Source organism: Thalassophryne amazonica, chromosome 9, assembly GCF_902500255.1.
Source record: "Thalassophryne amazonica chromosome 9, fThaAma1.1, whole genome shotgun sequence".
NCBI classification, from domain to species: domain Eukaryota; kingdom Metazoa; phylum Chordata; class Actinopteri; order Batrachoidiformes; family Batrachoididae; genus Thalassophryne; species Thalassophryne amazonica.
Genome location: NC_047111.1, coordinates 25,086,543 through 25,302,518, shown reverse-complemented (window position 1 = coordinate 25,302,518; position 215,976 = coordinate 25,086,543). Strand labels below are relative to the sequence as shown.

The window sequence follows — 215,976 nt, the reverse complement described above, 5'->3', positions numbered from 1 at the left end:
TTTGACAGGAGGAGTGTACAAGAAAGTGACTAGTGAGGGAAGCCACCAAGACACATCTGACATCTCTGATGGAGTTGCTTTTGTGGCAGAAATTGTGCACAGTATAAATGGTAAATGGACTGCATTTATATAGCGCTTTTCCATCTGTATCAGACGCTCAAAGCACTTTACAATAATGCCTCACATTCACCCCAATGTGAGGGTGCTGCCATACAAGGCGCCACTACACACTGGGACTAATAGATGATTTTCCAGTCAGGCTGGGATGTGAACTGAGGATCTTCTGGTCTCAAGCCCAACGCCTTAACCATCACCTCCCCTAGTATGTACAAATTTTGTCTGTTGCTTCACCTATCGTGGTGGTGACACATACGTACATGTGTGCTCATCTTAGTCCCTCTCAAAAAAGTATTTGGCACAGCAGCCTATTAGATTTTAAGTGAATTAAACAGTCACCTAATTGTTTACTTTAATGGTTCTCAAAACAATCAGATACCCAATCAGAGTGTGCTATTGTGTGTAATCTGTGGTAATAGGAGCACTGAATATCGTAATGGCCAATCAGGAAAATTTTGAAAATAAAGAAAAAATAAATTGCGATGTGACACATCACAACAAAAGTGAATATTCGGCTGTAATTTGTGAAGATTGATTGATTTGATTTGATTTATTTAGTACCGTTCACTGCACATATTTAGTACATACATTAAAAATACATGGATAACACAATGAAGTGGAAAAACACTTTTCATTATATTATGCTCCATACATGAAACACAAACTAAAAATGATCCAACACCAGAAACAGATACAAGATAAATGAACAACTATAACAACACAAGCTAGTATAAAAAGATAAAATTTGGTCTATAACACCAGAAAAGTTAATGATGCAGATAACAACAAATTACTGTCATCATCATAACTATTATCATCATCATTAGGGCCCGGGTAGGCAACGTCCTACGAGGACCCTATTGTAATTGCGCTGTTCATTATTATTATTATTATTATTATTATTTTATTATTATTATTATTCTCACTCTTGAAATTGAAATTTCGGCCTCTTCCCATGCTCAAAAACTCACCAAACTTTCCAAAGTCGTCTGGCCGGATCCGAAATTCAATATTTTGGGGGCGTCGCACATGGTCGCAGAAAAATCGTGAAATAGCGCCCCCTAGAAATAAAAAAAAAAAACCCTCCGCATTGGGCTTTTTTCGTTGTAACCTCACGAAATTCGGTACACGTATTTACCATGCCAGGACGCACGAAAAAGTCTCTTACTGTCATGGTGAAATATCGACAGGAAGTCGGACATTTTGATTTTAAGTTTCGATTTTGAGCAAATTTTTGCCATTTTTGGCCATTTCCACTACTTACATTTGAACGAACTCGTCCTAGGGATTTTATCCGATCGTCTTCAAATTTGGTCAAAATCATCACAACACAATGGTGATCAAAAGTTATCAAAAGATTCTAATTAAGTCCAAAGGCGTGGCTGCTAGGGGTCGTCAAACTTTGGCGAGCTTTTCGGAGCACGCCATTTCACTTCGAACGGCTGTCACGCCCACATACTTCATCGTAGTTCCTTCAAACTTGCTGGACATGATGAGGGCTCCGCCCTGAACGTCTACATATCTTAAGTTCCCACCTGCGCCATAGCGCCCCCTGGTGGTGGCGGGAAATGTCCTGTTTATACTTTGAGGTCCTGATGTCACATACTTAACCCAATCAACTTCATTCCACTTCTAAAACATGCAGAACAAATTGGTGAACATAGGCGGTGAACGCCGTGAAGTTACGAGTAACGGCGTCCGTGTGGCGGCGTGCCAAATATTGCCCATTCGCCATGAAATTACGTTCTTCATTTTGACGGCTTTAATTTTGTCACATCATCATGAAAATTGATACACAGGTCGAGCATGACAACCTCTTACAATTCATAGGGGCATCGCCCATGGGCGGGGCAAAATGCCTCAATAGCGCCCCCTTGAAACTTTCAAAAACCCCTCCACATAGGGGTTTTTTTGGAGTAGGGAGATGAAAATTGGTACACGTGTGACTTTCATAGACGTACAAAAAAGTCTCTTGCACCATGAGTCTACTTCAAACAGGAAGTCAGCCATTTTGAATTTTCTTCTCATTTTGGCGTGATTTCCACATGTTGTATTTGAATGAACTCCTCCCAGGGATTTTGTCCAATGCACTTCAAATTTCTTTGACAGCATCCAAAGATGATACTGAACAAAAGTTATCGAAAGCTTTTCTCTATGTTGAAGGGTGTGGCCGCTATGGTGCCGCCATTTTGACCCTTTGCCATAGAACATCAAGTCATGATAACTCTTTCATGCTTTGCCTGATTGACTTGAAACTTCACATGTATGATGACGGTTGGCCCCTGAACACACCCAGCCACTCTGTTTGTACACTGAGTGCCCCCTAGTGGATGAACAATCAACATGTCATAACTCCTTGATGCATTGTGTGATTTGTTTAAAATTTTAACTGTGTGATGAGTGGTTACCCCTGCATGCACATGCCCACATGTGGTCACAAGGGCACCCACTGGCCTGGGTAGGCGGTCGCGCGTAACGAGGGCCTGTATATGACTGCTTGCAGTCCTAGTTATTATTATAACTAGATATGTTACAAAACCAGAAAATAATAAATGAAATGAACATAAAAAGAACTTGAGTAACAGTGAAGACGGTTAATTAAATACTATGAATAAATAAAAGGTTTCATTGAGTGTTGATAAAAATTATCAAATAAAAAAGACTTTGCTTTGCCTTTAAAAACAGACTTATATTTAGTTAATTTTATATAATATAATTATATTTAGTTAATTTTATATCACTTGGTAACTCGTTCCACACAGTGACTGCAGTGTACCAGAATGAGGAGCGCCCAAAGGACTTGACAGAGGGGACACTAAGGGTAATATGGTGGGAATTCTGAGTACTAATGGGCATAGTTGGGCACCTAGGTTCATTACCGTAGAGCACGTCATGCATGTAATTAAGTTTGAGTTGTTTAACGTGGGTTTCCAAGAGCAGCACATTAATGATTTTAAATTCATTGAATTCTATGGGTTTTTTGGGGGGGGGGAGGCACACAAAATCATATGAATGATCTTATTTTGAGTGGTTTGTATGTGTAGACTAACACTCTGGTGTAAATAAACCCTCAAATATGCAAACCATCATCCTTCAAGGTTTTCAAAATGGCAACAAACAGCATCGTTAAATTTGTAACGTGTACTGAGATCAGTACTTAACGCAACTAGAAAGGCTTCAAACATACGGTGACATTATTTCTTACGGTAAATTATTATTATAACTTATTGCAAATGGAATCATTTCATAAAAATTAAAATTCAGTGTTTTAACCCTGAAAAAGTTGTTCCATTCAAGTATTGCAAATGTTGCATGACTGCATGTAGACGGTGCTTTTCCATCTGATTGCAGATGAAGTGCTTGACAGGTGATTTACAATGATGCCTCACCTGCGCACACACACACACACACACACACACACACACACACACACACACACACACACACACACACACACACACACACACAGTAATGTCAGGGTGCTCAACTGCACACAGCAACATGGTGATGAAGGACTTTGCTTAAGGGCACCTTAGTTATTTTTATATTTTATCAGGGAACTGAACCTATGACTCTCTGGTCTTCTGCAAACAAACACAAGCTCACGTCTGTTAATCAAATATAAATGACCTGATCCAGCACAGTGAATGTTGCCTTATTAAATTGTCAAGGATCCTGGATTTGGTTCTGCTGTCTGTGTAAATCTTATTCCATTGGTGCCATTTGAATTTTAAATGATCTTTCACATCATACACCCGGGATGCTGCCACCTTGATATCACCCACACAGACTTCTCACTTTTTTCCAGTGCAGTCAGGTCATTGTTTGTGTTTCCGCTCGGGGAGATGTCTCCCACTGTGCCGCAGCGTTTCCTCCTCGCTCATGTCAAAGTGTTGTTGAAACAATAGATGTTTGGTGATTCAACGCAACACTTTGTATGCTTTACTGAAAGTCAGACAAATTCTCTTCACCTTCAGATTATGAAAAAAATATATCAAAACTAGCATCCAGGACTGCTACCGTTCTGGCCAATCACAGCCCTGTATATAAAAGGGTATTGAACGCTGCCCTGCTGTTCTGTGTGTCCACATGCTCATCGTTGCCCAAATAAATATCTTGCGTTACATTTTATTTTATGTAAATTATGTATTTGAGAGGAACTCTGTGTAATTCACAGAAAATACTGACAAGATGACACGTGTATACTGCGTCACACTTTATATTAAGGGTTTATTTAACTGACCTCTAACCCAATAGATTAACGACATATCAGGGCGACAAGCAGTTGGCGTTTGTCACTTAACAGGAGTTTCTGGGGCTTGCCAATCTCATGGTTACATGGTAAGTTTGATTGGTTACACCCCTGTTCTACGGGGCAGCATTCTACTGCGATCGCCCACAAGCCATTCGGAAAGAAAGGAATTGCGTCCTCAGCCAGACATTATCGAGCTGTTCAACTTTGAACAAAATCCACAAGAATCACTGCTTTGGCTTCAAATTTTTTACCCCAATAAAGCATGATCAAACAAGTTTCATGTCGTAGTCACTACAAAGACATTCAAATGTGGCTGAAGCCAGTAAGATGATAAATACCCAGACATTACCTCAGCGATTTTGAGATTCTGGATGAAATTTGTGAACAGTTAAAAACTGGATCCCGATTTGACATCTGGTGCCAATGACGGCTGAAACTGCTAAGTATACCAACTTTGTTCAAGACTGACAAAGATGGATAAAGAAGTTACTATGATGCTTCAAAACGTGCCCCTATTTGCTATTTGGGATTGAACGGCAAGGAACAGCACTCTGTGGAATAGCCCCATTATAAGGACGGGGAAACCTGACAGCGTCACTTTGAGCTTTTTTCCACGCTTGACTGCTTGATCGAACCAAAGTTCATCTGATTTGCTTCAGTGAGATGTGTGTCACATGAAGCTCCTGTATCAATAGTTAGAATGTTAACATCTGGGTAGCTGTAAGATGTCTTGCAGTTTCCCTCAAAGGTATTGTCTGGTTTCAAAAACAGAATTTTTAGATTTAAATGTTTGTCTTGATAACTTTTACAAAATATGAAAGAAAATAATGCCAGGTTTATTAAGTACATGCAGAAAGACATGTACATGTTGGAGTTTGTTCAAGCAACCAACCAGCGTGTATAAGACTGCTGTCACGCTACCTTCACTCGGATTGGCAGTCACCGTCCCACACCGCTCAGCATTTAAATAAAATAAACTCATCTATTTTGGCCCCATCTAGCTGGCGGTGTGGCAACGACTTGCGTCTTGACGCCCACTTGGTTGACAGAGAATGACTGCTGGTTGCCTTGCAGCTGTCTCTTGTAGCTAATCCGACTGCAGGGTCGGACACCTGAGGGACCTTTAATCTGCTGACTGGTCAATGATGAATTTTGTGTAAATGAACAGTGTGAGATGTGCACCATCTCAACAGCCACCTGTCCAATTTTACTTTTGATCCTTTAAAAACATGTTTGATTCATATTGCTGACATCTTCACGAGATTCTACATGAAATCATTTGCATTCAGCTCCTCCGCTCTGTGAGAGTACAAGAAGCAGCGTTTACCTGCATTTCATTTTATTCACTTATTTTTAGGAAATGTCTAATTTTTGTTTTGTTTTTTTTAAAGGCCTGGAGTAATCCAGACTTTACTGGTTTGACAGTTGACTTCTGCAACTAAACATTTGTTCTTTAATTACTATGCATGTCATACTTGGGGAAACAGACGCCACGCCGAATAGCTAACACAGTTGTTGTCTTCATCCCCACTTCATTAGGTGAGAAGCCATTCGAGTGCAAGCTGTGCCACCAGCGATCCAGGGACTACTCGGCCATGATCAAGCACCTGCGCACCCACAATGGCGCCTCGCCCTACCAATGCACCATCTGCCTGGAGTACTGCCCCAGCCTGTCAGCCATGCAGAAGCACATGAAAGGCCACAAGCCTGAGGATATTCCCCCAGACTGGCGCATCGAGAAGACCTACCTGTACCTCTGCTATGTCTGAGAGCAGGAGAGCGGAAAAGGGAAGGGGTATGGGGGGAGGGACCAGGATGTAGGGGGAACGTGATCGACCGGAGAGGAAGCTTTGCTGAAGCGTCGGTGAGGCGAGAACAACGGGGGAATGTGAGCGATGGGAGTCAGAACGTTTGTTTTCTCTTTTTCTTTGGAGGCGGCAGTGACAGATGGGGTGAGAAGGCGATGATAGCGGGACAAACGTGCTGAGAAGAGGAAGACTTGGAATCGGAGAAGTGATCTCCGCCTTGTTCGGATTCACCAGGTCATTCACTACATGTGCACCTGTGTTAGTGTTTCAGGTCATTTCATGCAGTGCCATAACGCCACTTTTATGATGCTGCCGTCTCAGGTGGTGAGGAAGCAGATTCTCAGGGGCTATCGCGACACGCACAGCCACGACATCCCTCTTCTCGCTTTCCTTCCCAAAATGGAAGACCTTTGTTCCCCTGCTTTGGTTGGTTTGGTTTTCATGAAGAAAACAAAAATGTGAATGTGAGCATCTGACATCTACATGAAATCTTCATGAAATGCTTTAAGTTTGTTGAACTCTTGGCTGTCCGGAGCCGGTACCTCCCCTCACGTCAACACAAACCTTCATGCTTCAGTCATGTTGGGCGTTGTGATGAACCACCACAGAGACCAGCATTTCTGCTGTGACTGAGTGATTAATGTTGTCATTCAGTCAAAAGAACCAAACTGAAGAATGAACCCTCTTGATTCAGGATTCTTAACTGGTTCACTTGCTGTTAGTGCATCGCACAATCCGGACCCAAGTCAAACCCAAGAGGTGGGATGAGGTAGCCCCTGAGAATCAGCGCCAGCCAGAGCTGGGTAAAAATACTTTAAAAGGTAATCAGTTACTGAAAACAAATTACAATGCAATCGGAATACTTTTGAATTACTGTAGCTTCCAGAGTATAAGTTGCACCTTTTTTCTGTATTATCAGCTCAATAATTTGGGATTTTTGTGCATTTTTGTCATGTGCTTCTTATTATTGCCATTTATTCTTTTGATATTGGAGTCTATTTTGTTTAGTATTTGCTATAATAATTATTATTATAAATAACAAATGCGTGATTTTTCTGTATATATGTTGCACCTCCCAAAGGAGCAAAAAAAGAAACAAAAAACGCGACTCAAAATGATGCACTTCATACCAAAAATGGACACAACTTCAAGCATTTGTTTATTTTTATCTGAAAAACTAGAATTTATATTACAAATTAAAAATGTCACCCTGAACTGGAATAAGCAAGTTTGTAAAATGGGTAGGTGGATGTATTTCAGTTGTGATTTATAGTTTGTAAGATAAAATGTCTGAAGGACATTAAATTTAAAAGTAATCCGCGTGTTGTAATCAGTGTTGCCATAGTTACTTTGAAAGATTACTTTAAAAGTTACTTTTTTGTTATTTTATACAGTTACTTCGTTAGCAACTTGTAACTAATAAGTAATGTAACTAATAAGGTAACTGGTAATCTAACTTGGTTATTTTTAAGATTGAGTACTCAGCTTTGAGTACACTGATTATAATTTGTATTCAGTGACTGATTACATTTCAAAGTCATCTTACTCAAACCTGGTAACAGCACTGACACCACGTGGCGTATGCAGCAGACCAAACAGTTGAACTGGATGAAGGGGAGCGCTGAGTACTGAAAACCAGGTGCCAGTTTGTGACGGGATGGGGGCGATGCTAGTGCTGCTTTATTGTTTTTGTTTTAGTTTTTTTGGAAGCCTCCTAAGTTTTTAAGTTTTGTCAGTAGTCTTCCCTGGCATTTCTGTGGGTTCAGGGCTGGAGAAGGCCGAGTCACCACTGTCCACCCATCTAACATTTGCCACTTTTCACCTTTTTTTTAAAAAAAAAAAGCTCTGCATCTTTAGTATATCATGGCTTGATTACACAGGTACAACATATTACGACAGCAGTCTCTGATGATTGCAGTATTCATTTTTCAGAGGGCTGAATTGCAGCCACTCTGCATCATATCACCATAACCCGCTACTGCAGTAGACCAAGTTACATTCAGTCTATCCAGCTCTTTTCAGCAATACGTAACCGGACTGCTATTATCATCATGTACATTTAACCAGATGACCATCATGATGTCACACTAAAGACCTACACAGACTGAAACATAACCATTATCTTTTTACTTCTTATCCGCAAACGCTGTCGTGATCTGTGTTGTTGGCCACTGCAATGGGAACAGAACGGAAAGCCTGCTCGCGTTAATGTCCGATAAAGGTTGACCAGCAGGTGATGCCTGGCAGGTTGTAAAGTCTTTGATGATGTGAATGTGAAAGACGAAGTTCCTACTCAGCTGGAAAATGATCACACGTTAGCACTCAGCTAACATAATGCTAAATTTACCCTATGCAAAAATGCCAAAACAGGTAGCTACTTAGCAATGCGCAGTAGCAACTGTAAATTTAAACTGGACCACATCAGGCCTCGAGGTTCAGGCAGGATTTAAAGTCAAACCTGAGGGCACTTTAAGGGCTGTTTTTATTTCAAAGAGTGTCACGTAGCATGAACGGTGTTTTCTGCGTGTCTTTGTCCTCGCCTGTGGTTCATTTCCACTTGTAAAAGCACCAGTATGCTTCAAAAGAATCACAGCTTTTTTGGGGTGGAAAATGTGTGTGGCAGCGTTTACTTTTGTCCCAGTCGTGAATGATCATTTCATTCACGGGCAGGAGAAACAAGGTGCTAGCACTATCAAAACAAACACATTTCAGAGCAAAGCTAACTGGATTAGCAACAGATGTCAGCAGAATGAAGCACTGTCACTTTTTTCTGACATTATTTCTTTACAAAAAAAAAAATCAGAGGTGCTTCTTTCCACCAACAAAGCTTTCCTCCGACTGTCATGACTAGTGTTTGTTGATTTTTGCAAAAAAAAAAAAAAAAATTGTTGGGGCTTCATGTGAAACATCCTCAAAGTTCCTCAAGCTTCCGTGGCTGTGTCTCAATACAGGGGTCGCATCCTTCTTAGGCTGCATTCATTGACTGTGTACAACACAGTGGCTAACTAGGCTGTCTCAATTTGAAAGCTCCTTGGAATATGGCTGATGACTGTACGCTTCTTATCCCTGAAAACGAAGAATGCAATAGGTATATACTTTGTGGCCCAAACAATCCCAAGAGTCATTGCATCAAGAGTCATTGGTTGACTCCAGATGTACCATTATAACTAAGTAATGTTTATAATTATTAATAAGCAAATGATGATTAGCTATGTCTGTGTCGCAGTTCAGGGTTTGCACCCTTTTAAGGTCTTTGTCCCATGAAACTCTTCAGGGTTCAGCCCTTCAGACCCGGCGGAGGCCCGAACAAACCGTTCTGAAATAAGACGGTCTAGCCCATGCAGAGTTTTACTGTTGCATCATTACGTTTGCCCGCCAATACCTTCTATCGCCTGGCAACCTTGACAGCTGTACGCACCAAGCTAGTGTAGTTTAACAATCATTTTTCAGTTCATATTGATGTTTAACTTACAAATAGTACTCAATAGCAATTGTACACACTGAGCGTTAGTGTTTTTGTTTAACCAATCATTCTCTCTTGGAAAAAAAAATATCCCAATGAATCATGGGATTGTTTGGATCATGAAAGATTCACCTGATAATCCTTTAATTTTGGGGCGGGGGAGGGGGGGGGGGGGAGGCTGCGAACGTCAGCCGCTTTACAAGCAACCTTTGAAATAGGACCGCCTGGTCGCGCTACTTATGACATAAATTACCGATGGATGATGACGGTCTTCGAAGCGTGCATTTGCTGAATTAGGACACAGCCTATGGATTATGCGCACTACACTAGCTTGTCGTGTGGATTTGTGTAGGTTGCCAGGCAACAAAGGGATAGGGGTGGGAGAAGCTACTGATGCAATCACAAAATATTCATGAGTCACTCCTTTCAGGATGGTTGGTTCGGCCTCCGCTATATTGGAAATCTAGATCTTGGTAGGATGCAGCCTTAGAGGTGTGCAGCCCATGAATTGGGACACAGCCTACGTTTTGAGTGTTGACATTAGTCTGAAACAGCTCATGTGAGATGGTGGGTGCTTTTATGACCCTTATAATTAAGGCACCACAGGCCACTATGTGCCCCCTATTGGTAGGGAGTGGTATCAACAGAACTCTGTTTGTGGACTAAACTGTGTGCGATTTTGACGGATGTGTCGATGACCCTGTTCATTATCTGCCTTCCCCACGTTTTGAAGTGTACTGGTGATTTTGTTACAGGTTTACCTCTTTTTTCCTGAAAAGCTGAAATATGTTCCTTTTAGTTTTTCTTTTGCACATCATTAATTATTAGCGTTCAATTGTTTCACAATAATCCAGCTACTGGAACGCTGCCAAAGTCTCATGGGAGCTTTTAGTTGTTCAGATTGTATCAGAAGTCAGTTGTGGACGTTAATTACCACGTTTTAGCGTTTCACAAAGACAGATGAAAGATTTAATGATTAAGGTACAGTGAGTTAGACATGCTAATGAGCAAAAGGGCAGGAAGTTCAGATGTTTCTCGTGTAATAATGAAAAAATAGCCGCAAGGTTCAACCGTGAAAGAAGGATCATTTTGCTGAGTAGGAAGTGGGATTTAGGTTTTCTGATGGTCTCTAAAATGCAGCATTCAACCTGTTGGACGTACGTGTTACAGCCGAACCTGAGGCGTTCTGAATGTCACTGTGTCTCAGCGGTACTGGAGCACTCACGCTTACTGGATGAGATGCATGCCACCAGCAGGGGGCAACCGTGTTAACAACAACTTAAAGGAAAACGTTCTCACTTTCCTGGATGTGCATCCTGGAAGGAACCGGTCTACAAACGGGCATGTTAAGGCTACAGCTTGATGTAACATGCCAGGTGAGGTCACGGTGTGATGACGTGACGTGCCGGTCCTAGTCCACGCGCAAAAACCGCCGCGTAAATGTAGACGCTGCAACTTTAGCACAACCGTGGCGCTTCAAGAAAACGACCTGGCAATGATTCAGTCAGAGCTGAAAGAAGGCGGCGTATCTTCGTTCACCAACTCAGCTTTCCGGGTTGCACGTGCATGAACTTGGGAACGGTGTGTAAATCAGCTCTTTCTCTGTGCCCCTCCCCAACCGCCGTGGTTTGTCTCTCGTGTTTCCTTTTGTTGCTATTGATCTTGAGTTTGATCTCAACATGTACTTGAATTATCTCATTTATGTGACCTCATGTTGCTTTGTGTTTTTTAATTTTCCCTTTTCTTTCATTTGTATGATTTTTGTGTGGGTGTGTATGTGTACGCGTGCGTGTGTGTTCACACGCGCCAGAAAGATGCATTGCACAGGATGATAAAGCAACGTGTACGCAGAAATTAAGTGCCACGGTGAAGCGATATTTTTGTTTGTTTGTTTCTTTTGTGTATTACTTGTTACCAAACTTGGTATTATTAACCCGCTTGTTAAAGAGCTGGACGGTTTGGTCATGTGTTACGAAAGCTACCTCTTTTTTTGTTTGTTTTTTTGTTTTCTTTGCAAAAGCACATTATTTTGTGTCGATGTGTTGCATGATGTCATCATTGCTACTTTTCATCTCATGCTTTTTATTTCTTCAAAAGTTGATTTATGATTGTGTTTTTAAGCGAAACATGTACAGTCGTCGAGGGTGTTCGGATGACTCGTTGAAGTGTTGTATTTGTTGCTTTTCGTCTCCCCCCTGCACCTCCAACCACAGAAGAGCAGGAAAGAAAAAAAGAAGCAATTTTGAAGCCTTAAACGAAGCGCTGGAAGATCGGTCGGACAGTAGGGCAGACTATTGCTTTTTTTTTCCCACGAGTTTAAAGGAAGAATTTAAACTTGAAAATATGTGAATAGAGTTGTAGTTTTGTAATGTGAAAAAAAAAGAAGGTTCATCAAAACACTGACCCGCACAGGACAGTTCAGCGAGGCAGAGTGCGTTGGGCAATTGGAACTACAAGTAGTAATAAAAACAAAAAAGAGGGGAAAAAACAAAACAGCAGGCGGTTAAAAATGGAGATTCTCTCGTCTGACAAGCTCTCTTACTGAGAAATAAGTGTATTCCTGAACAAGAGCCAACAGAGGCAATTTGATATATAAAAATTGTGATATTTTTGTATTCGGTGTCAGTCTTTTTTCCATTTGTGGAGGGTTCCAGCAGGGCACAAATATTTGTATTTCTTTTTTAACCGAGTTTGTTATTTTCTCCTTTGGTGTGAATCATTTTTGCCTTGCTCCTCTTTGATATTGTTGGACAAAAAAAAAAAAGAAAAAAACAACACAAAAAAAAAGAAATTCGTATGTGAACATGTTGTAATAAGTGTTGCTTTCTGGATGTCAGTTGCATTGTCGGTGGGCAAAATCTATCTGTCACAGATTTTACAAATGGGTGTATGTGGCAAAGATTTAAAAAAAAATGGGGGAAAAAAAGAAAAAGGTGGGATGGCAGGGGGTGCCGCAAACCCACTGAATAGTAGTTGTCATTCACAACTTTTCAATCAAACTCGAGTGTCGGCATTTTTTGTTTTTGTACTTGAAAAAAGAAGGGATGGCATGTCCCGTGGTGTCTTGCCATTTTATTCTCAAACACTGTGAGCTGAGGGACCCACCACCACCCCACCCCTTGTAATATCCACCCACACTAATAGAACCCCATCACGGCTCAGTCCGATCCACCACAATGCAAGATCCGATCAGTCACATTGTTCCTGTCATTGTCCTCTGAATGTTTTCTACTTTTTGTGCGGGTGAAAGAGTGTGTCACTGTGGGTATGTGTGTGTGTGTATGTGTGTGTATTTGTGGAAAAATGCACTAATCAGATACAAGATAGTGATATTCTATGCCACTTTTTTCTCTATGTTGGAAAAAAAAATCTATCTATATATAAGTATATATATACACACACAACGGCATTGATATAATTCTTCCCTCAGTGTTCCTCCGATGTTTCTGTACTATCTTTGTGCCTAAAAATGGAAATTGTTCAACAAAAATATCCATCTATATTTGCTTAGTTTCTGTATTTTCAGAATAAAATAAAAAATGGTGTCTCCAGCACCCTAGGGATGTCATGACACTCCAAAGTTGTCAGATTTTTTTTTTTTTTATATATAGAAATATAATTATTATTGTTATTCAATCCTGACTCGAGCAGGACTGCAGTAAGCTTGTAATGCTGTTGAGATTGTAACTGGGATTCAGTCTTTTCTCGGGCTTTAGAATCATGCATGTGAAAACCTGACTACAGGGACGTGCACGAGAAATCTGCTCAGAATAGATCTGCTCGTGGGTAACTCTACGGTAACGGAATTACAAATCAAACGTTTAAACGGTAAGCTAAACTATAGCCAGATGTCGCCGTCATTGTACTTCCATTCTATAGAATGCGACCGGTTTTCTCCGCAGATCATCTCTTTTCGTTTGTTGTCAGCAACAGGTTTGCTGATGACGGCTTAATATTTCTGAGAAAAAGAAAGAAAGAAACCCTCACTTTGTGTTGGTTACACCACGAGGGCGTCACATTTCTGTGTAGCTGTCTTCCCCCCTACGTTGAGAGTACTTTTTCTTTGACGAAATGCATTTAAGAAGGGGATGTTGAATTCGTCGCAGAGGAATCATGGCATCCCTGGAGCTGCACTCTGTGTTTTGGTGTGGTGTTTCTAGAACAAAGTAGCCATTTCATGCAGTGTTGCAATGCATGTGCCATCGAAGTCTAGACGAAAAACCGTTTGAGTAACAAAGCACCAAGACATTGTATTTTTTATATTAGCACTGAGGACCAATTGCCCTGTCGGACCAAGCGTAACAAAGCTTTTTATGTGATGAAGCTTTTCTCTCTCTCTGTGTCTTTCCTCGGCTTGTCTGTGCTCCTTTTCTCCTCCATTGTTGTGACAGCACAAGTGCCAGTCAAGTTGCTCTGTATTAAGAAAATAGTGTTTTTATTATGATTTAAATTCTAGTTTTTGTCTACCTCAGCACCTAATCTTAGCCTAATCTTAGAAGGTGCCCAATTATAATTTTTGTTTTCTTTTTTTTTTTGTTTGTTTTGTTTTTGTTTTTTGTTGGTTTTTTTGTTTTGTTTTGTTTTGTTTTGGGGGGGGGGTTATTGTTGTCAGTTCTGTGACTTTAAATTTGCATTAGAGCTTTGCAAAGGTCCTTTGTCTTTTCCAGCGACAACGTGCTATTTTTCTTTTTTTTCTTTCCTGTGGCAGTACCTTTCCAGGTAAGCTGTGCCACCAATCTATAGCCACCGTCTGTTGATATAGAAGTTGTTCTCTTTTTTTTTCTTTTCATGTAGACTCAGACACATCTCTTTGTAACATTTCAGTGTTCTCTGATGGCGTGTGGAAAAAAATAAAAAGGAAAAATAAAAGATTCAATGCTGCAGGCTCTCTTCTCCATGTTGTCACTAAAGTCAATGTTGTGCCTTTGATAGTGAAAAAATAAAGAATATTTCCCTTTTTTACATCCTACTAACACTAGATTGTCTTTTATAGTGGAGTTTTTTTTTTTTTTTTGTATTTTTATTTGAGTCTCATAATAAAAATAAAATAACGATGTTCAGTTGTATACTTTAAATCTGCAGTTAGAAAAAATAATAAAAAAAACTAACAAAATGGATTTCATGTTGTCTGTCTTAGCGCTCTGTCTGGCTCACAGTCTCACCCCCCCCCCCCACAGTATTGGTCATAAACTAGAATACAGGTGAGTGGAAATGTGACTGAGTCCACACACACACACATACATACACATACATACACAGAGGAAAAATTCAAGGCCACCAGAAGAGTTCCAAAATCATCTTGACTTTGACCCCATCAGTCTCTGGATCTACACTGAAGAGATGGAACACGATTCCTCCAGACACTGGAGTTTTGTCGTCACTGTGTGATTCTTTACATTTCTTAAAGATTGAAGTAACTGAACTCCAAAATATCTCCTTTTTGTAACTAATCACATCTCAACCTTTTATTTCTTTTGATGAATTAATGAAGGAATAAAAGCCATCAGAGGGCTGATGTGTGCGATGTTTAGCTTTTGACTACATGACATCAAATGTCTTCAAAGTGACATCAGTCATACCACTAACAAATAATTTGCTCATCTGCTGCATCTGGAAAATATTCAGAGCTTCACCTTTCCACATTTTATGTTACAGCCTTATTTCAAAATGGATGAAATTCATTTTTTTCCCTCAAAATCTACACATAATACCCCATAATGACGATGTGAAAAAGGTTTGAGATTTTTGTCAGCCTTTGCCATGAAGTTCAACATTGAGCTCAGGTGCATTCTGTTTACACTGATCATCCTTGAGATGTTTCTACAGCTTGATTGGAGTCCACCCGGGAAAAATTCAGTTGATTGGACATGATTTGGAAAGACACACACCTGTCTATATATAAGGTCCCACAGTTGACAGTGTCAGAGCATAAACCAAGCATGAAATCAAAGGAATTGTCTGTAGACCTCTGGGACAGGATTGTCTCAATGCATGAATCTGGGGAAGGGTACAGAAACATTTCTGCTGCTTTGAAGAGCCCAATGAGCACAGTGGCCTCCATCCTGTAAATGGAAGAAGTTCAGATCCACTAGGACTCTTCCTAGAGCTGGCTGCCCATCTAAACAGCGATCAGGGGAGAAGGGCCTCAGTCAGGGAGGTGACCAAGAACCTGATGGTCATTCTGTCAGAGCTCCAGCATTCCTCTGTGGAGAGAGGAGAACCTTCCAGAAGAACAACCATCTCTGCAGCAATCCACCATTCAGACCTGTATGGTAGATTGGCCAGACGGAAGCCATGCTTAGTAAAAGGCTTGTGGCGGCCTTCCTGGAGTTTGACAAAAGGCTCCTCAAGGATGCTCAGACCATGAGAAACAAAATTCTGTGGTCTGATGAGACAAAGATTGAGCTCTTTGGTGTGAATGCCAGGCGTCATGTTTGGAGGAAACCAGGCACCATCCCTACAATGAAGCATGGTGGTGGCAGCATCATGCTGTGGGGATGTTTTTCAGTGGCAGGAACTGGGAGACGAGTCAGGATTGAGGGAAAGATGAATGCAGCAATGTACAGAGACATCCTGGATGAAAACCTGCTCCAGAGCGCTCTGGACCTCAGACTGGGGCGGCAGTTCATCTTTTAGCAGGACAATGACCCTAAGCGCACAGTCAAGATATCAAAAGAGTGGCTTCAGGACAACTCTGTGAATGTCCTTGAGTGGCCCAGCCAGAGCCCAGACCTGAATCTGATTGAACATCTCTGGAAAGATCTGAAAATGGCTGTGCACCGACACTCCACATCCAACCTGATGGAGATTGAGAGGTGCTACCTAGATGAACGGGGAAAAAAAACTGCCCAAACAGGTTCACCAAGCTTGTGGCATCATATTCTAGAAGACTTGAGGCTGTAATTGCTGCCAAAGGTGCATCAACAAAGTTTCTGTCATCAGAAATTCTCAAAACTGATTGTTCAATCTCCATAACATCTCAGCACTTGGGCACGTCATAAAATCAATTTCTCACTGTAATGAACCAACTGAATGCTTCAGCACATACATGCAATTACTTGTGTAGAACTGTCTACTGTTTCTTTTCAGTTAATGTCATGATGGTAAAAATGCACTATACCGGTTTCATGCTGAGTAAAACAAACAGTCCATATTTCATTGCTTGAATCTGTCAAGCAAATTTAATCAATTTCTTTCTTTTTTTTCTCCACAAAACGTATCGGTTGGTATTCAATGAACCTCAAGTTTCACTTAAGAGGAGGCATGTGTGAAGCATTAGATCAACCAATGGTCGACTGGTTCTCCACAAGATCTCAGAGCTGAATCCTATCATCCTTCAGTTGGTAAGCATATATGAACCCTTTCTATGTGTACAGCATTGTAGCACAGAAATGTTACAGGGGAGGATATGGGGAGGAAGAGGAAGCAGAGGCCAAGCATCTAGGCCTGTTTCTCATGATGTCAGGGCTACAGTTGTAGACCATGGTGTCATTCATGGTCTGACAATGCCTGAGGCTGGTTGAAGAAGATATATTCAGAGAACTATTATGTCCTTAATTATACAAGCATTTTGTCAGGAGAACAGGTCTGTAATTCAATGTATAGTATTCTGCACCTTGCAGTATATGCAGTACAGTAACTGTATACCGTAATGTCTTGTAAAGCAAGAATGTCAAGATTTTACATTTAATCATTTACTGCAGTGGACTGTACTGTAGTGTATTTACAATACAAATGTACTATTTACGTGTTGTCATGCCAATCCCTCGTGGCAAGGAAGATCATGCCTTAATAGAGACGCCTGTGCGTGGGTTTGTTTAATGTCGTTGCACACTGATAAACACATGGCCCTTGACAGATCCTTCGCCCAGTCCAATGGCTGATAAATCCCAGACGATCAGGGTCTGAGGACCTGCCGCAACCATCATCTGGTTTCACAGCTGTTGGGTTACAAGCCATCACCTCCTCTGCCTGAGCCGCCATTGAGTACTTCATATTTCACCAGAGCCCCGTTAGGTGGCTCATGTTCAAGACTCCTATTGGGTCGTCATGGTTACCATAGCAACCACAGGGCACACAAGATGCTTTTTAGATTTCACCCCAACAGGCAAGCCCAACTTGGTCCATTACCCAGTAGTACAGTAAGTATAAGTACAGTAAGTAGAGTATGTGGTATAATTACTGTATTCACTGTAATTTTAATACCGTACCACATAGGACTGCAAGACTACCTCATGGTGGTGGAAGAGGACCTCATTTTACTGCTCAAGCAGAGGACGCCATTTGCACCACAGTGATAGAAAATAATGCCACTTGGGAGATTCAGAGGACCATCGTACAGGACAGACACCCTCTCTACTTTTAAGATTAGGCTTAAAACTTTCCTTTTTGCTAAAGCTTATAGTTAGGGCTGGATCAGGTGACCCTGAACCATCCCTTAGTTATGCTGCTATAGACGTAGACTGCTGGGGGGTTCCCATGATGCACTGTTTCTTTCTCTTTTTGCTCTGTATGCACCACTCTGCATTTAATCATTAGTGATTGATCTCTGCTCCCCTCCACAGCATGTCTTTTTCCTGGTTCTCTCCCTCAGCCCCAACCAGTCCCAGCAGAAGACTGCCCCTCCCTGAGCCTGGTTCTGCTGGAGGTTTCTTCCTGTTAAAAGGGAGTTTTTCCTTCCCACTGTAGCCAAGTGCTTGCTCACAGGGGGTCGTTTTGACCGTTGGGGTTTTACATAATTATTGTATGGCCTTGCCTTACAATATAAGGCGACTTGGGGCAACTGTTTGTTGTGATTTGGCGCTATATAAAAAAAAAATTGATTGATTGATTGACAACAATGTATTAAAGAACATTCCATCTGTTAGCATCTGCAACATTGACCGGGGAGTGAAGGAAAGCAAAGTGCGCATGAAACAACTGTACAACATGCCCTTTGAAAGAAATGACCATGATGGAGCTCTGTTTCCAGAATGTACAGGTAAAGTACAGTAAACAGTAATTTGTGTGGCGTTGTATACAGTAACACTCTTCTTTCTTCATTCTACGTGTAATGGAACTGGAAGCCAGTGAGCCTTTGCACAACTTCATTTACCGTGATGAATCAGGATTCAGTGTAGCAAAAGGAAGAAGGCATCAGTCATACAGCTACCATCCATCGATGTTCTATGCCAACGGGGATGAAATATAACAAAGTGTGTGGCAATCTCTGAAAACGGCGTCGTTGCCCATATTTCCATCGTTGGCCCATACAGCACTTGGCATCTGTTTATAGACGCCCTTTACAGGGAGGTCATCCCAGAGAGGTTCCTAGAATACCTCCCATCCTATTCCTCAAGTCTACATCTGATTGAGGAGGTTTATCTGCCTGGAGGTGGAGGGTACATGATCACCGTCTACATACACAAATAACCCTTCTTTATGCCATGAATGCATCATGTGGTGATGTCACAGCATAGTCACGCAGACGGTGGATTCGCCACTCTAAGAGAGATTTTCCTCGCTGTAAGGGAGGATGTTCAGTAGGGGTGCCGGAAAAAATCGATTTACATCCGAGTCGTGATTCTTATTTATTACGATTCTGAATCGATCCAAAATGTCCAAGAATCGATTTCTAAAAAGCATTTTTTTTTTTAAAACATTTGCTTGCTTACTCTCTGCGTGTACTGTTTGTCAGGCAACGGCTTCCGTACTACAGCGTCCCCGCGAGGGGAGGGTCCGGCGTGCTTCAAGCATTTGTGAGCTGCAGCTTAGCATGGCAGACGAAGAGCTAATTCAGCCAGCACCGTCTTTGCTGAAGGCAAATGTTTGGGCACGTTTTGGATTTTATTATTTGCTGTATAAGGAGCAGCTTGACATGACTTATGCAGTGTGCAAAATCTGAAAAATGAAAGTCAAGTACTTTGGAAACACTTCAGATCTGCAAGCCCCCATGCTTCACCATCACCTGGAGCTAAAAGAGGGGAGCAGCGGTATCTGCTGACTACTGACCAGCACTTCGTGAACTGCCAGCCAACTCTGAACGAGCAAAGCAGATAAGTAAATTTACATCTAAAATCACTTGATTAATCTTGTAAAGCTGCATTTTCTTAAACATAAACATTTTTAAGTAATATAACTATTTCTCAGAGCTCTTTGAATCGAAAATCGATTCTGAATCGAATCGTCACCCCAAGAATCGGAATCGAATTGAATCGTGAGTTGTTGTATGATTCACATCCCTAATGTTCAGTCTGCTCTGTGTGTAAGCTTGATCCCTTCAGATCTCAGGGGCTGTGTGTGTTTCTCCAGGATAAACTGGAGTTGCGTCAGGAGGGGCATCCGGCGTAAAACTTGTGCCAAATACCAATGCGGATCTGGCTGTGTCTGATGTGGCGATCCCGACCAAAACGGGAGCAGTCAAAAGGACAACAACAACATTGCATCAGAGGACATCTGTTGTGATGTTGATGAGAACGTGTGGCTGTATAGAGGAAAGGTTTACACCTGTACAGTCCAATAATTTGGTTTACAGTGGTGCCCGAGGAGTGTTTCTTTTGTTTTACTGCCAATTTGTTATTTTTTTCCTTTGCACAATGCTGTAAACGCCTTTATTTTGTTACACTGTACCAATGTCTGTGAACAAATTGCAATTGCAAAGAGTAAAAAATGTGAAACATACAGTATCTAGTGCTTTCAAATCAATCACTCAACAAAATAGTGTGTAAGGGTATTGTTTTCAAATAGCCACATAGTTACACTCAGGCACCCCGAGTGTAACTATGTGGCTATTTGAAAACAATACAGTTAACAAAGTAAAGGCTTTTACAGCACTCTCTTGTGCCTTTTCAGACAGTGTGAACAACATCTTGGTCTCCATTCGTCCCAGAAATCACCCTCTCTTCTTTGCACTCTACATGTTCAGCAGTTCTGGACTCTGTTGCCCCTTTTCGCTGCAAATCCACTAAATCAAGATCTGACCGCTGGTTAAATGACTCGACTCGTGCCCTCAGGCAACCCTACAGAGAGGCGAAAAGAAGGTGGAAAAAGGACAAACTACAAGTGTCTCTGGGTATTCTGAAATCTCAATCTCTGTCTGGTATTATTTCCAACAGTTGTCATCCTCCCAGAGTGTTATTTCAACCATAAACTCAGTTGTAAACTTGCGTACCTCTGTTGTAATGGATGCTACAACCACGACCTGTCAGCAGTTTCTTCAGTTTTTCACTGACAAAGTCTCATCAGTCAGACGGAATGCTGATCAGAAATGTAATGCTGAACTGTCTGTTACCTGTGCACATTCTGCTGTGCTCCAGCAGTTTGAGCCCGTTTCTCTTTCATCCCACCCCTAAGGTGCTGTTAACCCCCAAAATGTGAATCAGCTGTAACTCATGAATTATCCACAAACTGTTAACTGCAAAACGTGAATACTGAAAACATATCTCCCAAAATGTGAACGCAGGTATCACAAAACGTGAATGCGGGTTAACAGTGCTGAAAGATGTTTTTAATTCTGTCTGGTCGGGTCTCCTAACTTTTATCAACTCTTGTCTTAGTTCAGGGTCTGTTCAAGCTGCTTTTAAACATGCTGTGGTTTGCCTCCTTCCTACAAAGCTTCACCTCGACTCATCAGTTTTATCCAATTTTAGACTTGTGTCTCATCTGCCATTTCTTTCCAAGGTTTTAGAAAAGGTTGGTTTTATACAGTTCATCATTTTTAGAAGACAATCACATCCTTGAAAAATTCCAACCTAGATTTAGATCATGACAGCACTGAGTTGGCACTTTTAAAGTACATAACGACATCACTCTATGTGTGGATGCAGGGAATCTTGCTGTGTTGGTTCCGTTGAATCTCACACAAGCCTTTGACACTGTGTATCACACAGTACTCGTTTCTTAGTTAGAATGTCTTCTTGGCATTCAAGATATACTGTATTTAAGTAGTTTAAATCATATTTGGCTGAGAGGAGTTTTTCCATTATGACTGGTGACCTCTCCTCATCAATTGCTCCTATTTGTTGTGGTGTACCACAGGGTTCTGTTCTTGGCCCTATTCTATTTTCATTGTACATGGTGCTGTTGGAGTCAGTTATAGCCAAGCACAACCTGTCCTTTCATTGCTATGCAGATGATCTGCAAATCTATCTGCCGATGAGGACTAATGGAAGCAATGCCCCTGCAAAGACATTAGCATTGTCAATTACTTCCATCTAATGCCCTCATGAACTAATTCATAATTAATTAATTGTTTGCGAAGTGCCAACAGCATTGTTTGCAAATGCAAGGTTTGTAAATTTTTCCTCGCTGACAAACACATCTATGTCACTGGATAGCAAAAACACTTGGTCCATGCAAGCACTGAACACATCCCTGAGAAATACCAGTGCTTGCAGTAAAAAAGGGCAAAGGTTCTGCCGCTCCACAGACTCACAGTCATGGTTGATATGGCCGATCTAATTAAACTTTACGTACCTGCCCATGCTCTGCATTTTCAGAAGGCAGGATTACTGTGAGTTCTAAAGGTTAAAAAGAAGTCAGCAGGCCACAGAGCTTTATCTTATTGTGCACCTGTTCCACGGAATAGTCTGTCTGCTTAGATAAAACAGTCTGATTCTCTGGAGTCATTGGAATCCAGATTAAAGACCCATCTGTTCTCTCTTTTCTATGAATAAGATATGAGTGCTGTACTGAACTATTTTTTTCCTCTTCATTTTAATTTTGACCGCATTAGCATCCTGTCATCACTTGGTATCCTCAATGCCAAAAACGTGTTTTCAGTGTCGTGAGAAGGAATTGCAAAATTACAAAGTGGTAAATATAGTTTAGTGTCCAAGAATTTATCATAACCAATGAAATGAAGGTGACCAAACAAAACATGAAATATCTTCATAATGTCTGCAATGAAACAGAAATCAAAGTACACCACACATCGTATTCTAGATGTAAAGCCACACAAAGTTAATTCAGTATTGGCTGATCTACTCCGTATGTGGATTTTCATCTTGCACTGAAACGAAGCGAGCATCAGAAGCTGCTGGGAGGGATGAGTTCCTTTAGAAAATGTTTGAAAGTCACACACAAGAGTTTTCACATTGCATCAGACGGCGTAAGAAATCTTCATTGTCAGGACAGATCGCTGTAATTTGTTTCCTAATAAAGCTCGACAAGACAAGCCCGTCTGTGTGTCCAACAAATAAACATGACATCACAAAGCGTCTCCGCTGTGCCCCATTATTGGCGCTATAGCACTCATTTCCTCTGGCTGGCATGCAGGATCAGATCTTGCTTTCTGTGGATTGGAAATTAATGAGGCAGCTCTCTCCTTTGCTTGTTCACTTATTCACCACGTTCTTCATGTTGCATCCAAAATGGTTAGTTTGTGACCTTTGTAAATTTGGCGAGAAAACAGAATCAGGAAATTAGAGGAAAGCTGATTGTGAATATTTTTGCTGCTTTGATCTTATTTGGGGACATTATGAAGAGACAGAAGCTAGTAGATGGTTTATCAGGACTGTGATGAGACCAGTAACAAGGCTCCCCATTTCACCACTGATGTTCAGCCGTACGTCGTATACTGAACATCGCCAGTTAACCACGCTAACAAACTGCTACGGGTCCTGATTGGCAGCAATTCAGGCCTGCAACTGGTCCATCCCATACTCCTCCTGACATAACCACCTCTCTGTCACAGCCAGGTGATCTGTGGGTGTCCCCTGAAGACTGGGGCACGTGCCTGCTGGATCATGTTCAAGGGAACACGCCACATGGCCAAAGTGACACAGCTAGCGTTCCCTTACTACGGAAGAGCCGCACTTCATCAGAGTACCTGTTTGTTTGACACAAAGTTATTCCAGCAGAATCCAGGAATCCTCTGAAGAGACCCAGCACCAAAGAGCGTCCAAGTCTAGCAACCATGCAGTAAGACAGGAAGCACCAGGACCTGAAACAAGAGGACTCTGGTTCTCCCACAAAGACGTCGGCATCGCCAAACACCTCTGTTCAGAGACCTCATGTCCCTTAAGCTTTTCCCAGTTGTCTTTCAGAGGACCCAGAGACAAAAATGTAACTGCCGAGACAAAGACTCTATACAAGTGTGACACTTTCACAATGGAAGTCACTGCGTTAGTCATTGGATCTTAGACTGGATCCAGGACAAACTCCTCACTCAGCTTCAAGTGCAGCAATTGTTGATTTGGCAAAAATACCAACATTAGTGGAAGTGATGAGTTTGATTTTTGGCCAGAATTGTTCACTTGGCAATACACGCATCAGATTTGGCATGAATGTTCTTCATAAATCAGTGTTTGAGAAAAAAGTGCGGGCCACTTGAAAATCCAATATGGCGGCCAGGTAGGGGTCAGTGAAGAATTACACAGGGGTCAAAATTTTAAAATGCTCCAATCATATTGAAATCTATACCACGTTATGTGTCTGATCACAAAGATACCAAAAATGTATAGTTTGGACTATCTATGACTGAATGTTATGGAGTTATGGGATAAAAACAGCAAGAATGGTGACAAAGGTCAATTTCAGTTTGTACAGGGGTCAAAAGTTAAAGTTGCTCCAATCTTTGTAAAATGTGATGCAAATTATTGGTTGAGTTAATAGGGTTTTAAAAAGGAATAGTTTGCACCATGTGTCATGTTCAGTTGTCATATTACAGGGTAACATATGTCACATGCCATAGAATCCAATGGACGGTGACATTGTTTGACATGTACTTTGCAAACCAATCATTCAACACAGTCAAAACTATTCCATTGATTAATCCTATTAGCTCAACCAATAATTTGCACCACCTTTTACCAAAATTGGAGCAAGTTTAACTTTTGACTCCTGTATAAACTGAAATTGACCTTTGTCATCATTCTTGCTGTTTTTACCCCATAACTCCATAACGTTCAGTCATAGATAGTTCAAACTATACCTTTTTGGAATCTTTTTGATCAGACACATAATGTGGTATAGATTTCAATATGATTGGAGCATTTTTTTAATTTTGATCCCTGTGTAATTCTTCATTGACCCCTATCTGGCCGCCGTATTGGATTTTCAAGTGACCTGCACTTTTTTCCCTCAAACACTGATTTATGAAGAACATTCATGCCAAATCTGACGCTTGTATCACCAAGTGAAGGATTGTTTCAGTTATCTGCTGCACTAGATTGTTTGCAAAGTCAAAGTCAGAAAATGTTTCCTGAGCACCAAAGCTTTACCCACCACCCAGCCCACGCAAGTGTCACCTGGGGCTGTGTCTGTCTCGCACTGGATGCTGGGAGTTCAGGTTGAAATCTAAGGTCCATACAGTCTGCTGCTTGCACGTCTTTTGTTGTCAGGGAGTGAGATTTACTTACTGCAACAGAAACCAGCGGAAGTCACCAAATATGTCTTGGACTTCATGTAAATCATGAATTAAACCCAATAAAAACACTAACAGCATTATACATGATCTATGCAAAGCAAATATAAATATGAATATTATCCCCTGCAGGCCCTGAGGCCCATTGGTGCCGGTGCTGACCCTTGGAGACTGGATGGGACACCAGTCCACCATAAAACCTACACAGCCATAGCACAATGTAGGTTTGAACAAAATTCTGAGTAGACGGTCCAGACACCAGCTGCTTCATATTACAAATGATTCAAAGCTTTGCTATGCACATATGAAACCTATTATTTTGTGTTTTCAACTTTTAAATAAATTTGGATCACAGTCATCATCACTTGGTGATCAAAGAGCATCGTTCTGTATGTTATTACATAAAAGAAAGCAGATTACTCCTTAAAAAAAAGTCATCAAAACAAACATAAAACCAAAGTACCGGATCATTATGTGGTTTACTGTCTGCAGCCTGGGAAGAGTTACTGTTTTAACAGCCAAATCAAGATGACGTGACGTCACAGTTTGGGCAGTGCGCAGTTTTCATGCACATGAACCTCATAGAGTTTTTTTGTTTGTTTGTTTTGTTTTACTGACTAACAACAAGTTCTTTCTGATTCAATTTGATAAAACACTTAAAATTCAAAATAAATATGATGTTTATCCTTCACATTGCCTGAGATGACGTCAAAATGATTGAAACTCCGTCAGGCAGCATGTCGAATCCCGCATGTGGTTGTACATGGCGCCATCGTGTGGCCACAGTCAAGAACTGCATTAGAGTGGATAAGAAGTGATCAATGGCTCATGTTTCCTTCATCAGTTTTATTTTCCTGCATTCCAACCTCTCACTCCAAACTCAGACTCAGATACTGAACATTTTTAAGTGGTCCAAAAACACTGTACAGTCAAAATTCTTTATAAGAATGAAATGTTTAATTTATAGAAATATGATTATTATATAGGATGGTCTCATTTCTCTGAAAGTCCACACAAAAACAGTCAGTGTACCCACATATATTACAGCCCAAATGTGTTCACTGTACACATGAATGTCATACAAACATCAAAAGACTTTATATCAACTGACACTCAATATGATTTTACTGTTATGAAGCAATGTGACACAATATTCTATTGTTTTATTTACAAGATTTTTTTTTTCACAGCACAAAAAAATTTAACAAGTAGGTGTACAATAGTGTGTGTGTGTGTGTGTGTGTGTGTGTGTGTGTGTGTGTGTGTGTGTGTGTGTGTGTGTGTGTGTGTGTGTGTGAGAGAGAGAGAGAGAGAGAGAGAGAGAATCAAAGATGGCTGGACGGATTTCCTTTTGAACTTCACTGGTATATTACTTTGATAGATAAGAGGTGATTGGATTTTGGAGTAGTTTGATCAAAGATCAAAGTCGAGGAAAACATGCTCAGAAAAACACCTATTTTTCTTTTTTGTATTTCTCAACAACCAAGAGACCATGATGGATCATTTGATTTTGGTTTGGTCAAACATCAAGGTCAAGTAAGACATGGTCCAAAAACACTGAAAGATCTAAAGCTTATATTGATCAGCAAAATATGTGATTGATCTGCATAAATGACTTCATAATGATATCACCCTGAAGCCATACGATGAAGTCCTGCACTGCCAAAAACACCATTACAGACAGATGTATATTTACTTGTATGTTTATATCGTGTGCGTCAGGTCGGCCCACTGATGTTTTTCCTTTAACATGCACAATAACCATAACATAAACTAAAGGTCGGGGTCAGGCCTCGTCAAGTTGTCCTGGTGGCCGCCGCTATAACCTCGTTTTCTTGTTGGTTTTATCTTTGCTGCTTTACACTGTGAAACTCAAAGCTGACGTCATGGTAAAGTGAACAGGGCAACACCGCCGTCACCTTTCCACAGAACATATACAGGTGGTAACTGCAGGAAGCCTCTGCTGCTGCCGCTGCTGTACCTATGGAGCTCCACAGGGAACACATCCACTCACTGTGGCATTCTTCATGCTCTGCTTCGGTGCTGGAGCTCTCAGGCCCCCTGCCACACAGACCACAACGTGCCCAGCGTGATGCTGTAGGCCACCATGGCCACTAAATAAACTCGGAACAGCAACACATCCAGCACGTATCCAACCTGCAGCCACTCCTTGGCAACTTCACGGCACCTGTCCCTCTTTTCCAGGAAGTGGCGTATGGCTGTCACTTCCTGCAGGATGTTGTCCATGACAGGAGGTGTGGAGTCCCTGGAGGGGGGCAGGCCCAGCCCGAGAAGCCTGCCTTCCCTCTCATGCTGGCTGAGCCGTTGGCCGATCTCACAGGTATGGTGGAGGGTGCACTGGGCTGCAGGTCGAAGAACTTTGTTAGCTTGCAGTTTTGTAAATTTAGAGTTTAAAAATGAGGCTAAACGTCTGTTGGTAGACTTACAAGTAGATTTGTCAAAAAAAAATTACGATTTTTTTTTTCTTTTTTTTTCACTACGCTTGTTGAAAAGCAGTTGACTGGAATGAATATCATTAAGTAGTGCAACAAATTCAGACAAAGGAATAAAGCCAGAACATAAAAAGAAATCTGAGTTCAGGACTTTATTACTATCATTTTTATGAAAATTAGTAAAAAGGTTGAATCTGTCTTGGAATAGAAATAGCACATAAAAAATGGAGCTGATAAGTATTAGTATATTTATGGACAATAGCCAGCGTCCTGCAGGAGTGACTGGATGTCTTTGGTACGCAGTATCTCCTGAGAGCCCTTGGCTACCGTAGGCAGGACCTTTGTGTCCAATAAGTAGTTATTCATGAAAACCCACGAGGCATACTGCTTTGTCATGAAGTAGTATGCTTCATTAGTGATGGCACCAGTATCTGGACAAGGCAACATGGACAGCAATGTAACACCTGGCTATGGCAGACCATTGGTTACTTGTTGGAGATGGCGATGGTCCGTCCGTTTAAGTGACTGCACGGCAGCCAGAGACCACAGCTCCATGAGGTGGTGATTCAGCAACTTGTCACACCAATGTCTGCGTTTCCATATTCCAACCTTTCTACCGTATCTACGATTTTTACCTCCACAGTCAAGGTATGTGGCGACCAGATGCATGGGTCAAAACAGAACCCAATGAATTTTGGTGCATGTCAATAGCCACAGGTGAATCCAGTGTTCTCATTTATCAAAACGTGCATAGAAAAGATTGTAAATGCTGTCGTATAAACAAAATTTAGTATGTAGTGTAAGTGCAAAAAAGCTGTATTTATCACACAAGCACATGCCGGTCGTATGCACATCTATAAGGGTGGTATCTCACTAGGGTGCAACCATCGGTGACAAATTGTAATCAGCATTTTCAGCGTTTCTAAACATTTGAGGGGGTTCTCAATTTCCTCCTGTGAGTCGCAGGACATTGCTTTTGTGTTGATGGAATTTTGAACGTGTTCAAAAAATTTGCACCACAACTTTTCCCTCAAAGTAGTCACAGAGTCATCACAGGTGTCTCAAACCCATCTTGAACCATTTCCAGTTAAGTTTGCATGACTCAGAAAAGTACACAAAATGTGAGTCAACTTTGGTGTCCTATGAAACTAAATTCTGATTGATTGGAGACAAAAATTACAATCTGATATTCTGGGGGTGAGACAGACATGAACTGCACGCGACAAAAGCGTGACAAAATTGTGACTACAAGCCAGTGTGATTCCAAGTGAAAATTGTCACTAATTTGCATATTTTCCTGCAAAATTGTGTCTCCAGCTAGTCGCCAACAGTTGCAGCCCAGTGAGATGCTCCCCTAAGTATAATCTGTTGATAAATCCTGCATGTTCTAAACGACATGCTCGTGCATGTTCAGTCATTTCCATCAGAAATGCCCTCAATTAACTACATATGGTCACAGAACATCAGTTTGAAAACTATTCATTGTTTGTGTTCCTCACCTGAATAATGGCAAAAAGAGTGAAGAAACATTTAGGAAACACAGGTTGAGGAGTTTGAGTGGTCACAGAAGTGGGATGACAAAAATGAATACCACACTTTGTAGCAACAGTCAGTTTGGAACCCAACCATTCACTCATATCTCCACCAGTTTTCATGAAAACCAGTCCCTGTCCTGTTCCATCCAGCTCAAGTGTCATTCCTGATTCCCACCCAATGCCCCTGTGGTTTTCTGGTGTTCTTCACCTGCACTCCAGTGGGTGTGTTTTTTTAAATGTGGTGTGGCGAGGTGAATGTACTTGTGATCCTGGTATGGTGCAAACGTCCCCTGGCCTTGGTGAAAGTAATAAGTGTTGACTTTTTCTAACTTCTTACAACACGGATTGGTTGAGGGACAGTTGGGTCTCTTGCAGGTCCTTGAACACCAAGTGGAACTACCCTGAGACTGTGGGCTACTTAGTGGAATGACAAACATGACACTCTCCGTGGTGAGCTGGTTGTCTTCAAGGCTAGTTTTATCATGGGCTCTGAATGGATTATTTATCCTGAATAAATGAAAACAACAGCAGAAGGCTGCTGTAATTTAGTGCCGCTTACACAACATCCAATCACAATCTACTCACCAGTCCCATAGGTATTGTCCTTGTAGTGCTCCAGGTCAGATGACTGAGAGGACAGTGTGGAGCAGAGCCGGTGTTTTTTGTGGATGCAGAAGAGGGTGGTTGCTCTTTCAAGCACCAGGTACTTCACCCATTGTGGCACAGGACGCTGCAGGTCCTGCTTATGGACCAGACGCACAATCAGAACCGTTTCTGTCAGGCTGATCACCAGCAGGGCCATGCACACCACAAAGTAAACACCTGCACCAACAAGAGCAGCACGATTACTCCGTCTGGAATGCATTGAATAGCAGCAGTCGTTTAAGTGGGTGGAATACGACTCATTTAATAAGGAGGAGATCTTCTACATTTTGTCAGTAATTTCCTCAACAAGCTCAATTTTCATCAGAAACAATGCCTTCATTCAACACCATATTAAAAGTTATTGGAAAAGTGGACAACACGGTGCGTGGCTGCACACTTTGTAGATACCTAAAAATACAAATAACAATGTCAAGACCATTCGTCCTTGTATTGATTACAGAGGACTGGATGACATAATGATCGAACCCATTACCCTTGTTGGTCATATTAAGAACGTTTTACAATGGCTTTTGGATAACTTATTTCTCAAGGCTGAGAAGTGTGAATTTCAACGGTTAACTGTGTCCTTTCTAGGCTTTGGTATCTTCCACAGCAAGGTGGGCATGGATCAGTCAAAGGTGAGCACAGTAGTGAACTGGCCTGCTCGAGAGTTGCATAAGATCTCCAGTGACTCCTCTGGCTTTCCAGCTTCTGTCATCGATTCCTTCATAACAATAGCTGTATTGTCACATCTTTTCATTGATTAACCCTCTGGGGTTCGAGGGCATTTTATTAATTTTACCATTCTTTCAATAATTCCCTCTTTAAGGTACTTTCTTTTCGTATGATACCCATGTGCTGCACATCAGGACGTCAGCTTTCTGTATGCATGTGAAAATATGAAGTATTTTTAGAAATGTTTCAAATCATTAGTGAATATACATTTTTATTCATGTAGATGAGCTGGTGTTGGTGATGGTGATATAAACGGGTTCACCAAAGTCTTTGACTCACAAAAGTAGTGGAACATATGTCCAGTGCAGCAGTGCCACCTGCTGGGAACTACACAACAGAGATCCGGAACTTCAAAATCAGTTTATTTGTAACATATCTGGTGTATGCTTCTGTTGTCATATAACTGCTGCCTTAAATTATTGCACCATTCCAGAAGAAAATAATTAAAAAGAAAAAAAATCATTTTTAGGACTAAATAAAAATAAGTGTTTTGAGGTCAACAGGACCATTGTTTTAGAATTTATTTAGAATTTATTTATTTAGGCGCTACAGTCAGAACAGGCAGAGACAGGAGATGGAACAAGTAAACTTCTCCAGCTTCCAAGATTGGCTGAGTCAAAGATTGCCTAGCTGAGAAATCTATTTTACAAATGAGAATTTGCTGTTTCAGAAAAGTGGTTGAATTAAGTCTCTAAGATATTCTGTCACTGATCTATTAAGAGAAACATGATGAAAACTACACATCAGCGGATCAATAAACCTCAAAAGATTAAAATCTAACATCAGATTCCTCTGGACTCCTGTTGAGTGAAATGTCTTTTGAGGTCGATGCCCCTGGTGTGGGACTGGGGACGGCCCTGTCACAGCTTTCCACTGGGGACAAAAAGATGCACTACTGTGCATTTTTCTCACAGAAGTTGCCACAGCAGAACGCAGTTATGACTTGGGGAACGGAAGCTCCCAGCAGTCATGCTAGTGGTAGAAGAATGGAGTTATTGGCTGGCAGGGCCAGTCAACCATTTCTAGTTTGGAATGATTGTATGAATTTGCAGTGTACACTCACAATTTCCTCTCTTTGTTATCCACTGGTTTATTTCCATTTTGCTGTGGGTTTGGTTACCAATCTAATCTTTTCCATGTGAAAGAAAAAGGTTCCCTCAGTCTCAGTCTGTGCGTGTCATTGCTACATCACCTGGCGGAGGGTCTGGGTGGCATTATTGTATTCACTTGTATGCCAGTGTGAGACCAACAAGCATTACTCCTAATAGTAAAGGACTACTCCTTTGCTATTAGGTCACTTTCGATGCGGGACCTGCTTCTGCGGGCCCCATGCCAAAGACCAGTGCTGTAGTGTGGTGTTGTCTGTTGTCTGTCCCTTTCCCGTTTGTAAGGTTCTCAGTCCTACTTCTGTACCGCTGTCTTTGTCTCACTCTCGCCATGTGCAAAAATTGAAAAGTAAAATTGAAAGTAAATAATACTTGGTAGGAGTAAATGCGTTTTTTTTTTTTCCCAAAAAATGAATTCCGATTTATGTCTTTATTTTCTTGGCGTTTCAGCTGTGGTTAGTTGATATGTGATTGAAGTGGATACTTTTGTAGAGGTGACTTCGCTTGACATTTTGATGTACAGTAGTGTTCAGAATAACAGTAGTGCTATGTGACTAAAAAGATTAATCCAGGTTTTGAGTATATTTCTTATTATTACATGGGAAACAAGGTACCAGTAGTTTCAGTAGATTATCACAAATCCAACAAGACCAAGCATTCATGATATGCACACTCTTAAGGCTATGAAACTGGGCTATTACGTAGTAAAAAAAAAAAAGTCAAAAAGGGGGTGTTCACAATAATAGTAGCATCTGCTGTTGACGCTACAAACTCAAAACTGTTATGTTCAAACTGCTTTTTTAGCAATCCTGTGAATCACTAAACTAGTATTTAGTTGTATAGCCACAGTTTTTTTTGTGATTTCTTCACATCTGCGAGGCATTAATTTTGTTGGTTTGGAACCAAGATTTTGCTTGTTTACTAGTGTGCTTGGGGTCATTGTCTTGTTGAAACACCCATTTCAAGGGCATGTCCTCTTCAGCATAAGGCAACATGACCTCTTCAAGTATTTTGACATATCCAAACTGATCCATGATACCTGGTATGCAATATATAGGCCCAACACCATAGTAGGAGAAACATGCCCATATCATGATGCTTGCACCACCATGCTTCACTGTCTTCACTGTGAACTGTGGCTTGAATTCAGAGTTTGGGGGTCGTCTCACAAACTGTCTGCAGCTGTTGTACCCAAAAACAACAATTTTACTCTCATCAGTCCACAAAATATTCCTCCATTTCTCTTTAGGCCAGTTGATGTGTTCTTTGGCAAATTGTAACCTCTTCTGCAAATGTCTTTTATTTAACAGAGGGACTTTGCAGGGGATTCTTGCAAATAAATTAGCTTCACACAGGCATCTTCTAACTGCACTTACACAGCACTTACAGGTAACTCCAGACTGTCTTTGATCATCCTGGAGCTGATCAATGGGTGAGCCTTTGCCATTCTGGTTATTCTTCTATCCATTTTGATGGTTGTTTTCCGTTTTCTTCCACGCGTCTGTTTTTTTTGTCCATTTTAAAGCATTGGAGATCATTGTAGATGAACAGCCTATCATTTTTTGCACCTGCGTATAAGTTTTCCCCTCTCCAATCAACTTTTTAATCAAACTACACTGTTCTTCTGAACAATGTCTTGAATGTCCCATTTTCCTCAGGCTTTCAAAGAGAAAAGCGTGTTCAACAGGCACTGGCTTCATCCTTAAATAGGGGACACCTGATTCACACCTGTTTGTTCCACAAAATTGACAAACTCACTGATTGAATGCCACACTACTATTATTGTGAACACCCCCTTTTCTACTTTTTTTACTAATAGCCCAATTTCATAGCCTTACGAGTGTGCATATCATGAATGCTTGGTCTTGTTGGATTTGTGAGACTCTACTGAATCTACTGGTATCTTGTTTCCCATGTAACAATAAGAAATATACTCAAAACCTGGATTAATCTTTTTAGTCACATAGCACTACTATTATTCTGAACACTACTGTATAATAAGTGTATGTTGGTGTCAGCATTGGTTAGTTATGAGTGTTCAAATGTTCCAAAGCAGGGCAAGTCCCCAAATGTGGGGACTCTAGGGTTTAAGAGGTTAAATGATGTTTATGTTAAAAACCTCAGAGTGTCTCATATCCAGCTGTTCTTTAACCAAAAACCAGTTGATGTCTACTTTTACGACATTTACTTTTATTTCAAATAATCAATCTACATCTTTCACCTCGGGTGTAAAGTATAAACTAAGTATATGTCTTTTCACTAAAACTGCTTGTATTGTGTTGAGGTAATAAAGCCGCTACTTTTTCCGCAATACCTGGAACTTGCTCTAAATTGGAGTTTGTGTGTGAGGAATACAAACGGTTAGCGAACAGCTTAGAAGTCGAAAGAAAATCTTGCTGTGGGCTGAAAACATGCATATTGTTTACAGTTGCCTTCATTCACAGGCTCTTAATTTGCATTTGGAAATTTTGTCCATGTTGTTTGCACATACTGTGAAGGTGCGATGTTCCGGTATTGGGCTCGGGTCCTAACAGAAGACTGTCTCTTTACAAGACTTCTCAAAGGGTACAAAGCTGTTCCATCAATCTGAAGTGTTATTCAAATTGTTAAACTTTTTATGCATGTCAGGGAAATTAACCCTGAACCCTAACTCATGTATGAGATCAGTTAAAATCAGTTTAAAGTCTTGCTCCAAATCTACAAGTGCACAGTGCCCTTCCACAAATTGCAGCCAGTTTTGGAAGCATAAAATGTTCTAGATCAGGAGTATTCGACTCATTCCAGAAAGAGCCGAGAGGGTGCAGGTTTTCTTTGCAGCCACCCACTCCAGCAGGTGATTTCACTGATTGCCCCATTTGGTGACAACAACAAGAGAACTCGGCCCCTGGGAGGGTAGGGGTTAAGCGTAGGGTTAGCACCGTGCTCAGTTCACACCTGGGGCCAAGTTCACATAGGGTTAACCCTCTCCTGTATCCTTGGTGACAACTGGTCAAATGCAAAAAAATTAAATCTTCAATGAATTTAATCCTGACATAAAATTGATTCTGGCAATAAACTGCTGATAATCAGTAACAGACGTAATCTCCTCAGTCACCTATCAGCGGGGTCCCGATGGCGGTGGCAGGCAAAGTGTCAGATACGATGATGAGGAAAACAGAGTAACCCAGCAGCAAGGTGATCTTGAAGGAAACCCTCTCACCACTGTCTGGTGGCAGATAAAAACCCACAACATCCATCACCATCAGGAATATACTGGGCAGCAGCAGGTTGACAGTGTAGAACAGCGGCCGCCGCCGGATCACCACCTGGAACATAGTGTCATCACACCATGTTTTTCAGGGTATTTCTCATTTTAATGAACACCCAAAGATGCTACAACAGCATTTTTCACTGATAGCACTGCAAAAACTGATATCTAAGAAAATAAAAAAGACTTTTTTCAAGAAAATTTGACTTAATTTTTGTCTAAATAGAAAAATAATCTTGTCAAGCATTTTTTACATAAGAAAAATGTAAATTTTTCTTATGTTTTTCTTATTCTTATTTTGAGAAAATGTATCTCACTTTTTCTTAACCAGTTTTTTCCAGCTAATATCAAGCTGTATTTAACCAGTAACAAGGAAAGGCAATGGATTTCAAATCATCCAAGCAAAGGAACAAAATTGTTTTCCTTATTTTAAGACAGAGGCTAATCTTAAAGTAAAGTTCTGTCTAGTTTTAAGGCACATTTTAATTATTCAGTGCCTCGATATTTTGCTAGTTTTGAGCATTCTAACCAAGTCATTTTTTTCTTACCCCATTGGCAGGTTTTTGTTGCTTAATACAAGACAACCTGGCTCGATTTCAGATTGTTTGGCTTATTTTGAGAGGGACAGTTTGTGCAGTGAATCCTGTGTCTAATTCATCTATTCTGAAATATTCAAGCCCTGATTGATTGCATGCATATGTCATGATGATTGAGATTTATAAAAGAGGGCATCGGGTACACACGACTTTGTAACTCTGGTCACAAGAATGCATACGTATATTTTTGTCTATGCACAGATTTAGTCGTGAACCTACACAGAGTTTAATGCCTGTGGCCCCAGGTGCATGCATGCGTGCAATTAAATGCATTGGCAGGATTTGGTAAAAGCTGGACTTTGGCATTTTTGGATAGTCAATGGTACAACTAACAGATAAGAGAGAAAAAGAAAGCAAATGAAAAACTACATACAGTACACAACAGAAAGATGCCACACAAGTCATGTTTGGAATTTGAAAACTATCATCATATACTCACATGGAACTTCATTTCAGCATAATAGTCGTCATTGTCTAAGCTGAAGGACTTGTATTGGGATAATATGTGGAGTAGCTCCCATTCTCCTTGGTTCATGAAGACACTCTTGTCCTCCCGGAGCTCCTCAGGGCTTCTCATCAGGGTGATGTTGATGTCATTAACTACAGATCGAAGACAGTGTTGAGAGCTGTGTGAGACAGCCATGGCAACAGCTTAGTCTTTATCTGCCTCTGTGCTCTCAGCGCATGTGTCAGCACGGCTCACTTCATGACCTTAATGATACATGATTGTTCAACTCAACTCACAACGAGAAAAGCTGAAGAGAAAGTCTCATAGGATGCTCACTGTCAGTATCAGTCACTGGATATTTTGGCAGCGAGTATTAAATGTGATTCAACACCGTTTTGAATACACTACTTATTTAACTTAATTTTTTAACAATTTTTTTGTGGAGATTGTACATTATAAAATTGTTCCATATCACCAGGAATTTCAGGACACGTAAAAACGTCTTAATTGTAAAACTCGTACAGGTCTTTGTGAGGAAGGTGACAAATATTCTTTTTGTTCTGCATTTAACATGCTCAGGGGCTTCCACGCTGCAGCTCCTCTAATGGTAAGATAAAAACCGTTCACTTTGACTCAGACACAGCTCGGGTGCATTCTGTGTGCTGTACCCTGGTGCAGACATGGATTGAGTGAGCTTTCTTTTACTGTCAAGATTGGAGTTAGTATTGTAATGTGCTTTGTGTTTGTTGATGTGCATCTTAATGATGTACAGCAGTTTCCATATTTTATTTCAAATCATGTTTAAAATTCTGACCCCATGTGAAAACTGACTTTCCTCCTGTTCATCCACAGACAGCCTGAGCTTCAGTCAGTCCTAGGTAGCTGGAAAAGTAACATAAAATTATGGTGCACATCAGAGTCAATAAACTTTTGTATTTTTCCATTAATTTGTACCTTTGTTTCCTTCAATTTTGCTTTCAGTACAGTTGCGCTGGTGCATTAATGTACATGTCTGTGTATGCAAGTAGCAAATGTGTATCATGAACCACTACACTATGATGAAATATGAATGTGCATTACAAAAACAAGAGGAATATTGCAAGATTGGAACTTCAAGCACTGCACCTAGTGGCTGGATTGTGTCTAAGTATAATCAGGATGGGTTAAATGCAGAGCACAAATTTCGTTGTGTATGTACACTGACAATAGAGGCTATTCTATTCTAAAAACTAGAAGCACTCAGAGAGTGCAAACCTCCGCCAAGGCCATAGGGTCACTGACCCTAAAGAGATTCCCTCCTTGGCACAGTGATCTATTCAACAATTCAGTGTTACAACAAAACTATGATACATACACTTTTCTTTCCTGTATATTTGACATCCTTGACCATGAAAACATACCACTAGAACTTGGAATCACTTTTATGTCTTTATTAGTTGAAAAATTATTGTATAAAAACGATTTTTCGGTAATGGCGGTTTTCTTCTGGATCTAGCTCCATAACATTTGAAGCTACAGCAAATCTGATGACACCTTACTGAATTAGTACAGATTCAGCTACAATTTGGTGTTAGTTGTGCATCTCTAGCTTCATTTGTCACCTCACACTGACACATTTTCTATTTTCCCTATATTTTTGCATATTCTGGATCACCAGATCCGGAATCCGGATCCGATCATCACCAGACTTTGTTGTTTGATAGAACATTTGACTATGTTACACCTTAATTTTTTTCAAGCCTTTCTCTAGAATGTCAAAATTCCCCCTATCCCGCAATGGTGAAGAATCCTTTAAAAAATTCCTGGATCCAGATCGTGATCCGGATCACCACTAAAATTTAATCACTTGTTCCTCTTGTCATTTCCAAGCACTCCACAAAATTTCATCAAAATCCGTTCAAAACCTTTTGAGTTATCCTGCTGAGAGACAGACAAACAAACAAACATGAACGAAAACATAACCTCCTTGGCAGAGGTAAAAAGTTGTATCATGGTGTGGATGGGAGGAGAAGTTATGTTAAGATCATTTTAAAGAAAGGGTATGTTAAGAAGGTGTTGGAGGTTAAGGTTAAGCGTGTCTGACAGGGTGATGAGTGTGAAGTTGGAAACTGAAGGGGTGATGATGAATATCATCAGCACGTATGTCCCACACAGCTAGGTTGCAAGATGAAGGAGAAAGAAGATTTCTGAAGTGAGTTTGATGAGGTGATGGAGAGTACACCTAAGAATGAAAGAGTGGTGATAGAAGCAGACTTCAATAGGCATTTTGGTGAAGGGAACAGAGGGGATGAGGAAGTTATGGGTAGATATGGTATCAAAGACAGGAATGTGGAAGGGCAGGTGATAGCAGATTTAGCAAAAAGGATGGAAATGGCTGTAGCAAATAACTACTTTAAGAACAGGGAGTAGCACGGGGTGACATAAGTGTGGAGAAAGGTGCACACAGGTGGACTACATTCTGTGCAGGAGACGCAAACTAAAACAAATAGGAAACAGTAAGGTGGTGGCAGGACAGAGTGAAGCTCAACAAAGGATCAGATGGGGGAAGCTGAAGGAGGAAGACTGTTGTGCCAAAGGAGAGGAGCTGAAAAAAAGACTTGTTTAAAGAAAATTTAACTTAATTTTGAGGCCGCGGTGCTGTGGCCTCAACTTTACCTAAATTCTGCATCTTTTAGTGAAGTTTAGGACTAGTGGCCGGCGATCACCTTAGTATTTCTCTGTTTTTTGTATTTCTCTGCACCAATAGCATTTCTTGTATATTCGTCCGTGAATTGTTCTGTAATTTATGTTTGTAGCATGGCCCAAGCAGAGGGTCACCCCTTTGAGTCTGGTCTGCTTGAGGTTTCTTCCTCAGAGGGAGTTTTTCCTTACCACTGTTGCTCTGGGGGTTGGTAAGGTTAGACCTTACCTGTGTGAAGTGCTTTGAGGCAACTCTGTTGTGATTTGGCGCTATATAAATAAAAATAAATCCATCCATTTTCTTCTGCTTTATCCGGAGTCGGGTCGCGGGGGCAGCAGCTCAAGCAAAGCCGCCCAGACCTCCCGATCCACACACACCTCCCCCAGCTCCTCCGGGGGAACCCCAAGGCGTTCCCAAGCCAGCCGAGAGATGTAATCCTTCCAGCATGTCCTGGGTCTTCCCCGGGGCCTCCTCCCAATGGGACGTGCCTGGAACACCTCTCCAGCGAGGCGTCCAGGGGGCATCCGGAAAAGATGCCCGAGCCACCTCAACTGACTCCTTTCGACGTGGAGGAGCAGCGGCTCGACTCCGAGCTCCTCCCGAGTGACCGAGCTCATCACCCTATCTCTAAGGGAGCGCCCAGCCTCCCTGCGGAGGAAGCTTATCTCGGCCGCTTGTACCCGCGATCTCGTTCTTTCGGTCATGAGCCAAATCTCATGACCATAGGTGAGGATCGGAACATAGATCGATCGGTAAATCGACAGCTTTGCCCCCCTACTCAGCGCTCTCTTCACCACGACAGTCCGATACAGCGACCGCATCACTGCAGATGCTGCACCGATCCATCTATCGATCTCACGCTCCATCCGTCCCTCACTCGTGAATAAGATCCCGAGATACTTAAACTCCTCCACTTGAGGCAAGGACACTCCACCAACCTGAAGAGGGCAAAGCACCTTTTTCCGGTCGAGAACCATGGCCTCGGATTTGGAGGTGCTGATTTTCATCCTGGACACCTCACACTCGGCTGCAAACCGCCCCAGTGCACGCTGAAGGTCCTGATTTGACGAAGCCAACAGAACCAACAAACCAGACCCCCTCTACACCCTGGCTGCACCTAGAAATTCTGTCCATAAAAATAATGAACAGAACCGGTGACAAAGGGCAGCCCTGGCGGAGGCCAACGTGCACTGGAAACAGGTTTGACTTACTACCGGCAATGCGAACCAAGCTCCTGCTGCGGTCGTACAGGGACCGGATAGCCCTTAGCAAAGGACCCCGGACCCCGTACTCCCGGAGCACTCCCCACAGGGTGCTCCGAGGGACACGGTTGAATGCCTTCTCCAGATCCACAAAACACATGTGGACTGGTTGGACGAACTCCCATGAACCCTCGAGCACCCGATGGAGCGTGTAGAGCTGGTCCAGTGTGCTGCGACCAGGACGAAAACCACACTGCTCCTCCTGAATCCGAGGTTCGACCATCGGCCGAATTCTCCTCTCCAGTACTCTGGAATAGACCTTACCGGGGAGGCTGAGGAGTGTGATTGAAAGAAGAAATTGGAGAAATTGAAATTGAGGTGAGAGAGGAAGTGGATGGACGAGAAGAAATTTTGGACTGGAAAAGTACTGCAGTTGTGGTGAGGGAGACAGCTAGGAAGGTACTAGGTGTGACATCTGGACAGTGGGAGTGAATCATGAGGTCACTGGACAGAGGTGTCTTGTGATGCAGGTACCCATGCAGGAGAACGAAGGTCAGAGTCTTTCTGGTCCTGCTGCTTCCTGTCTTACTGTATGGTTGAGACACTATTGACCTAATGGGATGACTGAATGTCTTTGGTACTTGGTGTCTTCAGAGAATCTTTGGATACCACTGGAATGATTTTGTGTCAAGCAAGTGATTGCTTAAGAACACTCTGGTGAGGTGTATCACTTGCATAGTGTGGGAACATCAGGTACCACATTTTGGCTATGTGCCACAATTCTTTGATCAGGAACCAGTACACAGGTGCCTCTGTGTTGAAGACCTGATCAACAGAAAAAGGCCAAGGAGATGCCCAGGTTGGTGTGGAAAAGAAAAGACGTGGCTACTTTTGAGACATGGGGATGCTTCAGTTGTCTGCCTGTGTGATTGCCACTGAGGACCTGGGGCGGTTCTGTAGTGTTGTGGATGTGTGGCGGTGTGCATGCCATCTGTGCTTGATCCCATACCTGACCTGTGCATTAGAAATGTCAAATTCTATTGACTACTTAAAAGCTAACCTTAAAACATATGCTTACAATTAGCACATAGGTTTAATTTATTTCAATACAACTTTGTATTTGGTGTTGTGTATTTGGAAATGGACTTCTAGTGTGTTTTCATATGCTATTTTTATTTTATGTCCTTTTTATGTCCTTTTTATGTTTTTATGAAAGGATTTTGTTTTGTTGCTGTTCATTAACTTTGTACATTTTGTTAAATATTCTGATTATATAAAACTGGTTCATTTGCAAATATTTTAAATTCTGTAAAAGTCAAGAGTGCCAATATTTCTGAGCAAACTGAGTAACGTCTTACTGGTGTGAAGCCAGCTCTGGAAGGTGAGACTACATTTCTGGACATCAAAAGGGAAGTTGTAGATGTTGAGTGTGCAGGCGGTGACCACCTGGATAGGTTTGTAGTTCCGCACCAGTCCATCATGGGTCACGTAGACATACGGAATGTTTGGAGACTTCCCCACATCGACGCTGCATGGGCGGAGACAGAAACGACATCACTACCCATGTGCCAGTGTGATTCTACCCAAGCAGATACTTGGCCATTAGGAAATACTTTGGATCAAGGAAGATGGTCAGGAATGACATTAAGACTGTAGGTGCTATCTTGAGGTTCTCAAGTACATGGTCTAAAATGCATCGCACAAATCTATCTGGGGCAACTCCTAGTGCACACTGGTGTCTAGATGGTCCATATTCTGAGCACAAATCTGGGAGCAAAGAGCCGGGATTATTGGTGCACATTATTCAATTGTGTGCTGTGGGTCTTCTGTAGGCATCATAACATCAACCAATCAAAGTGTTACCTGCAATCCCCTTTAAACAAGGATCAAGTGGAAAACCTGATGGAAACAAGCAATGACAAACTGATTGCATCATATTCTGTCTTGTGCTGGAGACAATATTTTCTGAGTCGGGTTTAGGTGATACCTGCTGTTATAATATTAGACTAAGCAGACATAAATGTGTGAACGGTTCTTACAACTCATTGATGAGGATATCAGGGACCCATACGTTGGCTGTAGGCACAGAAATTTGTTTGACTTCATCAAAGTCTTCTGGGTTCCAGACCAGAAATTCATCTGTCCATGACTACAAGGCAGAATAAGTGAACAAAGTTAATATTTTTTTAGCAATAGACACTGTGGTCACAAACACAACCATTAATGCCATTAGTGAAATGTACCTGCCTGTTTCCTGTGTTACATGTATCACACCATAGTGGCTATCAATGTTCCACCCTCTGGTTGTCCACCAGATGGCGACAGTCATATAAGCTAGCCACGCCACAAATTCTATAAAGATTCTGTCCTACTGGTGTGTTATCGATTCTCAGAACAGACTGATTTAGATTCTTATTACCATGCTCAAAGTATCAGTGAATAGTGTCATGATATACATAAAAACATCTTAAGTACAAGAACCTCTACAGCGCTTTGTGAAATTTTGGGCCTTGTTTCTGCAGATATTAAGAAGCTATAATAAATGAACAAACCAAAAAAATGCACTGTAGCGCTGTCTGAAACATGCTTAAATTAACAGCATTTTTTTATTGACGCCTTTACGGTGTCAAATTTTGCACATAATCACGTTGTCGCTGGGGAGGCCGAGATTTCATTGTCAGTGTAAACAAGCATTTGCGGTAGACTGTTTGCAACATTACGTCGTTATGGAGGTGAGTTCAACTGAAATATGTATTTAGGTGTTTAACTAAGATAATTGTGAGTCTTTAATGTGAGTTTTTTTTTTTTAAAAAAGCGTGTACTGTTGGGGTTGTGTGTCGGGAACCGGTTCTTTTCGGGTATCCTTAAGAAATGATTCGATCCATCGACATCAATAGCCTTTTTGCTTAATGATTCCCTTATCGGGCCTTCAGAGTGGCCATTGTTTTTGGGGTGTTTGCCAGGAAAAATGATCATTTCTCTACACTGATTACAGACCCTGCAGCGGGTCTGTAATAAGGAGTTTCTGCAGCGCGGCTTTGCTTTGAACCTTGAACCAATGAAGCAGTGCTTCGATCTTCGATCTGCTGCTTCATTGGTTCCTTTTTAAAATTTCGCTTTATCTTAATTTTTCCCCACTAAAACCCTAAAGAGCATACCTGTATGTCTGTGAGTAATATTTACATTTTTTTATCTTAAACTGACCTGTTATGGTCTTCTGAAACAGTTGATAGATGTATTTTATAACTTAAAAACAGGACCGATGCTAACGCGTTAGCATGTCTATGGCATTTTCATTGTTAAAGTTAGCATTAAGCTGAGCAATTATCAAGCTCCCCCAGCGCACAAAGGATTCTGGGATACTCTAAAACCGTCAATGGAGAAATAATCTAATAGTGTAATAATGTAAATCACTCATGACATGAAAATAAATTATGTAACTTTTAAGAAAACAGTTACTATCTGGTTAACAGCTATTGATTATTAATTGCTTGATCCGTTGGCTCTCATTGCTAGCTCAGATACTGTCATTAGCATTTAGCTGGAAATAGTGTATGAATGTGTCATGCTGCATCCCAATAAGTGAATTTATTAAATATATTAACCTGAAAGTTGTAGAGTTTATTACCATTTATTACTATTTTGCTCCATCAGGAAGTCTCTCATTTATACAGACTAAACAAGTCAAATTTACATTGTTGATTACTGATGTTATCACAAAATTATTCAAATACTAAAAGAACTGAAGGAATGATCTTGAAAATGACAAATAAGATGGATTCAGGTGGACATTCATCAAGTCAGGTAAAATTAAGTATTCCGTAGAAGACTACCGTAATAATACAGCTCAAGCTGTCATTTATAGAGTTCGGCTCCATCTGACATAAATTTTAACATTTCTCTTTGTCTTACCTGTCTGTACCACACATAGGTTGTAAGAACCTGGTTCTTCTCATCCTGTACAGGCATAAAAAGGAGGATAAAATATTGAGTTATTCTAATAAAATGTTATCCTTTACTGATTTTACAATCTTACTAAAATAAAAACCAGCTTAAGGGCCCCTTCACACATAGTGCAAACTTTGGACGAAGTGCACACTTAGTGCGCATGACGCAGGAATTGTGTGCAAACCATGTAATGTCATCCCTGCCTCTAATGCCTCGTACACCTGTTGCTACAACGATTTGTGCACACAAGCGCCTGAAAGACAAAGTGTGCGCTGTGCGAACCCATCGCAGCCTCTCGCGGCAGATGTCTGTCAAATTCCAGGTGACACGCACGAACATCTAACACCGCTCGCATGGCACTTAGAAAATGTGTGGCCAGTCACACTCTTCACACAACAGCAGAAAGCAGGCGACCACTGTCGTACTGGCAGAGAAATTTGTCTACGTTCCACACGAGTGTGGCTTTGGTGTGTGCACTGAGAACTGACAAGAGGCATGGCTATGACAGAAGCAGCTGTGGTGATCTGTCATTCTGGACATTCCAGCTACACAACACCTACTGTGTTTGGACAAACATGGACTTCCAACTGTCCACTGTGAGGCACATTTATCTGGTTGCTCTATTTACGTGGACATAAATAAAAACATATATTGTGGTGGCGACAAGCTGCAGCAAGCAAGCAGCACAGAGTGGACACTGACAGCCCCCAGATTGAAATGGACTGTCAGATAAGAACAAACAGCGTCTGACCATTACGTCACTCACGTGAGTTCTGTTCTACATGACGCGGTGTCTGTGCTGTGGAGCCGTCCACAAGACACGCATGTCGGACAGAACGTGCGCGGCCGACTGGATACACCAGGCCAGTAGTTGTGAACATCAGAGCACACTGCTTCTCATTCATGTCATTTAATGACTGTATGTCAGTGACCATGGGACATCTGCAGATGAACAGATGGATCATATTTGTATTGCTCGCTTGATAAATGTGGTGTTTTAATATGGTGTGGGATTTTAATTTTTTTTTTGTAATACTTCCATGTCCTTCCTGATATGAGGCAGCTTCCTGCAACTTTCAAAGAATAGCTCTGTAGCTCGGTGGTAAAGTCACTGACTGGCAATCGGAGCTTTCGAAAGGTGCGAGTTTGCGTCCCGGGTGGTGCGTTTTTTTTCTTTTCTTTTTTTTTATTCCACATAAGCAGCGCGATGTGGTTCCACACGTACCAGCACAATGTGCTGCACCTGGCACTGTTCCTGTTCGAAAGACACCGGTGCATACATGAACTCTCGCACCGGGTTTGTGCACACCTGCCCATCGGCGCAATGTATCATGGTGCGGTAATTTCAAACTGTTTTGCGCTGTTTTGCCTTAATCGACCAGACGTGGACCATCTTTGCACTTCGTGTGAAGGGGCCCTTAAAAAGGGTCAGTGGGCGAGAGGCCGGGTTTACTGTGGACAGCCTGCCAATCTGTCGCAGGGCCGACACGTACGGACAGACAAATGCATACACACTCCTTCTCACACACCTATGGCAAATTTAACTTTAAACTGCACCTGGAGGGTGCTTCCTGTGTGGAGTTTGCCTGTTCTCCCCATGTGCGAACATGGGGAGAACATGCAAACTCCACATAGGAAACACCGGGTCACAAGAAAACCTTGAACCTTCTGTCTGAGCAGCAACAGTGCGAGCCAGTCAGCCACCGTCCCACCTCCTATGATAAACATTGTCTTTAAATTGACTGACTCTGCCCAGTTTTTCAGATGAACCTCAGAATTTAATGGTTTGTATTCTAGTCTAGGGAAGCACGGTGGCTTAGTAGTTAGGACTGTTACCTCACAGCGAGAAGGTCATGGGTTCAATTCCCGCTTGTGGCCTTTCTGTGTGGAGTTTGCATGTTCTCCCCATGTTTGCGTGGGTTTCTTCCGGGTGCTCCAGCTTCCTCCCACATCCAAAGACATGCAGGTTAGGTGGGTGCAATCTTTAAATTATCCATAGTTGTGCAAGTGGGTGTGAATGCGTTTGTTTGTCTATATGTGGCCTTGTGACGGACTGGCGTCCTGTTCTGAGTGTACCCCGCCTCGCGCTCTATGGCTACTGGGATAGGCTCCAGCCCCCCGCGACCCTTAATTGGACTAAGCGGTTGGAGTGTGTGTGTGTGTGTGTGTGTGTGTGTGTGTGTGTGTGTGTGTGTGTGTGTGTGTGTGTGTGTGTGTGTGTGTGTGTGTGTGTGTGTGTGTGTGTGTGTGTGTGTGTTTTCTAGTCTAGACCCATCATTGCTTTCAACATGTCTTGGAATTAATGGTCCATTATTTTTGGAGTAATCCTGCAAACTTGATGAAGATAATAATGAGGCAGATATGTGTAAAATATCACTACAATTGTGTGTTTTATGGCAAAAGAGCCAAACAACCAAGACACTGTTTGATGGATAATTAAAAATAAATAAATAAATATCATGCCATGCTCACTATTACCCCCTGTGGATAATAAATGACAAAATCCAAGAAATTTGCCATGCCATTCCAGAAAATGGTCTGTCTTTATGTAATACAGATGCAATGCCGCACCATTTTCTGTTTTCTTACGTGCTGAATCCATTCCAACCACAATTACGTTGTTATTTAAACTAAAAAAGAGCTTACCATGCCTAAATTTTTTAAATTAGGCATTTTACCATAAAATCCATGATTTATTGACATATCATATCCTGACACTTCTTAGGTGACTGTGAGTACAGCTGTACCTAATATAGTGGCCAGGGAGAGCCATGGCTGGTTTGTGAAACACTATGGGCTGTTTTTGTGCAGTGGTCTCACCACGTTGAGGATGGAGTAAACCATGAGGTCTATGGCCACGATCGTAGATGTCCTCCAGTCTCTCACTGGTCTCACGCCCTTCTTGTAGCCTGCACTAAGAAACTCAGAGAGGCGCACTAAGGTAGCGTTGGCGAACCTTCCCGTGCTGCTGTTTATTTTTTTCACTACAGGGTGCAAAACACTCATTAGAACTTCACCCATCGTTAACAATGAAGGCCTCACACTCTGCTGTTACCCTCTGATTATTACAATTTATACAACCCCAATTCCTATGAAGTTGGGACGTTGTGTGAAATGTAAATAAAAACAGAATACAATGATTTGGAAATCCTTTTCAACCTATATTCAACTGAATACATCACAAAGACAAGATATTTAATGTTCAAACTGATAAACCTTGTTGTTTTGTGCAAATATTTGCTCATTTTGAAATGGATGCCTGCAACATGTTTCAAAAAAGCTGGGACAGGGACAACAAAAGACTCAAAGAACGCTCAAAGAACACCTATTTGGAACATTCCACAGGTGAACAGATAATTGGAAACAGGTGAGTGTCATGATTGGGTATAAAAGGAGCATCCCCAAAAGACTCAGCCATTCACAAGCAAAGATGGGGCGAGGATCACCACTTTGTGAACAACTGCGTGAAAAAAATAGGCCCACAGTTTAAGAACAATGTTTCTTAATGTTCATTTGCAAGGAACTTAGGGATTCCATCATCTACAGTCCATAATATAATCAGAAGATTCAGAGAATCTGGAGAACTTTGTACACATAAGTGGCAAGGCCAAAAACCAACATTGAATGCCCGTGACCTTCAATCCCTCAGGCGGCACTGCATTAAAAACCAACATCATTGTGTAAAGGATCTTACTGCGTGGGCTCAGGAACACTTCAGAAAACCATTGTCAGTTAACACAGTTCGTCCCTACATCTACAAGTGCAAGTTAAAACTCTACCATGCAAAGCAAAAGCCATACATCAACAACATCCAGAAATCCAGCTTTGTTGAAACGTCTTGCAGGCATCCATTTCAAAATGAGCAAATATTTGCACATAAACAATAAAGTCTATCAGTTGGAACATTAAATATCTTGTCTTTGTGGTGTATTCAATTGAATATAGGTTGAAGAGGATTTGCAAATCATTGTATTCTGTTTTTATTTACAAATTACACTTGGCGTGTAATGTGAAATTTCTTTAAATATATTGAGTTTTGTTACTTTGAGTAAGTACATTCTGTACAAAACCAAAGGAACAATTCTAAATCTGCAAAACCTTCAGAGTTTTTAATAATCCACCAAAATTAATGATATCAGTACTTTATGTCCCTGATAAAACAGAGTGTAGATTGAATTATTATAGCTGCTTGCAGCAGTGGTTTGATTGGTGGACATATTTCAGTTTTGCTGCCATTCTAAATTATTTTTAGCACTGTTGATGATGAAACAGGTGAATGCTGACCTATGACGCTGTTCCATTATTTATGAATCACTGTCTTAAAAGGGCTTTCTGTAATGTTGTTGAAGATCTGCACAGTAATTTTTGCAGTGTTAAATGATTACTGCAGTGAGTGAGTGTTTCATGAGCTCCATCATTGGCCTTAACTCATCTCGATCGGAGTGTAAATCAACTCAACTGGTATTGATCAAATTGATTTAACACAATAACAGAATTGATTTAGCACAGATGATCCCTGGTGGCACGAGCGCTTAGGGCACTTGTTTCCCAAAGAGAATATCCCTTGTTTAAGACCACCGTGTATATCTGGAGGTATGTCGGGATTGGAATCCGGTTTAAATCCTGTGCCAATTCAAACTGCGGCTCCATAATGGACATCCTGACTCCCAGCAAAACGGGAGCACAGCGGCAGGTAGGCTAGTGCCAGGGCAATCCTCAGTCTGATTCTTTGACAGTCAACTCACGAATGTGAGCGCTTGTATAAATGGGTGAATGTGAGTTATCATTGTAAAGCACTTTGAGTGTCAGCATCAGATGGAAAAATGCAATAGAAATGTTACAGAAAAGTCCATTTTCTATGATAGAGTTGATTGAACATTCGACTGTTTTCAAGGTCTTAAGTTATAAACAATAATTCCCATTAAAATATTTATAGATGAACAATTTCTATGACAAACAATTTATGTGTTATTGTGGTTTTCTGTACATTAAGATAACATTTAATTAATCCAAAAGGAAAAGTGGAGCGTCCCGGCTGTAACACAAAGTACCCAAAGGAGTAAGCAAATTAATACAATAAAGGAATAATAATTAGTGTGTGTATGTGTGTGTGTGTGTGTGTGCATGCATGAGTGTGTGCGTGTTATAAACTCCAGCTGTTGTACCTGCGTGAACTCTTGAGGCCCGTTGAATAAGAAGAAAACCCAGCACTGTCCACGTGAATGATAGTTTCATGGTTCTGCCGATGGAAGGCCTCCACTCGCCTCAGCTATCCTCTGTCCACTGTATCCATCCCTCTACTCACATCCACAATCCAAACCCAGCATCACTCAGCCCACTGGGGTGTGGCCATCCATTGATGCCACGCCTCTTTGTTCCAAAAAGAATCCCTGTGATTAATGCTGCTGAAAGGCTATAGGTCCCTGTGGGGTGGATCAAATGTCACTGCTGATCATCTAATTAAGCAATAAGTCAACTGTTAAAGCCATAGACTGGGTTCAAGGCGGTGCAGCTGCCATACCAGAATGAGAGGCTGCTGGTCAGGATCTTGTCTGTAGCACCTCTGTAGAAGAGCGTGAGGATGGGGGTTTGTTCTCCTCATCCGTCATAGGAAGTGAAGATACTAGTGTGTTCTCATGCCAAGGGAGGTGGTGTTTGAACTCCACGTCAGATCATTTGTGATGTGCACCACCAGATACTTGATGTTTTGCACGGACTCTACAGCATTGCTATGGATGATGAGTGATGTATGTTCCATGTGCTTCTGAAGTCAACAATGATCTCCTTCGACTTGTTGACATTCAGTGACAGGTTGTTATTGTTGTTGTCACACCAGATGACAAGTTGGTTCACCTCCTTTCTGTAGACATCTTCGTTGATGAGGCACATCACTGTTGTTTCATCTGCAACTTGTTGATGTGGTTCTAGCTATATTTGGTACTGCAGTCATGGTCCATCAGGGTGAACAATAGAGGGCTCAGAACACATCCTTGGGGGACCCCAGTAACACCCAAATGGGGTGTTGCTGCCTAGTGGGCCAAGTTTCATGATCAAGTGCTGGAGGAAGGGGAGCTGAAGTCAGTGAAGTCCATCCAGACTGGGAGAGTCTTCATTAATATGTATATGTCACAGACATGAATAAGCTAAGCTCTTCAGCATCTCACCATGTCATTTAGGTCCTTCAGACTTATTTGGAGCAAATGCTTCAGGGAAGCATTAGCATGGCTAAAACATTTCAGACCCCCTAATTACAGCCCTCTTAACCCCCTGCCACTTTAAGCATTTTTTTTATGTAGATGGAAATTAATATTCAAACTTTTCAGCGAGTTGACAGTAGGACTGTACAATATGGTCAAATGATCATATCTCAACATTGTCATATCAATATCATATACGATATAACTATGATTTCACACAAAGTGCAGCAACAGTGAAAATTAAACATTCTTAAACAAGTAATAATACCACACTCATAAGGTTCAGATACTGTGTATTGCAACACTTGGTATTTCACACATTAAATTTGTTCATGCCATTTTAAATACAAGAAATACAAAAAAAATATAAAAAAAATAAAAATTTCTAAAATGATCTTCCTCAAACTCAAAAAGAAAGCAAATCTCTAAAACTTGATAATACCTGTAAATAATAGGAGTGAAGCACCGCTCAACAACACGAGGCTTGCTCATGGTACAAAGATGAGGAAGGGCCAAATTCTGAGTCCACGGTGAAACCACTGATCTGTATATATTACTGGACAGCTCAATGGCCCACACACTCCGTACAATCTGCTGAAGTGAAGTGGCGGTCATCTTACCACTCTGAACTTATGCGCACCGCACATAGACAGCTTATTGCAGCTCGTCTGCTCTGTGTCAGCCTGATCCCGTCAGATCTCAGAAGCTAAGCAGTGCGGCATCTGGTTAATAACTGGATGGGAGACCTCTTTGGAACACCGGCGCCTGTGTGTGTTTCTCCAGGTAACACTGGAGTTGCATCACGAAGGGCATACAGTGTAAAACTATTGCCAAGTACCAGTGTGGATCTATCCACCATGGTGACCCCAAACAAAAATGGGCGCAGCTGAATGGACAACAACAGCAACAACATAGACAGTTTATTAGAACGTCAACAGTTTCAAGTAATAACTGAGCTGATTCTCTCATTCACTTATTTTTGTTCTTTGAATAATGTAAGATTGATCCCTCCTAATCTATACCTGCCATGATTAGCTACTTGATTTATTTTCTTTCTTTCTTTTATTACTTTGACACTTTCTTCCCTTCTATTCTCAGCTACTCATATCTCACTGGGACAAATACTCAGTTCTAAAAATTATCATTCTTTCATCAAAGTTTACACAAGTTTTGTGGAATCATCAGCAAGCATATATATATAGAGAGAGAGAGAGAGAGAGAGAGAGAGAGAGAGAGAGAGAGAGAGAGAGAGAGAGAGAGAGAGAGATATGTGTGTGTGTGTGTGTGTGTGTGTGTGTGTGTAGTGATACCATATCATGAACAAAAGTCGATGGATAACAAAAGTCGTGATGGATAATACAAAAATAGCGGATTTTTTTTAAATAGTTGCACTAAAAGAATAAAACGCCACTTAACTAGCTACAAGAGAGTGAGTTTTCCCTGCAATGACAACATTTATTACACACAGCTCTATGAACTTCAGCCTATTAGTAATAAAGCTTGTAGGAACAACGCCTAAAGCTCCAAAACTATGCACAAGTAGACCTAATAAATGTCTTAAAATAGTTTGTCCAACACAAAACACAACATGTGGCTACACATGTTGTGTTAATAAGCCACTTATTACTATTATTATTATTATTATTATTATTATTATTATTATCTTTGCCTATATGCTGGAATAAGGGAGAGAACTCTTCAAATTATTGTTCATTACTTCCCATTTCAATCATACTCATAGGTGAAATGTTCATCCACAGCCTTTGATAAATGGTAAATGGACTGCATTTATATAGCGCTTTTCCATCTGTATCAGACGCTCAAAGCGCTTTACAATAATGCCTCACATTCACCCCGATGTCAGGGTGCTGCCATACAAGGCGCTCACTACACACCGGGAGCAATAGGGGATTAAAGGCCTTGCCCAAGGGCCCTTAGTAATTTTCCAGTCAGGCGGGGATTTGAACCCATGATCTTTTGGACTCAAGCCCAACACCTTAACCACTAGAACACCCTCCCCCTTTGATCTGCCAATTTGCACAGTTTATCGCTGCACATGAAGGTATTTTTTAACAAAATTACAAAAAATACAGTCGTGTGCACCTCATTAAACATCAATAGAAAAGAGCATTCAGGAATGGTGGGAGTGGTAATATGGCAACCAGTTTGCTTCAAGAATATTGACCAATGAGCTATTCAGTGTTATATAGAGATCAGTGGGTGAAGCGGGAAATGTCAAACACTTCCTGGATCAACACCTCCTGGATTGTCAGACAAGATCCCATGGAATCTCATGGGAACTCAGTGGCAAGTTCACACTGAAACAGGAAGTGCCCAATTTTGAGTCCACAGTGAAACAGGAAATGTCAAATGTTGAACACTTCCTGGCATTTGTGGAGCTAGAGCGGAGGCCAGGGTTCTACTGGACTCCCTGAAATCTGATTGGACACAGATGATTGACATGTCACGGCACCGCATGTCTGGTTGAAAGAGCTGCATTTTGAAATCAGTGAGTCACATTGACTGCTAAGTTCCTCCTGTCCAGTAGTTGGTGATGTGTACCACAAAAAGTTCTAATCCACCTGAGTAGAAGAAGTAAAATGTTTGCCTCAGATTTGAACTGAACACGTCGTTTGAACCATGAAGTAATAATGACACTAAAGTTACATTCCCGTGGGATTTCCATAGGATGGGAGTCACATTTACTCTTTATCACGTAATTGGGACAGTACAGAATAAAAAGTTAACGGGAGCAGATGGGCGCGGGAACCAACTAATGGGGGGGACAAAGGACGGGTGCCGCCATTCTGTAGTTTTCTTTCAGTAAGCCAACACTGTTAACACAAGTCAAAAGAACTACTCGGCCCAGAAGCCAAGTGTTTCCGGCCCCTGCTTTCCACTGAAATTCAAAGAAGAAGCAGAAGGCAGGAAACACCAGTGGAGAATCCAGTGGGTTAAAAAGTGATTTGCAACGCAAAGTCAGAAATAACGACTCATCTATTAAGCTCTCAGAATTGGCAGGGAAATATTACTGAACTTCAGGAGAGTTTAGTGTGACGATGTTAACATGCTGTATGCTGCTTATAAAACATGAGGAGAGGAGCGCCACCCTCAGTCCAGGAAATGTAGATGCACTTTTTATTCCTACCAACATTTAAGGTAAGAAAGTGTTGTGATGTTAGTTGAACGTGATGATTCTGATAGTTAGCCCTAATTAGTTTCTGGGCATGTGTTTTCTTGCAAATAGACAAATATTCAAATGTGCTGAAGAGTGAGAAAGTAGACTGATATGGCCGTTGTCATTTTTATTTAATATTTCCTTCATATGCACTTTTTTCTTTTTCCAAAACAGGTACAGTATGTGAATTGTGAAGGTAATGATGCCTTTATGCACTTTTGTTCATTGAGGACAGTTCTCTTGCTTGGCACAATTTGTTGTTGTTGTTTTAGCAGTTTAAAACATAAGTAATGCCACTGTTTTAAGGGAAACAATTGCTCAGTAAATTAGTAAAATGCAACTTTATATGTTATGTTTGGGTTTATTCAACAAAGGTGGGCATGGTGTGACCCGTGCTTTCTTTTTTATTATTATTATTTTTTGCTGTAACTGACCTCCAAAAGAGCTAGAAACAGGGACTTTGCAGCTGGTCCTCCATTGAAAAACTATAAGACCAGAGGCTGTGCATTATTTATGTTTTGTGTCTTGTGAAGATTTTTTTTATTATTTGGATTAAGGCAATAAGTGTCTCCCTATATTACTACAGATGAGCTGTTCCTATTGCCATATCTTTTGAAATAAAACTGCACAACACACAAAGTAACCTAAAAAAGAATGGGGAGAAGATCAAATCAAATTCGGTGTACTGCCTAAAAACTAAAAGAAGGGGAAAATGGGAGCGGTACAGAGGGATGGGACAGGATTTTTTTTTTTTTTTTTACTCTGGCCCGGGATTGGGATGGGACAGGATTTTTTCTGTGGGAGTGGGATGGGACAGGAGTGAAAATCTACTCCCGTGTCATCCTCTAATATGCATGTGTTTCCAGTGATTTTTAAATGAGCAGGCAGCTGTTGATTAAATAACCTCTTAATGTTGCTGTCTGAAGGACTTAAATAACCTCTTAATTTTGCTCTCTGAGTGACACCAGGATGATGGATGTATTTCACTTAGGGAATAACCCTGTTGTGTGTGATGATTTGCAGACGTTAATGCTGGATTTTACAGTCGCAAACAGTAATAAGGAGTTTTACAGACAACATGTTAGCGGAGCCGGTAAAACGGCTATTTACGACCATAATCCAGCATTAACATCTGCAAATCATCAGACACAAGGGGGTTGTTCTCATTCTAATCCAATACCAATGTTTGCATGGATCCATGTCCACCACTGAAGGTTACATCTTAATCGGAGGATTGCTCCACCATGCCGCTCATGGCGCGGGACAAAACCACCTCCGTGTTGGTCTCACAGGACGGCTTTCAGATGGCTCAGACGGCTTCCGGTTGCTTTTCAGTCGTGTGAGTATCCGAGAAATTGTGCATGAGCTGGATATGCCCCAACATGTCCTGTGAGGCTTCATCACGGTGTTGCTTTGCGCCATGCGGCTCCGCCGCGACGTGCAGAGTTCCTCCGCTCCTCTTTCCATGACAAAAACTCCTGTAACAGTGGAATGTGCTGTTCATTTCCACACTGGACGCTGTCCTGATCCGGTATGTCGTCTGACTAGCACAGGAATTGCGGAAGACGTGGACATCAGCACTTTTTCGGCACATTGAGACAGACGTGCAGAGGAACTCCGCGCATCGGGACGGAGCCGCATGGCGCAAAGCACCGCCGTGATGAAGCCTCACAGGACATGTTGGGCCAAGCAGTCAATCTTTTTTTTTTCTTTTCCCCCTGTCTGCATATATAGTAATAGTAAATACCACACTGGCAGAACCATTTATGTACATTAATACACATATATGCAATTTATTCTTGCAATCGATCTTTGTCACTGATTTCAAAATGCAGCTCTTTTCAACCAGACATGTCGTGCTGTGACATGTCAGTCATCTGTCCAGTCAGATTTCAGGGGAGACCAGTGCAACCCTGGCCTCTGCTCTAGCTCCACCGATGCCAGGAAGTGTTCAATATTTGACATTTCCTGTTTCACTGTGAACTCAAAATTTTACACTTTTGTTTCAGTGTGAACTTGCCATTGTATTCCCGCGAGATTCCATGAGATCTCCTCTGTCAATCCAGGAAGTGTTTAACATTTTACATTTCCTGTTTCACCGTGGACTCAAAATTTGGCACTTCCTGTTTCAGTGTGAACTTGCCACTGTATTAACGTGAGATTCCATGAGATCTTGTCTGTCAATTCAGGAAGTGTTTGACATTTCCTGTTTCACTGTGGACTTATATTATTCCCTCCCTCGTATTATTTTATTGTTCTTTCCTTAAACCAGATGAAATCAGTGTTAAGTGATTTGAAGAAGTCATTGTCATAGCAAAGTGGCAGCCGATCTGCTCTGTGTAAGCCTGATCCCGTCAGAACTCAGAAGCTAAGCAGTGCGGGACCTGGTTAGTACTTGGATGGGAGACCTCTTTGGAACACCAGCAGCTGTGTGTGTTTCTCCTGGTAAAACTGGAGTTGTGTCAGGAAGGGCATCCTGCGTAAAACTTGTGCCAACTACCAATGCGGATCTGGCTGTATCCGCTGTGGTGACCCCGACCGCAAAACGGGAGCAGCTGAACGGACAACAACAATTGTCATAACAAGGTGATGGATCGTCCTGAATTCAAAAGGGTAGATGAGGTGACTTGGGCTGTGTCTGAATCCTCCTTGTGCTCAGAAAGGTTCCTGAATGAAATGTCCCAGAATTAGCTAAGTAGCAGCCATGACCTCTTAATTTTGTGCTTCAGTGCTTTTGTTGAAGCCCCACAATTCCTTGCAGCAGCAGCACTTAAGGTACCATTCCCAAACTCAATCCAGTGAATTTTTCCATCACGTTTTCCTACTAAACAGTCAGCCCATTAGCACTGTATTGTGTGCCACCCATTTAGCATGACATTATGTGATGCTAGCAAGTTTTCATACTGTTGTTAGCCTGTTAGTGTTGCGTTATGTGCTGCCTGTTAGCATTAAATTATATGATACAAGTTTTCATGCTCTCGTTATCCCGGGTTTAACTGCTGTTTGTTGTTTTTTCTTCTTTGTGCAACATCTGAACATGTTTGCAGCGAAGCTCAGAGTAAGTCTTTTATTGATGTCCCTTCACAATGAAATGCTTTAAGGCACCTTTAGGGAGGGGAGGTGATGGTCTAGTGGTTAAGGTGTTGGGCTTGAGACCAGAAGATCCTCGGTTCAAATCCCCACCTGACTAGAAAATCACTAAGGGCCCATGGGCAAGGTCCTTAATCCCCTATTGCTCCCGGTGTGTAGCGAGCGCCTTGTATGGCAGCACCCTGACATTGGGGTGAATGTGAGGCATTATTGTTAAGCGCTTTGAGCATCTGATGCAGATGGAAAAGTGCTATATAAATGCAGTCCACCTTATTTTTCACTGCCAGTAATGATTCATATCCATTATTTATTTAACAAAAATAAATAAATCACGTGATAGTTGACCTTGTTAACTTTGATGGATAACCTCTAAAAAGTCAGTTCAGGTATGTGCATGCTGACAAAACTGTTGTACCAGAATTAACTGAATCGAAAGGTTAAAGTGTTTTTTAACTTCTCCTTCTGTTATTTATGGTTCTAAAACAATGGTTGTCAGCAGTGACACTTTCTATAACTTGAAATTAAAAACATTAAAATAATTTGGTGGTGATGCGGGGTCCCTTTAAAATATGTCTCAAACAAAAGAAGCAGAGACTCATAGTTTGACTGTGAGGGCTTTATTTTAATTTTTGCTGCACATTTTCTTCACAAAGCCCCATTACACATCTTAAAGTATTTATACATATCGTACTTTGACAGTCGAATTAATATACAGTAATTGTCAGAGTTCACAGCTGAGTGAGAACATTGTTGAGTTCATCCTGCAGTAATGCTGCATTAACAATACTGACTGCAGAAAAACCATCACATCGCTTGTCACAGCACAGTCACTCACATCCACAACAGCAGGATGGAGATAATGGAGATAAAATACTGTTGCATTTTTTTCCAATTAGGCCATTATTATTAACACTGCAGAATTATCACATCTCACATCATCATCTACCGTCTGAAGACCACATGGGTTCTACCGTAACGATATATCAGTTCTCCTACCATTAACGTGTGCATGCAGCAGAAGAAAGCAATGCCGGTTCCATAACATCATGTAATCAGATCTACTGGAAACAAGGCTTCACAGATACTGAGAAAATCACATTAATATAGATCTTTCCACAGTCAAGGTCTTGATGACAGACTTTTGATGGTCTTATTGAGACTATTAAGAAACCACAAGGGAACACAGACGCAGCAGTTGAGCTCTGATTGGAAGGTATTGATCTATTTTGTGGCAGAAGGATGGAGATGAAAGTATGAATACAGCGTCATAATATGACACCGCTGTAGTGGATTTCTCCTGAGAGCCGTTTTATCTTTGAGCAAATCTCGACTGTTGGGAAAATGGGATGAGCAACTTGCTGCTGTAACGTCTCGGCTGAACAGTCAGGCTGCTGGTATTCAGAGTGATGGAAATGATTTCAGACACTATGATATATGTGAAACACACATGCAAGTGGAGCACACAGATGAATTTATTTGATGATACTAGCCGCAAACAAGAACTGGAGGTTGCAGGGAGTATATCCAAATCAACATGTCCATCTGTGTCTCTGCATACCTGTCTGTCAACTCCTCCCAAACCATTTGGTCAGTTTCAGTGAAACACCACATGAACATTTACATGGAGGAAAAAATAATTCCAGTCTGACATCTTCAAAGTGAGATAATTGCAGTTATGTGTGTGAACTGATCGTCTAAATAACGAGGTTCTTACGAGGTCAGTCAGAAGAACAAGACTTCTTCATCTACTTTTCCACATTTGAATGAGACTTCACACAGTGGCACTACACCATCTGACCATGTGCTTGGAGGAAACGGTTCTGGTCCAACGTATCAAAGTGGAGATAATTGGACTTTGTTGTGTTTAATACATTATATTTGTTAGTCACATGTACAGAGGTCGACCAGTTTATTAATTCGGGTTTTTCAAATGAAATTTCAAACTAGATTTTTTTTGTTTTGTTTTTTTTTGTACTATCAGTTTGTTCTGAGCAAAATAGATGTTTTAATGTTTCTGCTTAGGTGTTCCAACCTCAAATAAGTCTTCCCAAACCAGATAGAACCAAATAAATCACTGGTTTAATAATGTTCCACATAAGGCTGTGTGACATAACAATTCGTATGTTTATTGTCTATTGATACAAGCTATAGTTTAATTGCTAATGCTGTAGTTAAGAAGCTACGTAGGCTATGCTGTAGAACATTGTTTAGCTTAACTGGGCTAGCTAAATATTTCCAACATTATTAGTCTGTCCTCAAAGACTAATCGAGTTGAATGGTTGAAGAACAACATTTATAAGGTATATAGCAAAATATTTACGGTGTTTTTGCAGAGTATGAGTCTCATGCTAGTATAAGACATACCTGTTTCTTGAAGAGGGGAAAAGTATATAGAAGTTGTTACCAGAGTAATATGTCCGACGACTTTTTTGTGTACATGGACCTCACTTTTAATACAACTTTCCCTGAGGATGAGTTGAACAATGTACAAGAACTCCAGTGTAGCATGTGCACACCACAGCCTGTGCTGTTACATAACATTAAAGAATTTTAAATTACAAAAATAAACAAGATGGACAAATAAACATACATTGGACAATGTATTGGGTGTTATTTGATTTCTTCTTCTTCTTCTCATTATTATTCATAATGTTGTTGTTATAGGGTCAAGAAAAAAATAAAAGAAAAACCAGTGAGCTCCTTAAAAACATATTTACTGTTGTATTTTCTTAGAGGCACTTTGGGTTCATCCTCCAAAGGACCAACAATAGAAGAAGCTCCACAGCTTTGGGTTTACACCTGTGACTTTGTCCCTCATCTGAAGACGTGATCAGCTTCCTGGTTAGATGGAACACAAACTCTTAAATATTGCGGGCCCACAGCAGTAGGTGAGGAGTAAAAATTTGAAAATTATTTCTGAAATTGAGATGCAGCCAAAAGAAAGCAACTAGTAATTAATGATTTTATTTAAAAGCCTCTGAAAGTTTTGGACAAGTTGGACTTACGTAAGTAGGCCAGAGGTATACACCACAGATAGGAAGTGCTTTGACATGCATTCATTATGACCTCTTTATCAGAGTCAGGCTGTGCTCCACCTCACCCAGAGCAGCAGCAGGGTGCTGGCATACAATCCCAGAACAAACAGATAGACCCGAAAAAGAAATGCAGTCAACCTTAGAGCAGAGGTCCAGCCATGTGTCTGGGACAACGACCCACTGTCATCTGGGACAAGGTGAGGCGGAGTGAAACCAGCTCCTGGAGAAGCCAATGTAGCACGAGGGAACCTCATGGGCTTCATTTAACAACAGCAAATCCTCCTCCAGTGATGGCTCCAGCTCATAATCTATAATACAAAAACGAAAATGTCCAATTTACTGTTCAAGGTACAAAGAGCTTCACAATAAATCAAACTGAGTGAACACAAGGTGAAGTGTCCAAACCATCTCACCAAGTGAATGGATGCCAACAGGTGTCTTAAAAAGAAATATTAAAGTGTACAGTTGGAGACATACGTAGGTTTACATACGCCTCAGCTAAAAGTTTTCATCTTCTACTGTATTTTATTTTATCAAACAACATGTATGTTAACCGAGATAGAATGTCTACTTTGTTCCCATAAAAAAACATATTTTAAGAGCAATAGCTACAAGATTGATTTATACACTTTGCCCAATTTACTTTGAGTCAGTTCACAAAAAATTTAATATCAAATCACAAAGCAAGGTGCCTGGATCCAGGTTTCAGTACAGGGGCTCCTGGGTGAGTTAGGTAAGGGGCTTGTAAAATCCTGTGCAGGTACCTGCTGTTCCATTGCCTGCCAACAGGTCTTTTTCAAACTTCGGTCCTTGAGTTTGTGGCTTACCTCCAGACTGGTTGCTGCTGTCCAGAGTCTTAATGGCAGTGATGGTGCTCTCAGTGAGGCTGTGGTCGCCCGAGCCGTACTTATCGAGCAGGCACGCGGTCAGTGACATTTCCCTGACCTCCTTCTCACTGTGTGCAGCAGCTTCACCACCAGGATGGACTTGATCAGGCTAAGCATCAGCAGGGCCATGCACACAGCAAAGAACACACCTAACGAGACACAATGACACTGAGTGGCACAAAGGTTTTCTGAGACCATTTGAGATGCCAGAAGCATTGATTGTCATCTCACAAGCAATCATTCATGTAAAAAAGGTACATATCTCAGTACAGGCTGTTGGATGCATGGTTTTACTGTCCAAAAAGTTTTCCAAATGATGGGATGCTGTGCATATGGATGCAAAGCTCAAACTGAAACTTGTAAAATGTTTAGATTTCCTGTTGCTGCAGAAAGGAGGGAAAATATGGGGGGAAAGTCAAGAGAATTGATAGAAAGCTACACCCAGCTGCATGTCTCTGTCAGACAAGTTCATGTTCAAGCACATGCATATTGTGTAGGACCTACTCATCAGGCTTTTATAACTAGCAGAAATGCCCATTGTTCAGAAGTGCTAAATGCAAAAGATAAAAAATATAAATATAAATGCAATTGTTCAGTCTAATGACTAATACAACTCACGATGAGTTGTTATTAGTCGGTCCTCACCCTGACTAATAGTATCTAAATTCTGGGTCTGTTAATGAAGCACAGGAAACTGTTGCACTGTTGCCTCTTGCACTGTTGCCTGAGGCAACAGTGCACGTTCAACAATTTCATTTCATTTATAATGCACCTTTCATTAATAAAAATCTCAAAGTGCTACAGGGAAAAAAAACAAGGATAAACAAGAGAATAAAAACAAAAAATCTTAAGACAAAAAACAGTCATCATAATATAATAAAACCAAAATAAAATAATAAAATAGAAATAAAAAGACTAGATGCAACAGATTCAAATTATTGAGACCTGTGATCTGTCTAAACAGGTATGTCTTAGGCTTTTTTAAAAGCTTCCACAGTCTGTGGAGCCCTCAGATGGTCAGAGAGGGAGTTGAACGGAGGGAACGGGAGGATGTGTGGGGAGTGAGGAGGTCTTTGAGGTATGTGGGGGCATTGCCATGGATGCATTGGTGGTATGAAAGCAATCTTAAAATGGATTCTACGGTGACGGAGAGCCAGTGAAGGTTATGGAGTATAGGTGAAATACGTACTCTCATCAAAATTCTAGCTGCACCGTTTTGAATGTATTGAAGCCTTTGAAGGTTTTTTCCAGAGATCCCAAAGAGCAGGGAGTTACAGTCATCAAGCCGAGAGGAGACAAACACATGGACGAGTTTTTCAGCATCAATGATGACGTTGTACTGCAGTGAGTGTAGTTTCAAATTGGTGAAATGGTTCAGTTTTTGCTGCCCAAATATCCATGAGTGGAATTGGAAAGAAATGAAGTCTGTGTCACCTAAAGAACTACCTGAGGAACAATAGTAAGCACAGACAAACCAGTGACCCGTGTCACTCCTGGCAATTAACCCTCAGAGATCACGGCCCCTGGACGGGAATCAAAATCATTGATTCTTTTGCTCATAACCACAACAGGTCATTGTCCCTGTTATGAAGACATCAATTGTAGGTGAAAAATGTTCTTTCTGCCTGCCTGGGCATTTTCTCCTGAGCTATAGGCTACATGTGTAGATCTATGAATATTGTACTGAACAGTAGCCTAGGTTTGTGTGTGTGATTTTGTTTATTCTGTATGTCCATTAGTGACTGTCACAGATGAGAATGTGGTTGTGTGCGTATGCCTATGAATCTGGCAGAGGTGTAGCAGAGAGCCTCGCAACACCAAGCCCATTCCACCCTCCATAAAAATGGCAAGCTCCCCCATAGCACCTGCAGAAAAAGCTGCCACTGGTTACCTCACATATGTTGCTAGTGAGCACTTCTCCTTTGCCAAAATAATCCAGCCCACCTCACCACCTGGTGTGCAGACCTGGTGTGCAGTAACTACAGGGGCATTAAGGTAAGGGAAAGAGTAGTAGACATTAAGCTTAGAAAACAGGTGAAGATCTGTGAGCAGCAATATGGTTTCATGCAAAGACCACCACGATGCAAAGTTTGCTGTGAGAGTACTGATGGAGAAGAATAGAGAAGCCAGTAGAGTTACGGTGGTGTGTTTTGTGGACTTAGAGAAAGCGTATGACAGGGTGCCAAGAGAAGAGTTGAGGGTATTGTATGAGAAAGTCTGGAAGGGCAAGAGAAGTATGTTAGGGTAGTGGCAGAACATGTACAAGAATAGTGTGACAGCAGTGAGATGTGCAGTTGGAATGACAGACTCATTTAAGGTGGAGGTGGGATTACACCAAGGATCACCTCTGAGTCCTTTCTTGTTTGAAATGGTTATGGACAGGTTGACAGAGATCAAAACAGGAGTCTCCGTGGACTATGATGTTTGCAGATGACATTGTGATCTGTAGTGACAGTAGAGAGCAAGTTTCTAGTCTGGAGATGTGGAGATATGCTCTGGAGAGAAGGGGAATGAAAGTCAGTAGGAGCAAGACTGAGTACATGTGTGTGATTGAGAGTGAGCCAGGTGGAATACTGCAGTTACAAGGAAAAGAGATGGTGAAAGTAGATGAGCTTAAATACTTGGGAGTAATGGAGAGTGTGGTAGAGAGGTGAAGAATAGAGTGCAGGTAGGGTGGTGTGGGTGGACAAAGGTGGCAGGAGTGATTTGTGACCGAAGAATATCAGCAAGAGTGATGGTGAAAGTTTACAAGACATTAGTGAGACCAGCTATGTTGTACGGCTTAGAGATGGTGGCATTAACAAAAAGACAGGAGGCAGAGCAGGAGGTGGCAGAGCTGAAGATGTTGAGATTCTCTTTGGGAGTGACAAGGATGGACAGGATTTGGAATGAACATATCAGAGGGACAGCTCAGGTGGGACAGTTTGGAGACAAAGTCAGACAGGTGAGATTGAGATAGTTTGAACATGTGCAGAGGAGGGACCCAGGGTATATAGGGAGAAGGATGCTGAGGAGCCACCAGGAAGGAAGAGAAGAGGGAGACCAAAGAGGAGGTTTATGGATGTGCTGAGGGAGTACATGCAGGTGGTTGGTGTAACAGAGGAAGACACAGAGGACAGGGTGAGATGGAAACAACTGATCTGTTGTGGTGCCCCCTAACGGGAACAGCTGAATGAAGAAGGAGAAGTTAACACAGTGCGTGCATTATATTTGTAGTCTTTAAGGCTTTAAGGAAAACTTGCCATGCAGACCTAGTTCAGTTGACACACATGGACCCCAAAGTCCAGTGGTATGGACTCCAGGACTGACCCCACATTTTCACAGAGTTTTCAAAAATCTGTTTTTATCTTTCAACAATAACAAATACTTTGTAAGTATGTAAGCTTTACCACTTTAAACAGATCTGATCTAATACATTATTCAATGAGATCTATCCCAGGTAATGTTGAACTTTTTCAACACATTTCTGAGAAAATCACTTATGTTAACGTACACTATCTTGTGCCTTTTAATAATGCATATTCTTTTCTGACTAGTTTTTTGAAATAATGAATAAAAATATACGTGGTACCTATGAGTGGGGTTGTCACTTGCCGGTGCTGGGCAGTTCGTCCGTCAGGGTTGACTCTAAACACAGTGTAGCCCAGCAGGATGCTGATCTTAAGGTGATACGGGTGCCGCTGTTCAGGGGCATATAGAAGCTGATCACGTCTAACCAACATGAGGAAGATACTGGGGATGAGGAGACCAACCACATACAGCAGGGGGCGCCGTCGGATCAGCACCTGAATGAAAAGGCAACTAAGATATGAACATCACAATACATCCGTTGCTCTTTGTCTGTCTTGTTGAGGGTCCGTGGTTGCAGATGCGAGGTGAGACAGAGCTGTATTGCAAACACACTTGTCGCCATCATGTGACCTCAAGTACTTCTTTGCAGTACAAAGTCAGTTTAATCATGCTCCAAAGTTTGATACGGATTTATGTTTATATATTTTGCGATAATTGTTGTTGTTGTTGAAAATTAAAGGGTGCTGTCTCAAATTTTTTTAAACCTTTTTTTAAATGGTTATAAATGGTCATAAATTAAGAGTCAGAAATGTTTAAAATGATCCCAATCAAACATCATTTTTACTCGTCTTCTATTTCCATTTGTCTAACAGTGTCCTAAATTTACTCACAAGGCTGTGTTGGATCAGCATTTTAAATTGTGTCATCATTGTAAAATGTGTGGTAGATGAGTGTATCATGTACACCTGAACCATCCACCGTGGAGCAGTTCAACAATATCTCAGTTGTCATAAAACGGTCCACAAGTACAAACGCTCCATTCTGTGAGCCGCGTACAGAGCCGCTGTCCCTGCTCCCCACCTGCAGTCGCCTATGAGACCATTTTATTCACCACTAACAAGAGGTCCATTGATAAGGGAGCCACTGAGACTGTCTCATTACGCTCACTCACTCTCTGCTGTCTGTCTCACTGTTTCTTTACTTTCACACACTGACTCTCAATCATCTTTTGCCATTAACTCCCAAAGGCTCCAGACAACTGCTTACAGTTCTAAGGCCCAGTGTGACGGGGGCTTAGTTTGTGAAGGACAACAGTTTTAAGCCCAACACCCAGCAGCTGTCTCGGCTGCACTTTCTCACTGACTCGAAATGAATCAGCTGTACATGAATACAGACACTGACTCTCCTGGATTCTTCCAGACTTTTGTTGTGAAACACTTCCCTGATTACTGTTCCTCTTCCTCCCAGCTACTTGCACTTATCAATCATGGCCAATACCAATCCTGCCTCAGTCAGTTGACTGTACAACTGGCATCGATTCCCTAAGCACCCTTTGTATGTATATCAGTAAACACTCCTACCCTGCCTGATTCTATGATACATTCTTCCTTTGATTTCCAACGTTGTCTTGCTGTCTATCTGCCAATAACTTTCCATGGCAGAAATTAACCTTTATTACATGTATTTAGAGTGTTTCAACTGTTTTGGATTGCTTTAATTAAGCCCATAAACAGTCAAGTCTGGGAGCATGTTCCGGTGCCACATCAATCACATCCATGACACCATGGAACCTAACTGCCTTGCGTCCTAGATGGAAACCATCAAGGCAGACAACCGGTCAAACCGTCTTTGTCCTTCTCCAGGCCCTGGGGTCCTCAACAAACATTATGCGTGATCATGCACAGAGAAATGTGAAAAAAACACACACGACTTAGCAAAAATGCGGGCTCATTTCCAATGGCAAGGGGGCCCAAGACGATTGAGAGTCCCCATTTGCTGCAGCCCCTCAGCCGCCTTCACAGCCGGTAGGGTTGCTGCCCATCTACTGCTGTTCTACCATTGGGGACTTTAAGTCAAACTGCAGCCGGGTTGACTTGCATAAGTGCTGAAAGGGGTGTAGCCAGCCGTATCCCAGGCCAAGGGAGGGCAAAGGGTGTACTAACACTTACCTAAGGTGTACACCCAGGCAAGTGGATGGAAGGAGGTGCCTTACTTCTCAATTATAAATCAGCTCCAAGCAAAGTCTAGCCACTGCCCTAACAGAAAAAATGTACCATATGGCCATAATGTCAAAGGTGATACTCCTCATCTTAGTCTCCCTAAGGTACCACTAATTTGACACAAAATTATTCCAGTCCTACACAAGGATCCTCTGAAGAAATCTAGTTCCAAAGGCATCCAGACATCAACTTGGGTCACTGGTTAGCATCCAAGTCTCACATCCACACATTTAGACAGGTAACACCAGGACCATAAAGACTTGAGCCTTCGTTCTCCTGTAAAGATATCAGCATCATGACTCCATAAGCTCCCAGTCATCTCTCAATCTCAAAGGTCAAGGCCCTAGAAACATGAATGTCACTGCTGATGATAAGTGAATGCAATTCTGATAGCTGATTCCAGGAAGTCATTAAAAGCCTGGATCATAGTCTTTGTCCAGGACAGTTGGAAACCCAGACATTGTGATTCCTCACTAAGCTTCTCAAGTTCTGCAATCAGGGGATTCACTGATTCCGCAAAGATCACAGCATCATCTACAAAGTCAAAGTCAGTTAAATTGTCCTCACCAACAAAAGCACCTAAGTCACTGTCAGTGTTGGGTGGAACATGTTACTCTAATCACATTACATCTGTCTGTAACACAGTAATGCAGGGGTGCCCAAGTTCGGTCCTCGAGATCTATCTTCCTGACACCCTTAGTTGTCTCCCTGCTCCAACACACCTGAATCCAGTGAAAAGCTCAATAAAGCCTGCAAATGAGTCTTTCATTGGATTCAGGTGTTGCTGGAGCAGGGAGACAACTAAGAGTGTCAGGAAGGTAGCTCTCGAGGACTGAAATTGGGCACCCCTGTAGTAATGTAACGTGTTACTGTTGTATGTTTCAGTAATCGCACGACACTTCCAAAGGATTACTGGATTCCCCTGAACACAGCATGAACTGGAGCCTGTAACTTTGCTTACTCTCATAACAATGCTGTCCAGAATAGGTGAAGGAAGGACAGAACAATCAATGTCCATTCCGATGGAGTACTGAGGGGGGAGTTGAGGCAAAATGTGTGGACTAAACAGCTTTGTTTATTTTCATGTGAATCTGTTTACTATAGTTGATAAATGTGTGTGATCGGAAGTCGTGAGTGCACGTACGTTGAACTGGATGTGGGCATAGTCGGTGTCTCCTTGGTGAGATTGCCAGTAGTGGGAGGGAATGGACAGCAGCTCCCATTCTCCATCATTCATGAACTCTCTCTTCTCATTAGCAATGGCCTCTGCACTCCGCCCCAGAGCCAAATCGATTTCCTTCACTGCACAAGAACACAGCAGATATGATGAGAAGGCATCACAAAGAAGCCCCAAAACAAACGTACATTTCTGCTTTGTTTGTGTGTGAGCACTATGTTCTGAGAGCATGTGTTACAGATGTCCTTACATTTTTCTTCCAGTGTTCAAAATCATGAAAGTAACAGACTGAAAGTAGATTTTTACTTCGACTGTGTCTGCATGAACCTACCAATATTAGTAAAGCAACTGACTGTTGACCTTGATGAGAACTATTCAAAGATGCAACCATGAAACTGAGCAAGAACATTTTATTGAGGTATTTTTCAAGATGTTGTTGAGCCAAACTAAAATCACACTTTCATTTTTTTTTCAAAATAATCAACATGTAACTAGTCTGCTAAAATGATTGTATTTTATATTGGAGACAAGTCTGACCATCGCTGAATCCTCTTTCTGTCTACCACAGGAAGAGTTCTTGTAGTAATTGCCAACAACTGTCTGAGACCAAGAGTAGAAAACATCCTTCTTTAAACCCAGAGTGCCTTCCGACCATGAGAGAGGCAGCAGACATGATCTTCACTGTCTGCCAATTGGCAGCATGGTTGCTGAGTGGCTACAGTGTTAGCCACTAAGCAAGAAGGTTGTGGGATCACTTCCCACTGTGTTTTTTCTTTGTGGAATTTGTATGTTCTCGTCGTGTTTATGTGGGCTCCCTCCGGGTACTTCGGTTTCCTCCCACTTACCAAGACATGCAGGTTAGGTGAACTGGAAACTTTAAATTGACAGTAAGAGTATGCGTGGGTGTGAATGACTTTATCTGTCTATATTTGACGCTGTGATAGCTGGCATCCTGTCCGGGGTGTATCGTACCTCTCGCCCTATGATTACTGGGATAGGCTCCAGCTCCCCCATGACCCTTATTGGAATAAGCAGGTATGGAAAATGAATGAATGATTGTCTGCCAATTGCAAGAAAAGTGTTGAGAGCAACACAGCCATTGTACCCTGCCGTGATTAACTTTATTAACACGCCACTTCCTTGGAAGATCCTGAGCGAAACAGGCTGTCCAAAGAAATTTATCAAGATCCTGAGGTTTATCCGCTACATTTCTGGTAAATGACACAAAAACTGAAGCCTTCAATGTGCAATCGGGAGTAAAGCAATCATCTTTGTGGCAACAATCCTCCACCTGATCAAGGACAAGGTGCCACCATAAATTGATATTGTGCACAGAACAGGTAGAAAGCTCTTCAACCAGAACCAAGATGAAAATCACGACCATGCTCCTGGACTTCCAGCATGCAGATGACAGCAGCGTGTTATCCTTTATAAAAGAAGGTCTTCAGAAAATCCTTGAACCCTTCAATGAAACCTACAAAAGCTTGGTCTTCAAGCTGAAGAAATATCAGGTCCTGCATCAGCCTCCGCACAACATCAAGCACTTCCTGCTGTGAAACTGCATGGACAGGTCCTGGAGAACGTAACCCCACTTTCCCTACCTGGGCAGCCATGTGTCATCAAACACCAACATCAATGATGAGATACAACACTGATTCAAGTGTGCAGGAGCTGCCTTTGACCAGCTTTTCAAATGAGGCCTTCAGCACAAGATGAAAATCGTTGTCCACAAAGCTGTTGTCTTGCCAACCCTGCTGGATGGATCTGAGACCTAAACCATGCGAAGACCCTTAAGCAATTCCATCAGTTCTGCCTGAGGATATCCTCTGCATCAGGGAAGAAGACTACCATACCAACATAAGCATCCTGGCTGAAGCCAAGCTCCAGAGCGTAGAGCTTGTCATCATCATGAACTAGCTTCTGTAGGTGGGTCACATCATGAGGATGGCTGACAGCCAACTTTCCCAAGCAAATCTTATTCCCAGCTCAATAAAAGAAAACGATTCAGAGGAGGGCAGAAATAATACGGCAAAGACCTCCTGATGCACAACCTCAAGAGCTGCTCCACTGACAGGAAGACCTGGGATGAACATGCAAGGAACTGAGCCAGCAGGTGAGCAATGATCCGCGCGGTGGAGGAACTCTTCAAAAAATGAGGACAAACAACATAAAGGAGAAGAGGAGGTCCACATCAATTGTCCTGGGTAGAATATCATCAACCTGATGGGTTGAAAACATTTTGTCAAGCTATAGTTCCTCTTAAACAAAGAAACAAAACATACTAAAAGATCTGAATGTCACTTTTTAAAAGTGGGCTTCATGTGGGCGTAATGTGGTACATTTGATAATCATCTTATAAGGCACATATAAAGAGCAACATGCCCAAACTCACGTCACCAAGAAAACTGTGTTGACCAGGATCTGAATTTACTGCCTGTTGAATCTGTGACATTTTGACAGTAAGCAGACCTGAGTGAAGCCAGCTGCGAAAGGTGAGGCTGCAGTTCTGCTTGTCAAATGGAAAGGCGTACAATTCCAAACTGCAGGCCAACACCACCTGCATGGGCGGTGGTTCTTCACCGAGCCGGAAGAGTTGATGTACACGTAGGGAATGGGAGGTGATTTCCCCTCATCCACACTGGAAGCAGACAGAAGACAATAGGGCAGAATATGATGAGATTCACTAAGAAGACAATCAGAAGATTTTGAAAGATTATGCATTCACACAAATACACTCACTGGCCACTTTATTAGGTACACCTTACACAAATAGCTAATCAGCCAATCACATGGCAGCAACTCAATGCATTTAGGCATCTTGACGTGGTGAAGATGACTTGCTGAAGTTCAAACCTGGCATCAGAATGGGGAAGAAAGGAAATTTAAGTGACTTTAAACGTGGCATGGTTGTTGGTGCCAGACAGGCTGGTCTGAGTATTTCACAAACTGCTGATCTACTGGGATTTTTACACACAACCGTCTCTAGGGTTTACAGAGAATGGTCCAGAAAAGAGAAGATGTCCAGTGAGCTACAGTTGTGTACATGAAAATGCCTTGTTGATGTCAGAGGAGATTGGGCAGACCGGGTGTGATATTATGATGTCAATATAGTTTCTCCACTGTGAGATCAGTAAAGTCTTATCTTATCTTATCTTATCTCGTCTTGTCTTGTCTTGTCTTGTCTTGTCTTAATATGGACCAACATCTCTGAGGAATGTTTCCAACACGTTGTTGAATCTATGCCCCGAAGAATTAAGGCAGTTCTGAAGGCAAATTTGGGGGTCCAACCTGGTAGTAACAAGGTGCACCTAATAAAGTGGCTGATGAGTGTAGATGAGCACTTATTAGATTATATACCTGGGCAAAGGTCATGTTGTAAACCTGTAAATCTGCCCCATGTGCAGTTTCTCACTTTAAATATCAGCACTTTATCCAGCTGCACAATTTCTAGTCCTTATTCTGGACCAAAATCATGATGATAAAATGACCCTTTGACTTTAGTGACCAAGCATCAAAAGCTCCACTGTGCAAGCCCCATCTTTATGTTACTCACATTACATCCTATGAGTTTGGAACTGCCGCACTGACCATCAATCACTCTCCTTCCTAAATATCTGACCCAGATGACCTTTGTACATCCCCAAATCAGAAAAAAATTGGAACGGTATGGAAAATGCTGAATTAATTCTGACTTTTTTTTTTTTTTTACTTCTACTTAATTGCAGACAGTGTGAATCCAACATACATGTAATTCATGTTTTTTTTTTTTTCCTCTTTCCAACTTCATTTCAATTGTTGATTTGCATCCATTAAAGACCTGCAACACATTCCAAAAAAGCTGGAATGCTGAGCCCACTTTGTAATGTTGCCATTCCATCTCACCATCATATTTAAAAGACGTTTTGACATTGAGGACAAAAGCAATGAAGCCTTTCAGGTGTCATTTTGTCCAGTTCTTCCTGCACAGATGGCAAAAGGTGTGAAACCACATGGGGTATTTGTTGGTGCAGTTTTTGATTCAACATTCTCAACAGTAAAGTTCAGTTCTGCAAGCAGGCCAGTCCAGTGCCCATTTCTTCTTCTTCTGTAGCCATGTCTTTGTAAAGTGGATGTCTTGTTAAAAATGAATGAACATCCCTGGAAAAGACTTCTTGAAGGCAGCAAATATTGTTCCAAATTCCCATTATACTTTTCTGTAGTAATGCTGCCATCACAGGAATGTAAATTGCCTTTGCCCAGGGCACTGAATCAACCCCATACCGTGACAGACCCTGGCTTTTGGACTTGTTACTGATCACGGTCTGGATGGTCCTGTCTTTGGTCCTGAGCACACTGTGTCCATTTCTAATAAAAAAATTTCAAAAAGATCTGGAATACTGACTCATCTGACTACAATACACATTTCCATTGTGTGATGGTCCAAAACCAAACCTGGATGCTCTGAGCCTAAAGAAGTCAATGCCACTTTTGGAGAAGTTCAACATAAGGCTTCTATTTTTGCACAGTAAAGTTTTAAGTGGCATTTGTGAATGTAATACATTATACATCATACATGGATGTAAAATTGAGCAGGTGGATTCATATAAATATCTGGGGTTTACATCAATAACAACTTGACAGGATTTTCTGTATATTAGCAATATAATTATCAAATATTAATGTCTTTACTTTGATTGTTAATGCCTTTACTTTGATGTACTGTCTTTGATCTCATCTTTGATTCTGTTCTCTATTTTCATATATACATATATATGTATGTGTGAGAGTTCATGTACCATTATTCTTTTAATTAATCACTCATTGTCAAAGCAACCATATACACTGAACTGTTCAAGTAATCATTAAAACTGCTCACGCGAGAGGGTGAACAGATGAACTTTGGCTTAGTGAATGTGCAGACTGTTTAGCTAAAGCTATGTTTTGCTGAGCGCAGATGTGCGTCTTTAATTAATGGTTCAGCCTTGAGGGAAGAGCGGTGTGACCGGCACACTGGTTCAGGGCTGGATATTGTTATGGGAAGACTAGGAGACTGAAGGCTTAAAGCCATAACAGTTTTCATATCAATGTGAGACCAGACTCTGTGTCTTTTCCTTGTTTGTGATATTGCCGCTCCTATATGCTTGTTTGTAACTTTTTGTCAATAAATAGGAGAAGCAAATGGGCGGGGCCCTTCAGAGCAGATGACGGTTTTTGACGAAGGTTCTTGCTCATTTGTTCTCTACTGATCAGGAAATGAAATTCAGTCTCTTGCGTGATCATTCTTTGTGTAGCTAACTGAGTTGCTCTTTTACAGATTTCAACTCTGACACAACTTAAGCTGGCACACGCAAGTGTCAAGCATTTGTGCCCGAATCCACCAGCGCATGCTCTTTCTTCGTCGACTCCGACTGTTTGGTGTATGTAGGAATATTATGTTGATTTTCTACAGAGCAACGATTGAGTCTGTGATACAGTATGGTATTACTAGCTGGTTTTGTAATTTAATGGTTAAATCAAAAACTCAAATATTAAATCTGATTAAAATAGCTGGCAAAATCATGGGTATGGTGGTACCTGAACCTCCCCAAGAGTTGTTTGAACAGGCAGTTCTCAGATGTGCAGACAATATTTTATCAGATGCGTCTCATGTACTACACTCTGAATACATTTTACTTAACTCAGGAAGGAGGTACAGGGTTCCTCTTTGTAAATATAATCGATATAAACATTAATTTATTCCATTGTCAGTGTGACCTTTTGGTCACACATGTCACTGTGAAATTGTCTTGTGTATCAGTTTTTTGTTATTGTTGAGTTTGTGTGCCAAATAAATTCATTCATTCATTCATTCATTCAATCAGCAGATAGCTCAGGGAAGATAGCATAAGGTTATGTATTGCGGAACTTGCACAAAGATGTTAATAATGTTGTGTATTTATATTTTAACTTTAATTTAATATGTTGTTGTTTTTATGTATGGGTGGTATGTACCAGATGTGTTGTTGTGTAGTACACCCCTCTGTCCAAGGCAAATTTCTCCTTAGGGAGACAAATAAAGACACTTTGACTTTTGACTTTGTAACTCCATACCAAATCATGATTACAATCACCTGATTGAAATAACTTTTTTATTTACTGCAGTTCTTTCTTTCTTTTTTGCATTTTCCATATTGTCCCAACTTTTTGTGATTTGGGGTTGGACAAGGCTGAGTATATCGGACAATAAAGGTCTGCTGAGGTAGTTCTTATTGCAATACTGTCCATGCGGGCAAAATAACATTGATCAACATTGATCTGTGTTGATGTCTGATCTTGAATCAACAGAGAAAATATGTTGGATTTGAAAATTGGATCAACATCAAAATCTTGACAGTAGGTCAACACTGATATTCACTGTAGATATTCAATATAATATTCAAGTTATTTTAATAAATGTTAAAAATCACCAAGTGACACATCTGCTGTTTTGTGTAAATACTTGAATACACTTCTTATGAGTTTGTGAAAGAAATTATAACTAGATCAAAATACACGAGGAACCTAACCACATTTTGAAGTGGTATCAGTGTCACATTCAGACGTTGTTGCGTCAGGAGATTGCCGATGGAGAGGCAGTGATGTCGCGTTAATTGACGTCAAAATGTAATATAACCAAAAAACAATGTTGATTCAACATCGCCGTGGCCACTAGGGTACTTTTTGACATTGAACAGGTTAACATGATTTAATCATACAAGACACTTTCAACAAACACTGACTTTTGTTATCCTGTAAAATTACAGCACACTGTACAGCAGACTAAAACATTAATGGTAGATTAATGAGATATTTTCTTACAATTCGCAAACTATTATATCAGGAATCCACATGGCGTCAGATGACAGTGAGATCTCAGTGATACCATCAAACTCGTCTGGGTCCCAAACCAGGAACTCATCTGTCCACATCTGAAAACATGAAATACTACATTGTGTGGTAAAATATCATGAAATATTTGTAATTAACAGCTTGAGTAGATAAATCACATGCTTGATAATATGACATTCGTATTTAGGGAGATTTATTTGATGGTTTAATCAAATTTGCCGCATGCTTTGTATATTTTAAATCCACTTTAATGCATTCATTTATCCTGAGGTGGTGGAGCTTCAGACGTGGCAGCCACATGTGGAGCTTGTGGTTATGGAGCTAAAAGCTGCACGGGTCAAACAGGAAGCTACTGACCTGTCGATACCAAAAACTCATGGTAATGCTCTGGGTCTTTCCATCCTGAGAAAAAGAAAATATTCTGTTTGATTCTTTCACAAATCACTGGCTCATTTAAAAATGCCTTCAGAATTCTGACACCTCACTGCTTACAGTAGTGTTCAGAATAATAGTAGTGCTATGTGACTAAAAAGATTAATCCAGGTTTTGAGTATATTTCTTATTGTTACATGGGAAACAAGGTACCAGTAGATTCAGCAGATTCTCGCAAATCCAACAAGACCAAGCATTCATGATATGCACACTCTTAAGGCTATGAAATTGGGCTATTATTAAAAAAAAGTAGAAAAGGGGGTGTTCACAATAATAGTAGTGTGGCATTCAGTCAGTGAGTTTGTCAATTTTGTGGAACAAACAGGTGTGAATCAGGTGTTTAAGGATGAATCCAGCACCTGTTGAACATGCTTTTCTCTTTGAAAGCCTAAGGAAAATGGGATGTTCAAGACATTGTTCAGAAGAACAGCGTAGTTTGATTAAAAAATTGATTGGAGAGGAGAAAACTTATACGCAGGTGCAAAAAATTATAGGCTGTTCATCTACAATGATCTCCAATGCTTTAAAATGGACAAAAAAAAAACAACAAAAAAAAAACAGACGCATGGAAGAAAACGGAAAACAACCATCAAAATGGAGAGAAGAATAACCAGAATGGCAAAGGCTCACCCATTGATCAGCTCCAGGATGATCAAAGACAGTCTGGAGTTACCTGTAAGTGCTGTGACAGTTAGAAGACACCTGTGTGAAGCTAATTTATTTGCAAGAATCCCCCGCAAAGTCCCTCTGTTAAATAAAAGACATGTGCAGAAGAGGTTACAATTTGCCAAAGAACACATCAACTGGCCTAAAGAGAAATGGAGGAATATTTTGTGGACTGATGAGAGTAAAATTGTTCTTTTTGGGTCCAAGGGCCGCAGACAGTTTGTGAGATGACCCCCAAACTCTGAATTCAAGCCACAGTTCACAGTGAAGACAGTGAAGCATGGTGGTGCAAGCATCATGATATGGGCATGTTTCTCCTACTATGGTGTTGGGCCTATATATCGCATACCAGGTATCATGGATCAGTTTGGATATGTCAAAATACTTGAAGAGGTCATGTTGCCTTATGCTGAAGAGGACATGCCCTTAAAATGGGTGTTTCAACAAGACAATGACACCAAGCACACTAGTAAATTAGCAAAATCTTTGTTCCAAACCAACAAAATTAATGCCTCACAGATGTGAAGAAATCATGAAAAACTGTGGTTATACAACTAAATACTAGTTTAGTGATTGCTAAAAAAGCAGTTTGAACATAATAGTTTTGAGTTTGTAGCGTCAACAGCAGATGCTACTATTATTGTGAACACCCCCTTTTCTACTTTTTTTACTAATAGCCCAATTTCATAGCCTTAAGAGTGTGCATATCATGAATGCTTGGTCTTGTTGGATTTGTGAGAATCTACTGGTACCTTGTTTCCCATGTAACAATAAGAAATATACTCAAAACCTGGATTAATCTTTTTAGTCACATAGCATTACTATTATTCTGAACACTACTGTATATTGGTTCATACATGTCTCAAATGTTAAGCATTACTTTCACTTTATTTCTGTATGAATTTATACGTATGATTAAAATACATAAATAAACAAAAACTAGCGTGTTGCCGTGGGGATCCATGGACTCTAGATTGGGTAGTGTTTATAAAATAGGTAGCTTTTTCAGCGGTGGTAATAAAATATACCAAGTCACTATAATGATTTGGACTGTCGCGTGAGTCCAGAATGTAACTATCAACATCCATTTTTCACTATTGTTAGCTAATATCCGTAGTTTCTCCTAAAATATTAGTCCTATCAACGTTCCATTTTGGCGGTGTTTATCCTTGACCCAGAATACATAAGCACTAGTGTTTTGCCCTTGGGGATCCACAGGCTCTCGATTGAGTAGTGTTTATAAATAGGTAGCTGACATTTTTGTGGTCAGGGTGTTAATAAATTAAACAAAGGCTGTATACTGAGTTGAATAGCGTGTGAGTCCCGAATGTTCTTAGAATGTTAGACCTCAACTATTTTTAGAAGAAGAACTCAGCCCTTTTACTTCCTGTTAATTATGCAATTTTTTTAATGTTAATTTACTGTCAATGTATTTATAAATTGTTTAGGTTCTTGCTATCATATACACACACACTATTTATTTCTACTTTTATTTTGTCATTTGATATCTAATTGGACCACAGTACAAATAAGTGTTTTCACTTTCTTGTGCCATCCATGCATTTTTAACATATTTAGAATTATATTGTGTACTTACATTGAACTTAAAATCACGTTTTTTATATAAAGATGACTTACCGCCCCCTGCTGGAATGTGTGAATCCAGAAAGTAGTTAGCAACATGCATGCACAGCTGCAGTAAGCAGGTGATTTTAACTTGACAAACAAAAACAGTGGCTGAAACATTTCACTCATGGTACCAACATTAAACTTAAGTCACTCCTGGTAGTAGCAAACTGAGACTTATCTAAACTGACTAAACCAATTTAGCTACAAAAACACAATAAATCAGTAACACAAACAACGCTGTTAAACTAACATAAACCATAATAACAACATTTAAAACCCCAAAACCCCAAACTCCCATGGTGCATTGCAGCATAGCACCCATTGTTTATTGGTTAACTAAAATTGCTAATTTCTCCAAAAAATACTTTTACGATCAACTTTCTGTTTTTGCTGCCTTCATCCTTGACCCAAAATACATAAGCATGCCCAACGGCAAATGTCAGCTCTCTCCAGTTTTTGTGTGATCAAAGCATGCACACACACGCACACACGTGTCTGGGTCAAGTGGACTTAACAGTGAAATTCAGTTTTCACAGGGTCCAGACTTCATACACGCAGAGGCCACTTGGCTGGTATAATATACGAGGTCTGTTAGAAAAGTATCTGACCTTTTTATTTTTTTCAAAAACCTGATGGATTTGAATCACGTGTGCTTGCATGAGCCAACCTTGAACCTTCATGCGCATGTGTGAGTTTTTTCACGCCTGTCGGTTGCGTCCTTTGCTTGTAAGCAGCCTTTGTGTGAGGATGGGTGGAGTCTCTCGTTGTTTTTTCTTTGCAAGGAAATGGCGGAACGACACACATTTTATAATTTAGTTAATGCAGCAGCTGTGGAAAGTTTTGTTTTATTTTTTGTTGTTGCTATTTTGTTTTGGGGGTTTTTTTCTGATATTTGTCATTGTCAATAAAAGATGTTAGATTTGTTTAAGATTTGGAGTAAAATTCAGCAGAGTGTCTGCATCATTTACATACCACATCCAGCACAGACTGCAGGATCAGATCTATATGGACCGTGGTTGGACTGGTCCAGTTGTGAACGGGTCGAACGCCACAGTCATACTTCCTTAGAAGGGACCTTGTCAACTGGTTCAGAATGGACCTCTTTGGCTTCTCTGGCACACATTCTGTCATTTGGCCTAAAAATTAGGAATGGATTTAAAAAATAATAATTTCTACAATGGTGACACAAAGGAAATACTGTGTTATGTATAATTTATTGCAACAACAAAGTAAAAAAAAAAAAAACTCAATGCCTGGTTTCTAGTTTTATTTATATTTATAATAAGAATTTAATATTACATGTAACTGATGAAGAAACTTTTAGTCAAACAGATTAGATATTTAATGTGGCATAGTAACTGATGTAATATTACAAATAAATACTTGAGAAATGCAGTTTTATATACTTTATATTTTATGTGTAATGAAAGGTTCCTGTAGTCTTAACCTAAGAAATTTAATATCATTCCAACAAATGTCACAATTCTTTGGCTTCTTGTACATGTCAATACATCAGACTTTAAGGTTTTGCTGCAAACAAATAAAATATTGAAGCGCTACTACTTTCCTTTTCCCTTCATTCACAAAATGTAAGTTTACTTTGAGTAAGGTGAAGACCATTTACTTTCTTTCTTTTTGATTAATTAATTAATTAATTTATTTATTTATTTATTTATTTATTTATTTTTTTGCAGTTGTCTTTGAGTGCTCTCGGTCTCATTAAGGGAGCCCTTTCATTTGCAACTTTGTGACTGATGACTGCCCTACAGGTGACACTTTATTGGTCATTGGTGATTCCAATGCGACCACTGGCACTGGCAAGGCTGGCTACAAGGCTTCCATTGGTGCACATGGATCTGGTAGCCATTGTGACAATGGGTCAGTCCTTGAATTTACAAAAAGTAGGTGGCTACAAGTTGCTGGATCCTGGTTTCAATGACCAAATGTACACTGGTGGACATTCTAATACCTACGGTGTTGCCAAGGAGATTGATCCTGTGGGAAAACAAAAGGGAATTTTGCAGAACCGTAGTCTGTAAACAGACCACAGACTTGTTGTGGCTTCCCTGAGGATTCAGTTTAAGTCTCACAGGCTACTGCCAATTTAATACCAAAGAATCTGTCCTGACTTCAAGATCAGACTGTTTCTCAGGAATTTTCATGCCATATGAATATGGAACTTACTATGGAACTTACAGCAATGGACACAACTGGTGACCTGAATGGATTGTGAAACTTCTGCAGCCAGATCCTGAAAGTTGCTGAGGATTGTATTGGACTTGCCAGTGTCCATAGGAGGAGGTGTTTTTTTATCTGAGGGCACTTGAAATACCACCCAGAGGAGCCATAGTGCACAGCTTGACGGGAATTCTAGGCTTTACTGTAAGCTTGGAATGCGGGATGTGGCGGCCCTGCGAGCATACAAGGAGGCATTTGTTAGAGGAATCTGTGATCAGGTGACACACCATCTGTGGACTAGTGACCCTTGACCTGCTTACAGAGGAATCAAAACACTTTGTTCCTCCAAACCTACACCACTTCCCACAGCAGTTATGGCAGAAGATGGCTGAGTCCTGACAGATGCCTCTACTATCTGTAAAGCAGCTGAGGACACGGAAAACTCCAGGGATGTGTGGTGCTAGAGATGAGCTCCTCCAGGTGGGTGGAGATGATGATCACCTGGCTTTGCAAGCAATTTATGTTTTGATCTGGGAGACAAATCAAATATCATCCCTACAGACTGGAAGAAATGACTTGTTGTCCCAGTCAGAAAAGGATTGATGATCATATGGATTGAAACAGCTATAGGGCAATCACACTGGTCTCTGTACAATCAAATATTTTCGGTTACTGGTAGTGTGACTTTTTAATCACTTTTCTTTTGAGATCAAGTTTGCAGAACTTAAAATTAATAACTTCAGAAACACACTTTCTTATGTTAAATCATCTCAATATTTGTTAGATTCAGTTATAAACAAGTCACTTCTTTTGGCTTCCCCTGTTTTCACTCGTGGTCACCACAGCAGATCCAATATGGGTGCATGTGTGCATGCGTGTGTGTTCCAAATATTTAAATACCAATAACATACAATCATTTGATCAGTTAAAACAGCGGCATCCTACCTGAAAGCAGCAGCATCAGATAAATGAGTAACATCGTTGTTCAGAAGATTAAAATCAGGTCCGTCTGCAGGTACGGTTCCTTTACTCCAAAACTACCCACAGTTCCATCGAACAAGCTGAAGAGCAGAGCTTCAGAACAGTGACTCCAGCAATGCACACATGTTGGATGTGATGATTTTGGTTTCCACTGTTAAAGCAACATGATACAGATAATGATGAAGCGTGCTGGAGAGCTCTCCCTACGGGCTGGATTAGTGCCGCTATGTTAGAGCTTCATGGCAGACGACTGAGAATGATGACGGGTTGTTCACAGTGAAATAAGTCAGAAACATCACAACGTCCATCATGTCCACCTTTTGATGGAAAAGCAATATCAAGCTCCCTAAAAATTTTTCAAAAGAGTAATCACACTGTGCTGTGTGGAAAAAAAAAGTTGCACTTGGGTTTTTGGAAAAGATGTTTTATCTCTTAAAAAAAACATGCCAGCAAATTTATGGTGAAAAAGGTTGACATTAAATGAAAACTTTAAACTGTACTTAGTTGCTTGCTTTTGACTTCCTGAGCTCAAAGATGATGATGAAGCATTTAATGGGCTGTATCTTGACGGTGGGAGTATAACGTAAGGGATGTGTCTAAATTTGGATTGTCAGTTACAGTAAGGCAAATAAGTGTTTGATCCACTGTTGATTTTGCAAGTTTTTCGAGAGATCTGTAAGTTTTAGCTACTTCAACTGTGAGAGACAGAATCTAAAAAAACACACACACAGAAAATCACATTGTACGATTTTAAAAAATTTATTTGCATTTTATCACATGAAATAAGTATTTGATACAATAGGAAAAAAACTTAATATTGGTACAGAAACCTTTGATTGCAATTACAGAGGTCAGACGTGTAGTTCTTGACCAGTCTGCACACTGCAGCAGGGATTTTGGTCCACTCCTCCATACAGATCTTCTCCAGATCTTTAAGGTTTCAAGTTTCAGCTCCCTCCAAAGATTTCTCTTGAGTTCAGGTCTGGAGACTTGCCAGGCCACTTCAGGACCTTGAAATGCTTCTTACAGAGCCCCTCCTTAGTTGCCCTGGTTGTGGGTTTGGAGTCATTGTCATGCTGGAAGACCCAGCCATGACCCATCTTCAATGCTCTTACTGAGGGAAGGAGGTTGTTTGCCAAAATCTCGCAATAGATGAACCCATCCATCCTCCCTTCAGTACGGTGGAGTCGTCCTGTCCCCTTTGCAGAAAAGCACCCCCAAAATTGATGTTTCCACCCCATGCTTCACGGTTGGGACGGTGTTCTTGGGGTTGTTCTCATCCTCCAAACACGGCAAGTGGAGTTGACACCAAAAGCTCTATTTAGGTTGTCTGACCACATGACCTTCTCCCATGCCTCCTCTGAATCATCCAGATGGTCAGTGGTGAACTTCAAATGGGGCGGACATGTGCTGGCATGAGCAGGGGGACCTTGCTGCCCGCAGGATTTTAAACCATGACAGCATCATGTGTTACTAATGTAATCTTTGTGGGTGTGGTCCCAGCTTTTTTTAGGTCATTGACCAGGTCCCCCGTGTAGTTCTGGGCTTTCTCAGAATCATCCTTACCCCACGAGGTGAAATCTTGCATGGAGCCCCAGACTGAGAAAGGTTGACAGTCATCTTGTCTTTCTTCATTTTCTAATAATTACTCAACAGTTGTTTCTCACCAAGCTATTTGCCTGTTGTCCTGAGTCCATCCCAGCCCTGTGCACGTCTACAATTTTGTCCCTGGTGTCTTAGACAGCTCTTTGGTCTTGCCATGGTGGACAGGTTGGAGTGTGATTGATTGAGTGTGTGAACAGGTGTCTTTTATACAGACAACAAGTTCAAACAGGTGCAATTAATACAGGTAAAGAGTACAGAATACGGAGGACATCTTAAAGAAAACTAACAGGTCTGTGAGAATTCTTGGTGGGTAGGTGAGAAAATACTTACTTCATGCAATAAAATGCAAATTAATTATTTAAAAATCATACAATGTGATTTTCTGGATTTTTTTTAGGTTCTGTCTCTCACAGTTGAAGTGTACCTACGATAAAAATTACAGACCTCAATTCTTTGTAGGTGGGAATGTATAAAGCTGCACAGCACACATAAAGTGAAGCCAAAGGTCAGCGCTGGGTGCAAAGTGATTGGATTTATTCTGATCATTAGTCATGGGCGTGTTGTGGCCCTAACATAATCTCTCCCAATCAGAGTGTCACTTGACCTTCCTTTTAAGATGGACTGCACCAGGTGCACAGCACTGTGGTAGTCAGTGGGTGCAAGTGAGAGATTTTCTGGTGAGAAAACAGATCAGCATGAACACAGTGCAGGTGGAATCAGATAATGAAAGAGACATAACACTCAAAGTTGCTGTCAGTAACTCCTGTTACATCCAATATATGTGAGAGGTGTTCACTGACTACCATGCATGGCTGTGCACTGAAGGTGCTCCCTCAGCCTTGAGATGGACCTCACACAAATTCTTGAATAAATGAATGGAAAAACCAAGACTAGTCAATTGCAGCACTTAAAAAATGTAAGGTAAGAACTGTTTGGTATGTCTTTAGGTGGATATTTGCTGTTATGCCCCGCACGGCACTTGCGCCGCGAGGCGGGGCATATAGCATCTGGATTGTTTGTCCGTCCGTCCTTCCATCAGTTCGTCTGTCCATCCGTCCGTCTGTCCGGCCGCAATTAGTTTGCCGCAACATAGCTCGGCACCTATTGCAGGCAAAAACTTCATATTTGATGGGTACATGCCTTGGAGGAGTACTTCGCATGGGTTTGAAGGCTGGTGACCTTGACATGCTTTTCAAGGTCACTAGTGGTCACAACTGTCAAATCTTTTGCCACAAAGTAGCCCGGCACCTATTGCTGGCAGAAACTTCATATTTGGTGGGTACATGCCTTGGAGGAGTACTTCGCATGGGTTCAAAGGCCAGTGACCTTGACCTACTTTTCAAGGTCACCAATGGTCACAACTGTCAAATCCTTTACCATAACGTAGCTCGGCACCTTTTGCTCATAGAAACTTCATATTTGGTGCGTACATGCCTTGGAGGAGTACTTCACATGGGTTCGAAGGCCAGTGACCTTGACCTCTGTTTCAAGGTCACCAGTGGTTGTATTTGTTTTGAAGGCTGGCGACTGTGACCGACTTTTTATGGTCACTGTTTGCCACATCCTCTAAATAAATATTATGCCAATCTCCAATTTTTTCCATTGTATATCTACATCAAACACATAAGGCTTCAACCATATACCCACCCCATACAAGTACATATTACTACACTTTGCATGGAAAATAATACTGCGCGAGGGGCATTTAGTGATGAATGCCTCCAGTTTTAATTAAAGTACATGTTGCCTATATTGAAGATGTATCTCTGTGACTGTTTCAAACTGTGTAGGAAGTCTGGACCCTGTGAAAACTGAATTTCGCTGTTAGTCCACTTGACCCAGACACGTGGGAGGAAAGGAAAGGTCATCTATAACTACAGTTTTGAGATTTTTGCAAGTTTATAAAAATTTTTAAAACTAAGAAATCAAATGTAAGTATATAGTCACAGCCTTTGCCATTAAGCTCAAAATTGAGCTCAGGTGCATCCTGTTTCCACTGATCAATATATAAAATCAGTTGACTGGACATATATAAATTCAGTTGACTGGACATGATTTGGAAAGACACACACCTGTCTACATATACAGTGAGGAAAATAAGTATTTGAACACCCTGCGGTTTTGCAAGTTATCCCACTTAGAAATCATGAAGTCAAAGGAATTGTCTGTGGACCTCTAAGATGGAATTGTCTCGAGATCTGGGGAAGGGAGCAGAAACATTTCTGCTGCTCTGAAGGTCCCAGTGAGGACAGTGGTCCCACTGATGATCTCATCCCACCTGCTCAAAGTGATGTTAATCAGTGAAATCACCTGCTGGACTCAGTGGCTGCAAAGAAAATCTGTACCTTCTCAGCTCTTTCTGGAATACTTTGGACACCACTGTTACAGGTTCACCCAAATTTCACTAAACGGACAAAATTTAGTTTCTACTGAAATCCATGCATTATAATTTTGGATTATTTTAGAAATGTCTTGTAAAATTACAGCTCATTTTAATAAAGAGAACATATTTAATAAAGAGAACATAGGGAGGTGGTGGCGTAACAGCTTGCATATTGGACTTGGACACCAGCAACTCGGGTTCACTTCCCGATCGCAGCCACGCTCCCAACTGGCATCTTACATCATACTGGGGAGGAGTGAGAGACATATGCGGGCCCTTCTGGAAATAAGTCCTTCATTGAGACTTTCATTGGTTACCCACGTTAAATAAGAGAACCTCAACCTCGCTTATCTGGGGAGAATTCCACAACAAATAGTTTATTTACCTTTTAACGCTGTCTGCAGGATGATGTGCATGCATGCATCCATGAGCTTTTGAAAAGACCGGAAGTTACTTTTGACTGTGGGTGATGAGGGTACACGTAGTGTGCCCAGTAATATCTGTGAGATGTCTTGTAAATCACTTCAGAGGTGTTACGGGTTACAAAAACAGTGCTTTTAGTTTTACGAGTGTTTATTTTGCTAGCTTTTACGTAATGTATGAGAAACGTAACAGTTTTGGAGCTTTCTCTGTGGTGTCAGATTAGTGCCAAAAGCACTTGCGCGATAAAACATGCATTCAAGTGTATTATATTATTTCACACCATATATTAACTGTGGGCATGCAAACTATCTCTGCAGTGTGTACTCAGAGGAAACCGCTCCCTGAGTGGGATAAGGGTGCTGCGACGAGGAGGAATATGTGACCAGTGCACCAAACAACTCGCAAAAATCGCCCGTCTCTCAAAATGGATTTCTGCTCTCTCGCTCAAAACCTTTGGCACAATGAGAGGGATCCAGGTTTGGTACATGCTTTGCTGTGATTAAGAAGAAGAGCCTTTAGTTTCATTGTACATAAACACAATGAGGTTTGTCCTCTGCATTTAACCCATCCAAATTACAGTTAGACACAATCCAACCACTAGGAGGAGCAGTGAACAGCCACAGTCCGGCAGTTAAGAAACCTCTGCCCAGATGCCGTTGTCTTCTTTCTTTCAGCAGACTTCCATGTCTGATCGTAGGGCTGTCAATCAAATCTCGCTCTTCAGAAGAGACCGATCACAGCAGAGCTACTACCAACCCTAGTTCCCACCCCCATTGTGCCAAACGTTTAAATCCACTTGCCAGAAATCAACTTCGAGAGTGATTTTGAGTGGTTGGTTGGTGCGCTGGTCATATATTCTTCCTCAATAGCACCTTTTTCCTCACTCGGGGAGCAGTTTCCTCTGAGTGTGTGTGTGTGTGGAGATAATTTACATGCTTGCAGTTAATATCTACGCATGTGAAATATATACGCCCGAATGCATGTTTTGTCCTGTGAGTACTTTTGGCATTAATCTAGCACCATACTTTCCCACTATGTTGGATTAGCAGCCTGAGGGGGACCAGCCAGTGACATCACTGCGCCTCTCTACTCTGATTGGCTGTCACTGTTTCCTTCCCAGAATCCCTAGCAAGTCTGGAGAAGCCCCACATGATCTATGATGTCACTGCCACAGACTGCTTTGGTGCTAACTGTCAATAGTTCAAGGCCGTCTGTTCTTTTGACAACCTGGTCTCACAGCAAGTTGTGATTCAGCAGCACGAATATACATTAATCTATTGGTTTTTATATTGTGATGAAAGCGACTCATTTTCGTAATGGCAGCATGAATTCATTCTAATTCATTCCGTGATGGCTGCATGAAATTAAAAGTGAAGGGGGGGGGGGGTTCGGGTGGTTAAGTTTAGTGTTGGGGTAGGAGTAGGGTTAGTAATAGTGAGTTTAAAAAAAAGCCCCGTCAAGAAAATTTGACTCATTTCGTGATGGGAGCACGAAAAAAAAAACCAACAAAAAAAAACAAAACGTGAGACTGGGCTGTCTTTTGAATATTTACCCTTCAGAGGAACTTTTGATTAATTTTTTTTAAGGCAATGCGAATTTTGATTGTATTGGTAATGTCATATCATGATAGTGGTTCCAAAGAAAATTGTTTTTTTGTCTTAAATCTTACATCTTAGTGGCCCTTTTACTTTCGCCCCTGACAACTCGAATTTTGACCATATTAGCAATGTCATATTATGAATCCCTTATTTAAAGACTAATACATAAAATTATAGTGGTGCCACAGAAAATCCCTGTTAGGACTTAATCTTCAAAAACCCAAAGGCCGGACACTTTTAATGTTACTTGTTGCTGAGTATCTGGATTATATCAGAATGACAATAGCTTTGTCATTACACATTGTACAACAAAACTGAGAATAAAGCTGACAGTCTTGTTATGCGTATGAAGTCAGCGCAAAGCTTCTATATGAAATTAAGCTTTGAAATGTGAATTTATGTGTTATTTTATTGTTTGCTGTGCTGATGTGGAGTTCATTCGACAACACTTACAAGATTTAAGAACTACTAAATCCAGTGTATGTAATTCCAAGACAGAAAACTAGATGTGAGATCGTGTTGATTAAAGTTTAAAAACAAAAGGAACTTTGGAAATGCGACGTCGCGCGCACGCGCCTGTCGTGACAGGTGAGCGCGCGCAGCTGACTGCGCGCCGGGTCTCGCGCCTCTCGTGGCGCTGCTTGGAGAGGAAGTTGCGGCTCGATGCGTTTGGGAAGAAAAAAAAGACAAGCGAGATTTATTTGTCTGCAATGACAACTGAACACAGCGACAATGGAGAAAAGTCAGAGACCGCGGTGAGCTCAGGGCGGCGGAGCCGATTTATCATTTTAACACGACGAAAGTGACGTGTGGTGTGTGGAAAACTAACCCTGCGCCTCTCTTAACACCGAACCTCGCTGAAAAAGTCACATTTTTACACAAACTGCTTTATTTATCAACACCAGCTTGAGAACAAAGTCTCTTTCATTATTTTGTAAATCACCTTACAATTCGGCTCAGTCAGCTTTGGCTTTTTCCCTTTTTATTAATGAGTTAATTCATGTTAAACCTGAGACTTTATTCTTTAAAATATGAAGCTGCTTTTAAGTATGGTGAAATTATATTAGAAAATGAACAGAAATTTTATTAAGCAGCATTAAATCCTCAGAGTTTATTCTGCAAAACATGAGGCTGTTTTAAATATGGTTAAATTGTATTAGAAAATGGACAGGCGCTTATAACCTTATTAAAGACTTTATTCTTTAAGCTATGAAGCTGTTTTGAATATAACATGATTTATATTAGAACATGAGTAAAGAATAGCAGAAAGAGTTTGGAAATGGAAAAAAAAAATGTCAAATATGTTCAGGGACACTGAAGTCACAGGTGTCTGCTTTAGATTTGATGATACAAAATCCTTTCCACAGGTTGGCCATGTTATTTCAGTTTTAGAACATGCTTTGATACATTTAGTAAACGGATTTGTTTTCTGATTTAATACATTTCTGTGTGCATGCAGTCTGCCTGCCTGACCCCGCTGACTCCACACCCTCGCCTCCCTTACTTTATTTTTTCCTTCAGGGTTGAATTATAGCCACTTCACCCTCTGGAGAACAGAAGGTCGCAGCGCATAATAAATGCACATGTAACGTGGTATGTGTGAAAATAGCATCAAAAATTTTGAACTGAACTCGCATTATAAAAGGAAAACAGTTTATTTACATATTCCATAGCCTAGCTTTGACCAGGGAAAAATAACTTTTGAAATGCCAAGACATGTTGGTGTTGATGTGCTTTGAACTAACCCAGTGCACATGCACTTGAGCCTGCAAACTGGTATTCATTGAAAAAGTAAAATAATGCTTTGTGCAGGGTCATGTGAAGGTATGACCACGTTATTAGACTTTTAGAATGTAACTACTGTGGAGGAAAAATACAATTTAAATGTTTACATCTCTGATTTAGTACTTTTCTATGCAAAAATAATCACTCTCATTGACAACCACATCAGGTCCTAATTTCCGCCATCCATCCAGCATCCACCAGCAGCAGGGTGCTGGCATACAATCCCAGAACAAACAGATAGACCCGAAAAAGAATGCAGTCAACCTTAGAGCAGAGGTCCAGCCATGTGGTCTGGGACAACGACCCACTGTCATCCTGGGACAAGGTGAGGCGGAGTGAAACCAGCTCCTGGAGAAGCCAATGTAGCACAGAGGGAACCTCATGGGCTTCATTTAACAACAGCAAATCCTCCTCCAGTGATGGCTCCAGCTCATAATCTATAATAACAAAACGAAAATGTCCAATTTACTGTTCAAGGTACAAAGAGCTTCACAATAAATCAAACTGAGTGAACACAGGTGAAGTGTCCAAACCATCTCACCAAGTGAATGGATGCCAACAGGTGTCTTAAAAAGAAATATTAAAGTGTACAGTTGGAGACATACGTAGGTTTACATACGCCTCAGCTAAAAGTTTTCATCTTCTACTGTATTTTATTTTATCAAACAACATGTATGTTAACCGAGATAGAATGTCTACTTTGTTCCCATAAAAAAATATTTAAGAGCAATAGCTACAAGATTGATTTATACACTTTGCCCAATTTACTTTGAGTCAGTTCACAAAAAATTTAATATCAAATCACAAAGCAAGGTGCCTGGATCCAGGTTTCAGTACAGGGGCTCCTGGGTGAGTTAGGTAAGGGGCTTGTAAAATCCTGTGCAGGTACCTGCTGTGTCATTGCTGCCAACAGGTCTTTTTCAAACTTCGGTCTTTGAGTTTGTGGCTTACCTCCAGACTGGTTGCTGCTGTCCAGAGTCTTAATGGCAGTGATGGTGCTCTCAGTGAGGCTGTGGTCGCCCGAGCCGTACTTATCGAGCAGGCACGCGGTCAGTGACATTTCCCTGACCTCCTTCTCACTGTGGTGCAGCAGCTTCACCACCAGGATGGACTTGATCAGGCTAAGCATCAGCAGGGCCATGCACACAGCAAAGAACACACCTAACGAGACACAATGACACTGAGTGGCACAAAGGTTTTCTGAGACCATTTGAGAGCCAGAAGCATTGATTGTCATCTCACAAGCAATCATTCATGTAAAAAAGGTACATATCTCAGTACAGGCTGTTGGATGCATGGTTTTACTGTCCAAAAAGTTTCCAAATGATGGGATGCTGTGCATATGGATGCAAAGCTCAAACTGAAAACTTGTAAAATGTTTAGATTTCCTGTTGCTGCAGAAAGGAGGGAAAATATGGGGGGAAAGTCAAGAGAATTGATAGAAAGCTACACCCAGCTCATGTCTCTGTCAGACAAGTTCATGTTCAAGCACATGCATATTGTGTAGGACCTACTCATCAGGCTTTTATAACTAGCAGAAATGCCCATTGTTCAGAATGCTAAATGCAAAAGATAAAAAATATAAATATAAATGCAATTGTTCAGTCTAATGACTAATACAACTCACGATGAGTTGTATTAGTCAGGTCTCACCCTGACTATAGTATCTAAATTCTGGGTCTGTTAATGAAGCACAGGAAACTGTTGCACTGTTGCCTCTTGCACTGTTGCCTGAGGCAACAGTGCACGTTCAACAATTTCATTTCATTTATAATGCACCTTTCATTAATAAAAATCTCAAAGTGCTACAGGGAAAAAAAACAAGGATAAACAAGAGAATAAAAACAAAAAATCTTAAGACAAAAACAGTCATCAGAATATAATAAAACCAAAATAAAATAATAAAATAGAATAAAAAGACTAAGATGCAACAGATTCAAATTATTGAGACCTGTGATCTGTCTAAACAGGTATGTCTTGAGGCTTTTTTAAAAGCTTCCACAGTCTGTGGAGCCCTCAGATGGTCAGAGAGGGAGTTGAACGGAGGGAACGGGAGGATGTGTGGGGAGTGAGGAGGTCTTTGAGGTATGTGGGGGCATTGCCATGGATGCATTGGTGGGTAATGAAAGCAATCTTAAAATGGATTCTACAGGTGACGGAGAGCCAGTGAAGGTTATGGAGTATAGGTGAAATACGTACTCTCATCAAAATTCTAGCTGCACCGTTTTGAATGTATTGAAGCCTTTGAAGGTTTTTTCCAGAGATCCCAAAGAGCAGGGAGTTACAGTCATCAAGCCGAGAGGACAAACATGGACGAGTTTTTCAGCATCAATGATGACGTTGTACTGCAGTGAGTGTAGTTTCAAATTGGTGAAATGGTTCAGTTTTTGCTGCCCAAATATCCATGAGTGGAATTGGAAAGAAATGAAGTCTGTGTCACCTAAAGAACTACCTGAGGAACAATAGTAGGCACAGACAAACCAGTGACCCGGTGTCACTCCTGGCAATTAACCCTCAGAGATCACGGCCCCTGGACGGGAATCAAATCATTGATGCTTTTGCTCATAACCACAACAGGTGCATTGTCCTGTTATGAAGACATCAATTGTAGGTGAAAAATGTTCTTTCTGCCTGCCATTGGCATTTTTCTCCTGAGGCTATAGGCTACATGTGTAGATCTATGAATATTTGTACTGAACAGTAGCCTAGGTTTGTGTGTGTGATTTTGTTTATTCTGTATGTCATTAGTGACTGTCACAGATGAGAATGTGGTTGTGTGCGTATGCCTATGAATCTGGCAGAGGTGTAGCAGAGAGCCGTCGCAACACACAAGCCCATTCCACCCTCCATAAAAATGGCAAGCTCCCCCATAGCACCTGCAGAAAAAGCTGCCACTGGTTACCTCACATATGTGCTAGTGAGCACTTCTCCTTTGCCAAAATAATCCATCCCACCTCACACACCTGGTGTGCAGACCTGGTGTGCAGTAACTACAGGGGCATTAAGGTAAGGGAAAGAGTAGTAGACATTAAGCTTAGAAAACAGGTGAAGATCTGTGAGCAGCAATATGGTTTCATGCAAAGACCACCACGATGCAAAGTTTGCTGTGAGAGTACTGATGGAGAAGAATAGAGAAGGCCAGTAGGAGTTACGGTGGTGTGTTTGTGGACTTAGAGAAAGCGTATGACAGGGTGCCAAGAGAAGAGTTGAGGTATTGTATGAGAAAGTCTGGAATGGCAAGAGAAGTATGTTAGGGTAGTGCAGAACATGTACAAGAATAGTGTGACAGCAGTGAGATGTGCAGTTGGAATGACAGACTCATTTAAGGTGGAGGTGGGATTACACCAAGGATCACCTCTGAGTCCTTTCTTGTTTGAAATGGTTATGGACAGGTTGACAGAGATCAAACAGGAGTCTCCGTGGACTATGATGTTTGCAGATGACATTGTGATCTGTAGTGACAGTAGAGAGCAAGTTTCTAGTCTGGAGATGTGGAGATATGCTCTGGAGAGAAGGGGAATGAAAGTCAGTAGGAGCAAGACTGAGTACATGTGTGTGATTGAGAGTGAGCCAGGTGGAATACTGCAGTTACAAGGAAAAGAGATGGTGAAAGTAGATGAGCTTAAATACTTGGGAGTAATGGAGAGTGTGGTAGAGAGGTGAAGAATAGAGTGCAGGTAGGGTGGTGTGGGTGGACAAAGGTGGCAGGAGTGATTTGTGACCGAAGAATATCAGCAAGAGTGATGGTGAAAGTTTACAAGACATTAGTGAGACCAGCTATGTTGTACGGCTTAGAGATGGTGGCATTAACAAAAAGACAGGAGGCAGAGCAGGAGGTGGCAGAGCTGAAGATGTTGAGATTCTCTTTGGGAGTGACAAGGATGGACAGGATTTGGAATGAACATATCAGAGGGACAGCTCAGGTGGGACAGTTTGGAGACAAAGTCAGACAGGTGAGATTGAGATAGTTTGAACATGTGCAGAGGAGGGACCCAGGGTATATAGGGAGAAGGATGCTGAGGAGCCACCAGGAAGGAAGAGAAGAGGGAGACCAAAGAGGAGGTTTATGGATGTGCTGAGGGAGTACATGCAGGTGGTTGGTGTAACAGAGGAAGACACAGAGGACAGGGTGAGATGGAAACAACTGATCTGTTGTGGTGCCCCCTAACGGGAACAGCTGAATGAAGAAGGAGAAGTTAACACAGTGCGTGCATTATATTTGTAGTCTTTAAGGCTTTAAGGAAAACTTGCCATGCAGACCTAGTTCAGTTGACACACATGGACCCCAAAGTCCAGTGGTATGGACTCCAGGACTGACCCCACATTTTCACAGAGTTTTCAAAAATCTGTTTTTATCTTTCAACAATAACAAATACTTGTAAGTATGTAAGCTTTACCACTTTAAACAGATCTGATCTAATACATTATTCAATGAGATCTATCCCAGGTAATGTTGAACTTTTTCAACACATTTCTGAGAAAATCACTTATGTTAACGTACACTATCTTGTGCATTTTAATAATGCATATTCTTTTCTGACTAGTGTTTTTGAAATAATAATAAAAATATACGTGGTACCTATGAGTGGGGTTGTCACTGCCGTGCTGGGCAGTTCGTCCGTCAGGTTGACTCTAAACACAGTGTAGCCCAGCAGGATGCTGATCTTAAAGGTGATACGGGTGCCGCTGTTCAGGGGCAGATAGAAGCTGATCACGTCTACCAACATGAGGAAGATACTGGGGATGAGGAGACCAACCACATACAGCAGGGGGCGCCGTCGGATCAGCACCTGAATGAAAAGGCAACTAAGATATGAACATCACAATACATCCGTTGCTCTTTGTCTGTCTTGTTGAGGGTCCGTGGTTGCAGATGCGAGGTGAGACAGAGCTGTATTGCAAACACACTTGTCGCCATCATGTGACCTCAAGTACTTCTTTGCAGTACAAAGTCAGTTTAATCATGCTCCAAAGTTTGATACGGATTTAGTTTATTATTTTGCGATAATTGTTGTTGTTGTTGAAAATTAAAGGGTGCTGTCTCAAATTTTTTTAAACCTTTTTTTAAATGGTTATAAATGGTCATAAATTAAGAGTCAGAAATGTTTAAAATGATCCCAATCAAACATCATTTTTACTCGTCTTCTATTTCCATTTGTCTAACAGTGTCCTAAATTTACTCACAAGGCTGTGTTTGGATCAGCATTTTAAATTGTGTCATCATTGTAAAATGTGTGGTAGATGAGTGTATCATGTACACCTGAACCATCCACCGTGGAGCAGTTCAACAATATCTCAGTTGTCATAAAACGGTCCACAAGTACAAACGCTCCATTCTGTGAGCCGCGTACAGAGCCGCTGTCCCTGCTCCCCACCTGCAGTCGCCTATGAACCATTTTATTCACCACTAACAAGAGGTCCATTGATAAGGGAGCCACTGAGACTGTTCATTACGCTCACTCACTCTCTGCTGTCTGTCTCACTGTTTCTTTACTTTCACACACTGACTCTCAATCATCTTTTGCCATTAACTCCCAAAGGCTCCAGACAACTGCTTACAGTTCTACGGCCCAGTGTGACGGGGGCTTAGTTTGGAAGGACAACAGTTTTAAGCCCAACACCCAGCAGCTGTCTCGGCTGCACTTTCTCACTGACTCGAAATGAATCAGCTGTACATGAATACAGACATGACTCTCCTGGATTCTTCCAGACTTTTGTTGTGAAACACTTCCCTGATTACTGTTCCTCTTCCTCCCAGCTACTTGCACTTATCAATCATGGCCAATACCAATCCTGCCTCAGTCAGTTGACTGTACAACTGGCATCGATTCCCTAAGCACCCTTTGTATGTATATCAGTAAACACTACCCTGCCTGATTCTATGATACATTCTTCTTTGATTTCCAACGTTGTCTTGCTGTCTATCTGCCAATAACTTTCCATGGCAGAAATTAACCTTTTATTACATGTATTTAGAGTGTTTCACTGTTTTGGATTGCTTTAATTAAGCCCAATAAACAGTCAAGTCTGGGAGCATGTTCCGGTGCCACATCATCACATCCATGACACCATGAGAACTACTAACTGCCTTGCGTCCTAGATGGAAACCATCAAGGCAGACAACCGGTCAAACCGGTCTTTGTCCTTCTCCAGGCCCTGGGGTCCTCAACAAACATGTATGTGCGTGATCATGCACAGAGAAATGTGAAAAAAACACACGACTTAGCAAAAATGCGGGCTCATTTCCAATGGCAAGGGGGCCCAAGACGATTGAGAGTCCCCATTTGCTGCAGCCCTCAGCCGCCTTCACAGCCGGTAGGGTTGCTGCCCATCTACTGCTGTTCTACCATTGGGGACTTTAAGTCAGAACTGCAGCCGGGTTGACTTGCATAAGTGCTGAAAGGGGTGTAGCCAGGCCGTATCCCAGGCCAAGGGAGGGCAAGGGTGTACTAACACTTACCTAAGGTGTACACCCAGGCAAGTGGATGGAAGGAGGTGCCTTACTTCTCAATTATAAATCAGCTCCAAGCAAAGTCTAGCCACTGCCCTAACAGAAAAATGTACCATATGGCCATAATGTCAAAGGTGATACTCCTCATCTTAGTCTCCCTAAGGTACCACTAATTTGACACAAAATTATTCCAGTCCTACACAAGGATCCTCTGAAGAAATCTAGTTCCAAAGGCATCCAGTCATCAACTTGGGTCACTGGTTAGCATCCAAGTCTCACATCCACACATTTAGACAGGTAACACCAGGACCATAAAGACTTGAGCCTTCGTTCTCCTGTAAAGATATCAGCATCATGACTCCATAAGCTCCCAGTCATCTCTCAATCTCAAAGGTCAAGGCCCTAGAAACATGAATGTCACTGCTGATGATAAGTGAATGCAATTCTGATAGCTGATTCCAGGAAGTCATTAAAAAGCCTGGATCATAGTCTTTGTCCAGGACAGTTGGAAACCCAGACATTGTGATTCCTCACTAAGCTTCTCAAGTTCTGCAATCAGGGGATTCACTGATTCCGCAAAGATCACAGCATCATCTACAAAGTCAAAGTCAGTTAAATTGTCCTCACCAACAAAAGCACCTAAGTCACTGTCAGTGTTGGGTGGAACATGTTACTCTAATCACATTACATCTGTCTGTAACACAGTAATGCAGGGGTGCCCAAGTTCGGTCCTCGAGATCTATCTTCCTGACACCCTTAGTTGTCTCCCTGCTCCAACACACCTGAATCCAGTGAAAAGCTCAATAAAAGCCTGCAAATGAGTCTTTCATTGGATTCAGGTGTTGCTGGAGCAGGGAGACAACTAAGAGTGTCAGGAAGGTAGCTCTCGAGGACTGAAATTGGGCACCCCTGTAGTAATGTAACGTGTTACTGTTGTATGTTCAGTAATCGCACGACACTTCCAAAGGATTACTGGATTCCCCTGAACACAGCATGAACTGGAGCCTGTAACTTTGCTTACTCTCATAACAATGCTGTCCAGAATAGGTGAAGGAAGGACAGAACAATCAATGTCCATTCCGATGGAGTACTGAGGGGGGAGTTGAGGCAAAATGTGTGGACTAAACAGCTTTGTTTATTTCATGTGAATCTGTTTACTATAGTTGATAAATGTGTGTGATCGGAAGTCGTGAGTGCACGTACGTTGAACTGGATGTGGGCATAGTCGGTGTCTCCTTGGTGAGATTGCCAGTAGTGGGAGGGAATGGACAGCAGCTCCCATTCTCCATCATTCATGAACTCTCTCTTCTCATTAGCAATGGCCTCTGCACTCCGCCCCAGAGCCAAATCGATTTCCTTCACTGCACAAGAACACAGCAGATATGATGAGAAGGCATCACAAAGAAGCCCCAAAACAAACGTACATTTCTGCTTTGTTTGTGTGTGAGCACTATGTTCTGAGAGCATGTGTTACAGATGTCCTTACATTTTTCTTCCAGTGTTCAAAATCATGAAAGTAAACAGACTGAAAGTAGATTTTTACTTCGACTGTGTCTGCATGAACCTACCAATATTAGTAAAGCAACTGACTGTTGACCTTGATGAGAACTATTCAAAGATGCAACCATGAAACTGAGCAAGAACATTTTATTGAGGTATTTTTCAAGATGTTGTTGAGCCAAACTAAAATCACACTTTTCATTTTTTTTTTTCAAAATAAATCAACATGTAACTAGTCTGCTAAAATGATTGTATTTTATATTGGAGACAAGTCTGACCATCGCTGAATCCTCTTTCTGTCTACCACAGGAAGAGTTCTTGTAGTAATTGCCAACAACTGTCTGAGACCAAGAGTAGAAAACATCCTTCTTTAAACCCAGAGTGCCTTCCGACCATGAAGAGAGGCAGCAGACATGATCTTCACTGTCTGCCAATTGGCAGCATGGTGGCTTAGTGGCTAACACTGTAGCCACTCAGCAAGAAGGTTGTGGGATCACTTCCCACTGTGTTTTTTCTTTGTGGAATTTGTATGTTCTCGTCGTGTTTATGTGGGCTCCCTCCGGGTACTTCGGTTTCCTCCCACTTACCAAGACATGCAGGTTAGGTGAACTGGAAACTTTAAATTGACAGTAAGAGTATGCGTGGGTGTGAATGACTTTATCTGTCTATATTTGACGCTGTGATAGGCTGGCATCCTGTCCGGGGTGTATCGTACCTCTCGCCCTATGATTACTGGGATAGGCTCCAGCTCCCCCATGACCCTTATTTGGAATAAGCAGGTATGGAAAATGAATGAATGATTGTCTGCCAATTGCAAGAAAAGTGTTGAGAGCAACACAGCCATTGTACCCTGCCGTGATTAACTTTATTAACACGCCCACTTCCTTGGAAGATCCTGAGCGAAAACAGGCTGTCCAAAGAAATTTATCAAGATCCTGAGGTTTATCCGCTACATTTCTGGTAAATGACACAAAAACTGAAGCCTTCAATGTGCAATCGGGAGTAAAGCAATCATCTTTGTGGCAACAATCCTCCACCTGATCAAGGACAAGGTGCCACCATAAATTGATATTGTGCACAGAACAGGTAGAAAGCTCTTCAACCAGAACCAAGATGAAAATCACGACCATGCTCCTGGACTTCCAGCATGCAGATGACAGCAGCGTGTTATCCTTTAAAAGAAGGTCTTCAGAAAATCCTTGAACCCTTCAATGAAACCTACAAAAGCTTGGTCTTCAAGCTGAAGAAATATCAGGTCCTGCATCAGCCTCCGCACAACATCAAGCACTTCCTGCTGTGAAACTGCATGGACAGGTCCTGGAGAACGTAACCCACTTTCCCTACCTGGGCAGCCATGTGTCATCAAACACCAACATCAATGATGAGATACAACACTGATTCAAGTGTGCAGGAGCTGCCTTTGACCAGCTTTTCAAATGAGGCCTTCAGCACAAGATGAAAATCGTTGTCCACAAAGCTGTTGTCTTGCCAACCCTGCTGGATGGATCTGAGACCTAAACCATGCGAAGACCCTTAAGCAATTCCATCAGTTCTGCCTGAGGATATCCTCTGCATCAGGGAAGAAGACTACCATACCAACATAAGCATCCTGGCTGAAGCCAAGCTCCAGAGCGTAGAGCTTGTCATCATCATGAACTAGCTTCTGTAGGTGGGTCACATCATGAGGATGGCTGACAGCCAACTTTCCCAAGCAAATCTTATTCCCAGCTCAACAAAGAAAACGATTCAGAGGAGGGCAGAAATAATACGGCAAAGACCTCCTGATGCACAACCTCAAGAGCTGCTCCACTGACAGGAAGACCTGGGATGAACATGCAAGGAACTGAGCCAGCAGGTGAGCAATGATCCGCGCGGTGGAGGAACTCTTCAAAAAATGAGGACAAACAACATAAAGGAGAAGAGGAGGTCCACATCAAATTGTCCTGGGTAGAATATCATCAACCTGATGGGTTGAAAACATTTTGTCAAGCTATAGTTCCTCTTAAACAAAGAAACAAAAACATACTAAAAGATCTGAATGTCACTTTTTAAAAGTGGGCTTCATGTGGGCGTAATGTGGTACATTTGATAATCATCTTATAAGGCACATATAAAGAGCAAACATGCCCAAACTCACGTCACCAAGAAAACTGTTGACCAGGATCTGAATTTACTGCCTGTTGAATCTGTGACATTTTGACAGTAAGCAGACCTGAGTGAAGCCAGCTGCGAAAGGTGAGGCTGCAGTTCTGCTTGTCAAATGGAAAGGCGTACAATTCCAAACTGCAGGCCAACACCACCTGCATGGGGCGGTGGTTCTTCACCGAGCCGGAAGAGTTGATGTACACGTAGGGAATGGGAGGTGATTTCCCCTCATCCACACTGGAAGCAGACAGAAGACAATAGGGCAGAATATGATGAGATTCACTAAGAAGACAATCAGAAGATTTTGAAAGATTATGCATTCACACAAATACACTCACTGGCCACTTTATTAGGTACACCTTACACAAATAGCTAATCAGCCAATCACATGGCAGCAACTCAATGCATTTAGGCATCTTGACGTGGTGAAGATGACTTGCTGAAGTTCAAACCTGGCATCAGAATGGGGAAGAAAGGAAATTTAAGTGACTTTAAACGTGGCATGGTTGTTGGTGCCAGACAGGCTGGTCTGAGTATTTCACAAACTGCTGATCTACTGGGATTTTTACACACAACCGTCTCTAGGGTTTACAGAGAATGGTCCAGAAAAGAGAAGATGTCCAGTGAGCTACAGTTGTGTACATGAAAATGCCTTGTTGATGTCAGAGGAGATTGGGCAGACCGGGTGTGATATTATGATGTCAATATAGTTTCTCCACTGTGAGATCAGTAAAGTCTTATCTTATCTTATCTTATCTCGTCTTGTCTTGTCTTGTTGTCTTGTCTTAATATGGACCAACATCTCTGAGGAATGTTTCCAACACGTTGTTGAATCTATGCCCCGAAGAATTAAGGCAGTTCTGAAGGCAAATTTGGGGGTCCAACCTGGTAGTAACAAGGTGCACCTAATAAAGTGGCTGATGAGTGTAGATGAGCACTTATTAGATTATATACCTGGGCAAAGGTCATGTTGTAAACCTGTAAATCTGCCCCATGTGCAGTTTCTCACTTTAAAATATCAGCACTTTATCCAGCTGCACAATTTCTAGTCCTTATTCTGGACCAAAATCATGATGATAAAATGACCCTTTGACTTTAGTGACCAAGCATCAAAAGCTCCACTGTGCAAGCCCCATCTTTATGTTACTCACATTACATCCTATGAGTTTGGAACTGCCGCACTGACCATCAATCACTCTCCTTCCTAAATATCTGACCCAGATGACCTTTGTACATCCCCAAATCAGAAAAAAATTGGAACGGTATGGAAAATGCTGAATTAATTCTGACTTTTTTTTTTTTTTACTTCTACTTAATTGCAGACAGTGTGAATCCAACATACATGTAATTCATGTTTTTTTTTTTCCTCTTTCCAACTTCATTTCAATTGTTGATTTGCATCCATTAAAGACCTGCAACACATTCCAAAAAAGCTGGAATGCTGAGCCCACTTTGTAATGTTGCCATTCCATCTCACCATCATATTTAAAAGACGTTTTGACATTGAGGACAAAAGCAATGAAGCCTTTCAGGTGTCATTTTGTCCAGTTCTTCCTGCACAGATGGCAAAAGGTGTGAAACCACATGGGGTATTTGTTGGTGCAGTTTTTGATTCAACATTCTCAACAGTAAAGTTCAGTTCTGCAAGCAGGCCAGTCCAGTGCCCATTTCTTCTTCTTCTGTAGCCATGTCTTTGTAAAGTGGATGTCTTGTTAAAAAATGAATGAACATCCCTGGAAAAGACTTCTTGAAGGCAGCAAATATTGTTCCAAATTCCCATTATACTTTTCTGTAGTAATGCTGCCATCACAGGAATGTAAATTGCCTTTGCCCAGGGCACTGAATCAACCCCATACCGTGACAGACCCTGGCTTTTGGACTTGTTACTGATCACGGTGGATGGTCCTGTCTTTGGTCCTGAGCACACTGTGTCCATTTCTAATAAAAAAATTTCAAAAAGATCTGGAATACTGACTCATCTGACTACAATACACATTTCCATTGTGTGATGGTCCAAAACCAAACCTGGATGCTCTGAGCCTAAAGAAGTCAATGCCACTTTTGGAGAAGTTCAACATAAGGCTTCTATTTTTGCACAGTAAAGTTTTAAGTGGCATTTGTGAATACATTATACATCATACATGGATGTAAAATTGAGCAGGTGGATTCATAAATATCTGGGGTTTACATCAATAACAACTTGACAGGATTTTCTGTATATTAGCAATATAATCAAATATAATGTCTTTACTTTGATTGTTAATGCCTTTACTTTGATGTACTGTCTTTGATCTCATCTTTGATTCTGTTCTCTATTTTCATATATACATATATGTATGTGTGAGAGTTCATGTACCATTATTCTTTTAATTAATCACTCATTGTCAAAGCAACCATATACACTGAACTGTTCAAGTAATCATTAAAACTGCTCACGCGAGAGGGTGAACAGATGAACTTTGGCTTAGTGAATGTGCAGACTGTTTAGCTAAAGCTATGTTTTGCTGAGCGCAGATGTGCGTCTTTAATTAATGGTTCAGCCTTGAGGGAAGAGCGGTGTGACCGGCACACTGGTTCAGGGCTGGATATTGTTATGGGAAGACTAGGAGACTGAAGGCTTAAAGCCATAACAGTTTTCATATCAATGTGAGACCAGACTCTGTGTCTTTTCCTTGTTTGTGATATTGCCGCTCCTATATGCTTGTTTGTAACTTTTTGTCAATAAATAGGAGAAGCAAATGGGCGGGGCCCTTCAGAGCAGATGACGGTTTTTGACGAAGGTTCTTGCTCATTTGTTCTCTACTGATCAGGAAATGAAATTCAGTCTCTTGCGTGATCATTCTTTGTGTAGCTAACTGAGTTGCTCTTTTACAGATTTCAACTCTGACACAACTTAAGCTGGCACACGCAAGTGTCAAGCATTTGTGCCCGAATCCACCAGCGCATGCTCTTTCTTCGTCGACTCCGACTGTTTGGTGTATGTAGGAATATTATGTTGATTTTCTACAGAGCAACGATTGAGTCTGTGATACAGTATGGTATTACTAGCTGGTTTTGTAATTTAATGGTTAAATCAAAAACTCAAATATTAAATCTGATTAAAATAGCTGGCAAAATCATGGGTATGGTGGTACCTGAACCTCCCCAAGAGTTGTTTGAACAGGCAGTTCTCAGATGTGCAGACAATATTTTATCAGATGCGTCTCATGTACTACACTCTGAATACATTTTACTTAACTCAGGAAGGAGGTACAGGGTTCCTCTTTGTAAATATAATCGATATAAACATTTTATTCCATTGTCAGTGTGACCTTTTGGTCACACATGTCACTGTGAAATTGTCTTGTGTATCAGTTTTTTGTTATTGTTGAGTTTGTGTGCCAAATAAATTCATTCATCATTCATTCATTCAATCAGCAGATAGCTCAGGGAAGATAGCATAAGGTTATGTATTGCGGAACTTGCACAAAGATGTTAATAATGTTGTGTATTTATATTTAACTTTAATTTAATATGTTGTTGTTTTTTATGTATGGGTGGTATGTACCAGATGTGTTGTTGTGTAGTACACCCCTCTGTCCAAGGCAAATTTCTCCTTAGGGAGACAAATAAAGACACTTTGACTTTTGACTTTGTAACTCCATACCAAATCATGATTACAATCACCTGATTGAAATAACTTTTTTATTTACTGCAGTTCTTTCTTTCTTTTTTGCATTTTCCATATTGTCCCAACTTTTGTGATTTGGGGTTGGACAAGGCTGAGTATATCGGACAATAAAGGTCTGCTGAGGTAGTTCTTATTGCAATACTGTCCATGCGGGCAAAATAACATTGATCAACACTTGATCTGTGTTGATGTCTGATCTTGAATCAACAGAGAAATATGTTGGATTTGAAAATTGGATCAACATCAAAATCTTGACAGTAGGTCAACACTGATATTCACTGTAGATATTTCAATATAATATTCAAGTTATTTTAATAAATGTTAAAAATCACCAAGTGACACATCTGCTGTTTTGTGTAAATACTTGAATCACTTCTTATGAGTTTGTGAAAGAAATTATAAACTAGATCAAAATACACGAGGAACCTAACCACATTTTGAAGTGGTAGCAGTGTCACATTCAGACGTTGTTGCGTCAGGAGATTGCCGATGGAGAGGCAGTGGATGTCGCGTTAATTGACGTCAAAATGTAATATAACCAAAAACAATGTTGATTCAACATCGCCGTGGCCACTAGGGTACTTTTTGGACATTGAACAGGTTAACATGATTTAATCATACAAGACACTTTCAACAAACACTGACTTTTGTTATCCTGTAAAATTACAGCACACTGTACAGCAGACTAAAACATTAATGGTAGATTAATGAGATATTTTCTTACAATTCGCAAACTATTATATCAGGAATCCACATGGCGTCAGATGACAGTGAGATCTCAGTGATACCATCAAACTCGTCTGGGTCCCAAACCAGGAACTCATCTGTCCACATCTGAAAACATGAAATACTACATTGTGTGGTAAAATATCATGAAATATTTGTAATTAACAGCTTGAGTAGATAAATCACATGCTTGATAATATTGACATTCGTATTTAGGGAGATTTATTTGATGGTTTAATCAAATTTGCCGCATGCTTTGTATATTTTAAATCCACTTTAATGCATTCATTTATCCTGAGGTGGTGGAGCTTCAGACGTGGCAGCCACATGTGGAGCTTGTGGTTATGGAGCTAAAAGCTGCACGGGTCAAACAGGAAGCTACTGACCTGTCGATACCAAAAACTCATGGTAATGCTCTGGGTCTTTCCATCCTGAGAAAAAGAAAATATTCTGTTTGATTCTTTCACAAATCACTGGCTCATTTAAAAATGCCTTCAGAATTCTGACACCTCACTGCTTACAGTAGTGTTCAGAATAATAGTAGTGCTATGTGACTAAAAAGATTAATCCAGGTTTTGAGTATATTTCTTATTGTTACATGGGAAACAAGGTACCAGTAGATTCAGCAGATTCTCGCAATCCAACAAGACCAAGCATTCATGATATGCACACTCTTAAGGCTATGAAATTGGGCTATTATTAAAAAAAGTAGAAAAGGGGTGTTCACAATAATAGTAGTGTGGCATTCAGTCAGTGAGTTTGTCAATTTTGTGGAACAAACAGGTGTGAATCAGGTGTTTAAGGATGAATCCAGCACCTGTTGAACATGCTTTTCTCTTTGAAAGCCTAAGGAAAATGGGATGTTCAAGACATTGTTCAGAAGAACAGCGTAGTTTGATTAAAAAATTGATTGGAGAGGAGAAAACTTTACGCAGGTGCAAAAAATTATAGGCTGTTCATCTACAATGATCTCCAATGCTTTAAAATGGACAAAAAAAAACAAAAAAAAAAAACAGACGCATGGAAGAAAACGGAAAACAACCATCAAAATGGAGAGAAGAATAACCAGAATGGCAAAGGCTCACCCATTGATCAGCTCCAGGATGATCAAAGACAGTCTGGAGTTACCTGTAAGTGCTGTGACAGTTAGAAGACACCTGTGTGAAGCTAATTTATTTGCAAGAATCCCCCGCAAAGTCCCTCTGTTAAATAAAAGACATGTGCAAGAAGAGGTTACAATTTGCCAAAGAACACATCAACTGGCCTAAAGAGAAATGGAGGAATATTTTGTGGACTGATGAGAGTAAAATTGTTCTTTTTGGGTCCAAGGGCCGCAGACAGTTTGTGAGATGACCCCCAAACTCTGAATTCAAGCCACAGTTCACAGTGAAGACAGTGAAGCATGGTGGTGCAAGCATCATGATATGGGCATGTTTCTCCTACTATGGTGTTGGGCCTATATATCGCATACCAGGTATCATGGATCAGTTTGGATATGTCAAATACTTGAAGAGGTCATGTTGCCTTATGCTGAAGAGGACATGCCTTAAAATGGGTGTTTTCAACAAGACAATGACACCAAGCACACTAGTAAATTAGCAAAATCTTTGTTCCAAACCAACAAAATTAATGCCTCACAGATGTGAAGAAATCATGAAAAAACTGTGGTTATACAACTAAATACTAGTTTAGTGATTGCTAAAAAAGCAGTTTGAACATAATAGTTTTGAGTTTGGTAGCGTCAACAGCAGATGCTACTATTATTGTGAACACCCCCTTTTCTACTTTTTTTACTAATAGCCCAATTTCATAGCCTTAAGAGTGTGCATATCATGAATGCTTGGTCTTGTTGGATTTGTGAGAATCTACTGGTACCTTGTTTCCCATGTAACAATAAGAAATATACTCAAAACCTGGATTAATCTTTTTAGTCACATAGCATTACTATTATTCTGAAACACTACTGTATATTGGTTCATACATGTCTCAATGTTAAGCATTACTTTCACTTTATTTCTGTATGAATTTATACGTATGATTAAAATACATAAATAAACAAAAACTAGCGTGTTGCCGTGGGGATCCATGGACTCTAGATTGGGTAGTGTTTATAAAATAGGTAGCTTTTTCAGCGGTGGTAATAAAATATACCAGTCACTATAATGATTTGGACTGTCGCGTGAGTCCAGAATGTAACTATCAACATCCATTTTTCACTATTGTTAGCTAATATCCGTAGTTTCTCCTAAAATATTAGTCCTATCAACGTTCCATTTTGGCGGTGTTTATCCTTGACCCAGAATACATAAGCACTAGTGTTTTGCCCTTGGGGATCCACAGGCTCTCGATTGAGTAGTGTTTATAAATAGGTAGCTGACATTTTTGTGGTCAGGGTGTTAATAAATTAAACAAAGGCTGTATACTGAGTTGAATAGCGTGTGAGTCCCGAATGTTCTTAGAATGTTAGACCTCAACTATTTTTAGAAGAAGAACTCAGCCCTTTTACTTCCTGTTAATTATGCAATTTTTTTAATGTTAATTTACTGTCAATGTATTTATAAATTGTTTAGGTTCTTGCTATCATATACACACACACTATTTATTTCTACTTTTATTTTGTCATTTGATATCTAATTGGACCACAGTACAAATAAGGTTTTCACTTTCTTGTGCCATCCATGCATTTTTAACATATTTAGAATTATATTGTGTACTTACATTGAACTTAAAATCACGTTTTTTATATAAAGATGACTTACCGCCCCCTGCTGGAATGTGTGAATCCAGAAAGTAGTTAGCAACATGCATGCACAGCTGCAGTAAGCAGGTGATTTTAACTTGACAAACAAAAACAGTGGCTGAAACATTTCACTCATGGTACCAACATTAAACTTAAGTCACTCCTGGTAGTAGCAAACTGAGACTTATCTAAACTGACTAAACCAATTTAGCTACAAAAACACAATAAATCAGTAACACAAACAACGCTGTTAAACTAACATAAACCATAATAACAACATTTAAAACCCCAAAACCCCAAACTCCCATGGTGCATTGCAGCATAGCACCCATTGTTTATTGGTTAACTAAAATTGCTAATTTCCTCCAAAAATACTTTTACGATCAACTTTCTGTTTTGCTGCCTTCATCCTTGACCCAAATACATAAGCATGCCCAACGGCAAATGTCAGCTCTCTCCAGTTTTTGTGTGATCAAAGCATGCACACACACGCACACACGTGTCTGGGTCAAGTGGACTTAACAGTGAAATTCAGTTTTCACAGGGTCCAGACTTCATACACGCAGAGGCCACTTGGCTGGTATAATATACGAGGTCTGTAGAAAAGTATCTGACCTTTTTATTTTTTTCAAAAACCTGATGGATTTGAATCACGTGTGCTTGCATGAGCCAACCTTGAACCTTCATGCGCATGTGTGAGTTTTTTCACGCCTGTCGGTTGCGTCCTTTGCTTGTAAGCAGCCTTGGTGTGAGGATGGGTGGAGTCTCTCGTTGTTTTTTTCTTGCAAGGAAATGGCGGAACGACACACATTGTTATAATTTAGTTAATGCAGCAGCTGTGGAAGTTTTGTTTTATTTTTTGTTGTTGCTATTTTGTTTGGGGGTTTTTTTCTGATATTTGTCATTGTCAATAAAAGATGTTAGATTTGTTTAAGATTTGGAGTAAAATTCAGCAGAGTGTCTGCATCATTTACATACCACATCCAGCACAGACTGCAGGATCAGATCTATATGGACCGTGGTTGGACTGGTCCAGTTGTGAACGGGTCGAACGCCACAGTCATACTTCCTTAGAAGGGACCTTGTCAACTGGTTCAGAATGGACCTCTTGGCTTCTCTGGCACACATTCTGTCATTTGGCCTAAAAATTAGGAATGGATTTAAAAAATAATAATTTCTACAATGGTGACACAAAGGAAATACTGTGTTATGTATAATTTATTGCAACAACAAAGTAAAAAAAAAAAAAACTCAATGCCTGGTTTCTAGTTTTATTTATATTTATAATAAGAATTTAATATTACATGTAACTGATGAAGAAACTTTTAGTCAAACAGATAGATATTTAATGTGGCATAGTAACTGATGTAATATTACAAATAAATACTTGAGAAATGCAGTTTTATATACTTTATATTTTATGTGTAATGAAAGGTTCCTGTAGTCTTAACCTAAGAAATTTAATATCATTCCAACAAATGTCACAATTCTTTGGCTTCTTGTACATGTCAATACATCAGACTTTAAGGTTTTGCTGCAAACAAATAAAATATTGAAGCGCTACTACTTTCCTTTTCCTTCATTCACAAAATGTAAGTTACTTTGAGTAAGGTGAAGACCATTTACTTTCTTTCTTTTTGATTAATTAATTAATTAATTTATTTATTTATTTATTTATTATTTATTTTTTGCAGTTGTCTTTGAGTGCTCTTCGGTCTCATTAAGGGAGCCCTTTCATTTGCAACTTTGTGACTGATGACTGCCCTACAGGTGACACTTTATTGGTCATTGGTGATTCCAATGCGACCACTGGCACTGGCAAGGCTGGCTACAAGGCTTCCATTGGTGCACATGGATCTGGTAGCCATTGTGACAATGGGTCAGTCCTTGAATTTACAAAAAGTAGGTGGCTACAAGTTGCTGGATCCTGGTTTCAATGACCAAATGTACACTGGTGGACATTCTAATACCTACGGTGTTGCCAAGGAGATTGATCCTGTGGGAAAACAAAAGGGAATTTTGCAGAACCGTAGTCTGTAAACAGACCACAGACTTGTTGTGGCTTCCCTGAGGATTCAGTTTAAGTCTCACAGGCTACTGCCAATTTAATACCAAAGAATCTGTCCTGACTTCAAGATCAGACTGTTTCTCAGGAATTTTCATGCCATATGAATATGGAACTTACTATGGAACTTACAGCATGGACACAACTGGTGACCTGAATGGATTGTGAAACTTCTGCAGCCAGATCCTGAAAGTTGCTGAGGATTGTATTGGACTTGCCAGTGTCCATAGGAGGAGGTGTTTTTTTATCTGAGGGCACTTGAAATACCACCCAGAGGAGCCTAGTGCACAGCTTGACGGGAATTCTAGGCTTTACTGTAAGCTTGGAATGCGGGATGTGGCGGCCCTGCGAGCATACAAGGAGGCCTTTGTTAGAGGAATCTGTGATCAAGAGACACACCATCTGTGGTCTAGTGACCCTTGACCTGCATACAGAGGAATCAAAACACTTTGCTCCTCCAAACCTATACCATGTCCCACTGCATTTATGATGGAAGATGGTTCAGTCCTGACAGATGCCTCTACTATCTGTAAAGCAGCTGAGGACACGGAAAACTCCAGGGATGTGTGGTGCTAGAGATGAGCTCCTCCAGGTGGGTGGAGATGATGATCACCTGGCTTTGCAAGCAATTATGTTTTGATCTGGGAGACAAATCAAATATCATCCCTACAGACTGAAGAAATGACTTGTTGTCCCAGTCAGAAAAGGATTGATGATCATATGGATTGAAACAGCTATAGGGCAATCACACTGGTCTCTGTACAATCAAATATTTTCGGTTACTGGTAGTGTGACTTTTTAATCACTTTTCTTTTGAGATCAAGTTTGCAGAACTTAAAATAATAACTTCAGAAACACACTTTCTTATGTTAAATCATCTCAATATTTGTAGATTCAGTTATAAACAAGTCACTTCTTTTGGCTTCCCCTGTTTTCACTCGTGGTCACCACAGCAGATCCAATATGGGTGCATGTGTGCATGCGTGTGTGTTCCAAATATTTAAATACCAATAACATACAATCATTTGATCAGTTAAAACAGCGGCATCCTACCTGAAAGCAGCAGCATCAGATAAATGAGTAACATCGTTGTTCAGAAGATTAAAATCAGGTCCGTCTGCAGGTACGGTTCCTTTACTCCAAAATACCACAGTTCCATCGAACAAGCTGAAGAGCAGAGCTTCAGAAACAGTGACTCCAGCAATGCACACATGTTGGATGTGATGATTTTGGTTTCCACTGTTAAAGCAACATGATACAGATAATGATGAAGCGTGCTGGAGAGCTCTCCCTACGGGCTGGATTAGTGCCGCTATGTTAGAGCTTCATGGCAGACGACTGAGAATGATGACGGGTTGTTCACAGTGAAATAAGTCAGAAACATCACAACGTCCATCATGTCCACCTTTTGATGGAAAAGCAATATCAAGCTCCCTAAAAATTTTTCAAAAGAGTAATCACACTGTGCTGTGTGGAAAAAAAAAGTTGCACTTGGGTTTTTGGAAAAGATGTTTTATCTCTTAAAAAAACATGCCAGCAAATTTATGGTGAAAAAGGTTGACATTAAATGAAAACTTTAAACTGTACTTAGTTGCTTGCTTTTGACTCCTGAGCTCAAGATGATGATGAAGCATTTAATGGGCTGTATCTTGACGGTGGGAGTATAACGTAAGGGATGTGTCTAAATTTGGATTGTCAGTTACAGTAAGGCAAATAAGTGTTTGATCCACTGTTGATTTTGCAAGTTTTTCGAGAGATCTGTAAGTTTTAGCTACTTCAACTGTGAGAGACAGAATCTAAAAAACACACACACAGAAAATCACATTGTACGATTTTAAAAAATTTATTTGCATTTTATCACATGAAATAAGTATTTGATACAATAGGAAAAAAACTTAATATTTGGTACAGAAACCTTTGATTGCAATTACAGAGGTCAGACGTGTAGTTCTTGACCAAGTCTGCACACTGCAGCAGGGATTTTGGTCCACTCCTCCATACAGATCTTCTCCAGATCTTTAAGGTTTCAAGTTTCAGCTCCCTCCAAAGATTTTCTCTTGAGTTCAGGTCTGGAGACTTGCCAGGCCACTTCAGGACCTTGAAATGCTTCTTACAGAGCCCCTCCTTAGTTGCCCTGGTTGTGGGTTTGGAGTCATTGTCATGCTGGAAGACCCAGCCATGACCCATCTTCAATGCTCTTACTGAGGGAAGGAGGTTGTTTGCCAAAATCTCGCAATAGATGAACCCATCCATCCTCCCTTCAGTACGGTGGAGTCGTCCTGTCCCCTTTGCAGAAAAGCACCCCCAAATTGATGTTTCCACCCCATGCTTCACGGTTGGGACGGTGTTCTTGGGGTTGTTCTCATCCTCCAAACACGGCAAGTGGAGTTGACACCAAAAAGCTCTATTTAGGTTGTCTGACCACATGACCTTCTCCCATGCCTCCTCTGAATCATCCAGATGGTCAGTGGTGAACTTCAAATGGGGCTGGACATGTGCTGGCATGAGCAGGGGGACCTTGCTGCCCTGCAGGATTTTAAACCATGACAGCATCATGTGTTACTAATGTAATCTTTGTGGGTGTGGTCCCAGCTTTTTTTAGGTCATTGACCAGGTCCTCCCGTGTAGTTCTGGGCTTTCTCAGAATCATCCTTACCCCACGAGGTGAAATCTTGCATGGAGCCCCAGACTGAGAAAGGTTGACAGTCATCTTGTCTTTCTTTCATTTTCTAATAATTACTCCAACAGTTGTCTTCTCACCAAGCTATTTGCCTGTTGTCCTGTAGTCCATCCCAGCCTTGTGCACGTCTACAATTTTGTCCCTGGTGTCCTTAGACAGCTCTTTGGTCTTGGCCATGGTGGACAGGTTGGAGTGTGATTGATTGAGTGTGTGAACAGGTGTCTTTTATACAGACAACAAGTTCAAACAGGTGCAATTAATACAGGTAAAGAGTACAGAATAGGAGGACATCTTAAAGAAAAACTAACAGGTCTGTGAGAATTCTTGGTGGGTAGGTGAGAAAAATACTTACTTCATGCAATAAAATGCAATTAATTATTTAAAAATCATACAATGTGATTTTCTGGATTTTTTTTTAGGTTCTGTCTCTCACAGTTGAAGTGTACCTACGATAAAAATTACAGACCTCAACATTCTTTGTAGGTGGGAATGTATAAAGCTGCACAAGCACACATAAAGTGAAGCCAAAGGTCAGCGCTGGGTGCAAAGTGATTGGATTTATTCTGATCATTAGTCATGGCGTGTTGTGGCCCTAACATAATCTCTCCCAATCAGAGTGTCACTTGACCTTCTTTTAAGATGGACTGCAACCAGGTGCACAGCACTGTGGTAGTCAGTGGGTGCAAGTGAGAGATTTTCTGGTGAGGAAAACAGATCAGCATGAACACAGGTGCAGGTGGAATCAAGATAATGAAAGAGACATAACACTCAAGTTGCTGTCAGTAACTCCTGTTACATCCAATATATGTGAGAGTGTTCACTGACTACCATGCATGGCTGTGCACTGAAGGTGCTCCCTCAGCATTGAGATGGACCTCACACAAATTCTTGAATAAATGAATGGAAAAACCAAGACTAGTCAATTGCAGCACTTAAAAAATGTAAGGTAAGAACTGTTTGGTATGTCTTTAGGTGGATATTTGCTGTTATGCCCCGCACGGCACTTGCGCCGCGAGGCGGGGCATATAGCATCTGGATTGTTTGTCCGTCCGTCCTTCCATCAGTTCGTCTGTCCATCCGTCCGTCTGTCCGGCCGCAATTAGTTTGCCGCAACAAGCATAGCCGGCACCTATTGCAGGCAAAAACTTCATATTTGATGGGTACATGCTTGGAGGAGTACTTCGCATGGGTTTGAAGGCTGGTGACCTTGACATGCTTTTCAAGGTCACTAGTGGTCACAACTGTCAAATCTTTTGCCACAAAGTAGCCCGGCACCTATTGCTGGCAGAAACTTCATATTTGGTGGGTACATGCCTTGGAGGAGTACTTCGCATGGGTCAAAGGCCAGTGACCTTGACCTACTTTTCAAGGTCACCAATGGTCACAACTGTCAAATCCTTTACCATAACGTAGCTCGGCACCTTTTGCTCATAGAAACTTCATATTTGGTGCGTACATGCCTTGGAGGAGTACTTCACATGGTTCGAAGGCCAGTGACCTTGACCTCTGTTTCAAGGTCACCAGTGGTTGTATTTGTTTTGAAGGCTGGCGACTGTGACCGACTTTTTATGGTCACTGTTTGCCACATCCTCTAAATAAATATTATGCCAATCTCCAATTTTTTCCATTGTATATCTACATCAAACACATAAGGCTTCAACCATATACCCACCCCATACAAGTACATATTACTACACTTTGCATGGAAAATAATACTGCGCGAGGGGCATTTAGTGATGAATGCCTCCAGTTTTAATTAAAGTACATGTTGCCTATATTGAAGATGTATCTCTGTGACTGTTTCAAACTGTGTAGGAAGTCTGGACCCTGTGAAAACTGAATTTCGCTGTTAGTCCACTTGACCCAGACACGTGGGAGGAAAGGAAAGGTCATCTATAACTACAGTTTTGAGATTTTTGCAAGTTTATAAAAATTTTTAAAACTAAGAAATCAAATGTAAGTATATAGTCACAGCCTTTGCCATTAAGCTCAAAATTGAGCTCAGGTGCATCCTGTTTCCACTGATCAATATATAAATCAGTTGACTGGACATATATAAATTCAGTTGACTGGACATGATTTGGAAAGACCAACACCTGTCTACATATACAGTGAGGAAAATAAGTATTTGAACACCCTGCGGTTTTGCAAGTTATCCCACTTAGAAATCATGAAGTCAAAGGAATTGTCTGTGGACCTCTAAGATGGAATTGTCTCGAGATCTGGGGAAGGGAGCAGAAACATTTCTGCTGCTCTGAAGGTCCCAGTGAGGACAGTGGTCCCACTGATGATCTCATCCCACCTGCTCAAAGTGATGTTAATCAGTGAAATCACCTGCTGGACTCAGTGGCTGCAAAAGAAAATCTGTACCTTCTCAGCTCTTTCTGGAATACTTTGGACACCATGTTAAGGTCAACCAAATTTCACTAAACGGACAAAATTTAGTTTCTACTGAAATACATGCATTATAATTTTGGACTTATTTTAGAAATGTCTTGTAAAATTACAGCTCATTTTTAATAAAGAGAACATATTTAATAAAGAGAACATAGGGAGGTGGTGCGCGTAACAGCTGCATATTGGACTTGGACACCAGCAACTCGGGTTCACTTCCCCGATCGCAGCCACGCTCCCAAACTGGCACTCTTACCATCATACTGGGGAGGAGTGGAGACATATGCTGCGGGACCTTCTGGAAATAAGTCTTCATTGAGACTTTCATTGGTTACCCACGTTAAATAAGAGAACCTCAACCTCGCTTATCTGGGGAGGAATTCCACAACAATAGTTTATTTACCTTTTAACGCTGTCTGCAGGATGATGTGCATGCATGCATCCATGAGCTTTTGAAAAGACCGGAAGTTACTTTTGACTGTGGGTGATGAGGGTACACGTAGTGTGCCCAGTAATATCTGTGAGATGTCTTGTAAATCACTTCAGAGGTGTTATCGGGTTACAAAAACAGTGCTTTTAGTTTTACGAGTGTTTATTTCTTGCTAGCTTTTACGTAATGTATGAGAAACGTAACAGTTTTGGAGCTTTCTCTGTGGTGTCAGATTAGTGCCAAAAGCACTTGCGCGATAAAACATGCATTCAAGTGTATTATATTATTTCACACGCATATATATTAACTGTGGGCATGCAAACTATCTCTGCAACGTGGTACTCAGAGGAAACCGCTCCCTGAGTGAGGATAAGGGTGCTGCGACGCGAGGAGGAATATGTGACCAGTGCACCAAACAACTTCGCAAAATCGCCCGTCTCTCAAAATGGATTTCTGCTCTCTCGCTCAAAACCTTTGGCACAATGAGAGAGGGATCCAGGTTTGGTACATGCTTTGCTGTGATTAAGAAGAAGAGCCTTTAGTTTCATTGTACATAAACACAATGAGGTTTGTCCTCTGCATTTAACCCATCCAAATTACAGTTAGACACAATCCAACCACTAGGAGGAGCAGTGAACAGCCACAGTCCGGCAGTTAAGAAACCTCTGCCCAGATGCCGTTGTCTTCTTTCTTTCAGCAGACTTCCATGTCTGATCGTAGGGCTGTCAATCAAATCTCGCTCTTCAGAAGAGACCGATCACAGCAGAGCTACTACCAACCCTAGTTCCCACCCCCATTGTGCCAAACGTTTAAATCCACTTGCCAGAAATCAACTTCGAGAGTGATTTTTGAGTGGTTGGTTGGTGCGCTGGTCATATATTCTTCCTCAATAGCACCTTTTTCCTCACTCGGGGAGCAGTTTCCTCTGAGTGTGTGTGTGTGTGTGGAGATAATTTACATGCTTGCAGTTAATATCTACGCATGTGAAATATAATACGCCCGAATGCATGTTTTGTCCTGTGAGTACTTTTGGCATTAATCTAGCACCATACTTTCCCACTATGTTGGATTAGCAGCCTGAGGGGGACCAGCCAGTGACATCACTGCGCCTCTCTACTCTGATTGGCTGTCACTGTTTCCTTCCCAGAATCCCTAGCAAGTCTGGAGAAGCCCCCACATGATCTATGATGTCACTGCCACAGACTGCTTTGGTGCTAACTGTCAATAGTTCAAGGCCGTCTGTTCTTTTGACAACCTGGTCTCACAGCAAGTTGTGATTCAGCAGCACGAAATATACATTAATCTATTGGTTTGTTATATTGTGATGAAAGCGACTCATTTTCGTAATGGCAGCATGAATTCATTCTAATTCATTCCGTGATGGCTGCATGAAATTAAAAGTGAAGGGGGGGGGGGGGTTCGGGGTGGTTAAGTTTAGTGTTGGGGGTAGGAGTAGGGTTAGTAATAGTGAGTTTAAAAAAAAGCCCCGTCAAGAAAATTTGACTCATTTCGTGATGGGAGCACGAAAAAAAAAAACCAACAAAAAAAAACAAAACGTGAGACTGGGCTGTCTTTTGAATATTTACCCTTCAGAGGAACTTTTGATTAATTTTTTTTAAGGCAATGCGAATTTTGATTGTATTGGTAATGTCATATCATGATAGTGGTTCCAAAGAAAATTGTTTTTTGTCTTAAATCTTACATCTTAGTGGCCCTTTTACTTTCGCCCCTGACAACTCGAATTTTGACCATATTAGCAATGTCATATTATGAATCCCTTATTTAAAGACTAATACATAAAATTATAGTGGTGCCACAGAAAATCCCTGTTAGGACTTAAATCTTCAAAAACCCAAAGGCCGGACACTTTTAATGTTACTTGTTGCTGAGTATCTGGATTATATCAGAATGACAATAGCTTTGTCATTACACATTGTACAACAAAACTGAGAATAAAGCTGACAGTCTTGTTATGCGTATGAAGTCAGCGCAAAGCTTCTATATGAAATAAAACTTTGAAATGTGAATTTATGTGTTATTTTATTGTTTGCTGTGCTGATGTGGAGTTCATTCGACAACACTTACAAGATTTAAGAACTACTAAATCCAGTGTATGTAATTCCAAGACAGAAAACTAGATGTGAGATCGTGTTGATTAAAGTTTAAAAACAAAAGGAACTTTGGAAATGCGACGTCGCGCGCACGCGCCTGTCGTGACAGGTGAGCGCGCGCAGCTGACTGCGCGCCGGGTCTCGCGCCTCTCGTGGCGCTGCTTGGAGAGGAAGTTGCGGCTCGATGCGTTTGGGAAGAAAAAAAAGACAGAAGCGAGATTTATTTGTCTGCAATGACAACTGAACACAGCGACAATGGAGAAAAGTCAGAGACCGCGGTGAGCTCAGGGCGGCGGAGCCGATTTATCATTTTAACACGACGAAAGTGACGTGTGGTGTGTGGAAAACTAACCCTGCGCCTCTCTTAACACCGAACCTCGCTGAAAAAAGTCACATTTTTACACAAACTGCTTTATTTATCAACACCAGCTTGAGAACAAAGTCTCTTTCATTATTTTTGTAAATCACCTTACAATTCGGCTCAGTCAGCTTTGGCTTTTTCCCTTTTTATTAATGAGTTAATTCATGTTAAAACCTGAGACTTTATTCTTTAAAATATGAAGCTGCTTTTAAGTATGGTGAAATTATATTAGAAAATGAACAGAAATTTTATTAAGCAGCATTAAATCCTCAGAGTTTATTCTGCAAAACATGAGGCTGTTTTAAATATGGTTAAATTGTATTAGAAAATGGACAGGCGCTTATAACCTTATTAAAGACTTTATTCTTTAAGCTATGAAGCTGTTTTTGAATATAACATGATTTATATTAGAACATGAGTAAAGAATAGCAGAAAGAGTTTGGAAATGGAAAAAAAAAATGTCAAATATGTTCAGGGACACTGAAGTCACAGGTGTCTGCTTTAGATTTGATGATACAAAATCCTTTCCACAGGTTGGCCATGTTATTTCAGTTTTAGAACATGCTTTGATACATTTAGTAAAACGGATTTGTTTTCTGATTTAATACATTTCTGTGTGCATGCAGTCTGCCTGCCTGACCCCGCTGACTCCACACCCTCGCCTCCCTTACTTTATTTTTTCCTTCAGGGTTGAATTATAGCCACTTCACCCTCTGGAGAACAGAAGGTCGCAGCGCATAAATAAATGCACATGTAACGTGGTATGTGTGAAAATAGCATCAAAAATTTTGAACTGAACTCGCATTATAAAAGGAAAAACAGTTTTATTTACATATTCCATAGCCTAGCTTTGACCAGGGAAAAATAACTTTTGAAATGCCAAGACATGTTGGTGTTGATGTGCTTTGAACTAACCCAGTGCACATGCACTTGAGCCTGCAAACTGGCTTATTCATTGAAAAAGTAAAATAATGCTTTGTGCAGGGTCATGTGAAGGTATGACCACGTTATTAGACTTTTAGAATGTAACTACTGTGGAGGAAAAATACAATTTAAATGTTTACATCTCTGATTTAGTACTTTTCTATGCAAAAATTATATCACTCTCATTGACAACCACATCAGGTCCTAATTTCCGCCATCCATCCAGCATCCACTAACCATGCAATAGGTAGTAGCATTCAGCAGGTGGCCGGCAGGTCTATGGAATATTACATGGTAGGGTTAGGTGATGTCAACTTAACCATAAAATCACAGTCATTGCGTTGGATAGTGTATCAAGCTCGGGGTTATGCACTTTGTAGATACTTTATTCATTCATTCTCTGCCACTTATCCTGGTACAGGCCGCGGTGGCAACACAATAAGCAGCTCATCCCACATTTCCTACCCTCGGCCAAGTCCTGTATATCTTTCCGGAGGATCCCAAAGTGTTCTCAAGCTAGCTGGGAAATATTATGGCTCCTTTTCATGCAAAAAAGCAGCAGCTCTACTCCGAGTCCTTCTCGGATAGCTGAGCTTCTCACCCTGTCCAGGAGTGAAAGCCCAAATACCCAGTGGAAGAATTTCATTTCCACCTCTTGTATCTCATGAGACCAGAGAATTTTGTTTCTCATGGTCTGAGAGTCCTTCAGGTGCCTTTTGGCAAACTGCAGGCAGGTTGCCATTCACCTTAGGAGTGGCTTACGTCTGGCCACTCTACCATACAGGCCTGATTTGTGGATTGCTACAGATATGGTTGTCCTTCTGGAAAGTTCTCCACAGAGCAATGCTGGAGCTCTGACAGAGTGACTGTCGGGCTCATGGTCACCTCCCTGACTAAAGGTCCTTCTCCCCCGATCACTCAGTTTAGACAGGTGGCCAGCTCTAGGAAGAGTCCTAGAGTCCTGGTGGATCTGAACTTCTTTCATTTACAGATGATGGAGGCCACTGTGCTCATTGGGACCTTCAAAGCAGCAGAAATGCTTCTTTACCCTTTCCCAGATTTGTGCCTAGAGATAATCCTGTCTCAGAGGTCTACAGACAATTCCTTTGACTTCATGCTTGGTTTGTGCTCTGATCTGCACTGTCAACTGCATGCATGTAGACAGGTGTTTGCCTTTCCAAATCATGTCCAATCAACTGAATTTACCCCAGCTGGACTCCAATTGTCCAGGATGGACAGTGGAAACAGGATGCACCTGAGCTCAATTTTGAGCTTCATGGCAAAGGCTGTGAATACATACGCACATGTGATTTCTACAGTTGCAAAAATAAATAAATAAACAAATAAATAAAATAAAAATGTTTTTTCACATTGTTTTTATGGGATATTGTGTGTAGAATTTTGAGATACAAAATGAATTTCATCCATTTTGGAAAAAGGCTGTAACATAACAAAATGTGGAAAGAGTGAAGCGCTGTGAATACTTTCTGGATACACAGTATCGTGTTCACATACTAGGAGGATAGACTCCCCTTACGTATTCTTTCGTTGAATTTTCAGGGTCCAGGAAAATTCCTTTAGAAGGTTTTGAGAAATAAAATTACACCTAATTTTGTGGAATTCAGTGACTGGCTGTAATTTTTATATCTTTAAAAAGTAGCCATAACTTATAATACAACAATAAATTCAAAGATGACAAAAAAATCGTTCTTGGTGAAGGTGTTGAGAGAACTCTGGTCATTATTTTAGCATGATTAAATGTTGGCATGATATTCTTTTTCCTCCATGTAATGAGGGAGACAGAATATTTTTAAAATAATCCATTGAATCTGCTGTAGTGGGAACATTTTAATGGGACAAGTGAGTCCTACTTGATGACATTGTACAGTTTAGGTACTGTGTACACTGGATTTATGTGTTATTATTAAAAAAAAACCTTGAATAATTTTACGATGTGCAGTTTGGATCAAGTTGAATCTGACAGTATAAAGTTAAAAGCTGCAGTATAATGTTCTTTTAACGTTAGATTTTGCAGCTGATTCGGCTCTGTGGTTTTTCTGCCATGTTGTTGTCGTTGTGGCTCATTACAAGTAGATATGTTCACTGATGTCTCATTGTTTAGAATACATGCTGCTGGTGTCATTTATTTTTCTGTTCTGTCAGTCTGTTAGACAGAGATGTGCATGGGTGCGTGCATGTGTGAGTCAGAGACTCTGTGCCTTTGTCACTCGGGCTTGGTTGAGTGGAATGATAAACAGAAGCCTGTGCTATCCATGTCAGTGCCTAAAATAGAGGCTCATCAAGAGGGTCTCAGATGGCTCTGGACTCCATATAAGTCTGTTTGGCCTGCTTTTGCTTTTGTGTGTGTGTGTGTCTGTGTGTCTGTGTGTGTGTGTGTGTGTGTGTGTGTGTGTGTGTGTGTGTGTGTGTGTGTGTGTGTGTGTGTGTGTGTGTGCGTGCGTGCGTGTCTGTGTGTGTGTGTGTGTTAGATTCCCTGACTTCCACCTGCTGTCAGGTTCACAGGCTTTATTTAACTTTCCTCGCTCAGCAGACACTGTGTGAACTGTGTTTACAGGTCATCATGTTGATAATGTCAAGAAGGCGCAACATTTTCCTCGAGCTTTTATGCATTATTTCACAAAGTATAAAACTTCAGCATGTAGACGCAGTGGGCGTCTGTCCCTGTAGATCGCTGGGCTCCTAGTAAACCACTAACAGGTCCACGTTGAGACACTTTCTATTTAAAATTAAACAAACTGTCAGGCTTACTATCTATTTTCATCAAAGTTTTTAGTACATTAGTAAATAAAAATACATTAGTTGGTGTATTTTGAAAGCACAGTAACCTAAAATATCAGTATACAAGGGACGATTGAGATGTTTTGAGCCTGACCCAGGAAAAGTAGGTCATAGTTCTCCATCATTTGCATTCTGAAAATCCAACATTTCTCAACATTGCACCCAGTGAGTCAAAATTTCACACAGTCTCAAGAAATGTTGGTTTCTCAGAATGCAAAATATGGTTAGCCACACCATACTTTTTGGGGTCAGGCTCAAAACTTCACAATCACCTCGCATATATTTTACGTTATCAGTGACAATCACTACCATAAATTAGGCTCCAAATATGAACATGTGGTTGTGTGTGTGTGTGTGTGTGTGTGTGTGTGTGTGTGTGTGTGTGTGTGTGTGTGTGTGTGTGTGTGTGTGTGTGTGTGTGTGTGTGTGTGTGTGTGTGTGTTAATGTTTTTGGTGGTGATTGTGCTGATTGTGGTGCTAAAATGTGTAAGCGCCACTTGGCACATGAGTGTAACAGCAACTGATTGATGTTCACCGATAGCTGTCTGTTGTTGTGTTTTTGTGTGTGTGTGTGTGTGTGTGTGTGTGTGTGGTTGAATACAGAGGCGTACTCTCAAGGTTCACTTGAGAATCATTTGCATTGTGAGGGAGAGTCAGTGTCAACATTTTGGCCATGTGTCCTAAGTTCCTCTGTGCACGATGCAGCTTGCAGGTGACTTTGTGATGAGGGCCCCAGTGGCTGGAGAAGGCCAAGGGAACACCATGCTTCACCTGGCAGTGGCAGATAGATGGTTATTTTAAAGATGTGGGGATGGACTGGTTGTGTGCTGGGTGGTTGCTATCCAGGTGGTGGTGTCACAGACACAGCAGTGTATGCTCCCAGGTTTGACTTTCAAGGTTGTGTATTACATTGGTCTACAGAAGTGAGATTCGTTGCCTCCATATCAAGATGAAAGTGAGATGCTGTAGGACAGGGGTGCCCAAGTTCGGTCCTCAAGATCTACCGTCCTGACACTCTTAGTTGTCTCCCTGCTCCAACACACCTGAATCATTAAAAGCCTGCTAACGAGTCTTTCATTAGATTCAGGTGTGTTGGAACAGGGAGATAGCTAAGAGTGTCAGGAAGGTAGATCTCGAGGAGTGAACTTGGGCACCCCTGCTGTAGGACATGCAGAAGAGACCACTCAGAAGTCTTCAAGCTCATTGCTGCTCCATCACCCCAGTGAGGCCAGCAGGACTGCAACACTGCAGCCTCAGTGCCTCCTCAAGGTTGGGAGAAATGTGGACAACAGTCTGCCCAAAATGCCAGTGAAGCTGCCAAGACACAATGCCATTTTAGTCATTCCTCACTCAAGTCTGCGTGGCGAGCATACACAGTGGCTGGGGTCGCAGTGAAACAGGAACTCATCAGGCCTTGCCATTTGAAGAGAAGATGTTACAGACACTGCCCAACCTTGTTTCATCTGAACAGCATGACCTGCAGTCTCTGGTCAGAGACTAGAGAGATGTTTTTGAAGTAAAATCCTTCCCTGATCAGATTGCGAGAAGTCTACATGCCCACCATGGTGAGTAATGTCTCAACAATGTTCAAAGGAGGACCTGTTTCATTTCTGAGGGTATTATCTGGAGTAGTCAAAGTGCACAGGTTGCTGCAAATTACATGGTCTACTGGGGGCTGAGAAAATGGGCTGTGATGGAATCTGTGAAGAGGTGACTCATCAGCTCATCATCCATCACTTTTGGCCTACTTACAAAGGAGTCAAAGCACTTCGTTCCTGAAAACCAACACCTCATCCTGCTACAGTTATGGTGGATGATGTCTAGGTCCTGAAAGATGTCTCTGGTGTATTTTTCCATTGAACCAGTTACTTTGAGTAGCTATGTAAGGCTGATCATCCTCCTGGGATGTCAGACATCTCCAGTGACAGGGTTCCTGCTGGATGATTCACTTGTCATCTTTGAAGCACCAAATGTTGATGAGATTACAAAGGCCATGAACCAGCTGAAAGCAGAGAAAGCTCCAGAGATCTGCAACACTGAGCTAACCTCCCTCAGTTGGGTAAAGATGCTGCGCTCCTGACGTTCCATTCCTTTTTCAAATCTGGGAGAAGGATATCATCCCTTTGTACTGGAAGAAAAGACTTGATCCCCCAGTCTGGAAAAGAAAGCGTTGTCCCCTGGATTTCAGTAACTACAGAGGTATTATAGTGCTCTCTGGACCAGGAAATGAGCTTACAAAAGTATTTATGACAGGAATCAGTTTGAGTTACGTCATTCGGTGACCAGAACAATCAGGTTTCATACCCAAGAAGTCAACCAATGATCAATAGTTGGTGACACCTTTGACTATTATTGGGTTCATCTGGTTCAACCTGTAGATTGGTTACTGGTAAGTACAGTATATTTGCCCCAGAACAGAATTGGTCTGTATTAATGGCTAATGTCAGTGGCAGTTCCACATCATGCTATATGGAAAACATAATGCTCCAACATTGTTTGAATGGCTGATTGGGAAGGTCCCAACAGGAGTACCTCGGAGACCTTGTGTGGTGTATCTAACAAAAACCTGCTGGTGGCCATTCATTACTTTGGGATCTGCACTTACCAACTTATGGGAGGTCTTCCTTGCCATCCGGCAGGGTGGACAATGGCTGAACCTTCCTGGGTTATGTGCTCAGGGTGTACCCAGTGACCCACCCAAAATAGCTGTTGTCTGAGTATGGCCCACCCTCCACCAGCATCAATGAGCTGAGCAGCATCCTTGGTCTGTTATCATACCACCGTTGATTCATAAAGGGCATTGCCACCATCACTAGCACAGTGAATCCTGGGTAAATTCTGTCATTGGGATTTATTGTGTTATTTGTTAATGTTTTGTGTTCTTCTTCTGTGATCATGTTGATAATGTGTGAATAGTTGATTGTGGTGGTAAAGTGCTGTTTAGCACCATAATTGTAAACAGTATCTGACTGAATGATGTTGGACCGTCAGTCTCTGTTGCGTTGTGTGTTTGAATGATAATAATAATGAGTTGGGGTTGTGTAGTCTGAGTCACCAGCAGAAAAAAGCAGTCACTGTATGCTGTCCGTTATTCCATTCTCCACACTGTGTTCAGTGAAAGTTAAATTGAACGAAATGTGTAAATTTTTTGAAAATTCAAAATGGTGGCTGTAAATATTTTTTTCTTCTTTTAAAGAGTAAATAAATATTTACAGTGGATTCCCATAGCGTTATTTTTCTATAAATATATAGGTTTGCTAATCTGCCAAGGTTTTCAGTGAAATTAAACTTTTTTGACTTTGTAGCAAAAAATAAGAGGTCATTGTTTCACCAATGTCGGGGTGCTGTCATGCCAGGAGCTCACTACATACCAGGAGCAACTTGGGGATTTAGGAGCTTGCCCAAGGGCCCTTAGTGATTTTTCCGACCAGAAGGAGGTGTGAACCGATGATCCGCTGGTCTCAAGGCTACTGCTTAACCACAAGACCATCACCTGCACACAAAAAGAGTGTAGGAATCACATACTGTAAACTTCAAGTTCAACTGCTTTGTTGAGTGGCGGACGGTACTAATAAATAGTATGAGTTATTCAGTGGTTCCCAAGGATTTCCTGTCGCATCTTATTTTGGAAGCTGAACTCACAAACCTCACTCCCACAGCTGCTGTTAAATTAGAAATTGTGCTTAATAACATTGAGACACAAGTGTGGTAGAACAAGTTGAGTTTTGTTTACGCAGCATAGAGAAGTACATGTCCTGTGTTTTCTTATGTAAACATTAAGCATGCTTTTCTCTCGGAGTCAAAGTCCCCAAGTCAAGGCCACGTGCTCCATTCTCCAGGTACATCTGATGTTACGTTACATTAGAGCAGTGTGTTGTGAAAGTGTAGTGACACGGACCCACAACAGGGGGCGCAAATGAACGGACAATAGAAGGAGTCAAATTTGAACACTTTACTGTTGTGAATGCCACAACCATACACAGCAGATTATAGAATGATACAAAGTCAATGGATAAAGGTGTCGTGTGGGCAGGCTTGACGATAGGAGACGTCCGTCTAAAGAAGAACCGGAACCACACGATTTTCTCCGCCACCGAACCCGAAGGATACTGGAGCCGCCAGGTCCCGAATCCCCCAGGTGGCCACCGTCTCCGCGTGTCGGATCTGGTACTGCTGGCGAAGAGCAAAGACAGTCAAGTGTGGGTGTGTACACCCAGTAACAACAACGGTGGGAATTCCACCTCCACCTCAAATCACACACTCGTGCAGCTCCTGTTTCAGCACTTATCTGGAAAGAGTGAGAGGCGAAGACGTCGGCACTCTCACAAACCACCAATCAGCGGACAAGGCTCCACAGGAAAGAGGCTGCAAAAAGAGTTCAGACTAAGATACAGTTTAGTTTATGGCTGAGAATATTACCTCCTTAGAAGAACGATATCTCGGCGACATGGTGGAGGTGTCATCCTGCTTTTATCTGGGGTGAAGTGCAGATGATCGGTGACAGCTGTCATAGTTGATGAGTGACAGCTCTCACCTCGGCTGTTCCTGTGAGGCGGCAGCGCCCTCTCGTGCCTGAAGCCCGCACTTCAGGCAGGGCACCCTCTGGTGGTGGGCCAGCAGTACCTCCTCTTCTGGCGGCCCACACAACAGGACCCCCCCCCCTCAACGGGCGCCTCCTGGCGCCCGACCAGGCTTGTCCGGGTGGAGACGGTAAAAATCGGCCAGGAGGGCCGGGTCCAGGATGAAGCTCCTCTTCACCCAGGAGCGTTCTTCGGGTCCATACCCCTCCCAGTCCACCAAATATTGGAAACCCCGGCCCATTCGACGGACGTCCAGGAGCCGGCGCACTGTCCAAGCTGGCTCCCCGTCGATGATACAGGCAGGAGGCGGCGCCGGACCGGGTGCACAGAGGGGTGAGGTGAGACGTGGTTTCAACCTTGAAACGTGGAATACTGGATGAATCCGCAGTGAGGCCGGGAGTTGGAGCCTCGCTGCGGCGGGACTGAGGACCTTGAGGATCTTGAAGGGCCTGATGTACAGGTCCTTCAGTTTGGGGGAATCCACCTGGAGGGGAATGTCCCTTGTGGATAGCCACACCTCCTGCCCGGGCCGATATGCGGGGGCCGGGGACCGTCGACGGTCTGCATGGGTCTTTGCCCTCGTCCGGGCCCTCAACAAGGCCGAACGGGCGGTGCGCCACACCCGACGGCATCTCCGCAGGTGGGCCTGGACCGAGGGTACACCGACCTCTCCCTCCACCACAGGAAACAAAGGGGGCTGGTACCCCAGACACACCTCAAACGGGGAGAGGCCGGTGGCAGAGGACACTTGGCTGTTATTCACATACTCGATCCAGGCCAGGTGTTCACTCCAAGCCATCGGGTGTGTGGATGTGGTACATCGCAGGGCCTGCTCCAGCTCTTGGTTAGCCTGTTCAGCCTGTCCGTTGGTCTGAGGATGATACCCAGACGAGAGGCTCACGGTGGCCCCCAGCTCCCAGCAGAAACTTCTCCAAACCTGCGAGGAAAACTGGGGACCACGATCTGAGACGATGTCTGTTGGTATCCCATGCAGAAGTACGACACGGTGGACCAGGAGATCCGCTGTTTCCTGGGCCGACGGGAGCTTCGGGAGGGCCACGAAGTGGGCCGCCTTGGAGAACCGGTCCACTATTGTGAGGATGGTGGTGTGCCCCCGGGACGGCGGGAGGCCCGTGACGAAATCCAGACCAATGTGGGACCAGGGGCGATGAGGCACAGGAAGCGGCTGAAGGAGTCCCTGTGCCTTTTGGTGGTCCGCCTTGCCCCTGGCGCAGGTGGTGCAGGCCTGGATGTAAGCCCAGACGTCAGCCTCCAGGGACACCCACCAGAAGCGCTGCCAGACCACTGCCACGGTCCTACGCACCCCTGGGTGGCAGGACAGCTTGGACCCGTGACAGAAGTCCAGGACGGCAGCCCTGGCTTCTGCTGGGACGTATAGTCTGTTCTTTGGCCCTGTTCCGGGATCCGGGCTCCGTGCCAGGGCCTCCTGGACGGTCTTCTCCACGTCCCAGGTAAGGGTGGCCACGATAGTGGACTCCGGTACGATGGGTTCCGGTGGATCCGACAGCTCGGTTTTGACTTCATGTTAATGCACCCGGGACAAGGCATCCGACCTCTGGTTCTTGGTCCCGGGGCGGTAGGTGATTCGGAAGTCAAAACGGCCAAAGAACAGTGACCAGCGGGCTTGCCTGGGGTTCAGCCACCTGGCGGTCCTGATATACTCCAGGTTCCGGTGGTCAGTGAAAACCGTGAATGGCACGGACGCTCCCTCCAACAGGTGTCTCCACTCCTCAAGAGCCTCTTTCACCGCTAGGAGTTCTCGATTGCCCACGTCATAGTTCCGTTCTGCTGGGGTCAACCTGCGGGAGAAATAGGCACACGGGTGAAGAACCTTATCGGTCTCTCCGCTCTGGGATAGCACGGCTCCTATCCCTGAGTCAGAGGCGTCCACTTCATCCACAAACTGGCGACTGGGATCGGGCTGCACCAAGACGGGTGCAGTCGAGAAGCGCTGTTTCAACTCCCTGAATGCGGCTTCGCACCGATCCGACCAGGTGAAGGGGACTTTTGGAGAGGTCAGGGCTGTCAGGGGGCTAACTACCTGACTATACCCCTTAATGAACCTCCTGTAAAAATTGGCGAAGCCGAGGAACTGTTGCAGCTTCCTACGGCTCGTAGGTTGGGGCCAGTCTCTCACCGCCGCGACCTTGGCCGGATCCGGGGCGACGGAGTTGGAGGAGGTGATAAACCCCAGGAAGGACAAAGAGGTGCGATGAAACTCACACTTCTCGCCCTTCACAAACAGCCGGTTCTCCAACAACCGCTGCAGGACCTGACGTACATGCCGGACATGGGTCTCAGGATCCGGAGAAAAGATGAGTATATCGTCCAGATATACAAAGACGAATCGGTGCAGGAAGTCCCGCAAGACGTCGTTAACCAAGGCTTGGAACGTCACGGGGGCGTTGGTGAGGCCAAACGGCATGACCAGGTACTCAAAGTGACCTAACGGGGTGTTAAAGGCCGTCTTGCATTCGTCTCCCTTCCGGATCCGAACCAGGTGATACGCATTCCTAAGATCCAGCTTAGTAAAGATTTTGGCTCCATGCAGGGGGTGAACACGGAATCTAACAACGGCAACGGGTATCGGTTGCGAATAGTGATTTCATTCAGCCCCCTGTAATCAATGCATGGACGGAGTCCGCCATCTTTCTTGCCCACAAAAAAGAAACCTGCACCCATCTGGGAGGTGGAATTCCGGATCAGCCCAGCAGCTAATGAGTCCCGGATGTAGGTCTCCATTGATTCGCGCTGAGGTCGTGAGAAGTTGTACAGCCTGCTGGACGGGAACTCAACGCCTGGAATCAGATCAATGGCACAATCGTACGGACGGTGCGGGGGAAGGGCGAGTGCCAGATCCTTGCTGAAGACATCAGCAAGATCGTGGTACTCAACCGGCACCGCCGTCAGATTGGGAGGGACTTTGACCTCCTCCTTAGCATGTAAACCGGGAGGAACCGAGGATCCTAAACACGCCCGATGGCAGGTTTCGCTCCACTGAACCACCACCCCAGACGGCCAATCAGTCCGGGGATTGTGTTTCAACATCCACGGGAAGCCCAAAATCACGCAGGAGGTAGAAGGAGTCACAAAAAACTCGATCTCCGCCCGATGATTCCCAGACACCACCAGAGTTACAGGTTGTGTCTTGTGCATGATTAAAGGGAGAAGGGTGCCATCTAGTGCCCGCACACCTGCAATGGCGAAGGAAGCGCCACCGGAGGGAGCCCTACCTCCCTTGCCCATCTGCTGTCTAGCAGATTCCCTTCGGACCCCGTGTCCACCAGTGCTGGGGCTTGAAGGGTTAAATCCCCACTCAGGATTGTAACTGGGAGTCGTTTGGCAATATGTGTGTGTCCCACGTGAATGTTATGACCCCCCCTTAGCCCAGTCTCTATGGGCAGGTGTTGTCATTTTGGCGTTTGGGGCAGTTTTTCTGTATGTGCTCTTTTGAGCTGCAGAGAAAACACTCCCCGCAGACCAGCCTCCTCATTCTGTCAGCTGTTCTCATTTTGGCTTTGTGCGTTTCCCTAGCAACGTCAGCAGGGGGAGCTGTTGCCCCACGGAGCGCTGCGGCTGTGGAGCGTGGGGAGGGCGGAACCTTTTTGAACCCGGAAGGGAGAGGGACGGCGCGTGCCCGGCCACGTCCTTCGCCTCGCTCCCGACGGCGTTCCTCCAACCGATTGTCTAACCATATAACGAGATTGATAAGCCCATCTAAATCCCGCGGTTCTTCCTTAGCTACCAGGTGCTCCATCAGGACCGACGACAGTCCGTTTATGAAGGCGGCGCGGAGCGCAACGTTATTCCAGCCGGACCTCGCAGCCGCGATGGGGAAGTCGACTGCATATTCGGCTGCGCGTCGGCGCCCCTGTCGCATTGACAGCAGCACTGTTGAAGCGGTCTCTCCTCTGTTAGGGTGATCAAACACTGTTCTGAACTCCCTCACAAACCCAGTATAAGAGGTAAGGAGCCGTGAGTTTTGCTCCCAAAGCGCTGTAGCCCAAGCGCGTGCCTCACCACGAAGCAAGTTAATAACATAAGCCACCTTGCTGGCATCAGACGCGTACATGACAGGACGTTGTGCAAAGACGAGCGAACACTGCATCAGAAAGTCCGCGCACGTCTCCACACAACCTCCGTACGGCTCTGGAGGGCTTATGTATGCTTCAGGGGATGGTGGGAGGGGTTGTTGAACGACCACTGGAACATTCATATCTTGTACAGGGTCGGCAGGAGGAGGAGCCGCAGCAGCGCCCTGAGCACTCGCTGCCACCTGTGCGGAGAGAGCCTCCACCCTGCGGTTCAGGAGGATGTTTTGCTCGGTCATCTGATCCAACCGAGCCGTAAAGGCGGTGAGGATGTGCTGCAACTCACCAATCACGTCTCCTGCAGACGCCTGTGCACCCTGCTCTCCCATTGGCCGTTCAATCGCTGGGTGACGCCCCTCGGAGTCCATGACTGGCCGAGATATCCTGTTGTGAAAGTGTAGTGACACGGACCCACAACAGGGGGCGCAAATGAACGGACAATAGAAGGAGTCAAATTTGAACACTTTACTGTTGTGAATGCCACAACCATACACAGCAGATTATAGAATGATACAAAGTCAATGGATAAAGGTGTCGTGTGCGCAGGCTCGACGATAGGAGACGTCCGTCTAAAGAAGAACCGGAACCACACGATTTCCTCCGCCACCGAACCCGAAGGATACTGGAGCCGCCAGGTCCCGAATCCCCCAGGTGGCCACCGTCTCCGCGTGTCGGATCTGGTACTGCTGGCGAAGAGCAAAGACAGTCAAGTGTGGGTGTGTACACCCAGTAACAACAACGGTGGGAATTCCACCTCCACCTCAAATCACACACTCGTGCAGCTCCTGTTTCAGCACTTATCTGGAAAGAGTGAGAGGCGAAGACGTCGGCACTCTCACAAACCACCAATCAGCGGACAAGGCTCCACAGGAAAGAGGCTGCAAAAAGAGTTCAGACTAAGATACAGTTTAGTTTATGGCTGAGAACATTACCTCCTTAGAAGAACGATATCTCGGCAACGTGGTGGAGGTGTCATCCTGCTTTTATCTGGGGTGAAGTGCAGATGATCGGTGACAGCTGTCATAGTTGATGAGTGAATGCTGTCACCTCGGCTGTTCCTGTGAGGCGGCAGCGCCCTCTCATGCCTGAAGCCTGCACTTCAGGCAGGGCGCCCTCTGGTGGTGGGCCAGCAGTACCTCCTCTTCTGGCGGCCCACACAACACAGTGTTTGCTTCAGCCAAAACTTTGGTCACCACCCATCACGCCACCCATCACACTGATGATTGGTGTTGTTCAGGTGCAGTTAAAAAGAAAACATTTCGTAATTTTGGAAAATCTTTGCATGGTAACTATATAGACTAAAATCAGTGTTATAGCCTTTTGTTTCCATTAAAAAATACCAACGTAATTGTCTGAAAGAATCCATGAATTTTGTTCTCCAGTATAAAACCCTTATGACCTACATATCCAACAACCACAGAGACATTTACATTATGACCTCCACATGCCACTTTGTGTTTTCTGGCAGAAATACTGTAGTTTCCTGCACTATCAAAGAAGAGCACAGTTTACACGCACTGCACATTTTGCATACCAGATATAAAGGCACTCATAAGGATATTGAAACAGCACACTTGAGTGCTCAATGTTTTTTTTTCTCAGCAGGACCAGATGCTGATCAACCAGCTGAAGGAGGTCACTGGCATCCAGGAGCCGCAGCTTCTGTATCAAGCCTTGAATGTAAGTCCATCGAGGCTAACTGGAGACTTTTTTTTATGCTTTGTTTTTTGTTATATTTACATATTTTTTCACAGTGAGCCCAAACTTTTTCATTAAGTGACAAAAACAAGCAGTATCATCTCATCATTGGCGTAGTCAAGTCAAGTCTGTGAGTATGCACTAATGTTGCGTTTCTCCACATTTACCACAACTCTCCACCACAAATCTCCCTAAGTAACTGTCATTTGACACAAATTTATTGCAGTTTTACCCCAGGATCCTCCGACGAGTCTTAGTACTAAAGATCTGGTCTACTGTTTAGGACACTGGTCAGCGTCCCGTCTTACAACCATGCAACAAAACAAGTAGCACCAGGGCCCTAAAGACTTGGACCTCTGTTCTCCTGCAAAGATATCACCATCAGTGTTGCCACAGTTACTTTGAAAAAGTAATCCAATTACTGATTACTGATTACTCCTTGAAAAAGTAACTTAGTTACTGATTACTCAATTGTAAAAGTAACTAAGTTAGCTTACTAGTTACTTTTTAGTTACTTTCCCCAGCTGCCGACAACAACCCTCTGCCACCTCAACGTGACAATGATACTTGTTTTGCCAAAACTCACTTTATAGTCACCCTTTCTTGACTTCAATGAAAATAAATACTTGTTTTATAAAAAGTAAAATAAAGACCTCTTTCTTGACCTCATATTTAACTGTTGACAGCACTGTAACAGTAAAACTTGCAATTTCTAACCTACATTGTTTATAAATGTACCTATTAAATTATTTCTAACATTTTTCTAACATTTAAATTCTCTCTAAACATTTTACTTGTCGAAATTATTATTATTATTATTATTATTATAAGTAGTATTAGTAGTTGTAGTAAAAAAAGGCTTCAAAACTGGACCTTTAATCTAGGGGTGTTGGGGGGCACATCCTAGCCCCGCGCCCCCATTACATCTGGATTCGACCCTGCTTTGGTGTTTGAGCACAAAGAATGGATAACATTTATTTATGCAGAAAACATGACCACATTTACAGGTAAGAAATTTTTTTTGCGTTTTCACATCATGTGGTCCTCAGAAAGTGAGTTTAGGTGCGTTTGAGTGGAAAATAGTGTTAGTTGTTGACGCGTCGTGAAGGATCAGCTGTTTTTAGCGAGCAGATACGGAGCGGCTCAGCTCAGAATTCTAAATAAAGGAGAAAAAAGCATAAAAATGTCTTACTAAAGCTCAGTGCAGGTGTGCTGTTGTCACCGTGCTTTAAGAGGTGAGGACGAGTTGTAGCTGCTGCAGAAAGCCGTGGATGAAAAGCTCACAGCTCGCTTAAAGTGGGCAGTTCAGTCGAACCCCGACCCCCTGCCCATGGACCAATTTTAATGCTGCTATCGACCCACAATGCAAAAATAATAGTAATGCACAGTGACTTGGAGAAGTAACTTTAATCTGATTACTGATTTGGAAAGATTAACGCGTTAGATTACTCATTACTAAAAAAAAGTGGTTAGATTAGAGTAACGCGTTATCGGCATCATTGATCACCATCACTAAACACTTCTGTCCAGCGATATCATGATTTCATACGCTCTTCGCAGGTGTCTCTCTATCTCAAAGACTGAGGACCCAGAGATAAGAATGTCACGACTGAGCAGGTAGCTCAGTGGACAACGAGCTGGCCTACCAATATGTAGACCTGAGCTCAAATCTCTCTCACGCTACCTATCTGTGTCCCTGGCCAAGACACTTATTCTGCATTGTCCCACTTCCTACAGTTGGTTGTGCAGTGTTGTTCTTCCATCTCATGAACTTCATATTCAACATTGTGGGGCTTTCTAAGATTTCACTCATCTGTTTTTATTATTAATAATAATAATAATTATTATATTAATAATAATATTAATAATGATATCTGCCACCACAGAAGAGAGCGGACAGCTTTATGGTTCATAACCCTGACAGCACTGAGCATTTCTTTTACGCTAGTAAAAGTAAAAGTAGCAGACTCTGTGGGTGCTGTGCTGGAGAGGAGGATGAGGACTCTAATGCAGGGCATCCTGTGTAACACCAGACATCCTTTCTATAATAGTCTAGCTGCTCAGAGGAGCAACTGCAGCAACAGGCTCCTTTCCTTGCGCTGCAAAACAGAACATTATAAGAGGTCTTTTGTCCCCTCTGCTATAAGACTTTATAACAGCTTGGTCTGAGCATTTGCATTTTATTTGTTAGTGATTTTTAAGTTAACTATGTATGTATTTTTATGTGTTTTTATGTGTCTATGCGTGGATGTGTTGCTGCCGGACAGCCGAATTTCTCCTTCGGGAATAAAGTATCTATCTATCTATCTATCTATCTATCTATCTGTCTGTCTGTCTGTCTGTCTGTCTGTCTGTCTGTCTGTCTGTCTGTCTGTCTAATGTTATTATTTTATTTATTTATTTTGTCATGACATCAAAATATCTTTGTCAGTGCTTGAGCTATATCTTTAGTACATAGCAGGTTTTGGTGAGTCGACAACACCTTATTTGTTAATATTGAATATTTTATATCTTCTCACACTAACCTTGTTCATGTACAGTGAGGAAAATAAGTAATTGGACACCCTGCGATTTTGCAAGTTCTCCCACTTAGAAATCATGGAGGGGGTCTGAAATTTTCATCTTAGGTGCATGTCCACTGTGAGAGACATAATCTAAAAAAAAAAAAAAATCCAGAAATCGCAATGTATGATTTTTAATCATTTATTTGTATGTTACTGCTGCAAATAAGTATTTCAACACCTGTGAAAATCAGTGTTAATATTTGGTACAGTAGCCTTTGTTTGCAATTACAGAGGTCAAATGTTTCCTGTAGTTTTTCACCAGGTTTGCACACACTGCAGCAGGGATTTTGGTCCATTCCTCCATACAGATCTTCTCCAAATCTTTCAGGTTTGGGGTTTTAGCTCCCTCCAAAGATTTTCTATTGAGTTCAGGTCTGGAGACTGGCCAGGCCACTCTAGGACCTTGAAATGCTTCTTACGGAGCCCCTCCTTAGTTGCCCTGGCTGTGTGTTTGGGGTCATTGTCATGCTGGAAGACCCAGCCATGACCCATCTTCAGTGCTCTTACTGAGGGAAGGAGGTTGCCAGAATCTCGCAATACATGACCCCATCCATCCTCCCTTCAATACGGTGCAGTCGTCCTGTCCCCTTTGCAGAAGAGCACCCCCAGAGTATGATGTTTTCACCCCTATGCTTCACAGTTGGGATGGTTTTCTTGGGGTTGTTCTCATCCTCTAAACATGGTAAGTGGAGTTGATTCCAAAAAGCTCTATTTTGGTCTCATCTGACCACATGACCTTCTCCCATGCCTCCTCTGGATCATCCAGATGGTCACTGGTGAACTTCAAATGGGCCTGGACATGTGGTGGCTTGAGCAGGGGGACCTTGCTGCCCTTCAGGATTTTAAACCATGACAGCATCATGTATTACTAATGTAATCTTTGTGACTGTGGTCCCAGCTCTCTTTAGGTCATTGACCAGGTCCTCCTGTGTAGTTCTGAGCTTTCTCAGAATCATCCTTACCCACCTCACAAAGTGAGATCTTGCATGGAATCCCAGACCGAGGGAGATTGACAGTCATCTTGTGTTTCTTCCACTTTCTAATAAATAATCATAACAGTTGTTGTCTTCTACCAAGCTGCTTGCCTGATGTCCTGTAGTCCATCCCAGCCTTGTGCAGGTCTACAGTTTTGTCCCTGGTGTTCTTAGACAGCTCTTTGGTCTTGGCTATGGTGGACAGGTTGGAGTGTGATTGATTGAGTGTATGAACAGGTGTCTTTTATACAGGTAACAGTTCAAACAGGTGCAATTAATAGAGGTAAAGAGTGCAGAATAAGAGGGCTTCTTAAAGAAAAATTAACAGGTCTGTGTGAGCCAGAATTCTTGCTGGTTGGTAGGTGATTAAATACTTATTTGCAGCAGTAACATACAAATAAATTATTTAAAAAAAATGCAATGCACTTGTTGTATCGTTCCAACAACTTCTGGAAGGCCCCCTGGAAGTCCTCTGGTGTGAACGTGTCCACGACCCTTGTCACAGCCTCTTTCAGCTCCTCAATGGTTTCAAAAAGACTGTCTCTAAGGTTTTCCTTGAGCTTGGGGAACAACCAAAAGTCACAGGGAGCAAGGTCTGGACTGTAGGGAGGGTGAGGAACTGTCTTGATGCCCATCTCGGTCAAATAGTTGGAAACACGGATGGAGTTGTGGACTGGTGTATTGTCCTGAACTTTGCACAAATCTTCTGCATGTTCAGTTCATCGTGAATAATTGTGTGCACAGTTCCCACACTGACTTAAAACTCTACACTTATTGTCTCTATTGACACTCGACGGTCCTCATCCATAAAAGTACGAATTTTCCCCACCAGCTCCGGTGTTCTGACTTCCCTCCCCCTCCCACACCTCTCATCGTCTCTCACAGACTCTCTGCCACCCTTAAACATTTTGTGCCAACGAAACACTGATGCTCTGCCCATGCAATTTAATCCATAAGCAGTCTGAAGTAGTTCATAAGTCTGCGTAGCGTTCTTTCCGAGCTTAACACAAAATTTTATAGCGTATTGCTCTTCCAAAGTGTCCTCCCGTCCTGACTGCATTTTTCAAAAAAAGTCAGCTGTGATGAGCGTGATTTAGTAGGGTCCGCGTATCGTCCCGCTTGATGTCAGCACACCACTATCAAAGTTCAACCAACTCCAGCTTTCACCATTTTACTGCAGCATGCTGTGACGTATCTTTGTGTGGCCAATGAGAGGAAATGAGGCATCCAGCCCAAAACATGAGACAACAAAGTGCAACACGGTTACAGAGCTTCTACAAGTTTACACATGGCAGTTTTTTGTTGTTGTTGTTTGTTTTGTTTTTTTCAAAGAAAAATCCTGACAAATATATGTTTTTTGTTCATTTTTTTTACTTCATGGTTAATTTCTGATTACTTTTCTTTCCATTTTTCCCTTTGAAGTGAATGAATATTGTCGTATCATATGTCCAATATTGTCATTTTGAACATGTTATGTTTCATGTATATATGGGTGATTCTTTAACTACGGGCACTATTGGCCTTGTAAATGTAATTTCCACCACACCATTGCCTTACAATATAAAGCCCCTTGTAGCAACTGTTTGTTGTGATTTGGCGCTATATACATGTGCTCTGATGTCACTGTTTATCTCCATAGAAACTACCCAAACAATCTTTCATACAAAATGTTTAAAGGGACATTACGTTGTTGTGGGGGAAATTACGGCAATAGTGTGGGACAACTACATTTTGTTTAAAAAAATCACAACAGTTGTATGACATTGAATACCCCAATTATGTTTTGATTATTTTACTGATATTTTATTCAGAGATATTTTAAAACATTAGAAAAAACATTTTTTTAACATTCATTTTTATCATTGAAGATCAAAAGTCTGGGTGTGGGACAAGCACAAAACGGCAATATTTGCATATGATGCTGAAAAAAGGTGAAAAAGTCATCATAGACTACTAGAACAAATTTCTTAACACATTTTCATTGTAAAGATAACTATAAAAGTGTGAAATTTCCCCTTTTTTCTGTTTTTCATACAATATGATCAAAGGACATAATAAGTGCCCGTAGTCTAAGAATCACCCATATTTGTTTTGTTCTTATGCTGGATTGCATTGCAAAAATTCTCTATGCACATGAATAATATGCGGAAGAGCCACTCAGATGTTTTCTATCTACACTGTTTTTTTAAGGCCAGTCAGGGCGACATCGGTCTTGCTGTCGGCTTGCTGACAACCCAGCCTGCAGAGGTTCAGGAGCCTGGAGAAACATCAGAGGCAGACAAAAAAGGAGAGACCTGGGAGGGCCAAAAAGGTACACTGTGATAAAAACAGATGTGCACAAGTTTTTATTCAGACTTCTTTATGATCTACATATGTTACCGGGTTCTAACAAAAACTATAAAGATTGCATTTTGCCTATCTCATCAGTTCCCTGTCAGGCCTTAATAACTTGATTGTTTGAGATCGCAGTGTCAACTTGATGTGAGTCCACATCTCCCCCATGGCAGGATGCCAGTCTGACGCAGGTTACTTCCCCCATCCAGCTGGTGCCCATTTACAGCTGAGTGGACTGAGATAATGCAGATTAAGTGTCTTGTCCAAGCACACAGACATGTAGCATGATCAGGGTTTGAACCCAGGTCTGCATATTGGAAGACCGCTCAGCTTCCTGCTCATTAAAATCAATCAGACCAGACATTTCTCAGTTGTGGTAAATGTAATGCATTTCTACAGCAATTTTCCACGTAAACGAGACCCTGCAAGTGCAGTTCAGTTATGCCTCATATTCTCCATTCTCACACACACACACACACACACACATACACCAATATCAGGGTGCTGCAAGGTTTGGTGCCCTATTGCGCACTGGAAGTAGTTTGAAGATTAAGGACCTTGCTGACAGGCACCTTAGTGATTTTTCTGTCTGTCTCCAGTTGTATATCGGCAATAATCAACCCAGAATACATTGCATCATCAGTATCTGGTATATTTTGAGGTCAGCCAAACTTCTGGTTACTTTTTTGCAGTGAACACTCACTTCGCAACAATTTCAATTCAATTTCAATTTATTTTCATTTATATAGCACCAAATCACAACAGAGTTGCCTCAAGGCGCTTCACACAAGTCAGGTCTAACCTTACTAACCCTCAGGGCAACAGTGGTAAGGAAAAACTCCCTCTGAGGAAGAAACCTCAAGCAGACCAGACTCAAAGGGGTGACCCTCTGCTTGGGCCATGCTACAGACATAAATTACAAAACAATTCACAAAACGAATATACAGGAAATGTTGTTGGTGGACAGGACAGGAGGGTCGCCAACACAAATACAACTCCCATCTCGAGATGGAGCTGCACCTTAAACAGAAGAGAAACACAGAATCAGGCATCAGAAAGACAAAAAATACTGTATAATTTGCCAGCATTAAACAACAAGAAAAACAGAAGAAATACTAAGGTGATCGCCGGCCACTAGCCCTAAGCTTCACTAAAAGACCCACAATTTAGGTAAAGTTGAGACCGCGGCACGCTCTGTTTACTAATAAAATGAATTAAAAGAGTAAAAAGCGTAGATTATGCCAATATGCTAGCCATACGAATGGGAAAATAAGTGCGTCTTAAGTCTGGACTTGAAAGTCTCCACAGAATCTGACTGTTTTATTGACGCTGGGAGATCATTCCACAAAACAGGGACACGATAAGAGAAAGCTGTATGACCTGCAGACTTCTTATTCACCCTCGGGACACAAAGTAGTCCTGAATCCTGAGAACGCAAAGCCCGGGCTGGTTTAATTAGGTCAGTTAAGTAGGGAATTTTATAGACTAGTAGCAGAACCTTAAAATCTGATCGCACAGGAACAGGAAGCCAGTGAAGGGATGCCAAAATGGGTGTAATGTGGTAGAACTTTCTGCTTCGTGTCAAAAGTCTGGCTGCAGCATTTTGAACCAATTGGAGACCCCTAATGCTAGACTGCGGTAAACCAGAAAATAGAACATTACAGTAATCCAATCTAGAAGAGATAAACAAATGAATCAGGGTCTCAGCATCAGCCATAGACAGGATGGGACGAATCTTCGCTATATTTCACAGGTGGAAGAAAGCAGTCTTCGTAATATTTCTAATGTGGAGGTCAAAGGACAATGTAGGATCAAAAATTACCCCAAGGTTCCTCACTTTGTCAGTGTGATGTATGACAAATGAGCCTAGGCTGAGCGTTAACTGTTCAAATTGAGGCCAATGTCTCACTGGACCAAGAATCATAATTTCAGTCTTATCAGAGTTTAAAAGTAGGACGTTTCTGCGCCTGGCAGTGCCTGCAACACCTGGCAACTAGACTTTATTTCTACATGCATCTACGAGAAAGCATGTGACTGAAGGCTCGGAAGAAGTGGCGGCAGTTGACTACAGGGGACGCCTCTGTTCGTGTGGACAAAGCTGTGGCGTGGACACAGAACCTCACACAGTTGCCACCGCTTCTTGTTAGCGATTTCTGTGCTTACCTGCTTATTGACTGTTTGATGGTTATTGATGGCTATCTGTTGTTTACTGACCATCATTTCCAAACTCTTATAAAGTGGAAGTATCAAAGGATAAGAAGCCATGCGAAGACCGAAGCGGCGTCAGACATCAGCACAATATTCTACATGGTTGCTGTGTGTCACTGAAAGAGATATAAAATCAGGTTGGTTGTGTTGCAGGGTATGTATTTATTATACAGTTTTGTCCAAATTCTGTCAGCTGAATCTGAAGAACACTGTGTGTACATGTGTTCATGCCCCCTTTTGACCACTGTACAGATTACAACGCAACCAGGGAGGTGATGGTCTAGTGGTTAAGTGTTGGGCTTGAGACCAGAGGATCCTCAGTTCAAACCTCAGCCTGACCGGAAAATCACTAAGGGCCCTTGGGCAAGGTCCTTAATCCCCTAGTTGCTCCCGGTGTGTAGTGAGCGCCTTGCATGGCAGCACTCTGACATCGGTGTGTGAATGTGTTTGTGTGAATGGGTGAATGTGAGGCATGATTGCAAAGTGCTTTGAGCGTCTGGTGCAGATGGAAAAGCGCTATACAAATGCAGTCCATTTATAAGCAGATATGGAAGTACAGCTGACTGCAAATGTCAGCAAAATAAGGCAATGATAATAGGGGTTTGTAGGTTCATATATAAATATATAATTGTATGTCCACATGTTGCGCCTCTGACCTTCTGGTCACAAGTCATCTTCAACATTTTGGCCACCGTGTCCCCGTTAGGTTACATGTGTGTCTGGACACATACCTGATAACAGAATCTTCTCATTCATGGGCAGGGTGAGGTTACATTTTGACTTAAATATGATTGACAGCACTTTTTCTGTAGAGGTTAAAGATGGAATTTGAGATCAGCATATAATTAATTCCTTTTTGGAACACAAAGATGTTTGCAATTTTTTTTAACATTATTGTTGATGGCGTAGACAAAGCAGCAAAGTATATACTTAAAACACGGATCTATTGAAGAAAAGGCTTAATTGCCGTATTGAAGAAGGAATCACTTATCGACTGGAAATGAAGATGAATGTATCCTACAGCTCGGGGTCGACTTCAAACATCAGCACTTCAGTTCCATTTTTCAAAAGCAGCTCTCGTGATTTGATTGTATGACAGTCAAATGTTCATTCAGTAAGGTTCCAACATGTAATATCTAACTGCGATTTTAATTTAATCAGGTATAAAACCTGTCACCAGTGACTGAAAAAGAAAAACAACTCCGAAGTACAAGAGCTGTCTTATGTTTTGTGTAACATGAGATCATTTGACTTACTCTTTGGAATCTTCATATTACTGCCACAATGTGCGTTTTTTTTAGGAGTTTGTAAAGATGAACTGCAGACTGCCATTGAACTCAGCCTCCAGGAATCCCGCAATGCAGAGGAAGAGGAAAGACAGTTTAACAGGTACAGAGATGTGTACTGCAAGTCCTGTTTTTCACTAGTTTGAGAGGTCCTGTGACTTATAGTCCAGTATGACTTATATACAATTTCAATTTATTTTCATTTATATAGCACCAAATCACAACAAAGTTGCCTCAAGGTGCTTCACACAAGTAAGGTCTAACTTTGCTAACCTCCAGAGCAAGCACACAAGTGACAGTGGTGAGGAAAAACTCCTTCTGAGGAAGAAACCTCAAGCAGACCAGACTCAAAGGGGTGACTCTCTGCTTGGGCCATATACAGACACAAATTACAAAACAGTTAACAAAACAAATATACAGGAAATGTTGCCAGTGCACAGGACAGGAGGGTTTCTGGAACTAAAAGACCCAGAATTTAGATAAAGTTGAGGCCGCGGCCTGCTCCATTTACTAATAAAATGAATTTCAAGAGTAAAAAGCATAGTACTATACTATGTCAGTATGCTAGCCATACAAAAGGGAAAATAAGTGTGTCTTAAGTCTGGACTTGAAAGTCTCCACAGAATCTAACTGTTTTTTTTTGATGCTGGGAGATCATTCCACAGAACAGGGGCATGATAAGAGAAAGCTCTGTGACCCACAGACTTCTTATTCACCCTAGGAGCACAAAGTAGTCCTGCACCCTGAGAATGCAAAGCCCGGGCGTAGGGCTTAATTACGTAGGGTTTAATTAGGTCAGCTAAGTAGGGAGTTGTCAGTCCGTGAACAATTTTATAGGCTAGTAGCAGAACCTTAAAATCTAATCTCACATGGACAGGAAGCTTGTGAAGAGATGCCAAAATGGGTGTAATGTGGTCAAACATTCTCTTTTGTGTCAGAAGTCTGGGAGCAGCATTTTGAACCAATTGGAGACCCCTAAAGCTGGACTGTGGTAAACCAGAAAATAGAACATTGCAGTAGTCCAATCTAGAAGAAACAAATGCATGAATCAGGGTCTCAGCATCAGCCATAGACAGGATGGGATGAATCTTTGCTATATTTCGCAAGTGGAAGAAAGTAGTCCTTGTAGTATTTCTAATGTGGAGGTTAAAGGACAACATAGGATCAAAATTACCCCAAGGTTCCTCACTTTGTCAGTGTGATGTATGACACAGGAGCCTAGGCTAAGCATTAACTGGTCAAATTGATGCCAGTGTCTCACTGGACCAAGAATGGGAAAAAAAAATCACGATTCACAACCATGAATTTTCTTTACACTTGAAATGAGAAACACACCAATAAACTGCCTTTTCTTTTTAACAAATAAGAGAGGAAAAACTTCCTAACAGGGTTTGATTACTTTCAGCACGTGGTTAAAACTGAGTTGGGTCACAGTTAAAGCGTTCTTTGAAAGAGCAATCGTCAGGGCGTTACTATTTTGACCTTTTCCTCATGTCAGCTCCAGTTAAACTACAATTAGCAGTCATACTCACTTCAAGCAAATATATATGAATAAATGTCTTCATCAAATAGCAAAGAGTGTCTTATGACCAGTGGTGGGCACAGTTCCAATAATCCCTTAACTATCGAAGATAATGTTTTCATTATCAGATTATCTTTTTAGATAACTTTAAAAACCATTATCGGACTAATTATCTTGCAATAAATGTTTGTCTGATCATTTTTAGACCAATAAATAAAATCAGTTGAGCACCTACCTGTTAAATGTTTCGTAGGTGATGTGTAGTTCTACCCTCTGCAGAACAGAGAAGAGCTGCTTCAAGAAGAAAACCACTCTATCCTCTGCAGGCAAAGGCAAACTGATCCCCCCAAAAAACCCTCATTTCTTTTAACCCCACACTAATACAAGGGCAATATCACCCAAGTCATCCAGAGGCATACATTTTTAACTTATGGTTCAACTTTTAACCAAACTAATTTCCGATGAGTTATTTAAATTAATGTCATGTCTGAAGTTTTATAAAGTGAAAATATCAGATATATGTTTTAGTTTTAAAGTAATGCACTAATTTTTAAGGTTTTAGTGTGGCTATCTTGTCAGACTGCAGGCTTACTTGTAGTTTCTAGGGTTTGTAAGAGTAGAATGGGAGGCAGAGCCTTCAGCTTTCAGGCTCCTCTCCTGTGGAACCAGCTCCCAATTCGGATCAGGGAGACAGACACCCTCTCTACTTTTAAGATTAGGCTTAAAACTTTCCTTTTTGCTAAAGCTTATAGTTAGGGCTGGATCAGGTGACCCTGAACCATCCCTTAGTTATGCTGCTATAGACTTAGACTGCTGGGGGGTTCCCATGATGCACTGAGTGTTTCTTTCTCTTTTTGCTCTGTATGCACCACTCTGCATTTAATCATTAGTGATTGATCTCTGCTCCCCTCCACAGCATGTCTTTTTCCTGGTTCTCTCCTTCAGCCCCAACCAGTCCCAGCAGAAGACTGCCCCTCCCTGAGCCTGGTTCTGCTGGAGGTTTCTTCCTGTTAAAGGGGAGTTTTTCCTTCCCACTGTCGCCAAGTGCTTGCTCACAGGGGGTCGTTTTGACCGTTGGGGTTTTTCCGTAATTATTGTATGGCTTTGCCTTACAATATAAAGCGCCTTGGGGCAACTGTTTGTTGTGATTTGGCGCTATATAAATAAAATTGATTTGATTTGATTTGATATGTTGTGTTCAGTGCATTATGGGTGATAGGGTAATCTCAGTACGTTCATGACATGAGAAATGCATTTGAAACACTCTGATCAGGCTCTACGGACAACAGTATTAAACTCTAATCATCTATCTAATCAATCTAATCACTCTAGTGCCTAAAACTCTCGGAAATATATTCTCTGGGTTTATAGATGTTGTTATTGTGTCTGCTTTTATTAAATTCCATGCATCTTAAATGTAACAGACATGGATTATCTGGAATTTTGTTTTGGCAAGTTTTCAAGGTCTCTGCTGCCATCTACTGGCGAGTAGTGTTCATGGCAGTATTGGCCCTGAAGCTGGACTGATATATTTTCAATCACTGTACTCGGTTTCACCTCAAACTGTACCACAGAACCGCACGGTGTAAAAGTTCAGAGCGCACAATTTATGTTCTCACACACATTGTACGTTCAAAAACCACACATCGGACTTGTGTTTCTAGAAGCAAAACGTAAACAGAAGCTTTTTTCAAACTTAATTTACAAATCTGTGGTGTTTGCACAGGCACAGTGTTAGAGGTTGGATGCTTGGAGCACTTCAGCAGCGGGATACCCTCACAACAGCTGACCAGAATATCAAATAGGTTTGATTTTCATCTGACCATACGATCACCGATCAGGAGGTGGTCATGAGATGATAAACCTAGCTTGTTACTCCATGTATACTAAACGATGCAGGACACGCGATTAACCTGAAACTCTGTGTGATCCAAAAAATTCTCACACAAATGAAAAATCAGCTGCAAAAAGGGCCAAAACTCGCACAGTGTAAACCCAGCTTAAGTACTGAACGTCTGGCACCAGTAGATCATGGCAGTGTTGTATTTATTTTTGACACCGGTTATATCAGACGGTTATCTAATTACAACTTGGCTTTTTTTTTAAATGCCTGTTTTTACAAATAAAAAAATGGAATATTTTACAAAAGCACATTTATCTGTAAACACCAACACACGACACACGTCACATTAACGTGTTGGTTTACATAATGAATGACTCAACCAATCAGTGTTTAGCGGAGGCACATTTTACCCAGAATCCTTTACGATCTGTCTGTGTTTGTTACAAAACTTCAGAATTAGTGCTTTATTCAACATTAAAAGATATATGTTATATTTTAACTTTGTACAAATGACAGAATTGATATTAATGGAGTTATTCTATCAATATTCATTTTATTGATACACCAAACCATAACTCAGCATTGCTTTATTTTCCAAGAGCTCCGCTTAACGGGAGCATTGCGATTGAGTAGAGAGTTGAGCGTCATGGCTCCTCTCAGCTTGCTTTTGTGCTGGAAGCCATGTAGTAAACAAGAGCTTCTAGCAGGGGGCAAGATGTTCATAGACAGAAGTGCGGGCTCATTGTTTGGATCTGTTGTCGCTTTTGATGCTACCAGAAGCAATCGTGGTGTTAAAACTCAAATTCAGCTTGTTAAGTAGCTGCAAATGTACCAGAGACAATACTGGAATTTATCGCTTATCTGTAACTTCCGATACATTTTTGGGTGGTTTTTCGTTTTATCTTTAACAAAGATAACTTTTCAGTTATCTGATTATCTGTTATCAAAGTTAATTTTTTGGTTATCTGTGCCCACCACTGCTAATGACACTAAGAACTGCAGCATAAATATGCACAGGAACAGGCATTTGTGTGTTGGGGGGGTGCGCTGAAGGAGATGTTCATGTCTGTGTGTGTGCGTTGTTACAGCACGAATGAAATTCGTGTTCATGTCCACAGTAAGGTGAACACTAAATGGCTAAATACTTTTGTGAGTTGATTTCAAACTGAACTTACCATAAGTTTGCGTTGGACCGCTCTGACACTTTGAGAAGCGTTCCACGTTCCAGAACCATCTTACTTTGCCAGCTTTACTTCCAAGCCCCGTCCTTTTCTATTGATTCTGTGCAAAGTGTAATTGTCTGTCTTCAAAGCACACTCAATCTTTTAAATACATTGTAATACTACTGGTTCATTACTTCAAATGTACTCTAACAATACAATTTTTGAAAATCTTTCCAACATTCCTACTTTATCTTAATCAGAACCTGGCAGTAGTCCTTTGGTTGCTGGTCCAAAGGACTAAGGATTAATGTTTGCAGTACACATCCAAGGATGTTCTGGAAAAACTGTCCAATGAATGCTGTTTCATTCTGTTGTGAAATTTCATGCAGCATTGCTATATGCAGGCCTTGGAGATGCCATCTTCCCTCCAACTTGCCAGTATTACAACCAAAAATATTACAAACAAGATGATGAACTGTGGCACCTGCCTACAGCTGATTTTGAATGCCCTGTAGCGCTACTTCATAATGAATATTACAGTTTATGAGTGATTTATTTATAAAAGACTGATTGTACAACCACATTACTTGTGTAACCGCATGAATGGAATTTAAATTTTGTTACTCAGTGTAACACTTGAGTGCTATGAGCTGGTTAATTTCATGTACTGCAGGGCTCTGGAGGCTAGTGCAAAGGAGAACACATCCAGAATGAAGAGAAAGAGATGTGAGGCTCAGAGTGAAATGTGTAGTCCTACAGACTGGATTCGTCAGGAAGACTGGCCTGTGGGCATCCGCAACGTAGGAAACACCTGCTGGTTTAGTGCTGTCATCCAGGTGAGAATGAGACGTGTCAAGTGACCGTCACCTGCCCGAGGGAATCAGATTGTCTCCTGTGGGATTTGACTAATTCAAGCATTCTTTCTCTGTAGCCTTTCATTTGAGGTTGCCTTTGTCTGGTGTACCTGTAGTGCACTTTTTCTTTCTAAAAAATAAATAAATAAAAAATAGTGGCACTTATTATCTTTGTGTGAGTTCAGTGAAGGGAAGGGTCATGGAGTCCAGCCTTTGTCTTCCACTGATCCTTCCTGTAGTCACACGTATGAGGATCAAAAACCTTTACGGGCCTTTCACAACAGATGCACAAAGTGGCACACATTCCTCTAAAACCCATGCACAGGTATAATGCCAGGCAGTTTAATTTACTCTGGACCCCCTGAGTAACTTAAACAGCTCCAATTCATACCGATGGAACAGAGATTTCTTTTAATGTGCCGTTTTTTTTCAGGCTCCACATCATGCTAACAATTATCTAGGAAGCCAAAAGGGATAACTGTTTGCATTTTCCTTTTGCCAGACATTTCCCTGAGATATAATTGTATTAAAAGTCCATTTCAGACTGCCATATCAGGTGGTTGAAGGGAAACTGGAGACCTTATTGAGGAGCTACAGGCTGCGTGGGTAATTAAATAGTGAGTTGAGAGAGTCAGGCGATGGACTGTGCCTGCATTTCTGTAGATGGGTGATTCTTAGACTACAGGCACTTATTATGTCCTTTGATCATATTGTATGAAAAACAGAAAAAAGGGGAAATTTCACACTTTTATAGTTATCTTTACAATGAAAGTGTGTTAAGAAATTTGTTCTAGTAGTCTATGATGACTTTTTCACCTTTTTTCAGCATCATTATATGCAAATATTGCCGTTTTGTGCTTGTCCCACACCCAGACTTTTGATCTTCAATGATAAAAATGAATGGTAAAAAAACATTTTTTCTAATGTTTTAAAATATCTCTGAATAAAATATCAGTAAAATAATCAAAACATAATTGGGGTATTCAATGTCATACAACTGTTTTGATTTGTTTAAACAAAATGTAGTTGTCCCACACTATTGCCGTAATTTCCACCACAACACTGTAATGTCCCTTTAAACAATTTGTATGAAAGATTGTTTGGGTAGTTTCTATGGAGATAAACAGTGACATCAGAGCACCTGTATATAGCGCCAAATCACAACAAACAGTTGCCCCAAGGCGCTTTATATTGTAAGGCAATGGTGTGGTGGAAATTACATTTACAAGGCCAATAGTGCCCGTAGTTAAAGAATCACCCAGACGTAGTCGGGGGGGGAGCGTGTATATCACTTTTAATATCTCATTCTTCCGTGATTGAAAAATGTATTAAACTTTTGCAATATATAATTTAACATCTGAGAATATAAATGGGATAATGAGGCAGTGTTCTTTGAATATAAATGGCATTTAAACGATACCTGTTTGCTTGTTTGTTTTGCTGTCATTATTGTTTTAGTAATGTAGTTTCAACAGATCCTGAAAAGTAATCATTCTATCAGATTGAGACTGAGTGAGTACAGGATTTATTTGTCAGCTCAGGTTCCCCGTGTTATCTTTTGTCCCATAAATTACGGTCAAAAGGAGATAAGCAGTAATTGAGTTTTCTGGAAAGTTAATATGTCAAAATATCCTATAAATGCATAGATGGTCCTCTATGACTCACCACAGATGACATACAATACTAACTACATAAATGCATTGATGGCCATGACTGGCACAAGATAATGTATTCTTACAGAGAGCTGTTACTTAAAACACAATGGCCCCGTTTACATGCACATAAAAATCCGGTTGCTATCTGATTGTTGACTGTTATCTGTTTATTAAGTGGTCATGTAAACTGCAAAATCCGATATGTTTTATCCAATAATTACCGTTATCTGATTGTCCGAAATCTGATTAACACACCTGGATTTCCTCCTAATACTCTGATGTCTTTGGTACATGTATAACATCAATGAGATTTATTTCATTGTTTTTTCATCTGCGCATGTGTTAAAGCAGTTGTCACTCATATTTCCAGATGTACAGCGGGACGCACTGTTACCTCGTCGGACCTCATAATATCTTTCATCAGATCACAAAGTTCAGAGAGTTCATTGTGTGTCAAAAACAATTTGACAGGAATGGTCCTCGAATGGTCCTGTGTTTCTAAAGAAATTTCTTGGTGATCTCTGTGGTTTATTGACAGATATATTAAAGTTGAGCGGAGTTTCTTAAACCATGATGTCATATTTTGGGAGCGAGGACACCAACTCTGCGAACCTCCTCGCTGAGAGAGAGAGAGAGAGAGAGAGATGGAGAGATAGAGAGAGAGAGGGAGAGACAGAGAGAGAGGGAGAGAGACAAACAGACGGAGAGACAGAGAGAGAGAGAGAGAGAGAGAGAGACAAACAGAAGGAGAGACAGAGAGAGAGAGATGGAGAGACAAACAGACGGAGAGAGAGAGAGATGCAGAGACAGAGAGAGAGACAGAGAGAGAGAGAGCGATGGAGAGACAGACAGAGAGAGGGAGAGACAAATGGAGAGAGAGAGAGAGAGAGATGGAGAGACAGACAGAGAGAGAGAGAGAGAGAGAGAGAGACAGACGGTGAGAGAGAGAGACAAACAGATGGAGAGAGAGAGAGAGAGAGATGGAGAGACAGACAGAGAGAGAGACACAAACATATGGAGAGAGAGAGGGAGAACACTCTTTTTTCAGTCTATGTTTTTTTCTTCAGGAGCTGCCCTTTCTTCTTTTTCCACTTCCAAAGAAATCCAACTAATGAACTGTAATAATGTAAACCCGATTTTCTAATTATGGGATTACTGAAGTGCAGATAAATGCGAGCGATCAGATTATTACAGTTATCTGATTGCTAACAGTTATCAGTTATCTGATTATTATGATCATGTAAACGGGGCCAGTAATTGCTGAAGTAAAATTTCCATTGGTCCTAAAACCTCCTCAAAAATGTAACGAATAAGGTCACATATATGGATTGCACAAGCATGGCAAATAACACTGAACAAACAAATTTGTTTTTGAAAATGTCAAGGTGAACATAAGGGTAATGTGAAATTTTGTGTATCCTGTATGACTAGCAGCCTCTATTGATTTTCAAAATGTGTTTGATTCAGTTTACTTGGATGCTCTCTCAGACTTCCATAAAATTATAAGAACCCCCAATGCTGCTGGACATCATAGCCGGCGTTTACACAGGTACTCCGAGTGGTGTGCAGAGCAGAGCGTCCCAGTTTGTCAGGGAAGTGTTCTGCCTGCTGTTCTGTACGGTGCTTGCATGGAATGGGTGTGGGTTGAGTTTGTTGTTTAGGAAGGGTTTCTAACCTTGACTTTTTGGAGATGCTGTAATCTTTGCACACCTTAATTGCAGCACTTGAGAAGCTGAGAGAGGAGCCAAAAGTGTCTGGGTTTGTGATTGCCCTGGATCAAGACTCAGATCCAGAGTGGAATTGACTTCCTGGATTCGGCCTTCAGAATTGTATCTGTATCCAGTGAAAGGGTTGGATTTGTAGTGAGTTTAACTTATCTTTTCAGAGATGTTGGTGTCTCTGGGTCCTTGACCTTTAAGATCAAGATATGTCTTGGAAGAACTTCTGGAGTAGTGATGGGGCACCTGCACAGGAGGTGTTTGACGATGTTGGTACTTTTAGGGTCTTTAGGGTCCTGGTGTTTCCTGTTTGACCACTCTGTGTGGTTGTGAAATTTGAGCACTAACCAGCAACCTAAGGTGACGACTGGATGTCTTTGGTACTTGGTCTCCAGAAGATACTTAGGCATTCTTTGAGACAGGTAGGTGGCTGTTATCGGGAGTTTGGGGATGGACTGGTTGTCTGCTTGGGTATGTGTTTTCCATGACCAAAGGCTGTTCCGTAGTGTGGTGGATGCAGTGCCACATGGCACCAGGACATGCTGCCAGACCCGACCTGTTGATTTGTAACTTTAGATATTTTATTTAATATTTTCTTACTCAAAAAATATGTTCATTTGCATTTATTTCTTCTGAACAGATTTTAAAATTTGTTCATTAAAAAATGAAGATGCCAGAATTGTGGCCAGGCCTTCTACATTTTAGAATCAAATAGAAGTTGTCCTTCTATATCTAGCTTGAAAATGCCATGTGCTGCCTTACTACTGTAAATAATATGCATTATTTGAGGACATTGCTGTATAGGGGATATACAGTATATGGATCACAAAATCCTTTTGCCACATTTTTCATGGGCAACCTGCTGGTATTGTCACACATTTTGAGTTTAAATGACATAGAGAACTAATTATCTTTTTGGTCATTGTTGCAGTCCCTGTTTCATCTTCCTGTGTTCAGGAGACTGGTCCTCAACTACCATCTCTCTGAAAAAGTTCTGGAGAAGTGCAAGAGCCATGCAGTAAGTACAATACTGCATCGGTATGGTCATTCCTTGAATTGATGACAACAATCAGCCAGCTGGATGGACAGCAACTGTCATGGTTATTAGTGCCATATGATTGGAGGGAGTAGCATGTTTTGTGTGTGTGTGTGTGTGTGTGTGTGTGTGTGTGTGTGTGTGTGTGTGTGTGTGTGTGTGTGTGTGTGTGTGTGTGTGTGTGTGTGTGTGTGTGTGTGTGGTTTTTTTGGCTGTATTATTGACATTTGGTAACATTAATGTAATGTCATTAAATGTCACGGAACACTTTGAAAACATCATAGAAAAAGATTGTATTTGTTTTTGTGTGGACAAGGCAAGAAGTGTCAAATCAAAGAGCACAAATTGGTATCTTAAAGCACACACCTGTAATAGAACTCCGGCTGTATATTGGAATTAATACCCCCGTCACACATAGCCAGAATCACGCAGAGTGGCATCGGACCTTTGAATCGACACACTTCCGAAAGGTGTCAGATTTCAGTTCCAAAACATTCTGACAGCCATCAGCGGAAGTCCACCCAGTTGGTCAAAATTGGCCGGCGACCTCCGAGTGGGACGCACATGTTCATAATTCTCTGGGCGCCATCGAAATGGGACACCTATCCGACAGCGGTCCATGTGTTATCTGAGGACCATCTAAGCACAATTTACATATTCCGATGGCGGCAAAATGGGATCCAAAACAATTTGAGTGCATACGAGGGAACCTTGAGATAGATCTGGCACGGTGTGCCTGCCGGTATGACCTGCAGTGCCACATATTATAATGGCAAATAATGCTTCACTGCATCTTTTCTGTCTTGCATGTTTGACAGTTGTTTGTTGTGTTTTGATTGTTTTATTTGTTAAATTGTTATTGTTAGTATGGGCAGAGTAGATGGTCACCCCTCTGGGTCTGGTCTGCTTGAGGTTTCTTCCTGCAGTCAAAAAAAAGCCTGAGGGAGTTTTTCTTGACCACTGTTGCCAATGTGCTTGCTCGGGCGGTGGATAAGGTTTGACCTTACCCTCATGAAGTACCTTGGGGCAACTTAAATCATGGTTTAGTGGTACATAGCTACATTAAATTTAATTCAATTGACTTTAATGTAATTGTATTGCAGAAACTACAAGCACAACAAAGCTACTTTTTCTGTTTTCAGGATATGCAAAATAACCAGCCACCAGCTGATTTGAAATGTAATAGTATAGTGTAAATGTTATGTGACTGTCCACATCTGATAAAGACAAAGGTAAAATCTGTGTTTTCAGGACAAGAGGAACATAGCTTTCATGCAGGAGCTGGCCTGTCTATTTGCCCTGATGGCGGGATCCATCCGCAGGTTTGTGGATCCCTCTGCTGCAGTGGAGTTATTGCGAGATGCCTTCAGGACTAGTGAGGCCCAGCAGGTGCGACACACATGTCATAGCATTCTTATCAGGACATTTCACTCTGTCTTTAGTAAGTCTCTTCAGCTGATCCATTGTGTTTCACCTTGTTTTTCACATGGAAAAATGCATTGTGTGGGCAATACATTACATGAAGAAATGTGGGGTTTGAACCGGGAACCTTCCGCACTGAAACCAAGTGCACTAACCACTTGGCTTCCACTCTGTCCTTAGTGGTGACAAAAAAGTGACTATTTGTAGTTTGTAGAACTAAAATGGATTGTAGCTGACATTTTGTAAAAAAAACGTACTTAAACTCCTGATGCAAAGTAAAGCAGCAGTGTGCAAGTCAGTGCCTTCTGAGTGCCAGTCTGTGCCCAAGTAAATGAGGTCAGATGCATCAGGAAGACCATCCTGCATAAATGTATCTAAACCAATCATGCAAATAACAATCATATTCATATTTGAGATATGTAATCCATATGCGGCACATCCTGTTACTATGTGCAAGGCTGGATCTGGTGGTTAGGGCTTATTTTTGTGCTGCCATGATCAGAATCAAAATCTGAATCAAATTTATTGCCAAGTAAAATCACACATACAAGGAATTTGATCTGGAGTTATTGGTGCATAAACAACAGGAAGAGAAAAACACTTTAAGACTTTAAGAAGTAAAAAGAGTCAAATAGACAAAACTATATTCACTGTTAAATAAATAAGCCATAATGGAATGGGACAGTGTAAAGACAGGTGAATGGAGTACAGATGTACAATACAGTGCAGGGATGGCCCATCTGTGCTTTGTGGTAGTGGGGGAGGGAGACAGAGTAAATGGGGGTCTCTGGACTTATTTAAGAGGCCAGCTGCAGATGGAAAGAAGCTGTTTCTGTGTCTCGAGGTTTTAGTCCTGGTAGACCTCAGACTCCTGCCAGCAGGGAGGGTGAAAAAAAGTTTGTGTCCTGGGTGTGAGAGATCAGCCACAATCTTCCTTGCTTGCCTCAGGGCCCTGGAGGCATGCGGGTCCTGTAGGGATGGCAGACTGCAATTGATCAACTTCTCAACTGGATGAATGATATGCAGCAGTCTGCTCCTGTCCTTAGCAGTGGCAGCAATGTACCAGACAGTGATGGAAGAGGAGAGGATGGACTCAATGATGGCAATGTAGAAGTTCACCATCATTGTTTTGAGCAGGTTGAACTTCCTCAGTTGTCGCAGAAGGTACATCCTTTGCTGTGCTCTCTGGATGAGAGAGCTGACGTTCAGCTCCCACTTGAGGTTCTGGGTGATGGTGATCCCCACGTAGCAGAAGGACTCCACAATGGCGACTGCCGGGACTGGGTTCATTCTGAAGTCAACAACCATCTCCACTGTATTGACGGCATTATGCTTCAGATTGTTCTGTCTGCCACAGGACACCAGGTGATTGATCTCCCGTCTGTAGGCAGACTCATCCCCATCAGAGATGAGTCCAGTGAGGGTCATATTGTTCGGAAATTTGAGGAGGTTCACAGACCTGTGACTGGAGGTGCAGCTGTTGGTGTACAGGGAGAAGAGTAGAGAAGAAAGAATGCAGCCTTGGGGGGATCCGGTGCTGATGGACGGTGTGTTGGAGATGTGCCCCCTCTCAGCTTCACATGCTGGCTGCTGTTAGACAGGAAGTTAGCGATGCACCTATAAGTGGAGTCAGGCACACCAAGCTGAGAGAGCTTGTCCTGCAGCAGGGCTGGGATGGTTGTATTGAAAGCAGAGCTGAAGTCCACAAACAGAATCCTGGCATAGGTTCCTGGGGAGTCCAGATGCTGCAGAATGAAGTGGAGACAGTGTCGTCTACACACCTGTTGGCTCTGTAGATGAACTGCAGGGGATCCAAGAGTGGGTCAGAGATGGCCTTGAGGTACAAGGCGCTTGAAGGTCTTCATCACCACAGAGGTCAGGGCAGTAGGTCTGTAGTCATTAATTCCTTTAGTTTCTGTATAGGCTCTCAGTTGTCCAGGTGGTTTCCATAGTAGAGAAGCTTGAAGCTTCGACTGGACTGGGTTGCTTGACGCGAGGACGTTTCGCTTCAAATCGCAGAAGCTCCTCAACTAAGATTCTTGCTCTGGTAGTCTGACTTCTGTCTTGACTCTTGTAGAGAAGAATAAACAGAAGCCACAAAAGCTGGAGTTTTAAACCTAACCAGACCCCTCCTACCGAGAGGCTGACTGCTATAGGCTGGTGACTAAACAATAGCTTTAATTAGCACCTATTGTGCTCTAGTAAGCACCCTCCTAATGACAGGGCAGCTGTCCCTCCTAATGATGGGACGGCAGCCTCTCCTGATGGCTCCCTTGAAGACTCTCCTGATGACGTGAATGACTCATTACCATGAACAAAAGACTGAAACTGACATTGTAAACAGGGGACAAAGCATGTCTCAGACCCCCTCACCGGTTAAGGCTGGGTTTCAACTGTTTCACATAGAATGCCTCTTTGACCCCTCTCTCAAACCATTTCTTCTCTCTGGCTAAGATTTTAACTTCCTTGTCCTCAAACGTGTGGTTAGTGTCTTTCAGGTGGAGATGAACTGCAGACTGAGGTCCATTTGCGCCCTCTCTGCGGTGCTGGTATAGCCTTTTGTGTAAAGGTTGCTTAGTCTCACCTATGTAGTGTTTATTACAGTTTTCCTGACATCTGATAGAATACACTACATTGCTCTGTTTGTAACTAGGGATCCTGTCCTTAGGGTGAACTAATTTCTGTCTCAAGGTGTTAACCTCTGGCTGCCACCTTATCGTGGTGGGGGAGTTTGCGTACCCGGATGATCCTAGGAGCTATATTGTCGGGGGCTTTGTGCTCCCTGTAGGGTCTCCCAAGGCAAACAGGTCCTAGGTGACGGGTTAGACTAAGGGCAGCTGAGAACCTCCATGACCAGTGAAAGATCAAGGACCGAGACGTCGCCCGGTATGGCGGAGCCGGGGTCCCACCCTGTAGCCAGGCCTGGGGTTGGGGCTCGCGCGCAAGCGCCTGGTGGTCTGGCCTTAGCCCATGGGGCCTGGCCGGGCTCAGCCTGAAGGAACAACGTGGGCCCGCCCTCCTGTGGGTTCACCACCTGCAGAGGGGGCCATGGGGTCGGGTGCAGAGAGGATTGGGTGGCGGTCGAGGGCGGGTGGCCCGGCGGCCCGGTCCATGCTCACAGCCCCTGGCTGTTGGGACGTGGAATGTCACCTCGCTGGGGGGCAAGGAGCCTGAGCTTGTGCGGGAGGTTGAGAGATACCGACTAGAGATAGTCGGGCTCACCTCCACGCACAGCATGGGCTCTGGTACCCAACTCCTGGAGAGGGGTTGGATGCTTCATTTTTCTGGCGTTGCCCATGGGGAGAGGCGGAGAGCTGGGGTTGAATTGCTTATTGCTCCCCAGCTCAGTCGCCATGTGTTGGAGTTCACTCCAGTGAACGAGAGGGTCGCATCCCTACGCCTTCGGGTCGGGGAAAGGTCTCTCACCGTTGTCTCGGCCTACGGGCCGAGCAGCAGTGCAGAGTACCCAACCTTCCTGGAGTCCCTGGGAGGGGTAATAGATAGCGCTCTGACTGGGGACTCCATTGTTCTCCTGGGGGATTTCAACGCCCACGTGGGCGGCGACAGTGAGACCTGGAGGGGGGTGATCGGGAAGCACGGCCTCCCCGATCTGAACCCGAGTGGTGTTCAGGTGTTGGACTTCTGTACTAGTCACAGTTTGTCCATCACGAAAACCATGTTCGAGCACAAGGGTGTCCATAAGTGCACGTGGCACCAGGACACCCTGAGCCGGAGGTGGATGATCGACTTTGTAGTCGTATCATCTGACCTTCGGTCACGTGTCTCGGACACTCGAGTAAAGAGAGGGGCAGAGCTGTCGACCGATCACCACCTGGTGGTGAGTTGGATCCGGTCGAGGAAGCCGGTCAGACCTGGCAGGCCCAAACGTATCGTGAGGGTCTACTGGAAATGACTGGCGGAACCCTCTGTCAGGGAGGTCTTCAACTCCCACCTCCGGGAGAGCTTCTCCCAGATCCCGGGGGAGGTTGGAGACATGGAGTCCGAGTGAACCATGTTCTCCACCTCCATTGCTGATGCAGCCGCTCGTAGCTGTGGTCGCAAGGTCTCTGGTGCCTGTCGCGGCGGCAATCCCCGAACCCGGTGGTGGACACCGGAAGTAAGGGATGCCGTCAAGCTGAAGAAGGAGTCCTACTTATCTTTGTTGGTAGGTGGGACCCCAGAGGCAGCTGACAGGTACCGGCAGGCCAAGTGTGCCGCAGCCCGTGCGGTCGCAGAGGCAAAAACTTGGGTCTGGGAGGAGTTCGGGGAGGCTATGGAGGAGGACTGTCGGTTGGCCTCGAAGAGATTCTGGCAAACCATCCGACGCCTCAGGAGGTGGAAGCAGCTCTCCACCGGCACTGTTTACGGTGCGGATGGGGAGCTGTTGACTCTGACTGGGGATGTTGTTGGGTGGTGGAAGGAGTACTTCGAGGATCTCCTCAATCCCATTGTCACGTCTTCCGAAGAGGAGGCAGAGACTGGGGACCCAAAGGCGGACTCATCCATTACCCAGGCAGAAGTCACCGAGGTGGTTGGAAAGCTCCTCGGTGGCAAGGCTCCTGAGGTGGATGAAATCTGTCCTGAGTACCTTAAGTCTCTGGAAGTTGTGGGACTGTCTTGGCTGACACGCCTCTGCAACATCGCGTGGCGATCGGGGACAGTGCCTCTGGATTGGCAGACCGGGGTGGTGGTCCCTCTGTTTAAGAAGGGGGACCGGAGGGTGTGTTCCAACTATAGGGGGATCACACTCCTCAGCCTCCCTGGTAAGGTCTATTCCAGAGTACTGGAGAGGAGAATTCGACCGATGGTTGAACCTCGGATTCAGGAGGAGCAGTGTGGTTTTCGTCCTGGTCGCAGCACACTGGACCAGCTCTACACGCTCCATTGGGTGCTCGAGGGTTCATGGGAGTTCGCCCAACCAGTCCACATGTGTTTTGTGGATCTGGAGAAGGCGTTCGACCGTGTCCCTCGGGGCACCCTGTGGGGAGTGCTCCGGGAGTACAGGGTCCGGGGTCCTTTGCTAAGGGCTATCCGGTCCCTGTGCGACCGCAGCAGGAGCTTGGTTTGCATTGCCGGTAGTAAGTCAAACCTGTTTCCAGTGCACGTTGGCCTCCGCCAGGGCTGCCCTTTGTCACCGGTTCTGTTCATTATTTTTATGGACAGAGTTTCTAGGTGCAGCCAGGGTGTAGAGGGGGTCTGATTTGGGAACCACAGAATCTCGTCTCTGCTGTTTGCGGAAGATGTGGTTCTGTTGGCTTCGTCAAATCAGGACCTTCAGCGTGCACTGGGGCGGTCTGCAGCCGAGTGTGAGGCGTCCGGGATGAAAATCAGCACCTCCAAATCCGAGGCCATGGTTCTCGACCGGAAAAAGGTGCTTTGCCCTCTTCAGGTCGGTGGAGTGTCCTTGCCTCAAGTGGAGGAGTTTAAGTATCTCGGGGTCTTATTCATGAGTGAGGAACGGATGGAGCGTGAGATCGATATACGGATCGGTGCAGCGTCTGCAGTGATGCGGTCGCTGTATCGGACCGTCGTGGTGAAGAGAGAGCTGAGTAGGGGGGCAAAGCTCTCGATTTACCGATCAATCTACGTTCCGATCCTCACCTATGGTCATGAGATTTGGCTCATGACCGAAAGAACGAGATCGCAGGTACAAGCGGCCGAGATGAGTTTCCTCCGCAGGGTGGCTGGGCGCTCCCTTAGAGATAGGGTGAGGAGCTTGGTCACTCGGGAGGAGCTCAGAGTCGAGCCGCTGCTCCTCCACGTCGAAAGGAGTCAGTTGAGGTGGCTCGGGCATCTTTTCCAGATGCCCCCTGGACGCCTCGCTGGAGAGGTGTTCCGGGCACGTCCCATTGGGAGGAGGCCCCGGGGAAGACCCAGGACACACTGGAAGGATTACATCTCTCGGCTGGCTTGGGAACGCCTTGGGGTTCCCCCGGAGGAGCTGGGGGAGGTGTGTGTGGATCGGGAGGTCTGGGCAGCTTTGCTTGAGCTGCTGCCCCCGCGACCCGACTCCGGATAAAGCGGAAGAAAATGGATGGATGGATGGATGGGATTTTGTGCTGTCTGAAGATCCTCTGTAGTTTTTCCCCTACTCCTGCTAAATAAGGGAGAGACACTCCTCTTCTTGTCTCCGTCTCCTGTCTATCTGGTCTCTTTGTTTTCTGGGACTTCTGCACTTTGTCCAGGGAAGTCACAGAAAACAGCCCCAATTGTTGTGTTTCCATTGAATGTTCATGAGCAATCACTGAGCAACCTAAGGCATTTCCTGTGCCTCTCTTGTGCCTCCCCTCTGCCATCTTTGAATGTTCTTCATCCTCAACGCCTGCTGAGAGTTTGTTTTGAAAATGCTCAATAATTCACAGCAACCATAGCATTCATAGCATTCTTTGTGCTTCCATTGAGTGTCCCCTGAACGACCTGGACATTCCTTGTGTCTCCCTTTAGCTTCCAACGGTGTCCTCACACATATGGTGGATGCACAAGGGAAGCACAACGAACTTCACCCTGTGTAAAGGGGGTTTTAGTCTGGCCTTTTCCAGACACTGGTAGGACCATTTCCTCTATCTGTCTACACAGAAAGAATCACAAATTTAAAGGAGTTGAGGATTAAGTGTCTATCTCCTCTTCCCTGTACACTCTTAAGTTCACTGCACTAAAGCCCCTTTCACATTGGCGTATTCGTAGAGCTGCTCATTGTGGTGGATTGTCTACACTGAGATGAGCAGCTCTCCGCCCACTTTTAGCAGCTCAACTCAGAAATCCAGAAACACAACAGAAACAGCAGGTCGGTTGCTCGCTTTCTCTCTCTCTCTCTCTCTCTCTCTCTCTCTCTCTCTCTCTCTCTCTCTCTCTCTCCCCCTCTCTCTGTGTCTGATCAGACCTGTGACATTAAATTAAAAGCGCACTAGCTACATGTCGGTGTGCTTATCAAACGCCCTGATCGATCAGGTCTGATCAAGCCTGAAAAGAGCTGTGACTCTTTAAAATAAAAGTGCACTCGCTGCATGTCGGTGCGATCATCAGACGACCTGATCGATCAGGTCTGATCGAATCAGCGGACCTGATCGGAGAAGCCGGAGGTTTAAAAGTTTAATGAGTCACAGCGTTTCGTTCAGGGCAGCCTTTACCACAGCCAGACTCAGCAGCATCTGGACACAATGAAAGTGATCTACCAAGACAAAAATAAATAAATAAATAAATAAATAATAATGTTAAATGACTCTGTTTTTGAGCCACACCACACCTGCAGTAGAGAACAGCGCACACTTCCACAGAGGCAGAAAATAGCACTGAATAGCAGCATGGTACACGCGACTGTGTGCACACATTAAAAAGCGAACACACGCAGCTGCAAGTATGAAACGAACACTGAAAAAGGCTGAGTTTGCGCGCATTTCGGGCGTATTTAAATGAAACACAACATTGCAATATGCAGCTCTACGAATACGCCAGTGTGAAAGGGGCTTAAGCATCGCACTCAAAGCGCACATGCAGTTGAGATGGCTGTAGGTCCACAGCTCACAATTCACATACCACCAACTGATGACATGTAAAAGTGTTGTTCATGACTAGAAGATGCCCCTATGTGACATGAATACTCCTCACAATGCATGAAGGTTTCCACCCTAAATCCAGCACTCTGACGCTCTATGAGCAACAGAAAGAGGGCAAGTGAGGATCAGGGAATGTTAGAGCCACAATCCAGGATGAAACAAGGATACAGCAGTGTCTCAGCTAGACTGTGATAAGGAACAGGAGGAGGAGATATTATGGAAGACCAAGCCCCGCCACAGGATGAACCAGCAACAGAAGCGAGTAACTCTTTCAGAGTTGTCATGGGTGTCTTGGTGGCTTCCCTCACTTGTCTCATTGTTGCACACTCAGTTTTTGAAAACTGCCTATTCCAGACAGATTTACAATACAGTACCATAATGTGTGTCTTTGCACAGCCATTGTGTGCACCTGATCCCATCAAATTTCAGAAGTGAAGCAATGTGGATCCTCATTAGTACTTGGCTGGGAGACTGCTTGGTAAAACATTATTATGTTTTTAAAATGTCTAAAAACCAAACTTTGTGAAAGTGCAAGAGTTGCCAAACTTCTGCATTTGATGTATGAGATCAAAATTCAGTTTAACAAGATGGTGCTGCAGTGCCACTTGTAACATACCTGCTTGGGCTTTGTCTAAATAAAGACGTTTAATTTTAGGACGTCAGCGAGTTCACCCACAAACTGCTTGATTGGCTCGAGGATGCGTTTCAGCTGGCTGCCTGTGGAAAGTAAGTCCACATCCCCTACATTTGCTGAATTAACACCATTCGTCTTCTGTTTGCTCTTCAGCTTCACATGCTTATCATATTTTATTTTCAGAAATTCTGAAGACAAACTATCGAACCCAATGGTTCAGCTCTTCTATGGTACCTTTGTGACAGAGAGAAGACATGAGGGTATGCATGCACCGTACCAGTCAAAACGTTGGACACAATTTCCCATTCAATGGACAGGGAAAGTGTGTCCAAACCTTTGACTGGTATTGTACATTTTTGTTGGACCATAATAAATTTGTAACCTTCTGTAATTTGCCCAGGTAAAACACTGTGTAATACAGAGCAGTTTGGTCAGTACCCGTTACAAGTCAATGGTTTCAGCAACCTGGATGAATGTCTTGAGGGTGCTATGGTTGAGAAGGAGATTGAGTCTGTACATTCAGATAACACTGTTACAGCTGGCCGTGAGGTAAACAACACAACAACATCTGCATTTAATGTATTTTCAAATATGTTTGAATTGGTGCTCAGCTACAACATTATTATCAATATTATTATCATATTAACAATATTATCTCCCTGCTGCAGAGATGGTTCAAAAAATTGCCACCTGTCTTGACATTTGAACTGTCTAGATTTGAGTTCAACATTCAGCTCGGGCGTCCTGAGAAAATACACAAGAAACTGGAGTTCCCACAAATTATTTATATGGACAGGTGAGTTTCATTATGCTGTATATTTTGAAGTTCATTCACTTCTACATTGACTCTATTTCCCTTTCACATTAGCAGAAACAAAAAGACTGCAAAGAACTCATTCCTCGTGTTTATAAAGTGCAGCAAAAATGTGTGAGAGATTATTTGAAAGAAGCAGTGATTTTGTGTGATTTTAAAAATGCATTAAGCCCTGGTCCCACTGAATAATGAATGATAAATAATGAGCCAGGTAGCATGTTTTTTTTTTTTTTTGGTAGAAGTCCAGTTATTTCACAAATGTGGGAGAACAGTGGCTCTTAGAGGCTCTTAGAGGCAGAAATTGTGGCTAACGAGGCTCATCTCTGAGCGTGGTGCTAATTTCAAGAAGTTCAAAATTTTGCAGTAATAGCATGGGGCAGTTTGTGTACAAGGTACTATGACAAACAAGGATTTTAGAGGCATGTTTGTGGTCAGGACGAGGCTGTCAAAAGCCCATTATCCGAACACCTGGCGGCAACGAGGACAGGACAGGCTATTTTGGAGAGGCTATTTTGGCTCCACACTCTTGTGCACTTTGTTGTGACGATCCCACCTGCTTTGTCCGCTGGACACTGTAAATAAAATGAATATTTTTTTAGTGCATTAATCATTTTCTGTCAGAGTTTGGCAGTTGAAAACACCTCTAATTCCTTCTGGAATCACAGAGGACTGTTTCATCTGGACCCTTTTTTCCTGTCTCTCCCATGTGTTGCATGAGGTGAAGACTCAAGACGAGTATTTACACAGAACAAGAGTGCGCAAAAGGGTGATTTTGTAGACAATAATGGGCTAACACAAAGTTAAAAGTTGAATCACCGGTGTCAAAATGAAGACAAGCATTTACACAGAGCGCAAGTGCGCAAAAGAGTAATTTTGCAGACAATAACGGAAGAACACAAAGTTAAAAGTTGGATCACAGTGTCAAAATGACTGTAAGCCGCAGACGAAATAAAGCCAGTGAGAAGAAGCGCAGAGGCGACTGCCTAGGAACCTAGCATAAATGCTCGTCTTGAGTGCAAGTCATTGCGTCAGCGTGCACAGAGTGCGCCTCATCTGATCCATTATAACAAGATGTTAAATCTATCATAAACATACTTTTACAGCTGCTTATAAAGAAGAAATGCAACTGTTTTACCAAGCTATTACAATATAAACATTACAAATACTTACCTTTTAGGCTGTTTCAAATATGTTCACCTCAGTGCACTAGACAGAGACAGGAAAAAAGCTCCAAATGTCCTCTGTGATTCCAGAAGCGAATAGGTGTTTTCCACATCCAAAGTATGACAGAAAATGATTAATCTGCTACAAAATAATTATTTTATATACAGCGTCTGGCGCACAAAGCAGGTGGGATTGTCACAACAAAGTGGGCAAGAAGGCTGAGCAAAAATAGCCTGTCCTGTCCTCGTAGCCTCGTAACCCTAAACCTAACCACAAACATGCTTCTAAAATCCTCGTTTGTCCCCGTAGTACCTCGTACACAACTGCCCCACGCTGTTGTTGAACTTCTTGAAATTAGCGCCATGCTCACAGATGAGCCTCATTAGCCGAATATTCTGCCTCTAAGAGCCTCTCAGAGAAACTATTTTCCCACGATTGTTGAATAACTGGACTAGTACCAAAGAAAAACATGCTACATGGCTCATTATTCATCCTTCATTATTCGGTGGGACCCGGGCTTAATGACATTTTTGTGAGGGGAAAAAATTGATTTGGGGGTTGATTTGGCAGCCATCTTGAAATTAGGTGCCATCTTGGATTTTTGCTGATGCTGTAGAAACTTTCATTTTAATAGGAGTATTTCTATACAAAAGTTTTTTTTTTGGGGGGGGGGGGGGGGAGATCATTTTAGTGGCCATCTTGGAAAATGGTCGCCATCTTGGATTTTTGCTGATGCTGTAGAAACTTTCATTTTAATAGGAGTATTTCTATACAAAAGTTTTTTTTGGGGGGGGGGGGTCATTTTAGTGGCCATCTTGGAAAATGGTCGCCATCTTGGATTTTTGCTGATGCTGTAGAAACATTCATTTTGATAGGAGTATTTCTATACAAAAGTTTTTTTTTTGGGGGGGGGGGGGAGATCATTTTAGTGGCCATCTTGGAAAATGGTCACCATCTTGGATTTTCAAGTGGCCAGTCGACCATATTTCCTAAATACTAGCTTGGGAATCATCATGCTAAATTTGGTACTTTTACCAGCATTTGCACGATTTTGCTGTAAAATTCTCCACTAATTCACATTTTTACTTTACAACACTATGTTTTAAATTGAAAATAAATTAGGTGCTTAATATGTAATTATGGTACACAGTGTGAATTGGTTTTTCCCTGTTTTCCCTGTTTGACCCTGAACATCCAAAAGTTGTTGAGATGATGTGTTTCCATTTGTTTGAATTTTCTTTTCTTTTGTTTTTGAAACAATAAAGCAAATCAGTTAATCAATAGGTCCCACAATGCAGCAAACAAATTAAAATTAAAAACAGCAGCGCAGAAGCATTTCTTTTCCATACATGTAGCATTGACAGTCACTGCTGCAGTGCACTGTGACTGATACGTGCTGAGGAGCTGCTGGACCAAGACACAAATATTACTTTTAAATATATCAACATAATTGGAATTGTCTTTTTACACATAGATACCTTCACAAAAACATAGAACAGACCCATGAGAGGAGAGGGGAAGTGAAAAAACTGAAAGAGCAGCTTGCTATCCTTCAGCAAAAGCTTGAGTGGTAAGTTACCTGCTGAAACAGCTCAGAAACTGAATGTGAATTCCTGGATTCACAGTTTTCTATCTTTGTTTGTAGCTACAAAAATTATGGTTCAGGACCTACCAAGTATCCTCTGGCTGACATGTTGCAGTTTGTGATGGAATTTGCTACCACGAAGCCAACAAGTGTTTCTCCTGCAGAGGACCTGAGAGCTGCTGTATCCTCACCCACTCCTGCCAGCAGCCCTCTCAGTGAACCCAGCTCAAAAGAGAACAGGTTGAGTACAGATGGCGCAATAAACAACTACAGGGGACATGAAGAAAAGCTTAATACCCACTGTGCCTGATGTGTTTGAGACCAAGTCATACCAGTTATGTACAGTGAGGAAAAAAAGTATTTGAACACCCTGCGGATTTGCGAGTTCTCCCACTTAGAAATCATGGAGGGGTCTGAAATTTTCATCTTAGGTGCATGTCCACTGTGAGAGATATAATCTTAAAAAAAAAAAATCCGGAAATCACAATGTATGATTTTTTTAATAATTTATTTGTATGTTACTACTGAAAATAAGTATTTGAACACCACACAGACCTGTTAATTTTTCTTTAAGAAGCCCTCTTATTCTGCACTCTTTACCTGTATTAATTGCACCTGTTTGAACTTGTTACCTGTATAAAACACACCTGTTCACACACTCAATCAATCACACTCCAACCTGCATCATAGCCAAGACCAAAGAGCTGTCTAAGGACACCAGGGACAAAAGTGTAGACCTGCACAAGGCTGGGATGGACTACAAGACAACAGGCAAGCAGCTTGGTAGAAGACAACAACTGTTATCATTATTTATTAGAAAGTGGAAGAAACACAAGAGGACTGTCAATCTCCCTCGGTCTGGGATTCCATGCAAAATCTCACTTTGTGGGGTAAGGATGATTCTGAGAAAGCTCAGAACTACACAGGAGGACCTGGTCAATGACCTGAAGAGAGCTGGGACCACAGTCACAAAGATTACATTAGTAACACATGATGCTGTCATGATTTAAAATCCTGCAGGGCAGCAAGGTCCCCCTGCTCAAGCCCGCACATGTCCAGGCCCCTTTGAAGTTCACCAGTGACCATCTGGATGATCCAGAGGAGGCATGGGAGAAGGTCATGTGGTCAGATGAGACCAGAATAGAGCTTTTTGGAATCAACTCCACTTACCATGTTTAGAGGATGAGAACAACCCCAAGAAAACCATCCCAGCTGTGAAACATGGGGGTGGAAACATCATACTCTGGGGGTGCTCTTCTGCAAAGGGGACAGGACAATTGCACTGTATTGAAGGGAGGATGGATGGGGTCATGTATTGTGAGATTTTGGCAAACAACCTCCTTCCCTCAATAAGAGCATTGAAGATGGGTCATGGCTGGGTCTTCCAGCATGACAATGACCCCAAATACACAGCCAGGGCAACTAAGGAGGGGCTCCGTAAGAAGCATTTCAAGGTCCTGGAATGGCCTGGCCAGTCTCCAGACTTGAACTCAATAGAAACTCTTTGGAGGGAGCTGAAACTCCAAACCTGAAAGATCTAGAGAAGATCTGTATGGAGGAGTGGACCAAAATCCCTGCTGCAGTGTGTGAAAACCTGGTGAAAAACTACAGGAAACATTTGACCTCTGTAATTGCAAACAAAGGCTACGGTACCAAATATTAACATTGATTTTCACAGGTGTTCAAATACTTATTTGCAGCAGTAACATACAAATAAATTATTAAAAAATCATACATTGTGATTTCTGGATTTTTTTTTTTTTTTTAGATTATGTCTCTCACAGTGGACATGCACCTAAGATGAAAATTTCAGACCTCTCCATGATTTCTAAGTGGGAGAACTTGCAAAACCGCAGGGTGTTCAAATACTTATTTTCCTCACTGTGTGTGTGTGTGTGTATATATATATATATATATACATACACACACACACACACACTCTTCAGCAGAAGACAGTTTTCAGACAGTTTCTACATTTTAGTTTTCTCAAAAAGTCAAAGAAATCAGCACATGAACAGTGGACATGACTGTTCTGAGTGTGCAGAATAGCTCCTGTGTCATGGGGCTGCTTTCAATACTGCTTGTATTTGGCACTAATCTGGTGCATAAGACATGGTTCAAGTACTGAGTTACATTTTACTGACATAGAAGCCAAAAAATAAACTTTCTTATAACACAATAAAAATACTGTTTCTAGCTGAACAAAATACTTATCAATATATAATCGAAAGAATTAATACAAAATCTTTATCCAAAAAAAAAGTTATGTGAACTTAACCAAAGCTATATCTAACCTTGGCAGTAACTACAGACCTATGAGACAGCAGTCTCACATAGGTTGCTTAAACTAAATTCATCGAAACATATGAACTTATTTTCTTGAAATTCTACAATATTCTTAACATTTTAGTCCTGTCTCAGCTTAGACAGTGCCATATGGTAGAGGTGCAATGTATTTTTATTGCGAGAAGCCCTGCTTGCATCATCTCTATTCTCAGCTAGGAGATCAACATTTGAAGACCTAATCCTGCAGAAGGTTCCATTTCCATACCACTGCACAATGACAGTATCATTGGTTGACCTGAGCAGTGTGCTTTTTCTGTAGTGAGCAGGAACATCATTCCTGGTGATAGATATATGTTTCAGAAATAGATCTAAACTCTCATGACATACACCATGTTTTCAAAAATACCTCTACAGCACCACGGTGAAGGTCTTTGTAAAAAAAATAATCCCCCCAAAAAATCATTGCAAAAAATACAGGAGATGCAGAAATCTAAATACAATCTCATTAATTGACATGAATTTGGCAATAGAAAGATATGTTCTTCATTGAGCTAGGATGAAAATCTTTTGAGATTTTTTTTTTTACACAGGGCAGTATTTTTTTCACACATTCAACTTCTGATATGGCTGGCTGTCTACTGTGTGACATAAGCATGCCAATAGATAAAAATTGATTATTTTGTGTATTAACATATTATGTTCACAATGTTTGTGTGAAATATCAAAATTTTACCATGAATAATTTGGAGTAGACAAGTATTAGAAGTTCAGCTTTTGGCTCCAGTGTCTAAATTTTGTTGTGATTTTCAGTTTTGCTTGTTTGTCATTTGGCAATGATTTTCTTAGACAAATTGTAATGGAATACCTAAAAACTCGAGTTTTGACATTTCAAATATGGTTTGTGAGTTCCATGCAAACTTTTTGGGTGCCTATATGAATAGAAAATGCATAACGGCAACATAGGTGGTACTGTCTGAAATTTTCAACTTAAAAAAAACAGCAATTTCATGCGATTTTCACCATATATCAGTACTTTTTTTAATAACAACATATTTTCATGACTACAGAAAGGTTATAGATCGAAAGCCAACTATTTTCTGCTAATAATGCCACAAAAATAAAACAGATATCTAAAAAATTGGTTTTCTGAGATTTCTTTCACGCCCATGTCAATAAAATGTAACTCAGTGCTTGAAGCTTGTCATAATAATATGACACACAGCTTTACACTGTTATTGTGTTGCATCAGGTGCAATTTCCTGAAATCAGAAAGGAAGAAAGACAAATCAATATGGCAATCGGGGCCACAAATTGGCAATGATTAATGTAATTTATTGATTAATGTCATTTATATGACACCTCCTTGCCATTTCTCTGGTGTCATGTGACATTCATTGTATGAGTGATGTCATGCACCATGCATTTTGCCTCTGTCTGTCATGTATTTTTGTCCTATAAATTTTGCTCTTGTATCCCTCCCTTTGCTTTTCATGAAAATGTTTCCATTGTATGAGGAAGCCGAATCTCATAACCACGGCCGTAGAACCACTTTTTCATTGGATTGAGGAAAGCAGATGTGTGTTTCCACACACAACACTGAGCTACTAAATGACACTTGCTATGCTCGGTCGAGTTGCTTGCAGAGTGGAATCACCTGATGGGTAGACTGGGGTGACTCTGTGCTCTGCTTCGAGAAGAAACACCTGTCTAAGTAAAATGTCAGCTCTATTTAGGTGTCATATAAAACAAATAATGGGCTACATTGAATACTAAATTCCATCGTTCAACTCATGCAAATATTCTTACCATTGCACTCATAAACATTCATTATTTGTATATTATTTGTCAATTGTGACACTGAACTGTACATTGTAATTCCAGCTGGTGAACCAGGGAGGATTTCTTCTGTTATCTTTGAGTTGTTTAGCATTAAACACTGAATGACACAAAATCACAAAAGTCAGTTTTTTAAATTCTATCTCCTATATTTCAGGAATTTGACTAAAACAGCATGATCACTGATAATAAGTATATTTTCCCTTTGTTTTGTAGATGTTTGTGTTTTTGTTTTATGTTCACCAAAATGTTAAGTTGTTAAAATTGTTGTTGCCATGTTTAGTGAAGCTCGAGGGGCAGATTCATCTGAGGACCTGGTGTCAAGTGTTTCCAGTTGTCAGAAGACCCCTATTTATAAGCCTTTCACCCAGTGCAGACCCCCTGTTGATCTCCCGCCACACCCTGCACCACACAACATCACTGAAGAAGAGCTGCATTTTGTGAAGACATGCCTACAGCGATGGAGGACTGAGGTGGAGAACGACATAAATGGTATTTTAATGCAAACTACGACAAGCTTCATGCTCACACAAATATATGTAGATGAGTCTATATTTACAGATATCACAACATTTATAAGTTGCTAGTTTCTCTTGCTGCAGAAAATAAGTGAAGTTCCAATAAAAGAATTCTACTGGTAGTACAGTAGTCATCGTGGTGCACCAACAGCAATTTGCCAAGGCTTGCCATTAACATCATCAACACATTTTGTCAAGAAATCATTTAGAACAAAAAAAAATTGAAAAATTGCAAGTCCAAAATAGATTCACTCACATCTGTGGACTCTTGAGTATGTCAAGGGCTAACAATGTCTTGTTAGTTAAATCCTGGAACTGAAGTTCACTCATTTAACAACAGACAAAGGTGTTGGTAAAGATACCAGCAGTTATATACATTTTGGATAAACCTTCCATAAGTACTGCAGTTCAATAACCTCTGTGTCTACAGTGTTCAGCTGTTTGGGCGCAGTATGGGAACTGTATTCAGGGGTGCAAAAGAAAAGGGGCCACATATTGTCATCTCAGGGAACTTTGGTGGTTGTTGTCTGCTGTGTGCTCTGCCAGGTTGGCGCTAATCTATTAACCCTTTGAGCTCATGTGTTCCGTATCAAAATGTTCCGAATAATCACGGTTGTCTGAATGTGAGACATATATTGTCTCCACGGTATTAAATATGGGGGGATATAATGATCGGTATGTCAGTCTGTCCGTTCGTCCGTCCTATTTCGCTTGTTAGCGCGATATCTAAAGAACCAGATGACCAATTTTATTCATTTTTAGCATAAGGGTGTACTTAGGTGATACCTCAACACCAGTCAGTTACAGTGACCTTGGGGTCAATTTCAAGGTCACAGTGAGATATTTAGCATAAGTGTGTAGTTTGGTGATCCCACAACACTTTGTAGTCGTGATTTGTAGGGACCAGAGGGATATGTCATCTCCTGATGACTCTTTGTTTGTCTAGACACTGTGTCAAGATGTAATTTGGCTCTCAATTGCAAAATATGAAAAGCATTTGCAGAAATTCTTCAAATCTTTAGTAAAAGTACTCCCTTATTCATGTGGACGAACTGTTGTTGTTCCATATTGACAGCTATCAATTCATTTTTACCCGAGACCATCAAATATGGCCATCTGGCATTGCGAAGGCTTTATGTCCGTCCATTTGTCTGTCTGTGCTCAGCATAAGTCCAGTCCTATTATGCCAGAGTCTTCAAATTCACAGGGAACATTCTTGGGACACATACCTTGGACAAGTTCTAAGATGGCTAACCTTAACCTATTTTAAGAGGTATTTTAAGAGGTTAAAAAGTCACATTCTGTTTCATATTTTTATGCTATGAATCATGCAAATCTGTTTTTTTTTTGGGGGGGGGGGGGGGTTGAGGAGGGAGGGGTGACAGCCAGTCAGAGTAGAGTGGCACCGTGACATCATTGGCTAGTCTGTCTCTGGTGCTCCAAAACCGCTTTGTTGATGTGTAAATATAGCATGTTTCTCATATATTATGTAAAAGCTAGCGAGAAATAAACACTTCTAAAACTAAAATCACTGTTTTTGGAACCTGATAACACCTCTGGAGTGATTTGCAAGACATTTCGCGGATGTTAGCATGGTGACATCACTGGCTGGTCTAGCTAGCTGCTAACTCTGTTTCGTTTGTGTGGAAATATGGCATCTTTCTTATATATTATGTAAAAGCTAATGACAGATAAACACTTCTGAAACTGAAAACCCTGGTTTTGTAACCTGATAACACCTGTGTAGTGATTTACAAGACATCTCATGGACATCAGCGTGCACGCCAACCTCCGCTAACTCAAAGCTAACTTCTACTCTTGTCAAAAGCGCATGTATGCGCACAAGCACACCCTACTGCGGATGTTGTTAGAACGCAAATAAAATACTGTTTATGATTGTTTGATTGAATGTATTCTGCAACATTAATATAAACATACAGAGGTGAATGTGTCAATGATACATGAATAACACAATGAAGCACAAACACTTATTTCCATTGTGGTCATTGTGAAATTATCACAATGACAAAATAGAGGGGATTGATAATTAATGTAAATAACAATAAATGTATCTCTCTTTGTCTCTCATATATATATAGTGAGAGAGAGAGAGAGAGAGAGAGAGAGAGAGATGAACTTTGCACTGGGATACCAATTAAACAACTGCAAATTATAAAGAAGATAATGCTTATACAGCTGAGGGTATTTCAGCATTGCGTTATATTGGTCAGATGTGAGAGAAATGTTCTTGATACCCCAAACCTCAAAGGACTTAAATGTAAGAGAAGAAACAGTCAGATGTGTTCCACTCAGCTGTTGATGTGCTTTGTTTTTGTGTGTTTATGTCAGAGTTAAAGTCCAGCATTGACAGACTCAGTCAAACTCTTGAAAGCATGTATTCAGACAACAGCCTCTGTCAGGTAAGTTTTACTTAAAACAATCTGCTGACGAACCATCAATCACATATTTTAGCAAAAGGTATAAGAATCAGATTAGCTGATTACAATTTCACACCGAAAGAAAAATAGTGGACTTTAAGCAGGAGGACAGAGGACAAATAAGAATAGTGCAGTTGAAGTTTGGAGTGAGCAAACACTGTGAGGTTTACTTACAGCCTGTACCTGCCCTGGTACATATTTGGGTCACAGTATTTGGATACTAAATTACTATATCCAGTAGTGTCTCTTGTCCTGGTTTGCATTATTGGCACCTCTGATTTCTACATTTAGATCTTAAAATGTTCAGGAATAAATGTGGAAAAACATAGGAATTGGAAATGTAAATGAACAAGGTCATGTCAAATCGCATGTACCTTCAACCACATCTGATCCTAATTTTCGCACATGTGATAAAATTATTTATTCCCTGCAGTAATCCTAGACATGTCCAGACTGATATATTACATAAGAAAACAGACTTGATTTCTCTAGTAATCTAAGTTAACCAAATCAGTAATCAGCATTGCATGTATTTTTTGTTTGTTTATTTTTAATTTGGAGACCACAAGATCATAGCCTTTATTGATTTTGAGTTGTACTGGAGGGGATGGATTAATTTATCTATGTATTGTCACAAGAATGAATAAATTGTGACTAGGTGAAATAAGTGATTTGATTTACCAAAAGAGAAGCTTCAGAGTCCAAAAGCTATGGATCTGTCCAACAGTCCAACATGTAGACAGTCAGTGGGTCTGAAGCTCAGCATGGGCAAAACAGGTGGCAAGGCTGTGCGCGACCTCGCCACCTGCTGTGAGCCCTGCTATACTTTAAATATATAGTTTGTATTCTCCTGGCACAGGGGTCACCAGCCTTGTTCCAGGAGAGGCCCTGCCTTGCATGCTTCCAAGTCTGCCTACTCAAGTCACGCCTGAATTTTCAAACGTGGTGTCTTCTAGCTCTTGATTGGCTTAGCACACGGGATAGAGTTAATTGCCTGGGAGTGGAACAGGGAGAGTTAGACAACGTGCAGGACAGGTGCCCTCCAGGAACAAGGTTGGGCACAGCTGGCTTCAGATCAACTCCACCTGGTTTTCCCAAAAGAAGAACATAGAAGCCTACAACTCCTTCACAGTTTTTATGTGTGATTCAGTAGTTTTTCTCTACTCCACTTAGTTTTTGAGATCAACTTACTGGTTTATCATGCAGCACTATACTGTTTGTCATTTTTAATCATTATAAATTCAGTCCAAGACATGCAGTATTCAGTTACATAGACATGTTCTTGTGTCCATCCCCTGATTTGTCTTACTAAAACTGTCTGTGAAAGTAAATATTTAATTGTGAACATGCTTCAAAATATGTCTTTAAAAAGCATGCGGACTATGACTGTGTTCTTATCTGCTGTCTCCACATCTGTTTTTTGACTTAGGTTCCCTACAGGCTCCATGCAGTGCTAGTCCATGAAGGCCAGGCATCAGCAGGTCATTACTGGGCCTATATTTATGACCACACCGACCAGCGCTGGATGAAGTACAATGACATAACCATCACTGAGTCATCTTGGGAGGAGCTGGAGCAAGACTCATTTGGCGGCATGACCAATGCCAGTGCCTACTGTTTGATGTATATTGATGACAGGTTACCATACCTCATTACAGGTAGAGAAATGTTTCTCAAAACAATATTGGCTTTTCTTAGATCACATTTGATTAGACTGAAGTACGCCGAATTAAATTGGAGCCTAGGTTCTTCTTTAAAAGTTCACACAGCAAAGATAGAAAGAACGTAGGACAAACTCTTTAGCTTGGAACAGATGATAGACAATCCCCAGAAGAGACATATGAAAAGCCCACAGTTATTGCAGTTATAGCCACAGAACCCTGTAACTATTTCAGAGTTGTCCCATGTGTTTTAATGGCGTTCCTCATTTGTCTCATTTTTGTACAGTCACTCAGTTTTCGAGAACTGCCTACAACAGGCAGATTGGTCACACATTGCCATACTGTTTATAGTTCTTAATGATTCTTGTAATTCCTGTTGTTGGTCATGTTCTTGCTCTTATTTGAGCAGCTTCTGCTCTGTTTACTATTATAGCAGCAATAGCATCCATTACTCCTGCTTAAATTCCCATTACTGTGGAGACATATCCATTCCTGAGGTCATCTCTACTAGTCCTGGTCTTGATCCTGTCGAGCAGTATGGAGGTGATCATCACTGGCTATGATTCTGTGGTGACAGTGTAGCAGTAGTCCTTGCTGAACTTGCAGCAAAGTAGGTTAGTCAGAAACCAGAATCTAGGTCTGGCATCCTTTTCTCTGCTACTGGTTTATATAGTAGCAGAGTGCTACTCAGAAGGCATCCACCAGATGCATGTAGCCTTGAACTCCTCTATAGATGTGTCTTCCAGGTATTCTCATGAGTCTTCCCTGAAACCCATTGCTTCCAGCTCCCACTCAGAGAATGTAAACCTGATGTACACAATCTCCAGCTGGCAAAACATTATTTTGCAGCGTATCTGGAAAGTATTTACAGTGCTTCACTTTTCCTACATTTTGTTAAGTTACAGCCTTATTACAAAATGGATTAAATAAAATTTTTCCTTAAAATTCTACACACAGTACCCCATAATGACATTGTGGAAAAAGTTTGACATGCACGGTCAACTGTGGGACCTTGCATGTAGACAGGTGTTCGCCTTTCCAAATCATCTCCAATCAACTGAAATTGCCCCAGGTGGACTCCAATTAAGCTGTAGAAACATTTCAAGGATGATCAGTGGAAACAGGATGCATCTGAGCTCAATTTTGAGCTTCATGGCAAAGGCTGTGAATACTTACGTACACATGATTTCTTAGTTTTTTTTTATTTTTAATAAATTTGCAAATATATTAATTTTGAGGGAAAAATTTCACCCATCTATAACCTTAACCCTAACATGTTTTTAATCCAAGCCAAGTGGCCTCTGTTACGTGTGTGCGTGCATGTGTATGGGTTCGATCATGGAGAAACTGGGGAGAGCTGACATTTGCCGTTTGGTATGCTTATGTATGTTATGTTTGGGTCAAGAATGGATGCCGCAAAAGCAGAAAGTTGATAAGACTAATATTTTTTGAGAAATTAGGGATATTAGGTAACAACTGTGAACAATGGACATTGATAATTAAATTCTGGACTCACACGCCATTCCAGCAGGGAGCAGTAAATTATCTGTATATTAAATGCCAAGTGGCCTCTGTGTACGTCCGTACGTGTGTGTGACTTCGATCAGGGATAAACTGGGGAGAGCTGACATTTGCCGTTTGGCATGCTTATGTATTTTGGGTTGGTCAAGAGCCGTGGAACCCCACGGGCAATGTGCTAGTTTTGGAATAAGGCTGTAAAATAATAAAATGTGGAAAAAGTGAAGTGCTGTGAATACTTTCCAGATGCAATGTAGCTTCTGAGGTCTGACAGGATCAGGTTTATACAAAGCAGACTGGCTGTAGTGATACGGTTATGTAATAATATATAATTTGCATCACAGTTACACAGTTTACTTCACAGTGCTTGAGATGAAGGGTAAATTGTTTGTGCCCCCTCTTCTTGCTGTTGTTAGTATGAGGTTCCATTTTGTGCTTCAAAAAATACTTAGAGTAAGTAATTCCCTTTGCTCCCTTGTTTTCACTCAGGGTCACCACATCAGAGCCGAGGTGGATCTGCATGTTGACTTGGCACAAGTTTTACACCCGATGCCCTTTGAGTTGTGATAGTGGGGCATATAATTCAGCATTTGGATTATGTACCACAAAATTTGTCCTATTCTGATAATCTAATGAATTGCCAATTGATCACCACCAGTTTGTGTGACATTAACATGAACAGGCAAATGCAGAATGAAACAATTTAATATTTTAATAAATTCTTAATTAAATGTAATGGTGCATCAGCTCGGCATTGAGGAAGACAGGTGTTCCATACGTTTTGGGCTAAAATATAACTAGCTTTAAAGATTATCTTTTTAAAATGCCAGCAGTTAATATTTATTCATTCATTTTTTACACCCTCTTATTCCAATTGAGGAGCATGGAGCCTATCCCAGCGATCACTGGGTGAGAAGCGGAGTTCACCCTGGACATGCCAGTCTATCACAGGGCTACATGTAGACAGACAAAGACATTCACACCAACGGTCAATTTAAAGCTTTCAGTTCACTAAAACTGCATGTCTTTGGAAGTGGGAGAAAGCTAAAGTACCTGGAGGGAATCCAGGCAAACACATACAAACTCCACACAGAAAGGCAACTCTTTTAATTCAACCTTTATTTAACCAGGTTAGACCCATTGAGCTTGAGATCTCTTTTGCAAGGGAGACCTGGACAATTATAAAGTTTCCAATCCACCTAACCTGCAAGTCTTTGGATGTGGGAGAAAACCGGAGCACCCAGAGGAAACCCACGCAAACACGGGGAGAACATGCAAATGCCACACAGAAAGGCCACAGGTGAGAATCGAACACATGACCTTCTTGCTGTGAGACAACAGTGCTAACCACTAAGCCACCATGCTAACACTGCAATACTGCAAACCAATAAGCAGTGGTTACTGGTTCTACGTGAATGTGGATTTGTCTGTTCAGTTATTTTTATGCCAGGCTACTGTTTAGGTAAAATTAAAATACAACTCTGATTATTTTCTGGTTTGGCATGAACAGTGAGTGATTTCACTGGGGCAGGGTGAAGTGGTAAGTGAAGCTCTCTGCAGTGGCATTGTGCAGGGGAAATGGGAGAGTATAACCCTGCGAGTGATCCGCCACTCTATAAAAATATGTATATGGCATGAATGGACCACTGTTCCGTCTGGGTGATGGGTGATTACCAATCTGGACCACTTTGATTTTGGAAGGAGAAGGATCTAGTAACACACAGCACCAATGCAAATTTTTCTGGACTTAAGGTTACCTTGTTGTAAGAATTCTTTGTAAAGTAACATCAGTCATCTGCATGATAACTGTTATGAAGTGGACACCCTTGTGAAATTCTTTCTGAAAAAACTCCTTTTTCCACCCAGAAGACACAGACGATGAAACAGGCCAGGTCCTGCATGGGATGGACTCCCTGCCTCCCATCCTAAGGCGTTATGTCCACGAGGACAACTGTTGGTTCCAACAAGAGCTCAGTGAATGGGAAGAACAGCTTTGCCAGACAGCAATCCCTCAAGGCGAGACAACAGCGTCTACTGAACCCTCAAACCCCAGTCCAGCAGATCCACAGCAACCAGATGAACCAGAACCACAGTCAGGATCCTCCACAGAAAAGTTGGCTCAGGAAGATCCTTCAGATCCTCCAGATCCTCAACCAGACCCAGAAACACAGAACGAGCCAGAGGCAGATACAATGCAGAAGCCTGAAGGTCAGTAGTATAGTAATGGGTTGGGAGAATGTTGCCAGGATCAATAATGTTTTGACATATTCTGTGTTGAAAATTTACTAATATATGCAAACAAAAGCAACTTGTGTGTGCAGTTTTATCCTTGTACACAATTACCACAATGTGCCATGTTGGAAATTCCTTTGACACAGCAGCTTTAAAATGTAATAAAACATGAAAGATAGCATCTTCCTATTTTTTTCTATATTGCATTTACATTTAAACTTTACACATATTGAACTTCATCTACAAGAAATAGGATTTTTAAATTTCTTCTGACATCACTAAATTTGAACATGATGTGTTTTGAACATTACCTTTCATAGAGCAGCAACATGTCTGACATTATTTAGAGTCTGACTCTTAATTAACTGATCAGCTTCAGGAAATATAGTAGAAGAATGCAGTGCTGTTGTATAACCAGCATGAGACATTTGGTGATGCCACACCTTATTATAATTAATTTATTGAATATTTTTCTGGTGTCTCTTTTCATTCTTTGCACTTTGTGGACGTCCCTACGGTTTCAGTTCACAGCCGCCTGCACGTGCACAGTGTTATTTGTCCAACTCAGGACGGCTCATTGGGATAAAAATGAGGTTGTAAGTCGTAGTTTGCCTTCTTGAAGTTAGAAATTTGTATTTTTTGTTTGTTTTTCTCTAACGCATCCAACGTGATGTGTGTTTTCAGTGATAGCCCACACAGATACTCACAACATACTAGTGTTAGCCCACTAACGTCACTTTTGTGGCATAAGGGAGTGCTAAAAGATGGTGTCCTTTCAACACACATCAGTGATTCCAGTTTGAAACCAAACTTATAACTTTTCTGTTGACCAACCATGCTACAACACCCCAAATGAACCACCTTTCCTGTCTTGCATTTCCATTAAACTCAGTTTGATAGTCATATGTCTTGACAAGCAAGAATCACACATACTGCAGTCTGAATGTGAAACATTATCAGACAGTTTGATCTGTGCAGATTTCCAGATCTACATTCACTGATGTTCAGTACCTGCCAGTTCAGGCTCATGGGGTAGCTGGAGTCTATCCCAGCATTCATTCAGTGAGAGGCAAGGTACACGCTGGATGGGACACCAGTATACTGCTAAGCTACATATATAATAATATATATATAATAATATACGTATATTTAAAGTCACCAATTCCCCTATCCTGTTATCGGAAGTGGCAGGAAGCCGGAGCCTCCACAGGGAATCCACACAAACACGGGGAGAACATACAAACTCAACACAAAAAAGACTCCATGATCATGATTTCATGATGAGGTTGTGTGTGATGAAGCTGGTGGTGCAAAATACAAAATTGCACTATGTATAATTTCTCCAATTACAGGCACAGAAGCCCATAACATCTTCAGAGTTATCATGAGTGTCTTGGTGTCTTCCTTCACGAGTCACCTTCTTGTACCATCACACAGTTTTTGAGAAATGCATCCAGATTTACCCTACAGTACCGTACTGTTTGCATAACTGAGGTAAATAAAGTCCAAGACATAATCAGTGTCTTGGAAATGTTCACATATTCATCCCCTGACTTGTCTGAAGAAAACTGGATGTAAAATTGATGGTTTATATTTGTTATTCTAAAGGGTGCACTTAATTATTCACACCATCATTTTGGCTTTTAGATGTTTATTTCTTTTAATTCATGATGGAGATGTTACTTTTCACTGTCAGTTTAAAGAAATTTTAATATGAAAAAATCCAGATTTTTGTTGTTGTCGTGGCGTTCTCCGTTTATTGCAAAATCTCAAAAACTGATAACTTTTTCTATTTTGGCAGAGCAAAATATGGGTCATTGACATTGTACTCGTCGAAAAATCATATTTGTAGATTTGTTCGTTTGGAAATGGCGGCCATTTGTGTGCCGAAAATAGCCATTTTGAGCACTTAAAGGTCGTTTTCTCAAAAACTGTGTGATAACTTTCTTTCTAATTTGTCAAGGGCATAATATGGGTCATTGAAGTATTTCACGTCAAGCAATTATCGTCATAGATTCTCAGGTCTTGTCTTAGAGTGATGCATTTATTTCCTATAGGCTGGACTATTGTAATTCATTATTATCAGGTTGTCCTAAAAGTTCCCTGAAAAGCCTTCAGTTAATTCAAAATGCTGCAGCTAGAGTACTGACAGGGACTAGAAGGGGAGAGCATATCTCACCCATATTGGCCTCTCTTCATTGGCTTCCTGTTAATTCTACAATAGAATTTAAAATTCTTCTTCTTACTTATAAGGTTTTGAATAATCAGGTCCTATCTTATCTTAGGGACCTCATAGTACCATATACCCCATTAGAGCGCTTCGCTCTCAGACTGCAGGCTTACTTGTAGTTCCTAGGGTTTGTAACAGTAGAATGGGAGGCAGAGCCTTCAGCTTTCAGGCTCCTCTCCTCTGGAACGAGCTCCCAATTCGGATCACGGAGACAGACACCCTCTCTACTTTTAAGATTAGGCTTAAAACTTTCCTTTTTGCTAAAGCTTATAGCTTGGCATTGTACCGGTAGTTTTTTTTTATGTCATAAAAATTCAAAAAATGTAAAAGTTCAAGGGTGCACAAACCTTTTCACTTCATTGTAAACAGTTAAATGGAGTACAAGTCGCAGGACCACCCAAACGAGTAAAACAAACAAAAAAACAAATAAAAATGTGAAGTATATTCTGGGAAATATAGATCTACGTATATATTGGAATTTGTAGGCCAAGTAGTATAGGATGAAGGAGCCAATTTTTTTTTTTTTTTTTTACAGCAAAAGTAACATGTTGACTCTTAAGCCTTTGCTTCAATTTTTGACAGAAGAGCAGTCAGAGTTGGAGTCTCCGGCACCACTGAGCCCAGACTGTCAGCCAGATGATAGCAACACAGCAGTCCCCGAAGTCCTGGAGCCCAGCCAGACCCCATCATCAGTCGAGGAGGAGCCGCAGTGTGAGGTGGGGAAATAATGAATATGTCACGCATATTTTATGTCTGTATTTTATATTTAACTGTGTGGAAGTACATTGTTTTGTTGTTGTTGCTCAGTAACTGTGAACAATTTTTTTATATTCTATATATATTGTAAATGTCTTAAATATTTGGTTGTTTACATTCCTTTCCAAAGAGTATTAAATTTTGTATATATATAATATAGTGCGGCAGGAGCTCAGTTGGTAGAGCGAGCCGTCTCATAGCCGTCATAAGATGGTCCGGTTCGAATCCGGCTCCCAACCATTCAAAAATCTGCATATTGCAGTTGTGTCCTTGGGCAAGACACTTAACCCACCCTGCCTGTGTATGAATGAGGTGGTGGTCGGGGGGGCCATAGCCGTAAAATGGCAGCCATGCAGTTTTCTCCAGGGCAGCTTGGTTACACTAGTAGGTTACCACCACCAATGATTGAATGAATAATATAACTTGTAAAGAAAGCACTTTGGGTGTCTTGAAAAGCACTCCATAAATCCAAGTCATGATTATTATTATTAGTGGTCTGACCTGAACAGTATAGTGTGGGGACCAGTTCATGCAGAGGGCATTGACATAAAGCACCTCCCTCCTTGGACACTTCAGCAGGAATGTTGTGGGACTGATAGTCTTGTTGCTCTTCTGTTGCCTGTTTGTATTGAGGACCTCGATTACTTTGATTGTTCAGGGTTTCTTCAGTAAATCTGTGCTGACGGTGCTGGAAAACATCTTTGTCATGTTCAAAATGACAGTTGAGGTCACTTGTTGATTTCTTCTTGGTCTTCAGGAAAATACCTTCATCTTGGTTTTGCACAAGCACTTGTTCATTGCTGGTTTATAGATGCTTTAGTGGCATTAAAGAAGCACCACCTTGGAGAGATGGGCTTCCCAACTGCAGATTTTGAGAAGCTGAGCTAGGAGTTGGTTTGTCTATGTTTCTGACAGCTCTGTCTGTTTGTGTTGAGAGTGTCGATGTCATTGACAGATTCTCCTACCTCGTGTAAAAAACAGACTAATGAAGGAAACCACCAAGACACCCATGACAGTTTTGAAGGAATTATACGCTTTGGTGGAGAAGCTATGGTTTATGTTGCAGTGGAGCAGAGAAGGATTTTCATAAAAAGAAGACATGAAATTTCAGCTACAGTTTGCTCGAAGGCACATGGGAGACTCAAGCCTAGGCTTGATCTGTTTGCTTGTGTGAAAATCCCTTTCTGTGACTTCAGCATGACGCTGTGACTGGTGATGCAACAGACAAAAGTTGCACAATTATCACTGTCCAAACGTGTATGGACCTGGCTTTGTGTAATAGCTTGTAATCCATACATGAACCAGTGCTCAGAAAATGATTTTAGCAACACTTTTTTATATTAGTTTTGTCAATTTAAAAATCTCATGAATAATTTGCCATCCAGGTTCATATATTTCTGGTCTTAATTAGCCTCCTGAATGTGTCTCACAGGCTGCTGGTCCTACAGCAGAGGCTGACCACCTGCCACCATCTGACCTCCACGATGAAGACAAAATGGAAGTGGCAGCTGCTGAATGTGTTCCGGAGACGTCCACAGAGAGTCCTGAACATAACGCAGAGCAGCAAGAGGAAGAGCACGAGGCAGTCCCCGTTCCACAGCGACAGGCGGAGAACGAGGTTTCAGAAGTGGTAATCCCCAACGTGGGCAGGATCATGGTGAGGGCTGATGCTGATGGATATAATGAAGAAGTAAGTACACGTTATGATGACGCAGTTACTGAGCTGAATGAATCTGATTTCAAAAAGAATGAAAGATTTGTCGGTCACTGTTGTCTTTTTGCCCAGATGATGCTAACTCCAGCAATGCAAGGCATCATTCTGGCCATAGCCAAAGCCAGACAAACATTTGACAAGGATGGACCCGAGGCTGGCCTCATCAAGGTATGTTCTCCCAGCGAGGACACGTATCATTTGAGGTTGTCCAACCTTAATTCGTATAATAATAATAATAATAATAATAATAATAATAATTCTCTGCATCACACTGGACCTGTTCTGAGTGAGTGCTGGTCTTTGCCAGGGTTGCCCCTTGTCACGAATCCTATTCATGATGTTCATGGACAGGATTTCAAGGTGCAGACAGGGACCAGAGGGTGTCCAGTTTGGTAACCTCAAAGTTCATCTCTGTTGTTTGCGGATGATGTGGTTCTGTTGGCTTCATCAGGCAGTGACCTCCAATGTGCACTGAGTAGCTCTGAGGCAGAGTGTCTCTAGGACAAGCGACTGGGATGAGAATCAGTACCTCCAAATCTGAAACCATTGTCCTCTGTCAGTAAAGGGTGGATTGTCCCCTCTGGCTCGGGGGAGTTAGTACCTCAAGTGGAGGAGTTTAAGTATCTCGGGGTCTTGTTCATGAGTGGGGTTAAGTTGGAACATGAGATCAACAGACGGATTTATGTTCCTATAGTCATCTGTGGTCATGAACTTTAAGCCTAAAGAATGAGGTCACAGAACCAAGTGGCAGAAATGAGATTCCTCTGTCAGGTCTCTGGGCTTACACTCAAACACAGGGTGAGAAGCTTGATTATCTGGGAGGGACATGGGCTGCTTGGTCTACTGCCACCATGACCTGGATAAGCAACACGAAATTAATAATAATAATAATAATAATAACCACCACAGGCTGTGGTGTTCCCAGGTCTTCCTGCATACAGTAAGTTCACTGTTCTCTGCTCCATGTTGCCGTGTTCCAGAAGGTAGTGGAATCGCTTCCTACCTTCCTTCCTTTCTGTGTGGAGTTTGCATGTGCTCCCCGTGTTCGCGTGGGTTCCACTTCCCTCCAGGTGCTCTTTCTTCCTCACACTTCCAAAGGTTATAGGGGAATTGGTGATTCTAAATTGACCAAAGGCATGTGTGGGGGTGTGAATGGGTTTGTCTGTCCAGAAGAAGAAGGGCCTTTTTTGTCATTGTACATACATGTGCAGGGGTGGTGACCAAGTAGTTATATGTTTCAGTGTGGAAGGTTCCCAGTTCAAATAAGTATTTGATCCACTGTCAATTTTGCAAGTTTTCCCACCTACAAAGAATATAGAGGTCTGTAATGTTTATCGTAGGTGCACTTCACCTGTGAGAGACAGAATCTAAAATAAATTCAGAAAATCACATTGTATGATTCTTAAATAATTAATTTGCATTTTATTGCGTGAAACAAGTATTTGATACAATAGAAAAACAGACCTTAATATTTGGCACAGAAACCTTTGTTTGCAATTACAGAGGTCAGACGTTTCCTGTAGTTCTTGACCAAGTTTGCACACTGCAGCAGGGATTTTGGTCCACTCCTCCATACAGATCTTCTCCAGATCTTTCAGGTTTCGGTTTCAGGTCTGCAGACTGGCGAGGCCACTCCAGGAGCCACTCCTTAGCTGTCCTGACTGTGTGTTTGGGGTCATTGTCATGCTGGAAGACCCAGCCACGACCCATCTTCAGTGCTCTTACTGAGGGAAGGAGGTTGTTTGGCAAAATCTCACTCTACATGACCCCACCCATCCTTCATTCAATGCGGTGCAGTCGTCCTGTCCCCTTTGCAGAAGAGCACCCCCAGAGTATGATGTTTCCACCCCCATGCTGCACGGTTGGGATGGTTTTCTTGGGGTTCTCATCCTCCAAACACGGCGAATGGAGTTGATAGCAAAAAGCTCTATTCTGGTCTCATCTGACCACATGACCTTCTCCCATGCCTCCTCTGGATCATCCAGATGGTCACTGGTGAACTTCAAACAGGCCTGGATATGTGCTGGCTTGAGCAGGGGGACCTTGCTGCCTTGGAGAATTGTAAACCATGACAGTGTCGTGTGGTACTAATGTAATCTTTGTGAGTGTGGTCCCAGCTCTCTTCAGGTCATTGACGAGGGCCTACCATGTGGTTCTGAGCTTTCTCAGAATCATCCTTAAACCACGAGGTGAGATCTTGCATGGAGCCCCAGACTGAGAAAGACCAAAGTCATCTTGTGTTTCTTTCATTTTCTAATAATTACTCCAGCAGTTGTTGTCTTCTCACCAAGCTGCTTGCCTGTTGTCCTGTAGTCCATCCCAGCCTTGTGTAGGTCTACAGTTTTGTCCCTGGTGCCTTTAGACAGCTCTTTGGTCTTGGCCATGGTGGACAGGTTGGAGTGTGATTGATTGAGTGTGTGAACAGGTGTCTTTTATACAGGTAACAAGTTCAAACAGGTGCAATTAATACAGGTAAAGAGTGCAGAATAAGAGGGCTTCTTAAAGAAAAATTAACAGGTCTGTGAGAGCCAGAATTCTTGCTCGTTGGTAGGTGATCAAATACTTATTTCCTGGAATAAAGTGCAAATTAATTATTTAAAAATCATACAATGTGATTTTCTGATTTTTTTTTTTTTTTTGATTCTGTCTCTCACAGTGGATGTGCACCTAAGATGAAAATTTCAGACCCCTCCATGATTTCTAAGTGGGAGAACTTGCAAAACCACAGGCTGTTCAAATACTTATTTTCCTCGCTGTATTTGCTCATTTTGAAGTTGAAGTGTACCTAGGCTACGATAAAACTTACAGACCTCAACATTGGTTGTAGGTGGGAAAACTAGCAAAATCGACAGTGGATCAAATACTTATTTACCTCACTGTACATACAACAAAATGTGCCCTCTGCATTTAACACATCCTAATTACAGTTACACACAATCCAACTACCAGGAGCAGTGGGGAGCCACATTCCAGCACCCGGGGACCAACTCAAAATGTAAAGACACTACTTTAGTCAGGGACGGAGAAAGGAGCAGGCTGTTTTTGATGCCCTGCCTCATACCCTATAACTGCCCCCCTGCCCCACCTCCAAGACCCTTGACTGGAGTAAGTGGGTATAGAAAATGAATGTATGAAAGTCCTTATGTTCCACGCCACATGGTGTGTGGAGCACGTGTTACACTGAGTTCCTGTCCATTGTTAAGCTCACCTCCAGGGAAATGCTGTGTTACCATGTGAGTTCGTCATACAGAATAAAGCTGCGACTTCTGCTTTTTGGTTTTTTCTCCTCTTCACATTGCATTTTTTTGACAGACATGACTTCGACTCCTGAGCGACTTACACTCTGGAAGATAGGGTACTGATATTTATTAAGCCACACTTTTGTCCATGTAAAGTTATGACTGCATTATCGTAATAACAATAACATGTTTGCGTTTCTCTGACTCTGTGTTAACAACTGTCACATTGAGATATGTTGTCACATATTGTCAGTCCTGGTCAGGTGACCCAGATGTCTATCAGCCATATCTTGTGAAAATAATCTTCATGACAATTCAAAATGACATCATATTCCTGCTGTACTTTCAGGCGTTCCATGAGGAATACTCTCGATTGTATGAGCTCTCCCAGGAAGAGACCACGCTCCAGGAGGATGCTCGCCTGCAACACGCTCTGGTCTACTTCTTCCAGAACAAGGCCCCTAAACGTGTCATAGAGAGGGCACTGCTGGAGCAGTTTACAGACCGGAACCTGAGCTTTGATGAAAGGTATGCACAGATTAAGGTTGTGTGGATCTGTCTTTTCAGAATGGTTAAGATGTATTTGAAAGTAAGGCGTTCTCTCTCTTCATGTGTTCATCTGTACTTGCAGGGGCATCAGTATCATGAGGGAAGCCAGAGCCAAGCTGCGTCTCATAAAGCCAGAGGACATGGACATGGAGGAGTACACGGTACAGTTCCCCGACAGCTTGAGTGTTTTTAACCATCAGCTTTTGAATTGTGAATCACATCATCATTGAGAACTAATCTCTCACCCTTCTGGACCAGTGTGTCATTTAAACCTTCAAGCGGTATTGCCACAGTTACTTTGAAAAAGTAATCTAATTACTGATTACACCTTGAAAAAGTAATTTAGTTACTTTACTGATTACTTAATTTCAGAAGTAGCTAAGTTAGATTACAAGTTACTTTATTAGTTACTTTCAGCAGCTGCTGACAACACCCCCCCCCCCGCCACCTCAACATGAAAATGATAAACCAGTGGTTTTCAAACTGTCAGGCATGCCGACCACTGGGGGGCGCCAGAGTTCTTTGGGGGGCATAAAAAATAACTGCACACTGTTGTGAAAGTGTCGTGACACAGACCCACAACAGGGGCGTTAATGAACGGACAATGGATAAGCCAAAAAGTAACAATTTAATGTTGTGAATCGCACAACGAAGTACAGACAATAACAATATGGTGGAATGTCAATTATACACAAGGTGACGTGTGGGCAGGCTCGACGATAGAAGACGTCTGGCGAGAGAAGAGCCCACACAGCTTCCACCACCAACGGATCTGAAGAACACCGGAGCCGCCAAGCCCTGCGCCCCAGGTGGCCACTGTCTTCAGCAGTCAGACCCGGTACTGCTGGCAGAGAAACAGAGACAGTACTGATGAGTGTGAGTTCGCACACTCAGTAATCCCACAGTCAGTGTTTAGTTAGGAGGGAGCACCTCCACCTCCAATCACACACTCATACAGCTCCTGTGAAACCACTTATCTGGTTTGGGGTGTGAGGCGAAGCCGTCGCAGTCCACACCAAATGCCAATACCGCAGATAAGGACACCGTCACAGGAAAACGGCTACAAATGAGATCAGACTATTACACAAGGTCTTCAGATTCAGCAAAGAAGTTACCTGAATGGTAGCTGATTTCTCGGCGGGGAGGTGGAGTTGCAGTCCGGCCTTTTTTGTGGTGGTGATGTGTAGTGGATGACTGACAGCTGGTACGGATGATGAGTGACAGCTGTCACTCCCGGTCGCTCTGACGCCCTCTCGTGCTTGAAGCCCGCACTTCAAGCAGGGCGCCATCTTGTGGTAGTGGGCCAGCAGTACCTCCTCTTCAGCGGCCCACACAACAGGACTCCCCCCTCAACGGGCGCCTCCTGGTGCCCGACCAGGCTTGTCCGGGTGACGGGTATAGAAGTCGGCCAGGAGGGCCGGGTCCAGGATGAAGCTCCTCTTCACCCAGGAGCGCTCTTCGGGGCCATAACCCTCCCAGTCCACCAGATACTGGAACCCCCGGCCCTTTCGACGGACGTCCAGGAACCGGCGTACTGTCCACACGGGCTCCCCGTCGATGATCCGGGCAGGAGGCGGTGCTGGTCCCGGGGCACACAGTGGTGAGGTATGGCAGGGCTTGAGTCTTGACACATGAAAAACGGGGTGTAGCCGCTGAGGACTGAGGACTTTGAGTATGGGAAATGGTCCAATGTACCTGTCCTTTAGTTTTTGGGATTCCACCTGCAGGGGGATGTCCTTAGTGGATAGCCAGACCTCCTGCCCGGGCTGGTATGCAGGGGCCGGGGAACGCCAGTGGTCTGCATGGGCCTTAGCCCTCGTCCGGGCTCTGAGCAGGGCAGAGCAGGCGGTACGCCACACCCGATGGCACTTCCTCAGATGGGCCTGGACCGAGGGCACCCCGACCTCTCCCTCCACTAGCGGAAACAATGGGGGCTGGTACCCCAAACACACCTCAAACGGGGAGAGGCCGGTGGCAGATGAAACTTGGCTATTATGAGCGTACTCGATCCAGGCCAGATGGTCACTCCAGGCCGTCGGGTGCGCGGAGGTCACGCAGCGGAGGGCCTGCTCCAGTTCCTGGTTCGTCCGCTCTGCCTGCCCGTTCGTCTGGGGGTGGTACCCAGACGAGAGACTGACGGTGACCCCCAGTTCCCTGCAGAAACTCCTCCAGACCTGGGAGGAGAACTGAGGACCACGATCCGAGACAATGTCCGATGGAATCCCATGCAGATGCACGACATGGTGGACCAGGAGGTCTGCAGTCTCCTGGGCCGTCGGGAGCTTCGGGAGGGCCACGAAGTGGGCCGCCTTGGAGAACCGGTCCACTGTCGTGAGGATGGAAGTCATGCCCTGGGACGGCGAGAGGCCCGTGACAAAGCCCAGGCCAATGTGAGACCAGGGGCGATGAGGCACGGGCAGAGGCTGGAGGAGGCCTTGGGCCTTGTGGTGGTCGGCTTTGCCCCTGGCACAGGTGGTGCAGGCCTGGACATACTCCCGGACGTCGGCTTCCATAGACGCCCACCAGAAGTGCTGCCGGACCACTGCCACGGTCCTTCGCACCCCTGGATGACAGGAGAGCTTGGAACCGTGACAGAAGTCAAGGACCGCAGCCCTGGCCTCTGGTGGGACGTACAGTTTGTCCTTCGGACCTGTCCCCGGGTCCGGGCTCCATGTCAGGGCCTCCCGGACGGTCTTCTCCACGTCCCAGGTAAGGGTGGCCACGACAGTGGACTCGGGGATGATGGTTTCAGGGGGGTCTGACAGCTTGGTCTTGACCTCCTCTTCATGCACCCGGGACAGGGCGTCAGATCGTTGGTTTTTTGTCCCGGGGCAGTAGGTGATCCGGAAGTCAAAACGTCCGAAGAAGCAACCAGCGGGCTTGCCTGGGGTTCAGACGCTTCGCGGTCCGGATGTACTCCAGGTTCTGATGGTCCGTGAAAACCGTAAATGGTACCGATGCTCCCTCCAACAGGTGTCTCCACTCCTCAAGAGCCTCCTTCACCGCAAGAAGTCCCGATTGCCGACGTCATAGTTCCGTTCAGCTGGGGTCAACCTGCGGGAAAAGTAGGCACATGGATGGAGAACCTTGTCGGACTCCCCGCTCTGGGATAGCACGGCTCCTATCCCTGAGTCAGAGGCGTCCACTTCAACTACGAACTGGCGATTGGGATCGGGCTGCACCAGAACCGGTGCAGTCGAGAACCGGCGTTTCAACTCCCTAAACGCGGCTTTGCACCGATCCGACCAGGTGAAGGGGACTTTTGTGGAGGTCAGAGCTGTCAGGGGGCTAACTACCTGACTGTAGCCCTTGATGAACCTCCGGTAGAAATTTGCAAAACCGAGGAACTGTTGTAGTTTCCTACGGTTTGTTGGTTGGGGCCAATCTCTCACCGCCGCAACCTTGGCCGGATCAGGGGCGACAGAGTTGGAGGAGATTATGAACCCCAGGAAGGACAAAGAAGTGCGGTGGAACTCGCACTTCTCGCCCTTCACAAACAGCCGGTTCTCCAACAACCGCTGTAGGACCTGACGTACATGCTTGACATGGGTCTCAGGATCCAGAGAAAAGATGAGTATATCGTCTAGATATACGAAGACAAACCAATGCAGGAAGTCCCGCAAGACGTCATTAACCAACGCTTGGAACGTCGCGGGCGCATTGGTGAGGCCGAACGGCATGACCAGGTACTCAAAGTGACCTAACGGGGTGTTAAATGCCGTCTTCCACTCGTCTCCCTCCCGGATCCGAACCAGGTGATAAGCATTCCTAAGATCCAATTTCGTGAAAATTTGGGCTCCATGCAGGGGCGTGAACACTGAATCCAACAGAGGTAACGGGTATCGGTTGCGAACCGTGATCTCGTTCAGCCCTCTGTAATCAATGCATGGACGGAGTCCGCCGTCCTTCTTGCCCACAAAAAAGAAACCAGCACCCATCGGGGAGGTGGAGTTCCGGATCAACCCGGCAGCTAACGAGTCCCGGATGTAGGTCTCCATTGATTCGCGTTCCGGACGTGAGAGGTTGTACAGCCTGCTGGACGGGTACTCAGCGCCCGGTATCAAATCAATGCACAATCGTACGGACGGTGTGGGGGCAGCGTGAGTGCCAGATCCTTGCTGAAGACGTCAGCAAGGTCATGGTACTCGGCTGGCACCACCGCCAGATTGGGGGGGACTAAAACCTCCTCCTTAGCTGTCACACCGGGTGGAACCGAGGATCCTAAACACTCCCGGTGGCAGGTTTCGCTCCACTGAACCACAACCCCAGACGGCCAATCAATCAATTGTGTTTTAACACCCATGGAAAACCCAAAATCACTCGGGAGGTAGAAGGTGTTACATAAAACACAATCTCCTCCCTGTGGTTCCCAGACACAACCAATGTCACTGGCTGTCTGGTGTGTGATTAGTGGAAGAAGGGTGCCATCTAGTGCCCGCACCGACAATGGTGACGGTAAGGCCACTAGAGGGAGCCCAACCTCCTTTGTCCATCTGCTATCCAGCAGATTCCCCTCTGACCCCGTGTCCACCAGTGCTGGGGCGTGAAGGGTTAGATCCCCACTCAGGATCGTGACTGGGATATGTGCAGGTTGTCGGGGTCTCCCCGCATGGGTGTTGTGACCCACCCTTAGCCCAGTCTCTAAGGACGAGTGCTGCTGTTTTGACCGTTTGGGGCATTCTCTCTGTGTGTGCTCGATTGAGCTGCAGAGAAAACACTCTCCACGGATCAGCCTCCTTTGTCTCTGATCTGATCGCTCTTTGTCCCTGCTCGTTTCCATAGCAACGTCAGCAGGGGGAGCTGTCGTCACGTGGAGAGCCCTGGCTGTGGAGCGTGGGGAAGACAGCTCCCTTTCGGACCCGGGAGGAAGAGGGACAGCTTGTGCCTGACCACGCCCTTCGTCTCGCTCCCGTCGGTGTTCTGTTAATCGGTTGTCTAACCGTATAACCAGGTCGATAAGCCCGTCTAAATCCCGCGGCTCGTCCTTCGTCACCAGGTGCTCCTTAAGGACCAGAGACAGTCCGTTTACAAAGGCAGCGCGGAGCACAACAGCACTCCAGCCGGCTCGCGCTGCCGCGATGCGGAAGTCGACTGCGTACTTCGCTGCGCTCCGACACCCCTGTCGTATCAACAGCAGCACGCTTGAAGCGGTCTCGCCTCTATGAGGGTGGTCGAACACCTGTCGGAACTCCCTCACAAACTCAGTGTAAATTGTTAGGAGCCGTGAATTCTGCTCCCAGAGCGCCGTAGCCCAGGCGCGTGCCTCTCCTCGAAGCAAATTTATAACGTAAGCCACCCGGCTAGCGTCTGACGCGTACATGACGGGGCGCTGTGAAAAGACGAGCGAGCACTGCATCAAGAAGTCCGCACACGTCTCCACACAGCCTCCGTACGGCTCCGGAGGGCTTATGTATGCTTCAGGGGAAGGTGGGGGGGTTCATTGAACGACCAGTGGAATGTCTGTCTCTGGCATACGGTCAGCGGGAGGAGGTGCTGCAGCAGCGCCCTGAGCATGCGCTTCCACCTGGGCGGTGAGAGCCTCCATCCTACGTTTGAGAATAACGCTCTGCTCGGTAACTAAGTCCAACCAAGCACTAAAAGCGGTTAAGATGTGCTGCAGCTCACCTAACACGCCTCCCGCTGGCGCCTGTGCACCTCGCTCTTCCATTGGTTGTTCAAGCGACAGTTGACGCCCCTCGGGATCCATGACGCTGGCCGAGAAATCCTGTTGTGAAAGTGTCGTGACACGGACCCACAACAGGGGGTGTTAATGAACGGACAATGGATAAGCCAAAAAGTAACAATTTAATGTTGTGAATCGCACAACGAAGTACAGACAATAACAATATGGTGGAATGTCAATTATACACAAGGTGACGTGTGGGCAGGCTCGATGATAGAAGACGTCTGGCGAGAGAAGAGCCGGATCCCACACATCTTCCACCACCAACGGATCTCAAGAACACCGGAGCCGCCAAGCCCTGCGCCCCAGGTGGCCACTGTCTTCAGCAGTCAGACCCGGTACTGCTGGCAGAGAAACAGAGACAGTACTGATGAGTGTGAGTTCGCACACTCAGTAATCCCACAGTCAGTGTTTAGTTAGGAGGAAGCACCTCCACCTCCAATCACACACTCGTACAGCTCCTGTGAAACCACTTATCTGGTTTGGGGTGTGAGGCGAAGCCGTCGCAGTCCACACCAAACGCCAATACCGCAGATAAGGACACCGTCACAGGAAAACGGCTGCAAATGAGATCAGACTATTACACAAGGTCTTCAGATTCAGCAGAGAAGTTACCTGAATGGTAGCTGATTTCTTGGCGGGGAGGTGGAGTTGCAGTCCGGCCTTTATGGTGGTGGTGATGTGTAGTGGATGAGTGACAGCTGGTACGGATGATGAGTGACAGCTGTCACTCCCGGTCGCTCCGACGCCCTCTCGTGCTTGAAGCCCGCACTTCAAGCAGGGCGCCATCTTGTGGTGGTGGGCCAGCAGTACCTCCTCTTCAGCGGCCCAGACAACACAAACACTGTTAACTAACAAAAGAAGAAGGGGGAAAAAGGGAAAAGAAAACTGTTAGCTGACATGTCAGGAGCACAATGCATAAATTTTTAGTGTGTAAATCTACCAGTGAGAAGACAGAATTTGGGGCCAAAACCAAAAAAGAGAATAAAAAGTTTTTTAAAAACACGTTTAGGGGAGGTGATGGTCTATTTGTTTAAGCATTGGGCTTGAGACCAGAGGATCCTCGGTTCAAATCTCAGCCTGACCGGAAAATCACTAATGGCCCTTGGGCAAGGTCCTTAATCCCTTGTTGCTCCCGGTGTGTAGTGAGTGCCTTGTATGGCAGCAGCCTGACATCGGTGTGAATGTGAGGCATTATTTTTAAAGCGCTTTGAGCGTCTGATGCAGGTGGAAAAAGCGCTATATAAATGCAATCCATTTACCAATTACATTTAAAATGTTTGAAAAGGGTGTAAAATGTGTGAAATAATAGAAAGTTCTTAAAAATATGTTTAAAAGATTTACAAAGGCTGTAAAATGTGTAAATGCATAGACAGTTCATTAAAATACGTAAATATATTTAAAATGTCTTTAACATGTAAAAGAATGAAAAGAAACACACAAAGATGTTGAAATTGTGTGTCTATTCATTTGTTCTCTGAGGGGGGGGCTCACTCTCCCACACTTTGAAAACCCATTTTGCCAATACTCACTGTATAGTCGCCCTTTCTTGACTTCAGTGAACATAAATACTTGTTTTATAAGAAATAAAATAAAGACATCTTTCCTGACCTCATATTTAACTGTTGACAGCACTGTAAGGGTAAAACGTGCCGTTTCTAACCTACATTGTTTATAAATGTAACTATTAATTTCATTCTAACATTTTTCTAACATTTAAATTCTCTCTAAACATTTTAGTTGCTGAAATTATTATTCTAAGTAGTATTAGTAGTAAAAAAAGGGTTCTAAAGTGGACCTTTAATCTAGGGGTGTAGTGGGGGGGCACATCCCTGCACCGCCCCCTTTCTCTATGGATTCGCCCCTGCTTTGGCATTTGACCAGGAAAAATGGATCACATTTATTTATGCAGAAAACATGATGACCAGATTGACAGGTAGTAAATTTTTATCAATGTTTTTTACGTCATGTCCTCCTCAGAAAGAGAATTTCGGTGCGTTTGGGTGGAAAAAAGTGTTAGTCATTAATGCGTCGCTGATCTGCTGTTTTTAGTGAGGAGACACAGATTGGCACAGAGTTTTAAATAAAGGGGGGAAAGAGCATAAAAATGTCTTCGTAAAGCTCAGTGCAGGTGTGCTGTCGTCGCCACGCTTTGAGAGACGACGACTGTTTTTCCAACTCGGAGAGGCTGGTGACCACGGAGGAAAAGGTCGCAGCTCACTGAAAGCAGGCAGTTGAACAGCGACCCCCTGCTAACGGGCCAAGTTTAATGCTGCAATCGACCCACAATGCAAAAATAATAGTAACGCACAGTGACTTGTAGAAGTAACTTTAATCTGATTACTGATTTGGAAAGATTAACGTGTTTTTCTTGTTACTGGAAAGGTGGCCAGATCAGAGTAACACAATCCCATCACTGCCTTCAAGACACGTTTCGGGAACGAGACGGGGATTCTGAAGTTACTGTTACAACCATCAGAATTGATCTCAATGATAAAAGTTGAGACAGATAAAAAAATCTCAACCATCACTCCCACAGTGACATCCCACATCTGTTAGGACACTTATTGTCATTGTTTACGCCCGTTACACCAAATGATTTGTCCACTAGAGAGTGCTACTGGGTCACTTGTCGTGGACTGCAGCTTGAAGTGTTTATTTGGTCAACTAGTGGAAGGGGGATTTTGTTTATTTTAAGGTATTTACAAAAAGTTTTGGTCATCAAATGTTGATCATTAAATTCATATCAGTTTGTTATGAAGTCTATGTGTTTAATAAGTTTATTTTCCAGCTCTTTCCAGTGTATTTGACTCTGCATGGTTAACATTCCAGAGGGGAGGATGACATTTGGTCGCACTGGAATGTCAACCATGTAGACTCCGGCTGGGAATGATGGGGGCACTTTGTTAGCAATCACAGACTTATGTCAAGAACATGTACTTTTAATAAGAAGAGCACAGACATTCAACATGCCCAATAGTCTGTTCTTCTGTTACGTGCTTTTCTAGCCCAGTTTGTTATTGTACATTAAGTATTTAGACAGTGACACTACAACACTAGAGCTGCAGGAAAGCAACATGTGCTTATAGGGTCGACAGTCGGCTTTAATTCAAGGGGTTCCAAAAATAAAGTGCAGTAACGATTCAGGAATTACAGACATTTCTACACATAATACCTCCATTTTCACAGCCTATAAGTAATTGTATGAAAGAAATATAAGGATTGTTTTTAATACAAATCACTGCTTTTACAGTCAGTTTTGTTTAGATAGCTCATGGGATGGATACAATTGCAAGTTGGTGAATTTCAGTTACATTTATTTATATAGCGTCAAATCACAGTGGTGCTTCACATGGGTGAGGACTAACCTCACCAACCCCACTGAGCAAGCACACGGTGTTCGTGGTAGCGAAAAACTCCCTGTGGCATTTTTTGAGGAAGAAACCTCAAGCAGAACAGACTCAGAGGAGTGACCCACTGCTTAGGCCATTCTACCAAATAACAGACAAGATAAAACAAAAGCAAACACTAAATAAAATGAAAAGGGTGCGGATGGCACCATTGGGTCAATATCAGTAAATTCAATAATTATGTCATCCCAACGAAGTGCAAGTCCTCAGATTTGCCAGCTGATGATATTGTAGTTCTTGTTGTTGACTGTATGATGCGGGTAGCACCCCATCTTTGAACTGAACATGGCTTCATTTACATCCATCATTAAAAAAAAATCAAACTCTATTGTACTGCATGGTTATATCACACGGCCTGAATCACAATTTAACAGACTTTTTAGTTTTGCAAATGCTTTTCAAGGATTCAAAGGAATTTTATTGTCATATGCACAGAAGAACATGTTCCCTGCACAATGAAATGTGTCTACCCATCCTAATTGCCAGTAGGAGCAGAAGTCGCCATTAGGCGCCCGGGGATTTCACACAAATGAAAAAATGGCATATTTTACGAAAGCACATTTATTTATAAACACCAACACACGTTACATTGATTCACTTGTGTTGGTTTTTACATAGAATTAATTAGTCAAGCAATCAGTATGAGCAGAGGCTAAGTTTACCCGTAATCCCTTTGGGCACCTGTGTGTTAATGTTCAAATCTTCAAAATGAGTGCATTATTTTAAAATTAACAGATATGTGTTATATATCCACTTTGTACATTTTAAGAGTTTACATTAATGTAGTTATTCTATCTGGAATAATTTGATTTAGTCAAAACAATAAGTCAAACCTGCTTCCCATTTCAAGTCCTCTGCCTCATCGCTGGACCGCTATATGGGGTTAAGGAATAATGATTCTTTTTTTTTGTGGCAGTTTGGCAGCCGGACCCTTTCTGCTGGGGGTGAGTTGAGCTCAGCTCCTCTTAGCTACCTCACTGCTGCAAAATATATAGCAGACAGGAGCAAAAGGGATTATAAATGTTTTTCAACTTACTAGCTATGTAAAAAAAACGTGTTAGCGGTCTAAAAGTTATCGGAACTAAATTTATCAGAAGATAATTGGTCCGATGATGGTTTTAAAACTTATCTGAAAACCTAATCCGCTCACAAAAACATTAGCTTCGATAATTATTGGTTATTGGATTAGCTGAACAGTGCCCACCACTGGACATTTAACTGCATTCAGCCTCATGTGTTGGCAGATAAACTAATGAACCTTTTTAACTTTGAACCGAGCATTGTTAGCTGGCTTCTGGACTTTTTAACTGTGCGGTCCCAGCGCGTTAGGGTGAATGGGCAGCTGTCAGATGTTCTTTTCTCCTCCACCAGAGGAGTTTGTGTGTTTGTTTGAGTTTGTAACTGCTGCTGCAAACAAATTGCCCCACAGGGACAATAAAAAAAACCTTGAACCCATTTGTGTCCATGATGGGTGTATGTAAACTTTCAACCACAATTGTAGCACAGAATGACTTGCAGCATTTGACAAAACAGAAAAGCCAGTGACAGTGTATCTGTAGAACAAGTGGACCGAGTTTTCATTTTAAATATGAAACGCTATTTTCAGTTCCTGTGTTGGTGCCACACATGTAACTGTACTGTCTCTGTGTTTGACTGTTGAAGCCACAGAACACATTTAAATCAAAAATCAGTCATGAACTTTTAATAAAACTGTGCAGATGAAGTGATGGTCATCCTATTTGCTCCTCCACAGCAGTGGCATGAGGACTACAGACTGTTCAGGACTGTCTTTGTCTACATGCTGAGCGGACTGGAGCACTACCAGCATGGAAAGTAAGTGTGTGTGAGTGTGTGTGTGTGTGTGTGTGTGAGAGAGAGACACTGTGCATGTGAAGAACAACAAATTGAAAAGAAGGAAAAACCACCTTTTTCTGAAATCCAGATTTTAGCTTGGAAGGAGTTTAGATGGCTTTTAGTGCCAAGTAAGTTCTTTAGGTGAAAACACAATAATCGTGTAAAAACATAATAAAAAATTAGGGTACTTTGAACATTTTAAATGTGTTGTTTGGTGCCATTTTCCAAATCTCAGTGATTGGTTTGAGACATGATGTTTGCTGACATGATGATTGTTGGTTCATGTCCTGATGGTGATGCAGGATGCGGGAGGCGTTAAACTATCTGGCGCATGCTTATGAGACCAACGCCGCCCTGCTGAGGAACGGAGAGAAACGTGGTGTGGACAAATCCCTGATTGCATTTTACAGGAGGAAGTGCCTCACGGTGAGTAAGGCAGAATATGGCACGAAGCTCCACCCCCTCTAAGAATGAATTTAAGGTTGCTGCTATTGATGTGGTACCGTATGCAAACAGCAAATTTCTATTAGTACGCCACCTATTGTTACTTGTGCTACTCAACATCTCGATTTATGCACAACTTTAACCTTAACCTCAAGTTTGAGGTTTAGTGTTCGGTAAGGTAGAAATGTTTTGCCACAAATCCGTGCCCGCTCTGCCATGGACCTTTAAGGGCAGGGCACAGATGGAACCAGCGCCTTTGTTTTGAATTAGAATCATGTTTTATGGTTGCAACACAGTGTACTTGTATGAGCTCCACATGAAAACACACTTTAATGTGAGGAAAGCCTGTAGTGACGTTTACTGTCAATATCTTCCCCACTTCATCCACTATGCAGGCGCTGAATGAAAGTGCATCACGGCTATTTTGCAGCGGTGAGGACGGGAAGGTGGAGGAGAGCATCTCTATCATGGACGAGTCCATCATTCCGTGCCTCCATCTGATGAGCCGTAACCCAGTTTCAGACCAGGAAGACTGTGACGCCATGGAAACCATCCGCAGCCACTGGTGCTGCTGCCTGAGCCAGGATATGGATGGTACCATTTTAATAATTTCATCTTCTGACACAAAAAAATTCTTTTTTTCTTTGTTCGCTAAAGAACTTAATCAATTACCAACTTACAGACTTTGATCTCAAATACAAAAAAGGTTTCTTTGTAGGTGTGCTGTTCAGTACAATGTAACTGTTCCCAAAGCGGTCCGTAGTAAGGGTCCATTCACACTGTGACGTGAAGTGGCTGACGCTGGCCAACGTAGCAGATTCTCAAAAATCTCTATGAAATGCCGGAAGAGGCTTGATCCAGGCACTCCAATTTCCTATCTTCAACGCAAGTCAACGTAGATCAGTGGAGGGCAACGTTGTACTGGTTGAGACGTCAACATTTGAGATGTCATGTGACGTAGCTGATAGAAACTCACCATAACTATCCAATTGCATCACTTGCTGTTGCATCATTGAGACAGGTTCTACGTGTTCCTTCACATTTCTACGTATTTCTTTATGCCCAAGGGATCCAGAGGAGGTGGTGCATCCAGTCAGGCCTCAAACATTGGACAGCGGCGGTCAGCGCTGCCGATCAGAGCAGTAACAGTGTACTGGCAGAGGTGGTGCAGTGGTAGCGGAGCTCAACTCTTGCTAGCGTTTTAGCATGAACGTCAAAGATTTTAAGCATGTTGAAAATTTGTCCATGACCACGACAAATTGTTACCCGACCGAAGTCCACTTAGCTCCCGCAGAGTCTGGCGGATCTCAGTGCTGGTTGGCAATCAACTTTTTGCTCTTCTTCAGCAGTCGTCGAGCTAATCGTCATAGTGTGAATGCACTCTCAGACAGTAATGGGTAGAATAAATGCATTCCTTTGATTTAAACATTCATTTTCTTAGAAGCTGCCATGCTAGTGTGTTATGTGCTAGCTAGCTACTGTGGCTCAGTCATTACAGTGGCTGCCTGTGCTAGCGCATGGCAGCGACTGTCGTATTCAAGCAGCCTACTGCACACTCATTCATACTGTGCACAAAAGTAAAATTACGCCCCCTGTTTCTACTCATCTTTTTTCCTCTTAGACTCCTTGCAGGTGAAGCTGGGTGAGTTCCTGCCCAGAGTCCTGGACTGTTCAGCAGAGACGGTAGTGCTTAAAGACCCGCCTAAAGTCCACGTCAGCCTGGCCCACGACCTCTGCAGTCGCCTGGCTGCTGTCATTGAATCTATCCACAACACCTCCATTGTCACAGTGAAGTAAAGTCCTGGATGAGGAAGGACACCAAACCCTCAACAACCTCCTCAAAGCAAACACTGTGACTGAGAGCGCTGCAGCCTCTGGAGGCTTACGTGCTGTTCCACTGGAAATTATGTTTTTGAACCACTCGCCATTATTACCATGTTCAGGGGAGGGTCTATCACTGCATGCACAGCTGGTCATAAAAAAGTCAAAAGAATTCATCAGTAACAGAAACTGCTGGTAAAATGTCTTCACACTTTCTGTATGCGGTATGACAAAATATCAAACATATGACAATATTGTACTTCCTGTTTCTCGTCTCAATGACGTGGCTGCTTTTTTTTGTACCATTCACACCCAACCCAATAACCAACTGTTAAAAAGCGCATTTCCATTACAAATTGCACAATTTGTAGTAAAGAATTGAAAATACACTTAATAGAAGCATGTGAACTTTGAAAAAGTAAAATAAAACATCACAAAAACATTTTTACACTTGCATGAAGTGGTTTTTCTGGCGATTTGTAAAAGCCTAATTTCACTAAACTAATGGAATCACTTTTGTGGCAACTACAGGTCACGTGACCCTCTAAAATGGATGGGACAGTACATGGGGATGAAATTAAGAGATACATGTTATGTATCTCAACACGACATTGGGCAATGTAAGACATGACATTGTTGCAGTATTGGATAAAATAAATAAATAAAAGACCAATATTGAGCAGAATTTACTGATGCATTACCATGAATTTTGGAATTACATAAAAAATATGCAAGAAGATAAAACCTAGCCATGGCATGCAATCACAGTGAAATTTTTTTTCTTTCCTGAAAAAAATCACTAAACATTTGAGCAAATCTGTAATGGAAACCCAGCTAAAGTCACTATGTAAAAGAACACGAAACTACAGCTGCATCTTTTTTTTTTCTTAGTGTTTTTGTGAGTTGGAATTAGAGCCTAATCGATAAGAACCTTTTACAAACATATCGGTATCTGCATTATTTTTGCAGATATGAAAATGTTTATTATACTGAATAAACAATCCAGAAAAACTCTGGAAATGGTGTCATTATGCAATTTTACCAGACAGCATTGTTTAGAATGCTGTCAAGCATGGCTAGGACTGCCATCGCCCCTTGGTCACATTAGCTACGGTCAAACTATTCAAGAAGTCAGTTTTCTGCCAATGCTGAGCAACGCAACCCCGATCCGGGGGACAGCAATATTACGGCAGCTTGACATGCACTGATTGGTAGATGAAGTTATTTAGAATAAATTTCATGTTTAAACTGTAAAACATCAAACCTCAATAATATTTCTGTCATAAGGGTTTGATCATGAAATGGTAGGAATCATTGCCGTTTTCTGTGAATATATCAGCAGATATATCAGTATCATGATTTTTTTTTTTTTCCTTCAATATTCAGATCAATATTGGCCTCCAAAAAAAATCCATAGAGGTTCAGGCTTCAGTTGAAATGTTTAAAAAAACATGTATGTACCTTTACGACACATATGCAGCTGAACATCAGATGTATTATTTAATTGGACTTTTTCAGCTCTTCTATGTTTTATGTTCAGAGTCCTGACATGCATGTGCAGGGGCCTGTGGCTTTAGATTATGTGAAGGTTTTTTTTTTTTTTTTGTTGTTGTTGTTGTTTGTTTTTTCTTGACTGACTGTGAAGGTAAATGTAACCAGCATCGTGTGGAAGACGTGTATCAGTCATTCTGTTTGGCACCGTGTGAAATCTAACAGGTTTTTTTTCTACCCGTCTTGTCTTCACACTGACCAGTTTCATGCTGTTTTTCACGACGGGAAAGTGTGTACTTTCTCATGAGTTGATTGTCTGAAGTGCTGGGGTCCTGGTCCTGATTCAGGGCTGAACACTACGTCTGTGTTGCACAGGAACAAATACTGTTCACTATTTAGCAATGAAACATTTTTTATCATGTGTTTGCGGCGACTGTACGTTAGCTGGGAGAGCAGGTCCACGTGTTGGATCTTGGGTCTGGCTGAGTGTTTTAAGTGTGCCTGGGCAAGTCACTTGACTACAAATCTGCTCATTCTTGGGGTGCGTATAAAAATAAACTCCACATGAATGTGGAGGAAGAGATGTTAAGAAAGAAGACTAATATAGCACTTTTCTAAAGACTCAAAACACTTTACAAAACACTGAAATAAAGATCTGTTTTGTAGGACTTTGCTGTGTGCCGTGTTTTTACTCACATAGAGCTGAAATTACCAAGAGATGGGCTCCACACTTGGGTGCATCAGTCTCAGAAGATATGGGCATGAGAGTAAATGGAAATTAGGAAGAAGAAGAAGAAGGGCCTTTATTGTCATTGTACATGCATAAATACATACAGCGAAATTTGTCCAATCAGCCACTAGAAGCAGTGGGCAGCCACAGTCCGGTGCCCAGAACCAACTCCAGATGTGGAGACGTGGCCTTGGTCAGGGGCAGAAAAAGGAGCGGACCCTAAATAACCATGTTTTTGACAGACAGCGGGAGAACATGCAAACTCCACACAGAAAGGAACTGGGCATGGGTGGAATCAAACCCCAGACTTTCTTGCTGTGAGGCACCAGTTCTAACCACTGAGCCATTGTGCTGCCTACATGCATCTCTTTGTTTGATCGAAGTTCATTCCAGCAGCTTCATGGTTTCCTCTGTGAACACTTTTAATGACTAACTTATTTTGAATGCAATCCATCATTAAAAATTATGAGGCCGGCACACACAGACGCACACCAAAATCTGATTGAGGATTTTGCCTTTGTTTAACATAAAAGCTATATATAAGTTAAGTTTACATACATACTTGTGCATGTATTTCTATGTCGAGATTAGTGGTATTCTTACGTTACATAATCCTTAACCATAACATGGCTATCCTTAACCTTAACCCCTAACTATAATCCTTAACCATGGCCATAATCCTTAACCAAAACATGTCTATCTCTAACCATAACCCTAAACACCAACAATAGATTTGGGAATTATTACTACTACATACCGGAGCCACTTTGAACATAAAATAACATTAATCATATTTAAATACATGAGTGACGGGTGAACTGCTCCATCAATAAGATTCAGTTTGTTTTTGCTTGTCGATTGTGGCATTCTGCTGCTATTCCGTGCTCCTCCTGACCAGCTGGGGGCAGCAGTTGATTTCCAACCCACAATGATATCAAAGTCAGAAGAAGAAGAAGAAGAAGAAGAAGAAACAGAAGAGGAGGAGGAACATCTTGATGTTTTGCTTCAGAGGAAAGAAAACAAACGCTGGTGGCTGAAGTCGCTCCACGTCTTAAAAGCTCTGCTGATTAAACTTAGAGGTTGTGTTAATTAGCGTTGAAGGCTCGGCCAGTCAACGGGCCGTGGTTATAATTGATGTGGTTGACGTGGACATGACGGACAGGTTTCTAGGTCCTGCTCGGGGTTCCTGCTGAGACTGGAACCGTCAGCGGTGGTTCTCGGACCGTCTGGACTCTGGAGCTCCTCTCGGCCGTTTAAAGGCTCCTTTCACCGTCAGGTATGACCACTTTAAGTAAACCGTACGAGAAACCAGCAAAGCTCTATCTAGAACCTTCTTGATTTGAGCTCATTTATTCAGCTTGTCGTCTTTAAGGCTGCAGCGTGTTTTTAACTTTTTTGACCGCGAGCAGAGAGGACTTAATGCTGAAAACGTGAGTATTTGTGTGACATTGTGTTTTGTAAGAGGTTCAGTGTTTGGTTAGTGTTAGTAGATCCTGCTGACTTTGTTTAACAGTGACTGCGTGGCTAAATTTAGCCGCAGGCGGCTTCCATCAGCTGGTTCAGCCTTAAAACAGCTTCCAGGCGACTGTTATCGTTTCCAAAAATTTACCAAAAACCAAAGTGAGTCAACACCGAAGACTTGGGTCTGACATGTGCTTTGGTCCATGTTTTTGACGAAAGTCCAGAACGGTGAACGAGCATTTTAGGGGTTAGTGCGCGTGCGCAATTAAAATTGGTCCCAAATATAAGATCTTTTTATTGTCCATATCTGCTTTCAGACGACATAATACGAAATTACGTTTCAAAAAGGTACTGGGGTTAATACTAAAACAAATTAGACTAGGGAAATATAAATAACAAGAATAAAAAGCACTACATCAGTAACAAGCAGCATGGCAGAATTATTGTGCCAAATACAGCTGTGCAAAACTCGTTTTTCTGCAAATGTGCAGGTGTGCAAACGTCCCCGTCTTGTGCAATCAGGGTATAAACAGATGTGCACATCTGAGGTAGTGTACTTAATTCAGTGCCATAGTGCTCCACCAGAACATTAATTTGTTCCTGATCATTCCTCTGAGTGTTTAACTTTTTCAGGACAGCTTAATTTCTGAGACATTCATTAATTAATTTTCTGCTACATATCAAGTTCACACTTCCCTATACTCAGCCGATTTATCTAAAGCCCACTTTATGCTACTCCATAGACATGTAGAGCCCTCTGTGTCATTTCGAACCCTCTCTAAGGCCTGATGTGCACCTCCCAAAAATTGTAACTACACGTCGAAATGATGGAGACCGCAAGGGCTGTGATTGGTCCACTTAACTACTTAATTTCTGGAAGGTCGACACATTAAAGTACCTGAAATGCATTTCTTCTTCCATATCCTGAAGAAGTCGAATAAGGGTTGACTATTCGCCCGTCCTCTGCCTTGATTCGTTCAGTGAACGCACTGACCTCCTGCTTACTGTCTCCGCTTTCATTTTCATCTTGACATTTGCAATAAAAGCTTTTAGTGTTTAATGCTGATTGGCTCCAACAACTTTCTTTCTCTCACGGTAGCCATCATTCACTGTCTGTGGCGGAACAAAGCCAAGAGGTAAATGATCAGTCTTCACATTGCGCCCCCTACTGTTTTGTGTGTATTGCCACGAGGGCTGCCACAAATCATTTTGATAATCGAGTAGTCACTGATTGTTTTTGCGATGAATTGACTAATCGGATCATATGTAAATTATGGCTTATCACACCAGCATCCAGCTGTTATTTGTCTTTGAATGTTGCTATTGTTTATTATATAATTTAATTCCTTATTTATTTTACTATGTGTTATTGTTGACAATATTGTTTTAATACATAGAGATTGAAAGAGAGAGAGAAAGAGACCTTCTCAAAGATTGTATCATATTTCTTTTACGTCATTGTGGTGAAGAGAGATCGGCGTGGTAGGTAGTTATCATGGTATTCTGGGTTGAATTGCTTGATCGCCAACCATGGACAGAGGTCTCATGTCAGTCACCAACATGTTAAAGATTGCTTCAGTCAGGATATTTGCTTGCTGAGGTGTGCATGTTGTTAGCTTTGTAATAAAGTTATCCACTGAAGAGGAACATTTGTTTTTCTTAGCACTGTGACGTAGCATTATAAAACATTAGCGTTATCACATTTCCTATTCAAACAGGACACTGCTGTTATAACGTTACAGCATACACGTGCTAAGGCTAATGAAATTGTCATTGTTGATGTTAACGTTTACAGCTGTCAATAAAAATAGCTCACTATATACATTAATGTTAGTAGCTAACTAGCCAGTCAGTCGCTCTTCGTCAGCATCTGAATCAGCCACAACATGCTTCCTTCTCAGGTGCTGCTGCATCGCTGTCATACTGCTGTGGAAGGCGAGTTGTGCCTTCCAGATTTGGATAAAATGTTCCCAAACTTTGGAGCTTTTCAAGTCTTCTTCATGACTGATGTCAGTGAAGCCTAAGACACATTCAGCCACTTGGAAAACTTCATGCATCCGCCATCCTTTGACTGGTCTAAAGAAAACTGGCTGCTAAAGTGATAATTTGTCTTAATAAGAATAACGCTTTAAATTTAGTTTGTCCAATTCCTTTGAAAACGGAGGGACTATCTTTAAGCCTAGTCTACACTAGCAAACATTTGTTTGCAAACACCACCAAACTTCATGTTTGGTGGTGTTTGCCATGAAACGTTTGCCTGAGTTTGGTAGTGTGGACGTATTGCCAATCACCACCAAACTAGTTTGCAAAAGTCTGGACATGTTCATTCTTGAAAACATGTTTGGTGAAATTTGCCAACAAACAGCCAATCACAGAAGAGCTGGTGATCATGTGAATTACTAGTTGGACAAAATGGCAGCCTCCAAGAAGGAAAGAGTGGGGGGATTTGAAGAGATACAAAATTTAATTGAGGAATATGAGAAACATCCATGCCTATACAACACCATAATCAAGTGTGTGTCTTGCTTTTGTATCAGTGGCTCCACCTTCTGAAGGAGCTCCTCGAAAGCTGCCTCATCCATCCTCAGAAAGTTCTTATAACTTGGTTTGTCTGAGGACTGTATTTCTTTAAGAAGGCAATTGTAGGCCCCATACTTGTCTTTTCTTAATCCAGGATCTGCACCACAAGCGAGGCTTGTGCTTTTGGTGGCGACGTTCCACAGCAATTACACATATACTGCTGCAGATGCCCTGATGACTTCTCTCTTGAATTTTGCCATTGTTTCTGATCATTTTTAGAGGAAAAGTACAACCCCTGGCAAAAATTATGGAATCACCGGCCTCGGAGGATGTTCATTCAGTTGTTTAATTTTGTAGAAAAAAAGCAGATCACAGACATGACACAAAACTAAAGTCATTTCAAATGGCAACTTTCTGGCTTTAAGAAACACTATAAGAAATCAGGAAAAAAATTGTGGCAGTCAGTAACGGTTATTTTAGACCAAGCAGAGGGGAAAAAAATATGGAATCACTCAATTCTGAGGAAAAAAATTATGGAATCATGAAAAACAAAAGAACGCTCCAACACATCACTAGTATTTTCTTGCCCCACCTCTGGCTTTTATAACAGCTTGCAGTCTCTGAGGCATGGACTTGAGTGACAAACAGTACTCTTCATCAATCTGGCTCCAACTTTCTCCGATTGCTGTTGCCAGATCAGCTTTGCAGGTTGGAGCCTTGTCATGGACCATTTTCTTCAACTTCCACCAAAGATTTTCAATTGGATTAAGATCTGGACTATTTGCAGGCCATGACATTGACCCTATGTGTCTTTTTGCAAGGAATGTTTTCACAGTTTTTGCTCTATGGCAAGATGCATTATCATCTTGAAAAATGATTTTATCATCCCAAAACATCCTTTCAATTGATGGGATAAGAAAAGTGTCCAAAATATCAACGTAAACTTGTGCATTTATTGATGATGTAATGACAGCCATCTCCCCAGTGTCTTTACCTGACATGCAGCCCCATATCATCAATGACTGTGGAAATTTACATGTTCTCTTCAGGCAGTCATCTTTATAAATCTCATTGGAACGGCACCAAACAAAAGTTCCAGCATCATCACCTTGCCCAATGCAGATTCATGTCAGTCCAGTCCAAGCAGATCTGATTTGATGCAGGTGTTAGTTTTGGGGATGAAAATTTACAGGGTGATTCCATAATTTATTCCTCAGAATTGAGTGAGTCCATATTTTTTTCCCTCTGCTTGGTCTAAAAATGTAACTGTTACTGACTGCCACAGTTATTTTTCCTGATTCCTTATAGTGTTTCTTAAAGCCAGAAAGTTGCCATTTGAAATGACTTTAGTTTTGTGTCATGTCTGTGATCTGCTTTTTTTTTTTTCTACAAAATTAAACAACTGAATGAACATCCTCCGAGGCTGGTGATTCCATAATTATTGCCAGGGGTTGTACAAAACATTGAAAAACATTACCAAACATTTGTTTGGTAATGTTTGGTACTGTTTCATAGTATGGACGCCCAAGCCAAACATAAGCAAATGCAAAAGTTTGCAAACAAAAGTTGCCAGTGTAGACTAGGCATTACAAATGAGCCTGACAGTTTAGTCTGGCAGTAAATGACAGAAGCTGCTTTGGCTAGTTCATAGCAACTGCTTGCAGTCTCTACGTAACTGATGGCGATGACACAGGTACTTGAACTTATAAGCCATGTTTCTTATCCAAGAGCAAAGTTTATCCCCTAATTGTACATATTCCACTTTATCAGAATCAGATTTACTGGCAAATTATGTGCACAGGGGACTATGACTCCACTTTAACTCGGCTCTCACAGTACTTGCGTATCAAACAGATTAAAATAGAACGTTGTTAGAAAACTGCAAAATAGACGAGAGTTTGTGTATACAAGAATGATGTGTGCTACAGGTGCGCATGGGCCAGCTGCGATGTTTATTTCACATAAGTATGTGCAATAAAAGTGTTACAAAACACACATAATTGAGTGATATTGTTATGGCCTCTGCTCTGGTCTGCAGGGAGAGAAAGCAGTTCCTCCTGCGGGCAGAGGTGGACCATTTTCAGTTGGTGTCACTTGGGGCTCATTATATAAGCAGGGCTCCAGCAACATTCTCGCTGTGTGTGGGGTGGGTCTGTGTCTGTCTGGAAAAGGGAGAAAAGCTGCATTCTTCATTCAGTCCAGGAAAAGTTGGGAATTTTAACTTGATCTCCTGCTCCAGGAGGTTTTGGAGTCTCCTGTTACCATCACTTTGAGAGAAGGAGAACAGTGTCCTGTCTGTTAATAATGGGCTGCCATGGGATGGGGGGGGGTATGGCATTTTTGTGTTCTGGAACTCTGTTCCAGCTTCTTTGTTCGGTCCATGTAAAAGCAACCACACTCACACTGGAGTCTGTAAACTATAAATGTTGTGTTCCAGTTGGCAAAAGAATTCATTATAAATTGTCTACTGACAAACACTCGGTTTAACATTTTCACCATGATTGCTGTCACCACATCAGTGGTTCACTTATAAGATGCCCCAATGCATTACATTACTGCATTCCAGACAAATGTAACTGGGTAACTCCAGTAATGTAGCGCTGACCACACCATCTCCTCTTTGTCCTACAGTTGTCATGAGCAGCGAGCTGAACGTACCGATGGGTTCGCCGGCCCCTGGTGTCTCCGAGCAGGCTACAGATGGAGGTGGGATGGACTACAGGGACTGGGTGCGCCGCAGTTACCTGGAACTGGTCAGCTCCAACCATCACTCAGTGCAGGCCCTGTCATGGAGGAAACTCTACCTGAGCCGGGCCAAGCTGAAGGCCTCCAGCAGGACCTCTGCTCTGCTGTCCGGCTTTGCCATGGTCAGTTTAGCTGATTCCTAGTAGGGGTGTGAATCTTTCAATATCTCACAGTTTGATTTCGAGCTGCTAATTCCGGGATCCGCTTAAGTGTGACGTGAAAGGCAGTGTGGTAGATGATGCAGTGAAAGCAAAAGTGTGTCTAACATTATGTAGTTTTATATTTGAAAAAGGCAACAAACAAAACTACTTGGCAAATTATCCATGTGGCTTATTCTCAGCCTTTTATGAAACAACAGAATGAGTCTGAACCTTTAATGTTCTGATGATAAAAGCGGACATTTTCTTTAGCAGGCCAAAACAAGCCTCCTTCATGTTTTTTCTTATTTTTAGATTTTGAAGTTAAAAAATGTTCAGATGGAACCACAACTTATTGCTAGATGCTTCAGGTGTGCCGCACGGTGTCTACTCCAGTTCACACAGAGAGAGAAGCTGTAAAACAAATTACCAGTTTAAAAAAAAAAACCCTAAGTAATTAACACTTATAAAATAAATTATTGATATTGACATTTGTGAATCAATTCAGAACCTTCAAGATGCATCTAAGAATTGTTTCAGGGTTAGCATCATGTCTGGAGTTCAAAGAGATGCTAATATCACTGTGTGTGTGTGTGTGTGTGTGTGTGTGTGTGTGTGTGTGTGTGTGTGTGTTGGCGCTGCAGGTGGCCATGGTGGAGGTGCAGTTGGAGATGCAGTACAACTACCCCCGCGTGCTGCTCATCGCCTTCAGCGTGTGCACCACTGTGCTCGTGGCCGTGCACCTCTTCGCCTTGCTCATCAGCACCTGCATCCTGCCCAACGTGGAGGCCGTCAGCAACATCCACAACTTAAACTCGGTCAGCGAGTCTCCCCACGAGCGGATGCACCACTACATCGAGCTGGCATGGGGCTTCTCCACCGCCCTGGGGATCCTGCTCTTCTTAGCGGAGGTGGTGCTCCTCTGCTGGATCAAGTTCTTGCCTGTAGACTCGGGAGGGGCCAACCAGGTGGCACTGGCCGCCGCTGAGCTGGCCCTGGCCTCCGTGAACTGCAGCACCGCATCGTCCTCATTAACCAATGTGGTGAAGCCGCTTAGGCCGACGCCCGCTCCGCAGCACAGCGGCTGGCAGGCGGCGCTGGCCTCCACCATCATCATGGTCCCTGTGGGAGTGATTTTCGTGGTCTTTACCATTCACTTCTATCGCTCTCTGGTGCGCCACAAGACAGAGCGCCATCACCAGGAGATCGAGGAACTGCACAAGATTAAGGTGCAGCTGGACGGCCACGAGAGAGGCCTGCAGGCCGTGTAGCCACGCCCTCACCCCCGTCAAATGCTCTTCATGTCTTCAGCTCGTGAATGCATTAGATCAGGCTGCTGACTGGTTCTCGCGGTGTGGTTGGATCTGTGGTGTACCTGTGTTACTTTGTGTCACATTCGAGTGAGTTTACAGGAAAAAAGGGCTATTGTGTTACTGTTGTGTGTTCATGGATTATCTGCTAAGTCTTTGTCACTGTTTACATTTAAGCTCATTTCAGACCTGCACTTTGACATCACTTTACTTTAAACTGTTTCTGGATTTGAAAACAATTTTCCTCTCCCCCCCCCCGTTCTGTACTGGAGCCTCCTCCCAGTTTTCTGAACCTGCTTTTCTGACAGGCTGCTGCAGGAAAAACACACACTCACGCCCCCTACGGTCAGTTTAGAGGTACCAGGTCACCTGACCAGTATGGCTTTGGAACAGAACCAGGTGGGGAGTGAACCTGTGACCTTCTCGCTGTGAGGCAGGAGTGCAAACTGCTAAGCTCCATAACACAATCATGATATCCATTTATATATTGGAGAGAAAAAAGCTTGTTCCCTCTCACAGGTTACTGTTGTGGGTGTGTGTGTGTGGGTGTGGGTGGGTGGGTGGGGAGCAGTAGTCTGAGTCTGAAGCGTCTGTTCAAAACCAGACCACAGAAACATTTGAAGCTGATGTGTTTCGTCATGTTGGCACTTCTCGTTTTTGTTGCACTCTGGTGTAATATGTGATACTGTAGTGCCACAACAATCTCTGGCATGACACTGTCACACCCTGTTCTTGAGTTGCACCATCACCAATCCCCACCTCATTCAGTGCCAGATTCTTCTATTGGTTTATTCAGTTTCCAGTGGTGAGGGATTAATGGTTCAAATGGCCACTGCTCAGCCGTACTGAGGCTCAGGAGCTGGAGGTCGTCTGTACGACAGAATGTAAACGTGTCTTACAGTTTCACTAAAGTGGGTATTGTGGTGGTGTGGTTACGTGTTTGAATGTAGAGGTCAAGACAACCTGCTGTCAGATTTGTGGGCTTGAGTTGAATCGCTTTGCTGGCATGTGGTCAGAATATGTCATCACATTCCAGACATGTGTTGCTCAGTTCTTATGTTCTTGATCTCTGGAGAGACAAAAGCGTATTTGTGCAGCGAGTGTTGGGGCTGCTAACGGAACATTTTGCTTTGTGCTTTTTTACGTGGGTCATGGTATGGAGATTTGTCCCTGCAAAACAATAAAATATTAACTCTTGTGAATTCTTAGTGGTTATGAAATGTCACGCCTGAGATTCCACAGCATTGTACGGGGAAGGGGGTTCCTGCTCAAGCATTTGTCGCACTTTGCATGTGTGCGCACAGGAGCTGCTTCAGGGCAAACAGGTCCCAGCAGCACACAGAACCTGCAGCCCTGGCCAAAGACATGCACAATCCGCTGTGCACAGAAAGGCTTGTTGCTATCTGCATGCAAACACACAAAAATCTGCACCTCTCTAAATACACTTAGAGATGCGAGGAAACGATACGTGACAAAACGTTCCAGAGGTGGGTCTCAGGATCCAATCTGCCTATGCCGTTTAATTCTCTGCCTTTATTTCCACAATGACCTTGAAAAACTAGTTCAACTTGTAATGACTAAAGTCGAGGGTTGGAACAGAGATGAAACGAGCTCTGCTCGGTACCTGCTCCAACAGCGTCTTTACTTTTGATGTCACATTATGAAATAAATGTGGACAGAACTGGAACTTTAAAATGGTCAAACTTACATCAGATCAAACACTTCTGAAAGAGGTCGGGTATGATGCCAACAATCTCCTGGAAGTGGTTCCACTTGAAACTAAACATGGACCAAACAGACTGGTGAAATTCAAGCTGGATCTAAATTGATGCATTTTTCATATTTTGTGTGACCTTGAAATGTGAACTCGCTGTATTCTTGGACCCAATACACCACTTCCACTCATCACTCAATACAGAGTATTAATTTTTTGGGTCAACTTTCACCAAACTTTTGAAGGTCAAGGTCAAAGGTTAATCAGAAAGCATCTCCCAAAGCGGAACAATGAGCCAAATTGGACATTTCTATGGTGAGTAGTTACGGCTGATTTTCACTTTTTGCATGACCTTGAAACAAGCTATGAATTTATTCTAGGATAAACTGACCCCTACAGCCAAGTTTTATGACGATAGATGCAGAACTGTGCCCGTGAGACTGTTAACTAACGTGGCTGATTATGGGATTCTCACTTTTTGTGTGATCTTGAAAAATGAGTTTATTGTAGGATTATCTGAATCATACATCCAAATGTAATGGCGACAGATGCACAACTGTGCACCTGAGACTGTTAACGACCACACAAAAAACAGGCGATCATACAACCCCTGGCAAAAATTATGGAATCACCGGCCTCGGAGGATGTTCATTCAGTTGTTTAATTTTGTAGAAAAAAAGATCACTGACATGACACAAAACTAAAGTCATTTCAAATGGCAACTTTCTGGCTTTAAGAAACACTAAGAAATCAAGAAAAAAAAATTGTGGCAGTCAGTAATGGTTACTTTTTTAGACCAAGCAGAGGGAAAAAAAATATGGAATCACTCAATTCTGAGGAATAAATTATGGAATCACCCTGTAAATTTTCATCCCCAAAAATAACACCTGCATCAAATCAGATCTGCTCGTTAGTCTGCATCTAAAAAGGAGTGATCACACCTTGGAGAGCTGTTGCACCAAGTGCACTGACATGAATCATGGCTCCAACACGAGAGATGTCAACTGAAACAAAGGAGAGGATTATCAAACTCTTAAGAGGGTAAATCATCACGCAATGTTGCAAAAGATGTTGGTTGTTCACAGTCAGCTGTGTCTAAACTCTGGACCAAATACAAACAACATGGGCAGGTTGTTAAAGGCAAACATACTGGTAGACCAAGGAAGATATCAAAGCATCAAGACAGAAAACTTAAGGCAATATGTCTCAAAAATTGAAAATGCACAACAAAACAAATGAACGAATGGGAGTAAACTGGAGTCAACGTCTGTGACCGAACTGTAAGAATCCGCCTAAAGGAAATTGGATTTACATACAGAAAAGCTAAACGAAAGCCATCATTAACACCTAAACAGAAAAAAAAACAAGGTTACAATGGGCTAAGGAAAAGCAATCGTGGACTGTGGATGACTGGATGAAAGTCATATTCAGTGATGAATCTCGAATCTGCATTGGGCAAGGTGATGATGCTGGAACTTTTGTTTGGTGCTGTTCCAGTGAGACTTATAAAGATGACTGCCTGAAGAGAACATGTAAATTTCCAGTCATTGATGATATGGAGCTGCATGTCAGGTAAAGGCACTGGGGAGATGGCTGTCATTACATCATCAATAAATGCACAAGTTTACGTTGATATTTTGGACACTTTTCTTATCCCATCAATTGAAAGGATGTTTGGGGATGATGAAGTCATTTTTCAAGATGATAATGCATCTTGCCATAGAGCAAAAACTGTGAAAACATTCCTTGCAAAAAGACACACAGGGTCAATGTTCTTTGGTGGAAGTTGAAGAAAATGGTCCATGACAAGGCTCCAACCTGGAAAGCTGATCTGGCAACAGCAATCAGAGAAAGTTGGAGCCAGATTGATGAAGAGTACTGTTTGTCACTCAAGTCCATGCCTCAGAGACTGCAAGCTGTTATAAAAGCCAGAGGTGGTGCAACAAAATACTAGTGATGTGTTGGAGCGTTCTTTTGTTTTTCATGATTCCATAATTTTTTCCTCAGAATTGAATGATTCCATATTTTTTTCCCTCTGCTTGGTCTAAAAAGTAACCGTTACTGACTGCCACATTTTTTTTTCCTGATTTCTTATAGTTTCGTAAAGCCAGAAAGTTGCCATTTGAAATGACTTTAGTTTTGTGTCATGTCTGTGATCTGCTTTTTTTTCTACAAAATTAAACAACTGAATGAACATTCTCCGAGGCCGGTGATTCCATAATGTTTGCCAGGAGTTGTATAACTAGGTAACTAACTGTCCTGCAAATGTTTTTGAATTTGTAAAAAGCCCAGGCCAAAGGCAATCCTAGGTTAATCAAGTCTGGCTTCAAATAACCTGAGGTTAACTGCACCTGGATTAAAACACATAAGTGAAAAGGTGGAAATAGGGCAGTAGATAACATATTTACAGAGAAATCACACAAATGGTGATAGAAGCACCAAATTCGACACAAATACACCTTAGACATTACTCTTCTTAAAAAATATAAATAAATAAATGGCCAGGTCAGTTGAATTACACAGGGGTCAACATTGAAAGATGCTTCAATCATATTGAAAACTTTACCACATTATTTGTCTGAGCATAAAGATTCCAAAAAGGTACAGTTTGGAGTATCTGTGACTGAATGTTCTGGAGTTATGGGTAAAAACAGCATGATGACAAAAGTCCGTTTCAGTTTGTACAGTAGCTCTATTTTGGTAAAAAAAAAAAAGTGATGCAAATTATTGGTTAATAGGGTATTTAACAGGAATAGTTTGCACCATGGGTCATGCTTACGGGGTAACATACACTCAACAAAAATATAAACGCAACACTTTTGGGTTTTGCTCCCATTTTGTATGAGATGAACTCAAAGATCAAACTTTTTCCAGGTGTGCCTTAGACTGTCCACAATAAAAGGCCACTCTGAAATGTGCAGTTTTGTTTTATTGGGGGGGGATACCAGTCAGTATCTGGTGTGACCACCATTTGCCTCATGCAGTGCAACACATCTCCTTCGCATAGAGTTGATCAGGTTGTCAATTGTGGCCTGTGGAATGTTGGTCCACTCCTCTTCAATGGCTGTGCAAAGTTGCTGGATATTGGCAAGAACTGGTACACGCTGTCGTATACGCCGGTCCAGAGCATCCCAAACATGCTCAATGGGTGACATGTCCGGTGAGTATGCCGGCCATGCAAGAACTTGGACATTTTCAGCTTCCAAGAATTGTGTACAGATCCTTGCAACATGGGGCCATGCATTATCCTGCTGCAACATGAGGTGATGTTCTTGGATGTATGGCACAACAATGGGCCTCAGGATCTCGTCATGGTATCTCTGTGCATTCAAAATGCCATCAATAAAATGCACCTGTGTTCTTCATCCATAACAGACGCCTGCCCATACCATAACTCCACCGCCACCATGGGCCACTCGATTCATTCATTGACATCAGAAAACCGCTCACCCACACGACGCCACACACGCTGTCTGCCATCCGCCCTGGACAGTGTGAACCGGGATTCATCCATGAAGAGAACACCTCTCCAACGTGCCAAACGCCAGCGAATGTGAGCATTTGCCCACTCAAGTCGGTTACGATGATGAACTGGAGTCGAGACCCCGATGAGGATGACGAGCATGCAGATGAGCTTCCCTGAGACGGTTTCTGACAGTTTGTGCAGAAATTCTTTGGTTATGCAAACCGATTGTTTCAGCAGCTGTCCGAGTGGCTGGTCTCAGAAGATCTTGGAGGTGAACATGCTGGATGTGGAGGTCAATCAATCAATCAATTTTTTTATATAGCGCCAAATCACAACAAACAGTTGCCCCAAGGCGCTTTATATTGTAAGGCAAGGCCATACAATAATTATGTAAAACCCCAACGGTCAAAACGACCCCCTGTGAGCAAGCACTTGGCTACAGTGGGAAGGAAAAACTCCCTTTTAACAGGAAGAAACCTCCAGCAGAACCAGGCTCAGGGAGGGGCAGTCTTCTGCTGGGACTGGTTGGGGCTGAGGGAGAGAACCAGGAAAAAGACATGCTGTGGAGGGGAGCAGAGATCGATCACTAATGATTAAATGCAGAGTGGTGCATACAGAGCAAAAAGAGAAAGAAACAGTGCATCATGGGAACCCCCCAGCAGTCTACGTCTATAGCAGCATAACTAAGGGATGGTTCAGGGTCACCTGATCCAGCCCTAACTATAAGCTTTAGCAAAAAGGAAAGTTTTAAGCCTAATCTTAAAAGTAGAGAGGGTGTCTGTCTCCCTGACCTGAATTGGGAGCTGGTTCCACAGGAGAGGAGCCTGAAAGCTGAAGGCTCTGCCTCCCATTCTACTCTTACAAACCCTAGGAACTACAAGTAAGCCTGCAGTCTGAGAGCGAAGCGCTCTATTGGGGTGATATGGTACTACGAGGTCCCTAAGATAAGATGGAACCTGATTATTCAAAACCTTATAAGTAAGAAGAAGAATTTTAAATTCTATTCTAGAATTAACAGGAAGCCAATGAAGAGAGGCCAATATGGGTGAGATATGCTCTCTCCTTCTAGTCCCCGTCAGTACTCTAGCTGCAGCATTTTGAATTACCTGAAGGCTTTTTAGGGAACTTTTAGGACAACCTGATAATAATGAATTACAATAGTCCAGCCTAGAGGAAATAAATGCATGAATTAGTTTTTCAGCATCACTCTGAGACAAGACCTTTCTGATTTTAGAGATATTGCGTAAATGCAAAAAAGCAGTCCTACATATTTGTTTAATATGCGCTTTGAATGACATATCCTGATCAAAAATGACTCCAAGATTTCTCACAGTATTACTAGAGGTCAGGGTAATGCCATCCAGAGTAAGGATCTGGTTAGACACCATGTTTCTAAGATTTGTGGGGCCAAGTACAATAACTTCAGTTTTATCTGAGTTTAAAAGCAGGAAATTAGAGGTCATCCATGTCTTTATGTCTGTAAGACAATCCTGCAGTTTAGCTAATTGGTGTGTGTCCTCTGGCTTCATGGATAGATGAAGATGGGTATCATCTGCGTAACAATGAAAATTTAAGCAATACCGTCTAATAATACTGCATAAGGGAAGCATGTATAAAGTGAATAAAATTGGTCCTAGCACAGAACCTTGTGGAACTCCATAATTAACTTTAGTCTGTGAAGAAGATTCCCCATTTACATGAACAAATTGTAATCTATTAGACAAATATGATTCAAACCACCGCAGCACAGTGCCTTTAATACCTATGGCATGCTCTAATCTCTGTAATAAAATTTTATGGTCAACAGTATCAAAAGCAGCACTGAGGTCTAACAGAACAAGCACAGAGATGAGTCCACTGTCCGAGGCCATAAGAAGATCATTTGTAACCTTCACTAATGCTGTTTCTGTACTATGATGAATTCTAAAACCTGACTGAAACTCTTCAAATAGACCATTCCTCTGCAGATGATCAGTTAGCTGTTTTACAACTACCCTTTCAAGAATTTTTGAGAGAAAAGGAAGGTTGGAGATTGGCCTATAATTAGCTAAGATAGCTGGGTCAAGTGATGGCTTTTTAAGTAATGGTTTAATTACTGTCACCTTAAAAGCCTGTGGTACATAGCCAACTAACAAAGATAGATTGATCATATTTAAGATCGAAGCATTAAATAATGGTAGGGCTTCCTTGAGCAGCCTGGTAGGAATGGGGTCTAATAAACATGTTGATGGTTTGGATGAAGTAACTAATGAAAATAACTCAGAACAATCGGAGAGAAAGAGTCTAACGAAATACCGGCATCACTGAAAGCAGCCAAAGATAACGATACGTCTTTGGGATGGTTATGAGTACTTTTTTCTCTAATAGTTAAAATTTTGTTAGCAAAGAAAGTCATGAAGTCATTACTAGTTAAAGTTAATGGAATACTCAGCTCAATAGAGCTCTGACTCTTTGTCAGCCTGGCTACAGTGCTGAAAAGAAACCTGGGGTTGTTCTTATTTTCTTCAATTAGTGATGAGTAGAAAGATGTCCTAGCTTTACGGAGGGCTTTTTTATAGAGCAACAGACTCTTTTTCCAGGCTAAGTGAAGATCTTCTAAATTAGTGAGACGCCATTTCCTCTCCAACTTACGGGTTATCTGCTTTAAGCTACGAGTTTGTGAGTTATACCACGGAGTCAGGCACTTCTGATTTAAATCCTTAAACCTAGTTACAGCGCTTTCTGAAAGACTTCTAGTGTAATGAAACTTATTCCCCACTGCTGGGTAGTCCATCAGAGTAAATGTAAATGTTATTAAGAAATGATCAGACAGAAGGGAGTTTTCAGGGAATACTGTTAAGTCTTCTATTTCCATACCATAAGTCAGAACAAGATCTAAGATATGATTAAAGTGGTGGGTGGACTCATTTACTTTTTGAGCAAAGCCAATAGAGTCTAATAATAGATTAAATGCAGTGTTGAGGCTGTCATTCTCAGCATCTGTGTGGATGTTAAAATCTCCCACTATAATTATCTTATCTGAGCTAAGCACTAAGTCAGACAAAAGGTCTGAAAATTCACAGAGAAACTCACAGTAACGACCAGGTGGACGATAGATAATAACAAATAAAACTGGTTTTTGGGACTTCCAATTTGGATGGACAAGACTAAGAGACAAGCTTTCAAATGAATTAAAGCTCTGTCTGGGTTTTTGATTAATTAATAAGCTGGAATGGAAGATTGCTGCTAATCCTCCGCCCCGGCCCGTGCTACGAGCATTCTGACAGTTAGTGTGACTCGGGGGTGTTGACTCATTTAAACTAACATATTCATCCTGCTGTAACCAGGTTTCTGTAAGGCAGAATAAATCAATATGTTGATCAATTATTATATCATTTACCAACAGGGACTTAGAAGAGAGAGACCTAATGTTTAATAGACCACATTTAACTGTTTTAGTCTGTGGTGCAGTTGAAGGTGCTATATTATTTTTCTTTTTGAATTTTTATGCTTAAATAGATTTTTACTGGTTATTGGTGGTCTGGGAGCAGGCACCGTCTCTACGGGGATGGGGTAATGAGGGGATGGCAGGGGGAGAGAAGCTGCAGAGAGGTGTGTAAGACTACAACTCTGCTTCCTGGTCCCAACCCTGGATAGTCACGGTTTGGAGGATTTAAGAAAATTGGCCAGATTTCTAGAAATGAGAGCTGCTCCATCCAAAGTGGGATGGATGCCGTCTCTCCTAACAAGACCAGGTTTTCCCCAGAAGCTTTGCCAATTATCTATGAAGCCCACCTCATTTTTTTGGACACCACTCCGACAGCCAGCAATTCAAGGAGAACATGCGGCTAAACATGTCACTCCCGGTCCGATTGGGGAGGGGCCCAGAGAAAACTACAGAGTCCGACATTGTTTTTGCAAAGTTACACACCGATTCAATGTTAATTTTAGTGACCTCCGATTGGCGTAACCGGGTGTCATTACTGCCGACGTGAATTACAATCTTACCAAATTTACGCTTAGCCTTAGCCAGCAATTTCAAATTTCCTTCAATGTCGCCTGCTCTGGCCCCCGGAAGACAATTGACTATGGTTGCTGGTGTCGCTAACTTCACATTTCTCAAAACAGAGTCGCCAATAACCAGAGTTTGATCCTCGGCGGGTGTGTCGTCGAGTGGAGAAAAACGGTTAGAGATGTGAACGGGTTGGCGGTGTACACAGGGCTTCTGTTTAGGGCTACGCTTCCTCCTCACAGTCACCCAGTCAGGCCTGCTTTCCCGGCTGCTCGGGATCTGCCAGGGGGTAACTAACGGTGGCTAAGCTACCTTGGTCCGCACCGACTACAGGGGCCTGGCTAGCTGTAGAATTTTCCACGGTGCGGAGCCGAGTCTCCAATTCGCCCAGCCTGGCCTCCAAAGCTACGAATAAGCTACACTTATTACAAGTACCGTTACTGCTAAAGGAGGCCGAGGAATAACTAAACATTTCACACCCAGAGCAGAAAAGTGCGGGAGAGACAGAAGCCGCCATGCTAAACCGGCTAAGAGCTAGTAGCTGCGCTAAGCTAGCGGATTCCTAAAAACACGCAAAGTGAATAATGTGTAAATAATTTAGAGGTGATTCAGCAGGAGTGCTTTAGTTAAGGCACGTAAAGATTACACTGGGCAACAAATCGTAATCTAGATAACTAGATCAATCTAACTGCGCAGATTAAACAGCTAACAGATACAGAAAAACACCGCTGTGCTCCGGAACAGGAAGTGATACAATACCGCAGTGAGAGCCAACCACCAGTAGAGGCCAGGTCCTGGGCTGGTGTGGTTACACGTTCGTCTGCGGTTGTGAGGCTGGTTGGATGTACTGCCAAATTCTCTGAAACGCCTTTGGAGACGCCTTATGGTCGAGAAATGAACATTCAATATACGAGCAACAGCTCTGGTTGACATTCCTGCTGTCAGCATGTCAATTGCACGCTCCCTCAAATCTTGCGACATCTGTGGCATTGTGCTGTGTGATAAAACTGCACCTTTCAGAGTGGCCTTTTATTGTGCACAGTCTAAGGCACACCTGTGCACTAATCATGGTGTCTAATCAGCATCTTGGTATGGCACACCTGTGAGGTGGGATGGATTATCTCAGCAAAGGAGAAGTGCTCACTATCACAGAGTTAGACTGGTTTGTGAACAATATTTGAGGGAAATGGTGATATTGTGTATGTGGAAAAAGTTTTAGATCTTTGAATTCATCTCATACAAAATGGGAGCAAAACCAAAAGTGTTGCGTTTATATTTTTGTTGAGTGTATGTCACGTCATAGAATCCAATGGACATCAACATTGA

At 42.3% G+C, this 215,976-nt stretch overlaps 5 protein-coding genes and 1 pseudogene across 11 annotated transcripts in view; 3 read left to right on the top strand and 3 right to left on the bottom strand.

Annotated features, from left to right (window-relative positions):
* zbtb16a (zinc finger and BTB domain containing 16a) overlaps positions 1 to 13,606 on the top strand; it is a 350,151-nt gene extending 336,545 nt beyond the window's left edge. For both annotated transcript variants that reach the window (XM_034177822.1, XM_034177821.1), the window contains exon 7: positions 5,912 to 13,606. In XM_034177822.1, the coding sequence (XP_034033713.1) occupies positions 5,912 to 6,141 (230 nt within the window). In that variant the 3' untranslated portion in view covers positions 6,142 to 13,606. The remainder of the gene's footprint in view (positions 1 to 5,911) is intronic.
* Positions 13,607 to 26,798: 13,192 nt separating this feature from the next.
* htr3a (5-hydroxytryptamine (serotonin) receptor 3A) lies at positions 26,799 to 46,602 on the bottom strand. Its single transcript, XM_034179043.1, has 8 exons — positions 46,402 to 46,602; positions 43,546 to 43,590; positions 41,673 to 41,782; positions 40,992 to 41,161; positions 35,743 to 35,903; positions 34,555 to 34,765; positions 29,560 to 29,796; positions 26,799 to 27,349 (listed from the first exon to the last, which is right to left on the bottom strand). Exons 1-8 carry the CDS (start codon positions 46,600 to 46,602, stop codon positions 27,039 to 27,041), a joined length of 1,446 nt encoding a protein of 481 aa, XP_034034934.1. The 3' UTR covers positions 26,799 to 27,038.
* A 12,523-nt stretch (positions 46,603 to 59,125) lies between these two features.
* LOC117517910 lies at positions 59,126 to 77,359 on the bottom strand (annotated as a pseudogene).
* Positions 77,360 to 87,343: 9,984 nt separating this feature from the next.
* Positions 87,344 to 105,549, bottom strand: htr3b (5-hydroxytryptamine (serotonin) receptor 3B). The gene is given in 9 exon segments (XM_034179042.1): positions 87,344 to 87,618; positions 88,133 to 88,342; positions 91,761 to 91,971; positions 94,836 to 94,993; positions 97,345 to 97,514; positions 101,672 to 101,781; positions 102,060 to 102,104; positions 105,392 to 105,522; positions 105,525 to 105,549. Coding segments are annotated over 9 exon segments (1,335 nt in total).
* An 8,694-nt stretch (positions 105,550 to 114,243) lies between these two features.
* On the top strand, positions 114,244 to 197,244 carry usp28 (ubiquitin specific peptidase 28). Of its 6 annotated transcripts, none has more exons than XM_034177813.1 (26): positions 114,244 to 114,371; positions 128,475 to 128,549; positions 134,296 to 134,416; positions 137,949 to 138,036; positions 143,135 to 143,297; positions 147,620 to 147,706; positions 148,976 to 149,113; positions 157,355 to 157,425; positions 157,517 to 157,593; positions 157,734 to 157,882; positions 158,002 to 158,129; positions 160,786 to 160,881; positions 160,957 to 161,136; positions 165,302 to 165,510; positions 167,886 to 167,956; positions 169,404 to 169,632; positions 173,020 to 173,361; positions 176,198 to 176,331; positions 177,783 to 178,061; positions 178,158 to 178,253; positions 181,674 to 181,852; positions 181,956 to 182,034; positions 192,720 to 192,799; positions 193,123 to 193,246; positions 193,660 to 193,858; positions 194,886 to 197,244. In XM_034177813.1, the coding sequence occupies exons 1-26, from the start codon at positions 114,327 to 114,329 to the stop codon at positions 195,059 to 195,061; spliced, it is 3,615 nt and encodes a 1,204-aa protein (XP_034033704.1). In that variant the 5' UTR covers positions 114,244 to 114,326; the 3' UTR covers positions 195,062 to 197,244. The 6 variants fall into 6 exon arrangements, with proteins under 6 accessions (XP_034033704.1, XP_034033709.1, XP_034033708.1 ...); XM_034177818.1 differs by having other exon boundaries at positions 114,261 to 114,371; positions 128,472 to 128,549; positions 176,201 to 176,331; positions 177,804 to 178,061; XM_034177817.1 differs by having other exon boundaries at positions 114,262 to 114,371; positions 128,472 to 128,549; positions 177,804 to 178,061.
* Positions 197,245 to 198,272: 1,028 nt separating this feature from the next.
* orai2 (ORAI calcium release-activated calcium modulator 2) lies at positions 198,273 to 205,589 on the top strand. Its single transcript, XM_034177820.1, has 3 exons — positions 198,273 to 198,582; positions 203,919 to 204,154; positions 204,814 to 205,589. Exons 2-3 carry the CDS (start codon positions 203,924 to 203,926, stop codon positions 205,438 to 205,440), a joined length of 858 nt encoding a protein of 285 aa, XP_034033711.1. The 5' UTR covers positions 198,273 to 198,582; positions 203,919 to 203,923; the 3' UTR covers positions 205,441 to 205,589.
* The last annotated feature ends 10,387 nt before the right edge of the window (positions 205,590 to 215,976 follow it).

Bases quoted from the DNA above. Each gene is read 5' to 3' on its own strand.
- orai2 (XM_034177820.1), top strand. From the start codon at position 203,924: ATGAGCAGCGAGCTGAACGTACCGATGGGTTCGCCGGCCCCTGGTGTC. The intron at 204,155-204,813 runs GTCAGTTTAGCT...TTGGCGCTGCAG, and splicing joins TGCTGTCCGGCTTTGCCATG to GTGGCCATGGTGGAGGTGCA.
- usp28 (XM_034177812.1), top strand. From the start codon at position 114,327: ATGACAACTGAACACAGCGACAATGGAGAAAAGTCAGAGACCGCG. The intron at 157,594-157,733 runs GTATGCATGCAC...TAATTTGCCCAG, and splicing joins GACAGAGAGAAGACATGAGG to GTAAAACACTGTGTAATACA. The intron at 160,882-160,956 runs GTAAGTTACCTG...CTTTGTTTGTAG, and splicing joins CTTCAGCAAAAGCTTGAGTG to CTACAAAAATTATGGTTCAG.
- htr3a (XM_034179043.1), bottom strand. From the start codon at position 46,602: ATGGGTGAAGTTCTAATGAGTGTTTTGCACCCTGTAGTGAAAAAAATA. The intron at 41,162-41,672 runs GTAAGAACCGTT...CCGCCCATGCAG, and splicing joins GATATCCTCATCAATGAGTT to CGTCGATGTGGGGAAGTCTC. The intron at 27,350-29,559 runs GTGAGTAGATTG...TTCGACCTGCAG, and splicing joins GGACAATACCTATGGGACTG to CCCAGTGCACCCTCCACCAT.